The following is a 283455-nucleotide window of genomic DNA, read 5'->3' as shown; positions in this document are numbered from 1 at the left end:
ACAAGGAACAACTGTTCCAAGTAAGAAATACTGTAAGAATCCAGCTTCTGCAGCTCTCATTCAGAACCCTAAGTGACATTCTTAGATACTTTGGGAGGGACGGAAAAGGATAGAGATGAGATATTTTCATGCCATAGCTTTAAAATCCAGATTTGGCTGTGACTGGAAACAGAAAAGTCAAAACAAGTGTATGTGTCTGCATCCCCTTGAAAAAAAGCATTGCATGGATCTAGTGGGAAACCCATTTCCATTCTGGGAGATTTTCATTCCCAAAATCCTTTCCTGTCCATAGCTCAACATGAGCTGAGAGACCATCACCCTGGGTTTCATGTTGAAGAAACTCCAAGTCAGAGAGATGTCTCATTTAATACATCATATTTAGTCGGGTAAGTATTTGTTTCCATATGCTAGTTACATATCCAAGCTTAAACCCCTGTTTTTGTGGGGTTTTTGTTGTTTTGGTTTGTTTTTTTCCTAACACTCACCATTGCTTCCTAAACACACAAACCTAGGGGCAAAAGGAATTTAGGTGACTAATAATTAAGTGTGGCAATGTACAATCTCTAGGTTCCTGTTTGCCACAGCACATAAACTTGTGCCATTCTCCCACAGACACCTGCAATCCATGGGGAAAGGTAGATACCTCAATGGCATCCATAACTACCAGCTTGCCCAATACCACTCCACCCAAAACCAGCCACTGTGAACATACTGAGCTTACACAGGAAGAATTGTCTTCAGTGGACGGAACCAGAACAATTGCCAGCTTGAAGTGTTTGTTAGACACCCTTTGCTTCCTTCCTGGGCTTTTGCCTTGCGCTAGGTGTGCTTTCAAACCCTCTTGCCTGCAGAACTCCATACCTTATTGAAGACTTGGCTAGGTAGGTGTCTCTGTGACAGTACAAAACTCTCTTCTGCAGCTGGGTTGCTCAGCTCCTTCCTTTTTATTTCTCTCCCTATCACTCCCCTAGAAGTATGGGAATGTATATAATGCAAGCCCCTTCTTCCCCTTTATACAGAAGTCTTCTCATCCTTCCAGACACAAAGCAGTTTCCCTCTGCTCCAGAGTGGGGGTAAAAGCCCTCAGTTCTCTGGATTTCCTGAGATGGCTCTGAAAATCAGTATATTGAATTTTGAGAGTATGGACATCGTGTATAATACTAAGCATTGTCTAAGAATGCTTAGAGACTGGATCCCCTTTGGAGTGTGTGTGAGGGAATACTGGAGAAGGCATGAAATCGGCACAAAACAATCAACCCACGTCAAGATATCCTGGGGCAGAAGTACAAATATAGAAAAAATAGATAGAAATATGCAATCTGGGGAAAATTCCACATTAAAACTCTATGGAACTTGGTTACTTCTAGATTTAGGCATTAGCTAAGCAAGAGAGCGCTTTTATGGCCACCCTAACCACATCATCTTCGGTCAGACCTCACAATTAAGCATAAGACCCAAATCAAAATGAAGCCTTTAAGTCACAGGATTAAGATCTGCTCTGATCCGGCACTTACTCTTAACCTGCTTTATTAAGAGGATAGCATTACCAACCATTTACAGGAATTAATAAGGCAGAGGAGGTGACGAAAGAATCTCGATTGCTCAGCAGGTCAGTAGCAGAACCCAGTTTCTGTCTTCTTCCCTGTAACAGTTCCTGTGACTTACTGACCCCTAACCAGACTGTGTCATCTCATCAAGTCTGCCTTCCCTGTTTTAGAGAGAAGACCAATTTGACTTTCCTGTTATACTTTAAGCTGTAATAACATTCAAACTTGATGTGGATCATTTATGAATTCCAAGTACTTGCCTGGGTTTGCTCAAGCAAGTCCTATTGCTAAAAAGTGGCATTTGCTTAACAGGCTTCATGCCAGCCAATTTTTAGTCAACATAAAACTTCCTAAGTCAGATCATCCTGGAACTGGGAAACATGGAATCTTGTGCCCTAAATCCATCATTCTTTGTTGCTCATGCAGAATCAATAGTCTCAAGAACAGACAGACCTAAACTCCCTGTTTCTCTGAATACAAAGCTTCATCCAGGTTAGGCAAGGCATAGCTGGAAGAGTTTTGCAGATCCTCTGCTGGTTTGTTTGCAGATTCTTTAGTAACAAAAACATATAGTAGCTAACTCTGTCCTCTTGACAACTCATAGACTACGCATTTAGTATAGCAGCTAGAAGAAAGGACATTCATCAGAGTAGTTAATGGAAAGGTTGCCAAATTCTGAGACATATATAGATTTAAGGAGATTTGCTATCATGTAGGACAGTCAGGAGACTTTGATTTTCTTTGTGAACTGGAACAGCTGTAAAAGGAAAAAGAACCACATGGGATTACTGACAATAGTTTCTTTTTCATTTTGCATAACTGAATAAGCAGCTTATTACCCATTGCACATTCTGAAATTTTGGCATTATAATGCCTGAAATGTCAGACTTCAGGAAGAGTGACCAAGGACATGGTGAGTTGTAGTTCTGCACTGAGAGCTACTTCCCCACTACCCACACTGAGCTTACAGAAAACCTGACAGAATGAGGTCACAGTGGACCAGCATCTATTGGCAAAGCCTCTTGAGACATTCTCTGAGTTTCTTATGAAGGGGATAAATGGTGTAAAAGAGTGCAAGGCTTGTGCCTCATTTTTGCTTGTTCCTATGAGAAGCTGCTGCCAAGTTCAGTTGCTTGTTGTTCCTACATGAAAAGCTGCTGTTGCCAGGTTCAGTTGTTTGTTGTTTTGCTATTTTTTTTTTTCCAGTAAGCATAGATTTGGGGTTTTTTTCCTGCACCAACAAGAGGTTAGGTGCATTCAGGCCTGGAAATAAACCTAATTCAATGATCCAATGGTTATATGCTGGGAGATCCTTATTTTTGCCATCCTAATTGATGACCCTAATCATCAATTTGTCTTCCAGCAGCACCCTCAAGTAGTCTTTGGGATTATTTCACTCTTTGAATTACCATCATGGAGCCATACAAGGAGAAAAGTATATATGATGAAATTTATGAAGGATTATTTTAAAATGTAAGAAGGAAAATAATCAGACAAGACTTCAGGCTTTTATCTGGTTTGTTCTTACCCATCATAAAAGGAGAGGAAAACTTAAAGGGGATTATATTTCTCCTCAATAAGTTTTAAGAAGTCCCAAACACAGTTTGCTTTCAGTTCCCATGGGAGTTGTCTTAGTAACCTCTCTAGTAACACGTTCTTCTTCCACAGGAAACATTCACAGGGAGCGATGCAAAGTGTGCAATAAAATCTTCTTTTCTACTGAAACAAAATATAATTTGGCATTTACATTTTGTGTACACCGAGACTGAGAAATTATTTACAATGGATGGGGAAGGCAAGACTTAGTGGTAGGTAAAATACAGATAAAATATTTCTCAAAGTAAAGGCAGGTTTAAACATGAAAGTTACCAGGGAAGGAAAGTCTGTGGTAATCATCTTTGTAACTGAAATCCACAATGAATTATTGATTTACCAACAAATAAACAAATAGAAAAAAGCACTGAGAGTTTTCTGAATCTATTGAATGAGAACAATCATGTCACAAACCATTGTTTAAAAATGTGTGAAATGACGAATGAAGTTCATGACATACTGAATTTGTAGAGATTATACCGCATGTGTAAATCCAGCCATGTTTGTCCAAGGCTCAAAGCAAATGGAAACTAGGGCCAACACAGCTTTTACGTCTCAAAATGAAATTATGATCTTAATGCTTATGATAAGAAAGGAAAGAGGAAGGGAGTTCCCCTGGTTAGGTAATCTCTATTTCACCTTGATATCTTCCTTTGTGCTTTCTATTTGAAATCTGATTAAAAGCAGAGCTGAGTGCCATATACTGCAAATACCCCCTGCACATCCAAGCACTTTCAGTACTTTCTATGGGACCAGCTATTTTAGTGGCTTTTTCTTCTTTGTGGGTTTTTTGTTTGGTTTGGTTTTTTTGGTTTTTTTGGGTTTTTTTTTTTTTTTTTGCTGGTGGTTGGTTTTGTTGAGTTTTTTTCGTTTGGTTGGTTTTGCTTTTTAACATCGAAGTAGAGATATCTTAAGATGGTGCTGACAAAAACTGCATGTCAAATAACACTAAGTTCATGTGCTTTGTGGACAGAGCACAGATCTGTGTTTAGAGCAGGTGAGAGTGTAAGGAAGGTGGAGGCAAAACAAATGCCCACTGGTTGATAGAGGGAAGAATAGTTCATAGTCTACTTACAGTTGTTTTTCTTATTCCAAGTTGTTGTATAATTACATATATTGCTGGCATTTTTATTGCTCTGACTGTGGGAATGAGGATGTAAGAGTTCAAAACCACAAGTAATAAGCTATTTCAAATTAACTAAGAGTGCCCAAACTCAGAATTTCAGGGCTAAGAGTGCAAAGTTCAATGTACAATTTATAGACAGGGTGCCTTTTCTTTTCCTGCGATATGATACTGACTCATACCTTTTAAAATCAGTTTTAAAGTCACACTGTTTGACTTTCAGCATAAACTAAGCTCTTGAGTTTCACCTGGTGATTCTCAAATCCAGTGTGTAACATTAGAAAGGCCTTAAACCCCCGTCTCAAGACTGAATGGCAGTGATTCTACCTCCTCTTCTCTCAAGAGCCAAGTGCTCTTTCAGTGTGAGCTTTGCAAGTTGTTTGCATTGACTGGTACTTGTATTTCTCATTCAATTTCAGAAGCTGCATTACCTATAAGGCAATTCACAGTTAAATACTCAGCAAAAATAAAACATCTAGCATGTCCCTTGCCTTGGTTAAGTCAGTAATATAAACTGGGCATTACTGTGCCATTTGGTGCCAGACCATTTTCTCATATTTTTCTCTAATTGACACAGAAAAAAAATTTGATGCAGAGGTTACTAGGTAAAGTTCAGATGTCCCAAATATCACTCTAGCCTATTCTGCCATTCAGGACTAGCTCTTTCAGATATCTTCTCATATTTTGCCTAGCCTGATTTAAGTGCTGTATGCAACAAGGCTCTCTCCCTTTGAACATTAGAGATCAGGTTTATTTTTTAGTGCATGACTAGTGAACCTTTTGTAGTGTAACACTGGTGAAAGAATGCATCTAATAGTGAGCGAAACAGAAAATATGCAATATTGGGGATGCAGTTTATTACTGGTCCATACATGATCTCTCCTGCTCTGCATCACTTGTGTCTGCTGCAGACATGAACATTTCCAAGTGCCATTAGGAGATGTTGTTTGTTCTCTCCTCAGACTGCAGCTTCCCAACAGCAGTGCAGGCTGCACAGGGAGCTTTCAGCACTGAGTAAGGAGAGAACATACTAATGGAGATTCTTCACACAGATAAAGGAGAGTAGTTTTGACCTCAGTGTATCATGAGTAAGACACCAAGCTGGAGTCTGAAGTACAAGTATCCACCTGTCTCTTGGGAAATCCTCTGTTTGCTCTGTGATAACAATAATGCTGAAAACAGGCGGGCACTGATGAAGACGTAAGACCAAGTACAAGGGAGGTACAAGCAGGGTGACATTTCTAAACAAAGTAGAACACTGCCTACTTTCACCAGACCTGAATTTTAACTCTGATGGTTTGCAAGGGCTTACCTGGAACTGTACCTCAATTAAATATTCATTCGTGAGAAAAAAAATATTTGTGTTTCATAGCAAACAGCTCATATACAATTTACAAATGGCTACATATATCCTTAATTCGTTTTCAACCACCCTGCTAAACACTGAGGGCAAACTAAATCCATTTTATGTCAAGGCTGCAGATACACAGTCACCTTATCTAATCAGCCCCAGCTGCCTTAAAGGCAGTAACTCAGAAACAAAGAGGCTACCAAACCAAATAACTTCTGTGAGGCCTTGCTGGAGGAGAAGGGGATCAGGTTGATTACTGTTCACCTGCCACACTGAGGCATGCAGGTAACCTGAAACAAAGGGAGTTTTCAGTGCTTCCCAATGACACACCTACCCTGTGAAGTAATTACCTCTGACGCATGACACAAAAGATAAACAACAAGTCTTGTAGCATGTTGGCTAGCAACTCACCAAAACACTTTGGAAAATATCTGTGTGCCTCCTTTAAAATACTGGGTGAATTTCACCTGTTTACAGCAGGTAACTCAGGACCTAGGTATTTACTGAGTAGCACTCAAGCCTTCAAAATAAAGCTGACATGCTGCCTTGGATGTAACCAGGATGTCATACAGACTTGATTTGTTCCTAGGAAGAACACAGCTCAGCAGTTCATTTATTTAATAAGCTGGTTATCTTGTACGGGTGGAATGATGAATTCTTTGGTTTCTATTAATAAAAGAGAAATGTCAGGATGAGAGGGGAAAATCTGTCAAATGTAACCTTATGAACAACTTCTGTGCTATGGTTTCATTTTTGTGATGTCTCAGCATTCACCAGCAGCACCTTTGGAGCTGTTTTTACCTTCAAGTGCTTCCAGTGTGGGAGGAGAAGGGTGAGGTGCTGCTGGACTCCAGAAGTAGGGTGTCGTGTCCCTCCACCTGGTATCAGTTGAGGGTGAGGATTAGGTGACTCCAGAGCTGGTGCTTCACGAGCTAATTGTTCAGTATGTTTAATTATCTTGGAACGGTAAAAGCGTTGTTGCAGCAATCAGAAACGAAGTAGAGTTTCTGTATCTAAGAAGGCTGGCTGCTTTTCCCACCCATGCTATTTGGCCTTACGGACCTTGCTTTTTGGCCTTATGGACTTTGCTTTGGGTAATTTGATACAAACATATATCCACTAAAATCTTCATAGTCGTACCTTGGATCATCTCCAAAGCCAGGCCCAGTTTGTTCCCGAGTGAGACCAGGAGCACAAGAGCTGGGAACACCTTGTAGTCCTGGATGAACCATATTGTCCCTAAGGCACGCCACGCTGCCACGTGCAACATTTTCCTGTGAGAAAGTGGGATGTCCTTTGTTGTTCTCCCTGGCTGTGTTCTGCCTGCCATGGCAGATGTAGAGGGAGGGGGAAGTACAGCACCAAGCTGCGGCCTCCTTTTGCAGCGTTCTGATGTAGGGCCATTGCTGTGAGCACTGGGGCTACTGTCACAGTAAGGGCCGTGCCAGGGATCAAGGCCTGTTTGTGATCCAGCATGTTGAAGTGTCCAGGGCAGACTTCAGTGTCTGAGTGCTCTGGATTGAGGGATGCAAGTGGTTTCTTGCTTGCCACCTATAGGGAATGTGGTCTTTGGGCCCTGTTTGTGAAAGCCTGCAAGGAGGGCTCAGCTGTCTCCATGTCTGCATGGCAGTGGTTCCCCTGCCCAGCCCTGCATACAGCACTACAGAATGGGAAAGCTGAGAGTTCTGGCCACTGGTTGGTTTCCCTTTACCTGTTTGACATGGTGAGGTAGGAAAACACCAAGAGGGCCTTAGAGATGACAGCAAAACAGGGTGTGCATGTACAGCTGATTCACAGGGTGGAGTAACAGCTGGACACACTGGCAAAGCAAGACACTGGTCTCACAGGTGGGGACTCTTGTAGAGATGTGCCTGGGAGGGTTCAGGAACCTCCTGGAGAGCTGCACCTAAGGTGCTCCCAGAAAGTCAAGTGGACAGGACTAAGAAAAGCACTTCACACACTTTATTTCTCTCCAAGTGCAATCATGTCTAACAATACACAATTTTTTCCCTTTGTGTTTGAAGTTATGGGAACTCTCCTGATCCCGCAAACAAGACATCTAACAGCAAGGAATAATCTTCTAATGTATTATCTTTCCAGATATCTAAATGTACTCCTTCCCTGCATTCCTCTCAATGCCCTCCACCCCTGCCGCCTGAAATAACTGCTCACTCATCACTAAAGTTTAGCCATGCTGTGCTGTACAAATCCAGAGAGATAAGAAACAATATTCTTTAGATAACAGCACAGAGTATTGCACAATGTTCTTTCTTGTCTCAGAGTTCAGTCTGCACCCTTAGTTAAAAAAAAAAAAGGAATGTCAAAGCAAAAAACCAACCCCTCTTTACAGAAATTGCCTCAAAATGCAGTGTGCAATATAGTTAGTGCAGTGCTAAGGACATTTGAAATAGTGGTGCTGTTTCAAGTAAGATTGTGGCTGCCATTTTCCCCATAGTTTCCAACGTGTAGTATTTGAAATGATGTCTTTTTCTGTGCTTCAAGTAGCAATTAAGTATTGTGTTTCAAATGCCACCACACATGAATGGTGAGTAAATAATGGCTTAAATAAGAACTAAAAAAAAGGTTTGTTTGCTTTTGCAGGTGTTAAATTTCAGCAGGACAATCTAACTCAAACAAAGTCCTAAACAAAAGTTACTGGAATTCCTAACTGACAACCTGAGTTTCATGTTAGACAAGGCAGATAATCAAAATAATCTCTGCTGCCTCTAAAATCTCTAACCACTGATTCTTATTGTGGCTGTAAATTTCTGAGATTGAGTTTTTTAACTTTAGTCAAAACAATTTTGTTTAAATTGCTATTGCATGGGAAAATGATTGCAGAAACTGCACGGGGTTAAAAGATTTATTTTGTAATGACTATCCTTAAAAAAATCCAAGCAGTAAAACTCCCACTGAGAAGTACATGCAAGATTTAAATTTGGATTTAAGTTATTTTCTTGTTCTTTTGGTAACTTGCTCATTTGTCCCTTGAGAAGAAATGTTTCCAGTACCCCGATGGATTCAAACTCACACCCTGTAAACTATCACAGAATATCAGGAAAAGTATTAGGAAAAAGGTAATTGAATAATTTTAGACACAGTAATTAATGCTGTGTAACCCTTTTATGGCAAGCTGAGCTGCAGTGAAACCCTGCTTGTGGAGAAGAGAATGAGAGCTGCAGGTTGTTTCAATGCAAGCTAGTGCTGCCTGTAAGTGAGCCCCTTTCCCCAGGACTCAAGCTTGCAATCCTGCCAGAGCCCTTCAGTCAAGACAGTGGGACCGGGCCTGTAACCAAGAGGTTTGGTGGAGAAAATTCCATGACTTCACTATGACAGGCTTCCACGGTAATTCTTAATTGGTTACTTTAGATTAGCCTCTCAGCCAACCCTTGTTAATGTGAAATGATAACATTGAACTGTGCTCATGGTTTAAGTATAATCCAAAGACCTGCATGAAGTGCACAGGGACAAAGTCAGAAATTATTTTGCACTTGTGTGAGGACTGAATCAGGCTGATTCTGTCAACCCAATCACAGGATCACAGCAATCCAGCTGTTTATGGGCTTTATCAAACACCAGATTAAGACTCCATGTCTGTGCCAGTCGTATGTTACCAGCCTGATTCTGCTGCTTTTAGCCATGGTGCCATTACCTGATTTCTTATGCAATCTTATTTAAACACATGTAGAGATGGAAGAGGTGAGTTCTATGTTTCTTGGAAAACTTGAGATGACATGAATGGAACAAGTTAGTTGGTCAGCAATTACAAAAATTGGGGAAAATTGAAATGGTCCTGGTCAGTACAGTTGTTTGTCTTCAACTCAAACTAAATGCCTACGCCTGTTTTTTGTCGCAGACAGAGACAGAGGAGAAAATCTTTAAAATAATGGATTCCTTGTAATCTGATATGTATTGGAATGATTCTCAGGCTGGCTCCAGGTGTTCTGGGCTAGAAACAGGATGCTGTAGGTTGTAACAGGGCCTTCACTAGAGCATGTGCAGGGCAGTACATGCAGGATGCAAAAGGGTGTGCTACAGCAGTCAGTAAACTTTATATTATCCTAAAAGTATAACAAGTTGGTTTAACTATTCTTCATGTCTTTTTTTTTCCATTAATCATTAATATTCAGTTAATACAGCAGTGAGCAGAATGTACCCACAGATCTATCCATAAAGGAAGTAATTTACTGTCTGCTTTACAACAGTGTTGTGTAAACACTTGAGATGCATTGAGTACTGCATTTCTGTGGGAGTAGTGGCACATGTGGGTGAGCAAACACAACACTTTTGAGAAAATTAAGCGCTTTCAGTCCTGCCCCAGACTACACTGCTACCAGCCTGCAACAGTGTAAAAATAAATCAATGTTACTAATTAAAAAGACTGAGGAAGTGAAAATTATCCCAGCTCTTTAAAATTCAATGTTTGTCTTAGTTCCACAGCACTTCTGCTCAGTGCAGCTTGAATATAGCATTAGAGAGACCCTGGTCTTACCCCAAACACCCATGGATTTCATTCAGTCAGGGTCAGGCTCAGGATGGGTACTTGAACAGATGAGGTGAGGAAGGAAGCCCAAGGGACAATCATTACTTCCCATCATCAGGGTGGTTTCTGACAAATGCCTTAAAATACTCTTCAAAGTTAGAAGTATTAATAAATAAATAATTTACAACCCCGGTATTGTCCTGTTACAACTACCTCTGTACAAGAAGGCGATCTAGACTGCTCTGTTCTTGATCCCTCAAATCACAGTTCAGGTTTCAAATGTCATTATTCAATTGTTTCTTTCTTGACCGATGTAATGCTCTTTCTCACAGTGCAGCTTCAGTGCTGAACAGCAAATGGAACTGACCCACATGGAGGATCTATAGGATCCTCCTCGGACCTGCAGTGTTCCCGTGCCTTAATGTGCCTATCTGAACTGTCTCTGGGAGCCAGTGGCAAGGTGTGTTGTACCTCACTGTGAGGCTGCTGACTTCAGCCTTGCTGGCGTTCTCCAGGATTCAGTGAAATGACAAGACTTGTTTAACCCTGTGCATGTCCTTTAAAGTCTTGCTGAACTGGAGCCTGAGTGAAGCCCAGGCCCAGCAGGCATTCCTGGTCATGCTCAAGGATAATAGTTGACTAATAGTTCAGGGAGAGCTGATGGACAACTTATAGTGACTGCGATCTTCAGTACAGCTAATTTACATCCTTAGCATTTTTAGAATTTCAGTATGGTGTCTGTACATCAGAAGTCACCGTGGCATACATACTGCCCTGTTTTCTTGCAGACACAGGAGCTTCAAATTCTTACTCTCAACCCTCCTACATTCCAATGCAATTCCTTTCCTTAATGAGCATGCACCCAAAATGACCTCGTGTTCCATTCTGCAAAATGGTGCACTGTTCCCCTGAATGCTGGAGCTCACGTTTTCACAACAAAAGTTGCAATTATTTTTCTGTGCAGCAAGATTTGCAACAAGACAGGCTTTGAAAACATATTTTTGGCTTCTCATTAGGCTGACAAGAATTTGGTCAGCCTGGAAAGAAATCTTTTGCATATGGCAAATTAATTTTATTGAAGCACACCTTTGCATTAATCTTTTAAAAAAGCCTTCTGAATGCAAAGGCACATACTACTCCTCAGTCTGCCCTTTCCTGTGCTTTATAAATTTTTTTATTAATGAGGCAGGTAGAATCTGACTTCGTGCAATTGATCATGATATTGTGTTAACAACTGTAATATAAAATTAGCTACTTTCATGACTATAATTTCCAAACTTCTCTCCATCACATGCTGTTCCTTATTTGTTACAGTTCATTCTTTGTCATTCTGGAGTCTCAGAAAACGGTGTGCTGTGCACTACAATGCTGACCAAGGCACTGGCAAGGCAGAAACTGGATCCATCTAATCAATAAGCACCACTCAGCCTTTTCCTCCCACAGTAGATGAGACTCACTGAGCACAAAATCTCATTGACATTCCCTAATGATACCTTTGATTTGTGGTGGTGGCAAAACTGCTTGTCCCAGTAACCTACAATTACTACATTTAAGTGATAAAACTCACACAAATCAATATCTCCACCAACGATGCAGTTTTTTAATGCAACTATTTTAATGTTGCAGAACTACTTGCATTTTACTTTTGGCACAGGTTCTGATTTAATTCCCAGTTAAGTCAATGGGAGCTTCAAGAATCCTCCTCTGCTTCAGTGATAGGAAATAAGCCCAGCAGTCAAGGTTTATTCTCCAAATATTAGCAGAAATGCTCTGCTTATCAGGCAGTTGATACTGTTAGCTCAAAGGCAATAAAATCTTTGCATCCAAACATAAGCTTGTGTTAGATCTTAGTTGACAGATGGATTTATAAGTTGATAATACAATCTTGAATTTCTTCTTAAACTTTGTTGGATTGAAGCATTTGGGAAGTGTGGATCTTTCCAAAATAGCTCTTTGAGGAACAATATTGAAATTGTGATGCCAGTGAACCTTGACTTTCCAACCATTGTAAAGAGTCATTAAAAGACTCTTATAAAACTGGAATCTAGTTTTATTTTTGTTTGGCTAGAACAACTGAAGACACATGGACAAGGGCAGAGCTAACCAAATATCTCTACTAAACCTGCAAACTTAACTTTCTGCTCCCTTCTAAGCTTTTTCCCCAGTAAAGACAACTTAGCAGTGGGCTCTATAAAAGATTCCATGGACTTTTATGTGCTGAGGGCAGGTCCTCAAGCACTGTGACATTCCTGAAAAGACTGTCATAGACTGCAACGGACTTGTAATCGAGCTCTCAATGTGAGCATGAAGAAATTGCCCAATTTCAATTTCTAGATATAGTAACAGTGGTGGAAGTGCCCAACTTTGTGAAATGTGTAATTCTGTAGTAAGCTGTTGTATATGGCTCGATACTGGTCCCAAAGTGGCATCTTGGGAACACTTCTAGAATAGTACATGTTAATTCCTGAGTGAACAGCTTTTTGGAAGTAGATTTTCTTTTAATGAATTAATGAGCAGCAGCTGTTGGGAGGAATGCATTTCTCTTTCTTTCAACAGTGCTTCACATGTAGAACAAACACACATAATTTTTGCTGGTACAAGAATGATATGCTTCTAAATATATGGGCAAAAGACATAGCCAAGATTGTTCTTAAGACATTACAAAGCACTGCCAGGCAAACAGTAGCATAATCTTTAGTTTAAACAATTCAGTACACCTGGAAATAACTTTAAAGCCATAACATAAATGGGTTCTGAAACCCTACAACAGGACATGGGCAAACAGAAACAGCTTCTGCAAAGTTTATGTATTGCACTCTACTTGCCAGAAATGCAGTCTAAGTCAGGAAAAGGTGTGAACCAAATTGTTCAAAGTGCAACTAATTGATTATTTACTATCGCTGCTAGCAGGCAAGGAATGTAAAATGTCATTCCTGGTCTGTGTGCTTAGCATGTGACAGACCTGTGATCTGGCAGAAGCTGCCCAGGAGTCTTTTGGCTCAGGCTCCAGATTAACACAGATCTTGCCTGCGCAGACAAAATCCCGTGGGTGATGAAGGGCTTACACAAATGACTATTTCAGGGCTATGCCAATATGTTGCTGCTTTTCCAACCTGTATTGCTCTGAGAAGATGCTGGGAGCATTTTTTTCTACTGGCTGTAGAAAACTGAACATTTCAGACACCCAGCTCCATGTGGCTTGATTTCTACATTCTTCTGAGAGTTACATCCAACAACTTCAGGGATAATGACTCCTGTAAGACTTAAGGAAGGCAATTTGCACAGCTTGTTCCATCCATGCTTCATTTGCCAAGCCAATAATTGCACCTTTCCTGGAGCACTGTCTTAGCTGAACAGTTTGGTGGACTGGAGAAACTTCCACATTCGTGTAACAGTACTGGGCAGTTCGATCTTGACACTACTTACTGTGGGGCTCTTCAATCACATGAAGTGGCAGTCTGTTCTGTCACCTCTCCCTGTGGAGTTTTCTGACCCTCCTCTCATGTGTGCACTGATGTATCCACCAGGCCTGGAGACTTGAGGGACTGCAGCTGCCAAAAATCATATATCCCACCCATCATCACACACTATCTATATAAATGGAGCATGAAAGTCACACATGGCTTTTATGAGTAAGGTGTTCTGGTGGCTGTTTTTGAATGGCACTGAGTCCTGGAACCATTCAGTCCATTTGTTAAATGTTTACAAAGCACTCATGCTATATGAAAAAAAAAATAAATAAAAAAAAAATCTGCAGTGACCTGAGCCCTGAGCCATCAGACTCTGTGCCATCCTGTCATGGAGGACATCCTCACATGGGGATTTGAGGATGCTCCTATCTAGAGCTCCAAATCAGCAAAACTGAATTAAGGTATTTTAAGGTCCAGAAAAGGGCAATGAAGCTGGTGAAGTGTCTGCAACACAAGTCCCATAAGGAATGGCTGAGGGAGGTGGGGTTGTTTAGCCTGGGGAAGATGAGTCTCAGAGGAGGCCTGATCACTCACTATGATTCCCTGAAAGGAAGTTGTAGCCAGGTGAGGGTCGGTCTCCTCTCCCAGACCCTAGTGGCAAGGCAAGAGGACATAATCTTAAACTGTGCCAGAGGAGGTTTAGGATGAACATTAGGAGGAATTTCTTCACAGAAGGGGTGAGTAGACACTGGAATGGGCTGCCCAGGGAGGTTGGTGGAGTCACCATCCCTGGAGGCGTTTCAAGGAAAGACTGGATGTGACACTTAGTGCCATGGTCTAGTTGACAAGGTGGTGTTCGGTCACAGGCTGTGCTCAATGACCTCAGAGGTCTTTTCCAGCTTAGTTGATTCTGTGAAGGGAGCCCGTACACCAAGAGATGGACCCAACCTGGCTGCTCCCTGCCCGTTCCTTTGGCTGGTGTCAGGGGTACCCAGGTGCCATGGCACACTTTCACAGTCAGACCAGCACCAAAGGCAGCTGTGCCCGGTGTCAGGGGTACCCAGCTGTGCCTGGTGTCACCGCTCCCTCACACCCAGCTCCCATCACTGGGAGCTCCCATCACACCTGAGCCCAGCTGCCCCTGCTAGCCTTTCATCGCTGCGCTGCCCGACAAAGGGACAGGCGACTGCCGATGTTCTCCCTCTCTGCAGGCCCGGCTAAGGATGCGCGGCCTGAAGAACCTCTGGCACCCTGCCTGCAGGCCCTGCCGATCCCACGCTCGGGCGCTGCTCCCCTCCCCGGCAGCAGCAGGCAGGAGCTCTCCCAGCCGCGCCATCCCGAGCGGGCAGCGCCAGCGCCCGGAGGGGGCAGAGGGGCTCGGCCAGGGACGGGGCCGCACGTCCCCGTTCCAGCGGGGCAGGAGGCGGCCAGGGACCGTCGGGGCGGTTGGGAGCAGTCCCCGGTGCCGGTGCCCGGGCATGCGCGCAGAGCCCGCGGGTGCCACCCATGCCCCCCCCCGGCGGCGTTGGGAGCGGCGGGACTTTGCCCCGGGCGCGGCGGTGCCGTCACGCGGCGGCGCCCAATGGCCCCGCGCGCCCGAAATAGCGCGCTATAAATGGCGCCGCCCGCCCGCCGGGCCGGCCCAGGTGTGGCGGTGCCGGAGCGCGGGGGCCGCCGCCCCGGGCCCCGCCGCCACCGCCCGGCCCTCCCCTCCCTTGGTCGCGGCTCGCCCACGCCACGAGCGGCAGGCTGGGCGCGGTCCCGGCCGGCGGGAGAAGCCCCGGGGCGGGGTGTGGCGCCCTCGGGGCCCTTGGTGCCTGGCTTTGTCACTTTGTCCTCCCTCAAGGACTCGCTGGCTCTTCCTGCAGGTCTTGGTTCGTTCCTCCCTTCCAAGCGTGCGCTTCACCTGCCTCTGCAGCAACCGAGGGGAGCCGGTGCCACGCCGTCCTGAAAAACCCAAAGCTCTCCTGGCAGCGTGTCCTGTGTGTGCTTTTAAAACAGCATCTGTCTGAGGGCTGAGACGGCCTGTTCCAATGAAGGAAGCGGGCTGATAAAGCTTATCGCCTTGGCCCGAGCTCTTCCATCTCTCCTGCATTAGTCTGAGCGCTGGTGCCACGGGAGAGGCTGCCGAGATAGCGCAGGGCCAGGCCCGCTCGGGGCAGGATGCTGCAGGGAGGACACAGGCCTGCCCTGTATCGGGCTCCCCACCCGATACATGCACAATGAATGCAAAAACCCAAACCTACCAGTGGAAAAACCCTAAATGGGATTTTATTTTTATCCCCTTTCCAGCTGGGAAAGATGGGGATGCATCACCAGGCGGTAAGGAGAGCAGAACTGTGAAAACTGAAATTACTCAGAATGAAAGCAAATAGTCCCCTATTTGAGGACGTGTGCCTTTTTTAAAAACAATGTTTAAAATATACCAATTTCCTGGCTATACTCAAGACAGGCTCGAAGTGCAGTGGACCCCTTCCAAGATGTGTGCCTACTTGCCTGAGCTGGGCTGGTTTTGTGGACATGCTCCCAGCACATGTTCTCAGTCTGCACTGTGCAATTGCGCCTGTTCTCACCCTACTGCTTGGACATAGTCCTTTGCTACTCTCAGATAAGGTTTCTGCTGTAGGATCACTGGGTTTGGATTTGGGATTAGGGTTTTTTGTTGTTGTTGTGTGTTTGTTTGGTTTTCTGTTTTTTTGCTTGTTGTTTTTGGGTAGTTTTTGGGTAGTTTTTTGGTGGCTTTTTTGCCTTTTTTTGTGAGACCTTGGTAAGATATAAAGAATATGCATTTTCTGTTGGGGAAGGGTATCTTGCATAATTTTTATACACACACATGTATATATATATATACGATTTCATATAGCTGAATTCTCTAAATAGGAAGTTCATTCTCTTTTTCTTGTTGCCACTGGATTCAAGGAGAGGTATTTACTGAAATGCTTAGCATAACAGCTGGGGAAGAAGAGTGATCATCAAATGAAACTATGAGGTGGCAGGTTCAGAAGAAGGTACCTGTTCACACAAAACAGATCTTGGAAGTTACTGCTACAGGACGTCAGGAAGCAGTTTAAGGAGCAATTAAGCATGATCATGGAAGAAAAATCTGCGCAGGGATGTTCAGCACAAACAGCTCTGATTCAGGAACTCTTTGAGGTGCAAATCCTCATCCTGCGGAAGCATTTTGGGGAGCAGCCTTCCCTGTGCTCATGCTGTCATTAGGCAATTCCTGTTGGCTGCTCTGGAGATAGTCCTGGACTGGACTTGAAGTGCTGCTGTTTGACCCAGCACAGTCATCCCTGCATTTAGCTGTCATTTCTCTCAAGGTGGGTTTTTTTTCCCACAGTCTTTAGTAAGTCATAGACAGCAATTTTTGCAATAAATCTTTGTGACACAGAAATGCTCTTTCTTTATGTTCTGTACCTCTCTTGTTCTTTCCTGCCTGTTGCTTCAATTGAGGGATGGAAGGTGTTTCATTGTGTGTTTGTATAACACCACATTATCAAGCTGAGCGCTGGTCCGTGCCTATATTTCCTAGTTAATTATTTGATAGAAATAAATATTAATAATCTGTATTTCTGAAGGCGGCCACAAGCCAAAAGGCTTGCTGCTTGTTTAAACACTCGAAGTAAGAAACTGAGGAGCTCCAGTCCTCGTGTGCTGGCAGAACGAGACAGATGGGCCATTTGAGAAAGTGATTAAAATACCAGCAATACCTGCCTAAACAGTTACAAATTCCACACTCCACATCTGCAAGGGCTTGTATTTATTATCTAGGGCAGGGGACCAGGCCTTGTGAGCCTGCAGACACTGAAGGGTGAGAGCAAGGATGAGGTGCCCGTGCTGTAGGGGGGCTGAGTGATGCCAGCCCCCCATCTCTGCCCTGAGCTGCCTGAGCCTGGCTGAGAGCCCATGGGGAGCTCCTCTTCCAGCCTTGCTGCTGGAAGGAGGTGGATTTCCACCCACACTTTCTGTTGAAAAGTCAGTTTGGGCATATCAATATTTGCAGGGTTTCTTTTTGTCAAAGACAAGACAAATTTTAGGGCTCAGGAGTGGAAGTGCCCTGAGATCACATGGAGAAAAGGAGCGTGATCATCCCAAGGTATTGAACAATATTCAGGCACAAGTCTTCTGAAAAAGATTCCTTTCCTGTCAAGGCTGGTTAACCTCTATAGACTCATGTGCTTTTCTAAACATAGTGGAAATCCAGTGTGTCAGTCATAAGGCAGGGGGGAATTACCTGAGGGAAGGCCGTTTTCCTAAGCAGAAGTGAAAAGAGGACCTGTTTCTGCTGAGGAGAATCCTTGCCATGTGGATTGGATTTTATAGCAGTGTACGGCTCTTGGGTTGGAGGCACAACTTCCCACATGTACAAGGGTCCAGCTCAGGATGGATGTGGGCGAAAGCCAAGCAGCAGAGCTGTTGTTCTTCCTGTTTGTCTCAGCTGTGTTCCCATTGCCCTGCTGATTGATGGCAGGTCAGCGAGAGGCTGCATATGGAATGGGAGACAGCAGCTGCTTGCAGAGATTGACCGTGCAAGCCCATCTTGCCAAGAAGTCATGTTTCCTTTATACGACTGCCATCTCTGTTGCTGATAACCATGCAGATTGTGGTTTTAGCAGCCCCTCAGAGACAGCTGTTCCATGAGGATGAGGAGTTCTTCAAAAGCTGCTTACACATGAAACTACCTTGGGCTTTGTATAGTGCTTTTCTCCAGAAGTGAGTTAGCATATTCTGTAAATAAAGACAGTAAAACTAAATTTATTCTTTAGCTGGAGGACACAGGCCTGGAAGGGGTGGAATAAGGAGCTCAGTCCCACAGAACCAGCAACAGGGATTGGGCTTCAGCCCAAGAAAAGGGTTGCAGAACAATTATTCCACCCACCCCACACTCAACATACATTTATACCACATTGTCTGCACTTCCATGGCAACCCTCGGTACTTCCCAGTAACTTTTTAATGAACCTCAGACTGGTAGTAGGTGTCCAAAAGTCCCAAGTCTGAAGTCACACAGGAAGAATGGAGAGGTCAGGGGCACTGGCACTGCATCCCTGTGGCTGATGGGTTTTGCAGTCTCAAGTCCCACGCTGCTGTGGCACCTCTTAAGCTCATGCAAAGTTCTCAGAGTACTAGGGGAGAGCTCTCCTGAGTCCTGTGAGTTTCAGCTCGTGACTTAGATTCCCTTTTAGTTTTCCTTCAGTTCATCCAGTCCATTCCCACAGACACTACTAAAGTCCTATATTGTCTGCAAGGCTGGGCAGCTCCTGCAGCCCAGGTACAGGGTGTAGGTTGATCCCATGGAGCAGTTCATCACTTCTGTAGGGACTGCAAGTCACCCATGACTGGGATGGCAGGAGATCTTGTGTCTCAATAGCGTTTGGAGAGCAGCAATGTTTTCTCGGAGTGGGGCAGTAGCTGACACTCTTTGGAAGAGGAAATCAAATTGCCTAAAGGTACAGAGGTGGTGCCACACAGGCATAAGGAAAAAAAGATATTAATTTTTTTTAAATTTTCCAGAAGAAAGACTTATCTTTATTCACTGATATGTCTCCAGACAGTGCTGATTTACAGGCACATATGTAACATTTTCATTCAATCTGGGTTTTCCACTAACCAGACCTGGACAGTGCCAATTATTTGGGCAGTTATATACATGAAAATACATTAATTTGGATTTGTAATTTTTACATTTTAGTAAATTATATTTTTGTTCTTCGTTTGGTGTGTAAAATCTGCCAGGGGACCTCAGGCACAAGCACTGTGCTGTAAGAAGAAGAATGTTGGCAGAGGTGGCTCCCCATCCCCATGGAGAGCATGGGGATCAGGTAAACCCATGCTGGAGCTTTCTCTTCTTCCTTAACCTTTGGCCATGTGAGGGTTTGGGCAGGCAGCTTCCAAGGTTGGTCACCCTGGAGTAACCTCACTTCTCCAGCCTCAGGACATTCGCTTGCCTGTGCTGCCCAGCAGAGAGCCCAGCTGTCACCTGTCAGGCACAACTCCTGCACCCTTTGGCACTCCCAGCTCTCTCCCCACTTGTCAGCTTGTCCCTGCTGCACGACTCTAACGCTGCTCTGTGCAAATGTTTTGGGGCAGGTGGAAGGAAATGCAGCAGAACCTGCCCAACCACTGATCTGTCTACTAGCAAGATGCCCTCTCTGGGTCAGTGCAGTGCAATTTTATTGGCATAGGAGCCTGTCTGGCTCCTAAGTAAATTCTGTTGCCACTGCTATCTTTAAGTTAGAGCAAACTTAAATAATTCCCACTACTCAGCTGAAGCAATGTGACTGCCAGGCTGACTGCAGAGCCCAGTCGTGTCCTTTCACCAAGAGTCACTTGCAAAAGGTGTCTTGGGAATGGCCATTATAATATTTTTCTTTTAAACTTAGGTACACCTTATCCATGTGAAGAAATATTTTTCATCAAATAAGCATTCCTGGTGCCCATGCTGCTGTTATCATTAAATAAATATTTCATTTAGGGGGTATGGAAACAGATTTATGAGGTTTTTTATCAAACACAACCATTAGCTGTTGACAAAAGAACACAGATTGCACCATATTTTAGGGTTAAGAGAATTGGCTCTCCTATTCTAATATATTCTCCAAATTTATTGCAAGGTAATTTTTACCTTGCAATAAATTGTAGTAATATTTTCATGCCACTTTTTTTTTTTTCTTAAATACAAATTTTGAAGTGTGGGTATTATTTACAGGCTTGGATGTATTTGTAAATTCTAGTGATGTAAAAATGGCACTCATATGAATGATGCTAGAGGAAAAATACATGGAAGTTTTCACAAAACTTTTCACAAGTGCCCTCCACCCATAATACAGCAGGTGGGGGTTAAATCCCAAGCAACATTAGCTGAACCACCTTAGGCTGACCTTGTAGTCTCTTGACAATTTCCACAACATAAAAATCCAAACAAACTCTTCACACTCTACATTTAAAAAAGAAAAAGTGATATGAAGTCATGAGCCTGTCTTTATAGATATAACCAAACTTTGCTTTCTTTTCTCTACTTGTGAGTTGTTCATGTCACTTCAGGTAGGTGAGGACAGGGACTCTCTGAACAACACTTTTAATGTTATGTGAAGATTTGCAGTGATGTGCATACTTTGGAATTTCTCTTCAGAGTGTTCTTGACCTTTCATAAACCAATTTTACTGAATTATTGCAATTGGTATAAATAATTACTTTTTCTTACAACAATTTAAGAATAAAAATAACATCACAGATAATTTAAATACTACAACTCAACATTCTCTAATTAAATTTTTCAGCCAATAAAATACAAGGTAGAAATGACAGAAATTAAAATCTTCCAGTTGACAATTGTTCCTTGGATAATTCCTAAAATAAATATTAAAGTTAGCATTCAGTGGCTTGAATCTTTTTGCAAATATCCACACCAATCCTCCTAGTGATGCTAAGTCTCTTGTAAAGGTATGAGAGGACATCCAGTAATGAGTCATCCCTAAACTGATATTTAATATTCCACTAATGAAGCTAACATATTTACAGTTCTCACATGCCACGCCTTAATGTCCTTTTTATTTATTTTAAATCAGATAAAATAAGCCATAATAAGACTGATTTATATGAAGTCATGATAAGAGTCGCCATTCTCATGAAAACAAAACCATTGTAAAGCCCTTGTCCCATTACTTCAACATCTAAACCAAATTTTCACAGCCAGCCTTTGATTCCCATCTAGTGTGTCACCAAAAGAAACAGAGCAATTGTTCTCAAATACTAGCAAGCAGGTGGGGTGAGCATGGACGATTTTAGTTCCAGAGAGGTGACATCTATTAGGATACTTGTAGGAATTAATGATAAATGAAACATAGAGCACAGTATGTTGAATTACTGTGACGTAAACCCCAGATTTTACAGAGGAACAGTTCACCTTTAGAACATGCTAGCCTAATTTTGACCTCAAACCATTTGACTTCAGACATTCAATTTAACACATTCAAACCGTGTTGATCCTCTAACCACCAAGTGGATTTGTTGGTGGTTATATCTCACAGCTTTTTTCTGATTTTTAGCCACCCACAGAGAGGGTGACACCTTCCAAGGGAGCTTTTCCATCCAAGCAACATCTGCCCTGATTATCACTGAGCAGTTCTAGCCTAGGATGGGTGGAAGGCAGGGCTGCCTTTGAGGTCACATATCTAGGTGGTCCAGGGAGGTCCAGTGGACCCTTTTGAGGGTATGGGGTGTGGCTCAAGTCCTTGAATGGTGTCATTCCTGATATTCCACTCAGACTGGGATCTACCCTGCTAGGTCAGCACATGTGGCAGACAACACTCGGATGACCTTTAGGAACAGTAGCCTTTGCTCCATTGCCTGCTGAGGCGCCTGTGTGAGACTGTCAGGGCTGAAGAGGCAGATGTGCTGATAGCTTTGCTGTTGGTAATTTCTCAGCTCCCTGTCAGCCCCCAGGCCCATCCTAGCTGGGTCTGTCTGTTCCATTTGCCTTGGGCAAAGTGGAGAGTGTGGCTGCTGGCAACCCTGCAGTAGCAGCCACATCAATCTCCTTGATTGTCTCACTAAAGATTATCCTAATCCTCTGTTGCCCATTAGAACCATTTTGGTCCAAGCCCAATGATAGAATTTTATTACCATTTCAGTTTTCAGGTTTTTGATTTTTACCCTAAACTATGGAAAACTTGTTTTTTGGTACCTTGCCAGGTTGCATCAGTAAGCCTGGCACTGGTCTCCTGGTCACTGCCACAGCTGTACATTTAGGGAAGCCCAGTCCCTAAGACTGGGGAGATCTGGAGAGAAATATTATACAACCCAAAGTGTGTGATAAGCAGCATGGATGCCAGAAAGAGCTTTACACTGAATAACCTCTGCATGACAAATGCTAAAGTAATGTCTGCTACGTCAACCACCCACGGCCATGGTGCAGACTGTGGGCAACAAATATGTGGGTGTGCAAGCCTGCCTTTGAGGGAAGGCTCAATCACAGGTAAAGGTGCTTTGCTTAGTGTTATCAGTGACATCTGGTGGCGACAGATAGTAATTTCAAACCTTTTTAAAGGTTGTGTAGGAGTTTGAATGGCTCATCCCAAATGAAGTATTTTTGACAAAGATGTATTTCCCAAAGTGTATTTCTTTCTGACAAAACCACATGGTGACCATGCTCCGTGCCAGGAGCAAACACTAAGCAGATCTGTACATAGCATGGGATCTTTTGTTGGTGGGAAACAGTGGAACCAAGGAAGGACCAAAATATGTAGTGTGCCTGAAAAGCAGTTGATAAACACCTGATCTTTGTTACTGTTAGCTGCATAGAGCCTTGTAAGTGTTCCAGATCTCACAGGCCTTCTGAATCAATGAGCATGGCAACAATTCAGCAGCTGGCAGGGAGGATCATGAGTGCTGCTGGGGGTCAAGTGGTGAGAGGGCTGGACTGAGACACCACATAGCCTCCCACAGCCCCTGTGGGGACTGCCAGGGAGAAGCTGAGCACTTATCTGGACCCTATTTCTGTCTTCCCAGTCCCTTCTGGGGCTGGACACCTTTTGTACAGGACAGCATTTCTCAGTGACATAGTTCTTAGCTGAAAGCAGCAGAACCAGTGCACATGGAGACACATCTTCCTTAATTTTGCACTTAACCTCATGGTGTAAATTGAAGACTTTTTTGTTTCAATACCTTCTGTGAGGAGAAGTTCCTTTCTCATTTTGGCCCAGTTTTACATCAGAAGCTTTGTTCATACAGGAGACTTGTTTTGACAGTGGCTGGGGAATTTGCACCTCTCCTTTTCCTATTTGCATGTCCACATGTACTCTTCTTTCTTCTTGGGTGAAAAATGGACAGGGTTATCTCTTCAGAAAAGCACCTTCTCACTCCCTGTGCGTACCTCACTTGCTGCTCTTCTGAATTCAGCTCTAAAAAGCAAAAGTGCAGGACTTTGCTGTGATTTCTAAACTTGACAATTCAGTAAGGTAAGCATTATCCAATAAATGAACAGTGAAATGAAACAAAACCCAAAACTTAAAACACCACTAAAATCATATATGAGGCATCTGTGCATGTTGTAATGTCACATTCTCTGTAATGTGTTCTGCTCTTCTGAAAATGGTTCTTGAGAGGACATTTCACATCACAGATTTCTGGAGCCAGCATTGAAACTTTCAAGTTTCATCTCACCTTGAAGAACAAACAGTTCTTGAAGCAGTTAACTTTGATAAGGCAAGTGCAAAAAAGGACAAAGATAGGATATCAGCTATACTGAAAATGTGTCTTTCTTTTCATAGCCGATTCCTCCTGAGAAGCAGTGACAAAATAAAGACCTCTAGATCTGTTAGGTTGGGAGAATGATCCTCTCCTTTAAGCCTGCCAGAAAGGTTCTTGAAATCTCAGCATATCTGTAAAAAATTGTACTTGAATCAGATGTTTAACATTGGGATTTAAGTCTGGATTGTGAGTGTTGTAATTTTGAACTTCTGGAAGGCATTCCTGTAGAAAAACACTTTATTAACACATTGAACTGTCAGCAACTCTCTGTGTTTCCACAGATATATTCACATATCAAATTCAATAATTTGGCCCAGTTAGTCACATCCCCAGTCCCTCTTCTCATACCTGTGGAGCTGTCTGTGTGCTCTGGTGACTCCTCAGCCAAGGCACAGGCAGGGAAGGCAATGTCCCCCTCAAATATTTCCATGCAGTTGTTTATGAGGAACTCCACCAGCACTGTCACCTGCACACACAAAACAGCCCATTTCAGTCAAGACAGATTGAAAATTCTTTCCCCACCCTGCCAGCTATCTTTGTAGGAAGGACAGCACAGAGCACAGTGGCTTCTGCCAAAATCCTGGCTTGAGATCTAAGGGTGAGTCCCCCACGGGGAATAAGGCCCGATGCTGCAAACAATACAGACAAAACACCATCAGCCACAGCTTTGGCCTCGCTGCCCGAGGGCCCAGGGGTGACAATGGCCACGGGTGCCCCTGGCCCTCCACATGCAAAGGCTGCAGGAGCTGTGCTGTGACTGTGGGGACTGCAGGGCAGCTGCTGCTTTGCTCAGCACCCGCAAGGCCCAGGAGTGCTGCTGTGTTCAGCTGCTGCCATGGCAGTGGATGGATCCCTATGGATGGCTCTCAATTGCCCCGAGGGAACGGCTGCTCGGTGAGCCCAGTGCACCTTGTCGTTCATCTCCTTCTGCACTTCCAGCGGGAGCGTGCTGTCCGTGCCTGGGCTCAGCAGATTTGGGCCAATGCAGATGGCCAGGTTGCTGGAGTCCATCCTGTTGCTCTCAGCATTTTGGCTGATGTGGTGGAGCAGAGAGAGCAAGAGCTTGAGCAAGACGAGGTTTGGTCTCGGCAGCTTGTCAGCCACCCTGTGGGAACACAAACAAAATGTCACGTTAGTTGATGGTGCAGTGGCCTCTGCTTCTTGATTTGAGCAAGTCTCAATTAAACTTAGAGTGACACCACTTCCTTCAGAAAGGGGCATGTGTGTGCTCTCTGTATCTTTCAGAAATCCCCATCTGCAGCTGAGTGTGGGGTTATTTATAATTATGAGACCTTGAATTACAAGGTCTTGACTGAAAGGCAGCATTGCAGAAGTCCATGTACTGGCATAGATGAGGTGACATCAGGAGATGTCACTGGAGGCTTCCCAATGCCTATGGTTGTGCTGTGGGGCTTTCAAAGCACTCCCAGCCAGCCCCCACAGCTACTGTTCCTGAAGAGCAAAACACGGTGGTGGTCTCCATGTGCCCGAGCTCACCCCCAGCAGCTGTGGAGGCCCCGTGTCAGTGCCTGTCCCACAGCACCGTGACTGTGCTAGCTGAGGCACTGCAGCCTCTGCCCTGTTCCTACGCTGTTCTTTTTCAGGGCAGCCACCAGTAGGATCTGCCCTGGACAAAATGGAGTGACTAGCAAGGCTGTTTTCCCATCATCACCAGTTAGAGGCTCTTTGAGAGTGTTACAAAGTATTCAGAGACATGTAGATAAAGCAGAACACTCTAAGCCAGAAATTCATGAAGCCAGGGGATAGGAACATGGAGAGGGATAGGGACATCCTCTTCAGAAACCTATGTGCTGCCACCACTAAGTCCAAAACCGAAAAGTCATTCAGACCTTCGAGAGGCTTTAGAAAAAGAGACTGTTGATCCATCACCCCAGAGCTGAGGAGGCACAGAAAGGCAGGTATGTGGTTGGATGTAGGTCTTGGCTTCCAGGGGGTTGCTGCTCCCCAGCTATGGGTCTGGCACGCAGCCCTGACTGCATGTGGGGCTGCACAGCCAGGCACGGGTGCTACAGGATGTCTGGCTGCTGCAGAAGTTGTCAGCTGCAGGTTCTTTTAAGCATTGAGGAAACTTGCACTTCTGGATATGTCAGCTGGAAGGAAACAGTTTGGACTTTGTGTTTGATAAGAAGTCTGCCTCCTCTGTGGATTTGATAAGAAGCCTTTCACTTTCTCACAGGACTTCTCCTCCCGTTTGGCTCTGCACTCATCATGGCACAGGGGAGGCCACGGGGGTTTCCAGTTCCTGCTCCCTGCTCGGAGCCGCAGCATCATCCATCGAGTGAGTGAGGTGGGCACGGGGGAGCGGAGGGAGGCCGGGGGAGCGGGCGCTGCAGGCGCTAGAGGGCAGGACAGCCCGCGGCAATCCGCATGGAGAAACGGGCGCGGAGACATTAGCAATGTCACCTATTGCACATGGCACACCTGCAACGTGACACCCGTCTGAACTTCTCTCCTCTGCTGAACCCCAATGGTGTCGATCCCTTGGAAAATCTGGCCATACTTTAACGTCAGGAACCAAAACTTAGGGTCACCCTACACTGTCCACAGTACAAGCACAGACTCAGAATGGTTTGGATTAGAAGGGACCTTTAAAGATCATCTACTCCAATGCCCCTGACAAGTCCACATGTCCTCTACTCAGTCCACACCACAGTTGTGGGTTCCAGGGCTTTTTAACTGCAGCTGCTGAATATTTCCACACCACACCCCAGCTTTCAAAAAGTTCAGCAGAGCTGTTTCAGCCTGTCCTTTGAGATTGGAGGGAAAAAACACATTATCCTGCCTATATTCAAGCATCTTTTTGGATGTCGCAGTAAGTAGCCCTTGTCACCTTCTTGCCAGAATTTGGTGTTTTAGCCTTCTGCCACCATTATGAGGTGACTCAGCTGAAGGTGGGAGAAATTGTGTGCCACAGATCCAGCACACTTTGTGAGAGTGAAGCAGAGGCTTCAGCACACAGATTGTCAAGATGCTGAATTTCTGGGTTTTTGTTTGTGGTTGTCACAGAAATCTTCCTGCAATATTCATGAAGAAAAAGGATGTGGCTAAATTAAACCACTGAAAACCAGAAGTTGTTCTCTGGAGCAAATCTTTCGAAAAGTTTGTATCCCACATGGGCTGCAAAATAAAGCTGGGAAAATTTTCAGAAGAGCTCAAGCTCCTGGGTGCTTTGAAAATGCGTCCAGGAATGTTGTCCATGTGGAAATCTAGTCCCACAGTCCAGTGGAAATGACAGGACACCCCCTTCTTTATACTGCTTAACTTCTGAAATCAATTACACAGACTCAAACCCCAATTCCATGTAGAGCAACCTTTATAAAAACAAATTAAACACTCAACAGCCACCTGAAAAATGCATGCTGTACCTCAAAAAGCACAGATTATCATGGGTTTGTTACCAAACCCTGTGCAGGGATCAGCCTTGTTCTGTTTTCACACTGCATTAAACTCATCTAGTCTGCAGTCCCAGAGCTGCCACTGGTGATTCATTTCCTCCAGCATCTCTGGCTGCTTTCCCAGGAGCAGAGCTCCCAGCACAGACCCTTGACACTTCTCCTACCCTAGTCCCCAGCTAAGTAGCTGCCTGCATTAAACACCGACATTTACCCCTCATGGCAACCTGGAGGGAAAGCTCAGCAAGCTTTATGCAGTGCACTTGCAGCAGTGTTTCCAGAAGGAATGCATTCCTGCTGTCTCACTGCTCAGGATTCACCAGCAACTCCTCTGGTGCTCTTAGGCCTCAAGGGACAAATTCTGCCTCATCCCATGCTGCCTGATTCCCTCCAGACTGTGGGACTGCTTTTGCAAGCAGCTCTTGCCAGTCAGGGCTGGAAATATGGAAAGGATACAGATGTGCCTCTTTTCCTTCAAGATACAGTTCCTGAACAGAGTTGTGGAACATCCTGGCATATGCAGATCCACATCATTTGCAGTGCCTGATCTATGTGCAGCAGTCCTGGGTATGATCCATGACACACCTCCACCTAGTTAGCTGACGTGAACAGGAAAGTCTGTCTGGGGATTATATGAGCTCTGGACTTGGACATAAATACCAGAAGAGTCCTTCAAGAGCAACTGGAGAGCTGAGCAAACCAGCCCAGGCACAGAGGTTGCCTCAGCCATGCTACAAGGTGCCGGCCACCAGCTCTGCAGGGAACATTTCCCCAGGGGTGAAGTGTTCATGTGGCCCAGTGCAAGAGTCAGGTACTCTCTGTTGCTAAATCTCCTTCCAGCAGAGACCTTCTGGGCTGCAGAGGCACACCCCTGCCCCCAGCACTCACATGGAGTAAGATACACCTTCACTGCATGGTCCCTGCCGAGGGCTCAGCAGATCCCACTTCCCAGCCCTCAGAGCAAACAGCACACAAAGGAGAGGCTGCACCTCTCTTTTAATAGAAGCTCAGGGAAAGCAGGATTATGGTGTTTGTCTTCCCAAGTTACCATTACATGAGCTGAGGCTCTCCTTCCCAGGCTACAGTTGGACATCTGCCTGCTGATGGGAAGCGGGGAATTAATTCCTCTTTCTGCTTTGGTCACATGCACAGCTTTTGCTTTTTTTATTAAGCTGTCTTTGACCCTTGAGGTGTTTTTTAACCTTATTTTGTCCAATTGAGGAGAGGAGGTGAGAAAGCATCCAGGTGGGTGTCTGGGAACCAGCCAAGATCAACCCACCAGTCCTTTTCCTTGGGCACGAGATAAATCCAGTTTTGATCTGGGTGTACTGTAGCTGCCGTAGGTGATAACTGGCAGGGCTCTGCATGGCACACAGGGCTCGCTTGATTTACAGTGTAACAGAGCCTCGGGCTCAGCAGTGGCTGCTTTCAGCTCCTCCTGCTGCAGTGCTTATCTCTGGGTTTCACCATGCCTGGGAGCATTCTGATAAAGCACAGCCCTGCCTTGGCCCTGGCACGGGCACTGCTTCTGTGCCAGGAGGGCTGTCCCGTGGAGAGCTGCGGGATCGCACCTCTCTCTTCCCCTCCGGGACTGATGTGCCTGCCTTCCCCTCCAGAGCTCCTCACCACATCCTTATCTAGGCTGCTTGACTAATGTCATCTTCTTGTCATTTGCATAGAAACTACTTTTGGTCTGGTGTTACAGGGAACCAGTTTGCCAGTGAGGTGACAAGGCTTTGGGCCACCGATCCCTGGGTGCCTGCATGGTGTGTGGCAGGACTTGGTGGCTGCCTGGCGGCGTTATCCCCTCACATAGCCTGTGATCTTGCACCTCTACAGGCATGTTGAGCTGGCACTTGGTGAAAGGGTGCCTTGCCTGCTCCAGTGAAACCCAGCAGCTCTTGGCACTACACTGGGGCTTTCCTTGTGCTTCTTGAGCCTCCCTTCAGCACCATCAGGGAAACGTGGTCGAGACAGGGATCTAAACCACATGTGGCAACACTTAGCAGTCAAAAAGAATCACTGGATGCAGAGGTAAATGGGTCCATACCAGCAATTAGTACAGGAGCAGGAGGAGGAAGGGTCTGATCAGGCAGCTGGTCCTTCAGCAAGGCAAAAAGAGGAGGAAGTGAGAGAAATGACCAGCTCTGAAACTTGGGCAGACTTCAAAATATGCTGAAACATTACAGCCACCAGTCTGGCAAGCAGATTGCTGCCACTAGCACTGAAGAGGGCATCCAGTATGTGAGACTACTAGCAGTGCTGGAAAGTCCCTACGGTGACCTGGATGACAACCATGTCTCCAAAGATGCAGATGGCCACTGTACATGAGAAAGTGCAGAAGGGTTGTCTGAAATTCACCAGCATTATATTCCATCTGCCTGGAGACAATGGACTGACCAGGCTTGAATATATGAGCTGTGAAGAGAGCATCCCACTGACTCTGACTTTTGCAGGAAACCTGTCTCTCTCGTGTCCCCACAGGTCCGGGCCTTGGCCATCAGGGGCACTCAGACACACGCTGTGTGCCACTCTGGTTCCTCCTGAGTGACCTCACAAGGAAGTGGGATGGTGACCCTCCTCCGAGTTAGGAGCCCATGTACACAGATTGGCTGGGAAGAGAGATGATGAGGAGGGCCATCCACGAGTGCTGTCAGTTCAGCTGCTGTTGAGATGGTGGAAGGCAACCAGCAGTCTCCCTGGCATAGAAGAGGATTAAGAGTGCCTCTCTTGATTTTGGTAAAGGGACTTTTGGTCTGACACTGCAAGGGTCTCCAGCCTAGAATAGAGGGTCACTGCCTTCGGTCAGGAGAAGGAGAGGGGTGACCAGCTTTACTGGGCTGTGTGGATTTGATGGCCTGGCACACTGGATCCATGGAAGTGTAAAGTGTTGCCAGACACTGGTGCACAGCGTACCCTAATGCCATTATGGCGTGTCAGAGAGGAACCCATCTGGATTTCTGGATTAACAGGGAGATCACAAAAGCTGTCTGTACTGGGGGCTGAGGTGAGCTTAACAGGAGACAAATGGCAAAAGTACATTGTTGTGACCAGCTCAGAAGCCGTGTGTATCCTTGGCATAGACTGTCTCAGGAGAGGGTACTTCAAGGACCCAAAAAGGCATTGATGGGCTTTTGATGCAGTTGCCATTGATTCAGAGAAGTTGAAACATCTGTTTGCCTTGCCCAGCCTCCTGGAGGATCCCTGTGTAGTGGGATTTCTGCACATCAGAGGAGAGCAGGCAACCATGGATGCCATGATGGCAATACACATCCCCCCAAGGCTCCCTGTTTGCCTTCCATGATTCACCAGCTCCAGAGCCAAGGACTGATCAGGAAGATTCACAAGGTTTTCTTTAAATCTGCCTTTGTCCCCCTGTCCTGCTCAGGAGGGAAAATGAGAAAGCATCTGGGTGGGCATCTGGCAGCCAGCAAAGGTTAACCCAGCACACTCAAACTCACAGGCTGGTACATATGCTCATGTACCTGAACGTACATATGTTCTCCTCTGAGCTGATTCCCTTAGGAACAGCAGGCAGAGGAGACTGACTCAGCTTCAGGTGGTGCAAATAAATGTGGAAGAAACTTCAGGTTGGAGAATTTACATCAATTCTTAAAACTAATTATTATTGTTATTATTGTTAATAATAATAAAACACACAATGATATTGCTGCTGCATTGCATAAAGCTTCCAGGAGGGAGAGAAAGCCGTGTTGAGTGAATGCCAGTGAAATGCCGTCCCAGTCCCAAGGAAAGCCCGGAGCTGGCACAGGTCCTGCACTGTTCAGGTGGTCGGAGCGGGGCTGCTGGGGACACCTGAGGGGAGCTGTCAGCACAAGGGATGGCAGCAGAGCCTGGCTCTCAGTGCATACAAGACATGGCAGATGGAGTGCAAAAGCAAAGGGGCTGGCGAGCAGCAGGCCCTTTGGTAATGAAGCTCACAGGAGCTCGCAGACTTCGCTCTGATTTTACTGGGCTGCGTTCCAGAGTGCGTCTTCACCTTTTTTTTTTTTTTGCCTTAAGTATCTTCAAATGAAAACCTGCTAAGCTCTTGGATAAGTGTCTCTTTAACTTCTTGGTCTCTTTTGTATTTCAAATAGCAGTTTTTTATTATCTTAATTGGTGAGTGCCTGTTTTAATTAGGCATCCCAGTTAATCTTAGTCTGTTTTAACATATGAGGCTTTGTGCAGATCAAAACGGTTTCTTTTTTTAGCATAAGTATCAAAAGAAACATGAATTGTAAGAAATAAGATGACTATGTTTGCATTTCTGATTTCTCTCACTGTAGTCTTCAGCTGTCACCTTTAAATTAGCCAGTATTTTACATGCCGAAAGGTCCTGCCCAAGATGTTGTGTGAGCTTAGTAAAATTTTCTTCCCTTTGCAGCAATACAGAAAACATTTCTGATCTAAACAGCAAAGCAATGGTCTTTCTCATTTCTCTGGAGGTCTCTTATTGTCCAATTCGAGCTAATGTAAAATAATAAACACATTTGTAAATGCAGAAATCAATCACTGCTGATCATGCTGTCCAGGAACATATTGCAACTTCCTGAAAATCTGGCCTGCATTCATGTCCTGGAGGGCTTAACTGAGCCTTCACAATAGTTGCAGTGATGATGCCAAATCTCATGTAACTTCCCTGTTGATTTTTTGCAGGCTGCCAGAGGATGTCACAGAGCGGACCCAGCAGCTTGAAATGAAGTTTTGTTAATATTTGGTACAAGTGATGTTCTCAGTAATAAAGCTGAAAAAATACAAGAAGAAAAAACCCAAACAAACCAAGAAGCCCTCCAGAAGTCCCTGAATCACACAGAGCCAGGAAAGGGAGGAAAATGCTGGCAGAACTAGGTGGCTGATTGGCAGCAGCTGGCTGTACACAAGAGGAGGCAGAGCTGCTGTCATTCGAAGCAACTTAATGCAGGGATCTGTATCTACCTGTCCTTTCAAGGGGTCTGAGTGGGTTTGAAAGGTGCTGCATTTTGCTGTTTTGTTTGGGGTTTTTTTTCCCTAAGGAGTGCCTTGTGAGCAGTCAGGGACGTGATAATTCATCCCTCCCCCTCCTCAAGGACAAACTGGAGCTCTTATTAACCAGCCCAGATTTGACAGGACATTTGTCCTACTCATGGGAAAGAGCAGTTCCTATGCTTTTTTTCCTCGTGAAAATACCAAAATCCAGACTGCAAGAGCAAGTGTCCCATCTGGAGACAATTCATCATTACTTGAAACAATCCTGCAAATTTAGCTGCCAAGCAGCACAACTCGGTGAGAACAGGTCACTTGTAAAATATGATGGTTATGTACAGGCAAATCTGTAGAAGAAATAATCCACTTTGAAGCGATAAAGCTTCCCAGCACTTGGGTCACTTAGATTTCAATAAGGATATGGAGAACATTGGGTAGCAGAAAGCCAGTCTCAGTTTCTTAAGAGCTTTGTGCCATTCTTACCAGAATTAAAAAGCCGATTCCCCAAACCTATGCCCAGGACGATGAGAATGTCCTAAGACTGAAGTGGACACTTGTACGGATGATGAGAGCATTACAGAGTCTTCACATCCAAGCCAGAGGTGACACAGACCCCTATCCCTTATGCCACTTGGTCCCATCCCTCATTCCTTCATTCCTGATGGACGCAAATTTCGTCTGCAAGTTGCCCAGCCCAGGTGCTCGCTATGTCTGACACCCTGCGGTGTTACATTCATACCTGCCACGCTGCCTCAGGAATAGTCCAGGCAGGGAGGGCTTGGCTGTGAAGGGCTGGCTGTGAAGAACCCGCGAAGGGTCTTCTCTTTGTAAGTCACTTCTCACTTCGTTTCTCCCCTCGCCTATTGATTTTTGCCTCCCCTTATCCTGCAAACGCTGCCCGCGGACCCCCGGGGTTTGCTGCGGGCGGCGGCGGCTCCTCCCTCGGCGGGGAGGGCCGGGGGCGGCAGGCGCGGGGTCTCCGCTCACTCGCAGCGGCTCCGCGCCCGAGGCGGACCCGGAGCCGGAGCCGGCGCCTCCCGGGGCGATGCCGGGGCCGCGGGCGGGCGGCGGCAGCGGGGACCCCGCGCCCGAGGCGGTGAGTGCGGGGCGCAGCGGGGCGGGCAGCGCCGGGGCAGCCGCGCTCCTTGCCGGGCGTGAGAGGGGATGCGGCTGCTGCTGCCGCGGGTGACCTGGGCATAGAGACAGCTCAGGGTCTGCCGGGGTCTGAGCCTGGTCCCGAACCTGGTGACAAGCAAACCCCAGGACTGGAGATGGGGCACGGGGCCGGTGCCGGACTGCTGGGCTCAGAGGGGTTCGTGGTCCCTGCCCCGCAGCGCAGAGCTCTCCTCATCCCGAGAAAGGGGTCACGGGAGCCGGGTGGAGGCAGGGTCAGATGAGCAGAGGACAGGTCGACTTGCAGTTACTCCCTTCTTGCCAGAAATCGGATTTAAAGAGAGTGCTTGGCGATGTCACTGCACTGTCAAACTGCTCTGGCACCGTGTTAGGGCAGCAGAGTCTTGAAGAACAGAACAAACAAAACAAACATTTACTCAGCCACGTTGGTTAAAATAAAGCTGGTGGGTTTCTTGGCTATATCCATGTGACGGGAAGAGTTTAAGATGTTTTTTGTTGGTTTTGTTGTTCTGGAGAGGTTTAACATCTTTGTAAGAAACACGTTTCCCTTTAGATCATGCTGTGAACGCTGTCCCATAGCACCTGGTAGTGCGTGTGAGCCCAGGACCACAGCCTGGTCCCCGGGGGGGTCTCAGCTGCAGCGAACGCTGCTGTCAGCAGGGAGAGAAGCCCCGGCCACCGGCCCATCGATTGCGGGGCCAGAGGGGAGCGTTACATCATTTAGTCTGACCTCAGACAGGAGCGAGGTGCTGGCTGGAAAACAAAAAGAATGTTGCTGAGGACTGAATCTCTGCATTGAATAGTGACGTTTCTTCATGACATTGTCAGCTCTGACATATAGACTTTTCTGCAAAAAATGAGGGGCTCTCTGCAGGGTTTACCTTTACACAGAGATGTGTGGATCTTAAGTGGTAGCTTCAGTGCTTCCAAATATAAAAGTTTGTCATTTTACATGACAACTGATCTGGTTTTCCATTGTTCCTCCTGCTCTTCAGAATGAGGGCCGCTAGCAGAAATGGGCTTTTTATACAATAAGAAAGAGTTTACATTAAAAAACTAAACCAAAACAAAAATGAGTTAAGAGGAGAAAAGAGAAACAAATAATAGTTACATTTTCTTCAAAGTTGTTTGCAGGAACATTGTAAAAAAAAGAAAGTTTCAGATATGCATATTTTTCTCTCTCTTCTTCCCATTTCTTTCTTTTAAACCACTCTTTATTTTTCTGTTTCTGGTAAGAAAGTAGACAAGAAATAAAAATAAAAGAGTAGGTGATTGTTTAGCAGAGAATGTTGGGATGCTGGTGGCGCCAAGATCAATTTTTACTTAGCTTTATTGAAAAGTAATCTTTCAATATACATTGAAAAATATTGCTATTTTTTATAGACATAACACAGTCCCAGTAATTGCACCTATAGCATGGACATAGATCCATTTTGCTGCGCTTTGACACTTCACTTTGAGTTTTGTGGATGTATTTTGCTTAAGCCTGATGTTATTCCAGAATAGCAGTAGCCTCTGAAAATGGAAAAAGAGAGTACCAAAAAAGGCTCTTCACCTTACCTCCCACTTTTGTGGATATTAACAACATCCACAAATCCCTTGCAATGGCACAGGAATGGAACATCACAAGGAGGGCCAGGCTGTGCTGGGACATGATCCCAAGGGGCAAGGAGGGTGACCTGCTTCCCCAGCCCTGTGCATCCATCAGCCCGGTGCACCATCTGCCACAGAGCTGTGGGTTCTCCTGGGAGCCTGAGAAATGTGTATGTGCTGCCGATAGTCACGGATTGCATGGTGCGCCAGGAAAAGGGACGGCAGGGTTTGTGGCTAATGAGAGCCAGTGCAAAGCTGCTTCCCGCAGTAATTTATTACCTTGGAAGGCAGGGGTGTGATGCCAGACAAATAACTGGCCCCGTGGGAGGTCAGGACACCAGGAAGGCAGGATCAGGAGGGTGGGAAGATGAGGGGGAGGAACAAGGTCCCAGACCACAGCCGCTGTCTCCAGCAGCAGTGCCCAGCAGAACTTGTGGGGGGGGTTTGTCACAGCTGGGTCTTGGACAGCCTTCAGCAGGGCCCCTGTGGAGACTCGAAATCACACTGATTGCACAGTCAATAAAGGAAATCTCATCAGTCCCCATAACCAGGCTGTCAGCTTTTAAACCTATTTCGACAAAAATCTGTTTATTGCTGTGTTGTTAGAAGCCCAGAGTAACTGTGCTGATTTGAGTGATGATAGTGGCACAAAGTAGCTTTGGAAAAGAGTTTTACTGTGGACCAGATAAAGGCAAATTCCAGTCTGGTTTATTCTGTGTAAGCCTGGACCCACACCTAGGGATGGTTAGTTTAAATTGGGTGCTGCTGCTTATTTCAGAGGGACCACTCTGCCCTCACTGATACAGCAAAGACCAGAAATCCTCCTATTGCATGTATTTGTAAGTTCCTTCCCAGGCAGCTTGACTGAGCCAAACAAATTCCTAAGGGAATATCCATGGGGCAGCTCTCATGGGTACTGCTGGGGGCAGTGAGGCAGCAGAGCACCCAACAGATCCTCGGGGGGTACAGAGGTGCCCTGGTCCATGAAGGACAAAGGACCAAGACAATGCCACCCATCTGTGTGCCACTAGGAAATACTCACAGAGGGCTGCTCATCTGAAATGCCAGCTAGTGGGGCTGACTGCAGAAATCGCCAGTGCATGCACCACTCAGGGTTTGTCTGCATTAATGGATTAAGAAGCATTTGAGAGTGCTGCCTGGCACTGCAGCAGAATTATCTAAAATCTGTATAAATTATAATATCACACATAAACTGTTAAAGCCAGCCCTGAACCCTCTTTAGCCCATGACAAATAGCACTGCCATGCTCAACCTTTTCAAGGCAGCAGCATCCAGGGATGTTCCCAGTAGGAGCAGAGCCCTGCCTCAAGATGAGCAGCACTGGCTCCCACAAGCATATCCTGAGCCATGAAACCAGGAGCATCTGCAGGCGGTTTGGCAGTGCAGCAAAACCAATGTCTTGAAGAGTGTTTGGATGGCCTCCTCACACCTCTTGTCACCTCTTCGCTAGTGACCTCAGATGAGAGACAAAATTGGGAAGAGGTCAAGGAAAAAAGTCATTTAAACTACTCATTACCCTCAGGAGCCCCTTTTCCTCCCCTTTTTGGCAGCCTCATCTGCTGAGGTGGTCACAACTGCCCCTGTCCCAGCCTCCTCTGCATGTGCCTGTACATGACATGACTGGGGAGAGTCCCTGGGAATTTCATTGTGTTCCCTGGGAAAACTTGGTTGAGGAAAGGCAGGTTTACCTGCCACCACACCTCCTGGAAATCCTCCCGGCTGTCCTCTCTTCTTCTGCTTTTGGTATTATGTGGGCTTTGAAGTGATCACTTCAAGCGAACTGATGTTCACATTCAGTCTTCCTGCCATTGATGGATTCTTTCAGGAGAAGAAGGTCACGAGTTTGCTGTTTTCACAAAGACTCTCACCTATTGTGGTAGAAGAGGGTAAAGAGCCTTTTTGTTTTTCCTTAAAGACTGTAAAAGTATGTTAGTAGATGTGAGGGCATCTCTAAAAGTCATAAAGAAACAGAAGTCCAAGGTTTTAGAAATGGCATTGGTTTTCAGCTAGTGCTGGCTGTTACTTGCTGAAGAAGCTGGCCACCCAAAAATCTCTTCAGATGACATGTATAACACTTTGAAAGGCTTTCTGAATGAGTGGAGACAAGCAATGCATTTGTGCCTATAAACCAGCAGGATATGGTTAGCTCATCTGAAGAAGGATGACTGAACTCTGGATTTTCAGGGTTTTTGGTGGACTGCTTTGAGATAATAAAGAAGGTTTGATTTTTGTGTCAGTTGCAAAAAGGAAATAATTCGATGCAAGGGTTGTTGTGCACCCTCGGTAATCTATACCCCACTACAATGTGCAGAGCACTGGGATACTTTTCAGACTTTCCCCGCTGTTTTTCTAGATATGGTGGAGTCTTCAGGCAGATCTCCTTGTGGGTGCCTGGCATGAAGCCTTTGCCTGGGGTGAAGCCCTTGCATGGTGGATGTAGGTGATTTCCTGGAGCAAATGGCTCCCAGTGAGCGCTCCTGAATTCTGCCATCTGCAGATGACATCCTTGCATTATTTACTGTGTGTCTCAGAATGAGAACAGGTCACGGGCAGGAGTAAGAAGGGCTGGAGCTAAACTTGTGGCAGAAACTGTGATATCCTCTGTTAGGCAAAAAAAGATTTCTGTTAGGTGGAGGAAACCCCCTGAAGAGAGAAAGTATGATGTAATTGATAGTGAATACTGACATAACTGTGTTCAAATTCTCCCAGGTCTTGGAACACAGGGCAAAGTTAATTTGTCCTCTCTGCATCTGCTGCAGTGTTAGGTAAAAATCACACATAGTTTTTTTCCACCAAAGCAGCAGCAACACTGGGGAATAAAGTTGTTCTTCATGACATGACATTACCTTGTTCAATAAATCAAATATTAAATCCCTTGTATTTGGAGTGAGAGGAGGAACATCAGATCCAATATTTTCACTTATGTCAAAGTGTGCATGTGTATACATACATCACTTGAAATACACAGCTTATTTAATCTTGTCTATATGCATTTGGTAGATGAAATTGTGGTAATACTAGAATAGAGTTAACACAAGAATAGCAGTAACAGAAATAATTTGCTTTACACTGATCTGGGGAGAGGAACAAAACTTTTCCCCACAGTGCAGAGCTCTTTCCTTGCTGTCCTGTGACACATCAATCCAGGCACCCTGAGCATCCTGCTGCCACCAGCTGTAACCCCCCTGCCCACTCTGGGTGGGTGCCAGCAGGGTTGCATTTCCCTGAGCATTCCCTGTCTGCTCTGCACAGACAGTACCTTTTGGCTGGTCCTAGGTGGGCTCAGAAAAGGGTCCTGGCCAACCTCTCAAATGTTGCACCAGAGTAAGAAACTGGTGTCTGCCCTCCCAAGGGCATTTTGTTTGGGAATCTGCACTGAGCAGTCCTTGTGGATTTAAAAGGAGGCAGGATGACAGACAGCATTGATGGTGTTATAAGCTGGTGTGGTCAGAGCTCAGAATACAAGGGAATAAAGTGGGGAGAAAATGGGCCTCTGCCTGAGTCAGGATTCATCCTCACTTAGCCTGGAGGGTGCAGCTATTTCCATTGCTTTATCACTAGGCTGGTGTTTTATCCTGATACTGCAAAACCAATGATGACTAGACCATGCCTCCCATGCATATGGTATTTCAACTGGAGCTAGAGGACTTCCCCCAGCCAGAATCCCAGTGGGCTCAAACATGAAGACAACACGCTACAACATCTTAAGATGATCTTAGAAGGATAACCTTTCTCCAAAACACATTTAATTCCATGAGCTCAGCAGTGACTGCTGTCAGAACAACATAGGCTTTGTCATGTACTGACCTTTTGTTGAGCAGCACCTGCAGAAGAACTTCTGGTAATAATGAGTCAATACCTAGAAGAGACTTGATGCTCTGATAACATATGTAATTAGTGATTTCAAAGTTCATTTCTTTGACTTCAGATTGCATATATTTAGGTATTTGTCAAAGGTAGACACCAACAAGGGTCATGATAGTGCAGGCATGGGAATAAGCACTGCCTTCAGAAACCAGCTCCCCTGCAGGCATGAAGCAGTGTCACCTACTCCTGTCACACAAGGTCCCACATACATACACTGGGATAAATATACCAGTGTCAAACTGGTATAAACCAGGAGTAAATACACAAATCTCTCCTGTCTTTCACTGTTGCCAGGAGGATGTGGTTTTCTAGTATCCCAGTGCAGGGCTGCTGCAGCTCCATGGCCATGCATGCCGGCACTTTTCCCTGCAGCCAGAGCAAAGTGACTTCTCCTGCTGCTGCTTTACTTTTTTCTGCTGATAATAATGGGGAACATCACCCATCTCCTCTGGGAAACTGCATTTTCTTGGCTTACATGGGCCATGGCACCATGGGGTGGCCTCAGCTGGGTTCCCGGTCACCCTTCTCAGGGTCTCAGACACCTTCAGGGAGCACACGATGCCTCCAGCTCTGCTCCATGTGGTGCAGGGGCCTGCCCTTTGTGCTGGGCTGGTTTGCACTGACTTGGTGAGATCATGGTAGAGGAGATCTGCAGACATCCCCAGCAGGGCTTGATTGCCATTTGTGTACTGCATGGGGTGGTATGCTGCTAACATACTTTCAGGAGTAAAAATTGAGAGTTAGAGGTTAAAGCTGATTAAATTCTCATGAAATTGGAACAAAGTTCAATAAAAAGCAGATGGTGTTTTTAATCATTCCTTTTCCACTCAGTTAATAAGGCCAAATGTTCAGAAAGTTCTCTGTAAATATATCACCCTGCTTTCCAAGTATCTCAAAAAAACTCTGTAACTACAACTTTAATAAGACAGGCATCCTCCCAAAAGGGCAGTAACCTGCCCTTTATTGGCCTCATGTCAACACTTGGCAGCAAGGAGCCATTTCTTGCCTCTGATGTTCCTCTGTTGTGTCACTTGTTCCTAAAATAGCCTCTTTCCTTAGCACTCATACTTGTGTTCAGATGGCAGGCAGCCACACAGAACCTGCTGTCCCAAAGCACAGATTGCAGGGATTTTAGATTTTCAAGAGGCTGGGAGCTTCCCTGTGGATTTGGAGGAGGCAGCTTACCCACCTCTAATTGGAACCAGCTTGGTTGCCTCTGCGTGCTGGGCTCACCAAGTGCAGCCTCCTCTCACCCTGCATTACAGAGTGTGGAGGTCTCTATCCCACCCTTTTGGTCCAAGGGCCTTTTACAGTCAGGACAGAGAAGTGGGCACGTCTGGGAAAGGACATGGCTCCTCTTCTCCCAAGACTGCTGCAGAAGTGGGGAGGGAAGTTTGGTGCCCTGCAAGTGTCCATGTCTCCCCACTCCCTGTAAAAGGAGCTTGGGTTGAGCAGCCCCTGTGCAGATGCTGGTGCTGAGGTTGCCCCAAGTGACACCTGCTGGGGTGCCTCAGCTGGTGGCCCCAGGGCTTTGTCCCCAGTGCTGTGGCTGTGCACCTCCCGAGCTGAGATGGCCCTGTGTGACAGCAGCTGTTGTGCCGACCACCGTGGGGCTTGGAGCCTTCACACTCGAGGGGAAATTTGGCAACATCCAGGAGTTAAGAGCACAAACACATATTCTCCTCCCATAGACAATTTGTAGCCATGACTCCTATAAGTACTCAAACCCCTCACCTTTGTGGGAGCTTTGCTGTAGGATGGAAACTGATGACAAACTTATTCTTGCTTTCAGCCCCTCAAGCCTGTTCCTTCCCGCCGGTGTTCAGCGCCATCGCTCTTATTCAGCAAAGGTCTGAGCAAGCCATGGCTGCCTTCAGCCAGGTAGGTACATTGAGTGACTGCACAGGGGGTTGATGCCCAGGAGCAAGGTGATGCACCCTGGCTTGCCCATGCTTGTGTCACGGGGCTCTGCTGTCAGTGTCCTGCGCTAGAGGACCCCGGGAAAGTTGCAGGTGTGGGAGTGTACCTGTGGTGCCTGGCGTGGCTGGGCTGGCAGAGTTGTGGCTCCAGCAGTGGAGAATGCTGGTGTAGATGGGATGGATGGGAGAGGTGGCGGGAACTGCACTTCCTGGTATTGCATCCAGCTGCTCTTCTCGCCCTCCCACCAGGCCTGTGCAAGCCCAGCAGGAGATAAGCCTCTTCCCTCCATCTCTCACACCCCATGCCAAGGGCTACCAGTGCTGGCTCCTTGTTCATATTACTGTCACTAGTTTCTGCTAGTGCTGTTGAGAAGCCCCCATTGGTGCATCTTGATTCTTTGTTTTTCTCCTGTTTTTCTTTCTTTTTGATAGCAAAGCCTTCAAAACAGGCAGAAGAGTTGGTTGTGATAGCATTTATTGCCTCATTTCACTACAGGTCACAACTTACCTACACAAACCAACGGGTGATGTTAGTGGCAGTGCCTCCTTCCTTGATTAAACTATTTCCAATGAGCAGAACACTGTTATTTGAACTGAAGCTATTTCACCTCAGTGCCCTGATTTCCCCTCAAATAAACCCAGTGCAGTTAGTCAAACAGCTCTGCTAACTGGGCATGGTGGTGTTGCAAGTGGGCTTATTATGTATTACAAAAAAATCTTCCTGGGGAAAGGCAGAAAGGGAGCCAATATCTTGAGTTTTCATTTTTCAAAAATTCAAGGCCTTGAGCATTCCTTGCATGGGGAAGGGACAAGATGTGCTGTGCGAGCTCTTATTAATTATTTGGCTGTTATGTCTCTGTTCAGAGAGAGCACATTTTTTTTGCATTAATTTCTTGACATGAACATCAGGAGCTGTCAGACTGTGAGAACGGCTGAGTTTAACACATTTTCCTTTTGCTGGAAACATTCCTGATTGAAGTCTGTGAAGTGACTCGTGTGTGACACCTCCTGGCTTCCCATATGGCTCCATTTCAGAGCCCAGAATAATCCTACAGCCCAGGAGGACGGGAGGAACTCAAATACTGAACGAGTACCTAGGGCCCACTGCTCTGTTTTTTGTTGATGCCATAATTTGCTAGGTGTTACAAGTGAAAAATACTATCACACACCCCACCCTACCCTCCTCCCCACAACAGCTACAAACTCCAGATACCTGCAGGAAAAAGGGGCTGTTAGTGCCACTGAAGGAAGGAGACAGCAGCATCCCTGTGTTAGCTGGTGATAAGGGTGATTAGCTGAAGGAGCAGTCGTGCCTCTTGTCCAGCCCTGAGTTCCTCCATCCTTCTGCCTCTGGCTTTGGTTTTTGGACATCTGTCTATGAAAACAGAGTGTGCTGGGCAGGAAAGTTGTCCCAGTGCCTCATCCCCACTTCATGCTTAGCATGGGCCCTCCCTGTCATTTCTGCAGGAGGCAGCATTTACCAAGCGCTCCTGCAGAGCATTCTCAGTGCTCTAATCCACATTGCTGCTGGTGCCATCAGCTAATTTGCAGCTCGTGCCAGCCCCTAATTTTGCTGCTCCAAGAGGTGGTTCAGCAGTAGCTGCCACCTCCCTCTGTCCTGAGCCTCCCCTCCACATTGTTCTCCAGACAGTGTGGGCAGGAGAGCTGTGATGCTTTTCACACTCTTTGGTCCTGTGGGTGGCTGCCTGCTTAGCCTATCCCTCGAGCTGTGCTAATCTCAGTAGCCTGGACAGAGCCCCAGCTTATTCATCAGCATCTGCCTCACAGCACTTATGGCCATCAAGACCTTGAATCAGCTCATCTTACAAAATGAAGTATCATTTCTACTGAATGCATTGGAGTCACTGAATATACAAAGCCTCTGAGGTGCAGAAGAAAGTTGTGAAAGTCAGATCAGACCCAGCTTCCTTTGTGCTGCACACACAGTCCCTCCCTGAGACCTCACAGCCTCGTGACCAAGCCACTGGTGGCTTCACTGTGACGTGAAGCAATGGAAAAGGCCCACAAACCCCTGTAAAAAGTGATTTTTTGAGTGTGTGTGATCAGCACAATCTAATCAGCCTTGAAACAAAAAATGTCCATTGTGTCTCAAAAAATGCTGCCATCTTGGAAAACACTCCAGACTTGCTGTCTGCAGACGTGGTCTAAAGCCCCTGCACCTAGAGAAGCATAAAAAGAAAAGAAAGCCTCTATTACACTTCACAGCAGGAAGCTGGAATTGTTACAAGTAACCCACCTTCATGAAGCTGTCACCTTTCAGGATGGAGAACAGTCACAGATGAAATATTCCCTGATTTTTTTTCTGTGCAGGCAGTGAGCTATGCATATGCCATGGAGTACTTACTGGAACACTGTCCTGCATAGCCACAACACAGTGAGGATGAATTTCACATGGCAGCAACAGCCTTTGTGAGCTGGTTGCCAAACTGTGAACCATCCAGTCCTGACTGTTCTCAGTCTAAATGTGATTTTTTTTCTTTCCCTTTTAGAATTTCACAACTAGATTGGGCTAATGCAGGTGATTGTTGGAGTGAACCATTAGTAATTTCCAGAAAATTGATAAATTTGTTATTCCTGCAGGTTCAATGGTTTAGAAACTGGTATCATCCAGCCCTCAAACCAATTCCTTACTGCAATAGCATGCAGGCTATATTCTAATCAGCCAGTGCAGACCCAGACATTGCATGAAGAGTTGGCTCATGAGATAAAAGTCACTGAAGTGTCTGGTTTCTGAACCCATTGAGAAATTATCAGTAGCATTAGATAAAGGTAACATAAGCATAATCCTGTTCTTACTTTCTGGTTATTAATGAACAGGCCAATCAGAAATCCTTTGGATTTATGTTGGAAAACTGCCAATTACTAACTTCAGGCAGTATATAAGGCAAATCTTTTGCTTTAAAGGAAACAGCCTCCATTACAAACTGAGACCCTAAAGAAACTTATTCCTTGGGATGTCTAGAGGATATTTTCTGAGAATTGATGTTTAATTTGTACCAGACATCTTGTGTACCTCTGAGGCTGAGTTTGCATATTGCTCATTTGGTGCTAACTTCATTGCCCACTCCTGACAGGGAAGACATTAATTAACGTGCATCCTCTTCAAATATTCACGGGGGCAGGATTCCTACCCCACAGGGTTTTCACTGAGATTTCTACTGATGTCGTGTTAGAGATATTGGTGGACTCAGACTAACTCTTGCCATGACTGCAGAGGCAGTTGCAGGAGCTGAGAGGAGCAGTGTACTGAAGTCAACACTTCACTGTCTTTCAGAAAAGTGAAGCAAGTCTTATCTGCAGCCCTTAGTGTGACATTTGGGAAAGTCATTTAACAAATGACTCTCTTGATTTCCCACCTGATAATGAAGGTAGCACTGCATTTCCTTGTGGAGGAAAACATCATTTTGGGGGGTTCTTCACACTGAAAGAACAAGGAGTGGGAGAGCTTGGGCTCTGTGTGGTCTTTTCTGTGTTACCCATGTTCCTTTTCCTGCCCAGCTAGCCAGGTCTAAGCAGGGAGGCACAGCATGAGCTGAGCTCCCCTAAAGAGGTTCTGGATCCTGTCCCAAAACAGAAGATCTGATCCCTGTCATCATGCAACCCCATTTATTTGCCTTTTTATTCTTGCCATGAGAAGCTGAGAAAGCTCAGGCAAGTGTCTGCAGAGATGCAGAGGGGGTGAGTCATGCAGAGCCTGGGGGCTGACTGCAGGGACCCTGGTGTGGAAGGCTGTGGTTAAGGGAGGTAGGAAGGTTTCTGGCTGGCCACAGAAATAAAGTGGGCAGGTGTCAATGAAGGTTACTGCAAAACACAATCTCTGAAGGTGAATTCAGTGAGGTTGCTGGTAACACCATGGAGTTTTATGGGTCAGCTTGAAGCTTCAGTTTCCTTTCCATACCCTCCCACGACTCCTTGGCAGCTATACTGCTCCTGCCCTTCACTTTTTCTCTTCATTCACTTTTACTAACTTTATTTTTCACCCTTTGTGCACTTATAGCAGCTAAATGTTTTAGCTCCCTTGTGTAACCAGCTGATAATATACTGTGAGTTTTCTTTCATAGACTGACCAATGGGAAATTAATGAATAAAAATGCAATACTATCAGAGGACCAGCTGAATGGAAGCGTAGCAGTCAGGGTGCTGCTCTTAGGGCAAGAGTGGATATGCACCCCCTGCTCTGGTTCAGACAACGTTCAGCATGACATTTCACCTCTGCACCACAAGTCCCCATCTGTAACACAGGGTTAATAATGCTGCCTTTCCTCATAAGGATAACGATATTGTGAGGAATGGAGAAGTTAGGAACTCAACAGAGGGATGGGGATGATTAATTTGGAGTTAGGTGTAAGACAATCAGGGACTGCAGAGACCTGGAGCAAACTCAAAAGATGAGGTTTCTTCAGGGTAAGATTTGTCTTATTATTAACCCTTAGCATAGCAGGGCTCTGATCCATGCAGGATCCTTCTCTTTTTATAATACAAGTAATAAGTGAAAGTACTACATATTTATTAAGAGCAATTTCCTTGAGAAAGAGTTTTTTGAAAACAGACCTATTTATAAACACAGAACAATGTGTCTAGCTTCTCCTGTGGGTTGGCTCAAAACAATGAATAGAAATTGTACTGCTGAGAAACTCAGAGGCTGGCTGACATTATTATAGAACACGTCTGCTTTCTTTGGAAAAGTTACATCTGTTGAAAAAAAGTAACACTGAAAATATCACTCAAACTAAGAAGTTTCTCATGGGGAAATATATGTCCTTGTTGGTAGAGATCTTTAAACTTTTATTCTACCTGTGACCTAACTTAAATTTGAGCTTCAGAAACTTGGCCTATGATTCTTCATTGTGCTTTTGATAAATTACAATTTCATGAAAGCTGCAACCCAAATGCATTCAATAAACTCCAGAAACATGGGAAATCAACATGTTTTGAAACAATATTGCCCTGACAGTGGCTGATGTTGCCACCAACACATCTGTGACTCCAGGAGCAGTGCCAGTGGGCTCTGACCAGAAGAGTTCAGTGGGGTGAATTGGGAATGTGTCCCACCAGGGATCAGCAGAGCCCACACAGCTGTGTGACCAGAGGTGTCCCAGTGCAGTGGGCCATAAAAGCATCCACGCAGCTTTAAAGACTGCACGGTCTTCAGGTGCTACAGCCCTGTTCCCACTTAACACCATTCCCTGTCTGGGGGTTATAAACAGCAGCAAAGGCTGCTGCGGGCTCTGGTACCAGTTCTGCTATTTCTGTATTACAGTGCTGCACAATGGGGCTTGAAGTAAGCTGGAGACTTCCCACTGGAGATGAACTTGGGAGCACTCGTTCTGTTTCACCTGCAGACCTGTGGGAGCGGAGTGCTCAAGAGGTGGCCAGTGACAAGCCACACCCAGGGCTGGGCAGCAGCTGCTGTCCTCACAGATGCTGACCTGAACAGCTGCTCCATGCAGGGCAGAATCTGTACTTCCACCAACATATCTTGTTAAAAACAGTAAAACTTTTAGTTTGTGTCCAAGCCTCAGTCATAACCAGCTTATCTCTAAACAGCTAATAATTTCATTTTACTTCTAAGTGAAACTCTGAGGTTTTCATGACCTTTCTTCACACACAGAACTATTCCTATCTACATGCCACAAGGAACATGCAGCAGCATGTGCAATGTTGCCTAGGACTTAGCTGAGTCCATCAGCACTGCAGTCCTTATTGACAAACTCCATAAATGGCCAGCGGTGCTCATGGCATGCTAGTAGAATACAGGCTTCTTCATTGCAATTTAAAAAAATTGCACCTAGAGAAGACCTCAGAGGGATGGGGGTTTTCAGTGCTGTGACCCTGTTAAAAACTGGGTCTGAGAGGGAGCCTCAAACCGAGAGACGCACTGATGGAAATCAGGAGCATCGCTCTGTGTGCTAATGAACACCCATGACAGCTACATCCTGTGTGCTGCTGCAAAGGAAACATGCTGTGGGCGTCCCCTGACACTCACGCCTGCCATCTCCCCATGCTGCTGCTGCAGGCTGGGCAGCACAGCCAGCAGTGTGCCACACATGCCAACCATGGGCACTCCAGGACCTCCATCCAGAACCCTCCCATCCTCTGCAGCATGAGGCAGCCCCAGAGGTCTCCAGAGCAGGGCACCTGCTCTGCTAGCAAACAAGTTGTTGTCAAGGACTTTCCCCATCACTCAAACAGGATTGTCCTTCTCAGAAATTGCTCAGGGGTTCCCAGCACAGCACAGCTTGGCCCAGGCCAGCCAGCCCTTGCCAGCAGCATCTTGACACCATCTGGAAACTGGCATAAGCTGGACAGCCCCAGCAGGCAGCTTGGATAAGGTCTCCTTTGCTTGGCAGGGTGATGGCCTTGGACAGCAAAAATGTGGACTGCCCCATGCCAGGTCACCACAGAACCAGGTCTGTGCCAGTGTTGCCATGGTCAGTGTTTAGCATCTCCCCAGCACCAGGTGAGGACACTGTGAAGAACCACCCTCTGCCCTGAGCCCAGGGTTTGGGCAGGGCCCAGCTGTGCCAGCAGTGCAGCCCTAGTCTCTTTAGCTCCCTTCTCCACTTCCAGCCATGAAAGGATATTGCTAATCTGCATAGACCCACTCCAGTGCCCCCAGCTGACCTAGGTGGGATTCCAAGCTAAAGCCAAAGCAAAGCCAGACTAAATGTTTCAGGCTTAGGAAAATTCGGAATTTTCCTTTTCCATATTACTTCCAGTCCCACATGATTTCCTGCATGCCCAGAGACAATTCACTTTGTTGTCCTTCTCAGCATCCTCCCAGGGAGGAATACTGAGATTTATGGGTGAATGAAAAGCAGATGAGAGCTGAGTCCTGTTGTTACCCCAAAGCAAAGGCACTTGGCACGTCCTTGTGCAGCCCACTTATGACAGTGGCAATGGGCACCTTTGAGATCAGGAAAGACAATGGGCTGCAGGACCATCTCAATGCTGTGAGAAGCCCCAGGGCTGAGTTGAGCCACGTGACACTCATCCTTCCCTTGCCCAGGTGTGCCTCAAGCAGTTCCCTGACAGGGAGTCTTTGGTGTTTATTGAAGCTAGGAGAGCCAGGGTGAGGTGTCTCCAAGTTTGTTTGGAGATCAACTTTGAATTGTGCCATGATGTCACTAGCAAGTGGAACCAGAGGGTTTCCTCCCACTCTCTGCCTGTGATCTCACATTTGGCAGGGTTATTAAGTTCAATCACACAGTTATGCAACGCCTCTACTGCCAGGCAATCTCCTGCTAGTCAGGCCCAGGAATACTTAGCTCCCAGGTTTAGCCAAGCATGGGTGCCTGTAGCCTCACGTGGCTGTGAGGGACCCAGAAGGGCTCTGTCCTTAAGACAGCCAAGGTCAAAATGTGTAAACATGCTCAGACAGCTTTTACTGGATGACACTTGCTACTCCCACTCTTTCTCCTTTCTACATATCACCTCCCACAAACAGCACCTTTCCCTTCAGTCTCCACAAAATTGGTTAATAGTTAAATGTCAACCAAAGCAGCAAAACCTTTGCAGTTCTCGGCAGTCCTGAGCTCCCTGCCAGCGCTCAGCTGGCGCAGCAAGCAAGGGCAGGGGAGGAAGCAGTGTGTACGTGGGTGTGCTCTTGTTGCACGAGAGAAGGGATTAGTGGAGCATCATCTGTGATTTTCATTCCACACGTCACCATGTCACCTGCCCTGCAGAGGAAGAGGGAGCCAGGCAGGCAACAGGCAGATGAAACTAGCTGGCTGCTGAAGGAGAATCTTCTTATGCCTTGGAGGTGTGCTTCACATTGTCTCTCACTCTGATCCTGCTCTCTTTGAGGTTCCTGGAGATTTGAGTGTTACCTGGTATGGGAACTAAGTGTCAATGAGATAGAAAATACATCTGCACTTCTTAACCCTGCATGAGAGAGGGCAGACTGGAAGGCACAAGATCCTTGGTTGGTCTCAGCCCAGTTCACTTGAGGATTTGCAGCCATGGAGGGACCCGCAGCTTGCAGAGGTGAATGTTCTTTCTTCCACTCCTGCAAATGCAGGTGTCTGTAGGCCACCCAAGCCAATGGAGGGCCCTGATATACTGAAGACAGGACCAGGTGTTTGGGATTTATGTGGCAACACAGACCTGTCAGAGTCTCAAACCCCATCCTCTTCTCCTCTCTCGTCCCAGGCAGCAGTCACTTCCTACTGTCCCCTGCTGGAAAACTAAGTGGCAGGCCCCTAGCTTACAATCAGAAAAAACCCAGGCACTGAAGGAACCAGGGCTGAGGTGCAGTCACAAGAGTTCCACTGCTCCACATATATTGATGGGCTAATAAGAAGAGACACAGGCATGGAAATTAATTAATCCCGTAAAGGTGTTGCCTGAGGAAATGCTGCTGGTTTTGGCACATAAAAGAAATAACAGTTGCTTAGATTTCAAGCATCCAGTGAAAAGCACGGGACTTGAGAAGCTCCCAGGGGAGGATAAAGTATGACTTGGTGCTTCCCATGCAACACTCATACATCAGTGGGTGAACTATTTAATTTTAAATCTGTCACAGCCATAAAAGCAACATTCCACTTACTTTAATGGCAAAATGGAGTCTGAGTGGCCCACCTCTGGCTAGGAGGGGGGATTTTAGCCAAACTTGTGGCATCTATTTCCTAGCAAACAGTATAATTTCCTAGTAAACAGTATGAACAGAATATATATATAGTCAACTATGGTACTTCTAAGCCTCTTGTACTGTCTGATCCCACAGAACTCATCCAGGAGGGTGCCTTAATCCTGTCCTCACTGTGCACCCACTGTGTGCAAGCCCTTAAAAATGCTCTTGGTCAAAAGGACTCGTCTACTCTGTGAGTCAATCTCTACACTCTGTATCTGTGTAGAGGAGTTTTATCAACATTATTCTCCTAGGGTATGAATTTGGGTTTCCTTGAGACTGCTGGTGTAAAGTTTCTGGGGGTCCTGGCATCCCCAGAGTCATGGGAAAGATGTCTCCACCGCTCCTGCTGCCAAAGTCCACAGCATTCTTTCTTCAGACCTGTCCACCAGTGTCTGCATGGCCCATGGCACCTGACCTCAGCTTTCCTAAGGAATAGCAGAGCTCTTTTATCCTCTGGGTGTCCATGGTCCATATCATGCTTTAATTAAGGTGGATAATGGAAACTGGAACAGGTAACTTGTTTTAAAGCATCTTTCAGATATTTATTACCCAGACAACACTTGTAATGAAGCTTTTATTTACTCAAAGCTTGATGTGACCTTTGGGTATACACAAAGCAATTAGCAGAAGTAAGGAGATTAATTTTAAATTAGAAAAGTGTTTGAAATAGTGGGACTGAAGGATGTCTGACACATTAGTGTCTAAGTTTTTTAAAGGATTTGAAAACTTGATGAAACTGTAGAAGGATCTCTTAAAAACTGTGGAAAAGGTTGAGAAAGCCCTGCAGAATGAATCTGAAGGATATTAGCCTGGGTAAAATAGAATAAGGAAGATCAGAAGGTGACTCGGGTTATGTGTGGGTGTGTTATTGTAGGGGAAACAACTGCAAGATGGGGCTCTTGGAAGTAGGTGAAATTGGTATTAGGAGAAGAGGTAGATGTGCAAGCTGGGAAAAATAAAATCTGAAAATAACCGTGCTGCCAATAACTCCAAGACTAACCAGATGAAATTCTAATGTGGGTATGCAGCCAGACTAGATGATTTAATGGACTGTTTCCCGGCCTTGTGGATGAACCTATGTGTTCATGTTACCTGTTTTCCTAAGGAAAAAAAAAGAATGCGTTTCTTCTGATAGACATTTCCTCATCCTGCAGTCTCACCTAAGCATAATCTTCATCAACCTCTTCAAAGTGTTGTTCACACAGTTCTGTAAGGCCCAGGCCAGATCTCACCCTTGGCCCTTCTTCCATCTCAGAACACGACTCTGATGTGTCACTTCCAGAGCTTCATTGCAAAGATCAAGACCTCCTTGGAGGATGGCAAAAGAATAAGCATCTAAAGGCACAAACCCATCCAATATGCATCTAGAGAGACAATTCCTCACTTTCTCCGGCAAGCAGGAATATTTAACAACAGCCAGCCAGCCAGCCAGGGTTTCCACAGTTCTAAGTTTTGACCCATGGCAACCTTGTATCACAGCTTCCCAGAAACCCAGCAATGAGAAACCATCTCGCCTTTGCTAATAGCAATAACCCTACTGATGATGTCTCATAAATATAAAGTAAAATAGATTTTCTTACATCTTATATTTTCTTTTTTTATATATATCTAAAAATAATCCCTGAAACCCCCCATTTAAAGTGTTTCTTGGGAAATAACAAAAAACCCCAAGACACCTTGTAGTCAGTTATAAACAGACAATGGGAAAATCCTGCACTTGACTAATTGAAGTACTGTGGCTAGGCTTTGTGTTTGGGGATTTCTCAAAGTTTAACTTCTGCACGAGTGAGCTCAAAGCCAAACTGAAAGTGAAAGTCAGTCTCTGCTTGGAGCCGTGCTGAGCCAACCACCGGTGGGCTGGGTGAATCTGCAACTCTGCTTCTGACCCACGCCAAGACAATCAAACAAGTATTTTTGGGGCTGGCTTGAAGAAGAAACTTGAAAGGAGCTTGATTTCTTAAGAACAGCTGCTCAAAATCTTATTTTTGGCAGGCTGCTGGGAACTTTGGTCCTGAAATTGGAAGAAGTGTAAGAAGTTGTCTCACATTTTGAATAGCTGGCGTTCAGCTGAAGAAATGCTATTTTTTTCAGTGAAAGAATTTTATGTTCAGTTAAACTTTTCATAATGCAGAAGTAATTTTTAGAACAGCTTCAATCTTCCCTTCATTTCGTGAAGAGACAAACCTCACCTATTTTTCCTCAGCAAATGTCCCACTTTGGCCCTGCTGGAGGCTCACATATGGATAGGAGGCTGGGGGAGCAGCACAGTCAAGTGGCTGCAGTTTTGTCCTCAGCACCTGGCTCATCAACCTGGACCTGCTAATGGGCATGTCACTGCCCCCAGGGGATCTGCCCACATCCTAACTTCAGAGAGCCTGCTTAGGACACAACTCTCCAGGCTGTTATGCTTAGGTTATAAAAACATTTCCCAGGAAACTGGTAACAGGTTCTTCATTTGAAAAGCTGGAACCTTCTCCTTGCACAGACCTCAGGTACCTGTTGTTCCAGGCAGAAACCTGGTCCCTGTGTCACCTGGGATGCTCTCATTTGGCTGAGCCCAGGCCCTGTGCTGTAATAAGCAAGGTCAATAATAACCATGCTGATGGTGAGATCAACAACAGCAGAGTCAATCAAGCATGCCCACCCTCGGACCATAAACTCAGCCTTTCTATATATACGTAACATACTGACACAGAAACTCTTCCTCAACAAAGCAGTCAATTGACTCTTTGTAGAACGACAGAATCACTAAGGTTGGAAAATACCTCCAAGATCATTGAGTCCAACCCTTGACCTGATACTGCCAAGCCCACCACAAAACCATGTCCCCAAGTGCCCCATCTACACATCTTCTAATTATCTCCAGGGATGGGGACTGCACCACCTCCCTGGGCAGCCTGTTCCAGTGCTTGACAACCTTTCAATGAATCTAGCACTTAAACATTCATCAATGAGTTTCAAATCAGCCATCTGACATTTCTAGATATACATGAAGGGCTCAAGCTTTCAGAAGCGCAACTTGCATTAAATCTGTGCTCACCTTGAGGAAATCATTGATATCCACTGCTCTTCCCCACTGGAGTTCAGCCATGGGCAGCTTTCCTCCTCCAGCACTACTTTTCTGGTTCAATTTCTCCACTTAGACCCTGGTAATACAGTCTCTGGTTCAGATGCTATCTGATGAGCAGATCCTTTGAAACAAATGGAAATGAGAGAGACATAATCTCTCTAATTTGAAGAAACTTTGAAATATAATCATTCAGGAAGACACTAAAGTCAGAAAGGGAATTTCCCTGGACAGTCTTAGTGTGAGAGGGGCTGCTAGCATAACTCCAGGGAAGTTCACAGCACAAAAAAGATTAAGTTCAACATTTAAATGCATATCATCTGCTTCACATATCATAAATGTTTCTCTAGCCCATTTGCTGGGTAAAATGCTAATTTCAGGATCCCAGCTCTTGGGTTTTTTTGTAAGCTTCACAGGAAAGAGGAAAATGGAGGAGACCAGGCACCCTGAGGGGAACAATGGTTTTAAAGTTTTTTGTCCTCTCAAAAAAAATGCATCAGGAATCTAGGACATGGTAGACCATTATTCAGAAAATGCTGCCACTATAAACAGGTGCCAGCTGGATGCATTGCAATCTAGTGTGTAAATCAATCTGACTAGTGACCCTTAGCAAAGCTTTTGCCCAGTGGACCAGGACAGCTCCTTTGTAGTAACAGAAGGAAAGGCTTTCTGTACCCTAGCAGGCACAGAATATGTTATGAAGTATGATGTTCCTGGCACCTGCTGTTTGTTTTTTGGTTGGGTTTTGGGATTATTTTGTTTTATCCTCTAACTGTTCTGCAGGCTTACATCTAAACTCTGTGTAGCTCATACAAGTAATAAAAATGATGGCATCCTCCTGCCCAGGTAACTGTGCTGCATATTTAGAAAAGCACCACTACAAATCAGACTAATTTTCCTTTTCCTGTCAGTATTGGAGAAAGGGACTTTGATCATTCTACAGCACACAAAGAATTTGGTTTGATTCTTAGAAAGATTCTTTCCTTGACTAAAATTTTAAGCCTAAGCTCCAAATTCTTAGGGAAGAAAATATACCAGCTTTTCTGAAAGACTTGCTGCTACAGTCTTAAACTGCAAAGACCCCTGAACACCTTTTCTCTTCTCACAGGCAAAACATCCAGCCCACCCACAGGTCAGTCAGGCCACTGCATTCACTGACTTTTTACTCTCCTCCTACATTCTAACAAGTTAGTACTTCTTTGTAAAGCCCACACTTCTTAAATTAGTCAGAGGATGAATTAATTTATCAGTCTGAAGGGGTGGGAAATAGCAAAGGCTGCACCTACTGATTCAGCCTCAATTGCAGTATTTGTCATACTAATGGTCAAAGAGCATCTTCTGCTTCCCATCAATGCTTTTCATGTCTGCTGAGAAGTGACTTATCAGAGAGAGATGACTGAAAAAGAACAGAAAGACATAAATGCATTCTTATTAATTTCTTCTTAAAACCAGCTCAGATGTAGTTTTTCATTCCCATTGTTTAGAGTAATTAAAAAGTTTCAGTTATTGTTCACTTATTGTATTACTGTATCAGATGCACTTCCTATGAGAAATTTCCCTGGAAGGCACCCAAAGGCAGAATTCCTAAAATCAATTTCCAATGCCACTTTTGTGATACCATGGTATAGGTCTGTGTTTTGGTTTGTTTGTTTGTTTGTTTGTTTGTTTGTTTGTTTTTCCTGAGAAACACAAGAAAGAGTAGCAGTCTTTCCTAGTTCTTTGGGGTTATTTGGTGGTGGGGGTTTTTTTCCCTTTTTTTTTTTTTTTCCTGAGAGGGCTACTGGAAATTGGAAATCTTTAAGTCTTTGTTTTTATTGGCTGCTTCTCAGGTGGCCGAGGGAAGTGAATGTCAACCCAGCTGTCATTCAAAGAAGAAAGGCTGTGCCTTTAATGGAAGTGTTTTCATCTACCTTTGTTAGCAGACAGCACAAAAAAGTATCATCTAAAGGTGCCTTTGAGGGAGAAATAGGGTAATTAAACAAAGACTGTTGAGTGTAGGCTCATTCAAGGATTTTCCATCTTGCTTTTGTTGCATGAAAAGACTAATGCAATAAAAGAACATACTAATTCATTTAGTGAATGTCCTCATTCTTCAACACAACTGTATGCTGCTTTACAGAGAGAACCAAGGTAAGGATCTTTCTGGGTATGGCAGAGAGAACAGAATGCTGAGAAAAGTAGAGGCTCTGGCACAAAAAAGGCTCTTCTCCCTTCAAGGGCAGCAAGCTCACAGTCCCACTGCCAAGGCATAATGCAAAAGGACAGCATATGTGGGACAGCTTGCATGGATTACACAAAAGTTTGTAGAGTGATTCTACTTTGGAGGGTAGAAGGTGCCCAGAAGAATGCTCTGACTCCCTACCAGCAATCTTTCTCTTGAACTCTCTGCTCTTCTGCTCATAGGGACAGAAGGTGATGTACTGGTAAAACTGGAATTGTTACCAGTGTACTATTATTCCAACTCTTTATAGGAAGACAGTCTTTAATTAAATAAGAAACTAAATCAGCCTACTCCTGTATGCTTTTCTCAAGAGTATATAAAAGTAATAAACTAGAGGCTTGGAAGAAAAACCTTCTTATAAAGGTGTGAGATCTGCAACTATTTCTGAAACAAGTAGCTTCATTTGCCATTAGAGATAGAAATCTGAATTAGGTGAATAATTCAGGATAATAATCCAGCCTGCTTATTTCCTACATTCTTATGCTTTTATGTGCACTAGTTTTCTCCAACAGAATGGCCCAAGCTGAAAACTCAACTGTGTTCAAGGCTTCCATGAGCCGCTGAATATTGGGGTGTGGAGGTTTGCTGTGGTCATCAGTAGGGGCTTACCACCACCACACATCTTCACAGGTCTTGGTTTCAATCACAACTGCAAGCAGAAGTTCCAAAATAACCCAAGAAAGGAAGTTCCCCAAGTTGTTTTTAAAGTCAGGAAGTAGAAGGATGCTACTAAAGCCTCCAGAGTTAATACAAATGCTAGTCTCATTCACAGGGTATGCCATTCTTAATGAATGCTTCTGTAACTCAGACCTTCTGGGCTTCCCCATCCTTGAGTATATTTTAGAGACAATGTAAGGAGACTGTGTTTGTCTGTTCAGAAAACCACAGCCCCAAGGATCAGACTGCCATGAAGAAGCTTCAGATTAGGCATTGCCTGGGATTTGCACTGCAGACACCTCAACACAGTCAGCATGGAGAAAGGGCAGGGTAGTCCCCTTAAACAGACACTGGATGCTCAGAACTAGCATTGATGTGAATTGTAAATGTAGTCTGCCAATCTGCCCAGAATGTCCTTATTTTTTTCCTCCAAGTACAAATGACAGAATCATGTAAGCACACAAACGCTGCCTACCTGTGTATATGGATGTCTGGGATTGATTTATTGGGATTGATCCTGTTAGTTTTTGCCTTACACAGTACATTTTTATCAGGAAATAAAGGTAATACTCAGAGAGACTCTGGCCAGCCTCCTCAAAATGTAGGTTTTCTTGGCCAGTTTGGGAAATTTAGAACACCATCAGCTCAGAGCAGTGGCCAGGATGTTGTCTGTTGCAGTTGCTGTGCATCCAGTGTTGTCTGATAGCCATGGAAAACCTTCCTAAGGCTGGGAGCACTGTCTGCACTTCCCAGAACAGAGTACACAGGCTGATGGCAGCTGGTGTCTTGAGAACCAGTTAGAGCTCCCTGACCTTCCTCCTTGCCCCAGACATTAGGGACCTGGCTTCAATATCTTCTAGGTTAGAAAATATTTGCAAAAGATTAAGTTTCCTACTCTGAAAAGAAGATTTGTTTGTTTGATCACTTTTGCTCTGCCTCTGATGATGCCTCATACTGCAAAGAAAACAGAATAATGAAGAGGTCTGTGAGCTGGCTGGCAGCGGTCCTGGGGACCAGCCAGGATCTGGGGAGATCTGGAGAAGAATGAAGCTACCTCAGGTCATGTCTTCCTCACCTTGCCTTGCAAAACCCATATTCTCCATCTGTCTTTTGTCCTGGAAGTGGGGAGGATGGCAGAGGTGCTGCTGTTCTAACATTGCAATCAAATGAGGCTCTCATCTGATGGGACACAGAGGCACCTCAGGAACATGGCCAGACACAGAATGTGCCCCAGTGACTTGGACTGATAAATGACGTTCAGCATATTTTATGTACAATCTAGATAAGTGTTATGTCACAGAAGAGCTATTTGTGTTTATGCTGATGGATACAGGTGTTAGTGTGTATGTGTGTATGAGTGTGTGTGTGTGTATGTGTGTGTGTGGTTTTGAGTTTCTGAAGGTCTACAAAGGAAGTCATCTGTGAAAAGGTTGAAATCCCCCAAGAGAAAAATGTGAAAAAAAAAAAAAAAAAAGCTTGAAGTCACCCACAGGTGGTATTGACAAATAACTGTTTCCCAGGGGTCCAAGAGAATTTTTGCCTTGTTTTGGGCTGACTGAAGGCTAGTTAGTGAGGCATGATTGTGACAACCATTCTTCTCTATGTTACCAAGTAATCAGAAACCCTTCTCTGACTTTTTCAAGTGTATTGTGGTTTGTAATCACAAACCTAAGTCAGTCAGCTGCTCTGAGGCTGATAGAAGCAATGGTCATCTCAGCACTGGGGGAAGACCCAGTGAGGCAATGATGACCAGCATGTCTCAGAAAACAGAGAATTCTGGTCGTGGGAATGATCAGTTCAGCAAATTTCTCAAACAACAAAATACACACAGTTGCTTTCAAGAGAAAAACACAAGTCAGGCTTGACGGGCAACAAAGTCAAAAGCTCAGTAAAAAGAAGTTGAGTGTATCTGAGTTGTAGAAACCTTTCATGCTCACATCTGAGTTGTAGAAAACTCATGCTTGCACAACAAGGCACTGGGTGTTGAGGCAAGAGACCGACCAGCTGACACAGATCTTATGATGCTGTCTGTCACGTGAACCAGGTTTGCAGAGAAAATCCCTCTGATATGCCTTTGAGACAGTTACTCAGAGATCAGCTGCCATGGCCCTGGTGGAAGGCTTTCTCTGGCCCTTACTTTGTATCATTCTGAATGCTTAAACTTTTGCTGTCAGGAGCAGCCTTAATGAGAGAAATGGGCAAAAAAACCCAGTCTCAGCAAGGTGAATGAACCTGGGCAAACTCTTACCTATCTGTACTCTCTTGTAGATTGTTGCAAGTCTAAAAGTTACTACAACTGGTCATATTAAAGGGACTGTTTTGCCCCTGCTTCCTTGTTAGTTCATTGCATGGAAGCAGACCCCACTTGTTTTATCAGCCTCCCACACACAAACCTCTCAGAACCTGCCAGTTCCTCTCTGAGGAGGAGGATGATGTGAAGAAATGTCACCAGTGATTACTTTTTGAGTGCACAGTGGGCTGGAACATCCTCTCATTGGCACCTGCTACTATGTAGCCTTCACAGGAGGCCCTTGCTGACATGTGCAGTCCCATCTGCCGATCTGCCTCTGCTCTCACTCCCTTTTTTGCCTGCTTTCTGCTTGGTCTGGAGGCATAAACCCAGCTCCTGTCCGGGGAGTGTTTGCACCCTGTGTCCTGGGCAAAGCTGAGATCTGGACCCAGCTTAGGGCATTTCCAATGGAATGACAGGCTAAAGCAACTATTACAAAACCATCAGTAGAAATGAGACACGGGAATCCCAGGCTTCTTTTGTCATAAGAGGCATGAGAATGGTATGGACTCATGCTGCTGAAGGGAACCTAGGCAGGTAAATGAGATGCACTTCAGGGCACAAAAGAGCAGAGTGAGAGCTTCTGCTGGGAGGAAGAGTTTAAGAGCAAGGTACTACTGTTGAATACTGTGAGCAGTATGGGTCGAAGGAAAATGGTGGCGTTATTTCCTAATTGTCTTTGACAACATTTGGTACTTTCTACCTCCCCATAAGCTTAGTGGGCTTGAAGAAAATAATGCAAAGGTATTTGTATCACTCTGTCTTCAGGCCTCTTCTAGAGAGAGCTGCAGTCAGCAGGGACCTCAAAGGTTTGTTACTAGCTGCTCTTCAATTGAAGTGTAACCATTCCAGGAGGTGTTGAGAGAAGTGTGAGATACATGCCCTCTCCCATAGGATAACTGGTAAGTAGGATTCAGGTTAGCCAGCACTAATGGGGTGAGGCTCAGTGACAGCTGGGGAGGCTGTAGTACAAATCAGCCATGATGTGTGCAAATGCCACTATCCATAGCCAGACCATACACTAGGATGGCTTCTTGGTTTTCTCTACCCTTCTGTTATTATTTTGTATTATATGGGAAGATCCCAACACCTCCTGAATTCCTGCAAGATCTTAATGGGATTTGTATTTTACACTTTGCAGTGTAATACTGTTCATGAAAGAAAATTATACCTTCCTCATTTTCCTGGGGTCATTTTTAATGCAAGGCTTGTGAAGAAGAAATGGTTCCTGCCTGTGCACAAGATTATTAGCATGCCAAAGTCCTGTTAAAGGCTTATACATATGGTACCATGGTGAGGATGTGCCAGAGGATAGCAGTGATTCAGTGCGCACTTACAGTAAAGGATATTGCACTAAGGGAACCTCTCATTGTGGCCCCATAAGTTAGTCCAAGGCAGAGGTCATTCAGAACAGCTCCTCTAGGGACACAATGAAATCTCTTCATTCATAAGATTTTGTCTGGAACTAGATCTTTGAATCATACTAATTTTTTTAGAGACGAGTCATTGACTGAAAGCATTATTTAGAGCAATTCATCTCCGAATCCCAGCTTTGCGATGTTTTTGTGCCATATTTCTGTGACAACTCAAATCAAAACCTAGATGCTGAGCCACATCCCTTTTCTGTCTGTGTCCCCAGACCTAGAATTCCAGGCAAGCACCCTGATATTAAATCCATCCTCTGTATTATCTGGTGCAGTCTAGGTCATGGTTATATGTTTTTACCATCTATTTTCTACAGAGGTGATTTGGGGGCTGCATCGGGTAGACTCCCTGTACCTTTCACTGGTACTGAAAATCAAAAGGATCAAATGGAAAGCACTGCCTAAATGCAGGTTAGTTTTATCTCAGCCATGCTTAGTGCACAGTAGTCATGAAGAAGAGCAAACTGCAAGGAGTAATACCTCAGGCTGCTGGAGCCTGCCTGACCTCTCCCTGACACTAACCTCATCCCAAATTTGCCAAGGCACTTAGATTCTCAGCTCCTGTTTTAATTCAGGGTGAGTGGGTGATTAAAAAGGCAATAGGTCCCTAAGCACCTTTGAGGATTTGGTCTTTGGCTCCGCTTCCTCACCAGAATCCCTAGTAGTAACTCCCCAGCACAAGAATTCCCACAGCCACCAAGGCCAGCTCCAGCCTGCTCCCACTGAGATGGTGTGGAAGCTGGGGCAAAGGAGATAAAATCCCACCAGTGGGCATGTGCTGTTTCCATACCCTCTTCTCTTCCAAGGAACAAGGACCAGGATGATACCCATACCATACAAAGCAGAGCGCTCAGACATGTATCATTGTGAAACCCCCATTCTGTGGTTCCTAATGGAAATTCCCCATTTTGAGAACAGAAATTTTACTAAAAATAATAGACTATTTCATGACAGCAGGCTTTTATAAGCGCTCTCTCAAACAGCCACAATCCAAAAACAGAGGCCTGGGATTTTTTCCCATTTTCTGTGGAAACTTACCCCTGTTTAATTTTGAACACCACCTAAACAAAATGGTGGTATTTTTATACCTGGAATGCCTGGAGAGCCAGGCTGTAGGAATGGGGCCCTATTTGGTCATTACTACAGAAGTACAGAAACAGCCACGCAAACCACTGTGAGAGAAGGCAGTTTTGGCGGGAAAATTCATTCTGCAAGACTGGTGGCATCTTGCACATTGAGAAAAAGAGAACAAACAAAAACTGAATTTTGAGGAACTAAAACTTGGATCTGCTAAGCAATTGTAAAGAATGAAAAAGAGAAGGAAGAGAGGAGAACAACCAGTGTCTGACTGTAATTTCCTTTTAATGAATTATCTCTGTATAAGAAATTAGGCAACTACTTTCAAGCTGATGAAACTTTTTGATTTTTTTTTTTCAGTAAGTACAACATCATCCAGCATTTAGAGACTAAACTGGAAAATACAGGCATGAGGGTTTTTTCTTATTTTCATTAAAATCACTTTATCTATACAGAACACTGGCCAAACCACATCCAAATTTCTCTAAGGTAAGCCAAGAAAAAACACTGGTTGACCAAAGAGAGGATATTGTTCCCATTTGTTATTGGATTCTTCCCCTGCTCTTAAAAATAAGCAATCTGTGGGGTATGAAATGGGCCTTGTCTCTCGACCAGGTACTCCAGTGTACTGAAAATGAAAGAGCAGAATTTCAAGCTCTTAAGGGATACATTAGCCCAAATGCAATGATTTTCATTGGTTCATGATAAGAGTAGAGGAAAGGGACAAACCTACTAATTATAAGGATAAAGTAGTGATTTCTGCCTTGTTACTAAAAGTATTTAGCTCATTCTCCTGCCCAGCATGTTCAGCTAAGCACTTGTCTGTGCACTTTTCAGCAAAGTGATGAACTGCATCAAATACTTTGGCATACTGAGCATCTCAACCTTCACACAGAGGGTGTCAAAGTGGTGGAAAGGAGTGTTCACTGGCTTGTCATTGGGATACAGAGCAAGCAGTCAACCTCCATACATATATCCATCCAGTCACTGTCCCAGTGATTTTTTGAAGATTAAATATGAAGTTTATGGAATTTGAAGCTACTTCTTACCTTCAGCACTTCTTCTATGTTGAATATATAAGGCAAGGACCTTCTTAGGAACTTGGAGATACAAAGTAGTTGCAATTACTTCAGTGCCATGCAGCTCTTCCCAAGCTTGCATTGAGGGAAGCAACTCCTGATAGAGCATGTAGACATCAGGTGACACCATTTCCACTATCAGCCTGATGATGAAAGCATAGCCTCTGCTGTGACCATGCTGGAGCCCCCATGTCAGATCCCTTGCCAGAGGCCAGGCAAAGAGAGGGGAGTTCATACTCAGAATGTTTCTAATTACACAATCCAGATAAAATGGCTGGTTCAGTCACCATATTGAATGTTTATTTCAATGGCACATGATAACATGTTGTCACATTTTCATATATTATTCTACTATAAGCTTCATGCTTACAACAAATGTGTATGTGACATGGCCAGAAGGTGACTGCTACATTCTGATGTGGCAAGTAGAACTGCAAACACCTTGGAGGGACAAGCTCTTGTCCCAACAAATAGTGCCCAGACAAAAATGTAATTTTCTCATGAGTGATGCACTTCAAAACATGCTTTTATTTATCAAAGGTTTGCCAGTAGGGTTAAAATTAAGATCTTCTCTTTGCTGTATAGTGCATAGGAGGCAGGACAGGGAATAGCTGCTAAAACTATTTACAGGCTTCTCCTGTATGTACCAGTTTTCAACAAAAGATATCAAAGCACCTTATGCAGTACAGTGACCTTTTATTTTCAGCCCATTATTAATAAGAAGCTGAGGCAGAAAGAAAGCAGGCTACCTTTCAGATGTTGCATGGAAAATCAAAGGGCAAACTGAAGCATCTCCCAGAGTTCACCTACAAAATCCCAACACGAAGATGCAATTACAGCCTTTGGTTAGTCTGAAAATTCCCTAATAGGGGGATTACTGTGTTGTAGCTTGTTTACATTTAGGGGTTGATTACTGAGTGCTGAGTAAGCACGTTCCATTGTTAATGTAATGACTTTTTCCATGCTTGTGACGTTCATTAGGACTGTTCCTTTAAGGCCAGAATGAAAATATTATCTGCATTGTTTATTCATGTCAGTCTCACAGTTATGACAGGTTTATGTTGCAGCACACTCTCATCCAAAGAAAACTGTGAGAATGCTTGGTTCTGGAAGCAAACAGAACCAGGGAGGAGGGAGGAGGAACAACCACTGGGGCATAAGAAAGGCCTTGCAAACTTCTCTTCCAGCAATCTGGCTCTCCTAAAACAGCCCAGACAGGTGTCAATTACTATGATATGTTGTATCTTCAAACATTGTTTTGCTGAGTATAGCACTGGAGGTGGTAATGTAATGATTCCAAGAGGTTAAATTTGAAAGATAAACTCTGGAGATTTTTGTATAATGCAATGATAGCCACTTTGCCCTGCCACGTACTAAATAGAAGAAGAACTCCCTGACACATGTACCATCATCTTCAGTTTGGCATAACTTACAGGCTAATGAGTGTTCATGTTTATTCTCTGAATACTAAGTTTAATTAAGTTATACAAGGAAAAGATCAGTTCACAGTGTTCCACAAGCAGAACTAAGATTCTGTAGTAAATGTTACTCAAATGTTACAGCAGTTGCTGAACTGTACATCTTTTGGCTTAGCATTTTGAGATCTTTTGGTGCCTAAAGGAAAGAGGATTTCATCTCTCTTTGAAAAGACCCTTCTTGAGGTACTTCTGGGGTATCTGATCTTTTCTTAACAAGTAACTGATCAACGGATCTGGTAAAATTCAGAGCATTTCTTCTCAGCTTGTCCTGAGAGTGAAGACAGACATTTCTTTTCAGACCTGAGGAATGGTTTTGTAGCTGTATCATTTGGCTTGGTTAAAGATATATCCTCCCCTCACAAAATTTCTTGCTATTTCTCAGTAAAGCAATGTGTGACTGTAAGAACACACAAAGGGACTGCCTTCAGAGAAAAAAATCCCAAAGAAACATCCTCTGCTGAGTGGGAGAAAAGGTAAAGCTCAAATGCAGCACAAACCAACCTTTAAAAGGAAATGGAAATGGAGAACAAATTCTTCCTTTCAAGCCTCCACCATCACTGAACAGGAAAATGAACATTGTGGCATGCAGGGTACCTTCTCTACATACTTCTTAGTGTCATCTCTGTGCAGTGACTGCAGGACTGGAAGAAAATGCAGGGTCCAGAGCAGGCACAGACAGGCAGAATGAGTAAAGGCAGTGTAACAGCACCTGGTTTGCATGTCAGCAGCATAAATTAATGGCTGACGTTGCAGGAATGCGGGCCTGAAGGGAACAGCCTGACCTTCAAGCTGGGCCCTCTCCAGCAATGGGTCAAACAGCTGAACTCAAAAGTTTTTGTCTTCCTCTGACCCACTCTCCCAAGGGGGAGATCCCAGCTCCTGCTTGCCCTGCAGGGTGGGAATTTCTCCCTTTTTCCTGGCCTGGAAGTGTCACTGTGCTTTTGCAGATGTGAAGGTGAGGACGTGGCTGCCCTGGCTCTAGGTGTGGCAGCCCTCAGTGCCCTCCAGTTGCGCTGGTTGGGGCAGGTGCCTGAGGCCAGCCTGGCCTGTCCTGGGGGCACCTCCACTCCCTGCACGTCCCTTCCTCCCAGAGACCTCGTGATGCTCTGCAGCAGGAGGCAGAGCCCGTGCCTTGAGAAGCATTTGCTCTCAGAAATCCTCATAAGGTAGTCATGCTTTAAAATGGGATAGCAGTACAGAAGTGGAGTGTTTATTTAAAACACTAACGGGGCAGCTGTTGCTAGTAGCAACAATATGGCAATCACCAGCTAATATGGAGATGTTTGTTTCAAATTTATCATCTTGAGTTTGATGAGTGGCCAAAACTTCACAGAACATTTTATTTTGCAGTGTGTGGATGTGCAAGGACAAGGACAGCACATGACAACAAATAATCCTTTCGAAGCATGGGGTCAAATGTGCTCAGGGGAGTTCAGCTGTAGTTAGCAGAGTTGTCCCTGGAAAGATTTACTTTGCCTGACACTGCTTTTGCCTGGAGAAGGGAATTTAGATGTGCGCTCATAAAAGTTCCTATTCTTGGTGGATTTAGTGGTCTTGAGGACCTGGTTACTGGCAGTTGTACTTATTACTTAGGAAGCAGGTGACAACACAGGAATGACAAACTCACAAGGGCAAAACAATGATGAAGAGTTTGGGGATGCTCCCATCAAACCCCTGGGGCTCAGAGCAAGCCAGCTGGAGAGAAATGATGGGCAAAATCCAACTACTTCTGGTTGTTTCTCCTGGGCACCTACAATAACAGCTGTGTTCATGGCACTTGCAATGCTTGGAGCCAGGGCAGTGGTAAGGTCTTGCATTGCCAAGCCTGCCTTTCTTTTCTAGTTTCTGTATCAATGGGACACACGTACAATGAAACCCCAAATTACACTTTGGCCAGGTTTTCTTGGTCTTATTCCAGACTGGCTCCTAGGCCAGTGCCAGTCTACAGATCATAATAAATGTGAAAGTGAGATGACTTATGCCTGAAAAATCACATGCAAGTTAGAATTCAATGTCAAATCCAGCTTCTTTTTTGTTTCCCTTAATTCACATTTTGAGATCTGAGATAATTTTGATGCTGAAATTCAATGCAAAACAGAAGGTGCAGAAACAAGAGATATACAAGCCTATGTTTAAAAAAATCTAAAAGAAAATATTAGTGTTAATCCTGAAAAGTAAAATCAAGATTTCCACTGCTCTGTATTTGGTAGGAAGCATAATTGGTCCCTGATGGCAAATGAGCTTGGCAAAAAGTCCTATCTCATTTTCTGATTTGCAAATGAAGAGCATAAAGAAGCAAATTAGGTGAAAAACCTGCTGGAGAAACAAAAAAAAAGTAAGCATATCACTTTTCAATATTGTTTGAGTACCTTCAACCAGAGATTTTGAAAAGAATAGATTTCAGACTGAATTATACATGCTCTCTACTATTTTCGTGTAAGTAAGCAAAAGTTTAGCTCTGCATCTGCTCAGTCAGAAACAACAGGCAACTTCAATTCCCTGATTCCTTTGGGCTAGTCACCTCAGGGAACCTAAGGAATGAGTAATTCCCAAGTGCCACAGAGATACAATAGCAAGCTGAATGCAGAAGAGCCAAACAGCAGCACAGACCCTTTGGAAAAATGGCCCATATGCACCTGCCCTCCATAATTGAAAAAGCATCCAGTGGATCCAGTCACCTGAGGATGAGTAAAAACCTTTAGAGCTGCCAACTTAGTCTTGGGGGAAGCACCCATGAAAGAATAAACAAACCATACTGCAAATGCAACCAAAATGGTGTCATGGGAAGGGCATAGAATACACCCTGTGCTGTATTTATAGAGTTATTTTTGATTTTCCCATGCAGTAGTAGCACAGTGTATAGAAGGGTGGTGTGATCTAACCCACACTGCAATCTAAATTTGATATCTAATTTGGAATAGAAATCAGCTGAACAGAGCTGGGAAAAACTGACAGTGTGTTTCACTTTCCAAAGGCAGGTTTAGCATGAGCCCAGACTACCTGACTAAACCTGTAGGAGTTCAGCACCGGCTGGGTTGATGGTTTCTGCTCTGAATTGTTACAGGTAGGAAGCAGAGACTGATCTGATCAAAGGTCTGTCTGACCTCTTTTCTGTGATCAAACCCTGAACCATGTCTATGCATCCCACAGACTCTGGAGAATAGTACGAAATCAGAGCTGCCTTCAGAAGGCATCTATAAATGTGGCCTCTTTCCAGGAACGCAGTTGCCACCTTGTTCTTTGAGCTCGTGGACAGCTTGTACAGAGCTTTCCCTTCCAAAAAACAACCAACCCAACAGCTTTCTGGGTTTGGCACAACTGCTTTCCTTATTTTGGTAAATGTTCCCATTGTTCCCTGGGGAGACTGCAGCTGTGGCAGTGAAGACAAAACGGGAATTCAATCCCTTTTCCACATGGAGAGGCACTGATGAAGGCCTGAGGCACTGCTCTATATGGGCTTGAAAGGATCTCTGCTCCAGGCTCATTCCACCGTACCCTTCTCACAGCTATGCTCCTGCTGCCTCCTTGCTGGTATGATAACAGGGCAAAGGCGACTTTCAGGATTCATTCACACAGTCCCTCCTTCCTAAAAGCCATGCTGTCAAACATTTGCAAAAGTAAGAGAAATAAACAACAGTGAGCTGTGGCTGGAGTTTTCCCATTTGTGGTTTGATAAGGAGAGAAGGAAACAGTCTCCAGTCACAGCAGATTTATTCTTTATTTCTTTTTTCACTGTAAACTCCTGACTTCTTTCTCATGCCAATCGGTGTTGCTCTTTCATTGCTACTGTCTAAAGTTCCTCACATTGCCACAGTGTAAGAGAAGAAAAGAGGAGAGAATGCCTAGCTTGACTGGTGCTCACACAAAGGGGAAAATCACCAAAAATCACCATTGGTCCATGTTTGCAGCAAGTGCTATATAAGCCTCCCTCCAAACACTGGCCTGGGCAGAGGGCTTGGGAGTGGACCACAAAAGCAGCCATGGTCTGGGGAGAGAAAGGGGCTGGCTGGAATCAGCCAGTGGAAGCAGAGGTATCAAACTGTTGTCCTGGAAAATGGTTCACATCTCAAGGGGTGAATACAGTCCTTAAGAGGGCTGGATCCACCCAGGCTTGTCTGCTCTGCAGGATCTCCCTGCTCCTGCTTTCTTTCCAGTGAATGTAGAACACCTCAGGAGAACTGAGGGAAGCATCCTGGTGCACAGCAGGGGAAGAGCTTCTACACAGGCTAGTCCTACAAAACCCTTGCAAATCCACTGCCTCTCCCAAGCCTTGATCTTTGTGTAAACATCCAGTGTTTTTGAGGGACAGTGCATTCACTTAGTCAGGGATTGACTGGGAGAAACACATTGACTGCAAACAACTCCAGGTGCACCCCAGGCACCTGCCATCTGTTCTCCTTGCCCCAGGGCAGTGGCTCTGGTACAACAAACACATTGCTCTGATGCATCGTGCTGTAAGATCTGTACCAAACTGAGGGAAGAGTGGACCACAGCAAAAGTTTCAAGTCTGCAAAGCAGGACTGGGAGGTAGAGATGGAATCAGCCTCCTCAGGGAGAGAAGTTGTTCATATAAGGGAACTTAACTTGTAAACATCTCATATGACAGGCCTTTTCTGTTAATATTCAGGGTGGAGACTGGCTTTGGGGCCTACACCCGTGTTGCCTTTTCCACGCTGATGGGGAAGCTGTGAAGCTGCTCTGGCAAGTAGGTGTGAGAGCAGCTCTTCTGACCTTGGAAGCTTGCACACAGCTCTGTGGTGCTTGGCAGGAATCAGCATGTGCTTCCTTACTGCTTTTCACAAAAACTGCCAAGATTCCCTCTGTGTTGCCATACAATTACTCTGCCAAACCATAGCATTTTAGGATCCCTGCTTATTTGTAATAAAATAGGCTGCTCTAAAGTAATTTTGGCATGACTTAAGTGTTTGTGACACACACCATAAAAGAGCTATTAAATAAAGAATTATATAAGGAGGGTAAAAAAATCAAATTGTTTTTCATATGGGCAGCCCTATACACACACCTTCCACATACAACAGCCATTGTATCCCCACAACTGTTAATGGATAAGAACTAATTGATAGAGATACAGCAGTGTGTGCCAGTGGACAGCCTGGTGATGTGCTACCAATACATCACCCATTACCGTATTGTCCCCTGGGAAACACAAAGCCCAGCGCCCTGTGTACAGCTGGTGCCAGAACTGTAATCTGAGCTTCTGGCCTGGCTAAGCACCACCCATTAAACTCACAAGTCACACGTTTTCCAGATCAACCCTGTCTTAATCATGGAACAGACTGAGCTCAGACGTATTTGTCTGTGCAGAGTGCTGGAAGTGAGGGGAAAGCAGAATTGAACTGCATAGGACCCCTCCAAGATGCTTAACAGACAGGTATGTTTGGATATACATTTAACAAATGTAATGAAAAATAGATCTTGTTGAGGAATCCCACTGAAACTATCAGCAGTGATGCTGCAGCTGCCAAGGATCCTTAAAAGAAATTCTCAGGAGAAAGTGACGTAGGATGACAATATTTCTGCAAGCATGTGCAGCAGCCCATGGAATTTAGTTGAGAAATTACAAATGTCATGGGACTGATAATTAACAAAAAATCAGCTAGAGCAGTGAGTAAAAAATCAGTGGTAAATGCACAGGGCTGCAGACTAGTTGATTGATATTGCTGTAAGTTTCAGCCCTAAACAAGTCACCAGACCAGTGCCACTACAATAGCATGGAAATGATGGGCCTCAGGAGGACTTAAAAGGTGACCTACAGCAACTCCTCCCACAAAAACAGAGCAAGTCTCCATTTGTTCTTCTGGACACATCTCTATCCAACCAAAAGTGAATTTTGTGCTTTGGATTTCTGCCAGAATCAAACCGAGATCACCCCTCTGTTCCTTTTCCGTTCTGCATGAAACAGGGTCAGTAGTACACTGTCTGGGTCTGATGTGGCTACACAAAGAGGCTTTGAGGGTGAATTCAGCAGCAGATGTAGCCATTACGTGCATCTGCAAAGAGCTGTGCTAAGACAGCCTCATCCTCTGCACACGTGAAACAGAGCATCCACGAGGGAAGCAGCAGAAAGGCCACAGTTTCACAAGCGTGCTTTCCACCTAAATCTACTACTGAAGAATTCCCAATCTTGACTCTCAGCCTTAACTCCTCCTTTTCATAAGATCAGTAGACTGGCACCCAGAACAGGGCTGTAATTTACGTCAGTCAATAAATCAATAGAAATAATATCATATGTTTAACATCAAATCTTAATGAATTTTCATAATGGCCTGGTAGAGCGAGTGCTGTATTCCTGATATGCTCAAGTTGGGGGGCAGTCAGCAACAGAATGGTACAAGCAGAGGTACCATTTTTTTTTTTCCTGGATTTTTTTTAATCTCTTTGGTTGAATTAAATTTTAATATGTGCACACAAATATGTCTTACTGAGATTTATTTTAAAAAAGACTTTTTAATTACATATTATCATACATTACTAAATTACTACATAACACCACTTTGTCTATAAATGTCCAGTAACTAGATTCTCAAGAACTACTTAGTACTGACAAAATGTGTGTCTACATCTGCTTGTAGACAGTACACTGTTGCAACTAGCTTTAAAAAAAATTATAAAGAAACATTTCTCTGAATCTTGTCTATTCCATCGCCCCGTTGTTTTCACTGCTCTTAGTGTAGCTTGATCTGGCAGTGCATTTTAGAACTGCCAAATCTAATGTCTCTGAGCAAAGGACAGACTGTACCCACTGCCCTTTAATGGTAAAGAGAAGCTGCCCACACTGCAGCCCCCTCTGCACATCTCACCTCATGCTGGTGATGATAGCTGGAACCTTTACCTGGCAAGTGTCTCATCTTTTCCATCCATAACAGCTACCAGAGTTTCTTTTTTTTTCTTTAAGGGGGGGAAAACCCAGAAAAGCATCTCCTCTAAAAGGAAAGAGGAAGCCAGAAATTTGGTAGTGTCTCGGTCCTGCCCCATGATGCTTCTTCCTGCCTGTGAATTTCCACCTGCCCCTTCTGCATATATAAGGCAGCACACGCAGTATGCACTGTTTAGTCGCTGCCTCTGTCCAAAGGATTAGTAGCAGTGGGGAGTCATGCTGTTTCTCCTTTCCTCTGCAGTTCACAGGAGGTGAAGGAGCTCTGGCTGGATTCACTTCTTGGGTAAGTACTGCCTTTGAAAAAATCTGTGGCATCATGGTTGAAATCAGTGGAGAGCTTCAGATGCAGCTGCACAGAGATGTACAAAAAAGTACATGGGGGAGAGGTGCACCCACTAAGCATAGCTCATGGGCAGAGCTGACGGAGTTGCTCAGCCTCGGGCGTGCAGATTAATGACCATACATAGCTGTCACCACTTGCTCACTTTTTGCATGGATTAAAAATGGAAAGCTGCTTTTATTTTGTTTGAATCAGGAGGCAGATAGGGCAGCAGGGCTGAATGTCCTTCCGGAGAAAGGCTTTATAGTTTCCTTGTGTGGGAGATCTTGCTAGTTCAGGATCATACACGCTAGATTGGCTTGCAGAGGAGAAAGCCAAGAAGGGTGCAGTTTTACAAGACTCTTTGTCCATTCCCTGTTCAACAAACAGGCAAACAAAAGGACTGAAGGAAACCAGACTGTCCAGAGCTCCTCCAATCAAACTCCTAATGAAAGTGTTAAGCAGCTGTAATACTGTGAGTATCTTAATTATTTCAGCTCTGTCAATCTAGTGACTTTGAAAAGCTCTGATTTCCGAACCGTGGGATTCAGTTGCTCAAAGTGTCTTTGTTTTCTTGCCTAGTCAAAGACACTCAATGCTGGGAACATGGAGAGTCTGATTGAGTGCCAGACAGAGGTAAGCAGCCCTTACATTTTCCTGGATCCTTCGTGGGTACTGGTGTGAGATACCTTAGCAAAGTGGGGGTGACTCCTCCAGTAGCTGCTGGCTGCCTACCCTCACCCAGGAACGGGCAGAGCTCTTCAAAGGCACCTCTGTGCCGCACTGAGCAGAGGGAGCAGGGCATTTCTGTGGGCAGTCTGTGCATTCCCCTGGCTCACCAGGAGTTTTGCTCAGGGATTTTGAAGGCTTCAAAGTCATCAAGGCTCCGCAGAGGAGTTTGGGAGGAAATTTCCAGTGCCGGGGAGGACACAAAAAAGGAGGCTGTGTCTGGCAATGGCTTCTCTGGATCAAAAGTGCAGCTTGACAGAGCTCAGGGTTGTGACCTGCCAGCATGACTGGGGTGTCTGGCTGCAGAGTTTAACACAGACCCCTCTACCAGGCAGCGAGGCAGTGTCAGTCCTGGGCTGAGGCACCCCTTTAGCAGGTGTTGGGCTTGTCTGGTTATTCCCCAGAGACTCCCCAGATTTCTGAGGAGCTGCAGCAATTTGCTGGTGGCTCTCACTACTGTGGCAGCTCTGTAACCTAGCATATTTTTTGCAGGCTGATGCCAAGAAATGTCCTCTGTCAGTCCCAGCAGATACTGAAGACAGACTCTGCCTCTCCAACGGTGAGTTTCAAAAACAAACTGAGGAACTCCCTTCTTATATAACGTTTGCAAGCCGGCACTTGTGCAAAACCACCCGAAACTGCCTGCTCCCCCTCCTGGAGAGCAAGCCACAGTTTGCATCCAGGAGAGGGCTTAAGCCCTGGAATGCCGCTCATCTGCAAGTTGCTTATTTCCTATATGCTCACTGGCAAAGTGCTGAGTGCCAGAGGTCTTGTATTCCCGTTCCCTGGTAGCAATAGGAAGTAAATGTGTTTCTTTCTCACTCAAGCATCGCCTTTGAGGTGTGGCAGTTCAAGTGAGTACTGAGTACTGTACCAGATGTTGCACACCACAGTAAATAAACCCTCTTGGCTGCAGGACCAGCACTTGTTTTTCCCCACCATGCAAAACCTCAGCAGCTGTAAACAACCCAGAGCAGACCATTAACAGGGCAGGGTCAGATTTGGAGCAGACAATCATATCAGACCAGTTTTCAGGAGTATCAGAAGCTAATATTTTAAATGACACTATAATGTTAGGTGACTTTCTCAAAATTTTTAACCCCTACCTACCAAGAGCTTATGCTAAATAAAAAAGAGAGGACCTGAGAATTTCTCATCTGGGTAAGACAACTTCATTTTGGAGTAGAAAACATGACATTTATTGCAAATTTGCAGAAGGCAAATCCTTTAGAAATCTTTTTCACAAAAGGTTCCTTCTCTCACTGTTTGTGAAAGGGGAAAAAAGGTACACCCCACTCCAATACAACTATCCTATTAAAATTCGTGGCCCTCCTCTTGATGAAGCAGATGCAAAACCCATGCTAAGAGATTTCTAACTGTGAAGCCAGTGAGCACTTTCTCTGATGCTCCCATCCTCTGGAGCAAGTATGTTCCTCTGGCGGGGGGGCAAGCACCAGCTCTAGGAGCATTGTCATTAGAGCTGGCTGCAGAGCTGGCATAGTTGGAGCCACATGTTTTCCTTTCAGGCTGTGAAAGAGGTCAAAAACTAGGAGCCCCTCCATCTACTCCTGCCCTAAGGCAGGGGCACAACCAGAGCATGTAGTGAAAATTGTTGTCATTGCCAGCTGCCGAAGCGGTATATCTGCCTCAGAGTTATCAGAGAAACTACTGCAATATCAAAAATCTCTATAAATGTTCTGTGCCTTGTATGTTCCCACTCTCTAAGAAGAAACAGCGACTAGAATGTAAAAAGCACCCAACCCAAAACAGGAAAGGTGGTGGCCTTAGGGGTATGGCCACAGTTTTACAGTTTAGGCAGTTGTTTCCCTAGTAACCACTTAGTTGTCTTTCAGTTTCCCCCAGTTTGGTTTGTTTCAACATCCCTGCACCGTGCACAAATGAAAGACCACATAGTGCTCTGGGTTTTGGTTTTTTTTTTTAATTTTTAATTTTTAAATTGATCTCTTTTTTTCCCTTTTACTTGCAGCAGATGGAACAAAGAAAAGAAAGAAGGTGATATCACAGTCATTTACTCTGAGACAAAGCCTTACCAAAAGAAATTCCTCAGGACAGCTAGACTTGGGTGGCAAAATCCCTCTGTTTGGCCATCCTCTGGCACATATCTGTGGGGAAGATGACACACTGCCCCAGCCAGTCCAGGTAAGGAGGTACAATTATAGTGGAACTGTTTACAAAGGCCTGAAGTGTCAGGACAAGGGGGAAATGGCTTCAAACTGACAGAGAGCAGGGTTAGATTGGACATTGGGAAGAAATTCTTTGCTGTGAGGGTAATGAGGTCAACCAGAGAAACTGTGGCTGCCCCATCCCTAGAAGTGTTCCAGGCCAGGTTGGATGGGACTTGGAGCAACTGGGTCTAATGAAAGGTGTCCCTGCCTATGGCAGGGGGTTGGAATAAGACAATCTTTAAGGTCCCTTTCAGCCCAAACCATTCTATGATTCTGTGATACCTCTAACTTAAGTGTGAGGCAGGATACCCAGTACTTCTGCTGCATCATCCAAGAGATGATTCTGGTGTTTCCCAACACACACCCACAGCCCAGGGCCCATCCCAGATGTAGAAAGAGTCAGGTGTGAGGGTTTTGCCCAGACTTCACTGGAAGTAACTTGGAATGTAGAATCCAGGACCAGGAATGAAAGATCTGCTTCTTAATATAATCATCTGTGATTTTAAATAAGTAATTTAAATAAATCTTCCAGAAGCACAAACTTCCAAGGATTTCTGTATTTCCATGAAAAACAAGTGTTCAGCTATGGACTGTCACAAAAAAATACCTAAACAATAACTTCTGAATAAAAATGGTCTTGTAACAGTTCTTCCACTGAACTGGCTTTCCCAATAGACATGCATTTGTCTCTGCTGAGTAATATTTGCCTGGCTTGTGAGAGAGGGGATGTGAACTTAGATTTAAGCCATCCCTTGCTGCCTTCTAAAAGTAAGCAAGGATGGCAACAGTGAAGTTAGTGGAATTCATCAGTTCAAAAAGAAGGTGGATTAAGGGAAAATCAAGACTACTTCCCATGTAATGTACTTGGAACAAGAGCCAGATACTGAACTAACCACAGTACAGTGTACCTCCAGACAATTTTTCTTCCATTTCTAAATACTCATCTGCTAACTTCCTTCATCCATGTAACTGTTCTTCCATTCCTGTCTGATTTTTTCCCTGCAGGATCTCCTAGCCATATTATATATGAAAGGACCTTCTACTGAAGGGATATTCAGAAAAACTGCCAATGAGAAAGCACGAAAGGAGTTGAAGGAGGACCTAAACAAAGGCGGGAATGTTGATCTGAAAAGCAAATCTGTGCACCTGCTGGCAGTGGTTTTGAAGGTGAGTAATTCTGAGCTACACTGGAGGGAGGACATTGCTAATATGCACAGGATCAATCCAGTGCTCTGAGCTGACCTAGGTGGGACTCTTGGCCAAAGCCAGAACTAAGCCAGACTGAATTCTTCAAGCTTAGGGAAGTTTGGCCTTTTCTACCTGATCGTCAGTCCTACTTGTTAGGCTGCTGATTTCCTGAGGAAACTCACTTTGTTCTCGTGCTCAGCATCCTCCCAGCGAGCAATAGTGAGATTTCTGAGTGAAGGAAAAGCAACGGAAAGCTGGATCCTGTTACTACACAAGTGCAAGCGCACTTGTGCATTGTACTTCTCTGTCAGTGCTGATGGTCAGGTAGCTCAAGTCAACCTGCTAGAGCCCAGGTGACAGTAATACTCTCTCTGTGCTCAGGGATAGTGTCGAAACTTCATCTAAATCTCTTGGCCTTGCAGGACTTTCTCCGAAATATTCCCTCCAAACTCCTATCAGCTGACCTCTATGAGAAATGGATGCAAGCTCTAGAGAAGCCAAGCAAGCAAGAAAAAATTGAGGAATTGAAAGAGTAAGTTTTTCAACCAGGAAATTTTGCAACCAGTCCCAATGTAATGGAGCAGCTGGTAGAGGCCAACAGTGTCTTTCAAAATCAAGAGTCTCACTTAAAAGCCTGTCATTTGTATCAGCTTGCTATTGCTTCATGGGGCTTGGTTTAGAGGGCTCCAGCAGCAGCACTTCCTGAAGTTACTTCAGATTGCTTTATGAAACCACCAATGCAGGAACAGGGCAGAGGCTGCAGTGCCTCAGCTAGCACAGTCACGGTGCTGTGGGACAGGCACTGACACGGGGCCTCCACAGCTGCTGGGGGTGAGCTCGGGCTCATGGAGACCACCACCGTGTTTTGCTCTTCAGGAACAGTAGCTGTGGGGGCTGGCTGGGAGTGCTTTGAAAGCCCCACAGCACAACCATAGGCATTGGGAAGTGACATCTCCTGATGTCACCTCATCTATGCCAGTACATGGACTTCTGCAATGCTGCCTTTCAGTCAAGACCTTGTAATTCAAGGTCTCATAATTATAAATAACCCAACACTCAGCTGCAGATGGGGATTTCTGAAAGATACAGAGAGCACACACATGCCCCTTTCTGAAGGAAGTGGTGTCACTCTAAGTTTAATTGAGACTTGCTCAAATCAAGAAGCAGAGGCCACTGCACCATCAACTAACGTGACATTTTGTTTGTGTTCCCGCAGGGTGGCTGACAAGCTGCCGAGACCAAACCTCGTCTTGCTCAAGCTCTTGCTCTCTCTGCTCCACCACATCAGCCAAAATGCTGAGAGCAACAGGATGGACTCCAGCAACCTGGCCATCTGCATTGGCCCAAATCTGCTGAGCCCAGGCACGGACAGCACGCTCCCGCTGGAAGTGCAGAAGGAGATGAACGACAAGGTGCGCTGGACTCACCGAGCAGCCGTTCCCTCGGGGCAATTGAGAGCCATCCATAGGGATCCATCCCACTGCCATGGCAGCAGCTGAACACAGCAGCACTCCTGGGCCTTGCGGGTGCTGAGCAAAGCAGCAGCTGCCCTGCAGTCCCCACAGTCACAGCACAGCTCCTGCAGCCTTTGCATGTGGAGGGCCAGGGGCACCCGTGGCCATTGTCACCCCTGGGCCCTCGGGCAGCGAGGCCAAAGCTGTGGCTGATGGTGTTTTGTCTGTATTGTTTGCAGCATCGGGCCTTATTCCCCGTGGGGGACTCACCCTTAGATCTCAAGCCAGGATTTTGGCAGAAGCCACTGTGCTCTGTGCTGTCCTTCCTACAAAGATAGCTGGCAGGGTGGGGAAAGAATTTTCAATCTGTCTTGACTGAAATGGGCTGTTTTGTGTGTGCAGGTGACAGTGCTGGTGGAGTTCCTCATAAACAACTGCATGGAAATATTTGAGGGGGACATTGCCTTCCCTGCCTGTGCCTTGGCTGAGGAGTCACCAGAGCACACAGACAGCTCCACAGGTATGAGAAGGGGCTGGGGATATCACCAACTGGGGCTGCTGGGCCAAATTATTGAATTTGATATGTGAATATATATGTGGAAATACAAAGGGTTCAAGATTGTTGAAGCCCTCTTCTGAACTCTCTCTGTGTAGTTCTCTTTCATCCTCAGGTGGTCAGTGAAAACTAACGTCTGCTTTCTCCCCACAGAACAACTCTGTGCAGCTCATCAGAATGACTCTGCCTATGACAGCCCAGATCCTGAAGCAGAAGGCAGCCCCTGTACCCCTGAAATGGAGCAGGCCAAAGGGAGGAGTGCTGCTGTGAGCAGAAGATATCCAACAAATATCTCTGCCCCTTCCCTGACTAATTTCAGAAATGACATCAGCACAATGGACAGGAGGTACTCAGAGTCAGACCTGTCCTTCCAGAACTGCCTTGATGACACAATAAGGAAACAAAGGCTAAACAAAAGTGAGGACAATTTTCCAGTTCAGCAGAAACTGCTATGGATGGAGGCACTGGAGGAACGTCTTGCAGGCTTACCTTCACAATTATCAACTGAGTCTCTACCCAAAACATCCTCCAGTTGCTCCCTGGAGAGCTCTGATGGCTCAGTTTTCACCAGCTCCCCCATAGTTTCGCCCTCTAGTCCCAAAAAAACCTTTTTAAATAGGCCTCAGTCCTTTTCCACCAAGGCCACTGAAGACGGCAGTACACCTAGCAGAGAGATCAAAAAGCATTCCATGTCATTCTCTTTTGCAAACCGCAGGAAAACACTAATAAAAACCCAGAGTTGGGGGCCTGGAAAACCCATGTTTTTTCAGAGGGACAGTTTCACAAAGAAAGAAGATCAGTTCTGCTGTAGAATTGTCCAGGAGGGCAGCTGTAATGATGACAAGCAATCGCCTGTGGAATATCAGCAAAGGCCCCGTCTCAGGTCGGTTGATGAAGTGTTCAGAGAGGTAGACCAGAAAAACCCTAGAAGACCACCCTCTTATGAAGAGGCTGTTAAAAACTGCCTGGCTGCTAAAGTTCCCTCCCAAAATCTCACGGTTCAGACTCTGAGATTAGCAGCGTCAAACCAGGACATTTTGCTGCCTTATCCATGCAGCCACAGTGCACAGGACACAGCACATATGGATCTGAGGGATCTACGCAGTGCCAGAATTTCTGCAACAAAGGATTCTGACCTGGAAACTGAAACCTTCAGCATCACTGTAGGAGTAAACTCCCGTGTAAATTTACCTGTGACCCCAGGAGTCTACCGGATGAGAGCCATGTCTGAGTCCTGTCAAAAGAACAAACTCGAATATGTGGCTCGGAGGTGCAGCCAGCCAGTTTTTGAGGTAGAGCAGATCCAGTATGCTAAGGAGTCCTATGTATAAAAAGCCTGTCCTTCCTCTTTGCACTGTACAAATATTGTAAAAATAGACATCTTGCTAATCATTTGTAGGATTTTACTTTCAAGAGACAAAGAATAAGCTAGCTCTGCATAAACTTTTTTTTCTGAAGTGTCAGTCAGCTTGACATGTTACATCCTTTCACCACAAGAGTTGTTGCTGGTGAAGACCTGTGTATCATTATGTAAAAATATAAGTTAGTATGCTGTACATAACCTGTTGTGTGGGAAGAGTAGTTAGCAGATGATAAACAGTGTTGTGTTTGTTTTCCTCAAATGACAATTACAAGGTTGGCAGGTCCAGAACCTGTCTCACCTTCTTCTTGTTTTCTGTATGGTCACAGACCCTGTACCATTTTCCATGTGTATGTTGCCAGGCTGATGCAGTGCTCTGCTGATTTTTTGCATTAAATGTGGGTTGGCAGTTACCTTAATGGGGGAAGAGCTATTCTGTCATCTAGGTCACTTCAGCACTCTTCCATAAACCCCCTGTACCTGCTGCCATTCCATCTTCCTGCTTGCTGGTGACAGGAATGATCTGACCACTATGCAGCATAGTGTTGTACACTGAGCCTGGGGTTGGAGCCCTATGAGGTCATCATAGGAAAGTATGAAGTAACCCTCATGTGTCCTGAGGTGCTTTTAGACTAAATAAACTGGACAGGCAAAGAAAGGAAAAGCAAGAAAGAAAGCAAGAAAGAAAAAAGAAACAAAAACTCCTACAAGGAAATATTCTGGATTCCAGCTTTAAATAGTTATAGTTAATTGGAAAAAAAAAAAAAAGACAAAAAAGAAAATAGTAGGTGTTCTTATAAACTTGTAAAAATGACTGGAAGTACAATGTGCTTTTATGGGTCAGCATAGCCTTAAACCAGAAGCAGGGAGACATTTTTCTCCTGTGTAACTTCACTACAATAAAACATTTTTCTGCATGAATGCTTAAGTGTCCATTGTCTGATTTTAAAATATCCAGGCCCTACTTATACTGTACCTCCTTTTCTACAGGTACTGCAGGTCTGCTTGAATGATGTAGCATAGCTGAGTAGCAGGAAGCAAAGGAAATGACCAGCAGTATCACTGCTATTGTTGTAAGAGGCTGCAGGCTACAAATCCCTCTCTGACAGGAAAACAACTTATACTACCATGTAACAGCAGCTAAGCTGCAAAGAGGTGATGCTGCTCCAAAAGTGAAACACGTTAAAAATGGCCTGCCATCTTCTCAGGAATTATGTTTTCCAGGAGTAGATGTTCCCAGGACACAGAGAAGAGGGAAGGTGGCTGCCTGATCTGATAGAAGAAATTATGAGAAGGACCATATTGGTAGGCTGCAACTAGAGAAAACATCACTTCTCTCAGCCACCTGAACAGTGGCACTCTGCTTCCAAGCAAGCTGAATGAGAGGGCTCTGATGCAAAAGGTGTTTACCTTTTTCTAGAATCTGCATCTCCTGAGTCACAGAACCAGTGGGGCTTGAGATCCTCCTGTCCAACCTTACTGCCCAAGCAGGGTCAGATAAAACAGGTTGTCCAGGATTGTGTCCAGACAGTTTTTGAATATTTCCACAGATGGAGGCTCTACAACATCTTTGGGCAATCTATTCCTGTGTTTGACCAGACTAACAGAGAAAAAGTGTCTCCTTGAACTCAGATGGAATTTGATTGTATTTCAATTTGTGCCTATTGCTTCTTATTCTGTGTTAAGTAGAATTATATTTTTCTTGTGTAAAAAACACAGTTGTCTTACCCACATGGCACAACAAGTATGAAGAGATAGTCCATGTGCAGTGAAAAGGCTCAGAAGCCACAAAACAGAAAACACAAACCTTGAAATATAATCAAAACCCAATACAGCTCCTTCTTTGTTAAGTGACTCGTTCTTTTTTGACTGTGAGAAGACTAAGTCTCCCAAGGAGATGCCTGCTCTGTAGCCACACCAGAAACCCAGGGTGAATAAGCCCAGTCACTTCACCAGAGATGAGGAAAGTCTCTAGGTCCAAGGTGTCCTAAGGCATATATGACAATCCCACTCAGAAAGCTTACCTGAGCTTAAATATTCAGTATAGATGAGTCTAAATCTTCCAGCTTCTGGATAAGAAGGACCATTTGGAAAAGATCACCTTCAATTGGTGAGGGAAAAAGAAGAGAGAGAAGCTCTACAAATTGTAAACAAAAAAGGACTAAGGTGAAGGAGTTGCATAGAAGAGTGGCCTAGTCCCCCTCATCCTGCTCTTGCATTTCTTGAGGTCCAGGGAACACCATGATTAAAGAAAATGGGAATGCAAACAGACCCCAAAAGATACTTACCTCCTCATTGACAGATAACTTTTGACTTCCTTCATCCCTTCAGACTTGACTGTTTAGTCAGCATTATTTTCATGTCATGTCTCTCCACAGAAGTGATTTTTCTTCTATACAGGCAGATAAGAGACTTCAAAAGACTAGAATGACACAGGAAGTAGAGAACTTTGCTTAAGCACTTATTTATCTGCCTTTGGTTCAGAAAACCATTTAATCATGCTGCCAGTCCACCCTACCACATCCTAGGATCCAGACCGACTATCCAGGACTCCAAGAGTAAGGTCTTTTAACTCCTACATCCAACAAGTGGGTAATCTGTTTTACAAGTGCCATGCCAAAGCTGCCTTTGACTCCTCAGCCAGAAAGTTCAAACATCCATTTACAACTGGGTCAACTGGAGATGGATTTTGGAAGAAGAGTTGAATGATGGCAGCCAGCCTCCCACTCTCCACAAGTTTCTCCATCATCAGTATTGCGCCACTTGCTTCACACACAGCATTTTCTAATTAAATTTCATGAAGACACTCCAAATGTGAATTTGGAGGTAGGACTGGAAGAGGGGAAAAAAGCAATATTAAAGCAGGAAATCCAAGCCATTGCCTTGTAAGGCAATGCTGGAATTAAGGCTAGTGATGCAGCTTGAATTCAGTCCCTTATGTTTGCATCCCACTGTTTTCTTCAAACACATGGTGCACTCTGTTCTTCCCCACAGGATTTTTCCTTACCTGAACTGGTAAGGAAAAAAGGTTGTCCAGCAAAGGAGAAAATTTTAATTCTGGCATTCCCCAGTACAGTTTGCCTAGCAGACATCCAGACATATAGCTATGTCTCATTTGCTAGGATTTGAAAGAACAAACAGAAGACCAAAGGAGTTCCTCATGGAGTACCTCTTTCCATGTTGTGCACCCGGAAGTTGCAAATTCATTCCCTCCCACTTGAATTAGGATGGCAACTTAACAGAAAAGGGATGATGGTATCAACTCTATGTCCAAACATTGGTGAGGACTGAGAGAAACATCATGCCTGCAGGTTTCACAAACATTCAGACTGCAGGAATTCAAATACTCAGGTGCAGAATGCAAATGTAGACACATACATTTATTTCTCTGTATGCAAGGCTTATATTTATGTAAGCTTGTGCTTTATCTTCTGCACAGTCTGCAGAAAATGAGGCATAGGCTCTCTGTGTCCCATTTCTCTGGATTCTTGGGACTGAATTGAGTGCAGGTAGAACACAGTTGTCTGAAATAAGGTGTCCCTCCAGGTCATTTGGATATCTTAGGACCACAGGAATTTCCTAAGGCATCAAAAGTGGATACAAATCCTGATACTTAGGTTGTAAAATCCTTTCCCAAAGTCTTCTCTGTCTGTGATGTAAGCTTAGACTCCCACCTCACGCATACATGATACATTTATACCTTGAATGTAGGTCTCTATAATCTAGGGCTGACATTTTTGCTGCCACCAGAGAAATAGTAACATTTGGGATTTTAGGCACCATCTAAGCCTCCAAAAGAAGCCTTCTTGAACTTAGGCTCTCATGCTTACCCCCCACCCCAGGGTTTGGTGCTTTCTGCTCCATCCCACCATAGAAAACTCTGACTCAGACCTTTATCTTTTCCATCCCTTCCCCTTATCTCTGCCTCATTTTCATTCCCTCTCCATTCCCAGCCTCCATTCCTGATCTCATCCAGCTATTTCTCTTTTAATTGAACAAGCTCCAACCTTTGATTTGCTCTCAAAGTCACAATTTCATTTCCTGTCCATCCCTCGACCCATTTTTTTCAGTCAGCCAGTTTCAGTTTACCCCTTCCAATTCTCCCACATTTTCCTGTCTTACCCGCAGTGGTTGTTATTGCAATAAGTCCCATCAAAACTCATCTAGCCTCAGTCCCACCCACATGCTCCACCTTGTTTTAGTCTCTGTAAATACAGAGAATCAGAATGAGAGAAGGAAAATCCCAGGAAGCTACAAGAAAAAAAAAAATGCAGACCAGTGATGACCTCAATTCACAGCTGTAACCATAGAAAGCCTCAGGATGAACCTTCCATGGCTAGAGGTCCTTGAATTTTTGGGATTTCAGCAAGTGGTCTGCACATCTCTTGTTGTATGGAAATATGGGCTGTCAGCTAGGATGAAAGGACATTTGGAACTAGGTTAAGTTGAAATAAGGAGTCAAAATAATCTGTTGCCCCTGTGCTTCATAAAAGCAATGCATCAGCTATGATGTAAAGGATATTTTCAGTAATTCACTCATATTCTCTGAGAAGAGGCATTGTCAGGAATTTTTTTTCTGCCTCTGCAAGCAAGGTCTTGGGGGAGAAGCCCTCTCAGCTGTCTGACCTCTTCTCAGAGCTATTATCTGAAGGGCACTTATTTCTGGGAACTGTGAAAACTAAAGAGATAATGCATTCACACCTGAGGAAGAACAACTTCTAGTTACTTAGCAATGATGCACAAGAGAATTGTTACTGCCATGGTCACTTTCTGTGATAGCTGCCTTGACATAACCCAAGAACCAGTGGTTCTGCTCCAGACACAGTCACAGAACAGAACCACTGCTCTACATAAGATCTTTCTCCTGCCTCTTTCTCCCATGATTACTACCTGTGTATCCCAGGCACAAAATGCCACACTGATGTAATGTTTGCTGATACGCACCCATGGCAAAAATATTAGTGGACAGAATTACACCAAACTTGCTGCCCACACTTTGTATTTCATATTTACCTCCTTACAACGTGGACAGTTGGCTTTTCCTTTTGTGTGCGTGCATTTGGCTCTTCAGAGTTCCTTAAACTGTATCCAGTTTGATGAAATAGGATTTGAAATCTTCTTTGGGCATCATGTAACTGACAGACAAGACTGCATACCCTGCATTGACAGGGAATGTAGAGCATCCTGTTGATCACACAGAACTCTGTTGCTTTTGAAACTGAACCATTCTGTAGGATGTGACTGTGGTCCACAATTCTGACACTTACAAGAAAGCCAAAAACTTTGGAATTTGGTTTTTTCTTTATTTTTGTAATGGGATTGTATCTCTTCAGTCTTTTACTTAAAACTAGATCAGTAATTTCTTCTAACACTAAAGCCAAAATGGATAGTTTAGGGATTCTGCTTGGATAATGTACACTTTAATGTTAAAAAGCTAATACTGATGTTAAAAGCTAATAATAAAATTACTGCTTCATAGCTCAGTTCCATATTGTAGGGAACTCCACACAGTTGTATGTATGGTTCCTCTTATAATATTGCTATCAAATGTCTCCAATTACAGCATGAAGACGTATCACAAATAATAAAATCCCCATCTGTGTTGTTTTTTATCTGGGAATAGGAGTTCTTATTTCTGTACTGACTGTTCTGGTTTTGGTGCTGATACATCTCAGGAGACCGGGTGGTTTGCTGCAGCACCACACCAGATTATTCCATTAACTGCAAGTGACAATTTCAGCTTCCCATTGTACCCAGGCAGGTCTCTTAACCTGAGAAGAGAATATTACTTTTTATTACAGTGAGGCCACTTGGCTATCACAGGGGTGAACTCTGAACAAACAAGAACATGATGCTACTCTGGTAGCAATGTGGCAGACCACAGTGAGTGTGGCTATCGTGTGTTTCCAGGAGGACAATTTCTGACTACAGGAAAAGGAAACTCACCTTCAGTAGGCTTTCTGGTTACATTTTTCTCTGAATTTTGTTAGCAGTCACTCCTTATCACATGTGTCATCAGAACAGAGTGAAAACTTCAGAGGACCTTCTGAAAGCTAAAAATTCAGAAAAGGGAGCAATTTTTAAATAAAAAATTGACAATGATAGAGAAAAAGATCCATGGGAAAAGGGCAACCACTGTTGGAGAAGTGATGGAATCCTCATATGGACAGATGACTATCATATAGGTAGCTGCCTGCAAGTCTCTGTGGATGCTAGGTAAAAAATTGCTTTTTCTGCCTCCCTGCTATCCAGAAATGCTAATTATCTTATAATATTTTTCTATAAATAAATTGATTTTATTGTTTTAATCAGTCTTTATCATTCACTGTGATAAATACAACAATTTAAATCTCACTTCTGACTGAAACCCATTCCAAGTTCTACCTCTTCTTCTACAAAGGGAGAGGAAAACAGATTATTTTGTTTCTAACCTAAGGTGGCAGCACATAAATCTGAACAAATGGTTCACAAACTCTAAACACGGCTGACTCCATTGAGCTCTGCTTCCTCTGCTAGGTAATAATATGAAAAGATTTTTGTGAAGGGTTTCACACTTTCTAAACAAAACATGCTCTTCAGCCAACGAGTCTATTTACAGAACTGATCCAACGGCTGCTCAAAACTCTTCCTTCCTACAACCCACAAACCTCCCACCAACTTCCTTAACAAATGCAACAGTTCATGTTCAAGCCCTGCACCTTCAGTATCCCACAGGTTATGCTGAAAATTATAAAACTGTATTTAAAAAAAATAAATTTAAAGCCAAACCCAAGTTTCCAAGTTTGGTGATCAGAGAAGATGTTCTTATAACACATTAGGGATTTTTCTGTTTTTCCACATGCTTGCTGCACAGTCTTGGGCCATGCAAGTCTCTCCACCATGAAGATTTAGCAAGTGCACCTGTGCAGCAGTGCCTGTGATTCACCTACCAGATTTCTTCAGCACAACTGCTGACCAGGTGAGAAAGCAACCACAGCATCATTCAACAATTTTGCAGGGCTGTACTCTGAGGCGTACACAACGTTACACAATAAAATACAGAGATGCACACCCATCTTGTGAGCTACAGACACCATGGCATTTGAGAAGTCCTTGGGTGTGAGAAAGAGCACAGCAGCCACTATTTCTCCACAGGTCATCAGGAGGATGATTTTGAGATGAAGACCAGAGGCTTGTAGTTAGGAAGTTCAACATCTGGATCTGCTTTTTCCAAAAGGCCTCCTACCCAGTGCAGTTTTGGACTGTGCAGTTTATCTCAAATTAAGCATGGGTGATACTGATCTGCCTCCCAGAGATGTTATAAAGGGCAACTTATATCAAGATGAAAAAACACCATGACTACAATGAAGGACCAACAGAAGCAGATCTGTCTTGTTTCTTACTCTGCAAGTTTAGTGCAGTTGTACCATTGCCCTCAATACAGGGAGATGCAAAATAAGGAGGCAGAGCTTCCTGAGGTGAAAAGATGGAGAGGGAGAGGCCTGTTCAAGGCAGGAAGAGGTGAGAAGGGGCTGGAGCAGGATAGCAGCACACAGTCTATTTGAGCTTAAATAGGAAGGTCGCCAACAATTGATTTTCCATTTGATAGTCTAATGAATGATAGTTTAAAATTCAGTGCGCTCCACTCTCTAAGGTGCTTTATCACCCTTTCGTAATTTTTCTAGTCACTCTCTCTGAAAGCACATGGTAGCAAAGAACGCAGCCTGAAGAGCAGGCACACTGAAAAACAAAGCTTGTGGGGAACGTGGAGGAAAGGCAACCTAGGGAAAATGGTGCTGAGAGTCAGAGGGGGAATTGTAGGGGAAACAGCCTTGTAAATTTTGATTACAGAACCATGATTAATAAGTTCTGTTTTTTCACTTGTGTTGGAGAAATTAAGGTCTTGAGAACTGAAACTTTCCAGTCCTGCCCAACCCCACAAACTCAGAACCAGAGTCAAGAGGAAGCTGTGCTGCTACACAGAAAAGAAAGCTCAATAATTTGGGTTGAAGATATGAGTGATAGGATCTCCTTTCTTCTCTATTAATGTTTATGTATTACTATTAACAACCCTTATTAAAAAATATTGATGGCACCAGCAGAACTCAAGTTTAGATCCGGTATTTATTTTTCCTCCTGTGTCTCTCATCTGGGAGTCAAAACTCTAGGTTGGCACATTATAATTTTTTTAAGCTGAGTATCTCCCTGTTGGGACCAGGCCTGTTTACCTTTGATGCTCTGAGCCCAGCACCCCTGAACAGCAGCAAAGACACCATTGGCTGGCAGACACCAGTGATACAATACTGACACAGTATTTGCTAATTCTCTTTGATCATGTCACTGCAGCAAGTTGAAACAGGTTTCAGGGCCCTTCTATTAATTGTTCTCTCACAGCATCAGGACAAACAGTACATACACACCCCGCTTGAGCTCTGTGATTTTTTCATCTTTGCAGTCACACTGACTGCATGCCTGTGCTCTTTGTGTTTCCATCATACATCTCAGGGCATGGATTAGCAGTGGTATGATGATTCCTGCGATTTTCAAGGCTATTTCAAGCATCTCCATACCTGGAGATTTTCAAAAGCTGGCAGGGGAGGGCCCTGACCAATCTGATCTACCTTTGAATTTGTCCTGGCTTAGGCAAGAGCGTTACACTAGAGAGCTCCAGAGTCCTTTCCAGTTTAGATTGCTCTGTGATTTTTGATGTCTACTTGAAAGCAATGTCATTTTGGCCTCAATCAGAATTGCTTCCAAGACTGGGAGATCCACGCCTTTAACCGCAGGCTCAAGGGGGTAAGAATCACAGATTAAAGTTCCATTTCAGGACCATGGAGAACCAAATCTAACCCAAATTTCATATAATTACACCGTTTTACACCAGGGAAGCATTCCTGTGATTTTATAAGCAGCCATGGTCCTCCTCCAGACAGAAGAAGGACCAATGCTCTAGCGAGGCATTATGCCTCTCCCTGTCCTTTTGGACAATTAAGCATTATGCCTAGATCCATAAACCTCCTTCCTTTCTTAATTTTGAAATGCTGCAGAAAGTTAAGGTGGTGGGAACTGGACTCAGCTAGTCTGCTCATCATTGTATTGTGTAATGAATTGTGGCAGAAAGTCTCCCAGTCTAGCAACATCCAAGCTAGGGCCCCAGGAAGACCCAGGCTCAGCACTGCAGATCCCTCACATTGTATTTCAAGGTGTCATTCACTAGTTACAGATGCATCCCGAGTGCTGCAGGAAAGAGTGGGTGTACATCTTCTGTTACTACACACTGACACCTTCACATTTGCTTTGCTGTGAATAAACTTGTTTCACATCCAAAAAAAGAAAGCCAAGGCCATGCCATAAGGCATGGCAGAATGCCAGGAAATTCTTATGAAAACAAACAAAAACCCAAGTATGTTCAAAGCCTTTTAACAGACCCACAGCAAACCTGGAAGGAGATAAAGCCCTTGTTCTGCAGCTTTCAAGTCAGCTGAAGGCACTTCAAAAGACCTTTCTTAGCTGCCATATGGGAGATGGGCTGATTTATTCCTTGCTAGCTAGGCCCATTTCCCAGGCAGCACCTCTGGCACTGCGATTGTGCAGGGCCAAGAAAATCCTCCAAAGAATATGTGAAAAAGCCATTGCTACTGTAAGATCCAGAAAGCAACAAATGGCAGGAATCTGATTACAATCAATGTGGTTTTGGACCCTGCTCCACTCAGTCTTGTGATGACACAAAGTGTTCCAGAACTCACCAGGTATTTCTAGAAAAAAAAAAAAAACCAAAACCAAAAGCCAAAAAAAAAAAACCAAAAAAACACAAAACCAAACAAAACCAAAAAAAACCAAACAAACCCCAAAACCCCCCCAAAAGCCACACTAAAAAAACAAACCAAACAAAACAAAACCAACCAACCAAACCAATCCCAAAGAACAAAAAAACAAACAAACAATCAAACCCCAAAAACTCAAACAACAACAACAAAACAGCATAAAAGAGGGCAAGGGAGAAAAGCTGCTTTTTTTTCTGGGAATCAGTCTGTCACTTATAAACCTGCAGAGACCTTTGCACTGAACTGGTAACTCAGGAGGTTGCAGTGTTTCACAGAGATAAAGAGGACAGGTGCTGCCATTCAACCAATGAACACATCAGGTGAATGAGAAATTCTCCCAAAAAGTGAGAGACCGGCTGGGGCCAGCCTAACAAAATGAACTTGTGATGCAATATCTTCATCTTCACAAGATTTGTGGGCAATAAGGAACAGGCAACTCCTCAGGAATCTTTGCTCCAGTGGTAACAGGCTGTTTTCTTTTTGTCTTCCTATCCAGTCCATTCCAGCCAAATTTCTAAGGTTATTCAGCAAGCACATTCTGGAAAGCTTCAGACTGACATTTTTTAGGCTATGCTGCAGCTGTTTTTCACATGAAGAGAAACACCAGATCCATAACAATCCTGGAAAGATCTACCCAGATTTCAAGTCGCCAGTCTAAAAGCAGTAGAGCTAACTCTATGACCAAACTTAAATTTTCAGCAAATATGAGTCAGATCTCCAAAATCAAAGGATTGTATTGGTTGAGGTCAAATTTAAGGACCATAGTTCTCTGACTTGGCTGGACTGAGAACCCATTCATTCATTAACTTTGCTTGTCCAGACACAAGCAAATATTGAAAGACTACCTCAATAGGGTTTTTTATTTGTTTGTTTGTTGTTTCTTGAGGGTCTTTTTGTTTTGTTTGTTTGTTTTTTAGTTTAGGGTGGGTTTCTCAAACTTGTTTTTCAAATAGTTTCTCCTGCTCCACAGCTTTCCCCATGCCTTTGGGGCCTCCTGTGAAGTACTCAGGGCTGCAGTGGAGCACAGATGTCTGCAGCATTAACATAACTGAGCTGAAATAAATAGAATTTAAAATAAATTATATTTAAACCAAAGGTTTCAGAAACAAAGGGTATGGGCTATTTTATATGCTAAGTCTTGTTAAAAGAATCAAGGCATATCCCTACCCACACAGGTTTAAAAAAAGGGCTATCGCTGTATCAGTAACCCTTCAACGCTTTTATGTTTCTCTTAATGGAAATTTTTCACAGAGGCTGAAAACACGTGCTCATGATTTGCCCTGGCAGGGAGCGCAGCTCACCACGCGTGGGACAGCACACTGAGGTCTCACCTCGTCTTCCTTCTGCCATCATAGCACACCTTTCCAGGATCCAAATCTCCAGTTTACGTGGAAAACACAAATCTGGGGTGCAGCTGTTCGAGCCGGTGCTTCCAGGACGCCGGTACTGAAGCCACCAGCACGCCACCCAACAAGGTTCCGCGTCCCCCCACGCCAGTGCCAGCGCACCCCGCGTGTCCCTGGGAAGCTGCGAGTCTCGGGCAGCTGTTCGGAGGCGGCGGGAGGACGGTGACACCTCGCGGTCCGACGCCCTCATTGCCTCGGCCGGGCGGGCCCGCAGCACTGGCGGGCGAGCTCGGAGCCGCTGTGGGTGACGGCGGCGCTTTCCCGGGGCTCGGCACGGCCTCAGGCCCGGGCTATGTCCCGGCAGGAACAGCTCCGTGAGGGGCGGGGGCCGCGCACCGCAAAGGGAAGGCTCCGGCGTGACCTGACCGCCGCATTCCAGTACCGGAGAGCCGACAGGAGAGCTGGAAGGGGGCTTATTACAAGGGCATGTAGTGACAGGACAAGGGGGAATGCCTTCAAACTGGAAGAGGATAGATTTGGAGTAGATATTAGGCAGGCATTGTTTGCTGGGACGATGGTGAGGCGCTGTAGCAGGTTGCCCAGAGAGGCTGTGAATTCGCCACCCCGAAAGTGTTCGAGGTCGGGCTGGACGGGGCTTTGAGCACCCTGTTCTGGTGGGCCGTGTCCCTATTCACGGACGATCCTTAAGGAGCCTCCCAGCCCCGGCCGTTCCGCGACGCCCCACGAGCCCGCGGCCGCCTGCCCGCGCACGCGCGGCGCGTTGCCCGGGAGACGGACGCCGTTAGCGCTCCCTCAGGCGCGCCCGCCGCGCGGAGCCGGAGCCGCAGCATGGAGCCCACCGTGGGGCCCGTGCAAGCGGCCGCCGACGGGCCCTACAGCTACTCCAGCCAGCCCCGCTCCCTGCCCCCGCGGCCCAAGTACCGAGAGCAGTCCAATGGCTCCGAGACGTGAGTGCCGCTGTCCGGCAGGCCGCTGCCCCGCTGCCTTCCTCGCCTTCCCCCGGGCCCAGCGCCCTTCCCCGCTTGGCCTTTCTCCCGCCGGCCGGGGGAAGCCGCAAGCGGCGCTGTGTGTGCTGTGCCGCAGGGAGAAGGTGCGCTACGGCAACATCATGGTCGACCCGAGGGTGGTGCGCGGAAACGTCCTGTCCTCCCGTCCGACCCCACCGCAGGTACGGGGGTTCGCTAAAGTGCATCACGCTACGGTTCTGTTGAAAAGCCATAGGTAGGCGGTGAAGCTGTTCCTCATCTATCATGAAGCTGTAATTGAACTTCCAATGTTTCACGTAAGTCACAGGCTCTCCAGTTAAACCAGCCTGTGACTGTTTCTAGCTCTTCTTTAAAACATTCGGTTTCATACGAACTTCTGCAGTTCTGATTTTTTTACCCCCCATTACATACTTGATGACTTTATTTTCTTTCTCTGTTTCTTTAGGGTAATGGTCCTGAGCACAAGTCATTACTCGATAATCTTTTATCATACACAAGGTGTCATCAGGGGGAATTGCAGCTCTTGGGAAGTTGAGTTGCGGCATAGACTTTGGTTTATCCTACTACAGAAGCAGAGCTAAATGGTCCAGCTGTATGCAAAAGCTGCTTGTGAGGATGCCGAAGTTTGTTTTTTTTTTTTTTATTACTGCTATATCCTGATATAATAGTAAATCATAGAATCTTAGAATGGTTTGGGTTGAAAGGGACCCTGAAGATCATCTAGTTCCAACCCCCTGCCCTGGGCAGGGATAACTTCCACTGGTCCAGGTTGCTCGGAATCCCACCCAAATGTGATACTTTGTTTTCAGATAATATTTCTACATAGATAATTTGATAATATATGAATTTAAAGCAGTATATTTTAAAAGCTACTGTTTGAAAATAGCTTTGTGTTGTTCAGTAGCCATTTCTTAGAGTGAATTTCATGTAAGTTTTGTTTAAGAAGTTCAAAGTTGATGTTTATCTCAATCTGTAAGTAGAATACTGAATTTAAATGTTATTATGAGTTTCTTTTGTTTCATTAGCAGTAATTGGTCTATTATATAGACCAATTATATATTAGTCTAATTTTTATCTAGCAAACAATTCTGTTCATAATATGAAAACTGGGCTTAAGTCCATTTGACCTCTCAAAATTTGAAAACATACCATTTTAATATACTTTATCTAACAAAGTTCTGTAGACAATATTCACTTTCAAATAAGAAAATAATTAATTATTACTCTTAGTATGAGATGCCATTATTATGTGCCTGTAGGCTGCTAGCATAACTTATTAATTTCATGCCATACAGTCTTTAAGTCTGTGAAAATTTAGGGCCAGGACCCAGGAAAGTAAATCCAAAATACTAGATAGCTATCATTAAGATCAAAGAGCAACCGTCATTTTTCTGCAGAGGCAATTGAATATCATTTTCAAGTATAAAGTGTGTTCTGTTTTGTGGGTATCTTCCTTCTTCACCCAGGCTCAGAGTACCGAGCCCCTTGCCATTGAGGTTAAAAGGCCGAGGAGAGCATCGATATTGAAACACATCCCGGCCAGAAGGCTCACTCTGGAGCAAATTCGGCCAGGAACGCCGGAGCCTGTGGCGGGCAGAGTACATGTTCACGTGCAGACAGGTAAAAGGCTGCACTTTTTTTTATATCTGTCTGAAAACAAAAGCTTGTTGATCTACATTCACTTGCTAAATTGGTGATGAAGTTGTTTGAATCACGCAGTTTAAAATCACGGAATGCTGGAATCAGAGGTTCTATACTTGTCTAATTAGTGACATTTGCCCAGAAGGTCTATTTTTCATTGTACATTCTTGAATACTAGCCAAGACTGCTTCATTTACTCTTTCCATTTCCAGTATAATTAGAGAAATTTAATGTATGCTTAAAATGGAAAGTTTTAAAACTTTTGCTTAAGGTGAACTACTGTTTTTGGAATCACTTCCATGAAGTGCACCTGACATTACAGAGAACACAGCATCAGATGGCCTTTGCAGCAAATTGACCTATGTTTTGAGAGGCCTTTTTTCTGACTTTATAGAAAGCATTTTATTGCACTCTTTGGATGTAATTCAGGATATAGAGTCATCAAAAACAGTTGAAAGCTAAAATGAAATGAATCCCATGTTGTGTATTCATTGTGCTTTTGTTTCTAGAACTGTATTTGGAAGAGATTAGTGATCGGATAATAGAGGTTGATGGAGAGTGTCAAACAGATGAATTTTTGGACAGACCTCCCACTCCACTCTTCATACCAGCCAAATCAGGAAAAGATGTGGCCACTCAAATAGAAACAGGAGAGGTATGAAGTCAGGTCCACAAGTGCTGTCAAAATATCTCTTCCATCCAAAACACATTGCTGATACAAAATTGAAGTAGAAACAGAAAGAAACTAATCCTCACGGAACATGCCAAAAAAGCCCCCACAAACCACCCAAACCCAACTCACCAAGGTTTGCTTTGAGGTTGAGTGCAAAATCAAGGAAGTTGTGCTGCCATGTGCACTGGTTCTGCTGCTTTCAGCTAAGTGATACAGTGTTGAGAAATGCTCTCTTCTGTAAAACATGTCCAGCCCAAGAAGGGACTGGGAACAGAGAAGTACGGTCTAGGCAAGTGCTCAGCTTCTCCCTGGCAGTCCCCACAGGGTCTATGGGAGGCTGTGTGGTGTCTCAGGCCAGCCCACTCAGGCCATCCCACGCACCCCCAGCAGCACTCGTGATTCTCTGTGCCTTAGCTGACACTGGTCCCCCACCTGCACTTCCCCAGCCTGACTTCAGTACAAGGGCTTTGTTCATCCTCCTTTTCTCCTTGCCAATCCTTGTTAAGGGTAATTGTGATCAAGAGACATTTCTCTCTGTCTCTCATCCTCAGTTGTTTGACTTTGATATCGAAGTTAAGCCCATCCTGGAGGTGTTGGTTGGAAAAACAGTTGAGCAGGCTTTGCTGGAAGTCATGGAAGAAGAAGAGCTGTCCCAGCTGTGGTCACATCAGCGTGCCTTCGCAGAGCTGCGTAGTGCAGAGTTTGCTGAGTTACAGCGCTTGGAAGAGCAGGACAGGCGGATCAGAGAGGAGAAGGTAGGACTTCCTTCCTTCCTAAGGGACTTCCTGTCAGAAGGGAGAAAAACATTTCCAGTACTGAACAACAGCCTGTGATATAAGCTGGGTATGCCCAAAAGGGTACTGTCAGCTTTGACATACCTTAAAGCATTTTGATGACATACAGCTGCACTCTGCCACTTGCTCTCATACAACAGCACCACACTGTTGTGTCTATTTGGAGCTGTCATGCTTGAGTGACTTGGTCAAAAGGTCAAAACTAACAGTATTTTCTTCTGTACCTGGTACAGTTGTTTCTTAAGCCTTTTTGTTAAAATAAGTGCTAAACAAATAGTCAGAGTGCTTGGAAGTAAGAGAGACACCTCCTGGTCTTTCACACACAATGCATGCTCTACTCTGCACATCTCAAGATTGCAAAGTATCATGCCAAATTAGTAATCTTTAGTAAATAGGAATAAACAGAGAAGGCAAGTGTTAATTACTTGCTATTTATCAGCCTTGTATAATTGTGTTTTCTAATGGTTCCATGAACCAATTTGAGTTTTAATCTTTTGGTACTTGCAATATGATATAATATTGGAAGATAAAAAGTTTGGGAAATAGTTTTCTGAACTTCATCATATTCCAAAGCAAATAACCAGCTTGGTCTGCAATAATAAAGCAAAAAGTCATGAGATTAATATATACTAAGGCATCAGAGAAGGGTTTCATTTGGCCAGCTGTGATGCCCTTATTTTACAGACTTGTCAAATTCAAAAAAGGAATACTACAGAAATGTGTTTCTTTGTAATTTGGGGTATTTTAATATTCCATTGATAAAGTACAAACTTGCTTTCAAGCACTCTTTCATGTGAGGAATTTCAGTGGAAGTTAGAGGCTGCAAATACCAGATAGAGATCATACTATCTTTGCTATTTAGGGGAAACACACTGTGATAATTCTTCAAAATCTAGATCAAAGGAGTCACAGCTAAAGGCCTCTAAGTTTTACATGCATAATTGCCTTGACAGGAACGTCGCAGGCTGGAGCACCTGGAAAAGCTGCGGAAACAGAAAGAGACTGCAGAGAAAATTGCAGCTCGGGCATTTGCTCAGCGTTACCTGGCTGATCTCATTCCCTCAGTCTTCAACAATCTTCATGACAGTGGATTTTTTTATGACCCTATAGAAAGAGGTTTGTTTAGCTTTTTTCTTTTTAAATACGTGAGCAAAGTTATATAAAGCTCAAAACAACCACGAAACATAGCATATTATCCTATTATTTAGAATAATGTCATAAGACTATTCATTTACATTTGTGGCTGAACACAAAAAACATTATTGCTCATCTGTACAAATAGTGAAGAATAAGCAAGAGCTGACAGTGTGACAATGAGAAGAGCTACTTTGGAGCTAGACAGAAATAAATGGGTGGTTAGGATTGGGAGAGAGATCCAAACTGAAGTACATGTATTTTTATAGATCAGACAAAGAAATCAGTATGTCATTCTGAATATTTTTAATTATTATCAGAGCAAGTGAAAAATTAGTCAATTAGAATTGAAAACTGAAAATAATTTTGGAATTGTATATCAGTGACTTCCAAGCCCTTAGAATCAGCAGCATTTCTTATGAGTTATCTTGCTACACCTCACTTCACCAGTCTCCACAGACCACAGCTTGGGAATGGTTACACTCTCTCCAGGGTAAATCATGAGATCAGTGCAGAAACTGAGTGTGTTTTGCAACCAGGGCAGGCTTTGGGATCACAGTGTTCAAAAAGTATCATTTGAGAAATACATAAGTAAGCAAGAGCTCCTTAGTCAGAGAGAACAAATGCCTTCAGCAGACCAGAAGCCAAATGTCTTTGGAAAGCAAGGCAGGAAATGTTATTCTTCTGACTTGCTCAGGATAGTTATTTGGATCTCACTAGAACATGACTGTGTATCTCATCTGTGCTGAGCCCTTCAAGGGTGCCAGACCTCTTTGAAAATAACTGCAGTTGAGAGGACTCTGAATCTATAATGATCATGAACCTCAGTAAGAGAAGCTGGAGATAAGAAAAAAAACATCTGAGAGATTTCATGTGACTCTTACAGAACAAGTGCCTTTGGCAGGGTGTGGGGAGTCATCCCTTAACTGTTGTAGCAAATAAAAAACAGCCACCAAGTCCTGTTGGTCATCCTTTATAAAGTGACATTTTCCCTTTGTTTCTTCCTCCTAAATTCCGACAGATATTGAGACAGAATTCCTTCCATGGCTGATGTCAGAAGTGGAAGAAGAACTACAGAAGAAGGTTCTGGGAAGAATAATGCTTGACTGTAAGTTACCAAATCCTGGAATGTAATCCGGGCTGCCTGATGTTCTTGATTGTTTTTTTGCTGGTCAGAACAAATGTCATGTTTACATGGTCACTGTGGGTTAAGGTAGGAAGTGTCATTTTAGGAAAACCTCCATGTTTTTTTTGTGTTGGGAGTTTTGTTTGCTTGCATTTGTTTGTTGATTTGGTTTGGTTTTTTTACTATATTAACATGTTTTAATGTTGGAAAGCTACTACTACAGACAACTAGGTAACTGATTTTCAGCTGAAATAATGGAAGTGTCAGTCATGCAGCACTATCCACTCTCTTCTGACTTTATACTCTTTGAGGTTTGTTAATGCAGGCAGATACAACACCTATGTCAGGAACAGAATGGTTAAAGAACACAAATTTTTTTTGGCTATAAAGCTTCTACTTCCTCTGTGTTACACTGCTGTAGTGTTCTCTGTAGTGCACCTGATTGTGTCAGTGGGAACAGAAAAGCCCAGCTTGTGTATTGCCACATGTATACCATGAAAGCGTCTTAATTTGTTGTGTAAGCTCATGGAGCTATGGATTATTTTCCTACATTAAAAGGAGAATGATGGTGGGCCATGGTTGACTGAGAAGTGAGGTGACCAATATTTTTCATCAAAACAAGGGCTTACCTCCTTATCAGTCAATAATAATGTCCTTGCTTTTGGAATAGATTGAAATATCAGTCTTCTTTGGCCAGTTCAAGCTTAATGTATGGGCTCTTCTATTAGTTTAGAGGCTGTAGTTGAAACACCTGAAAAACTTGGATTCTGTCTTGTGTAGAAACACAAAAGTATGGTATATCTGTGCTCAGTAATGTGCTCCTAGATCAAACCACTTTTTTATACTTGCATAACATCTTCATTCCTATAGTTTTCCTCTTGCTGGGATTTTGGGTTTGTATTACAAGTATGTTTGCTTCCTTTGGTTTATTTTTAGTTTAATTAGGACCGTGCATTTTACTTGTTAAGGTATAATATGATTTGGACAATTAAAGCTGGTGTGTTAGGTATTTTATGCTGATTCATGTACGCTCAAGGATCAGTTCTTAATGTAGCTCTTCAGAAGGAAGGGAAATGTCTCTTCTTTAAGAAAAAAATATTGTATGTGACTACTGAATAAACATCCTAAGGAGAATGTTGCTGCAAGATATAATAGTGATGAGAATATATATTGTATTCTTGTTAAATCTGTTTAAGTTTTTAACCAGATACCATTGTCTTGCTTCAGTCCTTAGATATTTCTTCATTTTCAGAGTTATTTCAGGGTTATTTCCCTGTTTAGGGATTTATAGGTCAGTAATATATACAAAAATAATCTCAAATTATAGGGTTTTTCCTCTGTGGTTCTAAATGGTGGCTATCTCTGTTTCAGCTTTGATTCGTACGGTGGTGGAAAAGCGCTTAGATGAATTTAGCCGTCCACCTCCACCTGCTCCACCTGCTGAAGAGCCTGGGGCAACAGATGCAGCTCCCAAGATGTCTGGTGAGGAGGATGATGCTGACCAACCTGTTGCTGAGGAAGAAGAGACTGACCAACCTGAGGAAGGTGCTGAGGAAGAACCTTCAGATTCGAGTTAGAAGAATAAGGTCAAGAAGGAGCAGCAGATTTGGAAACTGAGTAACAAACAGGCAAGTCATCAAGTAAATGGAGACCAGTGGCTTAGAAATAAGGAATTAATTCCTATCTATTTACAGGTATTGTGCCCTAGCCATTCTGAAGGGTGAACCTAAGCAACAGTAGAGCATTAAAACATGTTTTCCATATGCTGGAGTTGCTGATTTCAGGCTGCTAGAATCAACAGAGAAGTTACAAGTGCAATGAATGGCACAGAAATTCTGTCTCCTTTTACACAATCCAATTCATCAGAAGTTGAAAATGCTGTCCCACACCCTGTGCTAGAAGGTCATGAGAAGGATGTTGAGAGCATCATAATAATCTTTGTAAATGCTTTGATAATGTTCTTGGAACAATATTTCCTTACTTTCCTTGTTTTGAAAGGTAGTTAGTACAGCAATTAAATAAATTGCTTTTGACTCATGTTAGTCTTTTCTTTCCTCACAAACTTGAATGGACATCTCAGCAGGTAATAGAGCCGAAGCAGCTGTTCCTCAGCCTTGCCAAGTTCAGATTTACCTGCCCGTGGGAATTTCTGCCTGTGCAAAATCCTCCTCAGCATCCTCTTAGAGCCCCTCCTGGAGGTGAGGGGCTGGAGCTACACGCTGAGTCCAGTCTCGGTTTTCTTTGTAATCGTCCTTTCCTGCCGGTTCACTGGAAGCAGTACCAGACATGACTGACAAAACGTGCCTTCACTAACATGTGTAGTTAGTTAGTTGTCCGTCCACAGGCCGGTTCCTGAGGCGGGGCCGTCCCCCTCACGGAAGTACACCGGTGCTACATTGCAGCAGCACCGTGCCCTTGCTGGGTCAGTGTTGCCAGCAGCAGCTGTCCCCGGCAGGCACAGGCCCGCAGGGTGGACAGCTCTGCACGCACGGGGCCCGGGGGGTGCACGGGGCTCTGCAGCTCCTGGGGGCGTCAGTGCGGCAGGGAGCCGAGGGAGGCCGGAGGGAGCGGGCGCTGCAGGCACTAGAGGGCAGGATAGCCCGCGGCAATCCGCATGGAGAAGGGCCGGAAAGGACACTGCTGGTGTCACCTTTTCTCATTGAACACCCTGCGCTAGTGACGCCCGTCGGAACTTCCCTCCTCTGCTGAACCCCAATGGCGTCGAACTTTTGCAAAATTTACTCATTTATAGCATGAGAAGCCAATACTTGAATCACCCAGTGCAGTCCACACTGGCTCATAGAACGACAGAGTAGTTTGAGTTGGAGGGGGCCTTGTAGATCATCGGGTGCAATCCCACGCCTGCCCTGAGCGGGGACATCTTTGAGTAGGTCAGGTTGCTCGAAGTCCCATCCAGCCTGGTGGTAACGGAGAAGGTGGAATCATCTCCTCAGGGCTGACCCGTGACAGTACAAGAAACAGACACTGGTTCCTTCAGGGGAGGTGCACGCCAGCTGGGGTCCAAGTCTGACACCGAATTCCCAAGTAAGGGAAGCAAAACCGGGACGTGCGTGTAGGACATTCTAAATGTTGTGAGTTGCCTTCCTGGGAAGTTGCTAACCACCAGCAGTGCAGGTCAGGACGTTCTGTGGATCCTCACAAGCACGGGCAACTCCGCGGCCACGGCAGAGACGGTATCGACAGCCGCGGCACCCGCACTCCCCCGAGAACGAGTTTCCCGCTATCGCCGCCGCATAGCGAGCGCCGGGCACCGGCGGCGGCGGGGCCGCATCCCCGGCCCGTCCCCGCACCCCCCGCCCGTCCCGGCGCTCCGCAGGGGCGGAGCGGGCAGGGGAGGCGGCGCGGCCGCCCCTCGTCCCGGCCCTCCCCCGGCCCGCCCGCCGCCGCCCCGCCGCCAGGCGTCTCCCGGGGCCGGGCAGCGCCGCGGGGACGGGAGGAGCCGCCACTGCCGCCGCTGCGCTCCCCGGCCCGGCGCTGGGGGAGCGGGCGGCGCCCGCGGAGCCGGGCCATGAGGTGAGCGGGACCGGCGCGCGGGGCCGGGCCGGGGCGCTCCGCCGTCCCGCAGCCGGGCCGGGGCGCTCGGGGGAGCGGGGGCCCGCTCCGGGCGGGGCGCTGGGGGGCGGGCGCCGAGCTCCGCGGCTGTCGGACCGGGCCCGCCGCCGCAGGAAAACTGTGCCACAATGTGTCCGCCTGCAGGAGGAGAGTTTCGTCTTTACTTATTTGTTTTCCACTTGCCCCCCTCGACTTTCCTCACGCCCCGGGCGTCGTGCAGGCTCTCCCGCTTGTCCGCCCGCAGCGCCGCGCACCGGAGCCCCGGGATGGGCGTCCGCTCCGGCCCCTGTTGCCTCTGGGCACAGAAAGGCCGCAGGACCGCGAATTTGGAGGAGGAGGGGACATCTCCTCATCTCTCCTTGGTGCCTCTCTGCACCCCGCAGCCCTCACGGCGCTTTCAGGGCAGGGCGCGGGGCGGCGGGCGGTGCGGTGACCGCGGGCGGCGGTGGCACCCCCGTGACGGGAGACACGGGTCGTGGTTCGGGAGGGAGGTTTGTTCCTGCGTGGAAAAACAACTGCGGCTCCAAAGGTGCGCCCGCCGCTCGCACACGGGTCTCGACGGCTGCATCAAACCCCCGCCGACAGAAGCCGCCGCAGCAGGGTTTACACAGTTCTCCATCTCTCTTCAGGAGGCTGACAGCTTGCCGAGGTCAAGCCTTGAGCTGTCATTGACTCCTGCGGGACACACAACTTTGTAAAAATTTTTCAAAATTTTTTTATTGTGTGGAAGAGGGATTTACTATATTTACTACTTTCTACTACATAGGATTTGTTTTTTTCTTAAAGCACTTAACTTGGTTAAAATTTAACTTTCAGTTATTTATTTTTTTCTCTATTAGAAGTTTCTGTCCCTTAGTCAAATGACAATTCATTTCTGAGAAAGGGGAATATTGGACAGCCAAACTTTTCTCTGGGGGCTGGTGCTTCCCATCTGACTTTAACACAACAAGTATGTCACACCTTGCAATGCATGGCCAGTAAGGCATACTGTTTTTGTAGAAGGTATTTAAAGTAGCTGATGAAGAGCAAAAGTACTAGCTGCCTTTAAAATGTGAGTTAAAACACAATCTTCCCACCTCAGCTGATATTTTTAATTTATAAAGCATTATATAGGACAGAATCCAAACCATGTTTTTGCGTATATGATATATCTACATGCATGTTTGTGGCCACTTTGTCTAACATGATGAGGATCTTCATGAATAAATAGAAATGACATATACGTCCTATTTCCAGGAATCAGTAGGAGGGGATGTGCCTGGCATTATTACCAGGAGATTAGCAATCCTGCTCTGACAGAACAGGGAAGAGGTTTCCAATCTGAACACTCAGATTGGATTGCATTGCAGTCGCAAAATTAATGTCAGCAGGTATAACCTGATTCTTCTTGGTTGTCCCAAAGCTTAGCAGAAAATCTGGCTCTTGAAGTCTGAGATACCTAATTGCATGCAGCAGCACAAGGTGTCAAGCGGTCCTGTCCCTTCTTGGCACTTTGCAGGAGTGTCCCTTTTTTATTGTGAGGTCTTCAGTATGCCATTGACCCTGCAACATCTCTCTGTGCTCTGACCCTTCATTGGGGAGAAATAAAGATGCTGTCATTGGGAATTTCCCTTCCCTGGTCTTCCTGTCCCTGTTGTTGTTTGGAGAAGCAGCTCAAGGAGCACTGCTCCGCCTCTGTGCGTGGGGAGTGGTCACACAGCACAGCACAAAATGGGGCTGTAGGGAGCAGGTGGCTCTGGGTGCAACACAGGGACTTGTGCTCAACAGAGGTACAGGTACAGTCACAGGATTGGTGTGCTTTTATTCCTCGATATTGTGTGTGCTTGCTGCCCTGGTGCCACTGTATCTGCGGTATAGTTTCCACCGTTAGTGTGTTACTTGCCCTGAATTATAAGTCAAAGCAGTCAAAATCTCATTTGCAAACCTAATGGGAGCTGAAATAGATCCTGGAGTACTATCTGAAACAGATCCTGGGGTACTATAACTGTGTAATGGGCTGACTGCCACTGCTTTTTGAATTGCTCAGTGCTCTGACATGCAAATAGGAGCTGGTTGTTCTGATCATGCAGATGCTGAAAATTGATAATAGGATTATTTGTGTAAGAAGCAGAAGATGGGATGAGCAGAAATAAAAGAGGAATAAGATTAGAAGGACTGTACCAGTCCCTCTGGACCTGTGTATCAGAGTGGGAACAGTAGTGGGAGGTTTGGAGAGTTTGGTACAAAAAATCACATAAATACAAGAAAGTAATTATTTATTTCCTAAAGGGGGCATTAAATAATGTAGTTTATTCTCTAAGTTTAACCAGGGCAGGTCACAAATTGATGCTGTCTAACTAAAGTCAATAACTTCTATTTCCTTTAATTTCTATAATTTTCTCTACATCAAGAACCTCCTGTTGTGAAGTTCTGTGAGCACTTGCATGTCCTCTTTCAGTGCTCAGTGGAAAGGAAGCATCATAAAATAATTCCCCTCCTCTTGAATGAGACACATTTAATCTACCCTGTATTGCAAGGGCTGGGACCTGATCTGCTGTCCCTCCCTCAAATTCCTAATCTCTTGAGTGATGATTAAACCCCAAAAAACATTGAATCTCACCCTGCCCAAAAGTGAATACACGCACTATACTTAAGGCAGTCATTGTAAGTTTGATGTGTTTGAGCACTTGACTTTACGCCTAACTTTATGAATCTAAATCATCCTCTTCAGTAAGAGCAACCTGGCCCACAAGATGTTTTCAAAGCTAGAGTATTGCCAGCTAGTTCCCTACTGGCCCCTCTGAACTTTTATTTTAAGATGTTCCTGCTTTCACAGATAAGCATGAGGCCAACAAGACACCAAGGGATCAGCAGTCACACACTTCTACTTCAGCCTGTGCCACCGTGCAGGCAGCTGCATCTTTTAATTGTCACTAAACTCAAAAGAATCTGTTTGTTCTTTTCTTGTGTTGTGTGGAAAGAAGTAGGAAATCTCTTTGAATGATGCCAAGGATACTGCTATTTTGTGATAACTAGCAGGAAATAACAAGAGTTAGGACAGAAAGAAGGTCAGTTGACTTGAATTCTGTATGGGAAAATCTTGAAAGTTGATCATAAAATTTAATTGCACACATATCCTGGAGATAGTCAAATAAATATTTTGCTTCTAATTTTGCTTTTTTTGCTGATTTATCTCTATGTTTCAATGCATTCTTCTGTATATGGGCTATTTGCAGTTTGCTGTGAGAGAGTGTTTTGGGTTCCAGATGTCTCTGACATGACAATCCAGAAGGAAGAGCTATTTCCAATGGACTTTACTGTCTCCATGTTTCCCACATTTCTTCTTTTTCTGCTTGTACTGATTGATCTTTTGTAAAATGGCATGAGTTTCAGTGCTAAATAAGGATCAAGGATGCCTTTGTGAACTAGTTCTGTCTTGGAGGACAGAGTAGATCTGCTTTTATCTTTCTGTGTCTTGCACTTAGAGCACTATTTTAGAAGCTGTTTCACAAACAACTTGGGATAGAAAAATATCAGCTTAGGAAAGCGCTTAGGAAAATATTAGTGTAGCAGTATTTAACCTGTGCTAACATGCACAACACCAAGGAAATGTAGTGCATTGAGCAATATTAAATTTTGTTCTTCCACTCACTCTCTTGTATCCAGGTTTCTGTTGCTATTAATGGTGTTGAAGGACTCTTGAGGAGAAGCAAGGATGTCTTCTGCATGAGTGACACTTGTCTTTCAGAGAGAGCCACAACAGCAACAGTCCCATGTGGTTTTTTTTTTGGTCATAAACTGTCACTGCAATTTTGTTGGTGTACTTTAGCTGGAGTGTTATTTCAATCACTGCAGCTGTAAAATGTGATGGGCAGCTTTGGTTTGTCCTGTCCTGCAGAAATAAGTAACTTTAGATTCAGAATGGCTTTTTTAACGATTACAATAAAAGCGCTGTAAAATTGAGCAACAAACAAGTTGTTTATATGGCATTACAATTCTATTTCACCAGTGCCTTGACAGGTTGATGCCCAAAGAAGACACCAAGTGTCTAATCATTAGCGGTGGAAGGACTGGTGAAGCACATATCAAAGACATAACTGAAGTAGTTCAATGCTTATTTTGTCCCCGAAGAGAGAAATTACTTCTTTTCCAGGTGGAATTATCTCTAGAGTCATTGTTACAGATATGGCATGCAGAGAACCAAGAGGAGTTTGAAAGGAAGTAGAGATGCTGAACAAAGATCTGAAAAGAGGGACTAAGCAAAAGGCAGAAGGAAGATGGTAAAATGCTGGAAAGTATTAGCTAAGAAAAAGAAGTTACTAAAAGCATAACTGATGTTTGATTGGCATGACAACAGAGAAGCTGGTAGATAAAAGTACAAAACCCTCAGAGATATGTTTTGTAATCACAAGTTCTATTTCAATTCAATTTTCATTTAGTCTTAGCAACCAGCTTAACTTTCTGTCCAGAGAGGCAACCTTTGTAATGCTCCAGAAATATTCCATAGAGTTCTAGGATGCTTTCTGACTTCTGTTTTTAAATTTTTTGTGTGCTGAGAGACAAAAAAAGACATTAAACCCTTTTAAAGTGATTAAGACAAACAAAGAAGATGTAACAGAATCTTTTTCTGCTTCAACTGCACTTAGGTATCTCAGCAATCACCCATATTAATTAGGCAAGTGATTGAATATCTCTCACAGTAAGAAAGAGCAGCAGATTATTTACCTGCTGAAACACTATTTTTTTGTATTATCAGGGCTCATCCAAGAACAGACCAGAGCTGCTGGTCAGAATGAGTCCAAAAGCGCTATGACAAAACCACTCCTCCCTCTTTCAGTGGAAGAGAAATTTGAAAACTAGCTCATGAGGTATCCTGAGTAGATGCATCATTTGCTTCCTGTAAACCTGGCAGCCAGACAGCCCTTCCTCATCCCAGTGGTGCCAGGCACTGGAAAGAGATCACTCAGTGTTGGTCCTCAGTGATGGATGCCAATGAAAGTAAGAAGAAATGTGTCAGGTGAGGATTTCCACAGTTAGGCTGTTAGACCCCAGATGAAGGTGAATTAAATTTCTCTTGTCCAGAGAAGGGCAACAAAGCTGGTGAAGGGTCTGGAGCACAAGTCTTACGAGGAGCAGTTGAGGGAGCTGGGGTTGTTTAGACTGGAGAAAAGGAGGCTCAAGGGAGACTCTCCACAGCTGCTATAGCCCACTGGGGGTTGGTCTCTTCTCCCAGGCAACCAGCAACAACGAGGACATTGTCTCAAGCTGGCCCATGAGAGTTTTAGGTTGGACATTTGGAAGGAATTCTTCACAGAAAAGGTGATTAGACATTGGTATGGGCTGCCAAGGGAGGTGGTGGAGTCACTGTGCCTGGAGGTGTTTAATAAAAAGCTGAATGTGGCACTTAGTGCCATGGTCTAGTGGACATGGTGGTGTTTGGTCATGTTGCACTCAATGATCAGAGCTCTTTTCTCACCTAGTTGATTCTGTGATTCTGTAACCAACAATTTCAACAAAATGTAGCACAGCCTGGAGCACCAATTCATCACAAGCCAGTGAAACTGATACAAGTCTGCAAAATGTTTTGGTTTCAGTTAACTCAGGGTATTCAGGCAAAAATAAGTTTACTGGAAATATTTTGACTTGTTCATGACTCACTTGTTTTTACAAATCTAACACTCCTTTCCTCACAAATCAAGTAAATATGCAGGCAAAGCAAACACATTTACTATAATATCTGTGATACCAAAATTCTGTAGTTCTGAAAGGTATTCTCAGCTTGCCCTTATTCGAAACCATTTGAGGGGGTCAGGGAGGTTCATGTGGTGACACTCACTATGTCCTGGCTTGGAAACATGTTGCTTTGGATTTCTAGTTTTGCTTAGAACAAAACTAAGGCGAGCCATTTTGTGTCTCTTGGGGGTTGCAGATGGATTGTAGTGATATTCTTGTCACTGGTTGTGCCCAGCAAGGCTTCTGGACCTTGTTACTTCTCACATAGCAGCTGCCAGGGACAAGAATAATTTTCACACTTGGAAATCATCTTTACTTGCCTTGTGCACATTTACATGCTGCTCTTCTCTCTCAAATACTCTTAGTGTAATTGATAGAAGGAATTGTCTCCCTTTTTAATCATTGCATTTGCAGATTTTTCACTGAGTCTGTGGAGAGCTCTGGCTAATAAAATGCATCCTAATTTTTAAGCATTTGTTGAATGAAAAAAGAAAGGCTGCCCTGGCCTAAACAGAGACTGACAAGATAGAAAACAAAGCAAGGATAAATGGGAGATTAAATTGCTTTCCACCCTTTGTCTTTCTCTAATAGAAAAGATAAGGCTTGAATTTTTTTTTTTCCTTTAAATTGTTCTTATTGTTTCAACAATTTGTCAGTGTTCATGCCTGAATCTCAGAACACTTCAAGTCTTTGCAGGCTTCTGGACCTATACAGCCAAATATTTACAGATTTGTAGACCTCTAACAAAAATAAAATACTGAAGTACAGAGTGTATTCTACGATGTTAGAGGTCATCAAAGTGACCTGATTGAGAAGGGGTTGTGGTCTCAGTCCTTTCAAAAATAAAATTACCAGATTTTTGCTAAATTTTTCATACCACTTTTCTCAACATCAAAAATCTCAGCATTATAAAATAAGTTTAAAATAAGATATTACAAAAATGAGTACAGACTTCCAAAACTAACAGAAAACAGAGAATATAAATAAGATTGTTTCAGATATTTTTTACCCAAATAAAAGAAAAAAAGCAGTTCAATAAATAGTTGAGACAATGTAGTGTCTTTTCTGATCTGTAAAAATATCAGCAGGATATATTACTTTGAAAATTTTTATTTGTCAAATTCACTAATGTTTTCAACTGTCTAAGTCTCTGAATTATCTTTGTGGTCAGTGATTTGCACTGATAACTTTATAAATTTATTAAGTAATCATCTAATTTAGAAAAACCCATAGTCATAATTATAATTTTTAATATTAAATTCTAGCCTGATAGCAAAAATGGTCGCACATCTACTGAGGTGTTATAGTTGCTATCATACTTTTAATAATATATTTGAGTCCCAGAATCTGAAATTGCATTAAATTTTAATTTGAATATCATGTGTTTTGACAAGGATATTCTTCCAAAGTTGAATCCACAAAGTTTATCAAACAACTTAAGACAGCATAATTATGGAGAGTGTGACCTGTGCCTAAGTTTGTCCCAGCAGAGCACTGACTCTTGAATCATATGGGTTCTCCCAATGTGAATACGGTTAGCAAGTCATTAGCAACCATTTATTAGAGATCTGTTTGCTTGTTATTGAGATTGTAGTAAATGTTGGAGATTAGAATGTCATGGTACAACAAGGAAAATGCACTTTGGTAGCTGTTGACAGAAAACATCCAAGTATTTGATAGTGGGCACTTTTAGATAACCCTAAGTTCTTCCACTTGCAGACCTCACATGCTGTATAAACATCTGACAGAGTATGTTCATGTAGGTTTTTGTAAATTACTAACCCAGCCTTCTGGTAACTTGGGGTGAGCATCTGAGTTGTTTCAAGTTACTTTTCATTAACTCACAGAACCATACTGAATGCATGTTTCAAAAGTCAGAGCTGGAGTAAGAGGTCATGCAACTCAGTGAAGGAATGAAGACAAGTGTCCTCTCAGTGAATTTTAATAAAAGATTGGAGATCACTTAGCTTGTTTTGTCTAAATTATTGTAACTTTTCTATGTCAAGATCACTTTTAAATGAAGAAATGGTGTTCTTTGCCTCTGTTGCTACAGCACATGGAGAAGTTAATCAGGTTCCAAGGCTGTCTCTGAAAAACTGGCATACAAACAAGTGACTGCAATAAAAATGCCAAACTGCTGAAATACAAGGTGTATTTTATATCAGCCTGCACTTGGCATTCATTAATCTGTGGTGCACCCTATTCCAAGCTCTTTATTTGGTACTGACAGGGGATTTAACAGTGACTTGTTTTTAATTTGTTTTTGTCATTCTGTGGAGGTAGTGTCTCTTCCTTTACTTTCAGTCTCCACATCATTGACCTTGTTATCCTGTTTTCATAATTCCTTTCACATTCTCTTTCACTGAAAAAAAGAACCTTGTGTGGAGAAGAGACAGTCTCCTTTAATTTATTCAAGTTTCAGTTTTGTTGGACAAAACAGTAGAACAACATTGCCCTGCAGGATGAAATTTTAAATGAGCATGAACACTGTGCATGTAATGCCACATTTTTTTGGCTTCTTGTTTGAGTAATGGGCAAGAAGTGGCACAGAATCCCAAACAGGTTTGTATACCATGCAATTCCAGGTCTGCAAGTCCAGACCTCAGAAGGGCAGGAGTCCAGTTATAACTCTGTGTGACCAGTTGTCAGTATGGGAGAACAAAATGTTCAATTAATCTTTAGTTGACAGTGGGGAGCAACATTTTATGTCTTTTTTATCTGAGAAAGAGGTAACTGGGCTGAGTATGAATTGTCTGCATTTATCTCTGCTTTTATTCAACAATAATCTGTGAGCCACAATTTGCAGATCTTTGGAATTATTAAATGGCTTGATAACCAAAGGAAAAATTAAGGAAACAGCCAAGTAATATTTAGGAACATGTGTAGCTTTCATTATTAAAGCATATACACACCATTTGGAGGATTTGGTTATTATTAGAGCAGTGCATTTTAGGCACTGCTATGAAAATATAACCCCTAAAACAAACATACTTTTTAAGAAAAGGCAATAAGATATCACTCTTCGAGTTACAGTTTAGTTCCAATAGAATCAGTCCCTGAAAATTAATGTGATGGCTAATTTCAGTAAATTAGTTCTAATAATTACCCCTTGCCTCTGTGCCATCTGAAGTGGCAGCTTGCATTTTCCATGCAGTATCCTGCTCCAGCCAGTCCACGTGTGAGAACAGGAGGGAAGGGATGTGGGTGGTTTGGCTGCCGAGTTTGCCACTGACAGGTCCAGCTGCTGTCCAAAGGAAATCTGAGCTTGCAGGTTGAAGCAAACAAATGGAGCAATGTGACAGGCAGCTGTTACCCAGTGTAAGTCTTGTAGTGTTAATTGAAACAAATCAGCTCCTGCTGTCTCTGCATCAAGTATTAAGTTCTCAGTGAAAACTTTGCCTATGCTTCAGAGTTATAAGGATGTACTCGTGTTATCATTGCCTACTTCTGGCAGCTCAAGCAAATCTCTGAAGTATAGAGCCTTTGGGAGTGGAGAGGAAAAAGAAAACATTTTTACTAGCCGAGCAGCTGTTAACAAACAGTGAGGCATATTGTGGAAGAGCATTACTTATGCTTTGCCACATAATTTAGGTATAGGGACATCCAGCTTTTATGAAGCAACTAAAGAGACTAAGCTGCTAAACCCCTTAGAATCACTGTAAAGATCACTTTGCATCTAAAATAACTGAAAAATACCAATATTCTTGACCCAAAATCTTTTTCAGATAAATCTTCCTCCCTTTCTGAATGAAGTCATTTCACAGCATTGAAATTTAAAACTACTGAAAGTGTACGAGAGTGAGCAAAACAGAGAAGTGAAATTTGACCAAATAATTTGTGAGTGTTTTTATAACATAGCAGCAACATTACACATTGCATCACCTTGTTGCAATAGTGCTTAGGTTGCATATGTTGTAGATAATGTGCAAGATTGTGAGCATTTTGAGGGTGGGAGGTTTTAGATTACCATAATCTAAGCAAGATGTGTGAGGTAAGGTGTTGGCTTCTAGATGATAAATCTGTTTTTATGATTTCCTGAAATTTACTGACATTGCCAAAGTACTGACTGAAAGCATATCCCCCGCTCTGGTCACGGGAGTGACTTTTGCACCATGTGGGAACTTGTCTGTTTGTCTGTCTCTGCTGTGGGTTTTGCTCACCACATTTGGAAAGTTTTCAGCTGTTAGTGTGTGTTATTTGTATCAAACTTATGAAAGAAGTGAGTGTTAAACCCCAGGTTTTTGTCAGACCTTTTTTGAAGCCACAGACTTGTTGACTCTTTGGGGACAGCTGCTTGAGGGTGATTGCAGGAAAGGGACAGAAAATCTCCCTGCTGACCAGTCTGTCCAGCAGAGGAGTGGCAGTGCCCTTCTTGAAGTAAGTGTTGGGATGCAGGCTTGAAGTGATGAAAAGTTTAGCCAAGGTATTGAGGGAGAACAGGAAAAAGTGCTTTTTCACGTGACTTTGTACAAGTGGGTTTGGTGTTTATTTTATGCTGGGGTTCAGTCCTGAGTTTCAGCCAGTAGACCAGAGTCCTCTCCAAAGGGCTCATTGAAATGGAAATGGTTTTGCCCTGCTGCTGTGGAATGCAAATTATTTTAGGAATGTTCCTGGGTCTTGAGGCTTTCTAAAGCTCACACTTACCAGATTTATTTTTTTAGCTCATTTTATCCAATTCTCATAGGAAAATAAGGATCCAGAAAGATGATTGGTGCCTTGGTCCTGACCCAGCAAAATATGAAGTGTAGGTTTGTCTTCATGTGTACAAATAGTTCCCTTCAAGTTAGTGGTGGGAAAACATGGGAAATGCAGAATTGCTTTGCTGGATCGCGGTCAAAATTCTGAGTGCTTTGCAAAGCCAAAAAACAAGAGCAGCCCTCAGTAAGGCAGGCTGGCATGAGATGCTGTTTGGTATCTTTTCCTAGGAGTTTGTCTCCCTTTTGTTACTGTCTCTTTAAAAAAAAAAATCTATATAATAGCTTTTCTTGTTATCAGGGCACTGGAGATGGGCAAAGACTTGTGTTTGATGTCTTGTCTGCCACAGATCTTCTGCTGACCAAAATAGACCAGTGTCAAGTGATACAGGCTTGGAAAATATGGTGAGAGACAGTGCCATATTTCAGAACAGGAAGAATTCACTTTGAAACATGGAGTGGGATTTGTTCATCTTTGTGTTTCTGGTATCAGGGCACAGGATATACGATGTATTTACATTTAATGAAAATTGGGGGTTTTTTTGCTTTAAACTGAAAACAGACTTGGATAGATGAGTTGCCTGTGTGTGGACCATGTTTGCTGATGCTACATGTTGAAGTGATCATAAGCTGGTTAGAGTATTGATTGGTTGGTGGAGGGAAGTAAGGCAGGATTTTTTTATGTATCCAGATTTAATGCTTGGTATAGCTTTGCAGAAATATTAGCCAAGGGATCCAAAAATTTTCAACAGGATGACTCTTGAAGTCACTGGGAACTGACAGGGCTCTTAGTTGCTTGCATACCACTGCATTTAATCTGTGGAGATGTGTATATAGTTATAAAGTTTCCTTCAGCAGCAGGACTAGTTTATGTACTTGTATAGTGTTTGTGTGTCTGTAAACACAATTTAAAACATTATCATGAAGGTATACAAAATATCCTTAGTAAATACATTAGAGAAAACATCCTTGAGCTCATGACTTTTGTCCATTCACAGTCTGCCTCATGATTTTGTACAGTTCTTTTACCTCTGCATAATCCTTTGTAAAAGAGAAAGACATTACATTTATAACATTGGGTTTTCTTTATTTTTTACATTCACAAATAAGACTTACTTAGGGGCCTTCTGCAATATTAGTGAGTCAAATTTCTGGATTGTGGACACAAGCTTTCATATGTTGTACTTCACAAGCTTTTTTGCTTAATCAAGGGAAAAGATGCAGAATCCTGTACATAAAGAAAAAGATGATGGCAAATCAGTTTTTCTCTTTTGTAATTATGAAATAATACCATGACTTGAAAAAAAAACCCCAAGTAATTGTAAAAGTACAAATTATACTGTTTTATGTTGTAAATAAAGCGATTTATAATTTCATCTATTTTGCTAGTGAGGGACTCTACGTATGATAGACTAAAAATGCACAGAATATCACTGTTGATCAGTGACATCAAACAAACATAAATAATATGTTTGCGGGTTGAACTTAGCATGCACTAAATCCTGATATGGAGGTACATGTGGGACTAACACAAACTTGAGAAAATCTGCATGGGTTTCTTTACATGAAGATTGTGGCCGTGCATATAGTCTTTCCTTGTTAGTACTCTGTCAATCTTAAGCAATTTCTACGTCATTATTATTGTCTTTCTTGTTCATGAATTTGGGAGAAAAGAAACTATGTCAGCAATTAGCCCAGCACAAGCACTAGCAGTAGCCAAAAGAACACAAGCAGGGACATCAGCAGAATGCTAACGCTGTGTGATAGATTCCTTGTCTCCTGAAGGTGTTTTCTTCTGAGGGATTGCAACCTGAGTCATCAGGTGTGCTGAAAGTTAAACCCCAGCAACTGATTGCTGTGGTGGTGGAAAGAGAGTCCTTCCTGATTTAATCTCAGTGTAAGTAGGTTAAGTGTGGTTTTCCTGTCACATCTTTGCTTGTGCATTTTAGACATCTGCAACTCAATTGCTTACCACAGATGTCTTGAAAAAATACATTTCCTTGTGTTTTACCTTTACTCAGTTAAAATATGATAAAAGGTGCCTTAGATAACAATGTCACTTACATGAGGCTGTTGTGAATCTATAAATGGCTTGTGCTGGGCATTCTTCTGAATATCCAAGGGATAGCAGTGCCCCTTTTCAGCTGCATGAGTAAGGTGGACAGATGACTTCACATGGTGAGATTAGTCTTTTGGTGACTGGTTAATTAATGTTCCTCTTTGGTGGGCAGCATGAAACTGAGGTGCATTTGGGGGCTGTATAATGTCAGATCACTACAAAGAGTGTGCCTGTGTTGACAGTTGTCTTTGTTTTAGGACATTCTTTTCTTCTGGAAAGCAATGTAAGGAATTCTGTAATAACCTCTGAGGACCTGGTGGGGGGCAGAAGCTGAGTGGTCCCAAACAGCCATGTTTCAACTCACAGTGGGTTCATAATTCAGAGGCCCTGATCCAAGTCTTTGTCTCTGCATGGCACAGGTCTCTTTTGCAGGCAGCGTGTTCTCTTGTTATCTACAGATGGCATCATGTTGCAAGCACAAGGTATCACCCACAGTGTGAAAGCTTTTCCTGTTGCTGCCACTTTTGTCTCTTCCCATATCTGGGCCTGCTTTTCCCTTGGCTTTCTGTGGTATTATGCCAGGGAAGATAGATGTACGTGTTCTGAAAGAGAGGTCAGTGGAAGAGCTCTGTCACATGAGCCCATGTGAGAATCCTTGGGTGTTACATGCAGGGCAGCTGTCTCAAACAGCAGGTTGTGGTCTTACACTGCAGAGATTGCAAAGGTGCCTCACACAGCACTTTCCTGGCTTCCCTTGCCGTGGAGTTTGTTGTCTCTGGTAAAGATGAGCTTCAAGGTCAGGGAAACAAGTGCTTTTTGATGAAACCTTGTCACCCTCCTGGAGCTCTCTGCAGTGACCTGCAGCAGCTGGAGAAGGTGGAGTCTTTGCTGCTCTTCTTGCTGGCTCCCAGTGTGAACACTGGTTAGCAAGGAAGTTATCAAGGCCATTGCTGGCAGCCTTCATGGATGTCTCGTGCATCATGAACAGCCCCATGGGTCCTGTGCAGGCTGGTTTTCCTTACTGTGCATTTCTTTGTGGACTTCACCTTTCCTCTGGTGTAGCAGTGACTTTGATCCTCATTGTAGATCCTCCTCATGGTTCCATACTTCAAAACTGCTGCCTATTTTCATTACTTCCATGTCTTCTGCACCAGAACAGAGCAAGTAACAGGCATTTTATTTCCCACTGTGGGCTCTGGAAATATCAGGACTATCCCTTGAGACTGGATCACCATCATATGTATCTGACTCATACATGCCCACAGCGTGCCCACTGCAATCACTTATAAAACATAAAATGCATAGTCACTGAATTTTTGCCAATGGTGGAGCAACTGAAAATAACCCAATCCCTAAAATCCTGTCTCCTACACAAAATACACTGTGACACGTCCTTCTAGGCAGTGCAGAACCCATCCCCACTTCCTCTAATGGGTGCAAACCATTTTCCACCACCACAAAGCATTGAACTTTTCATCATTCAAAGTGCCTGTAATCACTGCTTTGCTATCTTTTGACTGTTAACTATCTATTATATTTAACCCATCAAGTCTTCCTCAGCCTAAATGAACAAGTTATTTTCCTGATACCTGAAAGCCCGTAAAAACCTCATTAAGCTTTGCCTCACATTTTCTAGGCTGCAATTTTCATGTATGGGAAACATGCCCCACTCAGCTTCTCTTCCTCCTCTGCCCATTCATTGATGAGAAAGGAGGCTACTTAAGAGCAACTGCAAACAACTTATTTTGGCTGTGTGGGCAGCACAGCAAATTTGGCCAATATACCTACAACCCTTTGTCTAAAGGTCAGTGTGGTTCACGGCCAGGCACCTGAGTTTACATGTGGCCAGAAACTGCCTGGCACCGTGCCTGCTTGGCACAGCATCTGTGGCTGGCACAGCTCTGTGTGTGTTGGAGCCCCCTGGGTCAGAGGGCAGTACGCTGCACAAGGGGAGCCCTCATACCCTTGAAGGAGAGAAATTTACAGTATGGTTTTGTGTAGCTAGGATGACGGGCAGCTCTGGGTCCCTGTTGAGGGTAACTGCAGGTAAGAGCTGGCATAGCTTATGAAAGAGCTTGTAGTTCTGCTTAAACTCCCTTGCCCCTGCAAAGTCAAGCTTTGTTGTACTTATCCTCACCCTGTGAGAGAGAAAGTCTGAACCAGCTGTTGGGAGAGGAGCAGTTCCTTGTGGTGGTGTGCCTGCTGTTCTTCTGTCCTGAGAGTGGGTTGTGTTGCAGTGACTGGGATGCCCTCACAGAGGACATCTTGGTCTGTAGTTTCTGTGCCTTCCCAAGGGCTGGGCTTGGGCACTTGGGGTTGCTGTTGCTAACACTGTTTCATCATAGAAATGTACAGGGGGAAGAATTTCTCAGGCGTCAGTGGCCTGTGGAGAAAAACGTTTTGGTGATTTACCTCCAAAATGACATCATAGAACAACTCAGCCAAAACTTAATTGGGATGTTCATGGACCACAGTGTCACTGTAACAATGCAGGATATGTGGGGGCCAGAGAGGGCATGGACTGAGGCTGAATTTCCTCAGGGCAGGCCAGTGCTGCACACCAGATGTGTGACAATGAAGCTGTACTACTGACTTAAACCATATGGACGGGAACAGCTTGTGTTTTGGTGGTTTACCAGGTAATTACCCTGCAGATTGAATGCCAACACAATTAAATCAGTTTATCACAAATCTAGTTATTCAGTGGGGGAAATGAAATCTCTATTAGTTGGTGGCACTGCTTTGACAGTGATAGCATGTAGCCTGCTGTTTCTGGGGATGACAAAGGCTGGTGTGTGTACAGTCACATATGGATGCCATTAAAGTCCACTGTTCCCCCTGCAAGGGCTATATTTTTAAAAATTAACACCCCAGACAAGAGTCTTGCTCTCAGCCAGAATGGCATGAAACTGCAGAGTAGATTTTTTTCAGAAATAAAGTCTTTTCTGGGTGATGGAAATCAGACTAGGACACTTGCTGCTTAGGAAGCCTGCTGTCAGCATGCCTGTTTTATCTGGAAAGAGGACTCACTGATGTCCCTCTAGCATGTGGGCCCCTTTACTTCTGCTTTCTCTCAGCACAATTCAGTTCTTGCAACCAGCCCAAGTTAATATTGTTGTATTTTTAAAAATGAAGATTTTTTTGGACCCATTTCAGTCAGTAACAAAATACAGTTGTCTTCATCAGAGTCATGATTTCATAGAATCATAGAATAATCTAGGTTGGAAAAGACCCTTCAGATCATCTGTCCAACAATTAACCCAGCCCTGCCATGTCTCTAAGTACCATATCTACATTTTTTTAGAAAAAATCCACAGAAATGGGGACACTTCTCATGGCAGCCTGTTCCAGTGCTTGACAACTCTTTTGATGAAGACTTTTCTCATAATATCTAGCCTAAACCTCTCATGGCACGTCTTGAGGATGTTTCCTCTTGTCCTGTCCCTTGTTACTTGGGCGAAGAAACTCATCCCACCTGGCTACAACATCCTTTCAGGTATTGTATAGAGTCATAAGGTTTACTCCATACAACAGAACTTCCTTTCCCCATAGCTTCCTTTTCTCCAGGCTAAACAAAGCCAGTTCCCTCAGCAGCTCCACACAAGCTCTGTGCTTCACACTCTTCACCAGTTCTGTTGCCCTGAACTCACTCCAGCCTCTCAATATCTTTCTTGTAGTGAGGGGCCCAGAACTGATCTCAGGATTTGAGGTGCAGCCTCACCAGTGCTGAGTACAGGGGGACAATCCCTGCCCTGCTCCTGCTGGCCACACCATTGCTGATCCAGGCCAGGATGCCATCGGCCTTCTTGGCCACCTGGGCACAGCTGGCTCATGCTCAGCTGCTGCTGGCCAGCACTCCCGGGTCCTTTTCTGCCAGGGCACATCCCAGCCACTCTTTCCCAGCCTGTAGCCCTGCCTGGGGCTGTTGTGACCCAAGGACAGGACCCAGCACTGGGCCTTATTGAACCTTTCATTCACCCTGATTCACACACACACACACACACACACACACACCTTTAAACACTGCCTTACACACTGCCTGTGTGGGATCTCAGCCTCTCAGAACTGGGGGGCAGAGTGAACAAGACCACCCCTGGGGGGCTCGGGAGTCCTGGAATGTTGCCAGAAATGTCTGGTGGCTGGACTTTGATCCCACAGGGGAGATGACATCAGTATGAGGATAGGAGGATTTCACTGGGGTGAATGGTGAAGGGACAAGTTAATTGGAGTGTGAGATAAAGGGTTTAAGATTTCTGTACAAGGGGGTCTAAAGAAGTAAGATGGAGGAATTGGGGCGTGCCCTTCTCCTTCTTCTTCTTCCTCTAGGCCTCCATCTTCTGTGGTGATGTTGGCACTCTGGGATTGGACCTTACTAGGGGAACACTGGTTAATAAGGGTAGAGGGTATTGGAGAAAAATGATAAATATTGTATACGTAACTCCGAGTATAAAGATAGGTGGCCGCCCCAGGGGCTCTCAGTGTGTGCCCATGGCTGACTGCTGAGCAGAACTCTGTCAGGCCAAGAGAAAATCTTTTAGATAAGCATTTAATAAACACCGAGACCGAGAAAAGATCTGAAGTCCCTTCTCGTCCTTTGGAGCGCGGGCGGCCCAAGGCCATCTTCGGGCTTTTCCAGACCATCTAAACAGCCCAAAATCCGACATGCCTGGTTTATACAGGACATAAAATGGCATACACTGATGTGATTTGTATTGTTATTTGTGTGTCCCCTTACTAATACAGGCATTATCATTTCTGTAGCTCCAAGTAGCCTTATTCAGTCATTGGGATACCCGTGTGTTGGGGATTGCTCAGACAGCTACAGAAAACTCAGATTCTACTCCTGTGGTCAAAAACCAGCAGATGAAAGGGAAGGGAACAAAATGAATGCGTTCAGCAAAAACCAAAAGCCTCCAGAAGTCCTTCAAGAGAGCAATTAACATGTCTTGCCTTACATTTGGTTAATATTCTTTTTGACTCTGCAAGGGCTGGGACTGTTAGAAATATCAGGCTTAAACACAGAATAGCATGCAATGGGGTAAAATATATGATGCTTGAAAATTCTTTTGTAATTGATGCCTGGAAAATACATAATAATAAAAGTTAATGAAGATGTGGAATACAGTGAACTGCTCTTAATTAAAATACATTACATTAAGATTGCCAGTTTACATGGTCTGTGAAATGAAGTGAAATCAGTTTTTCTTTTCCTCTAAAAACTGAAGTTTTTCCTTTTTAGATTTCTGTAGCAATGCTCTTATTTCCTAAAGGACTAAAAGACTATGCATATGATTATTAGCATGAGATATAAACATGAATAGCCCTAGTTCAGAAAACTGATAATTCTTTTTTCATTTATTTTGTGTAGGTTTCGTTTGCCTGATCTGTAAACATGTCCACAGACCTGCTCTGTAAGTACATTTCCATCATCCCACAGTGATTTTTTCATACCATATGTTTTTATCGGATTCCCAGATGTACTCATGATTGATGTCTTTTATCTGAAGTATAAAGTCTGCTTTTACATTTGCGTTTCTTCTGGGACATCTGTGAAACAATATTACCATTATAATCAATGAGATTATTCTTGGAGTAAAGCATGACTTAATGTGAGTAAAATTGTAAAAATCTGGCCCAAGTATAAGAACAGACTGGTTCATTGAGATTTAAAACTGTAATTCTCTCTAAAATGTTTTATCTATCTTTGGCACAAATACCATCCCAGATTACTACAGAGTGATGTGCTCGGGGTTTTTTAATCATCTTGGGAATTTAACTCCTGTGCTTCCAAGGCATCATTATCCCAGTCACATCCATATCTCCTGCTGTATCACTATAATTTGTCCTTCTTCTTAACAGACAAGTGCTATATCCTTATGCTTTGCTGTCGTGACTGCCATGGAAGGTTGTTGCTCACGTTTCCCAGATACTTGCACTCTCTCACTCCAGCTTAAGTTATCTGAAGCATTAAGCACATTTTTTTCTGCTTGTTGATCTGATCTACATGCTTTCTTTTGGAGTCCCTCCAGTGCCTCAGCTGCCTTTTTTTATCATTGCCTCCAAGGGCTGCCCAGCTGCTCACTGTGCAATATAAGAGAGGGAAATTTCAGACACACATTTTGTCATTCTTCAGTACTTCCTTAGAGGAACAAGGAAAACAGGATTGAGGTTTTATTCATTGAAACTGCAATCAGTTAATAAATATAAATATATTTATTATACATTATATTTATATATTATATTTATATTATAAAAATATATTTATATATAAATATAAATATAAATATAAAACCATCAGTTTAATGGAAGGTAGCAATTATGTGTGGAGATCAAGTTATTTGTTAAAATGTATTTTTAAAGTTTCTACTGTGAAATGGAAATTTCGAGCTATGCTTAAATGCCATTTAGATACAGAGAGAACTCTAAAACAAGGAATGTAATGTGCCTGACTGTATTGTATTCAACAGGCAAAATTATCATCAGGAGTGAAATATTAAAGAAAGCAGAGGGCAGGGTGACTTCACAGGGGTCATGGTCAAGACTCCTCAGCTGTACTCAGATGTTTGTCTCTTTTAGGAATTTTATCCACTGGCAGTTTCATTTTTCTTTTATTCAGCTCAGCAACAGTGCCTTTCTCGTGTTCCCCCAGTGACCAGGGAGCTAGAGAAGTTGTCACCTGCGTAGAGGCTGAAGGAGTTGGGTGTGCTCTGCTCAAAGAAGAGGAGGCTCAAGGGGATCAAGTCATGGTCTTGCAGTACAAAAATGGTGGTTATGGAAAAGGAGTTAGAAGCAGCCTTTCCCAAGGCATGCACTGTGACAGGACAAGAGGTGATGGCCACGAGCTGGGGGAGGTTCTTGTGCATGCAAGGGGCATTTTCAGTGGGAGATCAGTCAAACACTGGAATGGGCTGCTCAGGGAACTGATGGAGTTGCCCACACTGAAAGTATTTGAGATACAGCTTGACAAGGCCCTGGGTAATGGTATTAAAGGACCTGCATTCAGCAAGAGTCTCAGCTAGTTCATCATTGCAGGTCTCCTGCAACTTCAGTAATTCTGCAGTTCTGTATTTCCTTGTGTTCTCAGCTGTCTTCTGTGCAGTGAGCCGTCATCCCTACCAGCTGTCCCTGGTCTTCTCAGTATTGTACTGCTTGTGCTGTGCCAGATCCTGTGGTGCTTGCTTGTGTTAGTGGGATAGACATCTGTCTTCTCACTTGGAGACGTGTCAGTGGCCTGGAGGCAGTGCCAGTGCTGAGGGAACTCTCCAGGTTCCAGCTGGTGGGTGTTTGTGACAGCCTGGTAGTGCCTTGGTAAAACATCAGTGCACAGAGAATGCTAAAGAGTGACATGGCAAATCTCTACAGGTGTGAATTGACTTCAGAGCTTTATGTCTGTCTGTATATAAATAAATATTTCAGGGCCAGCCTGTGAGCTCCGTACTAGCATATAGTAACAAGCAACAAACACTAGGGTGTGTGTGAGGGATAATATCTACTGGACTGTGTTCCAGTTAAGGAATTTGGATATAACCAAACTGTTTGTGGGGGAAAAGAGAAGGAGATGAGGAGCATTTAGACTTGTGGAGCTGGTGCCAGGTGGTCTCAGCATCAGGTCTCTGGCTCTTACTGTTTAGCAGTAGATGTGTAGCCAGCCTAACCACCAGTCCTTAAGCTTGACCATGACATTGTGTTTTGCTAATGCTTGGTTCAATACAAGGTCAAATTTTAGCTTAAAAATCTTGTTCCAGGTTACAGGAACGAAGACAAGATGTATAATGAAAAAAAAGTAAAAATTCTACATAAACTGGAACAAACCCCCTTAAATTCCTTAGGAAAAAGCCCTCTGCAGTCTAGGGCAAATTGCACAAAGAAAATATCATGGTTGCACAATACCAGGGCTGCTGCAGCTAGACCTCAAACTCCAGCAGCTAAGTCTTCAAGCTTGTGGAAATAAATCAGAAAAGCCAACATTCCAGAGAAGTTTCAGCACAATGAATTTGAGGTAGCAAACATTTCTTCGGTTTAGATGGAGAAGCTAAGGAAAAAAAAGGCGTTTATGAAGAGTCTGTCAGCTACTGCGGTTCGGCCGGTCGGGGAAGCAGCAGACTTCCCTTGGAGCTTGTTTTCCTTTTTATCCTTGGAGGAGCTGGTGTGCAGTACATTATGCTGCCTGAATGTGGGGGTTTGTCACGGTACGGGCCGGGGCTGCCCCAGGAATGCAGGAAGGCGATGGGCGTGAATGGAGCGTGCAGCGCTCGGTGGGGACCGAGCCCACTCCTCAGGAAACCTGTTGCTGCTCCTCTCAGCCCAGCCAGCCAAAGCCAGGCAGGAAAGGAGGTGGGTCTTTGATCTCTTTGTTGTAGCTGCTCCCTGGGAATTTGCTGAAATCAATGCCCTGTTTTCCTGAAGAAATGAATGGCTATGCCTAACTAGCTTTGTGAAGCGCTGGGGAATTCACTGCTTCTGTTTATTGACAGCTGAAAAGGAGCACATGGTCCTGAATGGGTCCTCCTGGGGAAACAAAACAGAGCAGAGTTAGACTTAGTTGAATACAGGGGCATTTGGAAAAGTCTGCCGAAGGAGGATGACATGGTTCCTTACACCCTGGACTAGCATAGCCTGACTTTTTACTAAAATTGCCATTTAAAATAAGGTAAGGTTTGTTTTGATTTCCCATATGTAGTGCGATTATGAAATGTTTGCAGTTCTGTTCTTGAGTGCAAAACCAATGTTTGAGTTGTGTTCTGTCATGGGAAATACCTAAGTAACTCTTGTGCTGTTTCTAGCCTCTGTGTGAGTTCATTTGTTCTTTATCTAGTGGTGATTAATGAATATGAAAAGTAATAGAAAATCAGTATTCGGGTCTTCCAGTCAGGTCCTGAACATCAATCATTCATGTAAGCTATGATATGTAATTTTTTGTACCTTTGAAAATCAGTTGAGTTGCATCAGATGATTACTTAACTGGTACAGACTGCTGTGTCAATGCTTACACACAAGGCAGTGACTAACAAGAGACCCTGCCTGGCAGAAAATCTGAGAATCTCAAAATCCTTTGAAATGTATTTCCAAACCTCTGTTTCCACGTGTGGACTCCGGGCAAGAGGCAGACTGACCACTATGTTTGCTGCTGGCTTTAGGTGTGCGTGGGTTTTTTGTAAAGACAGAAAAGAATAGCGAGAGGAGGATGATGATGAAGAAGCAATATTTTCATTGTGCAAGCCCAGAACAGTTTATTAGACCAAGGGCATTTGGTGTGTAATTCAAATGTAAATTTTCTACTGAAAACAGGAGAACAAATTGCCAGAGTTTCTACATTAGTTTCTGTGGTGAGTGAAGGAAAAGATTTCTGGGCTCATGCAGCTACAACTTACACATCCCAATTATGATAGCAGGAAAAACCTTAAGTAATGTGATTTCTTCCTTTGTTATTTTAAGTGTAAGGGCAAGCTCAGAGCAGAGTAATTGCCGCCATGCAGCCTTGTTCTTAGATGCCAGTAGGAATTGCTGGGGTTTTGTTGCAAACCCCATTAAAAGTGTCTGTGCATGGGTGCAGTATTTTGAAAACTCTCAAGTTGTCCCCTCATTTTGAGAGAAATGCTTGGGAAGTTTCATGTTTTGTTGGAATAATTTGTGTTCCTCAGTCTGGCATTTTTTTCTTAACGGATTTTGAGCTAGTATTCTTAAACTAGTTTTGTTGCATTTTGTGCTTTTCCCAGCAGATAACTTATCTGTTTTTCTTGGAAGAATTTGGGCTCCATATGCATATACTTTGTGATCCTTAAAATGAAAATACATTGCTTAACTGTAGAGCATCAACATGTTTGCTTGTAGCTTCTGCTAAGTTTCCAAGATTTTCAGAGAGAAAAAGCAAAAAAAAAAGCAAATGCATTTATAATTTTGACTAAGATGTGGAAACACTGAACTCAAGCAGGCACATATCAAAGTTTGTAGGCTCTGTTGTCATTATTGTTATCCAAATGTGTCAAGACTGTTTTTTGACCTCACTTAAGTGTATTTATGCATGATAGGCATTGGAAGCCATTAAAATGTAAAGCTAAAGCTAATATAAAGTTAACATTTAAGTTGGACATGAGATATATTTGTAGGTCCTTTTAGTGCTGTAATCTAGATGTGTTATGAAAACATTGACCAGTGAGGGTTCCTGGGTACTCGTAGCGTGGTGCAAATAGAAAGGAATCTCAGTTGCGGAAAGCGCAGTTGATCGGGGCTTTTTTAGTTGGTGTAATGGGGAAGCAAGTGGGTGATTCATGTGTGACACGGAAGGTGGCACTTGTTCCCTGTTCCCTGGGCGATAAGACAAGGCAGAGTGTGTTATGTTTGACTTACTGGACTGGAAGGTGCTTAGGCAGATGTGAGTGGGGAGGTGCGTAGGGATGTTCTGGCAGGACAGTTGTCCCCTTTGCCTCTTCTAACATCTTTATAAAATATGAAATTGTTTTTACCTGTTGGCAGAGTTGAAGGGAAAGGAGTATAAAATGTTGGATTTCTAACCAACAAATAAAATATACCAAATATAAAGTGAGATATGTAATCATACACAGCTTTAAGTAAATATGTATGTTAAATAACCAGATTTATGTAAATACGTATCTGAGGAATGGTGCATTTCTCCCAAGGTGATGCCTTTAACATCTGTTCATCTTGTTTTTTGAGTTAGGAAAGTATGAAAACAGGAACAAATTCTTTGCAACTTTACATTGCAAGATTGCTTCTAAGATTCATGTAAGAATTTATTTATGTGTATGCATGTAACTTTGGCAAATATTTTTTTTAAAACTACAGATTAATCAGAAATCTATAAAAGGTGTTTGAATTTTATTTGATCTCAAACTAAGATGACTCTCAGCAGAATAAATAGAGCTGTATGGAGATACTTTATAATCTGAGTGAAGAGCTTAATCTATAGAAAAAATCTGCAATTTTTTTAAACCCACAAATTTTTGCAACTCTTATGCAATTTCTTATAATCGATAATCATCTACTTTGTATTTCTGTGTCTTACAGGGCTGTTCTTATGCCTCAGGAGAATAGTTATTGTAAGGAAAATGTACTATACTGCTGTCTAATTTGTTGCTGCCAATCTTATCAGCCTTTTTTAATTGGTCTGTTAAAGAAGTGCGGGTAGAGATAATTTCTTTATTACAGTATCAGTCAAGACATTAGCTAATTATCATATGGTTCCCCATAAAAATATTTTTTGTAGGAAAAAAAATAAATGTTGGATCTTAGGAAAAAGAAAATGAGTGAATGGAAACACAGACATGATACTTGCACATGTGAGTGTTTTTTCACAGAGATAAATTTTTGTCTCTGTTCAGCAGCAGAGCTTCTCAATGTCTATGTGGTTTTTTTTAAAGAAATCACTTCATGCCTTAAAAGAGGAAAATAATTTAACAGGGTCATAAAGGCTAAGGATGAGAGTCTCCTACCCATGTTGTTCCCAGAGAGGCTGGGAATCAAGCATGCTTTTCCTGTTGGAAATGAAGCAAGGAATAACAGAAGTTGTCTGTTATGAAGGGGATGCATAGTAAGAACTAAAGCTGTTCTGCTAAGCTGTTAATGACCCTTCATTTACAAAAGCCAATTCTTTTAAAAGATGACTCCTTTATTTTGGTATTTTAGATATATACTTTAGGGTTCATTGATAAGGAAAAAAACCCAATTTTTTTCTTTTTTTTTTTTTTCTCTTGGGTGAGTGGGAATATCAGCAGGAAGTTTGGATGGCTCACGGAGGAAGTTAACTCATTTTCCAGTTTTATTAATAGCTTCTACTGAATGTAATATGGACTGGAGTGTTCTTTTAGGACTCCAAGGTCTCAGCCTTGATCAGTCCTAAGTGTCTATGTGTTCACTTCTTCACATGGACTTCTTTCTTCCATAATGTGGCTACTTGCACATCACTGGAGCCCTGTGCACAGACTGATACCTGCAGAAGTGGGCCTGGAGTGCAAGCACTGGACTTTGATTCCCAGTAGCTGTACTTGCTTCATGTTGTTGTATGTGCCTCTAAAGACATCAGCTTCTGCAGCCATGGGATGAATATGACATCTCTGCACTCTGCATGCCATGCTTCCTCTTTGCATTCTACAGTAAACTCATGTTACCTGCTCCAAAGTGTGTCTACCTGCCTGGTTCATTCTTCCAGTAAGCAGCTGGAAATATATCCCAGCTGCTAATGTCTTTGCTGGTAAAGTTCCCACAAGTCCATGTTGAAAGTCACCAATGGAAAATAAAGAATTGATTTGGGCTGGTTTCCTTAGGAGAGGTAGCTTTTTTCACCAAGTTTTCCACCAGTCTCTTCAACACAACATCTGGATTTGCTGGCCACTGACAACCAAGTTCAATGAAGGAGCGAGAGACCCAGTCTAGGGTTCCCTTTTAAGGGAACGTTGCAAGGCTTGGAAATATTTCAACTAATCAAAACTAAGCTTTAGTTATTACAATTGCTGCACTTCCTTTATCAGAGTTCAAACTGTGGTGTTGACCTGCCATCAATAAACCTGCTGACAGTATTAGTGCACTTAATGTGGTGTGTGTGTGGCTGTGTGCATGTGTATTTATACATATGTGCATTTAGGAAGATCTATTATATGAGGTTTTTTCTGCTATTACAGAAAATGTATGATTACAGAAGATGGATGATTCTGGTGTCTGTGTTAAACTGCCACAGTAGCATTCACATTTTCCACTAAAACATCTCACACTAAAATAAATCAACTGTCCTGCCAAAAAATCTCTCCAAAAGGAAAGTGCTTGAGATAGATAAAATGCTTCTGCTGTGGTAGGTAGAATTTGTGGTGTGAGAGATGCAGTTTAGGGGGTCCAACATGCAGTCCAGGAGCCACAGGGTGCCTATGAGCAGTTTGAATATGACTCTCCTGGTGGCTGTCTCTGTTTCTGTGACAGGGGATTTTAGTCTTGCCATCTTCAGTATAGAAGCAGCATGGTTTGGGCAGTGCTAGTGAAGACCTAAAGCAAGCAGAAGGTGTCACAGACAAGGAGCCACAGCCTTGCAGCAGGTTGGACTGCTGCTGGCTGCTGGGGAAGAGTTGCAGAGTGCAACAGAAAAGCTTCCCTCTCAGTGAGCTTTTTGCTGGCATTTCATAGAACCATGCTATGCTGACTCAGGTTCTTTCTCATAAAAAGTAGTAGTTGTTTCTGTGAATTTGCTGTTAACCTTCTTCCCTGTTTCTGGATCTAGTTTTATATGACTTCATGCCAAGACAGTGGAGGGAGAGGGACAGAAGGAAAACAAAACCGCTGGAAAATCCAACTGCATTTTTCAATATGATTGTTTGAAATGTGCTCAGCTTTCAGCAGAAAGAGAAGTCTCTTTGTTTGCACTGATTAGAAGCTATTACATGTAAACTACGGGAGGTGACTTCACTTGAACTGTGCTCATTTATGTGTATGGGTTCTGATAACAGCCAAACCCCATGTGGTGTACTGGAAATGGGACACCTAAATTTTATCCCAAGAATAACTAGAAAATTATTATTTTTACAATTGGCTTTCAATCAATCAATGAATTTTTTGACCTCAGGTCATTTTTAGATGAATGAACATACCAAGAGCTTTGGTAAACAAGTTGATCAGATTGCAGTGAAGTTTGCACCTACATACTTTCCCTCCTGTTTGGTTTGTTGGGGCTTTTTTCTCCTTTAGTTTTGCAGGTAAGATGTGTTAAGTTACTGCCTTTTCAGGTGTTCAGACAGTGAAGGTAACTTTTTTCTGTGGAGTTTGTAAGATGCAGCAGAGCACAGGTGTGCTTTTGCTGCACAGCCTTCATGGGAACATGCTGGAACTGCTGAATTCCATAGCCCAGCTGTGCTCCTTGAGGTTTCTCTAAGTGTTTTGCTCCTCAGATTTGCTAGACAAAACGAGCACGGTAGAAAGCCTCATTGGGATTGGTGCGAGACTGATTTTTTACTGAAAGCTGTTTAAATTCCTCTGGGCTATGCCTGTTGTAGTACTTCATGCCCACCAGGTGAAAGACTTACTGTTCCCAGATGAGCTTGATTATCGTCGTGATTGCTCCCTATTAGGAACGAGTAATGAATCATAGTGTTTGTTATCTTGTATGTGTTTGTATAACAAATTGTTATACAAACTGCAGCTTGGAGGAATTTACGTATTGGAACTTGTGCCAGAAGAATGGACATGTGCTTTGTGTGAGGTTTCTTTACAGTCAGATAAGTGCTGAGCCACCCTTCTAGAGGCATTCTTCCATAAGAGCAGCTGGTCAGGATCATAGTGCTGTGAGGAAGGAGCAGGTGCCTTGACAGATGATCTCCCACTGCTGAAAACCCAAGGGTGTAACTCTTCTTGCAAATCTTCATTCTTCTTGGGAGCAAAGACAAGCACAGGGAGGATGGAGGTGAGGTGAGGGAAGGTGTCACAGCACATCAGAGGCTGGGTCAGGGTGCTTGAGGGGCAGGTTCACCTGCAGTGCTGGGTTTTAGGGAATCAGCCTGACTTGCAGGTCTGACTGAATGTATGGGGTGGGGTGGCAGTAAGGCATGTTTGCTGTTCTCTTTCTCTGTTTCTGTCTCCAAATATAGTAACTCCTTTTTAAAGTTTTACATTTTAGTAGAGTGAGGTCATGTTCCCATGACTATCTTTAATGTTCAGAATGATTTCTGGGATGTTTGCAAACCACCTACTGTTCTCCTTCCCAGGGAGGGGGCCCCAAGAGCAGTAGGCATTTACGTGCAGGGTGCCACTAATGCCTGAGCAGGACCAGGACTCCTCATCCTTCACCGCTGTCTCAGGAGTTCCTGTCCTCTCACCAGAAAGCCTTGGCATGGCAGCACAAGGCCTCGGTAAGGGGCCAATATTGCCCCAGCAGTGTGTCACAGTTTCTGTGCTGGTGGTGCCACCAGATAGGGGCTGCAAGGCTTCAGGGTTTCTGTGTGTCAAAGACAGGGGAACTCTGCTTGAAATCCAAAGTTTTCCTCTCAAGCACACAGGAGTAAATTTGCCTCCTTTTCTTTTTTCCCCCCTCCTTCCTTGTCAGGATGGTGTTATTTTGGGTGCCGGGTTATGGAAAACACTGCACCTGCTTCCCAAATAATACAGTGTCATGCACAGAAGTGCAAGTTTTCAGTCTTTTTCCAGGTGAATGATTATGATTGCAAAGTCAGCCTGTAGTGGGCTATCTTGATTTATGTATTTCTTCTTTTTTTCCATGCAAAGCTGAGCAGTTGTACGTCTCTGCTAATACAAAGTTTTGGTGTATGACATAGAAAAGAGATGAAAAGGAGACATTGAGAAAATGTTCACCTGTTTTGATGCTGGACTAGGGATCAGTTTTTCCAGTTAACAAGTAAAAATCATTCTGTAGACCATTTAGCATAACAAAATATCAGAAGTTAATGGGATTTGAATAAAATTGTTCTTAATTCTGGTAATTATGACAAGTTCTATTTTACTTCAATATAAATAGAATCAATTATTAATCAGTTTAAAGCTTTGTTTTGCACATCAAACTTAGGCTATAAGGCTTCTTTCATAAACGTTTTTTTCAGAGAAAATGTGTGTCAGTGGCCCACAATAATGGGAAAATAACTGTTTGCTAATTGAGTACTTTGAATTTTTTGCCAAATAAATTGTAGAACAAGGATTTCAAGTTTTCCAGCACAGAGTGCTGCAGAACAAACCTCAGGCTGGAAACCCTCATGCACCTTTGACTAAGAGAACCAAGACTGGCCTGTGCAATGTACTTCAGAAAATATCCAGGAGGTGTTTTTGCAGCGTTCCTCTCTGCAAAGGCTGGACAAGGCTAACGGAGTGCTACAGTTTTACTCTGGAATAAATTACTGTTGTTTGCTATGCAAATCTTATGATTGTAATTAGGCTAGGATTTCAACTGCTTGTGTACACTGATCTTTGTTCCCTCTGCGCATGGGAGCTAATTCTAATGCTGCAAAACAGCACAGCACATGCCAAGGTCTGCTCAGCCTCTGATCATTTCTCACAGGGTGCATTTGCTCCAAGTGGACAACTGAAAAGAAATTATTTACCTCTGCCTTCACAGGGGACGTAATTGCACCGCAGGCATCTTGTGGGCCACTGAAATGTTCAGGTACTGTAGAGTCTCACTTGAAAGCAGGGGTGGGAGAAAAGGCAGGGAGGAGGTCCTGATAGGCATCTAGTTTTTAGCAAACTGGGTTTAAGAAGCGATGTTCTGCTGCTGACTGGCTGAGGCTCGGGTGGCATGTGTGAGCTGTCAGGACAGTGATTGCAGTTCCTGGCATGGCTATGTATAGCTCCCGTTATCTGTGCAGCGGGGCTCTGTGGAACCGCAGCCCGTGGCTGCTCGCCCACACTAATGAGCTCTCCCCGAGGCCGGGCTTGTGCCTCTGGGGGTGGGTGGCACAGTGCTCCAGCCCCGCTGCTGTTTTGGAAACCAGTTTGTTGACTGTGCTCAAGTCCAGCTTGCCCGAGCTGCCGTGCCAGCTTGGCTACTGTTGGCTGCGGGAGCTTGTCCCAGTGCAGCGTGGTGGCCCCAGAGCTGTGTGGAGGACGAGGCAGGCTGGCAGCTGGGGCTGCAGCAAAGGAGAAGTGTCAACTAGACCTGGACTGGGGCGAAGCACCAGCATGGTGAGGCCGGTACAGGTGAGCCACACTCACAGCCCATTCTCCTCTCTGGGAGCACAGCCACCAGTGTCCAGCCAGCTCATAGGGTGGGAGCGCATCCTGCGGGCAGCGGGTCTCAGTTTTGTGATGGCCCAAAGAGCAGGGGAAAGCCAGGGGGTGGCTGCTGCCAACCATGCCTCCCAATATGTGGGAGAAGTGGGAGCAGAGGCATTCAGGTGCAGGGGTGCCAGCTGGGGGTGTTGGGGAGGTGTACCCACCCTTCCCTTAGCCCCTCCATGGTTTGTCTGTGCAATTGAGGTGGTGGCTGCGCTCCTGCAACCTGGTCAGAGCCGGCACCTGCTCCAGGGCTGGGCTCTTCTGTATACCTGCCTCCCCTCTGCTGCAGGTGGTCCAGCAAAATAAAAATCTTAACTGCAAGATCTATTAGCTTCTGCAGTTTTATATACAAATAGATACAAAGACGTTATTTGGAGTTTTTTCAGAATCATTACGGGGACAGAGGAAGAATGAAGAAGTACCCTCTAGGGGACAATATAGCATTGTTTTTCTAAGGATGTAGTAAATGACACAGTCTGGTTTTTAACAGCTTGTAACTCCTGTAAATCTTGTTTATTTCTTTTTGTTGCCTACTCATCTAAATCACAACAAAGCAGGGGAATAATGGCAGTTTTACTTTACTTTTCTTGCATGTTTGCACAGGACCTTGAATCCATTAATTTTATTTGTGTAAATACAATTTAAGGGAGCAAGGAAACTGAAAAAGCGTTGAGGTACCAACGTGCCTAGCAAAAAGCAGAAGAAATTTTCTTTGCAGAAAGTAATTTTTCTGACCAAGTGTTTTTCATTTCTAGTGCTAGTACAACAACGTGTATGTTGTTTCGTAGCTGGATGCGCCCTATTTCAGAACAGGTTAGAGTGTGTTCTGAAGCTATTGTTGAAAAAATATATTTTACTTAATTAGCCAAGTTAAAAAGTGGCATAAAATCTGTGTGAGCTTTACAAACTCTGTGCTGTGGCTCTATGTACACTCCTTTGTCAATGGCATCTGTAATTTAGCATTGAAACACAAAGGATCATTACTTGGCCTGTAATTGTCTCTGAGAAGGAATGTGAACTTGACAGTTTTGCACTGTTAGTTTTGGGGAGAGAAATCACAAAGATCTTAGTTTCCTTCAATAGCTCCTGAAGTTATTCTGTTTGCAGTGTTCTAATCCTATTTTTCTGGTACACCTGGCAATTTTTAGAATACAATAAATTTGCAGTTAGGGTACTATCATGTTGGTATGGGGTGAGAAATGCTGTGTAGTGAATGTAATTCCAGTATGCTTGTTATTTAATAACAAGTCGTTCTAGTTATCTTCATGACCTGTATACATAGAAAACCTTTGAACAAATGTTGGACAGCTCTGGATATTTCACAGAATTGCTGAATATTCTGAGTTGGAAGGGACCCACAAGTGTGATCAAGTCAAACTCTTAGGTGTACAGGGACTGAACCCACAGCCTTGGTGTTGTGGGCACCATGCTCTAACCAACTGAGCTAATCTCATATTTCAAGGTGCTGGGCAGCTGTGCCCGGTCAGAATCCCAGGCCATGCTGGCTATTGAGGTGCTTAATAGCGCTTCCAGCTCTGCAGGTAGTTTGGTGCAGGGCTGGCTGATGTTTTTGTGCTGCTGCTGCTGCTGCTGCTGCTGAGGTGTGCTGCCTAGGCAGCTGTCTGTGGGGCTGCTCAGCGTGGAGACCCTTGCTCAACACCCCATTAGATGCAAAGCGGTTCCTGAATTTAGAGGAGAGCCTCTCTACTGCCCATGTGTGAATCATTTCAGACCTTATGTCCTGGATCTGGAGGACCAAGGTGGGTTAGCTGATGGAGAATTTAGAAGCTGATTCAAGGGATGTCCTTTTCCCCCCTGCTTTCCCTTTCCAGCCTTCCTGGGAGCTGCCCACCCTGGAGCCTCGGAGGTGGGCACTGCCTTGGGGCAGCTGGAAGGTTTGCTCAGGAGCTTGCTAGTGATGAATCACAGAGGTATGGCATGGATTGATAAGGTCGTGTACTTATGATTAGACACATCCTTCCTCCAACAGCGGTTCTTTGTCTCCATTTTGCTTTTGGTAATGTGTTTCGGCCGTTTGCATACAATGACTCTCCAAGCAGGAGCTGTTTGACTTGAGACAAAGTCACTATTATTCCAAGCAAGCTCAGGAAGCCCTCATAATTTTGTTGCCCTCAGAAGGGTGAATTTATTTAAAAGCTAATTAAGTTAAATCACTAAGGAAATATTTTTATTTTCTTGCAGCCTTGCAGCTGTAAAGGGCTTTTGGGTACATAAACAAATGTATAAGAAGAAAAATATATTTGGCAGCTATAATGTTGGGCTTTTTGTGCATTTTAAGTGATGGCTGTAGGGGGCATGTTCTTTATCTGTAGCAGTAGCAAAAATAAGTAATGTTTTTCAGCTATTCACAGTGCAGGTGTGCAGCCTGGAAGCCATGGAAGAAGAAACTATTGAAATTATTATTCCACATTAGTCCACAAATTTTTGAAATTATTATTGAAATTATTATTACACATTAGTCCACAAATTATTGAAAAATACTGACTATTGTAGCGCTCACAGCCTGACCAACACACAAGTCTATCTATCTCCTCATCTGGAGTTGATGGAGAGCCCAAAGCAGTAGGTAGGAACACTTTAGGCTTGTCTGGGGAGATTTTGGACTAGACTCTCAAGGTGCATGATTTAGTCAAATGCCTGCTTGTATTTACAAACAGAAACCTTTTTGGGGTACCCTGAATATGACATTTCTGGTGCTGCTGTCCTTTTTCAAAGACCATCTCTGATGTCTCCCCAGGCAGTGTCTCCTGAGCCCTTTATGCCCCTTGGTTATGATCCCTGTCTGTGATGAAGCCTCACCTCTCCTGCTGCAGTGCTCCCTTGGGCTCTCCTGGCTGTTCTGGCTCCCCTCCTCTGCTCTGTATTGTCACTTACTGAATAGACTTGCTCAGCAGAGTTTTCAGAAGGAAAACAAAACGAGGTAGTCATGGATGACCAATATCAGCTTTTCTTTTTAACTCAGTCGTAAAGCATTGTTGGCTCACTGGTTTGGCTTCTACTGTCTATAAAAAGGTTTTGTGCAACAAGTCCCCTTTTTCCCATCGCCCTGTGTGACACCAGTGCTGAGATGACCTTCTGCTGGAAAGTCTCATTGCTCAGTTTTGTCGCTGCTCTGTATGAGTTTCCCTGGCAACCAGTTTGAGCTGCACTGAACCAAAAATATCTCACTGTGCTGGGGGAAAGTCAGTTTGCAGACATGTATTTCTCTTTAACGGGTTCTCTGGATGGTCCATGTGTTCAGCCTGCAGATGTCATTATTGGGAACCAACAGCTGGGAGATGCAGTGTGCCCCTTTTCCTTGCTTCCACAGGCAGAGCAGCCTATGAGGAGGCTGCCCCTGCATGATTGTCACCTGAGCTGTGGCTGTAGGACCCATCATACTCATTTCTCATGGTACCCTGAGGGTCTCATCTTCTACTGAGAATGGTCAGTGCAGCAGACACAAAGTCTTTCTTGCATTCCTTGAATCTCTGCAAATTTCAGAATTTTTTAGTCACAGAATGGGTAAGGTTGGAAGGGACCAAACTTACCTAGGTTATTGCTAACAACTTTGTCCACATTTCTGTATAAATACATTCATCTTTACAGCTGGGCAGGCACTGAAGTCCAGTTTTGCTCCCATCCTAGTCTCTAAAAGCACCTGAATGAGAATATGTATAAATCTTTGGAGGTCGAGATGCACCAGTTTGCTCAGGAGAGAATGCAGAAACTGGAGGTGTTATTTTAAACCTTCCCTGTTTAGTTTTGATTTGCAGATAATCTTTTCACTACCTAATGTAGAAGACTGATGTGAAGAAAAGCATTTGTAATTCCAGATGTGTTCTCAAGATGACAAAATTAGAAGAGACAGAATTGGAAAGCAGTTGGTCATTTTTAGTAACAGGTTCCCTTTTCTGGATTTGTAGGGTGTGAGGATTGCGGCAAAAGCCTTATAGGAGAATGCAAACTCCACGGACCACTCATCAGGGCTAAAGATAGGGTCATTCCCAGCCGGGCCCGCCTCACCCTACCTCACTACCTCACTCTGCGAGTCTTGGAGCTGAGAGCTGGAAACCAGCAGAGTAAGTACTTTAGCTCTTTTTCCCACATTTGAAAAAAAAGGAGACAAAGACACTGGCCTGTTTTCATGAGTAACTCAAGGCATAATCATTGGGCATTTGCATTATGAAGACTGTTTTCAGCTGAGCACAGCTAAAGCTCACAGTCAGCCACTGTTTTTTGTGACTGGTTTCTGGTAACAGACACATCAACTGATGGCAGGACATTAGCCAGAGCTGGTGTGACATTTAGCTGTGAACAACCAGTTAGCTCTGTTCAGTCAATCCAAGTTTAATGAATGTTGAATTTGTATCTAATAATAACAACCATGCATTACTACTTTTTTTCCTCTTTTCCCCAAGCATGCAAAACAGGAAAGAGTATTCAATGAAAGGTCAGAAACAAAATGGTAAATGACATCCCTTATCCACCCCCTGCAAACTCCAGAGATCACAGGGGGGTAATTTACCTTTTGCAGCATTTTCAGTTCATATTGTGGAAAGACTGTTGTTTCCTTGTGAAAGCAGAGCAGTTTAAATGCCCAAACATGAACAAAGGAACGATGTTCTTAGTGTGCAAATTTTCCACAGCTACCTGTGTATAATTAGTCCTGCCTAGATTGCTTTTCAGACAGAGAATGACAAGATGCCTACACTGTCACTCCATTGATCTGGCAGTGGAATAACCAGAACGATTAAGAAGGCTAATACTGTGTTTTTATAGATTCTTTCCACTCTTATTGGGAGAGAACAACCTCCCAAATTATGCCAAAAGGCAGAGAACTACGACAACGTGGGTTTGTGGATCGAGAAGTATCAACACATTTGTGTTGCATACTCAGTTTAACATCCTGTCATGGATTTTTGGTACTTTTTTATTCAATGTAGTTCCCATTAAAAAAAATCAGTACCTATTTACATCCTTTTTAGATTCTTCACCTTAGAATTATTTAGTGCGTTTATTTGTCTAGAAAAAGAATCCATGTGTTCTGCGCTATTTTGTCTCCGTTTTCACAACTGTAAGCATACAAGAAATAGTTTGTGATGTCTGTACTAATATTAGACTGCTCTTTGTTTTCTTCACAGTCCTTGGTGTATTTGCAAAGAAAGTAATACAGAAGAGAACACAATTTGGCCCTTATGTTGGTCAACTGTCTACAAAACTGACCTGCTATGATGAGAGCAGACTAGTCCTGCAGGTAAAAACCACTGCCTTTCTATGGAGTGCATGTGTCTTTAGCAGCTCATACTTATTTAGGTATTTTAATCAGTCAATTTGCCATCTGATCTAGTTCATTATTTGTACTTTTGATGTGTAAGTATGAGTGTAAATCACATTATTAGGCAGTACAGAATAACCTGAAGTAATCAAGTGTTCCTGTATACTGCGTTTTCTAGAAGTTTGGTTTCCTGCTTTCTAGTTTTACCATTTCTAGGGTGTTAAGCCTATCAGTCTGATAGCTCTTGATAAGCTTTTCAGGGAGCATGGCTACTGAACTTTCTTCCCAGGTAGCACAAAAGGATTTGTGCTTTGCACCATACCACTGGGAGGTTTGATTTTGTGCACTGAGTTAGTGAGAGTGACAGAAATATGCACTGAGGTACTGGCTTAGTAGGGAGAAACAGATAGGGAAACACTTCTTAATTATTATAAATGCTATTGTTATTAATTAGTAATAATTGTTAATTTATATATAGACTTTGATGCACAGTGCACTACCTCAGTTTGTTTAATCAGATTGTTATTTAGGGCTGGTACCTTCTGTTCCTGCACACATAACTATTGACTGTTGCACCTGGACCATGACACTATTACTTGTACTTTATCCAGCAGAAATCATGGCCTCTCAGGACTAGCCCAGCTTAGACAAATGTACATGGACATCCTTTCCCACAGGAATTCCTTGGGAGTTGGTTGATTGCAGTCCTTTGGGTCCCAGTCTTTGCATTTTGCTGTCAGGGTCGTGGCAGAGCACAGCTCTGTGTCATACAATGAACCCATGGTCAAGCCACAGCCTGTGTCAGGACTTCCCAACAGATCATGGCTCTTCCAGAGTTTGCAGTTCCTATCAGGCCCTCTCACCCCTGAACAGAGAGGCACCAGCAGCAGCTGTCCTGTGACACACTCAGTGTCTTCATTTGAGCTTTCTCCAGAGGCCTGGGGCTAGAAAACACTGTGTTGTGAGGAAATACTTCTGAACTTTAGTTTGAGAGCTTCAAAGTAGTAATAACTTCAGTAGTTGCTGTAAACTTGATTTGCACATGGAAATCATGGGAATTATCTGCCAGGAAAATAACGCTGTCCTTCTATGGGATTTTCATAGCATGTGAACAGCAGAAAAGGTTTGTTCTTCTCTATTACTAAATATCTTCAGTCTTTTGATTAGACACTATTAAAAATGCAGAAAATGTACTTCTCTAACAATGGATGGATGAGCTAAGCACCCAGTTCCTTCCTTTTCACCAAGCCATTGTAAACCACACCCTGTCCTCTATCAGTCAGCACCATTTGCTTAAAAGTATACAGTGATAAGCACAGCTCTGGCTGATGAATGGACTGTTTCTTCAGAAGAGGAGATTAGAGTCCCAGATTTCCTACATGACAGCAGTAGCTGCCTTGACTTCTCCCTAGCATGAGTATGTGACCAAACTTGTCCAACAGGCAGGTGCTTTCATCGGAAACATGATGAAGTTAGATAAAATAGTTCCCAGAAGCAATGAAAATGCAACTTTTTTTTTGCAGTTACTTGCTCAGTTATGTGGTTAGTAGAACAAATACAAACTGTGCTGATATCAGTTATGCAGCTTTGTCTGTCCATTTTTGAGACATTTTTGCAGAAAAGTAGTAGTCTTGTTTGAGGTCGGTAGTTTTTGCCTCATAGGGGCATTCTCTTGGAGGGGAATCTAGGAAGAATGAAGTAAAGGAAAAAGAAAAAGATCATTCTGGCACAATTGTTCATTTGTATTTACTTTTGCATTGTTAAGAGGAAAAAGAGAAGACTGTTAAAATGCCATTATGTTACATGTTACCTCTCTGGACTTGTTAACACAAGCTATACAATTGTTCCATGCAAAATGTGGTAGCATTGAGGCTTGAGATTATCGAGTGCTCAGGAAGTAGATTAAGGCATAAAGCTTATCTTTCTACCTGCCTGCACTTAGTTCTTAATATTATCTTTATATAACATAAAAATGATGAACTATAAATGGAAAATACATACAAAGACCTACAGTTATTTTAGTAGCAGGGTGCTCAGCAGGTATTCTTTCTTCACTTTCTTTTGCACTCAGTGTTCATTAAGAGTGATCTATTTCAAAACAACGATGATTTCAAGGGACATATGACCAAGACAAGATAGATAACTGATTGCAAATGAAAGAAAACTAATGTGCCTTTATACAGGACTTGGTTTTATCATATTTGTCCTGTTCCCCCCACTTTGTTTCAGGTGTTGAAAGATGGAGGGAAGTACTTTCTGGACACTCCCAATGAGGACTGTGGAAACTGGATGATGTTTGTCCGGCTAGCCCGGAACCAAGAAGAACAGACTCTTGTGGCTTATCAGCACTGTGGAGAAGTCTACTTCACAACAGTCAAGGTAGTTAAACCTACATTGCTCCACCTGCCATCCAAAAGGAAATTTATAGACAAAGGTTCTGAAGGACTAACTCTTTTACAATGACAGATTGATTCCATTCTGCTAACTGGATCATTACTTGCATACCACCTTTAATGTCATTTAATCTGTAGTAAAGCAAGCAGTGTATGGGGTTTGTCAGGAAAAGGTGTTGTGTACTTGCTGCTGTGGGTAGTGAAGAAACTGAGCTGAGGGAAGATAAAAAGCATTCCTGCTGATAATGTTTAAACTAAATGCTCTTTAATGCCAGGAAGGTGTATATAGTGGGATTATTTGGCATTATTACATTCTACAGTACTTCATTCTGGAAATAACAAAAAAATTCCTTTCTCTATTACATTTCTGGACACATTGTTTTCTGAGCACATTGCCCTGTGCTCAGGAACAAGGTGTTGAGTGAATCTTCATGTACAATTTTCCTTGCTCATTAAATCTGAAGACTTAACTGCAAAACTTAGGCTACTGCAATGTTGCCATGAAATGATCAGTTTATGTAAGAGATTCTGAACTGCATCTTTGTCTGAAAAGAGAGAACAAGGTACTCTGTGTTTATAAATGAGACTAGAACATACAGTCTTGGTTTTTATTGTTTTGGCCATTTTCTTAGGCAGAGTTGGTTTTAATCAGAAATAACTCTTTTGCACACTTGGGAAAAAGAAATCTATCTGTTGAACATAATGCTTGTATATCATTGTGAGCAACATAAAAATTAAAAAAGAAACTAATATTAGTGAAAAGTAGTTACTATGAATTAAAATCCAGTGTTTCAGTTCCATATCCAAGATTGGCACATATTTCTGTGGCATAGTAGTATTTACATTTTTTATTCTATTTTTGTTCCTCCACCTACACAGTGAGAAAAATATTTACTGTATAGTGGTGATGAGAGAATACCATTTCATACCTTGAAGTCTTTTATAACAGTATGGAGCATAGTTGATTCTAAAATTAATATCAACATAATTATTAAGAAAAAAAAGAAAAATATAAAATAGATATACTACCCTGAGACATATTTAGGTTGTGTTTGAGATTCTCATGCAGTCCATATTATTTGAGATTTCTGCTTGATTTGAAATGCATTATATGCTTGTAAAATTGACAGGATTACTAATACTGTATTTGGGAAGCATGAACTTTTCCAAGAAGTAGTTGTTATAAACTAGTAACTTAAAATTTCCAGAATAATTTAAATTCTATTGAACCAGCTCTCTGCTGACTTCAGCAGAACTCTGCATATTGGCATTAATGGGGAGTTGCATCCTGTACACTGACACAAAGAGTGTCCTAGGATGATGCATGTGGAACCTTTGCTGTGCTGTGGGTCATAGGGCATTATTTGGGTTTTATTTCTCCCAAGTCCCGGTATCATTCAGGGTGCTGTGGCATCCAGCAGATTTTGTCCTGGTCAGTGAATGTGATGGCCTTGTGCTACACTTAGGCACACCCTGCTGGTCATGCTGTGAGGCTGGCTTAGGGCTCATTCTGAAGATACTTTCTCAAAACATTTTTAGTAAAGTAGATTAAGATAGGAGTAGGATTGGCTCCTTTCCCCACTATTTTACAAAGGAATGAGATTTCAGCTACTAAAGCAGATGTGTAAGTGGCATTCTGACACCACCATTAGCTTACTTTCTGACCTAATCACTGTAATCCTTAGAAATAAATGCTTTAAAAGATATGGAACTGTGGGGAAATAAAAATAATCTATGATTGCTCTTGGTCTGATCCCAGGAGAGTCTCATGTGTGCACTGCAGTTCTCTTATTGTCACTGGTGGCACAGAGTAAGGCAACTTGTAGTGGAAATATTTAATGTCAGTTTTACTGAGATTAGAGCTTTTGAATTACTTGACTGTTTCACACACTGATGCACTAGCTCTCCCTTCAAAGTCACATTGACCAGCTCTCAGCTTTCCATTAAGGAAATGGCTGCTGGTCTAGGAATGCTGGGCAGAAAGCAGTGACAGTGTCATGCTGTGCAGTTTTTTTGTGGGTATCAGTCTCAGCTGTCACAAGCCAAGCTCCCAGATATCCTTAAACATTTTGTCTCACAATGATGAGCCTCCTCCTTAATGGCTCTGCCTCATGTCCTTAATTGAGTGGAGAATTCTGGACAGACCATTTCTGTTTAGGCCAGGTGTTACTAAAATATACACCCAACCCACACTGGTTGTAGTTGGCAGGCAGGCTTGTGTCTAGGAATACAAAATTCAGTTTTCAGCATTAAACCTACAATTAACCCCTCACCTGTCTGCATTCACAATCTACATTGTCTTTTCCCTACCATGCTAATCCCACACCAGTATTACAGAATAAGGGGATTTTATGATGTCATGTTTTCTGGAATAAGACTCAGCTGCTCTCTTTCTAGGCTAGTTTGCTTTTTTTTTTTTTTTTTTTGGTGGCACGTGTTTATCTTAGTTAAAATAAAACTACAAGTACAGTCAGTAGTTTTGGCTCTACCCTTGTTGCAGCAATGTTGGTGTTTATTATAGATGCAGAAAATTGTGTACAGGGAGTCATATAAATCATGACCCCAAAGTTTAGCTTTCTCCTTTGCATTTAAAGAACTAATAGATCTTTAGCCAGTGAGTGTAATCATGCCTCTCCTTTTCTCTCTGCTATATTATTGACTGAAAGTATTTGTCAGAAGAGGTCATAGTCCAGTCCAAGGAGAGATTTGGGCAAGCATGACTGGATGGGAGACTGCAGATTATGGGCTCCTTTAATCCTGTGGGGGAAGGCTTCAGTGGAAGGAGGGCAGAGTTACAGTACAGCACGCTCACAGCAAGCCAGGCACATCAGAGCCAGCCCGGGGAAGGTGCCAATTTGCCTTGCAGTGCACATATTGATCAGCTCTTCACCCATGCTCAGCCTAACATATCCCGGAGGCATCCAACATCTTGTGCATTCACAAGGCATTTTTCCTTTGCCTGTAGTTAAGTGTTGTGTCCAGAGGGCTTCCAGACATCAAGGAATGGGCATGGGATACTGCTTGGGAAGACTGATGGATGTCTCAACATCACAGGCAAATGTATCTCACTGAGCAAAGGTTATGAGCATTGAGGCATCCCTCCTGCTACAGGGCCCCCTGCCTCAAAACTCTGTGCATACACAATTCCACTTTTAGAAACAGAAAATGTCAATCAAGAAAGCAGGCTGTAATGCTCAAAAAGTGCTTGAATCTTGAAACTAAGTTACCAATAATTTAAACAGAGTCAAAAATGCAGTTTGGATAAGGACAAAACACTGCACACCCCTGCCCCTCCTGTTTTTCTTATTGTTTGGTTTAGGAAAATTGACACAAGTAAACATGTGCTGTTTTTTTCCATTCACAGCCAATTGAACCCCACACAGAATTGAAAGTATGGTATGCTGCCGATTATGCCAAATTTATGGAAGCTTCTGCAGTCTTCATTAAAGAAGAATCAGATGTCTCTCCTTTGCCTCCAGTAGCAGTAAGTACTTCTACTCTGAATTGAAGCCACCACTAGACATAGTAAATTATGGTTTATTTACATGTTTTCTCTGTTTGTATAACTCTAGTAATGTAAGTGTAGGCCACAGAGTGCTTTTAGCAATTTTAGCCAAGCAGCTACCTAGAGAAAGGCTGTTCTTCCTGTCCTGTGTTTGTAATCCGATGGAGCCATCAGATACAGTCAGAAGTGGCACCACTTGATGTATTGGAAAGACTTAAGATGGGCACTAATTTTTGGATAACCAAGCTGTCAAGCCTCAGAGTTTTTTTCACCATTTCTCATTCTTTTGCTCTGACTGATTGGCCAGAGTACCCACTAATTATTTCAGTCTTTCCTGTTCAGTAACCCTTCTCTACTAATTCAAATACCTTCCCCTCTGTATCATAGCAGAAATCCTTAAACTGATAGGAGAAGTTTGTTAAGTGTTGAAAACATGGCTGTGAAAATCAATACTTAATCTAGAAAGAATGTGAAACAAATGAACCAGGAATACAAATGAACCAGGAATTCATGTTCCAAGAAGGTTTGTAAGGTGTTCAGAATACTCCCCAGAAGGAAGGTGAGGGAGAGCCACAGCATCAGGCACGAGTCTTAGCAGAGAGGAGGGCTCAGTTTGGAAATAAAGAGGGATTGGATACACCCTCACCGTGCTCTCCAGAGCAAGCTAGCCCAAGAGCAAGGGAAAAGAAGGACAGTTTATGAGAAATTTACAGAAAAGGTAGATGAAGTTGAGGAGGTACATGGTCATGAATTAATTGGAAGTATTTTTCATCAGTGATAGGAGTTTTTTGGTAATTGTTTTTCATTGGAATTTTTATAATATCAGTATTTAAAGTGAATTCAACTGAATCCAGATGAGCTCTTATTTCCATGGAAGTAATACTTCCAAATAATACTGTGTCTGAAAAAAACAAAACAGAAACAGGCTTTAAGTCAGGATAGGCTTGAGATCCCTAAACCTAAGGTGTTTCTTATCCAGTTAATGGAAGTCTAATGCTAAATGTCAAACTAAGTGAGGAAGCCTCTCCTGGAGCCATTGGCCATTGCTATGTGGTAAAACATGGAGTCAGCCCAAGACACAAGGAAATCTGTATGGCTAAACTATATTTTTGTACAGAAACCCATTCTATTTTTGTGTGGCTGGAATAGCAGATAAACTATGTCAGTCCATGGATAAAAGTACAATTTACAACTGTTTATGAGTAATTTCATAAATGCAACAAATGTAGAGACTTTGAAATTGAGTAAGCACAGATAAACAAAGGTGAAGAACTCAGGACTGTTACAGTAAATGCTAAACAAAACCATATAAACCAGTATTTAGCCAACCTTACCTTACCTTCGAGGTTTTACTCCTAGAGAGAATTTATTGCCAGTTGAACACCTAGGTGGTAGGACATGGAAGTAAATACCACCAGAGACAATGATGGGTCTTAGAAAAGCACAGGAGAAGATGAGTGAGAAGAATATGACCCTTGCTTAGAATGTTTAGTAAGAAAGACCTGTCTCTGTTCTCATTGCAGAAAGAGCCTGTAGACTCTTGGATATGCTCCAGCTGTGGAAGCACTTTTGCAAGTTTTGCTCTGCTGGAATCTCACCAGTGCATCCATAAGGACCGAGCCCTTCCTACAAGGTTCAGACCACCAAATAAATTGGGACCTGTAAAAGCAAAAAACAAGCTCAAAGGGAAACTGAGAGGAGCATCATTAGGCAAAAGCATTACTCAATGCTTTGGGACCATTTCCTGTTCCTCTGCTGCAAAGTTCAGCTGTGCCAGCTCAGGAAGCACTTGTGGTGCTCTCGTAAGGTTTATTCCTAAATGGAGAAATGGTCGGTCTTCACTGCTGAAGGGAAAAGAAGTGAAGCAGCCAGATAGTTTTCCCTGCCGACTCTGTGGGAAGATCTTTGATTCCATTGACAAACTCACAGTCCACACTTATGTGCACAAAGGGGAGCGTCCCTACAAGTGTTCCCAGCACGGATGCACAAAAGCCTTCATTTCCAAATATAAACTGCTCAGGTACAGCTCTGAAGGCATTCTTTTTTGACTGGGGGTGGGGGGGGGGGGGGAAGACATCTTTTTCCTTTGGGGCGTTCTAGTGACAGTTAATCCCTGAGGTTCAGTTTTTATTATTACTGTTTTTGGTAGAATTGGAGAAGACTAGTCTCCCTTTTAAGCTACTCTATGCTTTATGATTAACACCTTCCTCCCCCTCCCCAAAATGTAGGATTTACTAATAACCTGATAAGCTGTGAAAATGCCTTCCTTTGAGAATTCCAGTGTTTTCAAGTTTTGAGGCTACAAGAGTAAATGTACTAGAATAAATGTGAACACAAATAACTTTTTTTGTGTCTGTGTTTTGTTTCTTTTCTCTTAGGCATTCGGCCACTCATTCTCCACAGAAATCTCACCAGTGTGGCTACTGTGAAAAGACCTTTCACAGGAAAGACCATCTAAAGAATCACCTTCAGACTCATGACCCCAACAAGATGGCCTTCAAGTGTGAAGAGTGTGGCAAGAAGTACAACACCAAGCTAGGCTACAAGAGACACTTGGCTCTTCATGCTGCCACCAGCGGGGACCTCACCTGTAGGGTGTGTGCCCAAGAGTTTGGTGGTACCGAGGTTCTGTTGGAGCACCTCAAAAGTCATGCAGGGAAGCCGACTGGCAACATGAAGGAAAAGAAACATAAGTGTGACCACTGCGAGCGTCACTTCTATACCCGCAAGGATGTGCGACGCCACATGGTGGTTCACACAGGCTGCAAGGACTTCCTGTGCCAGTTCTGTGCCCAGAGGTTCGGGCGGAAGGACCACTTGACACGCCATACTAGGAAGACTCATCCGCAAGAACTGCTGAAGAGCAGGTTGCAGAACGGTGACTCAGTGGGTCTCCTTGACCAACTCTTTTCATACAGACTGAAGGAAGATGCCAGCATGCTGTCCCCTCTTCCTGAAAGGGTCCCTGTGCCAAATGGGATTGTGAATAGTTCAGAAACAGAGGAATACAACTGTTCACATCTTCATTCCCAGTCAAGCTTACAAACTGCTCTTCCTCTTGAGTCTTCTCCTCACTTGCAAAGGATGGGCTGTGCAGACAGCCTCCCGGCTGTCCCTCCCGCACCATGTTCAGCAGCTGTCCCTATCAACCTGAACCTTCATCAGCCTAACAAATACGACCTTAGTTCTACCTCATTTGCCGCAGGAGCCCTCAAGAATCTGCCAATAAAAGTGGATGTTAAAGGTTACAATGTGCATCTTCTTGAGGACCTGCCGTTACCAGAACCTCAGTCTCTTCACAAAATCAGTATGGAAGAAGCTTCCTCAGGGCCTGTAGGGGATACTAACAAGTACCCAGTGCACAAAGAGACAGAGGCAGCAGCTGAACCTGCAAGCCTGCCTTTCATGGATCTCACTCATTTGATGGGCTTCTGGCAGCTCCCACCAGGTGACAACCAGAACACTATTGGGGACATCACAATGGCGTTTGGCTCAGAGGAGCCATCACACAGGCTGAATGGCCTTGGCCAGCAGCAAGGTCTTCAGCTGGCAGCTGGTGGGATGGCCATAAACCAGCTGCACCATCTTCCTCGCTCCTTTCCATCCACTACAAATTCTGTAACATTGCCTCACTTTCACCATGCCTTCAAGTAACCATCATCCTGTGTGGGGTTTTTTCCTTTTTGTTTTTTAAGACTGTGCTTCTTACTTAAATCTGTTAGGACCGGGGTGTTTTTGTTTTGTTTTGAAGAAAAACTGCCCCAGATGTTTTCAAAGCACGTTATGAACATGGTAGTTAAATTCAGGATGTTAATAAACAAGAAGCTCTATTTTTCATACTGTAAGTTTTTTAGCATATGACAACAGTAGAACTAACATGTTTCCCTCAGCTCCCTCTATATTTTTGTTTCTTTTCATGCAAACAACTGAATAATTATCTTCGGTGACAGCAAAGTATCATAACAGGCACAATAAAACTATGGCTGCTGCAATAGGAGAAATATGGTTAGGGTGATTGGGAAGAGGGGGGAAATTACAAAGAAATCAATTTAATGAGCCATAAATCACAGCAAATTTGTACACATGGCAAATGTAACAAACAATTTATCAACATCAGATAGATTTCTATTAAGCACTTAATTAATGAAATTTATTAATCCTTAATTTAAATCAGAATCATTCCAAGAGTAAATCTTACGTCCTTGTTTCACTTTCTTCAATGAAGTTCATCACTATTATGATTATGTTAAACTAGATTTTGTTTTCTGGCGGGCAGTTCAGCTGTGTGCCTTTTTCCTAGGGCTGGAAATAACCACCAGTTCTGAATGGCTGTGTAAGAACTGCCGTCTTGGATAGATGCAGTTCTCAGAATGAGAAGTGAATTGTCTCAAGTTAGAACAAAACATTAATTTTCATTTAAAGCGGGATCTGTCAAGACGTCAGACACTTCTCTTTCTCTCTCTCTCTGTTTCTAGTAAAGCATTTGAACATTTGCTTAAATTTAAGCTTATGGTATCCCATTGGGTCAACAGCTTGATTAATTCAACACTTAATAAAAAATAATGCATCCTACCTAAGGGGCCTTTATTCACCTTTTGTTGATAAAAATGGCCATTATTTAGTCTGGGAAATGATGAATAATTGCAACCATCTGAAAATATGGGCTTTCACAGAAATCCAGCCCTGGTCCAGGGGAGCCTGTGCTCAAGTGGTACCCCCAAGGAGCCAGGGACAGGTCCATGCCTAGAGGGGCTGTGGTGCTGAGCTGACACTGGGCCTTGTTCAAAACCAGGTTCTGAACCTGCCTGACGAGTGTCAGCTGAAATTAGTGGGTGTGATAATGGTAGAAGCCATTTTACTCATGGGGGTTCTGCTCAGAAACATCGGGACTGCTGCAGTTGGACTCCAGCCTTTGTTTATTGCAGACTAGAACCATGGGGACTTCTGGTTGTTTCCTGGGGTAAATTGTCCATGAACAGTTCCTGTGGACAGTGGGTTGGTGTGACAGTCCTGTGCATGCATGGTGTGACAGTACCTGATGCATGAACAAGCAGAAATTGTAAAGATCACATTTTTCAGTAGATGACATTATTAAACAAAGAAACAAACTCTTCACAATTTAGTTTGTTGCCTAACAAACTAGTTACAAAAAAAAAAAATAATGTGTTTAGTGGATGGCTCAGTTACTAATGGATTCTGTTTCATCTGAAACAGACACGGAATTTCTGAATCTGAGTAAATTCTCAAACCCCAAGAACTACTGTTCTGTTAAATCCAAAGAGAGTTCATAGTACCAATGGCCATTACTAATATAACATGGAGCAAGCATGTTCTCCTCTCCCTCATTAATCACAGGAATATTGCCAGAGAGCTTCAAATAAAAAATAATTCTTAAATTATTGATGTTTTGCTGTTACTGAGCTACAGATCATTGTAGTTGTACAATGTCATTGAATATTCTTACAAGTTGATCGGTACTTGGATTGCCTTATTGCAGCTCATGAAAGAATATGTTTTGCAGATGCCGTGCTGAGGGGATTTTTTGTCATGAAAATTTTTGTCATAAGACAAACCAAAAGGAATTTTAAGGTCCTTCCTGTAATGACAACAGCAGGAGGCAAACAGGTACTTCATAGTCATGTCCAGTGAGTCATAATTTAAATTATAAGTTCCAGAATAGGGAAAAGGTTGCAAACAGTGTTACATGCACATTCTACAGCTAGGCTTGTATTTTCATCTGGACTTGGAAAGAGGTGAGTGTGTATATTCACTTAACTGTATTTTTTTCCTTGTTTGTGCAAATTGTATTCTCTTGGCTTCAAGCAAGCTTATGTACTTGTAAAAAAACACAAAAAAACTAAATTACAACAAAAAATTCTTTGCTACAAAAAAAAATTTGTAGCACTGCCTGATCATACACATTTTGTCATTTTGGTTTGTGCTTTCATAAGGGATGTCAGTAATTACCTAAATACTTGTCCTTGAATTTAAATGTAATGTTAAGAAGCAAATATTATGCAGACACTGAGCACATTTTTCCAGCTGATCTTTCAGCCCTGGAGCATGGCACCTGAGCTCTGGGCTGCCAAGAGAGGGGCTGCTGCTGATTTCAGCCTCTTCCAAAATATGGAAAGATGATAAGCATTCCTTACCAATGCATATGTAACTACAGATTAAAGATCGTCTCATTCAAATAAAAAGAAAATAACCACTTTTGATGCATTTTAAAATACTTTAAAAGCACACAGCCACGGTGTCTGCAAGTAAAGCACAGAAGCAAACCTTAAATGTGCAATGCTGCTTAAACCCATCAGCCCATTCAATTTTCTTTTTCCAGATTCTTGGCATCATAAATGTAGCAGAAGCTGATGATGTCCCATGACAAAGAAAGGCAAAAAGTTTCATAAAGTTATGTTGTCAGAAATAGTTTTGTTTTAAAATTCTTGCAACTCAAGAGACGTGAGATACCCCCGAGTCATCTAATACTGTAAGCAGGACTGGACCTTCTGAACGTGTTTGTTAGGGAGACCTCTGTGAGCATTTCTCAGAGGCCATCAGTGGCTGAGGCTCGGGCTGCAGGACACCTCTGGTGGCACTGCCTTTGGCTCATGCAGGGCTGTGACAGCTCCAGTGTGGGGAGAGGCTGCCCCACGTCCTCTGTGGGTACGGTGGGGGAAGGCAGCAGCCCCAGCACGGACCAGTCCTCCTCCAAAGGTGAGAAGGGGATGTAAGGGCAGAGAGCTGCCATGGCACAGCAGGTAAGGGATCTGGGAGATCTTGGGATATTTTACCTCACATTCAATTAGAGATAAAAATACTCTTTTATCTGAGCTCTGCTTGAAAACCTGTAGAAGCAGAGCAGTATGTGGTGAATAAACAACAGAATTACTATAATCAAATCATACTGTAAAAGAACAAAAGTTAGTAAACATTTGGTCTCATAAAAAGAGTATTCTTTTTATGAAAGAAGAAAAAAGACTGGAACCTGCTGAAATAATGTCAAGAAGCTAAAATTATACTACATGGAACAAAAGACTGCATCCTCTATGTAATCCCAAGTTGATCCATTGCTAAGTTCCCATCCTCTATCAGAAACCAAGTTCATTTCTTTTTCCTTTAGTTTTATTTTTGAACTTTTCCTGTTAGAACTTTCCATTTCCTTAGTCAATGTTTGCTGTTAGTTTCAGAAAATTTTTCATAGCCAGTCTGAACTGGGGTGGTACATTCCATATATTAATTAATTGGTTCATTTCTAGTGGAATGTTTAAAATGCTTTTCCTCAATACACCATTCCTGCCCTTATACATAAATATATATATATATTTTTTTTTTTGTAAGGTACTGGAAATAAAGCTATGAAATCCTACACTTCTGTAAACAGACAGAAAATAATGGGGACACACACACAGCAGCAAATACAGTAAAACTTGCTCTAAATTTGAAGATTCATTTATTTGGTTGTTAAAGAAAGCAACTGTGGTAACATTGCACAGTATAGTTTGGAATGGGTTTGGGTTTTTTTCCCTCTTTTTCCTGGACTGAAAGAAAGGCTAAGCAGCACTGCTTTAATATACTGGGGCTACTGTCATGCCTGCCTTTTCTAGCTCTAGGAGTTGCAGTTGCTTCAGTGTCATCCTTTCTGTATCCATCTAATCATTATTAGCTAGAGTCTAAGTAGTTCAATTAAACTGTTTAAAATATGGTATTTATTACTGCTATGTCCAACTACTTTTCATCTTAATTTACTTAATGAGCATTTAATAGGTAAGAAAATTCCTTATGGATTTTAATTGAAAGCCTTACTGAAAATTACTGGGCTAAAAAGCCCCTACTTGTTGCATCACTGAAACTTTATGGAAGGTGATCCAAGGCTGACAATGGATCAAGTGACCAAAAAAATAAGAAAGGATATACCTCTACAACATTTGTGTCTTGTTGATGAATTTTTAAAAGCAATTGAAGTGCTTAATGCAAGAATGAGATTTGGTTTTAATCTGAACTCAAAGTGCTTTGAAGAGATGCACAGCACACATGGCCATTTCTCATGTATCAATCACTATCATTTATTGTTTACTGGAAGACTGTATTAAATATTCACATGAAGTTCCACAATGTCCACTTGTCTTGTTCAATACATCAAAGCATTAGGGCAAAGAAAAAGAAAATCACATGGTACTGCATCTTCCTACATTTTGTTAAAACCATTGAATGAACTGCTGGTAATGTCCACCCCTCTAGGCAATCATTTAATTAAATCTTGGCAGCGGATGCAAATAATCTCACAACTTTAAACAGGATAGCATAATAAGATTTGTAGCCTAGAGAGAAAAAGCCCAAATCAAACCTGAGCCAATGAATTACAGTTTGGTAATTTTATTGGTAACTGTAGCATTTCAGGGGGAAGTGGTGCTGAAAAACTGGGTTGCATAAGATCATCTGCTTTCCAGCAGAAAGCCTTAACACATCCTTGCCGACCTGTCATTCTTATCTTCTGTTGTCCACTTGTGGTCTAGAAGCAGCAACAAGCCATATACTTGCTATTTCTTGTTATAGAAAGGGCTTTTATATTTTACTCTATTTTCTCCAAGAAGATTAAACCTTTATTCGTGGGAAGTTGATGGAGCAGCTCATCCAGGAAACCATTTCCAGGCACATTAAGGATGAGACCATTTATTTGCACCACTCAAAGCCAGTTTCTCACATCTCCTTTCTCAGCTAAAAAAGGCTTGTGGATAGCTCTGAAACTGATTTCTCACCTGCCCAAAGTGCTCTGCAAAGCACTTGGCAAAGCTCAAGTGCTACAGAAAATGCAGCAGCAGTTGCCAACACCCAGCACCTGCAAGCTCAGCTATACCAGTCTTTTTCACAGTTCCACTGCCCTCTGTTTCAGATGTGAGTGTGGATGTCTGTCCCTGGGACGCACTGGGGGCAGTGGCTGTCCCAGACCTCTGCAACTACAACCCCAGTGATACCTGGACTAGCCAGTATCCCCAGGGAAAGGAGGTGTCAAGCCCCAGGTTTCAGAATTCAGTGACTAAGCCCTGAGAATGGTGATGGTATCAATAAATCCCTGCTGGTGGGCTGCAAGACCCTGTGTGATAACCAGAGGAGTTACTATGCTGTTAACATGGTCCCAGGTGACACCACAGGGTACTGAGGGCAGTTTTCCTGTGGCTGGCAAAGTCAAGGAGGTGGGTAGAGCTGACATTGGCACTGTGGGCTGGACACTCCCCTGCCTATTGCAGTCTCCCCCACAGCTGAGGGATCCAGCCACTGACCAGCAGCAACCAAGGACAGTAAAACTGCACACAGAGGAACCTGCAACAGCTCTGACTGTGAGTCTCTGCAACTGACTGTTCTCTGCACATTCCTTTCATCCCATGCTCCAAGGACTCTCACAAGCGTCTCTCCCAGGCTCAAAATATCTTGCCAGCTACAGGGAATCATTCTTGGCTATATTTCCTGCTAAGGACTCATGTTCTGCAGCTGTATATATTTCAGAGGGGTGCAAGATGCTGACCATCTGAGCCATCCTCTTGAGCAACCGCACTACAACCACCTTGAACATGGGCTGGAAGGGCTTCTTGCTGCTCTGACATGGCTTGGCATGTCCAGAGATGGGAACCCCAGTGACTGCAAGGTCAGAGGAGCAGGAGCACCAAACATCATGGCCTGGGAAGCAAAACATTAAGGAGAAGGAGGAACCTCCACACTGTCATCCTGACATAGCTGTTACTGAAATGAATGCTTGCATCTTCCACACGTGGACAATGGGAGAACATTGCACGTGCACAAGATCTGCTGGAGAGGTTTGCACTATTGAGAAGCAAATCCTCTCGAGCAGAGCACAGTCACTGCCTGCTTGGGATGGGGCTGTTCCAAATCAAAGACCATTCAACACCAAAATTAGTATTCTCAACAGCCTACACTGGGGCCCTGAGGAGCTCTGCTACAGGTTTCAGTGAAACTGATTACTTCAATTAATACAAAGGAGCTCATACTGCAAACACTGCAACAGGATATTCTGTATAACCAAAACAAACAAGTTCTTTTTGCATTACAATATTGAAATAAAAAATAATAATAATTTCTTACCCAGACTTTCCTGAGGATCTTCTCCCAGCAGATACACTCCTAGATTTTTTTGTTTTCTTCGGTATTTCTGAAGAGGCCTCTGCAGATCATTATTTTTGAAATTTACTTGCCATAAAACATGATAATCTACATAAATTCTCAAACCTTAGAAATATAGGGATCAAAGATACTGATACAAGGAGCAGTGTGTATTATAATTCACAGGTTATACTACAAATAACCTTTAAAATAACTTTTAAAAATAGTCTTCTAAACATAGACTGATACAGGTCATGATTACCAGTAGCAATGGTTCCTAGAAAACATATTATGTGGTATCCTGCTTAGAGGGAACTATTTTAGGAAGTGGTGATGTTAATTTTAAAGCTGAATCTTCAAGGGCATTTGGAAAAAAAAACAACACACAAAGCTTGGTACCTCATCCAAATGGACTTAAGGTAAAAAGGATGGAATAAATTTCCAAGTTGAAGAGTAAAGGTTATGGAGTTCTTTATGGGCAAAAAGAACTTCAAAGCCAGACTCTGTATTTTAGGTCTATATAGATACTTCTGCTTGAGGGCCTCTAACTCTTGAGGTCCCTCTTGAGGAGCCAAATGAAAATCTCTGTGCATAGTCCACACAAGGGATCAAGATAATGACCAGGAAAGCCATTCACTACCAACAACATCCCCTTAGAATCTTTGTCTTTTCTCAGTTATAGCAAGTGTTGTGCAGAAATAAGTTCAGGATTTCATGTCAAGACTTGCAAAAAAAACCCCAGCAAAAAAAGTCAAACTTTATAATTCTAAATTATTCGATCAGATAACAGGATTCTAAAGCCTAGGATCTGCTTTAAAAAATGCCTCCCCCACCTCAAATACCTCAGGGTTTGTTATAAGAAACACATAAATATGACTCAATGAACTCTTTGCCTGTCTTACGTTTCTCTTTTTGTATTCTCTCCAGAAGTGCTAATACAGCAGGTGTTAATTTTGGAGTTTTTCTCTCCATCAATCGTTGCTTGTCCTGGTAAAACAAGATGCACAGTCATCACTCAACTCTAGCACCGAGCTTATGGACCCTAGTGAAAACTCTCCAAATTGCTGTTGAAGCAGTTCTAGGAAGGAACAGGCCAAAGGCCCACCCTCTCACATTTGCAAGACATTTTTCCTGCTCTGAATAGGTGAAAGAGTAACAAGATTTTTCAACATATTTAAAAAAAATAATCCAAACTCCCCCTAACCAGCAGTAGTCTCCTAAAGGAACTGCTTATATTAGTCTCTTATCTATAACAAAACAGGATCTCACTTCAAGACACTGATGGTTAGCTCTACTTTTCTGATTCCCCCAAGGGGCTCTGCCCTTTGGTCTTGTGTCTAGTGACCAGGGAATAGCAAACCTTCCAACAGCAGGGAGCCCTAAAGAACAGTAAGAGCTTTCTCAAAGTACTGCAAAAGCTGCCAGGTATCTCATTCTCTACTATTCCAGCTGTTACCCTGGAATACAACTGCAGAAGAGTCTGAAGAAGTTGTTGTCCCAAGTTTTTTGTACTGTCATATTCTGTCACTTTTTTGATCAGAAAAAGAGCTCCAGTTATGGGCAACTCCCAGATGATATTCAGCACGTGTTCTGTTATAAGATTTTATCAACTTCCCTGGAATTTCAATTCTTGTATTAATATAGGCCTTTACTGGCCCACAAATTACAGTTTAGCAAATCTGCTTCAAGGACAAGACAAATGTGACTGTGTTTGCTTACCAAAGCTTGTCTGATGGAGATTGTAGCATAGCCAAGAGCTTGCTTCCCACAAAACTCCATGTCCCTCTGTCGGGGAGCCTCAGCAAACCTTTGAGAGCATAATGGATTAAATACATAGTCTTACAGAAAGAAAGGAACAGCTTGTGTCACAGTTTATACACTACAGGAGAAGAACTCCCCTGCTTTTTTGGAACACTCAAGATGCAGTTCAACACCTGGTCCCACCAGCAGATGCCCATGATGAATTCCCACCAGCTTCCAAGTACAAACTTAGCAGAACTACAAAACCTTCCTCTAGGAAAACACTTGGGACACTAAAATGCATACTTAGGGTATCAACCCTGCGAACAGTAATTGCTTTCAGGAATAAATCCTGGGGATTCATAAAAGCAGATTTTATTATCTTTGTCCTAGTCCCACCCCTTCCCAAACTCACAATTAACTAGTCTGAGCAGAGCTCCTCAAGAAGCATGTGAATATCCAGGCCTCTGGCTGCAGGGAGTGTCTGAGCCCAGTGTTGGGTGCTGCAGGACAGTGGGAAAGACACCTGCATGCACAGTGACCTGCTCAGCCTGTGGCAGAGTTAAAGAGGAGGTGGGGAGGCTGAGAAGTATCAGAGAGTGCAAAAGAGATGTAGACTCATAGAATTGCACCCTTCCATCCCTGAGAGAAATGCAATGGATGGAAGATCAGCAGGAGTCTGAGGAGCTCCGCCTCTCTTGCCATCAAGCTGAAGGAGGAGACTTAAAGCAGGGAAATGGAAACAGGTCCCTGCCCAGGGAGGCAGAAGAATTCCCTGTTGCCTTCCCTTGCCTTCCATGGGGCCCTTACAGAACAGGTGTGAAGCCTTGGATTCCGAGGGTCAGGCAGACAACAGTGGAGAAGCAGCTCTGTCTGGGGGTGTCCCAGACCAATGCAGTCAAACAGAGGGACAGACAGCCAGATAACAATTACAGGTAACAAAAGAAGGGTGGATGTTGTGGGTGCCTTTCTCCTGAGGGGAGCTGAGTGTCCTGTATGTCAGCCAGACTCATACCACAGGGGAGTCTGTCCTTGCTAGAGCCTGGCTAAGGGATATTACCAGGAGACTTTCTGGACTAAGTCAGCACACAGATTACTACACACCAGTGACTGTCCAGGTGGGCAATGACAAGGACATTCAGTGATAGGTTGGAATCTATGAACTCAGAGGTTTTTTCCAGTCTAATTGACTCTGTGATTTAGCAAAATACTGCTGCAGCAGTTGTGTCCCATCAGCTGAGGCACCTCCAAGAGCCAGGTTTCTGGGTGTGAAGCAGCATTGTGAAGAACACGAAGTGATGCTTTCTAAAATCTCTTTTGAGAGAATTGCTGTCCTGATTCTGCTAAAAGCTCTTCAGCAGCTGTTATGGCAGGTACAATCCAACTCATTGCAATGAACAATCAGTGTTCAGGGTCACTGCAATCACACTCAGCCATCACCCTGCCCTTGATGCTCTCAGACCCTTCCTCTGTGTCCAGTGCCTTTCACAAAAGTAGCCCAAGTGTCCTTACCTTAATACTAAAGATACAGTGTGTTTACAAATTATTTCTCTCAGTAACAATACTGAAAATATGGCTCAAGCAGCCACCAAAAGCCTGCTCCAGACCAGTAGCATGGGCAAAATGATTCTGAGCACAGGGGAGGGGATGATGAGACAGGGCAGATTCAGGGGTGCAGTGGGGACGCCTGGAACTTCAGGGAAGAATGGGGAGTTTTGGGCTCTATTTGGAGGAGGATCAGATAAAAACTAAGTCTTTCTCTCCTTCCCACAATCCATGTACTTTCTCACCAGTCCTGTAGTATAGGATATACACCCCCACTAGACCTCTCAGCAATTTGTCCTTCCTAAAAAGCAATTCTCCAATTCCTTTCTGCACAACTACTGCTGCTCTTGCACAGCTTGGTTTCCTCCAAGAGGGAGAAGGAAAGGGAGGGTCTGCTCTTAGAGTTGGTAAAGTAAGACAGAAATAACAGAGTCATTAAAGCAGCAGTGGAAATTCAGAGAGGAGCTTGACCCTAATCAAGGAAGGAAGACGTGTCCTGCTGCTTATATTGCATTGCTGTCATCTGGGAGAGGAGAGAGGCTGGAATCATGGCAGCTGCTTTTGCTATCAGTAATGAATTCCTGCTCCAGAAGGGAGCCCAAAGAGCCCCCCTTCTCCCTTCTGCCTTCCTAAGGCAGGCAGGACTCCACTGACACCCTTCTCAAGATTGCTCCCACATTTTATAAGTCACACTATCATGAGATATTGTCTGTGTGTGCATCTTTTTGGAGCTGCAGCTTCTAACACAGGGAGCTCTGTGCAGAGGCTGAATTGGTATTAAGTAGTAAACCAGATCTGTCCTTTTCTAAATGCCTTTCCCTGTCTGCAAAGCTGGCTGGAGAAGGGGACAGTGGAAAAGGCACCCTGTGAGAGTGGGGAAGCCTGTGTACACTACTTATTTTGAATTGAGAAAGGATTTATTTCACCCTCTGTTATAGGATAGTACAGCTATCCTGACTCTCCTCTTGAAGTGTTAATATCAGACATTTGCTGCCTTTAAATTTAAAATGTATGGTTAGTATTGTCTTCCATTGCCTCTGCCTTGCATCCTTACTCAATTCAAGCCAAAAAATAGAGCTGAAAATCAGAGTCTATGGAGGGAATTAATAATGTGCCAAGGGTGCAAAGCTGAATCCTATCTGTGGTTAATAAGATGTCACTGCCTTATCAAAGATCAGTAAAAGAACCACAATAAGAAAGCAGACCACAAATCTGGATTGGTGCAAATGGGGGAGAAGGTGGAAGAAGGTGGCCCTCCTTCACAGCTTGTGTGACCTGCTTGGCTGATTGAATAGTATTAAGAAATACTCATAAGGCTGCTTCCAGTTAGATTTCTTCCCTGGCTGTTTCTGCAATAGAAACAGAAGGCACAAACTACACTTCCCTCTTGCAAGGGACAGAAATATCTTTAAACCTTTGTGCACTTCTCTTTCTTTCAACAACTGATTTTAAAGGAGATTTTACAACAGCAATTGACTGACTCAGTAGTGAATTGGCATCTCTGGATAAAATAATATCCATGCATATCCATGTGTACTCACCTCCTCCCTAGCAAAATTACTTGTTCCAGCAAGAGCTTAAGCATCTTTTTCCTCCACCTCTGGTAAATAAGTTCAGCTCAAACATCCTTTTTAAATCCTTCAGTAAAATGGTAGTGAATCTCTGCAACTTCATCTGTGAAAGGGCAGCTCTCAGGTTCAACCTTGGGCATTCATGCATCATTGAATCACACTCTCTTTCAGATTTAGGTGAAGAGAAATCTATTAGAGATTCACATTGTCTTTAAAAATATATATTTGAACATTTACTCGAAGAGCAGAGACACTTATGTGCCCAGGGCAGACATGACATCTACTGATTTGGCTCTTCGTATTGCCAAACAGTAGCAGCACAGGGAGGGGGAGGAAAGAATTTGGCACCCAGTCAAGCACATATGTGACACTCATCCACAACATCCAGGCTTTGTCCTTGGAGGAAACAATAATGTTACTGGATGAAAGACTTCATATGGAGATAACACACAAACACACTACAGTTTTAACTATACCCTTTGCAGGGGCTGCTTCTTCACAGTGGTGATTTCTCTTTCCTATACTCTCTGTCTCAAAATGCTGAAGGGCTTGCACTTCCTGTTGAAGGCTTCCTTGGAACACTGGATCAGCTGGGATGCAAAGAAAAACTGTTACTTCTGGGTTGGAGTGATGCTTTGTTAATGATGATTTCTTACCCAGGCTTTAAAATAACTTATACCCAGGAGCAGGGAGCTGCAGCAGTATTTGTTTTGGGTTCAGTTTAACTCCTGAAGGACTTCATCAAAACTTTCAAAAGCTGTCCAAGTAAAGCTGTGGTTCAACACAAATAAGAAATAAAGGCCATTTCCAGTTTGTTCTGCTCAGGAACAGACTGGAGAGCAGTCTAAATGATGACGTGCAGACAAGAACAGATTGGGTCTGTGAACAGGAGCTGTCACATTGCACTCTCCCCACACACACCTGTTTTTCTTTCTTTCTTAATTAAGGTGGAGACCAGTCTGATCCTGCTCAAAGGGCCAATATTTTCTTATTAGTTCTCTGAGTTTAGATGTATTCCAGAGTGGGGTCTCCCCTGACAAACACCAGTGCTGCCCATCCCACCAACACCATGAAAGAGCCACAGCCCCAGGCTGAATGGGAGCAGCTGCTTACCAGCACCTGTAACACCTGACAACACAGAAGGAAAACTAGGGATAGCACCTGCAGCTGGAAGCACTGGAAATTTTAGGTAGATACAATACCCAGTGCCAAATTTGTGTAAGTGCCATACCTCACAACAAACGAGGTTGTAAGGTTCAGAAATGTCTCAGATTTTAGCATCATTCTCACTCTTCTGCAACAGAACGGGCAATGCCCTTTGTAAGGAACACCATGGAAGCAAGGACAAAACTAAAACCTCTTTCCTGTACTGTGAATTGCATGAGTCCATCCACAGCTGGTAAATTAAAGGCCCTGTTTGTATCTTATTTTGCTTACTCACCCTTTCTTGTTCTCAGTTATTCTCTTGATCTTCTTAATAATTTCTCTATGCTGTCCACTCTTTTCCCATAGTAATTAAGTGGATACTCAAGCAAGGCATTTTGGTTACAGGTCAGCTGGACTAGAACACCCCTCATTCTACAAAAGCACACACTTCTAAATCCTCATTTCCCTTTGAACCTTCGACTCCTATAACTCAGGTCCTTACCTTCTGTTTCTAGACATTTTTGACAGCAAACTTGAGAGGAATATTCCTCTGCAGTACTGGAAGTGCAGCAGACTCCTGTGCCCTGCTCACTGAGGAGGAAACCAGTCCTGCATCACCAGGGCACGGAGAGCCACTGTAGGAGTTGGATCTCACACCAGTCATGGTGACACAAAACTTCTCACCTCTCTCGTAACACACAGCTCTTTCTTTTCAAACTATTTTGCTAGATAAAACCATTATGCTCTTCTTGAGATACCAAACATGGGACTAAGGCAAAGTTACTGCACCTTTGTCTTGGTTCTTGCAGTCACTCCAATTTCAGTGTATTTTTTGTTTTGTTTTGTTTGAGGTTTTTCCTTGCCAGATCAGGTTTTAGCCCTATTGTAGGGCTGATCTGATCTACCACAGAGACACAGGATCAGTGACACAAACTGAAGAGTGGAGGGGTATGTGCAGAGCCCCACCCCTTGCAGAAAACCCCTGCATTTGGGTTGTGCCAGGCAAACTGCGCAGTCACGCATTCAGTTTGTAATCCAGGGATCAGGGAGGTCAAGGGGAATCTTTTCATTCACTTCAGCAGGCTTTGGAACAGAGCCTGATACCCACATTATGCGGTCAAAGGGACTAGTTATCAGATGGTTTATTAGTCTATTTTTTCCAAGAAGACTGGAATAACAAATTCAGCCTAAAACCCTGGAACAAAAAAGGAAGCTGTAAGTTAGTAATTTATGCCTCACCAAGAGAAAATACATTCTTTGAAATTCAGTGTACAGTAAAACATGGTTTTGGACAAGCAGGTAAGTTAACACAGTGCAAGACTGAAGATGAATTCACAGTGTGTCTGTGCACAATAAATCCTCTAATCAAGTTCACTAATGGAAGCAGTTACTAGATAATTTGCTCTTTAAATTTGTTCAACTCACTTCTCTACCAGCAGTCACCTCCTCCTTCCTCAGTGCTCATTACCCATTTCAGCTAAATGCATTGAAATTCCCATTAAAAAGGAGGAGTTTTAACCACAAACTATGCAAAGTGCTTTCCATGGGTTGTAGAAGGAGCCAGACCTTGACTTCAGGCAGCTGTGCAAAATGCAAAGCATGCAAGAGCCTCAGGTAGACAGCACAGGATGTCATGACCGTGGCAGAGTCGGCACTTGGACAGGGCTCTTGCTGGAAAGGACCCAAGAACTATCAAATCCAACTCTCCTGTTGCATACCAGGGTTCCCTTTTGCAGAACTCCCTCCTCATGTATCCAGCTCCAACAAAGCACAAGCTCTCCTTTGCTATGACAGGCAGCATTCCGTTTTCCACATGACTGCTCAGGTATGTGCTTTCACAATGACATCACAGTTGGCTGAAGAGATGGTGGAACAATACTTACGTTCATCACTGCCTAAATTCAGGGCAGGTGAGCTGCACCCACCCAGATTTATGGTTTGGATGTCAGCTAGTGGATACCTAGTAATGGCTTAGGTAGAAAGTGCCATGCAAAGTGTGACACGATCTTTATTATTAAGGTGGAATGCTTCCATGACATGCTAAAGAGCATTCCAAGATCTTACTTTGTAGATGTTAAATTTGTTGAGATTTGCATTTAAATCACCTTTTTTTTTTTTTTTTTGGAAAAAGTAAGTGCTAAAGTTACATGGAAAGTAGTTTCAGGCCCTTCTAACTCCAAAGACAATCACTCATTTCAGAGCAGGGACATGACTTCTATTAAACAAAAAAAGCCTTTAGAAAAACTTCAGGAAAAAGTCCTTTTCATTTGACTTGCAACCTACAGAGGTACTTCATTAAATTAACTTCTGTAAGGACTTCTCATGGAAGTGTTCTTTACCTCCTCTTGCTAAAACAAAAGAAATCCTTGTCTTGCTAAGCAGATGAGTGACTTCTTTTGTTTTTTACCTTTTCCTTGGGATTTTACCACACTCCAAAGCACTGTTAAGGTTACTGCAGTGTTTCACTGATTACAAGTGAAGAGGAACAAGGCAATTCTGAAATCTTTTTGACTCCTTTCCTATTGCCTCTGTTTAAATGTCTTTCCTCTTGTTTCCAAGCCACAGCTGTGTCTGTCCTTAGTCCAGACTCCACTCTTCATTTCAAGTGCCTTCCTCTGCCTCCCTCACTTCTTTATTATGTTCTCATCCCCTCTAGATGTCTATTTGTTTTCCCTTTTATTTTAAAGCACTTTAGGTATAAGCACAGTACCACTGAATCAGTGATGAGAAACCTAGCACAGAACGTGCGCACTGGCTTTAGTCAGATTGTCCTTTTTGGTAAACCACAAAATCACATTCCACCCCAAAGCACTGAACAGCATGTTACTTACTTGTTCCATTGAACTTGTTTCCTGGTATCTGACTCACCTCAACAGATTTGCTTCTCAGATTTCCTTTTCTGTTTTGCTGTCAGGAGTCTGGAGTACTGGGTGGTCAGTGTTCCAGTTACCACAGTCAATGATTACACAATTAGCAATTAAGACACAGGCAGATCCCACTTAAGCTTGTCAAACACATGAAAACTAGTACAGGCATCAGTTAATGGAAAATGCTGAAACTTTTTCTAATCTTACAGATTATTTCAATTGATTCTGTTAACAGACAATTCTAGAAAATGAAGGCTTTATCCAGATGTGTATACTGCGCATGACACTTTAGCTTTCTGAGCAGTGATCAAGACTTGCAGATTCAGATGCCTCTTTATTCCCTTCTCCATAATCACAATATAAGAGCTTTCTTCAATAAAAACAAGTATTTTGAATTTTCTGTACATTAAAAGTCTTTATCAGTCCCTGTTAGCTTGTCTCCATCTAGTATTCACAAACCTATGGAAGGAATATTGAAGATGCTTTGAATTCACCAGTAGTCAGGCCACTGCACTGATGTACTGCTCACCATGTCCCTTCCAGGAATAAGGTTAACTTCTCACAGAGAGGTAGAAGATTGTCTGTAACATACAGACATAAACCTGAGTGGGTTTTTATAAATACAGAACGATTCAGGGCTGACTACTAATCCTATTGATTTCACTCACATTATGAACCAGTCACTATCAAAATAATTCATGTTCACAGTACAAACATTCAAGTTCACACCAAACCTACAGATTTTGGCCCTCAGCTCATCTTTAGAAGTTTTTACAATTGTAGTGGGTATTAAGTTTGTATTCCAATTAAACCAAGTTAAATACAAGACCTGACGAAGGGTATCCTAGAAACACCAAGACAGTGACTATCTGCCACACACACTTTTTATCCAAGTATCTGCTGCATGTTTGCCATCCTACTCAGACCGAGTACTTCCAGCAAAGTCAATTCCAATGGCAACATTAAGGGTCACTGACTACTGTAACTGCAACACTCCTTGGGACAGATTTTATTTGCCAGGAAATGTAAAACTCGGGTTAGGTAACAGTGATGTCTAGCTGCAGAACAGCTTTTCAGACACCTTGTTTACAAAAGGCTCCCATCATAGTACCAAAACAATAAATAATCCACCCAAAAAAAAAGAACCAAGGAGGAGTGGGTGTAAACTCCTTGACTTATAAAACTGTATCACAGCAAGGAACTATATTCAACCATCAGTATAAGAGAAAAGAAATAAATGAAAACACTGTTTTGTAAACTGAAATAATTTAATAGAAGAATCTAATCAGATCAAATCTGTAGGATTCTGCTGATTTGTTGAATACATTCAACAAAGATATATAACTCTGTTCAGTGATAACTTGTAAGAAAAATATTCGTAATTTTAATACATTTCTACTGTAATGAAACTTTGCAGCTATTGCCAGGTCCCTCATTACAGAACAGATATCACCAATACCTTATTTTATATAGAATTTCACTTCAGAAAAAATGACAAATTACTGGGTCTTGTTACAGCGAGATTTGAACAACCCCCTTTGAGCAGGACTGGCAAAGGTGTGAGTTAGCAGTTCCCTTCTCAACACAAATGAAAAAATAGGGATATTTCCACAAAAAGTTTCTCAGTTTCATCAGGACAGCTTCAGACCTTGCACATTTTGTTTCAGATTGAGCAACTCTTTCTCTTGTCTTGTTTTCTCCTGTTTGAAGGCCAGCTTGTTGGCTTTCTTCTCCATTCGGCGTTCCTGTACATAGGAATAATGAGAAATTTACAAAATAGGAATTAACATGCAAAATCAAACTATTCCAATTAACTCTCCTAGATCATGAAAATAAGAGCAATCTGGACAACAGTATTATTTATGGCACTAATTATTGGTAGTCAAATTAATATGTGTACGACCAGGATAAATATCTTTAGTGAGCTGAAGCTTCTAATATGCTTCTAATGGCAATTTCTGTTCCCAAATAAGACAGCAAGGATTTCACTGTGGCCAATGAGGATTTTCCACATTTTTTTCAGATATGATGTTTCAGATCACACAAAGTGAAAAGTAACTATTTGCTTTGCTACTCTGGATTGTAAGGAAATCTGATGTTCCTCCAGCAGTTGTATCTGCAGTAGTGGCCACAGACCTAAAGTTTTGATACTGGAAATCAGAAAGACAAAAGTGTGATGTTAAAAAAAAAAAAAATCTACTGGAAAGAAAATTAAGAAGCAGTAACTTTGAGACCATCAAGATTCTCCCATTACCTTTAGACATGACAAGTGAGTTTCAAACAAAGTTTGTAGGACAGAATTCAGGTAACACAGAATGCTCTGCATGGTTTTATTTGCAGTCAGGTGTACCTTTCTCTCCTCTCTGATTGCCTGTTTCCTGGCTTTGCGATCCTCTCTGCTCTCAGCTTTGGAACGGGGCTGTGTTGATGCTTTTGGCAGGTCACTGCCATTTATCATCTGCATGCGCTCCACCTGCCGAGCAGTGAGACCTTTCTGAGGCAGGACGTGTAGGGGAATTCCAGTCTTCTGAGAAATTTTGATTGGTTTGGGCTGAAATAGAGAGTGCATAGGAATTAGTGGCCCCTAGCTTTCTCTCCAAGAAGTGCACATGGCATTGCCTTATCAGTGCAAAAACTTCAAATCCAGATTTAACAGTAATAAATGTTAAGCATCCTCATACTATTTAACTCCCCCACAAAAACACAAATTAATCCCAAAGTAAGAAATAAAAACATCTGTGACAAAATCTGGCCTTCCAGAATAAGAAAAATATTTTCCCCTTCTATTTAAATATTACTGAAAAAATAAAGAACTCAAGCAGTCACTTAATATTCCTTTATAAGCTTGCAAAAAAAGATTTAATTTAAAATTTGGGGATATCAAGCTATGCTCTAATGATGGGGAACATATGGAAGACCAAAGAACTAGAATAAACTGTTCCAGACCATAGGAAAATAAACCTGAGCAAGTATGTGGCTGTGAGACACAGATTACACAAATCTCACAGATAACAAAGGAAATTCCTCACTGTTTCTGCCTAGCTATTACAGAAACTTTTAACTGACTCAGTTTTCCTTAGAATAAGAAAAAATATATCCAAATTCCTCTTTAGTGAAGAAATTATGCCAGAGCCCGCCCCAACCCTCATTTCTGCTCCCTGTCTTTTAAAACAGATACCCATTGAAAAAACAAACACATTTATCTCAAGTTTTCCCAGTGTTATTAATCAGAGTAAGTTTAACAATTTTACCTTTGATGGTTCCTTAATAAGTGTTGGGTGATTATATAAGTTTGAATAGGTACCTAAGACGCAAAGAAAAAAGAAAGTAGTTAAGAAAGGCTTGCAAATAGCAATTATGAATTGTACTGCTACTTAGGTTTTGGGAATTTCTGCTGCTGTGCTCAGAGAATAAACCATTTTACCTGAAGCAATGCCAGGGAAGTTCTGAAATCACCTATCATTTACCTTGAAATCCTAAGAACAAATAAGCAAACTCCAAAATACTTACTCAAAATGGATTCACAATCCCACTTTTCTTTTGGCTCCTCTATAACTACAGTTACTATTTCTTCCTTTTCCTCCTCACTTTCTTCATTGACAAGAGAGTCCAAATCTTCATCAGGTTCAAGAGCATCCAGTTTCACACAACTTTTTCAAAGTTCAGAAAACAAAAAAATATGTTTTATCTCTTATTGAAAATGTATAATTATGTAAGCCCAGACTCCCTTAAGTCAAGCCCCAGACCCCAGACCAATAAAGCTACTTCCAATGAAATTTGCAGCAAAAATGAAGTTTCCATAAGTAAGTCTCCTCAAAATAAACTAAAAACATTAGGACAAAGACACAGTCAACAAAAGAAGTATTTCTGCTTTTCAAGGGAATGAATGCCTCTAATAGATACTGCTTACATTAAGTTAAACACAATTATACAAAAGGAGCATAACCTACTCAAACCAACAAAATTCCTCCATTTAATTTTATCATGCAAGTGGATAGTACTCATATGCAGCTGCTTTTATTGTGGGATGTAATCTTTTGAGTACATGACCTTGAAACAACACACCCAAAACTTCCATGTAAACAGGGGATTACAGAACTACTTATGTGAAGCAGTACTTCTGAGAATACATACTTTTTTGCTTTCTCTCTGTAGTAATCATCCAGGACTTCCTGCAGCCGAGCATTCTCTGTGTTAATGTAACCTTCTAACTCCACGTTATCTAAGGCTCCAATCTCATCTTCATCAAATTGTTCATAAAACTAAAATAAAGAAGTGGATATCTGTAATTAGACCACATTTGTCATGCAACTTCTTGGCAGCTTAAAGAACCACGCATTTCTTTTTATTTGCCTCTTTTTCCTCTCCCCTTGCATTTGCTGAACAACTGCCAAACACTTCTGCAGTAGGATTTCCTTCTTACTGTCAGTGCTCTTTCCACATAGGACTCCACAAAGTTATCTTATAATAATATAAAAACCAGCTTCTGATGCATTATTTCAATCTATGCCTTAAGAAGCCTGTTACTGCTCAGGACAAAAGTTACACCCTATTTCCATGCTCTGTTCATAAATGTATACTTCACCAGGGACCTGTAAATGGCTTGCTGTGTTGAATTGAGCCTCTCAGACAAAAGTGTAACACTAATTATGAATGCTCATACAGTCATTGGAGTAATTTTGTTTACCTCCACCAGTGCTAGGCCTTGCAATAGCAATTAACACTACAGCCTAGGTGACACAAGCCTCTAAATGTACCCAGCATTAAATGCAGAATACATGCAGAGCTTTAGCAGTAGCTAAAAGCAGTAAAATCTGCACAGGTACACAGGACACTGTGAGATGAAATGAATCAACAGACAAAGAAGCATTTGTCACCCTTCACAGTTACACTCTTGAGCAGCCTCACCTTCTCAAACCTGTCATCCAACAGGGTTAGCTGCTCATTCCGTCTTATCACGGAAGATGTCATAGAATATTCTGTGAAACGACTCCTGGTTTCCTCTTGCATAAAAAGGAATTCTTTAGCCTGTCCATTGACCTCTCCATCTGACAAAGGACCTTCTGAATCATAGTCTTTGTCAGTACTGCAGCTATCCTTCTCATCACTATCATCTTCCATATCTTCCCATTCATCTTCATCCTCAGCATCTGGTCCCCTGAACAGAAGCACAAAACAGTTTTAGAGTAACACATGGACCTTTACATAGCTCTGACCTACGCTGGGTTATCTGAAACAATTTGGCAAAAACAGATTTAAATCTTGAGTGAGACACTTGTCTGAGAGCTGAAAGCATTGCTAGCTGGACCATGCATCTGTGCACTGAGACTGAAGTTATTTTTATATTCAGCTGTACACGTCAAAGCAGAAAAATATCAGCTGCATTCTTGACTATTAAAACAAGCAACAATTCTTACTGTTCATGAAATGATGAGAATGATACCACACCTAAGCAGATAAAATGCAGTGGGGTATCACATAAAGCATTTGTAAAGGGTTCAGAAACACCCATTAGCCTTCATCAACACTATTACTGATGCATTTTACATGTAATAGATGACAATGTTTTAAACAGTTCAAGAACACTATTATTCCAAACACTGCATATAATCCATAAGCTCAAAATAACAAATGAAACCCACTTGGATAATGTAATAAATTTCATTTTGCAAGCTGCCATCCAAGTAACACAAGGTAATACTTTTTTCAGCACACCAAAGTATTCAAGTTGAAATCTGAAACCACTGTGGCTTCCTACACCACCACATGCAATAGCAAACTGCATCTCTCCTATTTACATAACAAATATTTCAACAAAGCTCTATCTACCGCTTCTGTGGTTTATTTGCTTGCAGAACAAAATCATCTTCCAGGATATTTTCTGGATTGTCAAAGTCAAAATCATCATCAAGAGCTGCAACAATATCCGGGTCAAAATCTAGCCGTGGTCCTAGAAAGTTGAAAAAATGAAATGTAAATATTTACATTTCTCTGACATTACAAAGCTACTTTCCTGGATAAAAACCAACCCAGCTGGACTGTTAATTTGCAGTAAGGAAAGCTTAAACTAAAGAAACACAAAACTCCTCAAGAATATTTGTAGATCTGATAGAAGCCAGGGCATGCCACCAACCTCTTGTCAATTTTTATCACTCAGAAAAAAACATTTCCTAGAGGTTTTCCATAAATGCATTTTAATATAGAATAATGTAAAAGAAAAAAACATCCAGATCAAAACACCACATGATCAGCTACCAGCACTAGCTCCAACCCTAAAATTACCTGTATTACAAAAGGTTAAAAAGCGTTTCTCTGCTGCAATTAACAGAATTGTCTTTAGCATCCTTCTGTCGGGACAGAGAGAACTGCTACAATTCCTTACTGTGAAGAAATATGGAGATAGCTGTGGAGTCAATGTCCAGTGCAAATGTGGATACATAACAAAAACCTACCTCACAGCATGTAACACTGAAATAACACTAATGAAGGGATGTAAACACTACTCAGCATTTGAAGAGAAACTGAGTGAGAATCCAGTTCCAGACTCGGATTCAAAAATACAGAATAATAAATTAATAGTATTAGCTACAGTTTCCCCCCGTTATTAGTTTGTATTTGCTATGCAATAGTAAGAGATCATGGATTCACCCTCTCCAAGCAAAGCTAAAGAACTCTCATTAGTCAATCACAGAAGTAAGTCTCAAATTGAAACATGGGTCTCTGAAAGATCATTCCTCATGTCTGCTACTGAGCCAGTTCTAAGCCAAAAAAACCCATGACATCACAACAGAAGCCCTAATTACCATCTACTTCCTAGATGGCAACTCATATCACAAAAGGTGAAACATACCTGAAACAGGAGCAGCTTTATTTAACAAGCCCACATCCTCTTCAAACTCTGTGGCAAATACCGAGGAAGGCAACTTAATGGATGGAGCCTTAGAAAAGAAACAGAAAAATGGCATTACAATGTATTTGTTCTCAGCTTCTTATTTGAGCTCACATTAACAAAAATCATGCAGACACTCCTGTGACCAAAAGAAATTCTGTTAGTGCCACTTAAATGTTACAAGTGCTACATTATCTGCAGCAAATTTTCAGAGTTATACAATGATAGCTGCATAAACTGCTAGCAGCATCAATTCTCATATTGTCAGTATTCTCCAGGTACAGGAACAGTATTTTTTGCATCTCTAAAGCTTTTTAGAGAATAGTTGTACAGCAGTCACATGGAAATTGTAAAAGGTTTTTGGCTTGTTTTGGAGAACACTGGCACACATTTGAATTCACCTCTTTACTGAAAGGTTTGTTAAAAGCTTCACAACATGCACATCTATCCTAACTTTAAACCTTATGTAGTATCACCAAGCTGTATCTGAAAGGTACCTCTGACTAAGACTATTGGTTTGAATAAAATGACAGTACTTGATTAAATCAAACACCCTCAGCTATAAGTGACTGGCAATGGCATGCTTCACTGTTTTAAAGCATTTACTGCTTTTCTACTCCAATGTGATCCAGCATTGTGAACTTCTACAAGTTATGCCTGCAGTTGAAAAGTTTGGTTTTATTCTGTCTGGCTTCTATTACATTCCCCCTTAAAAACATGGTGTGCTGATAATACAACCTGGCATATTCATAACTCCCAGAGCATTCAGAAGTTCTAAAAAACCTTAAAAACAAATGCCCATCCCAGAAAAACACACAACTTGTTCAAACAAACACCTTTGCAAGCCATCTCTACAGAAAAAAGTTTGTTGTGGGTACCTGAAGTGTTTTAACATTGTGCTAGCAAATAATGTTCATCTGTAAATGCCAGCTTGTCAGCTTCTGGGTTTGTTTGTAGGAAAGTCAAGTTGGTTATGGGTCAAAAGGATCCTTACATATAAATATAAATACACACACACACAATTAATGTGTATAGAGAATGTTAATGCTCCAAAGAACAGCGTTACCATCAGCAAAAACACTACTGACCGAAATTCTCTGAATTTCATCCTCTATGTGCCCCTCACTTGTGATGACAATTCTGCTCTGCTGCCCCCGCACAGATGGGACAAGCTCAGAGGGACCAGAGGCTTCTTTGAGGTGCTGCAAATAGTCATAGTCATCATCAAAGAAGACACCATACTTGCGCTGCTCTTCTCTTCTCCGCTCCTCATGCCCCTAGGAAGAGGGAGGAGAAGAAAATAATCAAAAGGAATACATTTAGTTACTTAAGTCCATGTAAAACTTACTAGCAAAAACAAAAGCAACACATCTACTGAGTGTCTGACTGTGTGGTCCTCTCTCCACTGCTTACCCTAATCCACAGCCAATTAGAATGTTGTAATCAGCTGGTTCCATGTCTGGGCGCTGTCTGAGCAGGGCCATCAGCAACATACCCAACAGTGCCTGTTTTATCACAGTGAGTCAGGCAAGTTTCACTGTTGTTTTTAAAATACATTTACACCTCTAATACCAGTTAAGTCATCCTTCAGCCATCAGCAGGAACTCACAACCATGAAATTCCCTGCGACATCCCTTTTTTTAATAAGCTGAACTAAAAACTACCTTCTCTCAGACTTTTTTTGAACTGTCTAATTGCATACCAACTTTTTTTCTCCACAGTGTTTCTTGTCTGAATTAACCTCAGTATTAATTAAAAGCGAGTATTTACTTTCTGTGTGGGCAGCAGAACTCTCTGGGGTGCAGTCTCATCAGCAGCAAGAGGATCCTTCTGACTTCGGTGCACCAAGTGAAATGTTACTGCTTTCTTCTTCTCTATGAAGGGCTTTTTCTTCTTGTGAGGCTGAAAAAGGGAAATTTGGTTAACTGTTAATGAAAAATTAAATATTAAATGCACCTTAAGAGAACCTGTAGTGTGCTGCTGCACTCGTTTTAAGGCAATGCCTTACTAACAAATGCTTGGAGACAGGCGGGAGCTTCACTCACCTCCCCACACGCACAACAGATATTTCGTATGTTCTAACAGCAAACGCAGCTTATTCAGCTGCAAAATGGCAATGCATGGAACAGTACATATGTGATAACAGCACACGCAGTTTAACATACAGCCTAGAAAGGAATTCTGCAACACACTTCATCCAAGAAACACGGGAAACTGATACAGAAATTCATCAAGACACATCTTCCTTCATGCTTCAGACGGCTGCTCCTAGAGCAGCAGTCCAACACCAGCCCTGAGGGCCATCGGCAGCACCCCTACCCAGGCACAGCTCTAACATGGGTACACACGGGCGGACTGGATCAACAAACCCACGCAGTATTCCAAGCGGCTGAACGCCTTTCCTGCGAGTTACCACACCTGACCTGGAAAACACTTCCAGCAAGGTTTCCGGGTTCACTCACCTAACAAACCGCGCTACAGCCGATATAGGATACCCGGGGGCGGCTCTATTGCTCTAACCTTGTTCCCCAGGCAATTGAGCGTACAGAGCACGGCACACTCACCATGGCGCTGTCCCCCGGCCGCTCCCGCTGAACCGAACCCCGCTCGCTCCCACGCGGGCCAGGCGTCAGCGCTCCCGGGCTGTGCCCTCCATTTTGGGATACACCAGTGACCAACGGGGGGAACCAGATAAGCCGCCAGTCCGGCCAGGCTTGTAAGTTTTTGTTTCCCAGTTAAAAAAAAAACCCAACAAAACAAAGAGACTTTTCTCAGACGGAAATAGTATTTTGATAAAAGAGAGGTTCAGTGGATGTTCGTCGGAGACACGTTTTCCCAGTTTTCCCCTCAAAATTGTGAGAATGGTTCGGGCCGCCAGCGCTCCCAATGGCAGAGCGCGGGGCAGGCGGCCATGGGGCAGCGCGCGTGCGCAGCAGCCGGGTCGGGCCGGGGCGGGCTGAGGGGACGGGCCGGGCTGAGGGGGCGGGCCGGTTGTGGTGACGGGCGGGCTGTGGGGGCCGAGTCTGAAGGAGCGGTAGTAAATACCACGTGTTGGTGTTAACAGTGTTTTGCCGTGTTTGAGTTATTATTTCGGACGAGGAATGGCTGGGGGAACTGGGCCTGTTCAGAGAAGAGACGACCAAAGTGGGGGACGTCATAAACGTCCATATGTATCTGAAGGGAGTGTGTCAAAAGTTTGGAGCCAGGCTCTGCTTGATAGTGCCCAGCAACAGGACAAGAGGAGACAGACAGAAAATGATGCACGGGAAGTTCCACCTGAGCATAAGGACGAATCTCTTTACTGTGCGGGTGATCACGCAGTGGAATAGATTGTCCAGAGAGGCTGTGGAGCCTCCCTCACTGGAAATACTCAAGAGCCGCCTGGACGCAATGGAGTGCCATGTGCCTTGGGATAGCCCTGCGTGGGCAGGGAGGTTGGAGCAGATGTTCTGCTGTGGTCCTTTCCAACCTGAACCATTCTGCAGTATGACACTGTAGCTGTATAAATGTTACCTACACCATGTAGCAGGGCTGGGCAGAAACATGGGCACTCACGTACAGGCTCCTTGCTAAGAAAAAGAGAAGTATGCTGGGTATTTTAAAACCTGCTTTGTTACTTTTCAAAGGAAAGTATAAAACAGAGAGGAGCAGTTTTTTCCCATGTGTTTACAGGCGACTAAAACAGTAACAAGCTAAGAAGAGGTTTTCACTGAAAATTCAGAAAAGTTGTCCACGCTATGTGTATATGGATGCAGCTAAATATATATGCATGCATTTACCTTAAAGTATTAGCTTTACTCATATTTGGGTGGATTTCACTGGTTTTCAGTAGGTGTCACTAGAGCTCTGAAAGAACCCAGATTTTCACTCTTCTGGCTGTTTTCTGGAGTCTTGAATCTTTACCCACTTTCATCGCACCACTCTTGCAGAAGTGCACAATCTAATCTGATCCAGTCCATCAGCTGAAATAACTCCCGTACTGGGAGGATTCAGATTATCTCTGCCTATATCTGTGCAAAGGCTGGACTTTCCTCTGCCTTGCAGCAGGTCTGTATTGCCAACCCAGAGACAGCTGGAATAGCAGAGCTGGATTTTCACAGGGTAATTAAGAACAGAGTCACTCAGCTGTTGAAAACACAATACTTAGCATTTATTTGTGGGGTAATGATGTAGATTAGATTACTCCTTATTGCTTCCAAGTTCCTGACATGCCTCTCTGGCACCCACAGAAGTGCATGTACATAGACTTGGTGACAGGATTACACTTCACAATCCCCTGAACCTGGCACCTCCATATCTGGTGCTGGCAGTACTGTCATTCCACACACCCCAAATCTGGTATAGGAGCATTGTGTCAGTTTGGATGTGGGAAAAATTAACTCTTGCTCTCAGCTGTTTCCTACGTATAAGTTTGCCTGTTAAGTCTCCGTGTTTTCTGTTTTTCTTTCATTTACATCCTTCTCCTGAATTTTCTGGTTAGATTCCAGGTATTTAGGGGGAAAGATATGTATTATATGTTCACACAGAGATTAAGACAGGTTCCTCCCCATATCACAGAAGATTGCTAATGTAAACTAACAGTAATATATCTCTATACTTCAGTAATACATCTGGGGATGAGTTTGAATCATGGATTAGCAACAATAGGCACAACATTGCCTCCTTTGTTGATACCTGAGGGTGAGTCATCTCCTGATTTATATCAAAGTCCAATATTTAGTATTACATGTATATGAACTGTGTATGAGAGAGTGTCTCGGAGACTCTGCTGAAGCTTCTCATTTCAGCCAAGCCTTACAAGGCCATCCATCCCACTGCACTCTCTCACTCTCAGATTCTTTGCAGAGACTGCTAACAGAACTCAGCAAAGGGCATCTACAGAGACTGAGGGGGTAAGTGCTCTGGTCACTAACTAATCCTTTTATGCTTGCAGAAGAAAAATGGTCAGTATTGAAACAGTTTCACTGTCAAGGCAGCCACTTACAAGATAATATGCTGGAAGCACATCCTTAACATAATCATCAACTTGCCTTCTGTGTGAGGAAATTTATGTTCATTTTTGTTCTCTTCGTTCTTGCAAAGAAGAAATTGTTTCAAAGTAATTAAAAACAAAAGTTATTGTCAGTCACTTTGAAAGTTAAAAGATTGGCAGATGCACTGCTGTCTAGGCTAAACCCTCAGCTGTGCAGATCAGTTTTGTTCCTGTGCAGCGGGTGTATTTCCACTGCAAATTTGCTGTCAATGAAACTGGTAAGAAACACTTCTTGCTGATAAAAAAGGAGAAACTGGGAGCACAGGTTAGGTCTCCAAACCATTGAGCTACAACCCTAACTTTGTATTTTTAAACCAAGTATCACATCTTTCAACACAACTCTCCACGAATACACCACACACAGGGAATTTACCACATGTGTTTGAAGGACTGCCAGAATACAAAGGAAGGTTTCAGGAAAATTCTTTCATTTCACTTCCACAAGGAGGAAATTTAATTTGGCTTCTGGAGGATCTCTGAATTTAACTCTACTGTGTGTGCCTATGTACATGCTAGAGATTCAAGAAGAAAATATTTTCAGTAAAGATTTTCTGAACAATTTTCTAGAGGTGATTTTTAAAATTTTCTATTTCTGTATATTCATTCATATGTATCTATAATTCAAAGAGCTAAAGAATTGTCTAAAGTGCTTGGAACTGTGCACAGCAGAGGATCCTACAGTACTGTACAACTAGGCAGCACACTTTCAGTTTCCTTGTTTAATACAAACACCATAAAACAAGCATAACATATGTACTGTATATGCCCCTCAATACATTCTTTATGTTTTTCAGGTGATGATACTGGACTATATTTGTGTGTGTGTGTGTATATATATATATATATATATATATATACAGTACATTACAGATAAAACCTCAAGAAGTAGCTGTCATTAATTTGTAACAGTTACTGGCATTCACAGATATCACAGACCTGTATAAAATGCAGTATCAGATCTGCCACTTCTTCAGAGTTACCATATTCAATCACACTGAACCAAGTAGCATTAATTTTAAAATTGTAACAAAAAATCCACTCTGCGTAAGCTGCAAAGTTGTCAGTGTTGATTCTCCACAGCCTTCCATCTTTTGAAAGTAATGAAACATGTGGCAAGTACATTTAAGAGGGACAGCAATTCTAAGCTGATAATGTTTCAGATGCATTTTTTGTAGTTACCAGTAGCTATTTAGTTACCAGTAACTATTGAGCAATGGGGAACCAAGGTTTGAATTTTTTTTGCCTTACTTGACTTGAAAATGGGAACATTTAATCAAAAATCAATGGAAGTTACTTAAAGAATAATTTTTCACTATTTTTCACCGAAGTAATAGAAAAAATAAAGTCTAAGAACTGGCCCAGTGTGTATGAATGGGTGACACTCTGTATGCAAAATTTTATTTGCAATGAATTTCTGTGACAATCCCAATGCAGGTGATTGTGGCTGCCTTAGAGTCTATTCAGCAAGTAAGAATCTTGTGACTGTACTGGACCCTTGGAAGACCATCCTGGAGCTCAGCAGCCCATGCTGCTGTGGATGTGTGATCAAGCCCTCCTTACTGGGGTCACGTCCATGAGAGTTTGCTTGGAAGAGGCATCAGTGCAGTGATTCCTACTGCTGAGCCTGTCCTGGTGTACTGCAGCTCTGCCAGAGAAACACAGCTTTGTGATCTCCCAGTGTTTGAGGTGCAGCTGGGTCCAAAGCAGAGCACACAATCCTTGCCATGATTTACTGTTTGAGCTATTGTGCCGCAGAACGCCGGGAAGGGACACAAACCTACCAGCTTTGTCAGCTCCTGTGTGCACAACAGTGTCTGGGCTCTGCAGTCTCCTTGTGCCTCTCCCAGATTTGCAGTTCGGTTGTTAATGGAATTCTGTTTTGGTTTTTTTTTTTTTTTTTTTTTTAAGGAGAGCCCCTCTTCCCCCCAAAACTTAAGAGCTATCTAAACACTTGCAGGCAATTAAGCATGTGCCATCTTCACACCCTTCCCCCGCTGCCCATACAGTCGAATGCCCGTTCAAACAAGCCATTGATATTTTTGTTTCAAATCACACCAGCTAAAATAATAATAATCCGAAACACAGTATTCCTTTAATTCCAAAATTTGTACAAGTTTACAAATCAGTATACTACCACACAAAGTAGTGAATGGAAGATATGTTTAGCAATGTTTTAACATTTTACTATATCATAACAATGCGCAAATATTGTTAAATTTGACATAGTATTGCAAGTTTTTTTTTAATATAAAGAATTTATGCTTGAACAAGAAGATACAGATAATACCATTGCTTTCTTTGTTTCTATCCAATGCAGTATGTAGCTTCTATAAAATATTGGTGAAATGCTGTATCTAGTTCATATGAGCTTTATTTCCATTAAAATCTTGAAATGGGAACACAAAGTAAACCAAGAACTTATGATTTATTAGAATTTATAAATATAAACCTGTTTGAACATTACAGCAAATACATGTTAATTTCACTTCATTTCTCCCTTTCTCTGTATAGATACAGTTCCATAAGTTTTGGTGGGGGTTTTTTTCAGATTTCTGTTAAATAGAAGTTTTAAGCTATTCTGGGGACTGCCTTTTTTTTTTTTTTTTTTTTTTTTTTTTTTTTAATTTGACCTTCAAATTATTTTTCTATCATCTTTATAAAATCTTTCAGAATATATTTTTTTCTTTTCATCATAACCTATTCCCCATCAGTGAATATTGCAATGATCTTGGTATAATAAGACTACAGCTAGCAACAATAGTGGAACTAAATGTGGAAGATCCTAAAGGCAGGAGGCAAGTTTATCCATACTTGCTTTTTCACCCTGAGTATATTTTCAGTTTAGTTTACAATGGTGCACGTCTTAACTCCTGAAGATCATTAAAACCAGAGGACATGAAAGTGTTAAACACATGGTTCATGTGCACCTGACAGTCTCAGGCAAATGTAGGCTTTCAACCTGGTTTTCTTTGTCATTGAAGCATTAACAGAGATGAAGACATGGGCCAATATTCTCTGTTTAGGATGTCAGCAGTGCTCACACAGGCCTGTGCTGCCAGGTACCAGGTGACAGTGTGGCTCTCCCCACCCTGACTCCAAGCCCTGCCAGCTGCAGACAGTCAGGGAGTTTTGCTCAATTCCCAGGCTGCCAGACTGGATTAGATGTTTTTAGCCTGTTGCTGGCTGGATCTTTTTGCACTTTGTGATGATACAAAATCAGGGCTCAGATTTAGTTTATAGTCAGGTTAAGCAACTGTTAATTTGAAACAAACTCTCTCATATTATTAATTACAGGTCTGAGTTTGAAGCATCTCTGCAGGAAACCAAGCACTGACTTCACCTGGAAGGAGGGGTCTAATTTCTATAATATCAGGGATACTTCATCCCTTTGTTTCACAGCTTTCATTTGGTTTTCAAGTTAAAACATGGGTGCTTATCTGATACGGTTTTTCCATGTCAGCACTGAGGTTGTGGTGCTTCTCTAAGAGGTGCTCAGGTTGGCCAAAGCAGATGGTGGGGTGAAGTCCACCACAGTAAGGGTGGGAGAATACACAACTGTAGCTAAATGATAAACCTAACAAATAAACGCAGTCTGTAGAACTACAAATGGCCAAAAATACTTTCAGTGACTTTGAAGAGATCTATCTTCTGGTCCTAACATGTTTCAAATCACCAGTTGAAATGGTATTAGCTTAAATAATCATTAGCATTTATGGGGGTTTTTTTTGTAGTTGTTGCGTCAACATATATAGCACAATTAAAAAAAAATCCAGATAGACTGTATCTGAGTTACAAAAACTAATATGTGTTACCTGAAAGAGGAGAGATGAGACACTCTAGAACCATTTCAATTTTTTATGTGAAGAAGCAATAAGGGTTTGATTTAGCATCCATTCTTTTGCACCCACAGCAACATACTGTGATGTGTGATTACACTGATAAATATTATATGTGAGATAATTTCAGAAGCCACTTCAAGCTGCTCATTTTCTCTTTCTGTGGATGTAGACATACCTGACTCTGTGGGAACATAGGTGTGTATGTGTAAGGTTCGTCATATCTTGTGCATGACATTTAAATGATTCATCCAACTTGATAAAAATTACCATACTGATCCCTTTTAGCCAACTGGGCTCTACTGTACTTTGCATGAAAAGTGCTATTTTTTCTTTGCCTGTTTAACATATTTTTATTTTTAACTCTAGGATTATTAACTCATTAATTTCTCTCTTCTCTCTTCTGATTTTTCCCTTCTAGAAGGCATGCAGCACCAAAGCAGGTATATGGTGTAATATTTCCAATGGGTTGTTGATGCAACTGGAAAACATTTGAACTTATCAATACAGACAACTAGGAGAGCCAGCAGAAATTGACTTCAGGCTTCAATGCATATGGTGACATACCAAATTTTCGTTATTTTTTATTGCATGGACAACACTTTATAGCTATTGTTTTTCTGCCAAAAAATTCTGCCACAAAATTCTAAATTTCTAAATTAAATTCTAAAATTTAATTTCAAAATTCTAAATATTAAGTTCTAAATTTTGTATTCAGAATACAAAAATAGTATATACAATTCTGTGTTTCTGTGTAGCTAAAATACACTATGGATAGTCTTAAGTTCTAATTCTGTTACATCTTATAATAATGTTATGTAGTATACTACATAAGATTTTACAAGTTACCTTTCCATAAAGGTAACTCTTTTTGTCCAGTTACATAAATGTGTCTAATTATTTCACTGAACTGTGGGCCACACTATGCATCTGATTATTATCAAAATAGTAAGTGATTAAAAATTAATTCAGCATCTCTACCAAGGCTAGAGTCCTGCAACTAGAAATGGCTTGGAGGGAATACTTTAAAAAAACCCCTCCAACCCCAGAAGGAAGATAGGAAAAGCCTAAGTGATACCTCACCTACACATCCTTATTTCTTATGACATAACTTCAGCTTGAAGAAGTCTGAGCCAGAAGTTGTATCCTCATCTTTGTGTTATTACTCTTAAAACAATAAAGTTTGGACGTGACTTTCCATCCATGATCCAGGTCTAATATAGAGGAATGTCTTCTTGCAAAGTCAATTTTTTCACTTCATCCTAAGAGTTTAACAAGTTTTAGTTTGCTTGTGTAAGCACCACCTTGGCATGGTGGTGGAGCTACTGTCTTATATAAAATATTTATAGTCTGACCTTACCTTTGCCCGAGTTATTCTGCCTGTGTAACAGCTGTCTTTCTGCCTTCAGTATCTTGGCTGCTTTCAGATGTTTCAATGGGATTAATGCAACACTGAGATCTATTTCATTGCTCCTCTCATTTCCTTTGAAGTGAAATACTGTGTTTTATACTTCAAAGTCAATATAGTAGACCTTTATATGATTTTGGACACACATTCCTACATCACACATTGGCAACATCAGCAAAAAAAAAAAAAAAAGTTTAGGCAGAACTATTCTAGTGTAACTTTTGAGTTTACTCTTCAAATTCTAAAAATAAAAATTAGCATTCTACCAGAATTGCTGACAAACCTAATGCCCTGCTAATTCCTGTATGATTTAGTGCCAAAGAATACATTTTCACTGCTTCCTTGATGTCAGAGTGGTGTTTCTATATTTATAAAATGATGGACTTTCCAGAAGCTTATTTTCTGCAAATGGAATCCTAATGACTCTTATTGATTCCATTAAAAAAGGAAGGTGCTGCTTCCTTTTCTTTCCTACAAGCATGTAGATGGATTTTTTTATTTGGTTATTGATATTTTGTAGCTTGTACATCATTAGATTTTTACCAAAGTGTAATGGATCCTAAAAGTCAATTTAAATTTTACCTTTTTAAAAAAAGCTTTTCCAATGTCTTTAAAAATAATAGAGTGACAGAGAGTGGCAGCTGTTGGAAAGCACTCTTCTGTTACTAGAAGTGTTCTTCATTAAAATAATCCACCTCATTTATGCAAACCTGGTCCTGTTGTAAATAGCTCTAAAGAGGGATATCTAATTTTAGCCACCAAAGTGCCTTCCTGCCTTCAGGCTGACATCTCTAACAGCAACCTTCAATTTTATAAACTAAACACATTCCACAAGAATCTATCACAGGATCTGAGGTAAAAATCACATCTACACAGATCTTTTATTGCCAGAAAAAGAAATACTTACACTTCATAATTAAAAACTGAACAGGACACATAAAAGACAAAAATAAATTGTAATATGTACACACATTAGAAAGGATAAATAGCAAATATATTGTAATACTGCATTAAATGTATGCATATGTGAATTCCAGGACCCCCCCCCCCACTGTTGTGTACACTAATTCAAAGGATAAATAAGTGCTAATATAGGACAGAGAATTTCTTAGTGTAAACAATGCCACAGGCTTTTTAATAGGCCTTTGGGCCAATTTAGAAAAACCATGTATTGCCTTTCACACTCCATACCACTTAATTTTAATAGTATTCTATTCACATGTACAATTTCAAGATAGTATAAAAAATTAGGAATCTAAGACGCATTCTTCACACTCAACAAAAACAGGCTGGAGACACTCCAAGGATTTTTCTTTCACTTTTAAAGGACCACTAGCTGAAGACACGCTGATTCGTTTGGGATTTCTTCCTCAAAGCAGTGCAAGAGTCCTTAAATGTAAAAAGTTACATTAGTAGTCACTGCTCAGGCCTACTAATAAAGACTTCTGTGCCTAGTTTCAATTCTGACTTTGGATTCACACTAGCATGATGTCAAAGTTGTCACTACTGCCTGCCATGGATGACAAAGATAATGATCCTTCTGGTTTGAATGGCAAGTGACAGACAGCAAGGAGTGTTTCTAAACACAAAGCATTTCATTGCATTCATAGTGTCACATGATTTGTCCTTCAAATCCTGTTTATGTATCTCTGAGGATCCAGAGTATGTCAACATTAAAAAGCCAAAAAATATATTACTTGTTCTGTATGAATGTTCCATGTGTTTTCCTGAAGCATGTGCACTGGGATTTAAAAAAAGACAGTTGAGTTATACTAGGACTAATATCTGGCAACTGTATTTACTGGCACCAAAGAAAATGACAGTTCTTCCTAAAGTACTGATGACACAAGGACTTATGGCTTGCTATCTTTTTAAGACAGGCTGCATCCACTGAAAAAAACCTACATGCACAGTTGCTTACAGTCTTTCTTTTAAAAAATAATTTTTCCCACTGGCCAAATGCATTGTTGAGCAGTCCCATCCATTCCACTTAGCTCTGTGGACTGACAGACAAAGTCTCTTTTCCCCCAGGTCTCAGTTCTTTTGTCACCCCAGCTCCCCCTTTGTTCCCCTCAGTCCCAGCCCCATGAAGGCGGATGAGATCCTGGCAGCAGGCTCTCCAGCGATTGTCCTCAGCACTTCCTGGCTCATGGAGCTCTCACAAAGAAGTCCACTGGCTTGTCCGTGTGGGCTGGCCACAGAACCGTGGTTTGTCTGGACACGGACAAACGCTTCCTCTGGGCTCTCCTCCTAGACTAATCATTTGTCCATTGACAAAGACAAGGGCCACTTTCTTCATTAGCCTCAGGGTAAGCTGTAGCACACACTCATAATCAAGTTCCAGTGCAATTTCAGGTCTTCAGGATGCAATGATTTCCCCAAAGAAAATTGTTACTTGAAATATGGGATGCGGTCAAACAGTTATGGACGATGAAACCTGAAAAGATAAATTAAAATCTTAGAATTATGTGTATTATATTTCAACTGACAATGACACTGATCCTCATCCTGTTCTCACAGCTGTTTCCTTTTGTTGGCCAGTTATTCCTGATTTCCCTGATCTGTATTGGTTTAGAGTCAGACCTGTTATTTCCTGCTGTCCATCTCTCTCTGCTTACAAAACCAGAGATTTGGTGTGGCTCAAGCACTGTCTGTCTGTGCCATTAACCTGCCAGTGTGGTCCCTGGCAGTGTTTTCCTTGGGTCAGCCAGTGCTTTCAGGTATTGCCTGGGCATGGCTGGGGTTAGCACAGGACAGCAGGCAGGCTGGGAATGGGGAACATCACCCTGTTTTGAGGTGAGGGGAACAGGTTAACTGCATGGATTCAAGCTGTGCCAAGCTTGCTGGCCTCAGGGCCAGAGAAGAGTGTCCAGTCTCTTTGTCAATACAGACTTAGCTACAACTGCATCCATTATTTGCAGATACTGTCAGTAAGTGTTATCAGAAAAGCTTTGCTAAACCATAAAAATTAAAATTCTGGGGTTTTAATCCTTGTGCAAAATGAGGCTAACAAAAATTTTGTATTTTCTTTTAAGTAAGCAGCAAATTTTATAGCATTTCAGATGCTTTCTTCTTATTAACAGCAGTGAACTGAGGTACATGGAGACCCAAATATACCTCACTTTTTTAGGCTTTTAGGTAGGGCATGTACATCACTCAAGATTGCCTGTATGATGGCTAGAGAAGTGGGTTGCACCAAAAAGTGTCACCAACCCTTTCTATAATAAGTTAGGAACCTACAGCAATTGAAATTCTAAATCATGTTAAATGTAATGAATCCAAGCGAAAGGGTAAGGAGGGCACCAGTATCAGGTTCTCGGTGTATAGACATATATCTCTGTTTAAATGGCTTTAAAAATTAATCTGTCCATGAAGTAGTAAAAGATGCAGCAGCCTGAAAAACGCATAGATAACGATTCATCTACACAACAGATTTACCTGAGTTTTTGTTTGACACATTTTCTCTTAATAGTTCCACACATTATCCCTGTAAGTTGATTCAATCCAATGCAGGGATGGATTTCTCAAATGAAGGAGGTGTGCACAAAGCCTGACATTCACAACTATGCAGCTGATTTGCTAAATGAGGGTACAGAGGATTGCTAAAAAGACACAGGGGTTTTGTATTTTGTGGGAAAACAATATACTGGACTATATATAGCATTTTCCTTAGAAACACTTAATGAACATCTGCTAATATGCTCCTCCCAAACTTGTATTGATTTCTTTATTTTTAGAAACTAATTTTCTTGGATTTTGTTATGAAATAACAGAAAGAATCAGTCTAATTTACTAGGACTAGAAAACCAGTCAAGTAACAGTCATTGCAGTAAATGATGAACAATGAAACCCATTGTTCTTTCTTTTTCAAGTTTGATATAAATTTTTAACATTTCAAATATATTGTAAATACTGATTATAATATTAAATCCTCTATATTTAATCTGCAATAATATAGGAAACCATATACTAGAAACTATTTTTGTTTATTAAGCAGCTTCCTTGTTTTCTCAGTCTATCACAGAATAGCCTTTGCTAATCAGGTGCCAATGCAAGTGTCTTTTGGTTTGCATAATCTCAGTGATCTTGAAAATAATTAATGTATGAGAAATTATTTCTCTGTCTAGAGAATTCTGTATATGGTTTCATTAAATCACTTTTGTTGTATCAATCCAATATTATGTAGCAGAAAACATAATTTTTAGTGAGACGTCCCAGGGAAAATTAGATCTCTTTATTTTCAAAATTGCAATTGACTTAAAACATTTGCATGTTATTCTGCTCTTAATTAGTTTTTTCTAGTGTTACTCTTCTGACTTCTGTGTAGTAACTCCACAACATGACCAGTGAAACAAAGGAGCAGGGATAAAGAACAGAAAAAAACTGACTTCCCTCAGTTGAAATTGTTTCAGCACCCTATAGAATAATTGCCTGCATTGATCACAATTTGGCTGTTCCTATTTTTAACTCCATTTTCAAAGGCCCTCCCTGAAGAAAATAATTCACTTTTTTACTGGTTTGTCACTCCACAAGATTCCTGGTTCAGCTTTCAAGAATCCAGTTGTAATCAGCCTCAACTGTTCTCAAAGCTCATGAAAAAATATCCAATTCTTTTTGTATGAATCATGCCTGTCTCTACTTAGGCTTCAGTATTGCAAAGCAACTCAAGAAACACAACACTATAAGCAGGAGGTTGGTTTCTATACCTGCTATTTTTATTCTCTCCCTTGGGATGCTCTTTTTTAAAAGTAGTATTTTTATACATTCTGAAAAAGATATACTATGTGCTACCTAAAGAGAAAATTACATCAGAAGCCAAATTAAAAGATACATCTTCATGTTTGAAAAATACATTTTGTAGTGGTCAGAATGCAACACTACATTAAAACACTGCATCCTGGTTCATCTTCTGGTTTAGGTTTGCTGTCTGTGAAGCTGGTTTGGATTTTTAAAAATGAATTTGTTTATGTTGTATCTACACAGAAGTGATAAGTTATTATTTTTAAAAACTCCATGTTTTGGTGAAGATTTCACAACTGAAGTTGTGAAATCAAACAGTGAAGTAGCAGATACATGAAACACCCATCATGAATTTTCCTTGTGATGCATTTTTTAATTTGGTGATTCACACTCACTAGCTCAGATCCTGAGTTTGGTTGAAACAGTAGCAGGAAACAGAAGGGACCCAGTCTTAGATAATTGGTTCTGTCTGACAATTTCTGCAGAAGCAAAGACATTAATACTATGGACACAATGTTGGCCAATCTAACATCAAGTTTTGATTGCTGGTGGCAATTTTCAGGCTTTGCAACTTCCAAGAAAAATGAACACAGCCACGGAGATTTCAGAAAGTGTGTCCCTCCCGCTAGGAATAATTCTGCCAAATTTGAAACCCTGCTAAAATACTGTGGACACTTCAGAGCTTCTTCAAAGAACAATGCTTCAGACAACATCTTGGTGTTATCCGAAGCAAAGAACAAAACAAATCCACATTAACACATTAGAAGTGGCAACAAGGGAATCTATCTTGTTCCCCAGAAACTGCTGCCAGGAGCCTAAGTGACCCTTAGAAAGCTTGCCAAGACACTGGTGAGCTTTTCTGAAGTTCAAAGCATCATCTAATTTTCACTTACAAAATGCATCTACACAAATGTATATTTTAATGAGCAAGGGAGTGCTGCCAGAGAAGGAAACCCCTTTTATTTTGTGTGCTTGAAGATCACTAACTTCATCTGTAAGAACTGACGGGTTCTTGCATAAGATTATTTTTTAGATTCCCCAATCTTTTTCTACATAGTGACCAATCCATTGCAGCCACCTGCACTGCTGTATAGAGATGGCATCAGCAATAGTGGGAATTCCAACAGAATCAGTGGTGGGATTCCAGGGGACTCAAGACAGGAATCCACACAAATCATGACACAACTGCAGAGAACTTGCAGGAAAGCAGAGGGTTGCTGTCATACTCGTTTCTCACACTTACACAAGAAGGGGGATTCACCCACCTGGTAAATTGCCGACTTTCCTCGTGTACTTCCATTTCTGTGCTTTTGAATTCATTCAGCTCTTTCCGTATTGCTGCCTAATAAGCAATAATGATATATGCAACCGTAAGAAATATGAATTTTCAGGAAAACAAAGAGTCTGAAAGCAACGTGGCCCTACCATTGCAGGTGCCTTACAGTTCCCATTTCAATTTTCCCTTACTGTAATCCACAGCTCTCACACATTTCTGATCATCAACATGAATGACTTTTCAATTAGAGCTGTTCAAAGTACTCATCCACTACAAAGGAATGAAAAGCATCAAGCACCAAAAGTAAACCAAGAAATACCAAATCAACTGCAATGGGTGAACAAAGCCCACACTGAAACAGAGCACTTCTACTGACAAAAATGGGCAAGGGGTTGGGTTATCCTGACAATCACTTGCTGAGTACGCAGACAGGAGGGGATTCTATCTATCTCCAGGCACAGCCCTGAGGAGCTGGTGAGTCACTCTGCCAGCACAGGCACTGTGTGCACAGCAGGGTCCTTGTATCTCCCCTCTGGAGACAGGACTTCAGGAGTGCAAGATGAAAAGCATTTTTTTTTAAAGTGGAATTAATCACTTGGTTTGATTAGTTTTATTTAAAATGACATTAATATTTGGACATTTCAGGCTTGGATTTTTAGTTGGCAGATACTAAAAAACAGCAGAAATTCAGTACAGTTTGTAAATGCCTTGTTGCTTATGTTAAGAGACTGATAAGCAATTTACTTCATCAAGTAAGTACAGTTTCTGAAATATTCTAAAATATACTACAAGAGGGTTTGTTTCTATGCCACACACCTTTCTATCTTCACTGTTAAAGGAAATGACAGTTTATTCTTACTCATTCTTTCATCAGTTTAAATAAAGACAATATCATTTCATTAATCCCTAAAGAAATGTCATCTAGTGTGCATGCCTTTCAGTGCAGACCAGACAAGCAGCATGATAAAATTATACCATCAGCAGGCTGCAGTCTTATAAATGATAAACTTTGCTTTAAGCAGGGGTGGTCGTGTTTAGGCACAACAGCATGCTTACATGAGGCTGCTGTAGAGCTAGTGATGAGACAGTAACTTCTGAGCACCAAATCAGCAACAAAGACAGCAGAGCTCCAGCTCTGTAATAGAGCTGCAGCACAATTTTCTGCTCCTACTGGAATTAGAAGAATGATTTCTCTTGGAAAAAAAGGACAAGGGAGTTTTCAGGCAACCGCAAGTCTGCTTTTCTGCTAAGGCAAATAAATTTGGGGCTGAGAGGATCAGCCTTGGGCAGCTGTTATTTACAAAATGAATTGAGACTAAAACCTGCTACCCTGAAGTAGGTAGGAAACTCCATTGTTCTTTTCTAGTGCAGTTTACCCTGGTTGGACCTCTGTCAAAGTGGAGGTGCTGGGTCCTCTAACCTCCCACAGACTATGGGAGGACTAGACAGTGCTCAGCATCTCCCATAACCAACATCTACAAACTCTTCTGACTACATTTTCAACTATCTCACGTTGGCCTGAGACAACTGTCAGATGAGCTGGCAATTTTTAAATATTAATATTAAAATACAAGCTGAAATAAAATCAGTGCTTCACTACCCTTAGCTAAAATAGAGTGGGCTCTTCCACTTTTCATGTCAAGCACATCTCACGGGAGTTCCATTAAGTCCACAGGTCTTGGTTCAGACCCAGTGCTTTAAGACCCAGCACTTTGGGCTACCTGAATCTTACAGCTCTCCTTTCATTAAGTAACGTAGAAGGGAAATGGAAGAGTACCTTATGGTAACCTTTGACTGATACTTTTTAAAAATGAGAATCACAGGATCATTTATCTCATCCTTTGTAGTCAGGCAGCAGAGCTTTATTAACTGAAGGATGTTAGGGGCAGTCCTCCCAAGAAGCTCTGCTGCATGCACATGGTCATTCCCTGCACTGGTGGTCATGGCCAAGAACCTTGAGGAGGATAGAGGAACTTCTACCTTTTTTTCACTCAAATGCGTGGCAAAAGCAACTCCTGGTAGCAGTGATGCAGACTCCTGCCTGCAAATCCCTGCATGAATTCCCACAGATCAGGGCCACCTTTGGTAAACTTTTATCTGTCTTAGCAAGGTTTTAAAAAATAGAAAACAAAAATTAGAAATTCTGGCTCAAACTGTCGTAATGGAGGTGTAAAATATGCTCATAATAGGCACCTGAGTGGGTTTTCTTAGCTGCAAGCAGTAGACGCACAGTAGCGCGATGACAATCTTGCTGTCACCAGCAGATGTCATTTGTGATGCTGGCAATCAAGAGAATGTAAACCAGAGGAAAGCTCCCCAAAAGTGACAGATGAAAGCATTTTCTTATAATCTGCATTTGTGCCTTGCCTTGTCTGCAGGAGTTAGCCTGGCCCAAGGCTTGTCAGCACGACGGTCGTAATCCGGAGATTCCGTGACCTCCACGTACTCGTTAAATCGAAGGATTCTTCTCGCCTGAAGTTCAGCCACTGTAGGCCTCAGACTGAGCTGTAAGCAGGAGGCAGAAAATAGTATGCTTAATAAGATGAAATGAAATAAAAGAGGAGGGTATGATGTAATCTCAAGAGAACTTTAATGGTATTTCTAAATAGGGTCACTTTCAGGTGTCTAAAAAAAGGCACCATCCTGGGAGTGCTGCGCAGGAATGGGGAGGCAGCCTAACCTGATTTCTTCAATTATAAAAATAGTCTTTGTCGGGCAGGTCACAGAGAATCATGGCAGTTATCCCTGGAATGTTAATTGTGACTTTGCAACTGGCACTACCCCACTAGGCCATCTGCATGAACAGTTATACCATGTTAAAACTGTAGTATCAAAAATACGTGACATTTGGAAGTATCTGCCCTGGTTTTGACCATCTAGGGGTCATTATAATGCCAAATTGTTTCAATCACCTCAAACAATTTTCACTTTAATTAACTAAGGATGATCATATTAAGGGAACTGTATTTTTGCAGAGACAGGCAGACCAGGGATACTTATGAAAACTCCCCCCATCCTCTCCCAGAACAGACCCGTAACTGCTCCATTTGCAGGGACAATGAGCATGATCCCACCTGTGGAAGCTTAGACCACTGATGTGGTTAGAAAAGCACTGAAGGGATGTCATAGGGGTCACATTGTTTTGCTGCCCTCTCCACTGCTCTAGGAAGGAGTGGATCTGCAGGTGTGGCTGCCCCTGATCATATGTGACAGGGGTGGTCCTGCTACAGAGGAAAACTGTCACTTATGTCCCCTCCTGAGAAACAGCAATATGGCCAGACTTGGTATGCTTCTCCAGGTGTGGGGAGCTGGACAGCATGGGGTTTCCCCCAACAAGAATTTGGCTTGTACTGCTTTTCAAGCAGATTTCTAGTCTGGGAAAATGACTGATGGACATGTGCAGCAATGACTACACACTGATTTTTAGATTCTTATGAAACATAATTCTATGTACAAAAATACACAATACAAAAAACACATCATCACCTTTCTACTGAGTCTACGTTTTATTTCTCTTTTGGCTTCCTGTTCCTCTTCTTCATTCTTCTCTGTTTTCAGAAGAGATAAAAAGGAGTGAATATTTAAGTATTATAACTGCACATACTGTATTTCTCTTGGTTGAAAGCTTCAGAACTCCAAGTCCTGGCTCATGTTTCCTCATATTTCTGGATGATGCCGCCTGTGTTGTCTGCTTTTTGGATTTTGTCTGCTCTCATTCTTTTCCCTATCCGCATTCCCCCTGATTCTGTAGACATCTCAAGTCAACTGTGGGTCATGAGCACAGCAAAAAGAAGGTGCCTGTCATTTCCTTTCTGTGTACCAGCAAACAAGTACCCTGAAAGAGTTGCCTGATGTTTCAATTACTTATTTTAGCATTACAATCACTGTTGCTTTTACTTCCAACATTGATTTTAGAATAAGAGTCTAATTTATAAATGCCAAGTGAAAATTTTACTCTGAGTATTTGAATTACCCAAGTTTCTTCTACTGCTACAGACATGAATCAATGACATTTGTTTCACTGGCATTTGTCAGAAAATTGGTTTTATTATATAAATTTTTTTCTGGTTTTATAATGGAGGCATATGGTCCAACACTCAAGCCTCTTGGTTAAGGGACACTGGCTGGATCAGATGAACCAGTACAGCAGAAAATTATGTCCATTTTTAGGATGTATTTGGGCACATGAATAAAACAATTTCCTTTTAACAAATTTCAGTTCTAACCAAACTTGATTTTTCAACTGCCAGGGAAAAGCACACTTAGAAAGACATGTTCATGTGGGCTTAGCATATTTTTAAATAGATGCATGGTTTGAAGGACAGTATTTGCCCTTTCAGTCCAACTCTGATGGTTAAATGCAAAGTTTTGTGGCTGAAATATCCCGCCTAGAGAAATACATAAAATTCTGATCCTGTTTTATTCATGGTTGGAGATAACAGACTCTGCATTACAGTTCAAGGCTAACTATAAATTTAAAGAAATTAATTTGTTCTGGATACAGTCAACTTGTATAGCTGAAAAGGGTGTTTTAAAACCTGGTATAGTTGTATTTGCCCTGTTTCCTATGGCCAGCCTGCTGTCTTACCAGAGGTGACTTGGCCTGAGGAGAATTTTTGTGTAATGACTTTCACAGTAGAGAAAATGCTATGACAGGACACCTCATGGTACTTGCAGACATCCTTTGCTTACTCAAATGCTTTCATATAGTAAGAATATCAGGGAAAGGAGGAGAGGAACAAATTATAAAAATAAAAAAGTAAGAAGGTAAAAAGTAGGAAAAAGGCAATGCTAGCCCAAGATCATCTCTGTGAGAAGATTCCAACACCAACATCAGGTTTCCAAGAGCAAGGTGCAGTCGCACAGGCTTGCTGCCAGGATTAGGTTGGATTTCAGGTTGATGGTGATGTTACTGAGATACTGAAATATGGATGTAATTTATGGTTTATTAATTGCTTTCCTGTTAAATGGAAAAGAAATGGATAGCCTGTTTCCATAGAGGAACTGTAAATGGACTCAAACGGAAGAATAACGGTAACTGGAGAGTTATAGATTAATCTACATTTTAATTTTTTAATTAATGTATCTATCAATAAATAAGTTGGGTATTATTTAAGGAATTATAACTTTAAAGGATAACTAACTCATAATATCCTCATCTAAAAAAGTCAAAAGGTCTCTAGCTGTTTTGAGACAGATAAATCATCTGTAGGCTTTTGTTTAAACATCCTGTCTTTGCAATCAATAGACACAGCAGCTGAGGTAATTAAACACAAACTATTACTTTGGGGTTCCATTCACTTGGGAATCATGTGACATAAAAAATTTTGTCCCCTCATGAATGAAATTGCTTAAGTCCTACTTTAGACAATCTCCAGTCACAGGAAAAAAGACAACTGAATGTACACATCACTGTACTGCCCTTTCCTTACTTTAGTTTGTAAAATATGCTGTGCATTACTCATATCTTGGCCTTTTTTTCCTATCTAAACTACAGTGTTTCCTAAGATGCTTCATGTAAGAAACAGGGGCTCACACTGCTTAATGTATGCCTTAAGGAAGAACTACCAACAGCATGGCACCTGAAATAGTGTTTCGCTCTATTCTGGGGGAGGATAAAATACTTTAAAAATCTTTCTCTAGAATTTAGGAAGGTTGAAGGTTAGCTGCCTATCCCAAGCTGTGAAGCCAGATCCCTGTGGAGAGCAGATGACTGCACAGCAGGATGGGAGACAAGGGAAAACCCCCCAATAAGGGCAAGCATCTTAGTGACCGGGCAGAGGGTGTTGGTACCCCTTGGAACAGGCCATCTTCTGGAGGATAATTCCAACATGAGCTTCCTTAAATCCTGGGAAAAGCAGGAGAGGATCAAACCCATGGGGAACAGACAGTCTTCTGCATGAGAGGTCAGGGACAGGATTTTATACATTCAAACTGGTTTACTTCCAGGAATAAAACTCAAGAGCTAAAGGAAATGGACTGGAATCTTGTGGCTGCTAGTATTATACTGAATCTGCTGTTTTACACATGGGGCCCTGTCTCTGGCACTGACTTGTACCTAAAGCACCAATTTCCCACCTCCAGCCTGCTGGGCAGAGTCTTGCTTTAAGCCTGGTGCTACAGAAACGCTGCCTGGATACAAATACCTACAAACAGTAAAAACTACAGTGTGTTTTTGGTCTTTTAAGGTAAAAGTTTTGAAAGTTGCTGTAGGGAGTTAAGAAGATGTGTGGTGCTAAAAATAATGGGTCTGATGCTCCTGGTTCCTGTAGGTGTTGTGGAAAATTCCAGCCAGAGGGCCAGGATTTGGCTGCAGGTATGAAGTGACTCACTTGGACAAACAGGAACACATTAATGCACAGGAACACACTTATCACTGCTTTCCACCTTAAAAGCAGATCTAATCTGTGTGATGTGGAGAGAGAAAATATAAACACAGCGTTCTCAGCTGCAAGTCCCCTCCTCAGATGTCCTGCTGCTGCCCCACTGGCAAAAAACCAGCCCAGCAAGCGCCCTGTGCTTGCACAAGTCTCTGATTAGATCCCAGCAAAACTATGGCTTCCCTCCTTCCCTCCCTGCAATTCCTGGGAGGTCAAACTGGGATTTGACTCCTAATTGAAACTATTTTGTTTAGCATCAGGTATTGTGGCCGTCAAGTTAAATAATCCACCAGTCAAAGCCAAACAAGCAGCTTCCCTGTCAACTATACGTTATTGCTCCTGCACTTTTACCACATTACATCTGGTCACCTTCTGTTCTGTGGGACATTTGTTTTGTAGCAGAAGGGGAGAAGAAAAAAGACAAATTTTCCTGCCTGAGGACTGCTCCATTCTTGACCAAAAAGTACTCCTGGAGCATAAAACCGAATTTTCCATTGTGTCCCTATGGGATTAGCTATGTTTAGAGTTCTCTGTGGGCTTGCTAAGGAAAGAGAAAGAAAAGACAAACAAAGCACTTGCTTCTTGCAGTGCTCTGAAATGCACAAAGCTGTTTCTCTTTCCTGGTCTTACAAGCAAAGATAACCATTAATATTCCTTAACAAGCTTTGAGAGCTAAACACCATTTTCTACAAAGCCATTACTGGCAGGTGTGCAGGTGCACTGTACAATAAATTCACTGTCCCTTACAAATACAGGGAAAAATTACAGTTATCTTAATCTGAAATTCTTGGAAGACTAAAAAGTTTCTTTGCCATAATGCAATACTATAATACTGTTGGTTCAAAGCCAGTGTACAAGAAGCCTGCCTTTATAAAAAACACAGGGCTTTACGTATTCCTTCAAGTGGACTCTTAAGTTGTTGTAACTTTGTTTTAGTGTGGGAAGTCTCAGAAGTCTGGATAGTTTTATCCAAACAGTTTTTAAACAAATCCGCCTGCAATGTCTTGCGATGGTACTTGGAAACAGGATTTTCAGTAACTGGTTTATCTGGAAATATTATCAAAACAAAGCTTCTTGCAAAACAAACTTGCTCACTAACTGGAAATACAAAAAAAGAGAAAAAGTAGGGATTTTTTTCCTGAACCTCTTAGAAGATTTGGGCTGAACTTTATCCTGAAGTAAACATTTGGACCTTTACCACTTAATGTAACCTCAAGGTCTGATAAATGTGACTCAAAACAATACATCCCCTTAGCTGCAGTTTACATACACACAATAATATAACTCTTTCTCTCCATCCACTGCTTAAAAAATATGAGGAGGGAAACTTTATGAAAGAAATCCCAACTTACTCACAAAAGCTCACTACACCAACAAAGGCATTTAAGATGTGCAAACATTTTCAAATGATCCACAGTAAGGAATAACAATAATTTTGATGTAAAATATAAGTGCCTTCTGGTTTAGAGAGAACTTGCACCCTGAAAGGACTCTGAGTCAGACTCTCATCACAAACCCTGTCTTGGTTTTGGTTTGCTTTGGTTTTAATAGATCACTTTCAACTTGAAATATTTTATGTCTCGGTGATGAGCAAAAAGCAGTTCCTTCATGTGCTCACAAGGGCCTCTGTGATTTTTTTGTGATTTACAATTCTGCTTCCCAGTCTTCATTTTTTGCTCTCCCTGGCCTCTTTAAGACACCCCCCAGCAGCAGCAGGGGAGGATGGCAGGAGGCACTGAGTGCAAAGCCTGGTGCGCTGCCAAAAGCTTAAAGTAAACAAGCTGAAACAGGAGAGGAAATCTATTAACTGCTTTCCAGTCTTGAGCTACTTATTGCAAGAGCACTGAATGGAATAAACACTGGCAAAAGGGGATATTAAATACATCACAGGTTTGCTGCTGGCTTGGTCACCTCGAGATAAGCGAGAAAGGGCAATAAGGGAGCCCAGCTGGTGCTCCCAGCCCAGTGGCTGTATGCTGGCCCACCAAAGATGCTTTGGATTTATGCTTCTCACACAGGCCAGCATGAGCAGTTTGTCATATATAAAAAAAGTTCTTATTTCCAATTTTATTTTTATTTATCTTTGAAATTTAGAGGTTTGGAAATTACAGTTTTAGAAAGCCTATTCACATTATGTGCTGGACAGGAGTCCCCTTGTGGGATCTCAGCCTCTCAGAATTGGGGTGCAGGGTGAACAAGACCACCCCTGGGGGGCTCGGGAGTCCTGGAATGTTGCCAGAAATGTCTGGTGGCTGGACTTTGATCCCACAGGGGAGATGACATCAGTATGAGGATAGGAGGATTTCACCGGGGTGAACGGTGAAGGGACAAGTTAATTGGAGTGTGAGATACAGGGTTTAAGATTTCTGTACAGGGGGGGTCTAGAGAGGTAAGATGGAGGAATTGGGGCGTGCCCTTCTCCTTCTTCTTCTTCCTCTAGGCCTCCATCTTCTGTGGTGATGTTGGCACTCCGGGATTGGCCTTACTAGGGGAACACTGGTTAATAAGGGTAGAGGGTATTGGAGAAAAATGATAAATATTGTATACGTAACTCCAAGTATAAAGATAGGTGGCCGCCCCAGGGGCTCTCAGTGTGTGCCCATGGCTGACTGCTGAGCAGAACTCTGTCAGGCCAAGAGAAAATCTTTTAGATAAGCAATTAATAAACACCGAGACCGAGAACAGATCTGGAGTTTCTTTTCGTCCTTTCGAACCCGGGCGGCCCAAGGCCATCTTTGGGCTTTTTCCAGACCATCTAAACAGCCCCAAAATCCGACATCCCCTGATCCCTCTCCTGTGCAAGCATGAACTGTAGCTTCCCTTTTCAGTAAGATATGGCACTATTTGGCATTTGAGAACTCAAACAACAGCAGTAAGATTTTATTAGCATTTTATTATCAGGATGGTTTGCCTGAAAGCCAAGAATTGCCCTCTCCCTGATTTGCTAGGCTGAGCAAGTGACAGAGTCATCAGTCCATGGATGCTGTCAGGTAAACATCCCATTTTCTTTTCTTCCCTTCCCATTAGCATGCTACACATCAGGGCTGACACCAGACTTGCATGGATGAGCTCCAACTTTACTGAACAATTGCTAGAAATACCGTAACAGCATCATACCAACTCTTTGATCAGGTGTGAGAAGTTCTCATGCCTTAAGAGTTTTTTGTTTGCTATTTGTGTGATTTTTGATTTATTGCTATGAAGTGTCTTTTCTTCATTTATTTCTTCTACTTAACCATCAAGTACTAGCCACCTCTGCAGGATGAACACAGGACTAGGTGGAGCTAGGCATGGCACCTGCTGCACTGTGTGTTTAGGTAACATCTTCATTGTGGAAAGATTCATAAAGGAGGACAAAACAATGCTTGTTCTGAGGAGTTTGCCAGCCAAAGAACAGAAGCAACATAAGTAAATGGCAGAATAGGTATCAAGGGTAAACATCTAATGTACTTCCTCCACCCCGACTATTTGAATTACAGACTTTTTTTTTCAGCATAGATATAAAGAATGATTTAATCAATGGGAAGATATTCAGTGAGATTCTCATGCATGTTTCAGTACAGAAGACATTTATGTCAGAAGTGAATATGAAGGCCAGCATGCTGAAGTAGCTGACATATACCTATTGACTTTCTGCTGAACACTTTGCCTTTCTTCTTTCTACTCCTCCTTTCAACCTCTGCCCTTCCATCCCACCTGCACCTCCAACTGATATTCCTTTCTCCTCCTCCTCCTCCTCATAAAAATCAGGGGGAAGGTTAACTAGCTTAGAACTATTTCTAAAAGGTATCCAAGTCATTCTTGGTCTTTGGGACCAGCTTCAGATTGTGACAAGTAAAATTTGGCACATTCAATAAATTTTCAAAGCTACAATTACAGGTTAGTGTATAAATCAATCTACAACATCATTTCTCTCTAGTTATGGTTCTAATACTGGAGCAACAATGATGGGCTTCCATATGAATCCAACACCTGCTCCCTTTCTAAGCAAACACTGTATGAAACCTGAATGAAATACTTACGCTTCAGGATATTTCTTTGCTCCAGCTCTTCAGTTGTGGGCCTCTGGCTAAGCCTCCTGTGAGAACAAAGTAAATGACTGATTTTAAACCAGATCTAAATGACACATTAGGATTTGTAATACAGCTTTAAAAATGTAATTTCTGGAAGAAATTTCCAGGCAGTTATAACAACTGCTTATGTAACCAGAGTGGCCATTTGTTTTAAAAGACGTAGTGCTGTCATTTGAACACATGAATAACTGACACTTGAATAGTATTACAGAATTTGTAGTGGAAAATTTAAAGTTCTCACAGGTATAATTTTATTAATAAATCCATATACCTTTTTTGTTCCCAAGCACCATCATTATAATCAGTTGCGCAATTGTTAGATTATTCTCAGGTATTTTGAATGAATTTTGATATTTTTGATATTTTGAAGTCTTACTTAAGTTTTTTAAAAAAAACAAAACCAACAAAATCCATAAGCTGTTCATTCCTCATTAATTTGTATGTACAATACAATTGGGAGCTTCCCCTGAAACCTAATTTTATTTAGTTACCTAAATATAACAACTGCCATTACAAAAACCCCAAACTGAGATAATAATTTTCTGATTTGTACATGGTTGATGTTGTCTCTGTGTTTACTAAACAAGTCCACTTGTTCACTTGAGGAAAGGAGCAAGAAAAATTTCAGCAGTAAAACTTATTTTGCATGTGTGTTCAAGACAGGTGTCTATTCATCAACACTCACACAGTTCACTGTTACAGGCTGTCTTTAGCCTCGTGACACTCATCCAATTCAAATCACTCTTGGACTTACAGATTTGTCCCAAAGGACTGGCAGGTTTACCACAGGTGACTAGTCCCAGCTGTAGGAAGTCCCAGGTGGAGACCTGACTCAACCCTGACTGAGCCGTGGGAACAGATTTTCCAGCAGACCTCGATGCTGCCAGGTGCTGACCGCCAGGCCAGGAATTTTTAAGAAACTGGCATCAAACTTGGATGTGATTTTGGGTGTGAGCACAGCCCTGATGTACACAGATCTTGTCTCCTGCCACCAAAGCAGAGCTGTGTGCATTGCCTTTCAGCTCTCCAGCAGAACCCCAAAGCAGCTTCTGCAGTTCAGCCCTCAAGGGAGGACTGACAAGCAGGATGTGATCACCAGAGCTGGGATTTGTTCAGGAAAGCGATGATAACAAACACACCTCTTTATTGGCAGGAGAAAAATGACCCTTGGGCTCTGCACAGTAGATGTACCACTCTTACAGTTCAGTAATGAAACAGCTGCCTTGGCCAGACACCCAGTTCATAGAGCAACTCAGCTCAGCTTCTGGGTGTTGGTGCAGGGCTGTGTACTCTGTACTGGAACAGTACCAACACGACTACCCTGTATCTGGGAATCTCCAAAAAACACAGGACATCCTCCAAATCTGGACAACATTCCTGAGCCAAACAGAAACGGGGACAGGTCTAGCAAAATACAGGCATGCTGTAGTCTATTGTCAGAGACCACAAAAGCCAAAATAAACGTGAAGATTTTTTAAAAAAAATCTGTAAAAGGCAAGTGAATTTTTAATGCAATGTTCTCAATTCCAGAAGCAGAAAGTAATATACATCCCACAGCAGTTTAACAGCTTGAGAAAGACGTGTCTCAGCACTGGGTACAGTAAAACACTAAACACTGACCACCTCAACTTCTTTTGCTGGAATCAGCATATGATAACGAAGGACTTGGAGAGCCAGAGGAAGAGGAGAAGGGTCAGAATGGACAACATGCACAGGCATGCTCTGTGGGTCAGGAACTAGTGCTCTGCCTGAGATGGGTATACAAGTGGAAGTTCTGCTAACAAATCTGAGAAAGAACCAGAACCACAGCATTGACTGTTGTGGACTCATTCGTACCCTCTTCCTCTTCTTTCCCTTTTTAACCAAAGTACCCAAAACTCCAAAAGCTCTCCAGTTTTGTTTCTTGCAGAACAGAAAATCTATTATTGACAATTTAAAGTTTTGTGAGAAATAAAACCACCATTTTCCAGACAGTTGTACCACAAAGATCCTGCAGTGCACATTGGGCTGCATTTAAAACATGAACCCAGTGTTCTCAATTCTCTTCCTCCATCTCCACCCAGTGAAACCACACTGACCCTGTGACTGATACCTCACAAGCTTTGTTCCAATCTGATGTCTGATTTCCTGCCTCTCCTCTTCGGATGTACGCTGCAAGATGTTTTTGTCTTCTAACTCTTTCTTAGATGGTCTGTTGCCAAGTTTGATAGCAAGAGTATCCCTACGACGAATTTTACTTGCCAAAGAGCCTGAGGAAAGGAGGAGTAGGGTAGATTTAGTTCATTCATGCTCAGGTTACAGACACAAACTCCCAGTGAGAACTTTAATACCTCCCCAAAGCAACCTTGTTCCCACATGCAGGAGAGGAATTTCAATTAACATCAAAAGAAAAATTTTAGCTCAGTTCATGAAAATAAAAAGCTAAAAGGCTTGGAGGGAAAAGCCAAATTGATACAAACATCACTTGTCATCTGTGAAGTGATAGGATAAAAATGACAAATCTACACTAAAATGTCTTTGAAGTCTAACACATTACAGGTTGGCTTATTTATCTACTTAGTATATTTAGCAACCTGCTGCTCGTTTTCTTCAGCCTTAAATGCCTTAGTCTCATTCTATCATCATTTCCCTCATTCTTTCAACTTTTTTCTATCAATTACCATTTAGTTCTTTTATAGTGCTTTCCATCTCTAAGTTATTTGTAAACTAAACCAAAAAATACAGCTTAGAAAAGTGCTCTGAGTGCCTGTAAAATAACCTAGGCAGGAACCCCCAGACACTGCAGCAATCTGTTCTGCATAAAACCAACACTCTAGGGACAAGGGCTTTGCAGCTTGGCCAGCATTAGCTTCAGGCAGCTGTGGAAGGAATGGCATTTTTCACAGCCTTTATAGTATTTCCCTTGTGTCTTGACATTCTGACCAAGGCGGGCTACAAATGCCTTAGGTGGCAGATTTTCACTGTGTAAGGCAGTTTGGAAAGGCCAGAGGCTCCCAGCTCACTTTCCATAAGACACTGTGCTGCTGTGTGAACACAAGAACTTTTGGTTTCTATCACTTTGGGTTGTATTCAAACCCAACAAAGCACTGCAGAAGACTTCAGCCTCTTGAGCTACCTAGCACTTCACCTTCTTCTGCACCAGTGGCTAAGGAAAAAAAAACAACCAAAAGACATGTTCATTTTGCCTCATGCTTCTTTGGTACACTGGATCTTGGCGTTCAAACTTTCTTTGTTGAGCACAGTGAGGCACCTCCTCCAAAAAAGCTGTGAGCAAGGCTCTCAAACCATGGCTTGATGGTGATTTCATACTGACATAAAGCCACCCCCGAGGAGGTAGAGAGAGGGCTGCTCTCCTTTGTGCTCCTGACAGCCTGCTGCTGCCACCTTCTTTGCCCAAGCAAAGGAGAAGCCTTTGGGTGAGCTGGATCAGGGAACCACAAATTCTGTTGAAAATCAGCTCAACGACAGCTGCTCCTACAATAATAAACATGAACTCTACCCTAAAGGAAAAAACAGCTGGGAGAAGGGATTAGGCAGAATGGGGGCAGGACAACCCCTTCAGCACCGCAGGGCTTCTGCCCAGTTAAGGTGATGATAAAAGTCATGACCTCAGATGGAATTTCAAAGCTGTAAAACTTAGATGTAATCTACTGTGATCTGCTCTGCCTGCTAAGGTTGCTCCAATGCTTAAAACATCCTGATCAAAGAGGAACAAGTGACTTTCAGACATTGAAGGTGCTGACTGATGGGCCTCCTCTGCCATGCACCACACCTGTAGCTCCCACAAGGAACTCATGGTGTGGGCAAGCCAAATGAATGGCTTGTGATGCCCTAAGGTCTCCAACTTGTCCCATCCTGAGCCTGTTCCTCCCACCTCTGCTCTCCTCCCTGCAATGATTGATCTGCTCTTCTTGGGTTTCTGTGGTTGAGATGACCCCGAAGTATTAGAAAGTATTTCCCAGCCTTGCGACTGAAGAAGTCGAGTATAGTCCGTTCTGCTTTTCAAGGTTATTTTTTTCTTATCTATTACATTCTTTCTCTGACCTGCTGAGATCTGTCCAGCAGGTTGGGTTGTGGCACAGCACCTGGCCTTGGGGTGGTCTTAACATTTTATACTACAATCTACGTGTACTTTGTTTACAATAATTTTCCAATACCTATCACCTATGCCAGTCTGTTTCTACTCTAAATCGATCAAAAAGTGTCACCACCAGCAGAAGATGGAGGACAAGAAGAAGGAGAAGGATAGCACATGCCCAGATTCCTCCTTCTTGCTTCTTGAACCCCCATTTGAAAACCCAAAAATTCCGCTTTTTCGCTTTGTGACAAATTAACTATCATTCTACTCAAACTCTTGTGGCTTGTAAATCTTCACACAAAGTTGGTAATTTTTTCCATGGACTAAAATTGAAGGCACAGATGTTTTTGACTCTGTGCCAAGGTCTCTGAGCCCCCTGCCAGGGTCTCAAATCACCCAGGGCAGCCAGAGGAATGTCCTGGGTCCCAACATGCTCTCACTCATGCACAGGCCCCAGCAGGTTTCTGACTGTCATTGCCTGGGAGGAGCAGGATACTCATTTCTCAGCAGAGACAAAATACTAAATCCCCAAAAAGCATTCCCTGCAGCCATTCCTCTCTCTGCCTCACACTGGCACGGGTCAGGCACGCTCACAAAACGCAATCTGCGAACGGCAGCCTGCAGCATTTTGAGCAGGATGCTTACTTTCAGTGCTTGCATTCTCATCATCATCATCATCATCATCGTCATCATCTGTGTACAGGATCGGCCCGTCTGAGTCCGAGTCACTGCCGTGGCTGTCTCTGCTGCTTTCACTCTCAGGAGGGGCTGCAGCGTCAGAAGCCTCCTCCACTAGCTCAGAGAATGCTTCATCTGGAGCCTCCCCTTCCTGGTCTTCTTTGGGAGCCAAGCTGTTTATTCATGAGCAGGTAGGGCGACACATCAATGCAAGCAGAACAAAACACCAATGAGAAGCAATTGAAAAAGCAAGGATGAAAATAAAAGTTCTGTCAATCAAAGTAATTCCTTTCTGAAAAACATACATATATAAGACATCTTTAACATATGCAGATATGTAAATGTATCTCTGTATGTGTGTTAGGAAAAAGGATACAAACAATCCAGAATTATGTGCTGTGAAGACTGCATTAAGAACAGTTCACAAAGCTGGGGATGAGAAGACCAAGTTGGAGAGCAGATGGGACTGCAAAGTTTCCTGTTTTGGAAGCCTAACCCTATTTATTGTAGATACAGTCTCATTGCAGTTGAGTTCAAAATGTTCATGCTCATTACTAATGAATTTGGGGATCAACAGCAGGTTGCCTGTTGCCTTGGGAAAATCTTTACGTAAAGGAAGGGTAGAGCAGGGGGAGATGCTGCACTAGAATGTAGAGCTGGCAACAGATGTACCAGCAAGAATTTAAAAGAAGGTCTCTAGGCTACTGGCATTTAGACTAAACCCTCTTGGATTTATATAAAAGATGCTGATTTTTGTGGCAGGGAAAAGACAAATTAATAAGCCAGTTTCATTTTTCCATCAACTATTGTACTTAAAAAATGTAATTATGACTTTTCTCTTGACCAGTTTCTACAATACCTGAGATTTACACAAGTTATTAGGCAGTAAAAATCCAAACACCTACTAACTGAAGCCTGAAAGAATCCTCATTTTCAAGTGTTCAAGCAAATTCAGCTATTGAATCGAGAACTTTAGCAGTGAGATATTTAATGACATCTACAGAAAAAAAAAGACATCTACAGAAAAGAACCCCTTTATAATTCGGCATAATTTCTCATTTGCCTTTATGAGAGATAAATAAAAGTGTCACTAGCTTTGAGCTGAACTGCTGACCCCAGTGCCAGCCACACAATGAAGTAAGAGACAGGTCATGAGCGACGACCTTCTGGGGAAACATGAGGTGCTGCAGGTGAAAGGCTCGAAGGCACTGGGAGGGAACAAACTGTGCTGGGTGCCACACAAACTGTTCCCTGTAGCAGGCTCCGAGCTGGCTAGGGTCCCATGGAGGGCCGAGGCTTAACCATAGGAATTGCTAAGTCATGATGAAATAGAAAAAGAAGCTCCTGTCTTCCGCCTTTTGGACCCCAGTTTATCTCTGTAACCCCATAGGTCACTTTCCCTTAACCCCTACTATTGGACAAGTTTGGATCCCCTTATACCCTATAAAAAGGGGCTGTTTTAGCCCATTCTGGTTAGACGAGCTGTTGCTGGAACCCTTCACAGACCCCTCAATAAAACCATCACTGTGGAACACCAGGACATTTTCTTCTCCTCACTCACATCTGCTTCCCAACTAGCCTGGATGCCTTAGCAAGCTCGAGCTGAAGTCCTAAGAGAACTGATAATCACTAAAGAGCTGATATCCACTAAGCTTGCTAAGGTAGCTTGCTGAGGTAGCCATTGGCTGAGAGCGGCCTGGGTACTCGGACGCTCTGCCCCCGTGAAGGACTGAGCTATCCGGCCCGTGCTGCCTGCTCGGGGGCAAATCAGCCCAGCAGGGAGTTGAGATTAGTTCCCAGTCAGCAGAAGCAGCAGAAGAGATCCCCACGTGCCTACAGTGCAAACAAATGTGGCTTCCTTGGCTGTGGTCTCACTGCTCCCCCAGGACAGCCATACTGTCTCACCTTTCCGTGTGGTCTCCTCTGGCACCTGGAGCGCTGCCCGGGGCCACAATGCTCAGACTTGGGTCTGTGCCACGCTCGCTCGGGAGCAGAGCCTTCGTGTCCGAGCCTGGTGGCCCTGCCACAGGGCTGTCTGACACACCCTGCCCATCTGAGGAGCCAGCAGGCTGCTGAGGAGCTGCAGCAGGAAAAGGAGGTGGAAGTGGAGGTGGAGGAGGGGCAGCGGAGGGAGGAGGGGGCACAACAAGCTTGCTGGGCTGGTCCGCGTTGTCCATGTCAAAGATGACTGTGGGAGTTTGCTCAGTCTTGGGTTTTTCTGCCTTCGCTTCCACAGTGTCGGCTGTCGCACCTGAGGGGGAAGAAGCAGCCTCGTCTGGTGCTGTTCGTGGGGCTGACTGTTTCCCAGGTTTTTTCTTGCCCCTGGGAGTCCCTGATGTGCCAGATTTGCTGGAAGTCTCCTTAGAGGCTTTGGGATGAGATGATGTGGACGAAGGAGATGGTGATGAAGAAGACTTGGAGACTGGTAGTTTTTTTGCGTGAGAGGAACTAGCTAAAACAAGAAAATAAAAGGCATTTTACAGTCTTGCAATTATATGATTTTTGCACTGTATTTTCTGCATGAATTGACTTGTGCTGGTCTTAAAAAAATACATTTGATACTTCTACAATACTTCATGTAAATGCTTGAGATGATTAAATTTTGCAGTTCCAATTTCACCTTTGTGTGGGAGACACTGAAATGATGAATACTTGACCAAGAACAGCAGAGAGGACCAACCTTACAAATGGATAGGAGTTTGTTTTGAGCATTCTGAATTGGCCTGTTACACCTGGCCTGGACATCTTCTAAGAAGTCCACAACTTATTCTAAAAATATGTGTAGTGACTTAGCTAAAAAAAATTTTACTGCAACTGGTGTCGTCCTATGTAATGACAAACAGCAGAGGGGCAGAAACCACTCCTGCCACTGTGCACAAATGACCTTCAAAAGGGAGGAGGCACTCGAGGCCTCCTATATGTACTGGAGGCCTCCATCTTACCAGTGACCAACTTGGGCAGTCTTGAAAATGAAGTGAAACAAGGTTTTGACAGCAGCTGTACAAACTGGCCAAGCTGGCTGTTTAATCCTGTGACGCTCATCATACTGAAGCATATATGTATAAAGAATCTCACCAAAGATTTCAGCTAGCCCACATTTCCATGTGCATTCCAGCCACATTTCCAATTGCTGTGTCAATGTCATGCTGTGTCATCACCTGAGACGGGAGCTTCAAACTTCTGACTCCCATTTAAAAAGCAATAAAAATGACAAGCATCTAATGGTTCAGTCCTTTTCATCAAAATGCATCCAACTCAAATACTTCTGATGTAATTCTAAAAATTCATTAAGTTCCAGAGAACAAATGAAAGCATTATAAAGTTAAATAGCAGCCTTCTGGCTTTATTGAGTAAAACAGAAAGCTGTAATAGAAATCTGCTGAAGGGCCTACTTTACTTGTAAGCATTTAAATAAAAACAACCCCCCAGGAGACTGGGAGAGAATCAAAGTGCAGATACTGGCCATAATAAGTTCATGATATAAAAACAGTTTTCACAGTTAGACTGTTCTCAAAGGAGATGGAAATTAATTCAAGACACTTTACTGTTCTCTTCTGTAGCTGTCATGGTTTAAAAACATTTAGAGAGCTGTGAAGCTTTCAGTATATCTGAAAAAATTTATAGAAACTTCAGGCAAATCCCTGTTCCTCTCTGTGCTCCCAGGTGACAGTAAAGGGCACTGTCCTGAATCAACTGATACTGCATTCATCTTCCCACATCAGGTACAAATCACTCAATTTACATGCAAAACAAAATGAAACAGAAAAATGGCATCAGCAGAAGTTCATAATTACAGCAGAAATGGATGGTGGTTCCAGCCTGCATATTATTTAACAGAAATTTTACTGAGTAGGTGGATGGTAGAAAGAAAAGGCTCTGGTTCTGATCCCCTTCAGAGCAGGCTGGAGGTCAACAGAACCAGTTACAAGCTTGCACTTAAGAATTGCAGCATAGTACAAATATATGGCCACACAGTTGTGGCTGGGAAAATGTCAAAACACGTTTCCATTGTAAAAATCCTTACATTATTCTCAGAACCTCCAGTTAGATACAGAAACTTAAAAGATTTCTCCCACAGAAAACCGCCCTACGCATCCACATGGGTCAAAAGTGCTGCTGCTGCTGTTGTTTTTGACTGGGCTGGCTGACAATTTTCTGTCATGCCTCTTTTTCAGTAGAAGATTTGAATTCTGATTAAATGAAAAATTTAATGGCTGTTGTTTGCCTTTTGGCATACATCCATGCCTCCATTTAAGTTCCATTCTCCCAGTTCCACTATTTCAGTATGGAAACTTGCAGGAGAGCCATGGCTCCGCTGTTACTCATATTCCTCTCCTCCTTCATGGGGCTTGATCACTGGCTGCATCACACTGTTCCAAACCAGCTCTGCTTATTAAGTACCGTCCCACTTTGAATGAACACAATATATTTTTAAATTTGGAAGAAATTACCAGTAGAGTAAGGAATATATGTGGATATATTTTACATCTGTATGTAAAAGCACTGCAAGCACTGGCTGACATTGCAGCAAGGCTAATAGAACAGAAATCTGGAACCTGGAGTGTATTTTAGTCCAAAAAGTCAGATACCTGACAGCTTGTTACCAACCACTGGTATAAACAGTTCTTTATGTGATGGATTGCTTTATTTCTGAAAAGTCTGCTGTTACAAGGCTTCACCTAGGAAGAGCTGAGTTTCCCAGCTGCATGTGAAATACAAGCAGCAAATTCTGGATTTTCAAAACGTTTATTCTTGTAGTCGTCTGATGTAGTAGGGACAGTTAATACCAAGTTAATGGATATTTTATGGCAAAGTTATTATTGTAATTCTAGAAGTCTTGCAACGTTTTTAAACAGTCCTCTTCTGTATGCTTCAAATACAAAATGTGCCAAAATGTACAAGCTGTGAAGAGAAATACTTGCATAGAAAACTGGAGAGACTGAAGGGCTTTGAAAGACAGAGAATGAAAATACAGGGCTTGTATAAGTTTGCCAATACAATATGGAGCCCATTCATCACAATACTGCTTGTGTTCAAATTATGTGTGGATGTTTCAATTATGGTCATTGTCTCCACTGCAACCATTCAAACTCACAATCAGTACCTTAAGAGCATCCACCTATAATTTTAAATCTTGCATCACTGCTGAATTTTGATGTAATAGTGTGGTGATAAACACATGCTATGTGCCTGATGAGTGATATTTGCCATTTCCAGTATGTACTTAGAATCACAGCACCTGAGGGAAGCCTGGTCATTTCTAATGGTTGTCATTTTTTTTGGTCAGCTAAACCAACTGCCATTCAACAGTCTTTTAAGATGTCTTCATGGTTTTATTCTTAACTTCTTTGTGATCTTGCCATATTGTCAAATTAACTGGAACAGTTCCAGTAGAAAGTTACAGCAATACCAAATTAGTTTTACTTAGGGGTAACTTGTGCTTAGTTTCAGAAATCAGGCTCTATCCTGCTTATTCTTGAGCTGTTTCTCTGGGTCTTTTTTTTTGCCAGCTTTCACACTTGAACTGGGAACTCAGTGCTGTCTCTGCTGTGCTCGGTGTTGTACATAGGTTCACTCAACAGCGAGGGGGTCTGTGTGTTGTCTGGGGTGTTAGTGGCCAGCAGAACCAGAGCCCAGCAGGAAGCTCTCTGCAAACACCCACGCGTGCTCCTCAGTAACACTGCTCTGTCCAAAGGCACGAGTCACCAAGCCAAGCAGCCCCATGCACATGCACCCACGGCAGCTGCACTGCTGGGCAGTACTCACCAGCTCCTCGATTTGCACTGGCACCCGTTGGCTTGGGTGGTGGGAGAGGAGGCTGCTTAGCAGGAGCCTTTCCCTTTTTTTTAGCGTGAGGTGCTTCGTTACCCTTATGGCTGCTGGCGGTGGAAGCGGCAGTGGCATTTTTTGGTGGTAGCGGAGCTTTTTTAGGTTTAGGCTTAGGCTTAGGTAGTGGTGGAGCATGGGATGCCGGAATTTCTGGGCAGTGACCAGTGCTCTCTATAGGTAAGAAAGTGAACAGAAGCCAACTGACAAAGACATACACCATGTAAATCCAACAGCAAGCTTCACAACAGTGACTACTTCTGCTGCTTGAGCTCTTGGGAATCAGGAGAGACTGCATCTTCTGCCTCTTAAGGCAGTATTACCTCAGAAGAAAGTTACTGTTTACCTCAACCCAGGATCTTCTAATGGAAAATATTTACCTGGAACTCTGCTCAGACTAGACCTCCAAGGATCTTCCTTTATATTCAGTATCCCAAACTAAAGTGCTGGCTTAAAACTAAATGAGGGAATGCTATTTACTTCTCTAACAAATCTCCCCAGCTTCTTTTCAAGCCTAACCACCCTAAGATCAACAGTTTGTAAAGGTCAGATTCATGTGAACCTGAATGTGACCAGGGCCATTCTCCCAGCCACAGGCTTGCACATGGCTATGCAGCAGAAATTTTCCCAGTTTTCCCCTGGAGCAATTAATTCTTCTGTGTTTGCTTTTAGCAGCTTTATTTTGGGTAACTCCCTCAGAGTATTTTTACTCTTCAGAAACAAATGAAGCTAAATAAGATAGGTTATCATTTGTCATGGAAAGGCTCTCCCCTCCTGCAGGTTCTTTGTTACACAACTGCACTTTCAAGAGTCTAGAGTTCATTAGTCAGCAGGAATTTGGTCTTTATCTAAATTGTGCTTTGCAATAGGAATGGCTCTTTAGAGTGAAAGAGGTAGCACTGAGGACCCAATAGCCACAATCTGCATTTCAGGATTTGGACTTTCTTCAGGCTAGTTCTGTAGATTACATGATTAGTGGTGGAGGGAGTACAAGTTCCTGAGTGCATCTTTTGGCTTAGTTTCTTCCAAAAAAAACCCCTGGTTTGTTTGTAGCCTGCAAATCAAAGCAGGGTATGTGGGGATGACCAGGAAATTAATTTAAAAAGTGCATGCCTAATGCCAGCTGTAATGTTAATGTAGGTGAGCCATTTAAAGTCAATGTATGATTTTGCAACATGATCACTGCGGCTGTAAAACGTGGTGCTCCCAGGTGGAAGAGCTGAAGTTCCCAGATGGGAATCTTTATCCATTCAACTAAACCAATTCTATGCCCATTTTGTCTCAAGATAACCTTCCCAAACCTTTCTGAAAAGGGATATTATAGAAGCAAGAGCATTCCATCAGAATCATATAGACTTTGTTTGCAGGTTACTGAGAACTGTGATTGAGGAAGAAAGGACACAAGCTAATACTGAAGAGACTTTTAACAGTCTCTTCTATCACTCAAGAGAAAACCATTTCATTTCTTGCAGTATGTTCCTATTAGAGCCTCAGTCTTCACACACATTAAATGGACTTTCTCATCTCTCTTCTTTTCCATGTTAAAGATTCCCAAGAGATAAGCAACACATTTTAAGATTAGTAGATAAAAAAACAAATAATGTGCTAGACAACAAAGACATTCTTCCTCTCAGAAACAAAGCCTTTCCAACTTCTAGCTTAAGGCTTGTTAACATGAACCTAATGCATCACCTGCAGTTATTATAAGCAACATGCACACATGTATCTTCATGAGCTGAAGGAATTAACTGTCCAGTGTCTTCCTCCTTTATTTCCAGCCTATTATAAACTAATATGCTTTTGCTAAAGCTTTGAAAGCACCATCTCATAGAAACCTTTTACAACTTTCAAATAGATTTTTTTGAGCACAAATTCTTGTACCATCTCTTTGTTTTCCATAGAAAAACTTTGGATGGAGAAAGAAACATCCTTATTTGTTACATTTTTACCTCCTTTCACAGCAAAAGGGTATCCTTGTGAAATTCTACCTACCTTCATTCAAAGTTGAAATGGTGATATAATTCTGAAAAAGCAGGACATTTTAAAATTTGAAGTCCATTAATAATAAACAGGGCAAGAGAAGATATGATTTTGTATTTTGAAGATCCTGAAGGACACGATGACCAAAAATAATATAAGTGTAAACAATTCTTTGCTATATGTATTAACTAAAGATCCATAATGCTAAAATTTTATTTACTATTAAGAAAGAATTTAAAACTTGTTTACTTACATACCATTACTGTGTTTTGTTTCAGTTCATTAGTAGAGAAAATGTTAATAAAAAGAATGACAACCTAGAAAAACTAATACAGCATTCACCATATTCTAAAGTAATACAGTCAATCTACACTAAACTATATAACTGATTAAATAATGTATATCAGAATTTATCTTTTGAATCAGGAAAAAAGGTACAAAATAAAAGGCTAAAGCTTTATTTAGTTGCAAATAAACATATCCTAGTGACAACCTATAATTTTCAATTTTTCTGTAGACAAATAACTAAAAACTATAAATGAAAACCAAAACCATAGCAGTTCATTCACACCAAAGTTCTTGCTTGCAGACTTTATGTGTGATTAAAACTGGCAGTTTATATAGCATTTATTTTAACAGAAATGCCTTGCCATTACTGGAACCCTACATTTGTCTAAGACAGCTCTTTTCATAGTGTTATGTACCTCATTCCAAAGACTGGCAGCCTCCTGCACAGCTGCATCCTACTTGCTCAGATAGTTACACCTCTCATCTAGTCTTGACTGCCCCTTGATTACAGCAAACCCTCTTCTTACTCACAGCCAGGAGGAAATCTGGTGAAGATTATTGTTTTTGACCATATTGTTCCTCCTGGCATCTTATTGGCTTTATTGTTTTTGTCTTTGTAAGCTCCATTTTTTTATCTCACTGTCAGTCTGATTTTGCCCATGGTACAGTTTCCCATTTACTTGAGACAGATTTCCAATTCCTACCTGACCAGTCCATTATGTCAGCTTTTGACAGTGACAAGCCAAATTTGAAGCAGATGCTTTTCATTGCTTTTCCTCTGCTGACCCTCAGGCTTTGTGAATATTCACTGACTGTCCTCCCTTAAACTCCCCTCTGCAGCGGTGCCAAAGCTGACAACATTTAGGCTGCCATTATTGTGCTTTTTACTCTGGTCTGGTGTCCTCTTGTTTTTCAGTGCCTAATCATAGTGTTCTTTCTTTTACTGCAAGTCCATTGGAAAATTCTTGTGGTTTTCTGCATCTATGTAAGATGTTGTAATAAATGTCTGGTATATACAGTAACACTGTAGTAATATAAATAACTAATAACTGCAACAGGGGGTTGATCTTGAACAGTGACAGAGATGGTCTGATGTCTGTAAATGATTACAGATACAATTATGTTGTAATTGTACCTCCCTAACATGATTCTGCTTGAACACGGACCCTTGGTCTTCATGCCTGCCCTTTCTTTTGCCAAAACAAGGGGGCATCTGAATCAGTTCAGACCCATCTATTTGTTCAAACCAATCCCCCAGGTACCTCAGTACCAGCTGCAGCACACTTTTATTGCTGTTGTTTTTCTTAATTTAGACATCTGTTCATCAAGAACTGACCTTTTAACAAAAAGTCTCTGAAACACATCAGATAGGAATATCTTTTATCCATTGCTGCCTTGGTGGAAATATCTGCTGTAGAAGCAACTTGCTTGTAAATTACATCTTTAACAGGAAAGCAAATGTTAATATCTCATTAAGCATTTGGATCGATGATATGTTTATGTTTAGAATAAATTTTCCAAAGGCCAAATTTTCAACAAACCTCACTTTCAGACCAGATTTTCTTGTTTCCAGAAATTGTGATTGGGGTCAGACTCTTAACAAAACTCTGTTCTCATGTAAACACCTAAATGATGGTCAGAATTACAAATTACTCAGTATAACAGATCTTGTGGGGACTCAAATCTGAAAGACTTTCAGAGAGATGCCAGTGTGCCACATGCACTAGAAAATCAAATTACTTATTTTGTAAACTAAAAGTGGGACCTTTTGCAAATTCTGGACCAAATGAACCTATGAAAATGCTGGGCATACTTTCAGAGAATAGGTTGCAAAATACAAGAATTTTTTCTTTACTTCTGTGAATTTCTAAGGAACACGAGGATTTTGTCCTAGAGCACTGGTATTTTTGTTTGTACAGCTCGAGCAGTGCCATGGAGTTACCTCACAGAAAAGCAGCACTGCTGCAGCACCAGTGTATGATCTCCATCAACTGCAAAGCACCCTCCTCCTGGAGGATAAACACAACACATTGGAGAAACACTATGTAAAATAAAAGCTGGAAATAAAGTGTTTGCCGTCTTCTGCACGATGACTCCCTGCACAATGAAACTCTGTAAGAATTTTGCAGATTGTGAGTTTCCTTTCCAGACTATGCAGAGAACTATATTTTGATTAATCAAAATCCAGGAAGCTGTCAGTCAGGAACATGGGACACAGGACAAGACAAGGTGTCTTTTGTCACTTTTTTGGACTCATTGATTGTGCTGATGCAGGTGGTCAACTCAGACAAATCCTTTCATAAACCTGAGGTTTAACCAGCTCCATTTTTTGTTCTTGCTATTGCTAATAAAATTCTGTTCAAGAAGAGACCCATTCTAATTGTTAGAAAGCTTCCTTTAATTTCCACTCTAACTGTATTTCAAGGCACTGTTTATTCCTTTCTACCTGTGCCAGCATTGTCCTTTAGCCATGCTCTCTCCTGGCTGTTTACCAACTCGAAACATTCTTCTAATGCACTCTGGCTCTCTTGGGCTTTTGCTACACTGAACCAGGGCAGCTGTCTCACAATGCTGTTTGCAGCTCTCTCTGCAGTTTTCAATTCATCTTTCTTGAAGATGGATAAGCAGATCTGCACATCTGCAGACTTCTAGATGTTACTGACTCCATAATTTCAACAACACCAAGAGCAAGAGGCCTTATAACAGAGATGGTAGAAAACAGGAGAGGGGAGAAAGGGACAGGTGTAACATCTCACCTAAAGCAACCACATTCAGGTATTTTGCATTAGTTTCACAATAAAAAAGGTAAAAAAAAACCCTGACTATCATTCTACATTTTTAACTGCTCAATCTTTGTGTAAGAAGTAAGCTGCTAAAAAAAAGAGAATGCCTAAGACATATTCAGCTGATCTGTGAGAATCTTGGAAGGTGGAAGGCATGTAGGTTTCTACATTCTCTCATACTTTCTGTAAAGATAGACATAAATAATTGAATAGTTAGTTTCAAAAAAAAAATGTACACAACCTTAATTCTGCAGCCACGCTAGGATATGTTTCCTATAAAAGAAAAAAACTGAAACAAACAAACCAGCTTTACAAGTCAGGAGCTTTCTTTAGGCACTCATTTTTTTGGTGAAAGCCTGTGCCCCTCTCATCACTCTACCAGCATGAGCCAGCCCTGCTGACCTAGTGACAGGCTCTGGCCAAACACAGCTTTATCTAGAGTAGCTTTCCTTTTAAGAATACTTGGATTCAGCCCCATTTACATAGTTCGGGTGATGAACTGAAGATATACTACTCTTAGAAGAACTGGTTTTACCCAGCAAATAGCTCAGCTGGAATAAGAGATTCTTAGGGAGTCAGGCAAAAAAGTCCACAGCCTTTTCTGTATGCTGCTCATATCAATGATCTACAGAGCTCAGGAGCGCAGGAATCCAGCAAGGTACACAAGAGGGATGAAAGTCTTCCCAGTTTCTCACAGTGGCTGGTTTGCAGGTTTAATCTTCTGAGACAAAGCAGGCTCTTGTCTGAGACCCTGGAAGATGAGGGTTACTACTTTATATTCAAACAGCTTCTGTTCTGCTTTGAGGAAATAAAGAAAAGATCTCTGAGAAAAGGAACCTAGAAAATTAAACTTTGAAGAACCTTCCTTGGTAGACAAACTAAGCATTAGAGAGCAACTATGCATGGTTGTAAGACCAGAGTTTCTGTCTCCAACCTTCTTTCCTTTGGTTACCCATAAGAGAATATTAAATTTAACGGTAGACTTAAGGAGAGCAGACAAAATATAGAGGAAAGAACCTGTAAACCCAACCTACAAAGGCCTGGAACCTTTTCCAGCTCTCATATGAGACTTAACCTCTTGGGGAAAAAATATGCACATGTAGCCCAACAATTCGTTTGGAAACAGGACTAAAAACTGTTTCCTTTACCCATGTTTACTTCAGAGATGAGGAAACCTGAGAAGATTGATCTCCTGCAAATGTCCCAGGAACATTCCAGAAGCTTATGCCCCATGTCACCCACAGCACCTGTAACAGAGCTCTGGCTTTCTGCAATGCAATTATTTATCAAAACAGCACCTAACACACCTGACTGATGGTATGCAAAACAGAACTTCTTACTGTTTTTTCCAGGCAGTATCTTGCTGATGGTTACTGAGCCTTTCACTTCTTCAAGCCCAAGCTAACTATGAAATCTGGAACATCTGCAAGAATCATTAAAAGATTTAGCTTGCTTTGACAAAAATGAGTTAAGACCGAAGTTTACAAACTGAACTCAGATACTAATAAGGGGTTCTCTCATACATCTCTGATCCAGAGATATCTTGGGAGGGTTGAAAGGAGAAAAGCATCTCTGACACAGTATCTGGAGGCTTTACCATGTGCAGCAGGCATGCTGCATCACCACACTATGTCCTGACATCCAGGGAGGGAAACAGGGACAATTTGGACACCTATTCTACTGATGTGGCTTTTGATCTTGTCCAACACTGCTATAGGGGGGCAGGAGGCAGAGATCCCCTTCCTGGGATCCCCTTTGCAGTGCTCAGACTCCCCCTGTAACATGGAGCTCTGGGCAGTGCTGGGGATCCTACAGCCCAATGCAATGGCTCAGGAGCCCAGACACAGTGGGAGATTTCAGTCTGCTGCCCAGACACCCAGAGTGTCCTTTGACATTACTGCCTGTCCACTTGCTGCTCTGTATCCCTTGCAAGGCTCACAGATAAAATAGCTACAGTTTAGCTCTTATTTTCTCCAAAAGATGCTAGTGGCTTTCCTTAGTCAAACAATACAATTCAGAAGTCAACCCAGTGCAAGCACAACATGAATAAATGATCTCAGAAAAAGATTTATCTGATTTTTCAATAGCAAAGCTTTATCCATCAATTAGCTGCTTTATGTCAAACTGTCACTTGTTTCTAATCATCCTGCAATAAAGGAGAAATTTTCTTTTAAACACCCTGCTTGTATGACTGTCATCATTACTACAAAGAGTAACAGTTATACTGTTAAATTGCCCAAGAGAACTTTTCACCACATATAAAAGGCACCTGTGAGCTGATAGGCAGCAGATGGGTACACAGCTTATGGAACTGCCTGGCAGCAAGGGGAACAGCTTTCAGGGGCTGTCTTCTTCACTTGTTTCTGCTTTACTCATTTTTATATGCATGGCTGAGCCTATTGTTTGCCCTGTGGATACTGTATTTCCATAACTCATGCTGAAAAAACTTTCCTCCTTTAACTTGTTTTAACTCCTAATATATTCCACATTCTACAACCTGTTCATGCCAGGTCTCATCATACTATCACAACGTGCCTGTACCAAGTGCTCTTTTTAAGCTTCTGGCTGCTGCAGCCATCACATTTATCTGAGAAGGCCATTTTCAAGACCCAGTTGAACAAGAGGGCAAGTAAAGACCACCACCATTTCTTAAGAGCATTTTAAAATAACCTTAAAACTTCACAAGGCTGAGATGCATTTTTTGGCAAACTTTGATTCATTGGGAGTTGGAAATGCAGCACAACACCATGCTACTAAACAGCAGGAATTAATCCTGTCTTTGGGTCTTACAAACGTGGCAGGTGCACACATCTTCCCTCAAGACTTACACCTGAGTTCATGACTTTGGAAGCCTCACATTAGCCTCGCTGAAGATGAACCTCTTGCAGCCATTACTCCTGACTGTCAGCTAGTGTTCAATCCACCTATCTCAGTTCTCATGATGGAGGGCTGTGATCTGAAGCACCAGCACATGTTTTGGTCTCAGCAAAAGAGTATTCCTGCTTCAGCTCTGATTTTGGTGCTCAGTGAGCATTAGCAAACCTCCACTCTGCAGCTGTGGATTCCTTGCTCTGCCAGTGGGTGTGGGTGTAATGCAAACCTACTGCATGTGCCATAAAAAATCCCCCAGGATTAATCTGTCAGGTGAGACGCTGTGGGCCTTACTCTTCCACTGAGTTCAGCAGGCTGGCTCACCTTCTTGCCTAGTGTGCTACAAATAAAGAATAACTGAAGTGTGCTCACAATGACTGTGGGGTGGCTTGTACTGGGTTTACAGTGTAACCTGTAACCTTTCTGATGCGTGGAGTTGATCCTTAGCAACTTTTGTGGGGAGAGTATTCTCTGCAATAAATCTACCTCCTTTTGTTTCAGGGGACTCCAGATGTTAACTCCTAGCAGAACTTAATGTTTAGGTGCAAGAGGAAAGTATATTTTAAGGGGTTTGCATCTTCTGGATGCTCATACTGAGATTCAGTGAAGCCTAGAATACCAGTTTTGCTCATTTTTTGTTTTTCTCCATGTATTCTTAACTTTCTGAGAGGGACTGGAGTGATAGCTATACACCTTTTGTACTGAATCTCCTCCTGTACAGCAATCATTTTTAATTTATCCCCATAAGGTCAAAACAATATATAGAGAGTGCAGAGTCTAATAAGAAGTTGAAATAGATAATGGACCTCTCCTGCTTCACTGGAGTTCTACATTCTGCAAAGTCAGCTAGAGGGGATTTCAAAACAGTTAGAAATGTGTATTTCTAAAATAATAAACTGTACCTTAGGAAAACTTCCAAGTCCTGACAGTTCCAAAAGGCTGTATTTAGTGATGCACAAAATAATAAGTGGTCTCATCTAACCCCAAAGTTAAAGTGAACCATTTTAAAGGAGTTTTCCATGGCTTTTATAACTCTTTTCCCCTGACCCAATACACATCTGGTTCTAGTTGGCACCAAAAGAAAGACGTATTTAAATGTCATGACAAAGGCTAATCTTGTATTTCTGCCTTGTTGGGAGACAGGAAGTACTAGAAATCTCATAAGATTCTCCTTGCACATCTATCCACTTTTTAAATAGTCAAGTGATTTACGTAGCTCTGAGAAGAATTCAGATTCTTCTGTTAGCTGAACTGACCCTCTCAACCTCCAGAGGATCATTCATCACTAGGTAGAGTTTAATAGAAGACATTGGAAAGGCTGTTCTGTCCTGCCTCCACGGCTTCAGCCAGCCATGAAGGTCTTGATCTTTTGTATCTTTCTGCTAGGAAATCCAATAAACGAAATACTAGTTAAGGACACTTTTAGGCAGGGGAAAGAAGTGGTGCATTATTCAAGAGGGTAGACAAAGAAAATAAATTTGGTTCAAATCCTGTGATACCACAATAATCTTTACATTTCCTTTACGAGTCAAACTCAGGTAGGTCTGAGTAAAGGTAGCACAATTAAGATAGACATTGGGACTGCTGAATAGTTACCAGTGTTTACTATAATTCATCTATAGAAAACCCAATAAAGTGGGGTTTTATTTTCCAAAAATGGCCTAGTTTTTGATTGCAGTAGTGACACAGCCCCTTGAATGTGTGTGAAGTGCTGGACTGCAAGTGTTTAAGATTCCATGAAAACCAACTGGAATGAGCTGCTGAACTTACTTTCAAAATGATAGATGGTTTTCAAGTGACTTAAACACTTTTGAACATTCAACCCACGAGCCACTTCTACAATGACGCTGCAAGGTGATGCATATGCACTCAGCGTGCTCTTTCATAAGAGGAAACCCTGACACCAAAGCTTGGCCATGGCTACAAGGAAAGGCCCACAGTGAATTGAGAAACTGAACCACCCTGCATGCACTGTGATGTTCAGATCATGCTTCTCTTTATTGCCTTACCACATGCAAAGGAAAAGGCATGCCTACCAGTGAGGGAATACTGGTTTTTCACAAGCCTTATCTTCTCAGCAGGTTCTGCTGGCATCCTTGTGGCAGGACAGAACTCACAGCATGTATAGGTGCTAGTGGAAGAACACGTTAATATTTAAAGTAGGCAAAATACAATCTGTGAAGAATACATTAATTTACCTTTTTGATCTTCTTTTTTTCCTTCTGATGCTGATGCTTTCTCTGATAAAGTGCCATTATTTCCACTGGCTTTTACCACATTTTCTTCCTGTATGGTTTCCTCATCAATGGCTACGGTATGTCCATTTGAAGTTTCAAAATTTACTGTTACATCACCATCTGAAATGAAAATTAAAGAGTCATTGCCCAGTTTAACTACTTACTTAGCACCTACTTACAACACACAGCATCCCTCTGCTTTGAAGCTTCTGTGGAAGAAAAGCAGAAAGACTTACTGAAACGTGAAACATCAGGCTGTAGATCTGCTCTGGAAAGAAACTCTGCAAAGAAACTCTACAGGCTTTCATGTTCCTTGGGTAGACCCTCTGCAGCAGCAGGCTTGGAAGTCCATGCTAGTTTTCTCCTTCATGTCTTCCATGAGTGTTCTGCTCTCTTATCCCTGCAGCTTGGTTTACACAGCAAAGAAATGTGTGCATGGACCACAACAAAGCTGTAACATATTCCAGCATGTTCCAAAAACGGACAATGGGGGGGCAGAGTTGCAGAACTACTATGGTGCATTCCCAGCACGTAAATAAGCCAGGACTTTGGAGAGAACTTCTCAGAATGTATGTGCCCATTTACTTCATAAAAACACACCACAAGGACATCATCCAGTCTTAAGAACCAAGGTAAAGTCTTCCTGTATCAAACATCATATCATAATTAAGTTCTGCAAGTCAAATTCTTTTTCAGCTTTGATGATACTTTACTCACTTACCCAGACTAGCTCAGCTTCAGAGGTTTCCTGATTCTGAAAAAAAACTTATTTCCCTATTTGTCTCTATATTGCTGAAAAGTGCTATTCTTGCTGGCTTACAGCTTTCTCTGTTCCATGCACTTTAAAATTGCTGCTGATTTTCTTCTCTGGTTATTTCTTTCTGCAGGATTCTCTTGCTGTCAATACAGAAAGTAAGCAAATCTACATGGTACCTCTTCTGATTCCTCCCATTGATTCTTCACTAACTGTGGCAATTCCACTTCTCTTCCTTGCTGTGTCTTCTCAGACCTGGATGTTTGGCACTTCCCTGGTTTCAACACAATTATGCAGCCTCTGTCCTGCCACGTTGGTGCCCCCACTCAGGTGATTATTTAATTACCTTCTGCACTCTAACATCGACTTGATTTGTAAAAAATGAGTTCTGCCTTCCTAACTTTGTCTAATTTACTACAGCTGACACTTGTACTTACCTTAACTGCAACATTCAGTTTCTTCAGCTTCTCTCTTCCAGGGTTTCTGAAATCCACTCTTTCCCCTCCGCCTCCACGTGCGACACTGCCACCTCGTATTCACGGCTTGCTTCTCAAACACCTCCTGCCTCCAAGTGGCACTTGCCACTTTCCACTTCATTCTTCTTCACTCCATGTGAAACGCTGTCACTTCTTCACATTTCTTACCTCTCACTTCTCAAGTTTCCATGTAATTTCCTCTTTTAGCTTTCATCCTCATAGCCATTCCTTCTAACTACCTTCACACTCCTCAACTGTCTTTCCTACCTCTCTATTTTTAGCACCTTCAAACTAACCCCATATTCTTTCAAAATGTCCTTAAAAATTACGATTTTCATCAAACATGAAGTACAATGTGATGAAGATAACACAGATCAGATTGATATGAGAGGAAGAAGAGAAAATTGTTCATACTTGTATCCTTTTCTCATTTTGCTCAATCCCTGTAAGGAACTCAAAGTTCCATTCCCTTTAAGAGTGGAAGAGAGGGTCAAGGACACTGCTGACCAAAGCATTCATACTTTTATCACAAATAACAGTATTCATGTTCAGACTGTAACCAACCAGAGAAGTTACCACATTTCATTAACTGTTCCCACTGTAAATACAATTTACAACCTTCAAAGGACAAGGTCACACAGGTCCCCAGTAAAGCATGTGGCAAAACCCACAACAAAGCCACAGATGGACAAACTGAGGTATGGAGAGTTTACAAATCTTGTTTTAAGACAATGACAGTAGCAGAGACAAGTGCAGAAGCCAGCTATGCTGAATGTCATAGTCTGATAATTAGCCAAACTCTGTACGGACAGGGGATGTCACACATCAACAAACAGACCCTTCAGTGCTGAGTATCTATGGGTGTGATACAACCCATACACACTGATACTTTACTGATTCTTCAAATCACACGGAAAAATACAATTTCTAGGAGAAAATTATTTTTTGGAAAATGTGGAGTTCTTAGTCTCCTTGATAAAATGACAAATGGTTTAATTTAAGCTACAGAAAATTATTTTACTCGCTTGACTTTTATTTGATCTATATTTATAAAAGATGAAGAATATTAGAGAGAATACCACTAGAAACATAACTGGATGTAGCATAGAGGTATCTACCTTGGCTTACTCATGCTTTTCAAAATGTAAATTCTGGCTAATGCCAGATACTAAACCTTAGAGCATTTTGAAACAAGTGATTTCTTGCCCACTGTTTTATGCTGGTACCATTTGTGATTGTGGCCTGTGTGACAGTGGTTGGATCCATATGATCCCAGCACTGGTACTTTTTGATACCTGAAATGCATTATATTGATTTTTCTGGGTTCCAAAGCGCTTAATTTTTCAGCCCAAATTTCTCATTTTTTACTCTAGTGGAATAAAAGATGAGCAATTTACTCTTTAGACAGCAGATCTTGACTCAAAAATAGATTTATCACTAATTGGAAAACATTCTGGCAAACAATAGGCAGGAGCCACAGAAGTCACATTACTTACAGGGAGCATTAAAATATTTCAGGATATGACCAGAGGTCAGCTGGGACACCAGTGGCAGAAGCAGTTACAGAACACAAATCCCTTGACTTAACCTCAGTTGTCAGCTAGCCCAAATTACCTCTCACACTTCTCAGTTGGTCTCCTCATACCTGTTTATACTACAAGAAAACAATGCAACAATGGCTTTTTCATATATGTTTAGTGCTTAGTAGCTGAATTCTAGTTAATGTGTTATCACCTTGCTCAGGCATTTCCTTCAGCACTCCCCTTCTTATCAGCTCCTCTCTGCTTTGTCTTGTCGAAATCTTCCTTTCCAACACTAAAGGAAAAGCACAGTTAAGAAAAGATTTATTCTCATACTTCTGATGATTGTGAAAAAAATGTAGAGAACTATTTTTATTTTATAGAAGAGAACTCTTTTTTCCTCTGGTTCTACAGAGGAAGTGGTCTGGGTTTTCTTGGACAGTCGCTGAAAATGTGCCCTGCAATTTCAGGGACTCATATGATCCAATATCTTCAGCTCAGCAAATCTCCTTGAGGCTTCCTTTATGGTCAATGGAAAAAGGTGCTCTCAGGGTGAAATTGAACTCATCCTAGCATAGGCATTTAACTTGTAAAAGTACATTTTTTCCACTGACTAGACTGAGTAGCTCAGTTGGAAATATCTTCACCTGCTTTATACAGGTTTTGAGTAGCGAGACACAAATCCTGCTCAGAGAAAGCAACTCACAGAGTGGCTCTTGTGACATGAAAGCTGTTTAAAGGGAAAAAGGAGATGTAAACAGAAACAACCTTTAACAGAAGCCAGAAAGTTGTGTCCTAAAAGGAAGTAACACCCTCATCGATTGATGCTGGTTGACTTTCATGGAAAAAAAATACACCATCCTGTTTTTAGGTAAAAAAAACCCCAACAACCTCATACACAAAAACCCCAAGACCGTGGCACAAAGCATTCTCATTATTATGTTTATTTCCCATGGGAAAATTGCTGAACAGTTTTATAGGGAAGAGCATTTACAAATGTTAGAATAGAATAGCTCCACATTGCATCCCATCCCCAAACTGATGCAGTGATCTGAGAGATTACTGCAATGATCCACGGGGCGATGGTGCATAATGTTCACAAAATATGAGCATCACTTGTAAAGTCCTGAGTGCCCTGTTAGGAAAAGGTAGTCTCACACTTTCCCATCTTGATTCTGTTTTCATACAGAGATCAAAATCCATGTGACATTTGGACCTCAAGCTGAGGGCATGTGGTGAAGTCCAGCTGTGCTGGACTTCATCCTATTAATGCTATGGGATAGGGTTATTTGTCTCATTAACCAATTCAAACACTCTCTAGGGTCAGTCTAATTGCAGTATGCTGAGTGATAATACCTTGTGCAGTGTTTAATCCCACTTGTGCCAGCCCAGCTGGAGTGGCTCAGCCATACAGGGGAGTGACAGGCTCCTGGGAAGGCAGGGAGAAAGGCAGTTTGGCTCTTTGGAGAAAGCTGCCCTTCATGCCCAGCAACCAGACTGGCTGACCTCAGGTGCCTGAAGGCACCACTGCTTACAGCTTCCCACTCCACTTCTCCACCACTGAAGGGGATGGTTGAACAGAATGACAGAATTTGGGTTTTAGCTGGAAGGGAACTTAAACCATCTCATTCCAACCCCCTCTAAGCCAGGCTGCTTAAAGACCCATCCAACCCGGTCTTGAATGCCTACAGCAATGGGGCATCCACAACAACTCTGGGCCATCTGTTCACTGCCTTACCGTCCTTAAAGTAAAAAATTTCTTCCTAACATCTAACCTAAATCCACCCTCTTCCAGTTTAAAGCCATTTCCCCTTATTCTATTGTTACACACTCTTGCAAGAAGTCCTCTCAGATTCTGTGCTCCCCAAAGTTACAGTACCAGGTTTATTTCTCACACTGCAAAGTGCAGGCATTCAGCAGCTCCTCAACACAGAAGGCATTTCCTCATCAAAACAGCACCAACTCCTGGCAGAAGAGCTGGAGGGAGTAAACATTTTAACCAGTCCAGCTCCAGCTACTCATGCCTGTGAGATCAAGAGCTCACAAATGCAAGCCTTACTGGCTCAAGAACATAAGCTGGCATTAAGTCTGTGTCTATATACTCAGGTACTTTGAGGGATCTGTCCATTAAAGGTCAGAGCTCTGCAGCATTCAAGTCACATGTGACAGCACAAAGGAGCCCATGAGCGCAGCTGCAGACTCTCAGTACAGCCAGCCTCCTTGGGGAGAGTGCGGTAGCCTGAACTCTGATCAAGTTAGGCTGCCTTGGGTCCCACACATAAATTACTCACAAGCTCTTCCAGTTCCTCCCCTGTATATTTTAAAGCATGTGCCGTGTCACACACATCGGCACAGGAACACACCCTAGGCTTGCAAAGAGTTTTTGTAAGGGGAGCAGTCCCACAAGGACTGTCTTAAGAGAGATGGGGGGTCATGGAGACAGAGGACCATGTGGGCAGGCATGGATGGAGCGTCTTGATCTTTCTAGAGAGCAGGTGCATTCACAAGCAGGGTGAAATCTCCTCTCACACAGCCCTGAAGGATGAGCGCTTTACACATGCACTTTATACTTATTTTGTTGCTGGCACTCTAAATATTATTTTATTAGTATTTCAACATTACAAATATTATTTAATTCCCACTCTTTTTTTTTTCCTCTCTGCTTCCTTTTTACATCTCTTTTCTTGGGGACTGTGAAATGAGGTGATCTCTTACACATGTATGGGACAATTCAATGCCACCTGAAAACAACAATGCTTTTTCCATCAAGTTAAGAACATTGGATCAGACCTTGCCCCATCAATGTCTCTCTAGTTTTCAGGATGATATAATTTTTTCAGTTCTACAACACTGAATTAACAACTGTATTGAATTAATTATCATGGGAAATGAAAATTGTCATTAAAAGGCAGGAACCTCTTACACTTCAACTAAAAAACCTCAAAGCATTTCATAAATTACACAGGTTTCATAACAACCCTGAGACATAACTATCTCCATTTCACATATTAGAAAATTTGTGAACAGATAAGAAGCTTAAGTCCCAGTTCTCCATCTTCAAAAATGCTAGCCATGATTGGTGGTTTTATTTAAACTGATTAAGCTCAATTAATTCAGCTTGAAAAGCTAATTTATTTTAAACATTATTGGCCCCATGGAAAAAACATAGAAAAATCAAGCTAGTGATCACCACTAGTACCATAATTTCAATTCATACAAAGAAAAAGGCAGAATCTTAATTTGAATCAAAGTGGCAAAAAAATGTCCCCTTGTATAAGAGGAATGAGCAGCCTGTCAACTTAGGAACTTATACTGGGCATTATTTAGTTAGTCTGGACTCATCATAATAATTTATAGTTTATTGCAGATTATACAATATATTTGGTTTATTTTAGATTGTGCAATATATTTCACATTTACTGTCTAACTTAAAATACAAAAGTATTTTGTGCCATCCTGTCACCCAGAACCATCATTGAAACATTTCCTGACTTCTGAATGCCTGACTTTGTAACTCTATCATTTTAGGAGAGCTTACTGAAACATAACAATAGTCAAAAGTAATTAGCTCAGCAGACTGGTTTGAGATTCTTAAAACTCTGTGCAATTAGGCTGAGTGACCAGCTGATGCTATCAGCACAAATCTTTTCTGCAATGTGAATATAAGAATGCATGTTTATCTATGTGAATATATATATCTCTCTATATCTCAACATATCTGTCATAATTATGATATGTAGATATATATGTGTATATGTAAAGGTGTCAAAAAATATATAACATTTCAACATGAACACCAACATACTGTTTCTAACTTTAAGCAATAATATAATGTAAAGATCAACTTCTCTGTCTGTGTACATGTGTGCATTGAGATTTTTTACAAAGAGATCAGTCCTGACTGTGAGAATAACTGGCTGTGAGTCCTTGCCTACTGAAGAAGGCTGAGGTGAGGCAGGCAGGCAGTCTCCAGTCTCATGATCCAGAAGAATCAGAAAATTCCAGATAAAAATCCTTCCCCTGATGCAGTCAGCAGCAAACTTGCCCTGACTTCAGATGTAACCATCAGAAAGGATGTAAATTTATTGTATTGTATGCAGCCCTCATTTACTCCAGTAAATCTTACTCCCTTCACAAATATTTGCTGTTTTGCCCAATACAAATAATAACAACACTAATAATGGGAACAGTTTACCTCAAAAAGTATTTTCTCTCTCTCTCCTCCGTTCCTCATTCCCACAGAAAAGATTGCTTAGTGATGGTCAGCAGCTGCAAACCTCAGGCAGTCTTAAAACCCATTCTTTGACTTGAAGAGTGCTGTGGGATTCTGGATACTCTCCAGTACTTGGTTTTGTTCTAAGAGAAGCTTGAGAGCATTCCGATTATTAATTTTTCTCTGACCTTGTAAGAGCTAAAATTGCCTTCTGATCCCTCTCTGTATATACTTTTGCAGTGAAGCTTTGAAGTGGCATCTACTTTGTGCCAAGACACAAACTGCTGTCCTTTCCTTCGCAGCAAAACATTGCAGAGGAGAGAAACCCTTGAGATGATGGCATTTTATGTTTGTTTTTCCTTGATTCTGAAAGCCCTCAAGGCAAAAAGCATACAGCCAGTACCCAAAGAACAGACTTTCTGAGATAGAGCGTGGAAAACACGTTGCTAAAGGGATAAGTTCCAACCATGATTCCCACACTGGCACAGATATTAACATCTAACATCTAAACACCCCTCTTTTTTTGATGCTTGTGGTATTTGCTGTTTATGAACATCTTCCAGTTGCTCCTAAGACAAAAAGTGCTCCATGGAACATGTCCTGGCAAGGCCATAGCAAGAACCTATTTCAAAAAGCCAATTGAAAACCCAGAGAAAGTAGTGAGAGTTCCTTCCAATAGCCCACATTCTGTCTTAGAAGAAACCCTTTTTTCAGCTGCAAGTGGATTTACCACGCTGCAGCCCTGTTAGGGGACTGGCAACAAATGAGGATCATGGTGCTCTCTCCCATGGTCCCAGGCCAGGAAATTGGCTACCTGCATGTAAGAGGCAGGCACGCAGACAGCCCCCGCTTGGTCATGAATATAGACCTCTGATTGAGTACTGTGAGGAAGAGGATATCCTGTAGGATTTTTATTTTGAATGGATGTCTTCCCATTTCCTTCTCAAGTTAGATAAGCAAGTTTCTTCTGCTGTGTCACTGAGCAAGCAACAAGGGGCAGCTCGCCACGTCAATGCCTCATCTCAGTCTCCACTGGTCCTGGGTCTATTTCCTCAAGAAATACAGGGAATACTATTTTTATTCATCCCCGAAATTACCATCTAAGGCAGGATGAATGCAATTCAAACTACTTCTCAATTCAAGTTCCAGCCTCACATAAAGCATATACACAAACATAAGTGATCCATAAACAGTTTAAAAGCAAATCAGTGTCTTGAGGGACTACAACATCATGAACAAGATCAGCAAATTAAGTAGAAGGAGTATCTAAGGAGGCACTTTTGAAAATGTTGACCTTAATTTCTTTGTGCTTAATTTCCTGCTTTTGTAAAAGAAATACTAACACCTGCTCTGCCTTGGTATTATAAGAATTGATGTGTCATGCTTGCAAGACTGGATTCAGGCCCTCAGAAGAAAGACAGTACAACATAAGAAATACAACCTTTAACATGAACTTACAGGTATTAGTATTTTTTTTAAATAATTGAAAAATGATACATGTGTTATTATTTAATGGCATAACAGTTTCACACATGCTAATAGGTTTCGAAAGTTTAGGGAATCTCTGTATACATAGCTTATGAATGGTCATTACTCTGAAGAACTTGTTGCATATAAAATCACATACCTGTCCAGGAGAAGCTGCAGAACATTCAGGAGTCATTAACTAGAAATAACTTTGCTTTAGCAACATGACAAAAGTAAAAAAAAAGAAAGCTGAAGGAAATGGGAAGTGATGAAGGAGATTTCAGACTGATGTCTTTTTTTTAATTGCAGTAACAGAAGAAATTGTGGGGGGGTTGTTGCAGGGTATGTGGGAAAATGGAAAGAAAAAAAGAAAAAGGAGAGAAAGAAGGATTTGAAGATCTCAGAAATCTGTTCAAAACTTCAGCTGGCATCTGGAGTGATGAAGACACCAGAGAAAATGGCTTATTTTTCCTTTTTGTGTAAAAGAAGTTTGTTTTAGAAGTTTTGCTGTCAAACCGTAGAACTCCTTGCTGTAACTGTCAGGGGTTGGTATGGGTTTAAAATGTCAAGCAGTGTACCTCTAAGAGTTGAGGGAAGCTACCAAAAACACTTCAGGAGACTAGAGTTGGCTTTATTGCCTACAGCCTTGGAGGACAGAAGACAGAGGGCTTGCACAGTCACAATGAATCTAAAGAGCTCACAGAATTAGATTCAAGTTTAGGAAACCACAACATCATATGTTTGAATCCCAAACCAGAATTTTGGGATTTTTGTAGAGAAAGTTTGGCTAGAGCAGTGACAAAAAGACACACACACACATATATGCAGGGTGGAATTCAGTTTTCTAAACATGGATGTCTACAGCCACTTCAGATGCCCCAGGGTTTTGGGGCTGTCTGCAGAGGGATGACAAATATGATATCAAACCTTCTGGGAGAGCAGCCAGGACACCCAGAACATCTCAGGTGGCCCCAAACAACTATGTTTGGCTAACTAAATCCCAGCCTTTAATACCTCTCTTTTCAGACAGAATATAATTCAATCACAACATTTGATTTCAGACCTTGTCAGTGGAGAAGGGAAGGGCCAGAGCAGCCTCTGTGAAGGCAGGGGTTGCAGAGCTCATCCTCGTTCTTCTGCTGGGCATGGCTACCTCTGCTTCTGCCCCAAACTTCTGTCCCCACAAAGGCAAGGTTTGTTTCATAATTCAAGTCACTGGCTACCCGGAGGACAGAGAGATTTTCCAATATATTTGAGGACATGTATAGTAAACAAATCAGCCGCTTATTTTAGGGGATAGGTTCAAGACAGAAGCTGACCAAGGTTTGGTTTTTCCTTGCCAAGGATCAGTGTTTTTCTGTATGTCAAATACCATGCCTAAATAATCTTTGCCATCTAACAAGTTCAAAGAGCTTTTCAAATACTACTCTGCAAAACCATCACAGTATTTTCTACTCTTTGCCACTAAAGGGCCACAGACATACCTGCTGATGTTTCTCTGAATTTGTCACTGGTCTTCTTCTTCCGCCATTTCCAAGGTTTAAAGATTTTGCCAATGTTGGAGAGTTTGCCCTTCCTCTTGAAGGGGGGAGTTTGGGATCCTGGCGCTGGTCCATCTGAGTTAGCAATTGAAGCCTTGTCCAAACCATCAACTGTACAAAGAAAAGAAATAAAAATAACTGAAGGATGGAAAACAAAATAGTACCAAAAGCTAAACTCCTCCACTACCAGACTGCAACAGGCTGTGTGGGCATCAATGTGGATTTTTCCTGTTCCAGAAGGCAGCCCTGGGCTTCAGTGCTTCTCAGCCCTGCAACTGCAGCTGTGCAGAACTTGCATCTTGTGATGCTCATCTGGTGTATTCGCACAGTCCGGTGGTTTTCTATCACTACAGGAGAATTTCTTCCAAATTATGGTTGGGTGAGTTTTTCCCAATCCATGGTGAAGTTGAATAACTAGCTATCATCACATAGAAAACAAAACCCTTGCAATGTGAAAACAAACTGTTTCTTTTGGGTAAAATTAATCCTTTCTTAAACAAACTCTAAAGATAACTGTTCTGGCAGTGGAATGGGACCAGGTCTGTTTGATATCCCTGGTAATCAGTCCTTCCCAGCACAGCCTGCCATGAGTCAGGCTTCTTACTCACAAAGCGTATTTAACAATAAGCTTTTGAACCGGAGCCAAAACTTATAGAAGGATTTCTTTACTGCAAAAACATATTGAATGATATGAAAGCCAATACTGAGCAAACTTTGAGTTTCATGAACCAATTAAGACTCATCCCACGATGTCCTGTGGAAATCTACTATTATTTATTTCTATTGAAGAATTAGCCTTCCATTTGTAGTCCTGCAAACAATTCCAATGTGCTGAATTTTACTCCTATGAGCAACGAAGTAACTGCCATTACTTAGAGAAACAAAATTAATCATGGGCTTAACTGTTTCTGGCATATAGGCTCTGTAATTGCTTTCATTCATCTAAAAATTCTAATTATAACCAATTCGGAACAGAGTTGATGCCACTCTTAACAGTAGCAATGATAATCATAGATCATTAAATCAGAAATGCTATTCAAAGAAAGAAATACCAATGTCCCCATTTTACAGATGGAAAATATGAGGCACAGAATTGTTAAGTGTTTAATTTTATGTTTGCCAAATAGCTTCCTGAATCCTGGTCTTGTGACCTAACTGCTAAAAAGATACATATTCAGCCACATAATATCATGGTGCAATCTTATTATTCTGTTTCTCAGACAAATGACATGTAATGAATCCTATATTTGTCCTAGGCTTAAGATTGATCCAGGATGTTAAAAACAAAAATAAAAATTTTCTGTGAGAAAGCAGATGTAATGCAAAGAGAGTCCAAAAAACTTTATTTCCAATGTTTTGAAATAAAGTACTGACAAGAAAGATTCATCGTATAATTTCATTGAAGTCTATGAAAAGTAATGATAAACTTCCTCACCTGTGTGCCCTGGAGAACAAGGTGAACTTTAGAGAGATTTAAAATGAGACTGCCTTAAAATAAAGCAGCTCACCCAGCACACCTGAGAAGCCAGGTGAGAGATGACAAGATCACCAAAGGCTGTGGGCAGTTTTGCAGAGAGGCACAGGGCAGCACAAGGAGCCCTGCACAGGTGCCTTGCCTGAAATTAGGGATTGCAATCCCCTATGGAATGCAGAAGTCTCTGCTGGAAACTGTGGATCTAAGGGAGAATTACTGTTATTTGGAGTGTATGTACAAAGACAAGAGAGCAAAATTTATCTCTGCAATTCCAGCTGACATAAGAAGGGATGAGTGCCACAGTTTGCAGCCAGGAAAAGCCAGGTAAAAGAGGTAAGGAAAACACCAGCAGGAGTTGGGTAGTGCAGCACTGGATCAGGTCCTAGGAGGATGTGAAGGCTCAGGCAAACCTCCAAAGCTCCTTCTGGGGCTGACCTCACCCACTGTCAGGAACAGTCCTGCTCCAAGTTACCTCCTGAGTCCCTCCCAGTCAATATTCCCATGGTGCTATGGGATGCAGAAACACACAGTTTCTCTGTGAAATCAGCACCAGTAAATCTAAATACTCAGAAGTGAAGCCATGAAGAAAAGAGACCAGGATCTGTTGGCTGCAGAGTCCTGTCCTGGTGCAGGAACCAGGCAATATATCACTGGCAGAAGCAGTGAGATATCAGCTCAGGGGAGTGAGAGGACACCCACCCTTGAGGCAGCAGGACAAAAGCCATGCTCTTCTCTCCAGTGGCTCAGAAAGGCTGTGCTGCTGGTGTGAAGAGCCTGCATCCTGCTGACAGACAGCATGGGCTTGTAAGCACTGGAACGCTGATCTTTCCAAATGCTCCTGAGTCCTGGAATGCAGCCCATTGCAGGAGACCACTTTCACAAAAACTTCATCTAGATTTTTTCACCCTGTGCCTAGCAGCAGAAATGGAGGAGAATTAGGGCTCCAATAGCTCCTCACAGAGAAATACAGATTTGCAGTGGTCCCTGTTCTGCCCTCTGCTGAAAAACTGGTAACTCCAAAATAATCATATTCATCCTAGCTACAGAAATCTGTCTGCTTCAAACTGAGCAAATACATGAAATTCATGGAAAATAATTCTATTCCGGAAGATTGAAACTTTTGAAAACAGATGTCAACATTAATTCCTTCTGACAATAAAAGGCAATGAGTTGATTTATCTAGTGAGTTCAACAAGTGTTCAAAATTGGGAATTTACTAATCCATGGACCTTGCACCAATTCCCTCATTTGAAATATGTATTTGAAAAGAAGGAATAAGCATAGACAGATATCACAGACTAACTTTAGAAATAATCTAAGATAAAGTAATACCTCTAAAAAAGGGAACCTATTTATATTCAAAAGTGCATATATTATGTGTATACATATATATTCACAAGCTAGCACATTTTATCAATTAATAAGCTATTTAGAAAAAACCCCACAATTTCAGCAAAGATATTTCAGAGCATTTATAGAAAAATCTTTACAAAAGTTACTACTCCTCTTGCTTGAAACATTCCACAGGAAACTGATGCTTCAGATGCACGTTATTTGCTTTACAGGCCATGTACTACTTAAGAATAAAGCGGTGTGTCTTTCACCTCAGAGAACTTATCTACCTTCTATTAATCATTATAAACATTATACATATTCACTGAGGGGCAAAGAAACATCTCAGCTCTCTGAGATTTTGAGGAGCTTGCTGACTTGTATTACTCCATAATTTGCATATATAGTGTCTTGAAGTCCTGCCTTCTTCAAAAACCCAGTGAGTCACTTCGTTGTCTTCAATAAACATTATTAATAAGTTTGCCAGTAGGACTTCTGGCTATAGTATCTGCAGAGTTTACATGACCATATATGATCATATTCCATATATTTGCCATATGTGAAGATTTTCCAGCTGCAGAATCAGCTGGGTGCACAAGAAGGACAAGAAGTGAGGATTTGAACCCTGCACATCGATGCCCCACAACAAGGAGATCTTGCTGCAAAGGCCAACAAGGCTAGCAGGGACACTGCAAAGCTGAATCTTGCCACATGGGCTGTCATCAGATTAAATGTACAAAAAGGACAGCCTCTCCTCAAACTTGTGGGCAGCCAGAGAAGATTAGATCAGCCTGTGGATGACCCTGATATTCCTACAAATGCTTAGAGATGACTGAACATGTCTCATCCCAGGAAGGCTACTTGCAATAAGCATTGTTGATCTCTGTAGCTGCTGAGGAAACATTTTAGGGCTGTGAATGATCTCCAGAGATGCTGTGGGGCTGAGGCAGGTGTGTGAAACCATCACAGTTTTCCCAGGGCATGGTAAAGTTCAAAACTAAGACATCAGCACCGACACACACTAACACTTTTTTCAGATAAGTACTTACAACTAACTTTATAAGAGCAAAATGCAACAGAAGAATGACCCACCAGATCATTTCAAGCAAGTCTAATATCAATTATTGTAAACTAAACTGTGTTTCTGCTGGTTCCAGGCCTTGTGATCAAAATGCAGCAAGACCATTTTTTAAAAACTTTGACTTAAAGAAATTCATGATCAAAAGAAAAGATGACTATATTTATGACTTTGTATGTTCTGTATTTTTTGCTTCTGTATATTTTTTCTCTCGGCAGTGAAAATGAAAAGCCAGCAGAAGAACCTAACCTACACTCCCCTCACCAGCACCTTTCTACACAACTGATCTAACCCAATACTGCTGCAGTACTGGTATATATTTAAGGGATTCTTTCTCACATCAGGGCTGTTAAGTACAAGAGGTGCCAGCAGAATGTCAAGTTCTCTCCTTTCCCCACCATGCTGCACCTTTCATGCTGCAATCCCTTCTCTGACCCACATCAACCAAGGCTTACCCACCTGCACTGCAACTCTGCTCTGGATCCCTGTCATACAGCAAGGTTAAGAGTGGCAAGATGAAGGAAAAGTCCTCCTCCTATAGCTGGACAACATAATCAAGAGGGAAAAAGGCACAGAATCAAGTGCCCCACTGATACCAAGGCACTGAGGTAGCACTGGTGCATAATACATTCATTAGCAATAGCTCTCTTGCAGTATTGCTGTGGGATCACCACACCACTCTTGAAACATGTGAGGAAAACCTTTTCATCCTGTCAGAACACAGGTGACTCAGGGCATTGCCTCATCTAACCATGAATGAATTGAGAAATGCAGCAGAAGGTGCCTTGGTCCCAGTTCAGAGTTACCTTACATGTGGATTTGGATACAATTTCTGAGCTTATTAACTACCAGTTAGCTAGCACAGTTATTTTTTTTCTCTTCCTCCCACAGCACCCTGCTGCCTTGCAGGGATGTGCTGCAGAAGTCCTCTTGGTTTATTGGGATCTCAAAACCTCTTCTGACAACAATATGATTTTCCATACCACCTTGCCAGAGGGCACAGAGTTGGAAATAATGGTTTTTATGCCAGCAAAATCAACATGTTTTTGCAGCTGCCTATTATCCCCAATTAGCAGTAAGTCATCAACTTACTATAGAATATAAGCTGCTTATTCCTCAAGCTTACTGGCAAACTTCAAGACACTGCATGATAAAAAGTTTGATGTAGTCATTGAAAATCAGAAGTCATTCTGACACAATAAATGTCATTTTCCATAAGTATCTCAAATTATTATTTTTCCTGACCTGAACCAGATGGAATTTTTTTTTCTCACAGTTTTGTTTTGTGGGTGGTTTTGTTTTGTTTTTTGTTGTTGTTGGTTTTTCTTAACCTACTTGAGAGGGAAAAAACACAGCTAATCCATGGTGGATAAACTGCTAAATGGAAGAGATACAATCTACCTCCAGGCAGCACAATGAATTGGCATCTCCATGCTTTTGCCTTGCCATACATCTGGAGTTTAACTTTGGAGAAACTCTGTCATGAGCTAATTGCCTTGATTGTGTTTTAATTAAATGAAAGGAAAAAGCTGGAGTTCAAATGTGGGCGGCAGAGTGGTAGTTTCCATATGGAGCTGCCAATGTTGCCAAATGTTAATGGGAGCTCCTGCTGGCAATCAGCTGAACAGGCTGGGCAGTGGCTACTTGATAGGGAGGCTGGCTGCTGCCCTGAGGAGCCAGAGGGAATCCTCCTAGGATAACCACAGCAGGGATGGAGACCATGGCCTGAATACACACAAATGCCTCTGGGGTTGTTGGAATCACACTTGGATCAGCAGTGCCAAAGTCCAGAAATGGCTTCAAGTCTGAACCTTGCAACTCCCACTGCTTCCACAGGCAAAATGTTACCTTGCTGCAGAAAGTCAAACCTGGCAAGAGTGGAAAGCTCAGCTCAAAAGACCACAATCTGTTCTGCCTGTGAGGAGCCCCTACCTAAGCTCTGCAAAAAGCACAGGTACAGCTACACAGGTACTTCAAAGGAAAAGAGGGAAGCCTGTGCTTCCCTGAAATTCATAGCATGGATGCTCAGGGCTCCACGTTTCCAAGAGCCGTGGGGCTCAGAGGGATGCTCAGCCACACTTCTCTTCTGCAGTGTGCAGAGAAGAAATTTGACCAGAGTTCCAAACAATGATGTATTTATTTAGTTCTCACTTTCTTAGCTCTACACCTGGGACTGACTGGCTGAAAAGCTTATTTAGTTATCTGTCTCTTAGGTAGAATGCCCGAGTCCTACAAGACAATGATCCCAGCAAGCAAGCAGGAGACCTGACCTGGGCTTCCCACTAATTACACAGGAAACAGGACATAAAACAGGGTTAACTTTGGGGTTTGACATGTGCTTGCTGCATCACTGTGGTAAAGTGCAAAAAATGTTGCTTTTTCTTTTTCCTGGTCACAATAACTACCTCAGCTTAAGTGCTGGTGGTTGGTTTGTCAGGTTCCAGGCTCTCATTACCACAAATTGTCTCTTGCTAGTGCATCCCAAATGCAGATAACACACTTGTACCCTCCAGCTTCAGCACTACTTTGCAATATAGCTTTCACTCCCATGGGGTTAATTCTACAGGGAAAAAAAGCTAAGTTATGATTGTAGGACACACTGCAGAAACACTAAAAATATCAAAGGCAACACAGCCAGTCAGGGCTGCCCAGCCTCACTGAATTACACTTTCCATGCAGGAACTTCATGGTTCAGAGCTCATCTGCTCTATCTGCACTGGCATCTGAGCTGGGTGTGCTCTACAGCACTTTGAGCACTGCAGTCAGACCTCTACAATCACACCACCTCTCTTCCCAATTGTTTCTTATGTCAAAACACATCAGGGATTCTCTTAAGGTCTGGGAAAAAAAATAATCTGACCTATGTTTGCAATATGCCCACAAACATGTGTTTGTAAATTAATTACTGACATTTTGGCAACATGCAGTCCTTATTGGAACAGCTACACAACTTCTTCCTCCTCTTCAATAAAATGCCTAACTTCCACACTTCCAGCTTCCTGAAGAAGGAACAAGCAAATGCTCAGCCATCCTGTTATACAGGTTTGAAAGCAATCTGGCCAAAAATCTTCTTGCTACCTCCTCTCTCACCCTGAACACAGCTGGCTCCAACCAGAAGGAAAGGGATCATAGGTTTCATGCAGGCTGCTTATTCTTTTTTTTTTTCAACCCCAATACTTGAGGAAAAAAATCAGCAAATAGAAAGTTTCCAGACAGTTACATTTTCCAGATATACGAAACATCATATCAAAGGTCAAAGCAACTCCTCCACAAAAACAGGGGGGAAAAAAATCCAGGCACAATAACAGAGATGGGGGGGGGGGAAAGAAAAAACAACAGCTAAAAGCATTGTACATAAAAGAGCAACATAACTACTTTGACCAACTGAACTGCTAATTGAAAATTAATGCTTCTTGTGTCTGAACATTAAGGGATAAATCTCCTTGGACTACAATGGTATATATTTCTATTTATAGTTCAAATATTTTTTGGATGATTTTGTAATTTCACCTAAAAGTAAGGTGCAGGTACTCATCTTATTAAATTCTGTATTGATATTTTAAAACATCACATCTGAAAACCAGAACTGCAAAACTGGAAATACCTCTTTACTGACTTTTCTTGGCATAGCCTTATTATGGGGGAGAAATATAACTGCAATAAATTCACAATGAATCTTTTTAGCTGCAGGCAAGTGGTAAATCTCCCCAGCAGATATTGGCTAGAAGTGTGAAAATAAACTGAAATTAAAAAATAAACTGTGGCCCCTCTTCAGTGTGGTGATAAAGAAGAATTAAAAGCAACCACCTTTGCAGTAGTTAATAGGTGTGTTATACCAATGCTGAGATAAAACTGGGTGAGGAGAGTCACAGAGAAGCCTTTGGCCCTGGTTTCCACCACCCCACTCTCCATCTGCCCCAAACAGGCCAGGTCAAAAACCTAGGAAAAGAGTAAAAGCACAGCCAAAGTTACTCTGGGCTGTTTATCCCTCCTCTCCTCTCCCTAAGCAAGCCTGAGGCTGTCACAGGTCTCAGCTGGCTGGCTCCTCTGCAGGTGTACACCATCCCAAAGGAGAAGCTGCAGGATGTTAGGAGATTATTCTGCTAACCCCCTACTCTGCATCACTGGCTAAAGGACTCACTGCTGATCCCTCCCCAATGCCTTTCAGCCATGCCAGATGCACCTGGAAACTGAGGCATTTCCCTGCAGACCTCTGGCTGTGTCCCCAGAAGCATCACCCCTGCAGGCAGAGGCAGCACGCAGGTACAGCTTCACAGGGATGCTGCCCACACAAGTGGTCTTACAGTCATAGCCTGTGTTTCTGCACCAGCACAACAGAAACCTTGGGTGAACCACCAGCTGTGCTGGTGACCATTTGTAAGGCTGCACGTTATTGTAGGGGTATAGAATATAAGAAAATAAAGATAGTGTAGAAAGTAATCTCACCCCTAAGGTGTGGCAGCTGGGCCAATTAGCAAAGATTAGGAATAGGCCTGACTTTAAGAGGCCACAGCTGTAACCAGAGAGAAGAAAAGTGCTATAAAAGAGTGGGGTGGCTGCTTGAGAAGGAACTGGAGTCAGTTGGCTGCTTTGTGAAGAAGAAAGAGTCAGTGCTCTGAGGAGATGACCACAAGAAACACCAAGAAGGTATGGAACTTTTGGATAAGAAGACATCAGTATGGAACCCCTGCAATAAGATGACATGTTATCACTGCACTGAGACAAAACAGCCTTTTGTCTGGGCTTCTAAAACTGAGTCAACTCCTACTTCTGAGCTAGAGAATGTACCATTGAGCTGGGACAGGAACAGAACGGGAGTGAAGGGGAGAGAGGTTTGTGAAGAGAGGGAAGATTTCTGCCAGGAGGCGATCACCTGAGCTCACTGCCAACAGGTGTGAGAGATGCTCTGATGCCTTCAACACATCCAGTGCTGAAGCAATGACCACCTCAAGTGCTAACATCATCAGCTGTTTTCCTCTTCAGCATGAAAAAGGTAGGGAACCCACTCCAACTCATTCCAGACCAGCCAGTGCCCTTGCCAAACATAATTATTTATGAATATTACATGTGGTTTTCCCTTTATTATTACTACTAATCAAATCTTTCACAATTAACATGTTTATGTATCTGAAAACAGGTTTGGTTTTGTGGGCTCCCATCCCAATGCTTCCCCACTCCTATGACAAGGAGTTCCTGATCTACAAATAACAGAACATGAACATACCCAAAACCCTAGGAGCAGTTTGATCAGTCATGTAATTAAATGCCTGGGACAGGACAGCCCAGAGCTCATTGTGCTGCCTTTCAAGAGCACAATTTTCTTCTACACTGGCACCATTTCAACACCTTTTTTCTAGTACAGGAAACAGCATACTGCACTTGTCCACATGTGTGCAAGTCAGCCTCAAAGCAAATAGACTCTTTATGAGACCTTGCTGGCCTCAGAACCCTGCCAGGGAGGTCAAGAACACTTTTAAACCCAACCAACAAATTTCTGATTGCTGCTGTCATTGCAAATATTTGTACAGGCTTTTAGCTCTGCTGCCTTTGTAGAAAGAACTGTGTTTATTTTTAAGTTCAGTTTTTAGCTGCCTTTAAAATGCTCGTCTTTGTTGCTAGACACCAGCTGGAATAAACAATAATAGTGAAGCTCCAAAATACTCAGAACAACCTGTTAATGATTAAATACAGTCTTCTTAGTCAAAATACTAATTTGACAACTCTAAAACCACAGCCTATAAAAATCATTCGGTACCTATAATATCATAAATCCTAATACAGTCTAAGTTATCTTCTTTGCTATGAGGAAAAGGGAGTTGCCAAGTTGCAGCTGACTTTTATTCTGCATCATGTTTCATTACCCTCTTCATCCCCAGCCACACAGCAAACAGCTGTTTTACTCCCTGTAACTTGTTCTTTACTAGGGCCAAGGTGGGGAAAATCAGGCACAAGCTGATATATTTGTCAGCTCAGCTGCCCTTCTCAGCAGGGCATGTTCATGTCCTTGTCACAGGACGAGTCTGTGCAACTGTGATGGGATTCAGTTTTACTTTAAAAACCATTATGGTCCCTTTCCTACACAACCAAGAAACAGTAATTCCATCAAGCAAGGTGATGGCACTGTAAATCATGGCAGTAAAACCCAGTGGAATTGTAGTACCATCTTCATGAAGGTTTGAGGCTGTATTCATACATATTTTTTTACTTCAGTCTTTCCATGGAATCAGTGTTTATGGAAGTGAGGTGCTGGCAATAAAAAGACCTTTAGCTGGAACAAATTACAAATGAGCAAGCTGCGGCCCTGCAGCTCATTGCACTGGGATGCTGGGCTGGAGCCTGCCCTGCTCACAGCTCACCCTGGGGGCACAGGTGCCTCTCACTTGTGGAGGCAGGGCTGGAAAACAGGATCCCTCTTCCCTGTGAGAGAGCCAGCAGTGCTCTCCTTTTAGATCCAGGCACCAGTCCCGGACTAAGCAGAGCATCAAACACTCCTGGGAGGGAAAGGGGCTAAAGAAAGGGGCTTGTTGAAGCTTCAGGTGGGGAGATGTCATCTTGTTGTCAGGGAAGGCACTGAGAACATGCTTTGCTCTCCCAGCGGATTCTTCCCTAAGGGGAAAACAACTGCTCTGTAAGAGCATCATCAACATGGCAGATACATAATTGATACCTTCATTTCCCCACTTGGCTCTTCCTGATGTATTTGGGGCCTCCACTTCTCCTCTGCTCTCTGTTAATAATGAATGACTGCATCATCACGGTGCTTAAAGAGGGCTGGCCATAGATCAGAACCTCTTTGTTTAAAGAGCAGTATGGACAAACACCAGAAAGACCATTCTTGTTTCAGCTCCAAGAATAAAATGAGAGACAATCGCCTGAACAACAGATTTCTGATTTTCATTGACACCTGCTCAGCTGTTGAATTAAAAAAAAAAAAAATTAGCTATCCACAAGCCCCTGTGAGTTTGTTTGCCATCATGTCCCTCTCTAACTTTCTCTCATTCGGACATTGGCATTTTAAGCAATCATAAAATAGATCTTTGCTGTCTGCGGACTAAAACAAAATGCCAACTTCAACTTTTATATGCCAGCTTGAACTGAACTGCTTTAGCTGGAGTTGGATGAGCATTCCTCGAGCCAGAAAGCAAGCACCAACAGAAACACCAGACCCCATCTCCTCCCCAGCAGTGCTTTCCAAGCACCACACTACCCCATGGCCTAACATATTAATTCAGTACTTAGCTTCAGCACACAGAAGGGCCCCAGAGGAAATGCCTGTTTGTCTGTCAGGGGCACCTGAGCCCACCCAGCTACTCCACCATGCATCAATACATTGCCGTACAGGAAAACCTTTCATTTTTCTAAGTGGAATTAGGAGTTAGCAGTCATGGTAGCCCAATGAAACATTTTAAGCCTTCCAATTACCATTATGATGCATTCAGGCTGATTGTGAATCAGATAATATATTGATTTTTTACTTTGTACAAAACCCAATAAAAACAAGAAGAATAATTGAGCCTATTTTAGTGAGATTAATGTGGACAAAGGTCACTCCAAAATATACGGAATGACACGCTTCACTGTATTTTGTATTTTCTTTAAGACTGTCTTTAAACTTTTAAACAATTTAGCTTTCATTGAAAATATTTTTATTTTTCCTTATTTATTTAGAGGTAAACCAGGCTACATGACCCTTGAGTACTTACAAGGCAGAATACAAAACACTGACATGAATTACTTAAAAACCCAAATGAAACAGAAGCTGTTCTCACAATTATCAAGTTTCTTTAGTTTTATGATTACAAGTGCCATGACCTTGTTGATACAGATGAATTGAGCACAAAAGCTTTATTATTTAGCCATGTGCTTAAGAGTGCCATAATGAGAACTTGATTAAAATGAAAGAGGTGGTGCAAAAAAACCCGAATATGAGTGGCAAGCCCTGGACCTATTGCCAGCAACTCCAAGCAGCACTGGAAATTCCAAATCCTTGCAAATAAAGTATGTACAGCATCAGTCTTCACCAAATGCATCTTTGGCATTATTTAAGCTCTATAAAGCTTTCTTTTTTAAACTACTACCAAATGTTTTCCTAGAGAGGGAACAGCGTGTGCCAGAGCGCTCGCCTGTTTCCATTAGTCCCTGGGAAAGCGAGCTGTTTCCTAGGAAAGCCCACAGGAATACTTCAGAAATTCCTGCTTGCAGTTTCTGCCTGACCCTACTGTTTCTCATCCTGGGCTTTCTGCAACTCACCCAGCAGCTGATGCACCCAGCAAGGGAGAGAAAGGGCTAATTATCAGCTTGGTCAACAATGAACCAACACATGGCCAAAGTGTCCCACAAAGGAAGGAGCAATCACTGTTTCCACCGGTGGTACTTCCACTTCCACAGGGTCTCTCTCTGAGGGATTGCCCAGAGGTGAGCAGCCCATCCTGGCTGGCAGGGCTTGCTTGGGTTTCTGCTCTTCCCTGCCAGCAGACCCAAAATAACATCACTGCAGGGATCCAAGGAGGGAAAGGAAAGCAGAGATCCCACAGGTGATGGATGATCCTTTCCCCATGCCCAGGAGGGCACAGAGGGAACACTGGAATAGCAAGCAGGAGTCAAACCGAGTCCCTGAGCCCCTCTGCAAGGCACAATGTCTTCACAGCCACTCCCCAGTGTTACTTGCACTGTGTGATTTGGAACCTGTTGAGCTCCAACCTCATCTGAAGGAGCAGAGGGCCTTCCTGCAATCCTTGGAAATTTACCTCCCTCAGGAAATAATTCCCGAAAAATTCTGCGCCATACTGAAAAAAAAACCTGCCTTGTAACTCCATCTCCAGTGAAAAATGCTTTGTATAAGAACAGGTTTTGAAATAGAAAGGTTAATAACTATTCTTTAAAAGAGCACCTTCAAGTAGCTTACAAATAAATGATGGCAACTCTGTTGAGCTTAGCAAGAAGCTGTGACATTTTGGAAATGATAAAGAGTTCAGTCATTTTGCTTGCCTTGAAAAAGGTTTACAATTTCCCTTAAGCCTCCCTCCCACTCTTGCTAACATTCAAGTACTTGGCACATATTCACACACATATTCAACATTTTTAGAACCTGTACTCACTTTTCACCCTAGCTGGATGCTGAACTTTGGGAGAGAGTGGTAATTTTAACACCAGGAGAGACCCAAAAAGTGACTGGTGCATTACACCATGCAACTCCTTGCTGTGGGCAAGCATTTCTTTCACATGCTGTGCTCACAAGAGCTATGGTACATCAGAGAAAAACCTGGAATTGTGATGAAACATATATAAGCCACGATACAGAAATCTTGTGGTTTGCTTATCTAGTAGGAAATTTTCTATATATCAATACAAATGAAGAATACAAGGAATATAGGCAAGCACAGCAGCACAGTCTGATTCAAGTTTTAAAAAAGTGCTAGAAAAGCACCCCTAACCTTCACTGAATATTTTCTTGTTGTAGAAGGAATGAATTTAAACTAAATCAAGTATTAACTGGCTCTTTTTATCTATTTTTTTTTTTTTAATTCCTGTATAGGATCATGAATAACATGCTAAACTGGAAAGCACAGAAGTGCAAGATGTGTCCCACTCAGAAGTTTTTTGACAAACTTTATGACATTTCATGCATTTGTGAATAGTGGTCACTGAGAATCAGTTCCATAAGTGTTCAGTGCATAAATAAATAAAGTATATTTAAGTTTCACTTAAACCAGAAGAGTTTAATTTCATGTTTGTGAACATGTACATGGCCCATACAACAGGGCTGCACACAGCCTTGCATTTGAAAGGCTGCCTTTAGTTTTTGGCCAGATGTCAGCACAGGAGGAGCAGCCTGGCCAAGCACCCAGCCAGTGCTGGATGTAAATCAGCCCTCACCAAATCAGCTCAGCAACACTGGAGCAGCCAGCTAAAGGCAAGGTCCATGGATTGTGTCAAGATACCAGGGAAAACATGATCCTATTTCAGGTAACACCTGCTCTGAGGAGGATGAAAAACCTTCAGATGTGTCCTCAAAGCTTCCAATCCAAACAGCTCCCTCACCAACACTGCCTTCCCACTTCAGTCAGCCTCGCTGCTAACTTTAAACTTCTGTCTTCTAGACCACGTGGGAATCAAAGGTTTGAGTGGACTTTTAATTATCTTTCATGCCAACACAGACTTTTGGAGTATAATTGAATTTTGTGGGAAGTTTAGCTTTGAGAAAAGTTAAGGAGAAAAAAGAAATTAATAACAAGAAAAAAAAATAGAAAGATTACTACAGCACACACATTTTCTTCACACTCACAGCAAGACAAAACACTGTATTTGCCCAATTTGCTCATATGCCACATATACTGCACACTTCTATGCAATAAAAGGGGCAGCATACAGGCTGGGAATGCCCCCTGGCTGGAGTGTGGCGCTCACAGGGATGCACAGTTCCCTTCCCCAGCAGTGGCAGCACTCCAGGCTCAGCACCTGCTCCCCAGGGAGGCAACTGAGCACAGAAAAGCACAAACACAAAATATGGAGTGACTCTTGTTAGTCATACAGAGGAAAGTGCCTCTTTTCTAAATACTCTGGAATCCATGGCCCCGCATGCTGGCTTTTAGAAAGGACCTTTGACTCCGTATCTTTTATATAATATTTTAATAAACCCACCAATTTCACAACTAAAACAAGTCAGAGTGTAAAGCCAGGGCTAAATGTGCTAGAATACTGCCCTTGATGTGCTTTGGTCAAGCTGTTGAATGTAATCTCAATTTTATATGAAGTCATAGTACTTGTCTGGGGTGCATCTGGATGTTGTTTTTATAAGTACAAAACTCTGCTGGTAGGAAGAGTAATTGGTGAAAATACTGCAAGGACTATAACTAAAAAACATGTAGGTTTTTGTGCAAGGAAACGTTCTCATCACTAATTTCACTGACATGCAGTTTAATGCAAGGGGCTCTTTTTTCACGCAAATACAGACACAGTGAAGGAAATGCAGGGCTGGATCCACAAAATTGAAGGATCCAATTTACTTCTTGTGGCACCTACTCAGAACTGGGGAGGCCCAGAGCAAATCCCTGCCATTGAAAGGACTCCTACCACAGGTCCTAAATCTGCCTTATTCTACTATTGGGGAGCTCTGGGGAGCACTGCTCTATCTCTCACCTTCTCTCATGTTCCCTTCCTACAACCACAAACAATTGCTAGCACCAGACCTCTGGCTTCTCTATTTTCATGGACAGGACAAATATTTTGAAAAATGGTCAGTTCTCTTGAAAACTGTACTATGGACATTTACAGCAAAATATAATACCAATCCTAGTCTGATGGTATAAACTTCAGTGAGTATGTGTAATTCCACATATGTGTATCACTCAGTGAGACTTCACTCATAATTCCTGGGTTAGAAGAAAAATGTTCCTGCCAATGTGTCAGAAGAAGAGCCATCAATATGGTACCAACAATACCATTGAAATAAACTAATGGTTTTCTTTCTCATCTAATTGCTGCCAGACTAAAGAGGGCTACTGGAAGCCCTCATAAAAGGGCTTCCTACTTCACTACCCATCTCCTTGAAGTGTCATCTCTTGCACCACCTCAGCATCATCTCAGTTTCCCTCCCTTCTCTCTCACCTCAAACACAGTCCTTGTTTTTCTTACCCCACAAGAAGGACATTTTTTGTCTCAAAACTTTTGCAACCACTCCATACATTAAAAAATAAAAAAAAAAGGCACCAAAAATGGTAGATGCAAAGACTGAATTATAAGGAAACACACACAATAAGAAAAAATAAACCTCTACATTTGCAAGTTTTCCCTGAATTGGCATCTGCCATGTAAGTAATCACTTAAACCAGAAAGAATGGGCTTCATGCTGATATTTTTTTTAATGCGACTGACGTGCCTGCTATTTGTTTTTAGGAAATGGTTAATTTAATTAGCAGCATCTGTTCTTCCTTTACTCTACACTCAGTCTTATGTGAAATTTTCTGCACAAACAAGAAAAAATCTAAACTGAAAGAAAGAAACCTCTGGGCCCGTATAGACAGAGGATGTATAAATTCTGAGGGGGTTAAGAAAAACTCGTCTGTGCCACCAGACTCCTCCCTGCTGACATGAGGGCACTGGTCTCACTTCTGCCCTGCTGCTATATACAGGCCCTCAGGGATAAAAACCAGGTTGCCAAATATGCTAACCAGTAGCATTCCCACCCAAGGACTGTCAGGGTGTAATGATGTTATCTGCTAAACCACAGGCAGGCAGGGGATGAGGAGCCTGCTCCCCTGCAAAAGCTGAAGAAAGAATTAGCCACAGCAGTGGGATAATTCACTAGCTGTCTTCAGCTGATTCCCTCATCACAGTGAACTCACCTAACAAAGGATATCATATAGCAATGGTGTTTTGTTCATCTCACCTTCTGCTGGTGTTTCCTGCAGTGTTTCTCTTCTGTGGTTGAGGAAACCCTGAGTGCAATGCAGGATGAGCTACAGAAAGAGAGAGAGAGATGTTTTCTCTACAAGCAGATCTCTAAGGACAGCTGGTGGAAAGGTAAAACCACCAAGATCCATGGCATGACTTCAACCATTTGTTGAATCACTTACATCCATGGTCTGTGACTGTCAGGTCTGACATGATCCATCTGCAGCTAAGTGGGGAGGAGGGGGAAACAACATTTAATTATCATACAAAACCCATCTTCAGGACTGATTAGTACTCATGGAAGATTTCAGAGCTGGGTGACATGAACCCTTCCAGATGATGCCAGGGTGATTTTCTGTGGCCTTTATTCTCACATGCTATCAGATCTTGCTGATTTTGCACTGGCAGCTGGGAAAGGCTTGTACCTTAACAGGGCTGAGCTGCAGCCATTGCCAAATAAAATTGGTCTGCGCAACACAGACAGTGTGAAATGACAAATGTTGTGTCCAGCTTCTCCTACTAACTAGAGAAACCTGCAGAGTCCCTACCTTTAGTTAATGATTTAAAATGTATTGAAATAATGCTTTTGTATACCTTCTAGTGGCCTAAACCTGTATTCTCAAGGGTTTTCATCATTGATGGATGTCAGGTAGAAAGGTACATTCTTCTTCCTCCTTTTCTTTTTAAAAACACATCATCCTTGAGATCTAATAGTGACATTAAATGCTTTTTTTCCTTCAACACGTTTTTTGCTATGCACTTCAAACTAAGCTACAGAGTTTCCAGGTGCATTGAACGTTTCAGAAACACCCTGTTCATCTTGCTGGATCTGGCTAAAACATGTTCTCCTCCTTTTCTATCCCCCTTGCCTCCGGTAGCAATGGGAAAATTAAATCAGCCGGAGGAGAAGTGCAGGGGGAGTTAAGAGAGAGGTGTTGCTGTAAGTGTCCAAGATTTTTTTTTCAGTTTCAGGTTTCTGAGAATTCCCCTAGGCTTTTCCAACACAAACTTTCTTCCTCTTTTCAGAATCATGTTCTCTCTGTAACATGACACAGTTACATGACAATTCTGCCCAACAAAAAGCTTTTAAAGCAGAGTGACAGTCAGGTAATTTCTGCAATGCTTTGTAGTTCATATCTCTTTCTTTTTCTTGCTGGCTCATGTTTTGCTACTCTCTTATTACTTTCTCCTCCAGCTAAAGTATATACTATTTCTGCTTGGTCTTTGTCCAGCTCTCCAGAAACTGGCTTTATCCCCAGTCTTAGTTGTCTACTTAACTGTTCGTTCCCTTGCACAGACAGTCTCTCTTATATCTCCCTTATTTCTTCCATACACTACTTCTGTGCGTCAAAAGCAACACTATTCAAGCAGGAATAAACAACAACATTGTTTTTCAAAGAAATCAAATCTAGTCTGCTCTCATAAGAGTCAGATCAGCCTTCCAAAACTTTCCTTCAAGAATTTAAGCACAGGAACTACCCTGCAATTACTGCAATTGTGTTAAACCTTGTACGGATTTTTAGCTCTAATTATTAATACCAATATTCTCCTTTTTTTTATCAATCACTTGAAAAATTCATGAGAACAGGAGAGTTATGCATGGTGGTAAAACATGTAAGGCAGGAAAACCACTACACCCTTCTCTGTATCAACAAAAAGGAGGCCAGATTTGCAGCGCACTAGAACACTGCTTCACATTTTCAGAACAAGAATATTCTTAGCATCTGTGCCAAAACCAACATTTCCTTCCCCTCAGAAACGCAATAAATCTATAAAACTCCAAGAAACAAACCAGTAATCTTCAGACACATTGAATGAATTTACAGGGAAGGAAATGCACAGCCGGTTCTGAATTATTAACAATGAAATAAATTGTAACACATTATAAATGCATAATTTAAATACATCTAATTTCTTGGCAATGAACTGTTTGGGTTTTTTTCTTCTCATAAAGACAGATAGCATCTAAGAGTCATTTCCCAGCAGCTTAAGGGGACTTTAGGTTGTAATGTGACTCAAATTACTTGATTGTATCCCACTAAATCTCTTCCATAAGCATGCAATGGAAGTGTAATTTCTTTTTTGATTCATCCAGGATCTTGGGGCGGGGAAAGGGAGGGAAAAGAAGCCCACAGAGATTAGCTTTCAGCCTGGGTGACTTTATGTTGCTTGTTATGACATAAATGCTTCAGGTAAGTTGATCTCTGGGGTTCATAAGCAAGGCGAGCAACTGGGGGAGGAGTCACAAACTGGATCCTCTCCTACTGCCCACATCACACCATGTTTTTAACTCAGGATGCTGCTGCTGAGTGAAATTCACTTGTTTGGTGCCTAAGCAGTAAAATTCCTTCAACAGTAGAGGTGAAAGATGTACAAGCCACACTGAGGCTTTCCACGGGCTCAGGGGCAAATACTGCCTAGGAACATGTATCCTGGGCATCTCACTCCCTATGGGAACTGCAGCTGAGCTCCTGTTGCTCCAGACATCCTCCCAACAGTATTTACACTGGGGTACACCAGCAGAGGCTGCAGTCTGCTGAGGAGGCAGACACGGACACTGGCACATGGCGCTGGCTTCGCAGCTTCTGCTTTGAGAGGGAAGATCACTGCTGCACCCGACTGCAGCAGGCTGAGCTGAATGCAAAGCCTGGCTCTTGGAATCACAGAGTGTTTGGGGCTGGAAGGGACCTGAGAGATTATATAGTCCAAACCCCTCTGCCACAGGCAGGGAGCCTTGCACATGCTGGCTTCCAGGCTCCCATTGAGGTGGTTTGTGTCTTCAACACACCATCCTCTTCCGTGTCAGGCTGCCCTCCCATGAGGTTTCCTGGGCATTCAGACTAAATTTCACTCACAACAAATGCTATTTTACTTAGTTATCTGACTACCAAACAGAAATTGGGATCCAATTTCTGTTGCCTTGCTCTACAGCCATGCAGGCAGAGGGCACAAAGGGCCATCCCTCAGCAGAAAGGGTGAAGTGAAACAACAACAAGCATTTCAGTGCGCATCAACAGTGTTGCAAGCCCCAGAAATAAAACCAGCAGTGACAAATCCCCAGTCAAGAGTTCACTTTCTGAGCTGAAGCTTCCAGCAATAAAGAAAAGCTTGAAAAAGAGTCCCTGTGTGTCTCTGAGTCTTGTCAGCAATGTTTTAAAGTGAAAGTGTAAATTACAATAGCAGTGAAACACCAAGTTTCATCATGTATCATAGTTATTCTAACTGTGCAAATCACTAAGTTGGCTAAAATCAATAAATATTAGAGATTTTCTGGTTTTTTTGCAAATTATCTCTAGATCATAAACTACATGATCTGTTTGCATAGATCATGCAGTAGCTCAGGCTCTAAAGCCCAACCAGCATCCAAGGCCTCTGCACCATTCTTGGGCTTTTACTGGACAACACATTAAAACGTTCAGATTCAGAAAATACAAAAAGGATTAAATAACACTGAAATTACTATGATGCATCTACCTGATGAGGATTTGCTAACAGTTTGGGCAGATGGTCAGAGTGAAGACGTCTTAAAACACTAATAAAAAAAAGCACATTCTCAGGGGTGAGGAATGCAGGCTGATCTTTGGGATAGAACCGGCTTTGCTCATACAGTTTCAAATGTTAGGACAGCTGCACCACAGCCTAACTCTGCTAGGCAAAACATCATTCTAATGCACGTGAAATCAATGCAGGAACCAGAGAAGAAAATGGCAAGACAGCCCTTATCTTTTCATATGAAACTTCATTTTCACAAAGCTATCATTGACACAGATTTGGTATTAACCCTCTGATGATCTGTCATTCTCATTCTACTGGCATGCAACCTGACAGCATACCCTGTATTTCCACAGAATGATGGAATTGGAGCAGCCATAGATCCTCATTTCTCCCTAGCTTTTTCCCACTTACACTGATTATCACAATTGTACAAAGCAGAAATACAACAAAAAGGTAAATAAAACTTTCCCTCTGGACAGAGACTTTATTTCCGAGTGTCCATAAACCAAGTCAGGGACAGAAGAAATTCATGTTCCTTTGCAGTGACCTTGTATCACGCCTTGCAAGAAACTAAAGTCTTAAATCAAATTTCCCAATAATGAGCTGTCATAAGATTAACAGAGGTGATTTCAAGGTCTCTGCTGATTGCTAGTCCAAACCACTATGTGGACTACAAAGAGGCAAGGTTAAATTGATTCACATATTGTAATATTTAAACTCAGAAAAAACCTCCCAGAAGAGAGGACACCCCAGTCCTGTTACCCATGTGATTCTGGTCAAACAGAGTGAGAAGAAAAAACAGTCCATCTTCATACCCTGCATCACCTGGATATCCACGGTGATCTTCCTACCTAGTTCCTACTGAACCATTTCATAAGACACTACAGGAAATGGCACGCTCCAGACCCCACCATAATTTTACACTTGCCCAAAAATACACTTGGGCAGTGCAGGGCTTGTAGAGTTCATGTACAGGGGGGATACAAATTACTCAGCGTCACTCTTTGATTTGGCTTTGGGGCATGAAAAACTAACAAAAAGCACCCCTCGTTATTCTGGCTTCTTTCCCTGCCCATGGCTTGTAGGCACAGTTTCTCCTGGCTCAGAAGGGGCACCAGCAACCAGCCTCACTCTCTGGGATCTGCTGGGGGCAAAATAGACCAGAGCTACCACTGCCTGTTATTAGAGTGATTTTGTCATCACCAGCTAACTACCTCCGTTCTTTTTCCCTAAGCATAGGCCCTACTCAAAAGTCAATCCTTACATATCAGAAAAAGAACAGGATCAGGAACCTGCCTTGTGCCAGCTAGAGAAGACAACACATGGACAGCTCAGAAATTACTTCTCCACATGGGACTTAATGGCAGCTAGCTGGAGTATTTCTGCATATCAGAAAAAAACTTCTAGCCACTGTTACAATTTTAATACAATAGGTAGAAATAAGTTCTGGGAGCAGGCTGCTTGCTGAAGTATTTTTAAAAATCCATCAGTGATTGACCCAAGGCACTAAGAGCACTCAGCATTGTGTTTTAAAACAATTAATTCAGTGAAAAACAAATTAATACCAGCATCGATTCAGAAGTATTTTTCTGCAATGTTACGGTTTTTAAACCTCAAAAAGCATCAGTGTCCAAAATGAATAAAGGACAACTTTAAGGAAAAAACATACAAAGATATAAATGTGTAAGTCCTTTCTGTTTTTAATAGGCTGGACTATTTGATATGATGCAAAAACTGATGAGGATTTGAGAGCTCTTTGGTTTCCTCCTGGCTATCTTAGGTGCTGTCCTGCTTACTTCTGATAATTTACAGAATCACAGAATAATGAGGTTGGAAGAGACTTCTAAGATCATCGAGTCCAACCTATGCCCTAACACCTCAACTAGACTATAGCACCAAGTGCCATGTCCAGTCTCTTTTTAAACACATCCAGAGATGGTGATTCTACCACCTCCCTGGGAAGATCATTCCAGTACTTTATCATTCTTTTGGTGAAAAATTTCTTCCTAATATCCAACCTATACCTTCCCTGACGTAGCCTGAGACTGTGTCCTCTTTAAAGGATACATTTAAAGGACTGTGTCTTTTAAATGTTTTCCCATTTAAAATAAGGAATTAAATAAAAAGGACTGGAAAGCATTTTGAAATCTGTAACAGAAAACACCACCTAAGGATGAGGCCATATGACTCAGGAGAAATTCCTCAGGAGTAAGAAAGCCAAGGAGGAGGATCTAGGAAGGAAGGACAACTGATCCAAGGGGTGGCAGGGATCCAGCGGCGTGGGATCAGTTGTCAGTGGAGCTTAGCACAGGGGGCTCAGCAGGAAACAAGATCTTTTCATCTGGGGGAAGTGTCGGGGTGGTCATCTGAGAAGACAACCCCCACACAAACACAGGCAGCCAGCAAAGGCTCGGCCCTGCCCGGGAGCCCCTGCTCTCCTCATGGCAGACGAGGAAGCTGATGATTAACGCTGTGAACAGGTGATTAGTGGCTACCAAACATCAGCACATGAAGATATGTCAGCCAGCATGCCTGACGTGAAAGGTCACGTACCATGGCAGCCAAACGAGGAGAAATTCTGGTCATCCCTGAGGCAGCCTCCGAGGGAGAGGAGGTGAGACGCCAACCTGTAGAGCACTACACCTTTGCTTTCACACACACGTGGTCCCCGTGGCGTGGCTGGTGCCCTGTGTCCCCATGAGACCCGCGTTCTGGCCGTGCCCCAGGGTGCAGGCTCAGGTTGCGGCCTCCTCTGCAGAGAGGAATTGCTGCAGCTGAGGGGCCGCGGGGGCTCCGCCTGCTCCGGCGGATCACAGCGCGAGCGGCAGCACGGGCACTCTGTATTCCATACACTCAAAGGGTGCACAGCTTTTTCTCTATAAATAGTGATTCATTCCACATGCTTATATTCAGATCCTCACCAAGAGCGCAAATCAGAATCATGCTGTTGGGAGCATGATGAGACCCATGCTTCCAGCAGTTGCCATTGCTTTTCATATTTCAGCTCAATAAACACAAGCATCAACTTTTAAAAAGAGCTCTTGCAGTTCTCATTAGTAGCAGGCAACTTCATGGCTACCCATTCTGTCTGAAAACCTGGCCTTTTTGTACCTTTGACCAGGCATCCAAAATATCCACTCAATCAGCCTGAAGTCTAAGGCAGATTACATACTTAATTAACCCAAATTCTGAAGCTGTCACAACTGTAGTCCCATCTGACAACACTGTCAGGGTGAAGTGTTTCCCAAAAATAGCTGAATAGCTTTGGATAGAAATTTAGCACCAAATGAAAACAGTACACCTTTACATTGTACTTAAAACTCTTGCATAACTTACAAAAGCATTAAAAAACAGGGAGAAATGAATAGGATTCCCAAAGTAGTCTTATGAGAGTTCAGCCTCAAAGTCCCCAACCAATTTAAATCTCAGGAAAAAAAATAAGGAATATGAGGCTATCTGCTAAGAATGTCCTTTGTGGCTGTGGACAAGTCATTCAGGGTTTCACATCAAATGGAACTTACCATTTCATCTCAGTAGCTCTGCTTTCCACTCTTTCAAGTGCAGCAAAACTTGAAATGACCAGCTGACAGGTGTGCTGGGAGTAGCTCACTGCACCTGTAAGTGCTTTGAAATGCCTTCTTGTAAAGTGCAAGGAGTTTCAAAGTTCTTCCACTTTAGAAAGGAAAAATAACCAGAGGAGAAAAACCAATTTCCTTTTAAACCCTTTAAGAATTATTACTCTGAGGGCTTTTCTGCACATTCAGAGTCATAGTGGACTGAGTCAGGATGAGAATTTAGGTCTGTGGCTGAGCATCTCCATGTGCAGCTCCTCAGGAACAGGAGGGCTTGCTCCACAACAGTGCCCTCAGTAAGGCTCACAAGCAGCTACTAATGCAGAGCACCACTGGAGTAACAACTTCTACTAGACAAGTCTTGGAATTTCTCCATGGATAACCAATTTGTTTCTTTAGCAGCACCTAGAAGTGCTGAAGCAAATATTAATTTTCCGTTTCATTTCAGGATTATGACAAGCTCGCCCAGTTTACACAATTACAGTTCCTCTGCACAGACACAGGTGAAGCTGCTGTTTCCTCGTCCATGAACAGGAAATCCCATAAAGCCAAGAGAGATGAAAAGCAGCAGTCTGAGAAACATGTTCACTGCTGACCTATGAGAATCATTTCACCGAGTGCCAAGGTCAACAAACAACAGGATCCTACCAGGGACTGCTTTCATCTCATGGGGGGAGCTGGGTGGGAAATGGTTTTCCTGTGCTGTTGAAGTACATTTTCATGCCCTTGAAAAAAACAAAACTGTGTGTCTGTAAAAGGACGAAATGCAAGCCAGACAGTTTGTGCTCTGTTTCTGCACAACGCGTGTGAGGAGAGGAACTCCCCCCAGCGCAGAGTAGCAGCCCTGCAGATCTCATCCTTGGCACAGCAGGTCAGCACAGGGCTCTGACCCCAGTGAGCACCCTGACCAGGGGGGCAAGAGTTTCCCGGGACCTTCCCTTTGCAACTTGTCCTACCCTCTGCTTGTGCTCCACATTCCAGGCTGAGCTGCCTGACCTATTCCTAGGAACACTAACAAGGTCTGTTTTTACTGGAAATTTCATTCTTGAAAAGGCATCACAACTCAAGAAACAACAAAAATCTTTTCCCATCTAACTAGTTCAGCTTTGAAATGCTACCTTCCCAATATGCTGATCATGTCTCCACTGTTTGTTTCTCTGTGCTATGGTTGGTACCAAACTACCAAAGAAGAAATCCAAAAGAGAAAATAAATAAAAACTGAAAAAAGTGCACAGCTCTGCTGCCCTTTGATAAGCTGTAGATCAGAAAGTAGAAGAGATAGCTTTTGCACACAATGGCTGATAACCCCCAAAAGCACTCAACTCCAGCCAGTAAATGCGGAGAGATCACATTAATCAAGTCCTGCCAGGTGTGGGAAAATCAGAGAAGAGGAAAGAAAATGAACAAGGATATGTGCTCCCCATTATCCATATTGTCTATATTGTCTTCCCAAGCTCCTGTTGTGATTGATGTTTGTTCACATTTTCTAACCATGGCAAATAACAAACAAGCTTTAAAAAAAACTATCTAAATGGCTAGAAAGGTGTAATCTGGGAGAAGGAGCAAAAGCTGCCTATGGACACCAACCAGGCAATGCAAGGCCTGCTTTGGTGCCCATCTACCTCTCATAGTTATAAGAGATGATTAAAGCCCAGATCCTCCTATCCAAAACACTTCAACACCCACTCACATGCAGCTGATGGCAAACTCTAGCATTATGGTATTGCTAAATAAAGTTCCAATGGAGTATGAAAATCTGAAGTTCTTCCTCTCTTTATGGGCATGCTAATCCATCTGGTATGAGTCTACATCTACCCAGTAAAGGACTTTGAATTTTATGATTAGACCTCAGTCCTGCACTTAACCCAACAGGAAAGTGACACTGGGACCTTGATCTTTTGAAATACTTCAACATATATTTACATTTCCAAGAGTAAAACCTTTAACTTAAAGCAAATCTTAAAAACCCAGCCCTTCAGGACACTGGCTGAGGTCCATCCTGAGCACTGCGTTATGTATTTATTTTATCTCTTCTAAGTCACTCTGTGACTTTCAGGAAAAATCTTTTACTTTAGTTTGCTACATCAAACTACGTTCACTTGAGCAGTCTACCCGAAGGCCCCGTGGTGATTTATCAGTGGTGCCTTCCCTGCACAGAGCCACAGCAGGGCTCGTGGGGCAGGGTCTGAGCCCTCCAGGCTGGCATGGCTGGAGGAAAAGGGAGCAAACAGGCAAGCAGCTCCTCACAGCTGCTGTTGTGTGGCTCACTGGGAATCTGAATGCACTATTGATTCCCTAGCACTAAAACAGATTTGTAGCCCCTGCGTGTGCAGGACAGATATCTCCTTCAACTCTAATCTCTAGCAGCTGTCAAAGACTTAAATGGCTTGGAGCTGCCTGGAACACCAAAATCAACGAAGATTTTAGGCCTGCTTGCCTAAAGGGCAACCATGGAACAGGAACCAGTGAAAGTCATTCCCCTGCCCTGACCACAGATGGATAAGCTTCACAAACTTCACACTTAATCAAGTGTCCAGATCACGTCAGTAAAACAGACTAGAGAAAACAAATGAGTGCACCCCCAAGAATCCATGCCACCCAGAAACCCACTTGCCCCTAATTTTTCTTGTTGAGGATATACCCTCCCAACAATTTCAACAGCAATGAAAGTGCAGTGGGATTACTCTGCCAGAAACCTCCTGGGGGCACTACCACTGTCTCATCACAAACTGCAGTGCTCTTAAAATGAAGATAACTAATATTTACTTGGCAATATTGAGGCAGCATCATTGTAACTTACACCTTCAGATACCTGTCTCTCACTGCTCCTGATTGAAAATGTTCTTTTCAATCAGGAAAGAATTCAACAGTGATTATTTTTTCTTTGAGGTAAAGCTAGAAATTCAGCGCAATTATTGTCCATTATCACCCGGCCAAGCAAACACAGGCACCATAGTTATCCCTGGTCAAGAGACAGGCCCCCCCAAGGCAAAATGCTCTCACAATAGACTTCTGAACTTGAGTTTGGTCACTTTTTTTGTACAGGAAGTTTAACAAAAAATTTTAACCGGTCCATCTGTTTCCTTACATCTGCTTTCCAATGACTACCTTGAAACAATCCTAACACACTGGCTGCCGGGTGAAACCTTCAACAGGATGGTAACATTTCTTGGAAATGGTCCAATTTTTCTTTCATGCAATGTTTGACAAGTGAGAAAACCATCCAAGGTTTTGACTGGGATGGTGTGACTAGGAATATAACCAAGTTTGTCTGAAAATTATGTGCTAATACTAAAACTATTCTCTGGAACAGCAATGAAGGAAAAATAAAAGGGGAAAAGAGAAAGTTTGTTGCACTGTCTCCCATTTGACAAAACATTCCCACATTAACAGCAATAAGCAAATTAAGGATAAAGTTCAGTCTTCAGCATTAAAGTTCCCAACAGGATTTTTGTTGGTTGGGGTTTTTTTTGCTTGGTTTTCAGTTTGTTTGTTTGTTTTGAGGATTTAAAGGAAACAGGCGTTGAGGAAAAACAGGCATGCAGGAATTTCGCAGGAAACTTCAAATCTCGCTGAAGTTAATTTAGATTCTACATCCTATTATTGTGGGAAGAGACCCACTCATCAGTAACTAAAACACACCGGATTATCTTAACAGCATTCCCAAGAAGCTCGTACTACCTTCAAAAAGTTGCAAACAGCCAGGACTGCTTTACTGAGGGGATGGGAGCGGGGGGATGGAGGTGGCGGAGAAAAGGACCCGAAACGGTTCCACTCACACGCTATTTATTTATTTTCAACAGTCTGCTTACACACAAAATGTCCTGGAGCTAAAAGCAACCAGCTGGGCGGGTTACTAGCCGCGCTCCTGGGCGAGGTGCCAGAGCTCCTTCCCTTTCCCTACGAAGGGGAAGCCTTCGTTCTTATTTATTTAATAACGGGAAAAGAAGGAGCCCGGAGGCCCGGGGAAGCTGCGAGGCACGGCGGAGCCTCTGGCCCGCCGGGGGCCGCCGAGCCGGGCAGTGCAGCGCCGGGAGCGGCCGCGCCTTGCGTTCCGCTGCGCTCCGAAGGAACGGGCACCGCTCCGCCCGCCCGGGACCGCGGGCACCGCTCCGCCCGCCCGGGCACCGCGGCTCTCCCACGGCCACCACCAGGGACCCCCGGCGGGAGCCCGAGCCCCCGCCCCGCCGCCCCGGTACTCACCGCCGGCCGGCTCGGGCAGCGTGGAGACCGAGGTCTGGCCCATGGCTCGGCCAGGAGGCGCTCACGCCGCCCGCAGCCTCCGCCGCGGCTGCTGCCGAGGGCACATCCCGGAGCTGGCCGGGCCCGCGCTCCCCGCCGGCTGGCGGGGGGCGGCTGCTCCGGCTGCGGGCCCGCGGCTGCCGCCTGTCATCCCGCCGAGCCGCCCGGACACCGCCGCGCCCCGGGCCCTCAAACCCGCCCCGCTCCGCCCCGGCACCGCCCCGGCCCCGCCCGGCCCGCAGCAGCGCCGCGGTCGCGGGGGTCTCTGCGAAATTAAAAAATTAAAAATAAAAAACATCAAAGGCAGAAAACTCCCCTTTAGCTACGCGGAGTTTCTCCTTTAGCCACACGGAGTTTGGGAAGGACGGGGCGCTACTGGCGGGGCTTCCCGCGCTGCTGGCGTCCCGGTCCCTGCCTCCCCCCGCCCTGCTCCAAAGCCTTAGTCCAGACACGGAGTTATTCCCACCCCTTCTCATCCCCTCTGAAAGTACAGGGGAAACTTGAGACAGCCTCGGGGAGCGATCCCATCGCCCTGGCTGGAGGTGCTTTGCTGTCGGGAGCAGTTTCCAGGCTGCGCTGCCGCCACGAGTGGAAAAGGAGCGGCCGGGCAGGGCATGGGATCCTGACCAGGCTCCTTTGGCTGTGGCTGAGCTCTGGAAAAGTGCCCGGCGCTCGCCACCCACTCAGGTACATAATGGAAGACAGGACTACTTTTAGTTTTGGGAGAAAGAAGATAGCCAAAGGCAGCAGTATCCCGACAGCACTCTGCCGTAACAGGTGACAGAAGGGAGAGAATAAATGGGATAAACTTATGAGCATGATGGGGGAAAACAGACATTGTGCATATAGCTCTAGGGCAAAATAAATTATTAATTTGTCTTCCTTAAAGCATAAGCATCATCCAAGCAGTGATACAAGCTTAACGCTAAAGCAAACAAGTAACTGTTACCAAAAATAAAATAAAAAATAAAAGCCCCAAAAACTTGAGCACCTAATAGCTATTACTATGCAGCATCTAGAAATAAGCAGGGAGATGCATATATATCACAGGAGGACACCTAAGACTCACCTAAAGAACATCTATTAGCAAGACATGATGAAATTACAATTTCCTAGCGGTCTGGAAGAAGTCCCAGAGGAAAATCCTAGGGGGATTGAAGTGATGTCTGGCTAGCTGATCTTTGCCTGTGTTGGCACTGTGGTGGTGTTTCAAGGATGGGGTAGTGTGTTTGTTAGTGAGGGACACCAAGGACACAAAAGGAGCACAAGAAGTTGCTGCTGCCTGTGCGGTAGGCAGAACTGTGATTGTCAGCTAATACATGGAGAATACAACTAATGCTAGTCTTCATGGTCTTTTATAGAAAATAGGTCCTGGTAAACAGCTCTTTTATTTCCTCATTTTATATGATTATGCATTAAATTGCCAGAGGCTTGAGCGTAATAGGCTTCTGCTAGGTTCTTGATTTAGTAAGAGAAAAAAAGTGAGTACAGCACAAAATTAATAAAGCACAAACAGATGAAGAGCTAAATGAAAAGCAGATCAACTGTCCAAGCAGCACTAGCATTTAATGAAGATGTTGGTGAGCTGCAGAGAGGCTCTTCAGAGTTTTCATCAGGAATCTAGAGAAGTATTTTTCAAACAGCTTTAAAAAGACTAAATAAATCACCACTGGCAGCAATTTTAGACAGTAAATATTAACAGAGTGATAATGAGAACAAGGCAGTCACAGAGTTATCTGGATTATTTAACAAACTCAGGTCTTTCAAACAAGTTTTAATAGAGTCAAAATGAGAAAAAAGCCAGACTTGGAGGATGGAACAACACAACCTATATGGCCAAGGAATGTATCTTTGAAATTCACTCCATACAGGAGCTTGGAGAAATTCAACATGAGCTCCTAGTGAGCTAGTGCTGGAGGAAAAGGGATTGATATGTACATACAGCTGTGCAAGTAGAAAAGGGTAGGTAGAAATCCCATTGACTTGTGCTTTTTATCAGACAAAAAGTGCTGTCCCATATCCAGTGTTGTTGTCTCTCCCTTAAAAAGATGCTGTGTGGTGTGAGAGAGCTGGAAAGAGATCCACAAGATAAGATGGAAACCGCAGAAAGCGGTCTCCAACAAAAGGTGTGGAAAAAGCCAATGCACTTGGGAAACACAGACATGTTGCACTTTAACTCAAGAGTGCCCTTGCAAGGAAACAACATGCTGAAGCACTGAAGGAAGGACTCTTTGACAGCCCCAAATCCAGGTTCCATACAAAGCACAGTGTTGAAGACAACTGAGTGGGGCTTATGCAGAGAACCAGGATGAATTGTGCAGTGGGAGCCAAAGGCAAGGGAGATGGCCTAATGGTCCCTTTGTCAACCCAAGGAAAGGATTCCAGAAGGGTGGCTTGTTGTATTAGAGGACTTCTATCATTAATTTCTCAGGATTTTTTTTGCATGCAATTTGGCACATTCATTTTTCTTACCTTGAAAAGTTATTTTTAAAGGATTTGTTTTGAGAAACTCGAGTTACCTCTTTGGAGTCTCTTGTAAACAGGAACATAAAAGTTTTCCTGTCTGCCTCTGGTGAATCTCATTAATTTTATCAAAGGAAATTGTGTTCTCCTCCTGTGTAAATGCCCAGTTTACAATGCAAAAGTGTATACCATCTGTCTGCCATGCTTCATGTGACGCAATAAAGTCCTTAAAGTCAATTCGTGAGCTAAATAAATGAGATTTAGTTACCACATCCTTCATGTAACTCAAGTAGTTGCCAATTTCTTTTGGTTTAGTTGTTGTGTTTGTTTCTGTTTTTTTCTTCCTAAGTTAACTGATGGTGACAACTTTCTTTTCTGTGAATGGTAAGGGACACTGGGCTGTTGAAAGATATATTACATTTCTCATATGCAGGGCTATATTTATGTAATTGCCTCTATACAGAAAGATTCTAGCATCCTACTGACATTCACATGTGAGCATCCACACAAAATACACACATTTGATATTTGCTTGTCTGTGGACTTTAATTCTGCATGACACCTATGATAGAGGTGTTCTCATGTGTGCATTAGGTTTCTTGCCATGTTGATAGCTGGCATGTAGAACAGTTGACAATTTAAGGATATAACAAATTATTCTAGCAGAGATTTAAGATTATAATTATGTAGATAGAATACACTTTTATCTGGTATACTTGTCTTTTAGGATGTAGATGATCCTATGATATCTTAAGCTGTATATTCCACTTTGCATCTAAACATCTAAGAGGGTAAGACACACAAAGAACTTCTAAGCATTTTGCAGTATTTTAGTCTTCTGGGGTTTCTGGAAATCCACAATTGCAAGCAAAGCAAAAACAGGCAGGGAAAGATTAAAGAAAGAATTTCAGGATTAAAATTTCCATGATCATTTTATCCAAGGCTAGTCTTGTACTGAAGGAAATTCTGCAAAAAGATGCTAAAATATGCGTGTTTTCCATCAGGTGGGGAAGCAGCAGTTCAGCTGATGGGTACAAGAGGTGCCAGTAAGTCATGCCAGACTGTTGTGACACAGCAGCATCAATGGGGTTCCTGGAACCTGTGTCCCAGGTAGATTTGAGATCCAGTGTCAGTGATAATGTCTGATTGCTACATGCTACACACACAGAACTCTTCTCTTCTTGCCCAAAGTTACTGCATTGATACTGTGGAGAGTACTCTTAAAGAGACACTCTGTTGAACCTCAAGAAGGGAAATATCCCGCCAAAAGGAAAAAAGTTAGCTTCTCCCTGAATTTCAGAAGTGTTTGTAAAACTAGAATGTCTCACTTGTTGAAATGGCTGGTACGAGGTCTCTTCGTGGAAGATGATGTAAAACTTCCAAATTTTTCCAAAGTCAGAGTGAGATAATGCACACAATGATCTATCCCACATATGAAAGTGTAAGTTCCTTCCCCTCAATAAAACATCAAAGACAGGTCTATTTCAGTGTGTTTACTATACTGGGATGATGGATGGCAATAGATGACTTACAATTTACAGCATGTTGTTGCCTAGTCTTTACAGATCTGTAGGCTCATGTTAAGAGGCATTTTAGAAAGGAGAAATTGTATTTCTATTCTCTCAGTTACCATGATTAATTTATGGCCCTAAATATAACAGAAGCTATGAGGAGGGTCTATGACATTTAATCCCAGGGTTTGTAATGCGGGACTGGCAAATGTAACAGGAAAAGACTATTTTCCAGGTGCTTATTAAGAAAAACCAAGAGGATGGCACTGAGTCCAGAGCAGAAATGATCCATACAGGTCATTTCTTATGTGTTCCACCCACTCACAACTCCTGCAGAACTGCTGGAAGATGATCAGCCCGGTTTCTGGCAGGCTGCAGAGCTGAGTGATCCAACAAACCAAGCAAAGGTCATGGCATGGAGCAAACAGGAGCAAGAAGCTGGGTCCTTTTTTTAGCCATGGTCACAGTAAGGTGTGTAACAATGACATTGAATTCATACCTGTCCGTAGAGAACCTGCAGTCATTAGGGGAAGAGTCTGGGGAGGGTACCTGCACAGTCTCTTTGCTTGAGACTGAAATATCAGCTGTGGTTGAGCAAAAAGCTAGTTCTGTTTTCTGTGAAATTGAATGCAGTTCTTAAACAGGTACCATCAAAACCAAGTCACAGGCCATATTCATGGATTATACAGGCAGCATATTGGGCATTTAGGCCATTTCCTTGTAATAACCAGAGACTTTTTCAATAACTCCAGAATCTTCTCTCATTTGAAAATATTTAAAAATATTTTTATGTGTCCTTTTTTTACTTTTAATGGCTTAGTGATGCTGTGCCTTCACCAGTGCCACCTACCATTTTCAGTGCCCAAGTACAAGGTAAAAAAAAATAACTTGAAATCTTCCTTAAAAAAGAGGCTATTGTTTTTGTGAGTAATCATCAGCAGTCTTCCCCCCACAAAAATCCCCATTGCATTCTGTCTACATAGTAGAATGGAAGGCAACTATACAGAACTGAGAGGAGCTTCTGTAGTTCAGTCTCTAAATTTGGAAGCTAAGGGTTCAGAACTTTAGGTCACAGGAGGAGTTAATATGCAAATATGGGTTATTCTGATCAAAACATACAGCAGAAGCGTTTTGGATGAGATTTGTTTGTTCACATTAAGATTGCACTGGGTGATGGGTAGCAAGGCCATCACCTATGGAAGATCTGAGGGGCTCAGACTTGTTTAGTATTCAGATGATCTCAACTCCTGTTTCAATGTCTGTTCTTATTTATCCATACTAGATCTTTGTCATCAGAGGCAGGAAAAACAGGACAGGTGGGCAAACCCATTCCTGGTGATTTGGCACAGATGGGTTTTCTTTCTGCTCACAAATTATCTCCAAATAGGTTCTGCACTTGCAAACCTGTTTGCTGCTCTAAATTATTCACCATAACGGTTTGCAAGCCAGTTTTGAACACTGAGAAGCAGGTAAACAATTCATGGCAACAGGATTTCAATAATTTATCACCCAGGCTGTGTGCTAGGTGCTCTCAGCCGTGGGTATCTCTTTGTGCTCTCTGTCTCAAGGGTTTTACCTGTGCCTGGAGGAAACTTGCATAAAAACACATCAATATGGTTTTAAAAGGTTAGTAATGAGTGCTTATGGATCTACTTGTGTGGTTTTATCATCTGATCTGTGGCTTTCTTATGTCGTATCCTTTAACTTAACATTGTTCTTTCCCATATTAAGTAGCTGTTCAGCAAGTTTTTCTAGGAATGACTTTTACAGACTTGAAGAATGCAAGTACATTTAAAAATCTCCATTGTCATTTTAATAACAGATTGCAGTTTCTGTGGTACTGTACACACTGGACTTCTAAAGTAATTTACGTACTGTGTGTGGTTGAAAGGCAGAAAATAGGAAGAAAATGGTCCCAACACAAATATTTAGTGCGTGGTGAAGAGCAGACCTGCTCCTCTCCTGTGCATATTCCTCAGCTTCAGAAACTGCCCTACACACCCACTGTGCTTTCTTCCTACATTTCCATTTCTACATGCTTCATTTCCATTTCTACATGCTTCATCCCCAGCCAGTTCTGCTCCACAATATCTTTCAAAGGTTTTTTCTTTCCCTAATGTTCTTTAAGGGCAAATTCTAAAACTTTAAATCCCTCTGAGATTTTAGACCTCCATCCCACACTTGTTGCTAATGTTTGTTTACTTTGCTTGTGATGATCTGGAGCCAGTTCCCTCGCTTCACTTCATTAAGCCTGGCCTATGCTGGAACCTTCATTTTCTCACAGAGTCAGAGTATTTCACCAATTGTTTGGAGTACTATTATGTTCACATCTATTGTTTTAAAAATTATCAGCTGCCTAAAGACTTCTGATATAAGTAGTAGAAGTGGTGTCGTGAAGATTTTGGAGAACTACTTGTGTAATATTATGAAAGTGAAAAAATTAGAGATTAATCAGACCCATGTGACACAAGTGTTGGAGTTTTTAAATTTGAATTTACTGAAAATTAATATGTTTTAAGAAATGTGTGCTCTTCAGGATAAGACTCTTGCCTTCTTTTAAGGGCTAAGTAGTGTTCACTTGATGCTGGAAAAAGCTACCTTCAGTCTTTGTTTAAAGCATCGAGGGGAGCTGGCATACTGGATCACATGATGTCCCTAAGCCTAAATCAGATATTCCTGAAAAAGAGATGAAGAACCCCCCAGTAGGTGACATGACATATTACCCAAAGTCTGTAAGGTCACACCCTAATACTTAATAATGTAAATTGCCATAAATATGCCACCATCCTGGTTTAAATTTTACACCTTGAATTTTCAAAAACTCTTCTACATGATTATGACTGTTAGTTGCAAGAACTCTTGATATTAATATACTTCATACATGATCATTTCCTCTGTGCCTCATTCTGGCTCCTGGATCCCAGCACCTCCTGTTGTGTGGCAGCACTGTGACAGCACAGGACAGAATTTCCTTTCCAGGCAGAAAATAACTATCAGACATTTTCTAATCAACAGTGTGTTTGTCACCAGATTTCAATTTTGTCCAGGGTTCCAGATTTATGATGAAAGACAAAAAAGGACTACATTAGGAATTATAAATAGCATCCTGCCTGTCCTAGTTCAGGCCACTGGGGAAGAAGAAAGCAGTGGCATAACAATGGCACTTTGGAGTGTAGAGTTCCTCAATAGTCGGGTTTCTGCCAGGTTTTCACAGGCTTTAGCTGCTGCTAGAGTTTGTATCGGTAGCTACGATAAACAGAATGAACAGGCCCCTTTACTGATATAAGCTGGCATGTCCCCAACTGGGAAAATGAAGTAGGGCAGCTAAAGGCAGCTGGAGGCCTGTTCTTTTTCCAGGTCACCACCTCTCCTCCTCCACCTCTTCTCTCAAGGCCTGTTGCACCTTTCATTGTGCTCACTATAGCAGTGGCACGGTACTGGAGGTCCCAAATTCATCATTCAAGGAGAGGCTCCTACCAGCTGGATCAACTCCCCTTCACCATTTTGCATTTTTTCTCTCTCCCCTCTGGGCCTAACAGCAGCCTCTGGCTGCCTTCTGGCTGCTGCTGCTGCTGCAACAAAGCCAAACTACCCAGGAGAATTCCTGTGCTCTCCAGCCTTCCCAGCTGAGAAAGAGAAGCAGCCATGACACTGATTCAGCTGCACTAACCATTTTCCTTAGAAAAACACAGTTCTCTGCTCTTCGGGGCACGTGTGGTGGTTGCTGGCTGTGGTTTTTCCTCTGTGTTTCCAAGCTCCCTAATGAATCACTGCTTTTTGGCACTGAAGCAAAATAAACACATCATTTTGGATGCCTTTGCCAAATGTATGTACATTTGGAACAGGTTTTGAATGATAGAAAGCAAAAGGTTTAATGAAATGTGCAGGCTGTGTAGTTAAAGTTTCAAAAGAGCCAGAAAATATGAAACTGAGAGTCACAACAGTATCATCAGCCCCCAAGTTGTTCAGATCTTGTGGATTTTCTGGAATACATGCAGAGGACTTACTAGTAATGAATCCACTAGAACTCTCAATGGGAGAAAACAGTAATAGAAAGCAGCACAGGGGTGCAGGACCACTCATCAGCATGATGGTTAGATGCCTGCCTCTTTCCTTTCCATTTCCCTTCCCCTTTCCAGCTTTCTTTTCTGCTTTTTAACTGATTCAGTGTAACTACACATAGCACAGCGGAGTTTTGCACTGATGCTTCCTAGCCTATGTGAAGGGGAAAAGACTTCCAACAAATAAATTGGCAGCTGTACTGAATGAAGTTTCTCATTTGCTCAAGCCAGTCGTGTGTACATACTTTGTCCTGCACTTTGGCCCTTCTGAACTGCATCAGCCTGTCCATGATTTCAACAGAATTCATTTGCTCTTGCTGACTTGAGTGAGAATTGAGAAAAAGTTTCAAAACTGTTTGGCACCAGTGTTCTTCTAGTTCCTCTCCATTCAATTAGATTTTAGAATGAATGCAAATGTATTGCTGGACTATAATTAGCTCTGAAGGACAGAAGTCCACTGGGGACTGCCTCTTTTGTTTTTAAATGGCCAGCTGTAAAGAAACTACTTTGAACAATATCCTGAATGTCAGCAAAGTTTCAAACCTGGAGCCATGCCTGATTAACTTCCAAAAATCAGAATCATCTCTGCCTTTGCCAAAAATCAGAATCACCTCTGCCTTTGGCAAATCAAAGTCCTTCCCTATGAAGCTGGTTTACTACAGAACTATCTGGACCAAAATGCAAGTTTCAGCCTTCAGTTTCCCTTCCCTGTATGTTTCTACTACTGTGAAAATGTGGACTTTTTTTTATCCTACTGGGAAAATGCATTTTTTCCACTCTCCCATGACTCAAAAACATCTGAAAGATTCTCCCTCCAAGCTGAAGAAAAAGAAGGGGGAAAAACTTCACCTTTTGGCAAAGATACAGATGGAAATTTTTGACTCAAAAGAGGATTTTCAAAATAAAATAAAAGAAGCATGTGAAAACAAGGGGTTATAGTGGAAACTATTTTCATAGCCAGCTCTAAAGTAAGCACGGCTGTTCCAGAGACACATGGTACTGATGCAAACATTGGTTTGAAGCCAAAGCCCCATGCATGCTAGTGGAATCCGGAAACACTACAATATTAAATGTACCTCAAAATATATGTCAGACATCTCCCCGTGTCTGTTCCACTTATTCTTCATAGCAGGACACCGTGCACTTAATTCATCAGCAGAATAAAGAGCTGCTGGTGGACATTCTTTCCTGCACCACACTCACCAAACAGTCTTCTGGAAGACTTTGGGTTATTATTCCCATTTTGCAAATATTGAGCCAATATCCACTTTCCATCTGCAGCACTTACACAGCACCTATTATTATAGCATGTGAGCAACTCTTGCTGGTTCCAGGGAAGTGTTATTATCCCCGAGGTACCATTTCCATGTTTCATTTGTGGTGATGGCAGGAGTGAGTGTGCTACAAAAGGTGTGAGGGCATCCTGCTCAGCTGCACTCCTCTTTGGCAGACTCTTTCTGCTCTTTTGTCTGCTTCTTTCAGATGCTATAAAGCAGTTGTCCTGGCCTTCGACAGTTTTCTATCATGGCAAATCCCCTTTGCCTGCTCTGGTGAGACCCCACCTGGATTACTGTGACTCACTCAGCACATGGAAGACATGGACCTGTTGGAATAAAGCCAGAGGAGGGCCATGTAGATGATTAGAGGTATGGAAACCCCTCCTATGAATACAGGCTGGGAGAGCTGGGGTTATTGTACCAGGAAAAGAGAAAGTTCAGGGACACCTTATAGCATCTTCCAGTACATTAAAGGGGGCCTACAAAAGAGCTGAGAGGGACTTTTCACAAGAGTATGTGGAGATGGGACAAGGGGGCAATGGCTTGGGTCTGAAAGGTAGTAGGTTTTGATTCCACGTTGGGAAGAAATCCTTCACTGTAAGGGTGGGTGAGACACTGAAACAGTAGCCTGGAAAGCTGGTACTTGCCCCCATCTCTGGAAATATTTAAGGCTGGACAGAGCTCTGAGCAACCTGATCTAGCTGAAGATGGCCCTGCTCATTGCAGGGGTGTTGGACTAAATTATCTTTCAGAAGTCCTTTCCAGTACAACCCATTCCATGGTTATTTTTGCACCTACCACGATTACAGCTGTGGTGCTTGTTCTACATCTTTGCTGATCTGTAAGAAAGCCCGCAGCCAGTTACAAGTGTCCAAAACAAAGATGTAAAATGAAACTCCTGCTTTTGTGCAGACTGTCTGTCAGATTCACATTCTCTGAACAGAGAGAGACAATTCTCTCTCTCAGGTTTTTTCCTGGAGAAGCAGAGAAAAGAATGATCAAAACAATTCTTATCTCATTTGCTGCCCCTGTGTTTGTGCACAAGTGGAATGTATTATGGAAGATTGTTTACCTGAAGGGATTTGGTAATTGGATTCTGGTGTGAGTGTTTTGTTTCCTTGACCAATCTCTGCAAGGTGTGTCCTGATGGTCAGTCAGGAGACAGTCATGAGATTTGGTTCAGTTGAGTTCTTGTTCAGTTTCAGTTTAGATGTAGTGTAATATAGTGCAATATAGTATAGAATAATATAGTATAATAAAGTAATTAATTAGCCTTCTGATATCATGGAGTCCTGCTCATCATTCTTCCCACCTGTTGGGCAAAATTGCACTGATAACTGTCTTTCCTGCAGATTTGAGGCTTTTGCTCTCAGGTCTTGCCTCTCAATGAAATGCAAACACTAACTGATATTTTTCCTGGGAGTAGGGCTGGTGGAGCATCCCCCTTTCCACTTGTATTCCCCAGAGGTTTAACAGGGAAGTGCCGTCCCATCCCTGCTGGCTCTGTCATGGTCTGGATGGCTGCAGAGGCACATCAGCACTAGCAGAGCACTGTCTGGGGCTGTTTCTTCTCTGCCTGTCAGGCCCCAGCTCCCCACGAGGCTCTCCATGGACAGAATCCACATGGTTCACAAAGAGCAAGCCAGAGGCAAGCAGGTGGGGCTGGCAAAGCTCCCAGGCTGCTCTGCCAGGGATTCATGGCACCTCTGGATCAGGAATGTGTTCTGTGGGCGTCAGCCCTGGTGGCTGCGCCCTGTACTTTGAGCGGCAATGTCAGAAAGCTGTGACTGGTTCAAGGATGCCATCAGATCCAATTTCATGCTAAGATGCACACCATGCACCTCTCTCCTCTCCCAAGCACTTGTTTGGGGTTTTGTTTTGAACCTTCAGAATCAGCCACTTTGATTCTCCTAACTGGAGGTAGCTGTCTTTGCAGTAGGTTTTACACAGCGCTTGTGTCTAAAGCCATCCTTGATGGTGGGAAACAGATCATCCCTTTTTAACTTCTGTAGGACCAAGTGTGCATGGCTGTGCATAGGGAGGGCTAAGAAGAATTGGGTTTTGCACCCTTGCCAGTGTGCTGGGGCAGAATTGTGATCTGGTAACCTGCTAGCATCTCCCTGCTGAGGGCTGCCTTCCACGGGGCAGAAAGCCTGGTGAGCTTTGCCTCCAGCTCCTCCTGTGTGCGTGGCATTGGTCCTTACATGGTGATTGTATAAATCAAATGTCAATCTGTGACTCTCATTTTGCTATTTAAATCCTTGTGTGTCATTCATTGACTTGCTCATGGCCAGAGGAACCAGCATGCTTTAACCACGCTGCTCCTGGGGGTCTTTTTTGTCCTGACTTATTTTGGGTTCTTTCAGTTGCAAACCCACACATAAGGAAACAAAAACAATTGTATCAAATAAGCCAGGAGTGGTTCTTGGGAAAAGTGCTTTTACCAAGACTAAACATCAATCTTATACATTTTTTTCTCACTACTTTTTAAAACAGCAGATTATTAATGCAGCACATTTAGTCAGTTCAAATGAAAAAATTTCATTAAATTAAAATTCAGAAACATTAGAGCCAGATGGGTTGTAGGGGCAAAAATGAGGAGACTTTTAAAGCTAATGTAAATGTAATATTATTGTTTTCAGCTACAATCCAATTAAATTGGGCTGGCAGAAGAAATGCCCAGGAAGATAGCTTCTCTGTGGGGAAAATCCATTAAAAAAATAGTGCATCAGATGTTTTCATGGTGGTGTGGCTCACTGAATTACATTCCAGTATAGACACAGCAAAGCTGATGTGGGCGAGCCAGTAATAAGACCTTTACTGGTATGCCACTTACTGGGAGACAAAGGACTTAATTTCACAGTGTTTTTGCAAGTATTTAACTGTAGAAAACATTAACCCAAGAAGACCCCTTGTGAAAGGAAGAAAATACACATTTCTGAAAACAGGACCTACTTGGGGAGCTCTTGTGGCCCTTTCCACAGTCCCTGGTAGCACTGGGAACAAGCAGCAATGCCAAGCTCCCTCTAAAACCTTACGTGGGTGCAAGGCACAGCCCCATGCCATGCAGAAATGCCTTCATGTGCGCTGCAGATAGCTTGTACTGGGCTCTCTGGATGGAGGACAAATGCCTTTGGTTGTGGGGTATGACCCACAAAATCCAGCTTGGCATTATTTTCTGTAAAGTCACTTGGAGAACTGTGCTAGCTGGTGGTAAAAGAAAAGGTATCCTACATAAGACACCCACAAGCACTCCATTTCTCTTTTTAAACAGTTACCCTTTCCAGAATACCTGAGACATTTCCTTGTATGTTAGCTGTGTGGCACAGTAAATAGTTGTTTCCCCCAAAAGCAGTAAGCAAGATTCTGTATAGTCTCACCTGCACAGGTGATGGAGCAGGACGAGGGGCACTCCAAAGCATTCCCAAGCACAGATCCCACCCAAATTACTAAAATACAACACAAGATGTCTTTAGGGTTTTCCCATGATCCCATTCACTGGAACTACTAAAATACAGCACAAGATGTCTTTAGGGTTTTCCCATGAACTGCACAGTAATTATGAACCACAACCTTGACTCACACATGGTGATAAAACCCAGTGCCTGTAAATCTGTGAATGTAGCTGGCAGTCATAAAGTAAATTATGCAGAGCTCAGGTCAATGGTCCCTTCTGTGTTTATTCCTCTTATTTAATGGTCCATTGCTGGAGACAGACTGAGAACTTTCTGAATGTTTTACAATGTTTTTATGCGACCAAGAAGGGTGCCCTGTGCTTTCCATCCCCATTATCCTGACATGTTGAACATAAATCAGAGTGCAGTATGCAGATTAACATTTGAGGAAAGCAAAGAGCACTTTTTAGGTTTTTAAATAATGTATACAGAGAAAAAATGACTTCCTTTCTAGAGTAGCCCTTAAGAGAGATCATCTTTTGGTTAAGGGACAAAATAGGGCCACCTTCATTTTGTGCAGTTGTATTTCACAAAAGCTCAGTGTCCCAGTCTGGGGATCCAGGCAGACATCCATTCAATTCAAGACAAAGTGTGGTTAAAATAACATTACATTGTCAGGGGTCAGATCCTTGCAGCTCAAGCTAATAAAAGTAAATTTTTTTAAAGGTACGGAGACTTAACCCTTGTTCAGCACTCTGTACGAACTCCTGGCCTCACAAGGCAGGTTGTGTTTTAGTAAAATAATTCATTAAGTGAATGTATTTACAATTATGCATATATCCATGTATAGATATGTGAAATGAATGCAAGTCAGTTGCATGCACTCTCAGGTAAAAAACTGCAAATTTTCCTGTGTGGTCAACATCACTGAAAACCTTCTCAGTGCATAGACATTTGTGTTCAACCATCCCATTCATCCTACAAAATTTTTAGAAGTCTGAATTGGAGTTCCAGCAGCAAGACTCCCTGCAGTTCAAATTTATGAACTGTAAGAAGTATAGAAAGGAAGACATATTAAAGATGTCTATTTACCAGTCTAAAAGAAAAAAAAATCTGTATTTTAAGCTATTTCATTATTAAACCAGTTAATGAAACACTTTAATAAAAAGAGTATGATGCTAGTAACGTATTCAAATATAGCATTTCCTTATGATATAATAAATATAAAATGTTTTATAAATAATTTGGCCCATCAAATTAACTAATATGAAACAATTGGATTCATGCAAGGCATTTTTTGTTTTTATAAGTTGTCTAACAACATTGGTTAACTGATGGACCATAACACCTTAGTAAGAAAAATCCATACATTTTCTGATATTTTTTTTAGGCTTGTGTGTTAATTTTTACACTGAACATAACTTGTCTGACTGCAAACTGTTCCAAACAACAAAACATTACGTTGCTCTCAGGTTATTGCTTGCTAGAAGCTGAGTCTGTCTAAAGGACAAAAGAAAACCCAGAAAATGGGGGAGGGTGACCTTCTCCATGGACAGAACATTTCAGTGCACACGTCAGAACCTGCTGCCACCAGCCTGGTGCTGGGCTGCCAAACACACTCACCATTCTGCTCCTCTTTGCTGCTGTTCCACTCAGGTGCCTACAATGTATTTCACTGACAATAAGTTTTGTACCTAATATGCTACAAATCTGCTGGTTCAGTAAAGACCTCTAATGCTCAAGCACATGTGCAATGCAGCAGCCACATAGGAGCTCTAGGATTCCTTGTTTTTCCCTGGCGAGGCACTCAATCAGCATTTGTAGCTTCAAATACCATGCAAGGCCCGGGCCATGTATTTTTCACACACACAGGAAAACCCTTTCCCCCCATTATAATTGCAATCAAGCCTTTATGAAAACTCTAGTACCTACACCAGGCCATGCATTTTCAGAGAAGAGATGTATCAATATAACTGACAAGTGATAAAATAGCAGAAAAGAAAACAAACATTGTGTGTCCTTAGATATAAAATCCATTTCTTCCAGGAAGCTTCCAAGTTTCAAGAGTTACAGCAAAGTTCCATGTGCTCCATTTTATCCAATTCTCTTTCTTGTGCATTTTAATTGACCCTTAGAAAGCTGGCATGTTTTATCACATTAGAATTCGATGTAAGAAACCTGAACACATGCTCATGCTTCACTGCCCAGTGGTTATTAGAATAATCTGCAGGAAACACCACAATAGGGCATTGTTTGTGAATGTAAGCAAAAGGTTACAAGGAAAGCCTGCACCCAGTGCTGACTCCTTGACTCCCATCCCCTTTGCTGTGAAGAACTCACATGCTGTGTGAGGTGGCTATCTCCATCACAGTCAGTCTCTTCTGCATCCCAGGAGGAAAGAAGGTACAGCAAGAGCACATTTATCCTGAAAACACAGAGTAGCTGGAACAGTGTGCTCAGTGAGAGGTGACCAGCTATGGCACAAAGCAAACCTCAGGGTCCTCCTCACTGCAATATTTGAGTACCCCACAGTACCCAGCAGACAGATCTGCAACACACATAATATAGACACAGCTTTGTGGCAAATTATTTCCTTTAACTGAAATTTGCTTTGATCTCTCAGCTCCACAGTCCTCAACCCCCTCCTTCATTGCTGCCCAGCCACACAGGCACCAGAATGAGCTGTACACTGGAGCTTTCCTCCTTGGCAGCTGAACATCCCCCTGGGAGTCCCACCACAGCAATGAGCTAGCACTCACACTGGTGGAGATACAGTGCCCAGTCCCTTTTGAAGAGCCCCAGAGAGTCCTGAAGACTCTGCTTGTTGAGGAGCCTTTTAAAGTGACCTGGGGTTGTCCAAAGAAGGCATGTTTGGGGAAAAAGCTTCTCCTCTCTCCTAGGATGTCCATCCCAAGAGATGAGCTTAGATATCACAGTGCTGGGTAGTGAGGCTGTCTGTCTTCTGTGTTACAGGAACTCTATTTCCAGTCTAAATCCCACACAATACCAGCATTTAGATGGAAAGACTCTTTCTGTCCATCCATGCAATAGCTTGGGCAGGACACAGAACAGTTTAGGGGGTGGATCTTGACTCAATATTGTTTTCTGCTTGAAAGGATTAATTCCTGCTTCTCTGACTTTCCAGTGACAGAAACAACCTGATCTTTTTGCTGGTACAGTACCAGTATTTCAGGACTCCTATCCTACCAGCTGGGATTAGGGGGAAATACTGGTCATGTTTTTGCGTGGAGAATAAAGTACTGTTAGCATGGTGGCATAGGGCTAGGCTTTTGTTTCTAGCTCTCCTTCCAAAAAAACCTCAAAAATCCAACAAAACAGCAAACAAAAAAAAACCAAAACAAACCAAACAAAACAAACCAAAATAAAAAGAAACCCAACAAAACAACAACAATGACAACAAAACTTCTGCATTTTAAGCAGGTGCAGAAAAGGGCAGATGAGGGCCCTGATCAGCAGGCTGTATTATCATATACATTGTCTATTTAAGGCAAAATGAGCTGCTTTTTATTTTAGGCTTTTTATTTTAGGCACTGTGCAGTTTGCAGACACTGCCTTTGTGCTCCAACAGCAGCATTCACCCTCACCACAACCCACCCTGCTGCTTCCAGCTCTTCTGTCCCAGGAGGCCTCTTCTGGCAGGGGTGCCCTGTGGTGTAGGATTCTTAGCTGCCACACAAAGAATGACATCAAAACCTCAGGATTTACATGACTTGATCAAAAAAAAAATTAAGAAAACAATCTCTGGAGTACCCAGGAAAAAGCCACAGCACCTGCACAAAGCAGTGGTATTGACTGGAAAGTGTTGCCTTGCAGTTTGAAGAGCAACACCAGTGCCCTAGAAGTCAGGTTTAGCCATGAAACCCCCCTGCTAGGTGTAACACCCAGGCAGTGCCTAACCATGGTTTCTGTGCAGCTGTGTGAGAGTTCCAGCCACACTGCCAGGCTGACAGCAGCCCTGAGAAGCAGGGAGGGTGCCTGATTTCAGAGCTGCTGGGATAATGCCAGGATCTACCCCTCCATTGGTGTGAGTGGGTATAAAGGACTGAACTGGTTCTGGCTTACCCCCACCTGCCCCTCTTGTGAGCAGCTACCCCCTGAAAGGAACAGGAGTGAATGCTTTGTACAGGGTCTCTGGCTCAGGCTGGCTCTGGGGTGATGAGAAAGAATTAAACTTCTTCCATTTAGCTACCTGTGCACTGAAAAGCAGTACAATGGGCATCATTTCAGCAAGCTTTCCTGGTGCTGGGAAGGCAGGACAGCCAAGGCTCCTGTGTGCCAGCACTGCCGTTCTGTTGTGTCCGACAGGTGGCAATTACGGCAGAAGCAGCAAGATCCAGGGGAAACAAAGCCTTTATTAAAACTGGAAGGAGAAATTCTGAGTGTTGATTAGGAACCATCCTGCTAGAGGCTTTTTAACACCTGGGACCCCTCATTTCCAGCCTTCTTAGCAGTCTGTCTGATGTAAGTTGTGCAGTATTGTTTTTTACTTGTGCAACTTACTAGTCACCTTCCTTTTTCAAATTTGAAATAGAATCAGCATCACCAATGACCACTATTTTAAACTTATATAGATACACACAGACATGTTAAAGTAGATATTTATCGTTCCTGCCAACAATATACCTCTACAGAGAGATCTTTGTGATATTTCTTCATAAATGGGAACTAAGAGGTCTGAATTAGTATTGTCCAGTAAGAAGTCATGGAACAATGTGTAGGATTATTACAGTCAGAAAGCTGCAAAGGGATTTTAGGGCTAGGTGCAAAGGAGATTCAAAATTCAAAAAAATTTCTTTCACAGTTGCTCAGATTGCATTGTTGCAAGGCTTCCTGATCTCTCCACAGATTTTTGTGTTTCAGGGAAGACATGGGACACCCAAGATTACTTAGTATTCCAGAAGCAGTCACTCCAGTGCTCCAACTAGAGCAAGACAGCACCTTTCAGTGCTGCAAATACATGTGAGGAGTGTCTCAGCTCTCTGAGACAGAGCTCATCAGCTGCACGTGTGCCTCCAGAATAATGTCATTATGCAAGTATTTTCAAAAATCACTGCCTCTCAACATTGAGCCTCCCAATATGTAAATATGATCTAATTAGTCTTGTCCCTGATTATATGGCCTTTCCTTTGTCCATACTGAATGCATTCATTTCTTACCTAAACATAATTTTGTATTTTCTTGCTAGTCAGTGCCAGTAGCACCATACAGCTGGAGCAAAGGACCAGCTCTTGCTGGATACCTCCTGAATCACACCTGATGAGTGAAAACAATTCCTAAAATGCACTCGTATTTTGAAACCTGGCATTTGGGTACAGAAGAACCCATTTGATACATAGTGTATAGGTTTTGCATCATTTTAGGTTCTACAAATCAGAACTGAGGCAAGCATCTTCTCATGCAGCAAGATAGATGTATGAAATATTTCCCTCAAAATTGTTTTTCCTCCAACCCGTGTTAATTGAAATTATTTGTATTCAATCTCTTAATTCTTTCTGGCTCAGTCTCTGTATCATCTGTTTCACATTTTTGCCTGGGACTGATGTCAAGCTCACTAGCTAATGCTTATAAGTCTACTTCATTTACTCTCTTTAAAAATTGTTGCAAGGCAAATTTATAATAATTTCTTCAAGTGCATGCAGCTCTTTCACAAGGGAGACCAAGGGGATACATTGTCAACCTTACCTGTAAGGTTAACTTCAGAATGTTCCTGAGCCCAGGCCACTCATTGGCTTCCCAGACCACAAACACAAGGCCAGAAAGCTGTGCCAGCTCCATCTCAGGGCTGCAAAGTGAAAGTCAGCTCTGTGCCTTGTGTGGCCAGCTGTTTGCAGCTCTTTTGCAGCACTCTCCCTACTCACCACTGCTACAGACTGACACGTATTGCAGCTCCCTGCCTCCCTGCCATACTCACACCCCTCCTATACACACAGGAAAGATGCACCTAGCACAGCATTCTCTCTCTGAGAGCCTCCAAACACTGCAAACTCTCCACAGGGTCCAGGCAGGGGCTTCACCCATGCGAGTCAGTCCTGCACACGCTGAGGAGTGCATTGGTGTGCTTGGGAATCATCTTTGTTCCTTTGTGTTTGCAATGTCTCTTGACCTGCATAGAGCACGTGGTGCAGCCATCCATAAATATCATGAGAACGCAGCTTGTTCTATAAATGAGCACATCATGGAATTTGATTTAGTACAATGAAATAGGAGGAAAATATTGGGAGCAAAGTGGAAATGTTCATGTGCTTAAGAGTGGTAAATGTCTTGGACTAGTCACCTTTGACAGAGCAAAAGCTGAAATAGGTTAGGGGCCACTTGTCAGCTACGGGAAGTCCTTTCATACCTGTGTAAAGAATCTCTAATTTCTCACATTTGGGTTGAGACGATGTGACCAGGGAGTTGGCAAGCAGGCAAATCATGGAGCATGTGAAAATTTTCATTGCTTTTTCCCTTAGCTGAGAAGAAGCCAAGTTTGATACAGGTAAATGTTGTCTTACAATTTTGTTTCTTTCCTAGAAACCAAGCTAATATCTCCCCTACTCCCCCCTCCAAATAGTATGAGACAGCCAGTGGGTGATCCCTGTTGGCAGCAATCTAAATCAGCAATGCATGCATTGAACTGACTCAGAAGCCTAAGAAAAACCCTGAATTTGAGCACAGCAACCTACTTTCATGGCATCAGTTGCAGAACTAGAGCTCTGGTGCACAGTGCAGAGCAAGATAAAGGGAAGTACAGAGCGTAAGCACTCCAAATTCCTCTGCAAAGCCATGGGAAAGCTTCATGGTTGCCAAGCTACTAATATCTTCAAAATACTTTTTTTTTTCCTTTTTTATTCTGCCTGTAATACACTATGACTGTGAAAATGGAGAGAAGGAAAAAAAATTTAAAAATAAAAATAAAAAAATATAATAAAAAAGAAAACCTCAATCATGCAGATTCACACAGAGCATGCAGACCAGCATGAAAATGTGAAAGTGAAGGGGACCACAGTAGCTATGGGGACCAATCCAACAGAGTAGCAGACAATAGGTTCTTTGCTGTGGGATCACCACTTTTGCATCCTGTGGGCACTTGGGTGCTTTCCTGAGAAGCTGTAAAAGGCAAATGTGTAAAAGACTGGTGTGGTGTGCCAGAAGCAGAGAAAAGGAAAGCCTGAGGTCACACAACTCCATCCACCCTGTGCTGAGAAGTTTATTTGTGGTGCTTTTTCAGGCAAGCACTTATCAGCTGTCATGGTGGCAATCCCCTTCTCCATTAGCAGTCTGATCAAATGCATGAGGTTGCACTTATTGCCCTGGGGGAAAAGCTTAAAGGCAGAGCAGAGGAAAAGGAGATCCTGGCAAGAGGCAATAATGACCCTAAAGTGTAGTTAAATGCTGATCTGGGAAGGATTTTGACTCCTGCCTTCACCTTGCTCACCCTGAGAGTGCTCCTTTGAAATGGATGCGCACCCTATTTGCACCTGAAAGATGTACACAAACTCTAACACTGGTAGAGCTGCCTGCTCTACCAGGGGGAAAAAACTGAATTTGCCTTCAGAATTTAAAATTTTGTTTAAAAATACCCCGAAGAAGTCTAGCTGTGGTTGCAATCTTTTCCCCAAATTTGCAAGCCATTCCCCAAAGCAGCTAATTGCATTTCTGTCACAACAGGCAATGGGACTGTAGGGAGAAGCAGACTTCAAGGCTTCACTGATGCACACACAGCATTACTAGTGCAGTGGAGAAACACCACCCTCAGAAAAGTGTTCTCAGACCATAGCTGCACAAACTGCCCCCTTGGCTTGAGTGGCATATCACTGGCTTCTTCACCTGCAGTGCAGAGTAAAGCAGGAGGCAGGCCACCACCTGGGAGAGGAAGGGGACCCCACAATCATCCTTCTTATTCCTCCCTGGGAGAAGATAACATCCTGGGAAATAGCACTGGCTCTATTCTTTCTCCTCCAACAACTCAAAATAGGACTCCAATGGTGCTGAGCAGTGCCCCTAATTTGCCAGTTTGTACCTCCCTGCTCTTCCTTGCACTCAGGCTTCCTGAGACACAGATAAGAGAATCTACACAACACTCAGAGAACTTGAAGGTTTGCAAACATGGCAGAAACTTGTGTGAAAATGAAGAGCTTTGTGTAGAGCTACTGCATCTCCTCTAGTGCTTGAATTAAAGAATTGTCTCGGTGTGACAACATCCACAGCTAAAACAAGGAACATTGATGAATGTTACATTATTTTGGGGACAATATAATAATATAATGCACTGCTCGTCACCCTCAGATGTTGCAAAATGAATTGTTCATCTTCAGGGACCTCAAAATCTTCCTCAAGACTTCATCACATTTACTTTTGCCCTAGAACCTCCCACTTGTAGGTTAAAAAAAAGTATTTTTCCCCACTACCTAGACTATCTAACTTCAGGAACTGCTAAGATACTCTCACATGTCACTGTGTAACCTTCCCAAAGTTTCTAAATTAGACAGGTAATTCATCAGGGTGAATAGCACCTCCAAAAGCATGGGCAGGGGTAGGTCTGAGGCCTGACTGCACCAGTTAAGAGCACAGTGGTGAAAGATCCTCCACTAGAACTAGAACTAAAACTGGAACTAGAGTTAGAACTGGAACTAGAATTAGAACTAGAGCTAGAGCTAGAACAGCTGTGTCCTGAGCAGGATGCTGGCAGGTGTAAGACCCTGCATCCCACCTCACCCCAGCTGGTCACCAGTCAGGGTCCAGCCCCCAGTGCTGATGTGGCTGTGATTTTTAGGGGCTCACATTAATGTCTGCTGGCACCACACCACACCATGCCACACAACACCACACCACACCACACCCTGTCACCCAGAGCAGATGGCCTTTGCAGGGTACCAAAGGAGAGAACAAACAAACAAAACACCCCATTGCTGAGTTTTGCAGAAACACTGAGAAAAGCAGACTCTACCATGGCTTCCCATTTCCCTTTTAACCGCAAAGCCATCGTTGTTCCTAAATTCTGTGGTGCTTTATGCCTCTTGAAGCCACTCATGCCAAAGTAAACAGCTACTTCAACCTCTCATGGGCGCCTTAAGCTGTTTGGTAGGAAATGCATGTTTGTGCCTTACAGAAGGCACATAATACATTACAATCACTGTGCTAAGTGACACTAACTGGGGGATTTGAAAGTTACGTTTGGCAACCTGCCCTTACTGTGCTCTAATTATTCCTTAATATCCCAATTTAAGGGCAGCATATTGGCCCCATTTATAAATTGTCTGGCTTCTATGAGTTTGTGTCACAGAATTAATGTTGAACAGTTTTCAGATTCTTTATAGAAAACTGCTGATTGTGTATTGCCTGACAAAGCAAAATGTCTCCATTAGAATAATGAGTTATTGTAAATATCGTAGTATTAAGGCTGACTATTCTGGGTATTAAAAATGCATGGAAAAAAACCATTGTAAAAAGTGTTATGTGAGCTGTCATAATTTGTCAGTTTAATATCTTTGTCATTTGCATTTCTTTTTAAAATGCCAAGAGCAATTAAACCTTATCTCACCGGTAGAAGTTGCCAAATTTCACTTGAAATTAAACCAGAATAATGCGTCATGTTAGTTATTTTAATAATATTAATCAATAAAAACAGAAACAGAAAAGAGAAGAAAAAGGAGCCATACAACAACTGCAGCTACAAAAAAAGCAGCTAAAATATATAGTCTGTTTTTGTGATAAAATCACAGTCATGAGCTCCATAGGCTTCTTCCATCAACAAACCATTTTCCCTGACAGTAGGGCTATAACAAAATCTTGCTGAACTATGATTTAAATGTCAATAAACAGCTCCCAGCAGCACAAATTTTATGCCTGAGATCGCCATATTTTCAGTTCATCTCTCCACATGGTTACCAGGCAAGCCTCCATAATAAAATACCCCTTGTTTTTTGGACTGACTCAAGTCCCAGTGAGAAAGACAGAAGGGACTTGTGAGTCAGCAGGAGCTGGAGCTGGGATGAATCGATCACAACTTTGTCTCCTGTGGAAATACCAGCTGCTGTCATATTTCTGTTGGAACTACATTGTGCATGCCTTCTAGCAATGGTCAAGCCATGGGTGAAAAAATTGTTTCTGGGATTGTCTCCCACTGTGCCTGCCTCTCTACAGAGACATAGGGTTGACTTTATCATGAAATATTCTGTTGCTTTTCAGAAATACATTTAAAGGGAATTTCCCATACAATAAGTTTTAAAATAAGCAATCTCTGGTTTCTACATTACAGAAAAAGCGCTGCAGAGAAAATTAAGCAAATATTTGGCCCTGGCCAATTCATTTTCTCCTAGACCTTTGCTTTCTTTGAAAATTGGATGTTAAGAGGGACCCAATTCTTCACTCAGGTTCACTATTTGACTCATATATTTCCAGCAACTCAATACCTCATTGCTGACAAGCCTGGGTTAAGTTTATCTCCTCTGGGAGGAAAGCAGACAAGTCACCCCTTCTTGTCTCCTTTGCAGGAAGTTCCTGTGCTGGTACCACTGCCCCCAGGGTGCTTGGAGAGGATGCTTCTGTACAAGTGTCAATACAAACCCCAGCACCCTCCCAGTATCTGCAGTTCAAATGGATGTGGCTATGTAGGGGGATAGAATATAAGAAAATAAAAATAGTGTAGAAAGTAATCTTACCCCTAAGGAGTTGCAGCTGGGCCAATTAGCAAAGATTAGGAATAGGCCTGACTTTTAACAGGCCACAGCTGTAACCAGAGAGAAGAAGAGTGCTATAAAAGAGTGGGGTGGCTGCTTGAGAAGGGAACTGGAGTCAGTTGGCTGCTTTGTGAAGAAGAGTCAGTGCTCTGAGGAGCTGTCCATGAGAAAACACCAAGAATGTATGAAACTTTTGTAATAAGGAGACAACACTATGGAACCTCTGCAATAAGATCACAACAGCTGTTTCCTTCTTCCTGCATCTCCAGCAGCAAATGGGACATCCCTTCTGGTGCGGCACTGTGCCCAGAGTCAGGCACACACAGCTCTGTGGGTGCAGGATAACAAATCCATTTGCCCAGTCTTCTCCAGCACCCTGCCTCTCCATGGGCACCAGCTGGGGACACTCACTTTGCCCTGGGGACCTTCACACCCACCCTGGCCCCACTTGCCAGCAAGAATGATGAGACACAAACTCAGCAGTTTTATTCAGGATTTGCTCCTGTCTGCTGGGAGAAGGTTGCTGGGTATTCTTATAGTCCTAAGCTACTTACAGTTTCCAATTATACCTCAGGAAGAAGTCTCGTAAACGTTTTATGTGAAAATATAAAAAGGCTTAAATAGTGAGACAAAGGGAGGGAAAAAATAGAGAAAGTGAGGATTTTTTTGGTAAAATTCCATCCAGTCTACTTTTTAAACCCATAGAAGTACCCCTGCAAGTCACCCCACAATTAAGTATCACATTTCATGAAAGACTCACTGTTAGAGACAATGAATGATGGTGAAACAGCAGCAGACTAGATCCTTATTATCAGCCACCAGCTCTTTGATCATGCAATCTTGCTTTCCCCCTTGTCACTCTCTTCCAGCCCCCTCAGTTTTGGGGTTCAAAGCCCCTGGAACACAGGCTGTTTTTCTTGGAAATATTTGTGCCTGTGCCTCTTAACACAACCTTTCCTTGTCTGGACTGATTTCTTGTACTGTCAAAATAATTGGCTCCTGCAATTTTGGTTTCATCCTTGCTATAAGCATACGGAGAAGTGCTGCCTCTCAAACTTGGATTACTACTTCTGTGCACAGCACTTGCTTCTTCACCATAGGTGGCAGTGATGATCCAGAGTGCAGAACAGAGGTCTGAAAGGCAGCAGGCCAAAAATGCCACACAACCAGCAGATGTAAACATAAGGCATGAACTCAGAACCAGATGGTTTGATGCTTGCCAGCTTTTACCAGAAAAAAATAATCATAAATTATTTGTAAGTAAAATCAGTGTTATCCCATCTCTCCAAACCAGCTAGAGTTCATGCTGCTTCTCCATAAGAAGCACTGCAGCAACTGGAATCATTGCTTAAAATATCATGAGTGTGTGTCAGCACAGTGGAACCACAGCATTTCTAGCTAAAGAAAACCCTTTGAAGGAGGGTGGGTGGACTATCTCCACATTAGAAGGTGCTCCATCATTTTGGTGCTGCATGACGTTTGGCTACCTCTAGTGCAAGTTCCTATGTAGTCATTCTATGCGCTATGCGTATATAAAGACTTGAAATTAACACAGGGAGCAGCAGCATCACAAGGAAGTTTAATCCTCACAGAAATTCTTTCCAAGGTCATGGATTTATAAGCACACTATGCCAACTCCTGGGTAAAGGGGCAATAAGCCATGAATAGTATTCTAAAATTACAACAAGAAGAAATTCAACTTTCTGGCAGACAGTGACCTGTGATACACTAGTGTTCACTTCAGCCAGGGCATGGGTGAAAATAGGAGGCAAATTAGAATACACCATGTAGTATAAAGGAGTTGCTTATTGCTTTTTACTTTATTTCTCATGAGCAGACAATTTTGTGATCTATAGAACATGCCAAATGGACCAATAAAAGAAACATGGCATGGATAGCCCCATTTACATAAGAGTGGGACAGAGAGAGGAGGTACTGTTGTCCCCTCTAAAAACACCTTCACACTTGGGGAGAACATGGACAAGGCGCCATCAAAGATCAAAACAGAAGCTGCCACAGGATGTGACTGGTTTTGCCACTGGAGTTGGGAATTGTCTCAAGGGCTCACAGACCTGTGGTGACACTGCTGCCGTCTCCATTGCAAGTGGTTTTGTTTAATGGGTTTCCTAATTCATAGGGACAATTCAGACAGCTTAAGCCTTAGGTGGCCAAAGGATTTCAGAGCCCTTTATGGGCAACAAATGAACCTTACAACTCACTGAGATTGTTATCTAGCCTAGTTCTGCACACAGATCAGCTCAGCTACATCAGAGGTTTTTGAACACTATGAATTGATGAGAAATCAGGATGATAAGCTGAAATCCCCCTCCCAGTTTTGTTCTTCTGCCTGTTTTTCTTTCTCCTCTGTATTTTAGAAATATGTACCCTGTTTGCCTCAAAATAACAGATAAGACATAACAAAGAGTCTGTAAGGTCAAAACCTCAACAAGCATTCAATCCCAGCAGTCATACTGAGTGCTAAATAGGTCCTATTGACTTATGGAAAGACAAAAATGACCACTTACTTCAAAAGCAAGGGAATTTCCATCCACAAATGGTTTCCTGTGTCTCTTACCCTTCCTGTGAATACATGATGTCATACAGAAGGCTAAACTGGTCACTTGCTATCCTTCCCACCCCACAGTATTTCAGGCTTAAAGTTAAATTCTCACTTCAGTGGAAAGCTCTAAGTTTCACTATAGTTCAAATATAAAGTTTGATGTTGCTGCTGGATATTCCTCAGAGATGGGCTATACAACAGAGAAGACCTCCAGTCCCCTTAAAACACATTTTTTACTTGAAGGCATAGCCTGCAGCCACAGCTGCAGAACCTACATAATTCAGGGTAACAATTAACCACAGCTAGCTCATTACTGCTAAAATAATATTTCAAGTGCAAAGAAGTCATATAAATCCCCAAGAAACATGAAACAAGGCCTCCTGGTTTTGTTCACTACTGGTATGGTATGCATGACACAGGACCTCACCACGGTGCCATTCACCCCCATGAGATTCCTCCCCCAGGCCTTTGGCACCTCACACTGGCATTCTTCTTGGTAAGAATGGGTGCAGCTGACCAGGAGCTCTGGGGGAAGGGATGTTGCTGATCTCACTCCTTAAAGGAAATCCTCCCCCAAATGCATCACTTGGGAGCACTTCTGTTTCCACAGCTTCTTTCTTCCTGCCACTCCAAGTTTCTTGCTGGTTTTATACTTGCTTTCTCACCCCCCCCCCCCCCCCCCCCGCTCTACCCCACAAGTTATTTCCAAACCTTCCTATTTTTTAAAAATGAGTTTTGTTACATCACTGCTGTCCCCAGGCCTGATGTGTTTGCCCACAGTCGATGTGTGCAGCAAAGCTGGAGCCCAGGACCTGGCAGTGGAGGCTGCTGGCTGCCCTCCCCTGCCCAGAGCAGCAGGCAGCCTTGCAGCTGAATTTATGTCTGGATACCTGCAGACAGCCTGTCACAAACAGCTGATGCCAAAATAGGCAAAAAACACAACTAGAACTGTCCTGTTGTGCCCTACACAGATGGATGAATATTTTATTGTTATTCCAGGAAAGGCTTTTAAAAGAACACACGAGACAACAATTATGTGGAGTTGTCTCGGTACACAGAATAAAAATAAGAGCAATCTAACACTTAAAGGAAAGGACTTTTAAAATGAACGCATTGTTTCTAAACTCCACAAAATGGCATCAACCATAGCAGCTAAAAATGTATGCAGGTGACTTATTAGCAACACCGATCTTTTTAAATGACAGTTTTGGCCATAAAATAATTTTAATGATGGCAGAGGAGAAGAGTGATGAATTACAGAGATATTTCTGTTATGCAGAGCAGAAGATGGAGTTTTGCCCAACAATTATCCACGGTCTGACTTTGAAACTCTCTTCAGCAGCTTGATGAGTTTAATAACAGAGGCCTGATTCACTGACACTGATACTAAATTGTTATTTCTAACACTCAGTAGCTAAAACACGCAGCTTTGCTAATATTCTGCAGTTCTGCATTGCCAGAAATAGCATCTCTCCAGGAAGAATTCGGGCAGGTATCCAGTTTATATACATCAGTGTGTTTACATTTTAGTTGGCAGACTGCTGAAGAACAAATTGATCAGGCAGTTGGGCTTAGGCATGCAAATAATCCTGCTGCTCTGTGATCTCATAAGTGCCCAGATGACACCACAAGGGTTTTCAAAGGTGCTCTCCCATCCCTCCAGATGTCTGAGGGACAGGACAGATATACAGAAGTATTCAGCTGCACAGTCCCCACACTGGCCTCCCAGTTAGAGATCATGAGCCCTAAACATTCCTCTACAGACCTGGCTGTGTTTACCCAGCACCCTGTGGGCTCTTTGGAAATGATGTATTCCCAATACCACTCAAAGTATGGAAGTGGCAGGACTCTTAGAAGAGCTGCCTGGAGAAGGGGGAGTGTTCATAGCCCACGTGGGGCTGAAGCCCTCTGGGGGTTTGGAGCAAGCTGACCACAGGCAGCAGGAAGATCACTGGTAACCATGGAAGAAACTCGCCTTACCCTCTGCTGTGATGTCTTCAATATGGCTTAGTTTCATCTATTTTTGGGTTGTTTGTTTTTTTTTTTTTAACAACTAGATTTTAGTTATTGTCTGAAAGATTATTTTAACCAATTTTAATGGTATATAGGTTGTTTTCTACAAAAGGAAAGCATCAGTCACTGTTTCCACATGTGAAAAAAATATATGGAGTTATTGAGCGAACTAATGTTGTAAGAAGTGTTGAGAATTGCTGCTAAGTTGTGCAGGCATCAAGTCTTACTTTAACTTTGTGCAGATAGTAACCAAACTGGATTCTTCCTTAGGACAAAAACCAGAAAACAACAGAAAAACCAAACAAAAAACCCCAATCAAACAACAAAAAAAAAGCCCCACACAGAGGAAAATCTGTTTCTATGGTTTTCAGACACTAGCTTCCCTCTTCATCCCCCCAAAACTGGCCTTTAAATAAATATGACTCATTCCAGAACAGATTCTTATAGCTGGATTAAAGTGGTATCTCCATCAAGTCTCCATTACTGTTAGTTGTTGATGCTGAGGAGTGTAAAAACCTGGAGGAATTAGCAGCTCTGCCTGCCAGGGTATCTCTTGCCCACAGACATTCTGTGTCAGAGAGCAGGAATCCTTCTCCTCCAGCAGAAAATTCTGCCTCGTCATGCAATATCAAACACAAGTCATTATCATTTATTATGTTAAGGCTTCCTAAAAGCTGGCCAAAGCACCAAGTGCAAAGAGTATTGCTAATCTTATTTATTTCCAGAAATGAACATTTTACTAGGACCATGCCAGGTTTTTTTTATATGCTAGCAGTGTAATTTTCCATGATGTTACATTTTAAATTCTAGATTTTTTTTTTTTTGGTCCTGGACTTTATAGAAATTAAGGCAGTAAGACCCTTTTATCTGTTTGTCACAGAAGTTTATAATGATACATGTGAGCTGAGAATGACCTGGACAGCTTAGCAGACATAAGCAAGAGTTTTGCTTCTACTATTTAAAAAAAAAAAAATCAAACCACCCACAACCTCCCAAAAGTCACCAAAACCTACCATAAAATAATCTTTGACACACACTGTAGAGGTGATTGTCACTTTTAAGGTCAACATTAGACAAATCTGACGAGCTGAGCAGGTTTCAAAGGGCACTGAATCTACTGCAGATACTCCTAATATATATTGCATTAGTACCAATAAATTTGTGAGGTCTTGACTTATTCAAGTTTCACAGCAGTTAAAGCAGCATGCAAAATAACTGTCCCAAAAAACTCTCTTTTTTCTCTGCCTCATGATACAAGGTAATGCAAAAGGGGAATGCAAATAATGCATTTCATCACCGATGTAAATGATGTGTGCTCCTCCTTAGAAATGGTGAAGTGCATTATTTGGGATGAAAATGCATGATCTAAAGTTGGAAGATCAAAGAAAATAAAAAGTGCAAATATATTCAGTATTTTATGTACCAAACATGAAAGAGAGTAAGGCATTATTCAGAGAAAACAGAGCCAGCTTAAAATGAGACAGATGGGAGCTAAACATTATCTACTTTTTGTTAGCTTTATTAGTTACCTATCCACACCTATTTCAAACTGTGAGAGATATTTCTTTCTGAAGTACACGCATTTTCCCTTCCTGCCACATTTCCTGCATATAGCTTCCAAAATAACACTGAATACCTTAAAAAGGCAGATCCTACATTACAGTTTAGGTTCACATTTCCAGGAAACGGAGCAGAAAAAAATCAGACTGTTAAGGGGTTAACAACTTAAGTGTGTCACATTTTAGACATAAAGATTTGCTTTAATAAAGGACATTTAAAAGAAAGAAGCCACAGAGGCTAAAGAAACACATCTCCTGCAGCAAGTGAGAGAGGATACAGACGAGCCCCGGAGCTGCACTAGGAATGAGGATCTGTTTTATTCCACTTACCGGTATTGTCCATTATTCCCTTTATTCCCTCTCGGCATTCAAAAAGCACAGTTCCCCAGAAAAGCAGCCGGCACGGTCTCGGGCTCACTAATGAAGCTGGCCGCCCTTCTCCTGGTTATTAGACCTTGCTGGCAGTCAGAGCATACTTCATGTACTGACTGCAGTAGACATCACCAGGAAATTTATATCTCCAAGGATGACAAACAGCCATTAGCTCCATTATAGGCTGATTAAGATTGTGTGAGCCTATCAAGTAGATACGTAAATCCCCCAGGGTTTTGCATCCATGGGGGGAAAACAAAAGAACTCCTAGCCTGTAATACTGAATATTTGTTTCTGAAAAGTAAAAGTAATGCTGACGAGGAGAGCTTTAATGGGCAGGAAGGCAAAACCTTAAATACAGAAGGGATTTATTACCGAGCAAAGGGCTGTTATTTATCAGTGACGCAACAGCAAAAGTTTTAAGGAGAAAAAAAAAGGGGGAGGAATCTGTGGCTGACAAAGTGTTAGGTTAGGCTACAATTTGAGCCATTAGCTTTGTCTGTGCTTTAAATCCTGCAAGTTCTGCACCTGATGTTCTCTACATCAGGTGTTCTCCTTTTTCTGAGAAACACAGTAGATGTGCTTATCTGTGAATGCATATCAATATATTAATTGCATGGAAACGTACATTATTATAGTGATCAAAGCTGAATGCAAGGAAAGGGTAAAAAGTAACTACAGGGCTTTACTTCTTTTAAAGTCAAAGTAAAAAACACTGGATGCTGGAGGGATTGGGCTCAGCAAAATCTGAGTGACCTGCTGAAATGAAGAGGTATTAATTCTGAATTTTCCATATCACCTAAGACTCTGAAGAACAGGCTTTTCCCCCACAGAAGTAAACAAACTAACAAACAAACAAGGTATAGACTCATAAAAATTCCCTTGTACCAGGATATTAGGGTTTCATCCCCTGTTTTGGAACTGATTGCTGTGTAATCCTAAACTAGGCATTCTGTGCCCCAATGTTTGCTCAGTGGTGACAGGGGCACCATCACACACATGGCCTTTAGTGAAACAGAATGCCACAAAGTACTGACACTTCATAAATGCTGCACAGTATTTTCTCAGTATTCGTACCTTCCATTAGATAATTCGCTCCAATCCTCTTTATTGCAATGGAGAAGAAGGAATACAGGTTTTTTATGTCTCCTTTATATTGACCCTCTGCCTCACAGCATCACATGAGCAACAAAATATATTTTAAATTCATCGCCCCTTAAACGTGCTTTTGATGTAATCTGTCTTTTAAAATTTTTAAATAAAAAGAGTGTTGCAACCCTGATCTATTTACACTGATTAAGAAATGGAAAGAATCAATGGCTGAGAGCTAAAATCATCAGCAAGAATGGAGAATATCTAGGGCACACTGGATATATTTTGTATTTCCAGAAAGGAAGCGCTTGGAGGGCTAAGGAGAGACTAAAGATTAGAGATCTGTCACACTTCATATTAAGCTTCTATTTATAAGTGGCTTATGAAGAGCTTATAAAAAATAGAAGTTAGCATAAGCATGTTGCATTAGTACATGCCACAGATAGCTACTACCACACTAATACAAAGGGTTAAAGATGACCAGTAAGGAGCTTATTCATTTGCTAGATCCTGTATCAGTTAATGGCAATTGATTAATGTGCCAAATTGGGTAATTGGTTAATGTGCATTTGGTGAAATCTAGTTGCAGAGGAGCACTAAACTGGAGGCTGTGTGATGACCATCTGATAAAGGCAAGCACTTTTCTCCAGCCCCTCTGTGGGAAATAGCTGCCTTAGAGTGCTGGGTTCCTGCAGAAAAGAGAAAAAAGTGCAGGATCTTGGTGTGCCTTTAAAGTCCCATGAGTCCTGGAGAGAGCTAGGGGATGTACTGCAGCTCTGGCAGACTGCTCAGGAGAGAAAGGCAGAGGATTGTGCCCTTGTGCTAGGATGCTACTGCTCTACTATGGAGCCAACCCAGGGAACAGCAAGCTGCCTGTGTGAAAAGAAGAGATGGCTTGGTTTGGAGATGGGGCAGGGCAGAACTGCAAATGCTACAGGTGCCTGAGCTCAAACAGCACTGTGGGATGGTGACAAAGCCACTGCAGGGCAGAAGGACAGATATCTTAAACCCCACCAAGTATGCAAATATCTTGTGCTGACTAAAACTAAGAGAGGTTGGTTTTGAATCCAACTTGTTTGCTTTGAGTTTCACTGGAAGTTGGAAATGGGGAGCTGTGCACTTGAGAGGCCACCAGGCAAGGGTGCAGCTCTAGGAAACCAGTCCTGGCCCTTGTGGCTGGGGAATACAGCTGGGTAACTCCCCCTGCCAGAGACCCCAGAGGAAGATGCAAAGCTGCACCCACATAGACCTCAAGGAAGTGAAGAGCTCCAGACAGTGACTATTTCTATGTGCAGAGCACTCCGAGTGCGCATGCCATGGCTGAACCTCAGCTGCAGGGCAGGTGGCCTTCATGGTGTCCTACAGGGTGCTGGTCCCCCAGTCACACAGATGAGCAGACCTACAGGAGCACACCACAGCTCCCTTCCTGCCCACAACAGCTTGTGCCGTGCTCGCTTCCCACACCTCAGCTGTGAGGATAAACACCCTGGAGGTCGTGTGAGACCCCAGTGCAATGAAGGAGCCAATGAAGTCACTAACCCAGATAATCAGGGCCAGCCCCTGGAGAAGAAAGCATTGCAGGGTACATTAGTAGCACTGCTAATTACACAAACCCTAATGATCTGCTCTCCAATATACCTGATGTACACAGCCTGCTGCAGCAATGACATTTCCCTCCCAGGAAAATCAATGAGCATTCATGGAGGCACAGAAATCTGCCCAGGTAAGCAGCAAATAGAGAAATCAGGTAAACAGACACCTCAGTGCCGAGCCATCAAAAACACTTAGAGTTGACAAACCTGCAGAACCCATGGACAGCTTCAGCTGTGGTGTTTCCAATCATGACAGAGATGCCTAGGAACACATTTAGAAAATGTGAAATCTGGCTCTGTTCAGTGCACATTTGTCACTGCAAAGATCTGATTCTGTGAGATGCCATTTCGGGCAAAATGTTTCACTTCCCTTTCACTGTGTCTGTTCCTTCCCACACAGAAATCATCAGGCAGGTGTCTCTGGGATAAGCTCTACTTGTTTTTAGATGCTGTGGGTTTGAATAGTCATCGTCAATACTCTAAATAGACAACTTCATGCAATTCTTGTAAGTATCCACCAAGCCCCAGGGCAACAGCTGTGCGGAGTACAATGGGTCTGTAGCCCTCCAGAAGGTATTTCCTTCTCTGAAGTGCCTGTCCATGGTCACATTGCATGTCACAAAAGGTGAGGTGGTTTCACTGGGAGGGAAGGAAGGACACTTTGAGAAAGAAAGGGAATGACAGCAAAAGCTACAGACATATCCCAATATTTCAGTCAGTAACAGAGATTGATGCTTGTCACAATGTGGCTTTGGTCCTCAAGAACTGCACCAAAATCCAGAATTAGTAACATCTATAAATACAGAGTTGCTAGATACACATTCTTCAGGCTTTATGCGTATGAAAGCCGTCTCTGGTACACTCTTGAAAGTTGCTAGGCAAAAGGGAAAACCTCTTGAGGATATGCTGGGCAGTAAGCATGGAATAGGCTTCCCTGGGTAAGGGCTGAGGATTTGCCAAAGTGCAGAAGCAACCTCTAGCAGAAGCCTTCCCTAAGCCTCACTAACATTTCTCAGCAGTGTTGGGAAAAGGTTTTGCCTTTCCCTTGCCTTACAGAGGCAGAGGATTTGAGAGCAGGACAGTTACAAGGATGCTCTTTCCTGGGAAGAAGCTCCCGTTCAACCTGGAAACGTTGTTAATACCAGCTGTAAGTGCAGAGAGTGCTTTGTTTTGCCGAGCAAACAGCAGGAGCCTCTTGTTCC

At 42.6% G+C, this 283455-nt stretch overlaps 6 protein-coding genes across 8 annotated transcripts; 3 read left to right on the top strand and 3 right to left on the bottom strand.

Annotated features, from left to right (window-relative positions):
• Positions 1-23220: 23220 nt before the first annotated feature.
• Positions 23221-91068, bottom strand: LOC128938689 (rho GTPase-activating protein 29-like). Its single transcript, XM_054279033.1, has 5 exons — positions 90942-91068; positions 89400-89550; positions 24670-24865; positions 24109-24226; positions 23221-23411 (listed from the first exon to the last, which is right to left on the bottom strand). Exons 1-5 carry the CDS (start codon positions 91066-91068, stop codon positions 23221-23223), a joined length of 783 nt encoding a protein of 260 aa, XP_054135008.1.
• TAGAP (T cell activation RhoGTPase activating protein) lies at positions 33189-77779 on the top strand. Its single transcript, XM_054279572.1, has 12 exons — positions 33189-33234; positions 40546-40634; positions 69758-69799; positions 70226-70310; positions 70418-70471; positions 71057-71123; positions 72552-72724; positions 73756-73917; positions 74361-74470; positions 75155-75350; positions 75795-75912; positions 76102-77779. Exons 4-12 carry the CDS (start codon positions 70284-70286, stop codon positions 77277-77279), a joined length of 2085 nt encoding a protein of 694 aa, XP_054135547.1. The 5' UTR covers positions 33189-33234; positions 40546-40634; positions 69758-69799; positions 70226-70283; the 3' UTR covers positions 77280-77779.
• RSPH3 (radial spoke head 3) lies at positions 89272-96865 on the top strand. Its single transcript, XM_054279573.1, has 8 exons — positions 89272-89425; positions 89562-89646; positions 90931-91084; positions 91615-91760; positions 92330-92533; positions 93526-93688; positions 94728-94814; positions 96204-96865. The coding sequence occupies exons 1-8, from the start codon at positions 89307-89309 to the stop codon at positions 96407-96409; spliced, it is 1164 nt and encodes a 387-aa protein (XP_054135548.1). The 5' UTR covers positions 89272-89306; the 3' UTR covers positions 96410-96865.
• Positions 96866-98293: 1428 nt separating this feature from the next.
• Positions 98294-143022, top strand: PLAGL1 (PLAG1 like zinc finger 1). Its single transcript, XM_054279989.1, has 8 exons — positions 98294-98366; positions 116239-116281; positions 131513-131668; positions 132731-132843; positions 135094-135243; positions 138622-138741; positions 140286-140782; positions 141141-143022. The coding sequence occupies exons 2-8, from the start codon at positions 116263-116265 to the stop codon at positions 142414-142416; spliced, it is 2331 nt and encodes a 776-aa protein (XP_054135964.1). The 5' UTR covers positions 98294-98366; positions 116239-116262; the 3' UTR covers positions 142417-143022.
• Positions 143023-158730: 15708 nt separating this feature from the next.
• On the bottom strand, positions 158731-167288 carry LTV1 (LTV1 ribosome biogenesis factor). The gene is made up of 11 exons (XM_054279815.1): positions 167198-167288; positions 166404-166535; positions 165722-165910; positions 164595-164682; positions 163574-163694; positions 162653-162902; positions 161879-162006; positions 161255-161394; positions 160996-161048; positions 160095-160295; positions 158731-159489 (listed from the first exon to the last, which is right to left on the bottom strand). Exons 1-11 carry the CDS (start codon positions 167198-167200, stop codon positions 159376-159378), a joined length of 1419 nt encoding a protein of 472 aa, XP_054135790.1. The 5' UTR covers positions 167201-167288; the 3' UTR covers positions 158731-159375.
• An 8483-nt stretch (positions 167289-175771) lies between these two features.
• PHACTR2 (phosphatase and actin regulator 2) lies at positions 175772-279907 on the bottom strand. Of its 3 annotated transcripts, none has more exons than XM_054279735.1 (13): positions 279528-279907; positions 222034-222201; positions 215084-215164; positions 212081-212239; positions 201901-202134; positions 198040-198586; positions 196102-196307; positions 193471-193627; positions 191328-191383; positions 184412-184473; positions 183293-183430; positions 180915-180991; positions 175772-177346 (listed from the first exon to the last, which is right to left on the bottom strand). In XM_054279735.1, exons 1-13 carry the CDS (start codon positions 279538-279540, stop codon positions 177331-177333), a joined length of 1914 nt encoding a protein of 637 aa, XP_054135710.1. In that variant the 5' UTR covers positions 279541-279907; the 3' UTR covers positions 175772-177330. The 3 variants fall into 3 exon arrangements, with proteins under 3 accessions (XP_054135710.1, XP_054135709.1, XP_054135711.1); XM_054279734.1 differs by lacking the exon at positions 279528-279907 and adding an exon at positions 249638-249742; XM_054279736.1 differs by lacking the exons at positions 201901-202134; positions 279528-279907 and adding an exon at positions 249638-249742.
• Positions 279908-283455: the final 3548 nt, after the last annotated feature.

This window comes from Melozone crissalis, unplaced genomic scaffold (assembly GCF_028551555.1).
Source record: "Melozone crissalis strain CALT ecotype California unplaced genomic scaffold, PUWL_Pcris_2 ptg000027l_1, whole genome shotgun sequence".
NCBI classification, from domain to species: domain Eukaryota; kingdom Metazoa; phylum Chordata; class Aves; order Passeriformes; family Passerellidae; genus Melozone; species Melozone crissalis.
Note: the sequence above shows the minus strand (reverse complement) of the source record. Positions and strands in the feature narration are given on the sequence as shown.

Bases quoted from the DNA above. Each gene is read 5' to 3' on its own strand.
- TAGAP (XM_054279572.1), top strand. From the start codon at position 70,284: ATGAAAGTGTTAAGCAGCTGTAATACT. The intron at 72,725-73,755 runs GTAAGGAGGTAC...TTTTCCCTGCAG, and splicing joins CACTGCCCCAGCCAGTCCAG to GATCTCCTAGCCATATTATA. The intron at 75,351-75,794 runs GTGCGCTGGACT...TTGTGTGTGCAG, and splicing joins AGAAGGAGATGAACGACAAG to GTGACAGTGCTGGTGGAGTT.
- RSPH3 (XM_054279573.1), top strand. From the start codon at position 89,307: ATGGAGCCCACCGTGGGGCCCGTGCAAGCGGCCGCCGACGGGCCCTAC. The intron at 89,647-90,930 runs GTACGGGGGTTC...TTCTTCACCCAG, and splicing joins CCCGTCCGACCCCACCGCAG to GCTCAGAGTACCGAGCCCCT. The intron at 91,761-92,329 runs GTATGAAGTCAG...TCTCATCCTCAG, and splicing joins CTCAAATAGAAACAGGAGAG to TTGTTTGACTTTGATATCGA.
- LOC128938689 (XM_054279033.1), bottom strand. From the start codon at position 91,068: ATGTACTCTGCCCGCCACAGGCTCCGGCGTTCCTGGCCGAATTTGCTC. The intron at 24,866-89,399 runs GTACTTGGGCCG...GTGTTCCCACAG, and splicing joins GAGCCATTGGACTGCTCTCG to GGTGGCTGACAAGCTGCCGA. The intron at 24,227-24,669 runs GTGCACTGGGCT...TTGTGTGTGCAG, and splicing joins AGAAGGAGATGAACGACAAG to GTGACAGTGCTGGTGGAGTT.
- PLAGL1 (XM_054279989.1), top strand. The intron at 135,244-138,621 runs GTAGTTAAACCT...TTCCATTCACAG, and splicing joins TCTACTTCACAACAGTCAAG to CCAATTGAACCCCACACAGA. The intron at 140,783-141,140 runs GTACAGCTCTGA...CTTTTCTCTTAG, and splicing joins TCCAAATATAAACTGCTCAG to GCATTCGGCCACTCATTCTC.
- LTV1 (XM_054279815.1), bottom strand. The intron at 165,911-166,403 runs GTAAATACTCGC...CCCTCTTCCTAG, and splicing joins TTCTGCTGCCCACACAGAAA to GGGCATGAGGAGCGGAGAAG. The intron at 164,683-165,721 runs GTCAGTAGTGTT...TTCTTTTCTAAG, and splicing joins ATGAAATTCAGAGAATTTCG to GCTCCATCCATTAAGTTGCC.
- PHACTR2 (XM_054279734.1), bottom strand. From the start codon at position 249,680: ATGGGCCAGACCTCGGTCTCCACGCTGCCCGAGCCGGCCGGCG. The intron at 196,308-198,039 runs GTGAGACAGTAT...ATGAATAAACAG, and splicing joins AGAGGAGACCACACGGAAAG to CTTGGCTCCCAAAGAAGACC. The intron at 183,431-184,411 runs GTGATGATGTGT...TCCTGCTTACAG, and splicing joins AACGTAGACTCAGTAGAAAG to CTCAGTCTGAGGCCTACAGT.